Raw genomic sequence first — 288,358 nt, 5'->3', positions numbered from 1 at the left:
TAGAGTGAACACATACTTAGGTGAAATCCAACCCGGACAGTTCAGTTGGACTCTGAACATCTTTACTTTAGTCATCTCTTACAATAATTTCATCGAGTGTCAGAGGAACTCGTGGTTATCGCTGTTAGTGGTGGGCCAAACGTTTTGGGACCATGAACTGTTGCAGTTTAAGTAATATTTCTGTGTTACCGGATCTATTTAAAATTCATACTGAGTTTCTATCACCATGTAGGGGCTCGTGCTATTGTGGATGTGATTAGATATAGCGAGTAGAATTTTCACCATTCTGCCACTTAATATACGCATTCAAGGAATGAAGTATGTGTGAGATTGAACTCGGTACTCGTTGTTGGGGAACATTGTTTTCGTGTGACACCTATGAAGAAACCTAACAGTTTTATATTGTGATTTTTTGTATAAGGACAATTAATCAGAATACTACTAAGAATGGTATGAGCCGAAGCCAAAATTTTAATAAAGTCTTAGAATACAAAGAGATGAGGTGCGTATGGAAAATCAGCAGATCATGAGAAATTAATTTTCAGTACTTGTCAGTGCTTTTGATGAGAAAGTAGAGGAGTTTAAATCTAAAGCAGTTGAGAGTATGGATTCAAAATTTGAGCAAATGAAATCTGAATTAATTGGGAATGTGCATTCGAAACTTGTGGAGATAAAAAGTGAAACTGCGGAATTGAAATCTGTATCTGGGAGAAATTCTGAAGATTCAGACTCAAAGCTTCAGTATAAAATAAATATTGTAAATGGGAAATTTGACCATTTGGAAGGGGAAATCATAGAAATTGAAAGTAATTTTTAATGTAATTTAAAAATCGGCGTTAATAGTAGCGAGGATGATGTGGAGAAGGGTGAACAATCGAGCTGGAACTGTAGAGAGCGATCTTATGGGGCGAACTAAGGTGCAAGACACAAGTGTAACGTGTGATTTACAGATTAATAAGTAACTGAATTCTTTAGTAATAGTAATGTAAACTTAATAAAACAAGTAAATGTTACAGAAGTTAAAGTGCACACTTAATAATAATAAACATTAAAAGCAGCAGCAGTTGGGCAAAGAAGTTTAATGGCAGGGTATCCCAAGGTGCAAGTGCTATTCATGAAACCTTCCAGTGGAGAGAATAGATATAATACAGTGGATTTCCACGTTGCATATAAAGACAAGTTTGTAAAGACGCGATTAGAAGGGGAAACTCAGACATGGGCTAATATGCGTGCTCAACCGTTTGTTGATTTCAAGACATTTAAAATTATGTTCTTGAATAAATATTTGAGGAATGCTAAGCAATTAAGGCTACAGAATGATTTTATGAATGGCCCAAACTACAAAAGTAGGAAAGAGAGCAAGAAATAATCCTGTGTTAGGCGGTTAAATAAGTTTTTTCATTTGGATTGAGAACCTTTAGAATCGGAAATTATCCACAGTCCTACTGTTTCTGTGGAGGAATTTCCCAACTTAATTGAAAATACGGACAAGGCTAAAATTTCTTGGACATAGAGAGAGAAGTATAGAAATTAGGGCAGGGGAAACTACAGCAACAATAATTTTAATGTAAATCATGGTAACAGATGGAGAGAATACAGAGATGAGAGAATTGATACGATAATCAAGACAGAGACTGCAGAAACTATTACCAGACAGAAAACAGAAATTATGGGGGAAGACGAGATAATTCCGAGCAAAGAAGAGATTATTAACAGCAGGGGACAAGACTAGAGGGTCTGCCAGGTGCTAATTTTTAGTGGAGGCAGTCGAGAAACTAATTCATGCTTTACTTAAGCTCCACATAGGGGCTAATGAATATGCTATGGATATGGCCACACAGGGCTGTGATAGGATGAGTAATTATTATAAAAGGGAAAGGAGAGAAACAGATATATGTAACATGGATACTATTACAAACAATGAAAATTAGTGCAGACGGTGATTTTTAAATACAATAGATGGTACAGAAGACGGAATTGTAAGAAACATAGAAGAAATAACTTTACCAGTGATCCTTCTAATTATTATGCTCGGGTCCGCAACTCGTGGTCGTGTGGTAGCGTTCTCGCTTCCCGCGCCCGGATTCCCGGCGGGGTCAGGGATTTTCTCTGCCTCATGATGACGGGGTGTTCTGTGATGTCCTTAAGTTAGTTAGGTTTAAGTAGTTCTAAGATCTAGGGGACTGATGACCATAGATGTTAAGTCCCATAGTGCTCAGAGCCATTTCAACCATTTGAACTATTATGCTGGGGAATCATTCAGTAGTGTACTGTACCGACCATACATGGACATATTAGTGTGAGCATGAGCTGTGTACTGCAGCAGCACTGGCGGCAGGTGAGCGTGGAATGTTGTCAGTATAATAATTCAGCAAGGCCAATGCAGTGTTGTGAAGCAGGTTAGCTTGTTGAAACAGCGAACTCAGTGATACTACAAAGACTAATGCAGCCTGGAGCAAGTCAGATTTCCACTTTGGCACTGACAGCGCCAGTGGTGTTTTAGGACACATAACTGGTAAAGGCACATGTACACAACAAGTGCGCATTGCTGACTGTAAGTACTGGACATATTTGTAACTAAATTTTAGCCTCACACACCTACCAGGACGATGGGGCTGTGATGGACGAGGTCGCCACAGGGACCTGTCAGTAGGGGTCACTGTTTTGAGGCCACGGCAAGATAATAGCTCTGTGCACTAAACCCCTCCCTGGAATTGGTGCCACGGTGCAGCTGGCCATCCCACATCAGTCCCGGAAGCACAGCTGACCCTGTGAGGGAGCAGTGGGTCACTCCCTGTGAACACCAGCTGCCTGCCATCATTGGAGAACAGGCGTCTCGTCATGGCGGGTGTCAGCTACTGTCACGCAGCCTGGTGTCACTCAGGGCAACAGCAGATACAGCAGCATCGAGTGTGTGCCACTGGCAAAGAAACCGCATGGATGGCTGATGTAACAAGGCCGCTGGCGCTCGGTGAAGATTCCATGGATGTGGCATGCAATAAGCCAGCCAGCAGAATTCTACAGCCAGCTGGCCACTGACCAATTGGGTCAAAGCAGTGCAGATGCTTCAATAAAGATGTTATTACATTTATAGCTGCCGTCCTCTGGGGTCTGTGGGGCTCCCACTTCGCCTCCACCACGCACTCATTCCATCATAGATAATAGTTGCTCCTCCAAGCACTGGGAATGTTGTAGTTTGGTGTCAGAATTTGCGGCGTCATCTTTACGTAGCATGGCGTCTAGACCATGACCTACTTTGTCAAACAAGATGCCACGAGGGATGAACCATTCGGTTAGATTTCGGAGGATGTAATAGACATGGAAGTGAGGTGTCATCGTAATTTACAGGTTATATTGTTTAGGCTGGATGAGCCAATTGACTTACTTGAGTTTAAGGGTAATTGTAGAGAGCAGTATTTGGCGTCTGTATGATTTACACAGTGTAAATTACTTTGGCATACTGTGTCATGCATGAAGTCAATACCTCTAACTTCTTGTAAATGTTGTTGGTATGGCCATATCGCAACACGGTGGAGGTGGGTCATGATAAGAGATAAAGTTTTATTTTTTGTTGGTGTTTTGGAGTTATTATTTCTTGTTATATTACTATTGTATGTAATGGGAAGGAAGTGTCTTAATGGTTGAGTCAGAGACACAATGTTTGCCAAAGCTGGAAGCACTGTGGCTATTGGCAGAGGTAGTGCGCCGGCCGTTGTGACCGAGTGGTTCTAGGCGCTTCAGTCTGGAACCGCGCGACCGCTACGGTAGCAGGTTCGAATCCTGCCTCGGGCATGGATGTATGTGATGTCCTTAGGTTAGTTAGGTTTAAGTAGTTCTAGGTTCTAGGGGACTGATGACCTCAGATGTTAAGTCCCATAGTGCTCAGAGCCATTTGAACCATTTTTTAGAGGTAGTGCAGCTGACAGCAGCTATATGGGCAGCTGACATCTAGGGCTGTACAGATATATTTGCTTTAGGTACCAAAGCATGAGGTGGACCTAGATACCGCAAGATAAATCGTTTCCTTTTCTGAAAAATCATCAGAGGGTTTGCGTCAGCAGAAATGGGTGGTTGGACCGACAGTCAAGTCTTGCAGGAAGCAAAAGTGTGACAAGTGCAAGAAGTGAAAATGCACATGAGGTGTACAGAAGTACTAAAGAATCTAACAAGCCTTGAATGGTTGGAAAAGGAGTTTCTGCAAAGATACAAAAAACAGAATAGTATGAGGTATTTTCAGGAGCAGAAGAGCACTGTTGTGACGAGTCGTGGGAAGCTAAGTGAGATTTTGCGAGAGGAGAGGGAAATATAATGAATGCACATACGAGTTAGGACAAAGTGAAGCAGCAAAGGTGTTTTGTTGCTAGAAGGTAAGCAGAGGGCGTCCTATGCTTTTATGAGGGGGTTACTGTCAGACATATGAAGAAGAGTCTGTACGGGTGCACCAAATGATCTATATCCTGTTATTAGCTTAGTGATGGAATGCAAAGAAATTGACATACCAACAGTTATACATGAGGTATCATTTGCAAACATTAAGTGTTACAGGTGTGAACAGAAGGAGCATTTACAGAAGCAGTGTCGCCAGCCATGGGAGGAAATGGAAGATATTACCAGCAGAACTCTGATAATGGGCATAGAGGTAGACGAGGATGTGGTAAGTAGCTGTTCAACAGAAGGGGGAACCAGAAGTGCACCGAAAGGCGTTCCTGTTAAAATTAGATGCAACGAATACATATGAAGAAGTGCAGTGTGCAGTAACGGGTGCTGTAAGAGATGAATAGTACAATTTCTTGTTGCACACATGGTTGTATGTGTCAGTTGCCTGTAGAAACTTAGTGGGTGAAATGCAACGCTACACACAGGGTCAGGGATAATAACGAGAGACCGATGGTGCTGGTGGATGTAAGTTTTCATATAGGAGCTGTTCGATTTAAGCAGTGTGTAGAGGTAGTACCACAAGTAAGCGAGGACTACAGCATGATCCTGAATGCTAGACTTTGTATCAGCATTGAGATAATACTGATTGACATTCTGCAATGTACAGTAGACGTTAGTGGAATGAAATTCGAGCTAGAGGAAGTTGTTGCCAGTTTAGAAGTGTTGCAAGGGACATCCAGCTTACTGGACAAAACCATTGCACTGTGTACAAATGCACTAAGGCTCGATTCCCATAATTATGTGCCAAGTGACTCTGGGAAGCCGCTTTGGGTAAATGAGGATACAGATCTACCTGTGGGTATGTTATGTATAGTAGAGCCTCTGGAAATAAAATGATATATCGGATCCAGAAAAGGTCTTTTATTAAGAGAAGTGCTGTATGCACACAAGAGACATTTGGCAGGAGACTGGTACCCATAAATATAGATAATTTTGGTGCTGAAGAATTGAAGTTAAGGAAAGAGATGTTAATACCAAGTCTGGACATTCTTGATGAGGATGACTGTGCATGAGAAGTGTGAACCACAAACAGCCAGAAGCCACCGATAAGCTTACATAACATAAGAAAGTTTAGCATCTAAAGGGAGTAGAGAGAGTGCAGATGGAACAATTACTGCTGGAATTAAAGGATGAATGTTTTTCACGGAGTCTGTTGCCAGCAATGTATGTGAATCAGTACTGAATGCCAACAGGGAACGAAGCACCTGTATATCAGAAACAATTTTCCATCCCTAGGTATTTTCAGCTGATCATGGAATTTTTTTTTTTTTTTTTTTTTTTTTTTTTTTTTTTTTTTTTAATCAGCGGTTAGCTGATAATATAAGAGAGTATTAGGCCCTGCGGTGCAGGAAATGTGGTTGTATCAAAACGTCTACACATGATTTTAGACAATATAAGTTCTTTTTGTCACCTGAACAGAAAGACTTCAACAGCTGCATAACCTATTCTCAAAATTACAGAGACCACTGATAATTTGAAATAACGTTGGCACTTTTCGAGCATGGGTTTCAGGAATGGTTACCATTAACGGGGGGTTGCTTCTGAGACAAGCCAAAGACAACATTTTCGGTACCATGGTGGCGCTATCAGTTCAAGAGAACGCCATCTGGATTGAAAAATCCACCTGCACCGTTTCAAAGGTTGTTGGATGGTGTGTTGAGAAGTTTGGAGTTGTGTAAGGGTCTATCTTACATATCGTCATATTATCAAATGACATGGAGCAGCATAGACAACATTTGAAGGATGTATTTAAGAGATTGAAGGCTTCAAATGTGAGTTTTAGCACAAGAGATAGGGTATTCTGGCCATGTAATTAGTAAAGACGGAGTAATAACAGACCTGAGGCAAGTCAATCTCTACCAGAGTTCCCAGTGCATAAGCCCTTTAAGGAAGTACAATCTTATTTGCGGATCTCAAATTCCCACAGAAAATTCATGAAAGTATTTGGTAATATAGCATGGCCACTCACACAGTTGCTAAGGAAAGGTGCGAAATTCATGTGGGCAGAAATGTGTCAGATTTTGTTTGAAAAACTGAAGAGAGTTTTGATATCCAGCCTGGCTAAGGTATTTCCAGACTTTCAGAAGGGGTTATCCTTTCATGTGATGCATCCAGTCATACTGTGGGATGTGATTAAGCCAGGAGATAAGCCTACATTCGAGAGAGCTGAAGACAGCGGAAAATAACTATTCAGTGACAGAAAAAGAGATGCTGGGCCCTAATAATTGTCTCACATATTTTAGATGTTATCTCTATATGAAAAAATTTCGAGTGGTGACAAGTCACACGATTTGGAGGGTTATTGGGAGTGAAGCATTTGTGTACCAGACTGACTAAGTGGGGAACAGTACCTGTAACAACTGGGAAAATGTTAAGTTGCTATGTGAATGCACATGATAGTGACTGGAATACAAACCTAAGGTGTGTCATATCAAAATATAATTCAAAAGTATGCAGGAATACTGGGTTGTAGCCATTTAAGGTGGTGTATGGTTGGTCAAGATTTCATAAAGGCAAAGAAAGATAAAGATAAAGTGTGGCTACCTAAGTTTGTGAAAACATTATGGAAAGTATGGAAATTAATACAGAAGACTAATACAAGAGAGAAACAGGAGGAATCACTGAAACATATGGCAATTTTATCACAGTATAAAGTGGGACAATCAGTGATGTTATCCAGTACGTACATACTGAAGGGGATGATGAGGAGGTTCATGAGAAGGTTTCAAGGATCCTGTCAGGTTGTTGAAACTACTTTGCTGATCAAAGTGAAGTTTCAGCTGCCAAGAAGAACGGCAAAGTAACGTTAGAGGTCTACGAGCTTTTGAGGCAGTCCAGAGTCGATTCTAGAAATTTCATGGCTGGAGCTGGATAAGAATGTGAGGAGAAGGAATTAGAGGAAGAGACAAGATGTGGTTGATCCTGTGCATGAAGTAGCATATTCGTTGAAGTAAGGGACGTGAAAGGTGTTTTTCAAAGATTTCTTTTTTTTACATATATATTACATATGTGTAGGATTGTAGTGAATAAGTTGTATTAGTGTAACGATTTTTGCTGTTATTTTTTTGTTTGTGAATGGGTTTGCTAGTGGCAGAAGACTTCTAAGGGGGGTGGAAGGATGATATTTGTCCCTGTCCCCAGGTTGTGATATGTCATGGGCAAGGATGGAAGGAATACACGTCATAGCAGTATCGCATTTTGTCACCCGGATCAGGATAGAGGCAGTGCAGAATCAGGACCTGGAAGAAGGAGTGTTGTTCTTAAAGAAAAAGATGTGGAGGCTACCAGCCATCAGTGGATATTGAAAGTGGTTTTTAACCCACTGAAAATGCGGAAGAGAGGTTGGTTGGATGCTGGGAAGCAAAATTTTAAAAACAGCGTTTGGAAGTGAAAATAAAGGTGGTAATAAGAACGAAACTAAGGAAGCCGTAAAAAGGTTGGCACAGAAACTTACACAGCAGAATAGTGGAGCATTACACAAACAGCAATTTCTTACAGAAATATGCTTGATAACACATGCTTGTTGCAGAAATTAACAGGTGGGGTAATGGACATGCTATGGCATAACAGGACGCGATGAATCGGAATTTAGTGCTGCAAGGATGTGTATAAGTATTGGACAAGGGAACTGTAGTGACAGGGCTGTTGCAAGCATTATGGAAAGTGCATGGGATGGATGAGGAGCGATGGAAAACTTTCAAGAAACCATACAGCAGATGTTGCATCAGCAAGTAAGTGCTAATCTTTTGTTGCCTGAACAGCAACTGTAAGGGTCACAGACAACACAGAGCGAGCTACAATCTGCGTAAAGCTTAATCATGGAATCAAGTAGACAAAATACGTCCTTCTTCTACTACACAGCATTAGTAGAAGTGAAAACTTACTGAGCATTATTATATACTCTAATTCTTTCCCCGGTAACAGGAAGACATGTACAGTTTAAGTGTCTTGCCATTCACACATCCCGCTTACCTAGTGATGTGGGAAGTTCTTGGAGAATTCATGCAGGTCAGGATCTGTGGGTCATTACTAATTTCAGAAGATGGTGGGCATGCATTAGTGACAGAAGAGGTGCTGCAACATTGTTGAAGGGGAAAGGTCGTGGTGTGTCCAACCAGATTATTGTAAACCAACCTAGGCACATGTGCAGTGAATTGTTATTAGACAAACGGAAAGTACTCGACTGTGTGGTGTCACCGCCAGACACCACACTTACTAGGTGGTAGCCTTTAAATCGGCCGCGGTCCGTTAGTATACGTCGGACCCGCGTGTCGCCACTATCAGTGATTGCACACCGAGCGCCGCCACACTGAAGGTCTAGAGACACTTCCTAGCACTCGCCCCAGATGTACAGCCGACTTTGCTAGCGATGGTTCACTGACAAATTACGCTCTCATTTGCCGAGACGATAGTTAGCATAGCCTTCAGCTACGTCATTTGCTACGACCTAGCAAAGCGCCATTACCAGTTACTATTGATGCTGTAAAACATGTACCGTCAAGAGCGATGTTCACCAACTATGGATTAAAGTTAAGTATTCCAGCAGCTACGTACGTTTTTGGCTACTATAAATTCCTTGTCCTGTTCCAGACCTCACGCCAGCCTGCGTGAGCTCAAACGCGTGCCTTTCGGCTTCCTCATAGTGGCTTGGCTGTCTTGCCAAGCCACAACAGACTGTTCAAGGGATATCGTGGAATTCAAACTGCATTTTCAGTGAGCAGACTGTCATTGGATTTACTCCACATATCAGGATTTGGTAATAGTGGCGAGCTGTTACGAGCATGAGAAGCTTATGTGAGCCAGACACACCGAACTTCAGGGAAGTGGGCTATCAACCAGTTGGACCACATGCAACAAAACAGGGCCAATCATTTTTCTACCAGTCATTAATACGGCAATCACACATGTGAACATCACACAACTGCAGCTGTGTTGGCAGTAATTAGAGCAGTTCAGAGAAGAATAACGACATGTGATGGTGATTTTGAGTGCTACAGAACCATCTGTCACAGCTGCTCTAATTCTGCTATATGTATCTTTTATTTTATTTTCATTTGTTTATTTATCTACTTATTTATTTTGACGTGGTCAACCAAACGTCATCAGAAATCACCAATAGTCTAGAATCCGGCAGACTGAATCCGTGGCATAAGAGAGCGTGAGGATGTAACCTACTACTGTGAATGCAGAAAAGATGTAAATTTAAGGTTAAGAGAAAAGGAAGCAATGGGACAAGTCATGAAGCTTAAACTTTCTAAACACGCGAAACATATGTGAGAGATAGTCTCATACGTAAAATAGCACGTAAGTGAGATAGAATTCAGTATTGAACCCTGTTGGGCAAGCCACTAGTTGGTTCGCTTATGAATTTCTCTGTATTTTGCACGAACATGTGGTATAATATCAAAAAGGTTTCGAGACTGGCCTTGAGGGATCAGCACTTGTTCACAGAGGGACACGGCGTCACAGAATGTACTGATCATATATTGGGGTGTTAGTGAGAACGTGAGCGGTATATTGCAGTAGGACTGACGGAAAGTGAGTGCAAGATGATGTCATTAATAATTCAATCAGGTCAACACAATGTTGTGAGCTAGGTTATTTTGTTGAAGCAGCGAACTTAGAGGTACTGGTTCAGGTGGCTCTGAGCACTATGGAACTTAACTTCTGAGGTCATCAGCCCCCTAGAACTTAGAACTACTTAAACCTAACTAACCTAAGGACATCACACACAACCACGCCCGAGGCAGGATTCGAACCTGCGACCGTAGCGGTCTTGCGGTTCCAGACTGCAGCGCCTTTAATCGCACGGCCACTTCGGCCAGCTTTGGAGGTACTGCACAGACTAATGCAGCAAGGAACAAGACAGATTTCCACACTGACAGTGGCAGTAGCGTTTTAGAAAATGTGACTATTAGCGGCACATATGCACAGCGAATGTGCCACTGTCAGCTATAAGAACTGAACATTTTGGTAATGAAATTATTCTCAGTCCCACAGCCCTACCAGGAAGACAGGTGCCAAATGAGAAAGCCACACGGACCTGCCAGTAGATGTCACCAGTTCAAGACCATGGCAGGGCAACAGCTCTACACACTAAGTCCCTCCCCAGCCTTATTGCCACGGGATAGCTGGCCATCTTCGATCAACTCAAGTATCACCACCAATTGCTGCCCAGGGGACAATGGGTCACTCATCGTGCACACCAGCTGCCTACAGCCATCACAGTTTGGCCATCTCACTGTGGTTAGCATCCACGGCCATGATGCAGCTGTGAACCACCTCAGGACACATCAATATAGCAGCATTGAGTACATGACACTAGTATGGAAACCGTGTGGTCAGTGGTCATCTAACACAACCAGGCAACTGGGTCTCAATGCAGACTCCACATCAGCACCATGGGGTGTGCAAGCAGCCATCCCAGATGAAATCATCGGCCGGCCAGTCACTGATCCAATACATGAAGCAACAGAGATGCTTCAATAAAAACTTGTTACACTGGCACCTATATTTCTCTGTAGCCTCCTGATCTCCACCTCATCTCCACCATCTGCTGGCAACATCCTGACTCATAGTCGCTCCTCCTTGGACAGAGGTGCTATAATAGAAATGTAGCGGCTCAACCGGAAACTAATGAAAAGAATTTAGGTTTGACATTAATTAAAGTTAATGAAATATCTGAAACGTGATATTAGTTCTAACAAATGCAAAGTCAAGAAAATGAGGTGAAATCTAGTGAATAAAAGTGAAATCATTTATGAGGAAGTAATATGGAATGAATGAGGATGAGAATTCGTTGACTACTGAATATGAGCAACCTGAACATTGGGTATGTGTTATGATTGATAATCTTAATAGTAATGATGCAGTAGGTGGAGAAGGATATGTTAGTGGAAACCCTGCACCAATGAATGCGCACCAAGCTCTTAATTGTGGCCATCGATAAATGAAATAGTAAGTCCTAAGAATGGAATTATTATTCACAAGATTTCTTTTATGGAAGGTGAACATATGGTTCTCCTTATTACAATGTGCGAGATAAAGTTGGCCCCCAATGGGGCGACATGATCTACAGAATCATGAAGAGAAAATGGCAAGTGTATCATAATTGGATGAGCACGAAATTGGAAGAGGATCTTTGAACATATTGCAAAAAGAAGAATAACATGTGTCAAAATAAAGAACGGGCATTGGCAAAAGACCGTGGTCTGTAGAAAACTATAGAGGGAACTTAAAGACCAACAAGGCCCCCAAAATAGTTGAATGATGAGGACGCAGAATAGAGAGCAGGCTGGTATCCGCACTGTATGAATGGATTCTTAGGAGAAGACAGAGTTTAAGATGAAAGCTGAAGAGTACTGGGTCAGGAAGTGAGGGGTCTAACGCTGTGCCAGCAATAAGTCGTGATGAGGTATCATATGTGGTCAAACAAATGAAGACTGATAAGGCTCTGGGACCAAGCATGTAAGTATTGAGTTTATACAAGCTGCAACCAGTTATTTGTGAGATTTTGACAAGGGTTTTTGATACATGTTTAAAAGGGGATCAGATTGCTGAATGGAAGACACATATATTACTTACATAAATAAAAAATATGAATTGAGAGAATGCAAAAATTACAGATGGATTAGTGTGATGCCTTCAGCAGTCACATTGTATGACAGAGTGCTGAAGAAGCAGATAGTGGAACGAAAAGTAAATATAGAAGCGCAAACTGGGTTTCGACCTAGACTCTCCTGTATTGACAGAATATTTACTTCACGAAATTTAATAGGGAGTAAAATTACTAGAAATCAGAATATCCATTTCATATTCATAGATCTGCAAAGATTACAACATGAGCCCTGTAAGAAATTCGTGGGAGAACTCGTTGAAAAATGATGTCTGTAAGACTTACATATTACCTGTGAAGGACTTTCGTATGTGGTGCATCAGCTATATAAAGATGTGTAAAAAAGTATCTGCTGAAATTATAATTACAAAAGGACACGGACAAGAATGTCCTTTGGAACCTACTCTGTTCAAAATCCATTCTGAGGAAGATTTACTAGAATGGATATATGAATGACCGCCCTCTATAGCCGAGGTCGCTAACACATGCCTGTTGAGTGCCACTGGACTCAGAGGTATGTCATGTCAAATCCTGATGGTGGATGAAATTTTCACATCTGGTGCTCCCCTTGATGCTTTCTTCTATGAGTAGGCCTTGTGCTAGCACTGGGTTTCACCTTCTCCCTTCCTTTCATCCTCAATAACACAGACCCAACACTACATTATACAAGCACTTATTACAGTCATCCACAGAACACAGACACACTCTTAACACCTCACAGTAGATCAGAGAAAGACAACAGAAAACCACCTCCCATAGGACCATGCCACGTGCAGTGTTGCAAGGTTTGGCATCTGCTCCACCTACACTTATACTCTAAATGTGGGACTATATGTATAAATGTAAGTGCGTTAGAACCCCAGATGATACATTTTATGGAAACACTGAGAACGATAAGAACGATGGATTCTTTCATTAAATCGTGCCAAAAATCGTTATCTTTCAGTAGAATAAAATGTGCAATGTATTTAGAAAATGATGTTTGCAGTGTAAAAGGAAGTAAAGTTTTTAAATATCTTGAGGTAACATTTCCAATTAGTGGAAAGGGCATAGAAGAAGTAAATAAAAGTTAGATATGCGATTTGACAGTTTAATTTCGCCTCATGGCATAAAAACCGACAGTGGAGACAGCGACATTAAACTCGAATAAGGATACTGACAGCATATGGGTGATGAAAGGGAAAGCAGAATATAGTATTAATGACTGAATATCTTATGTAAAAACGCGTAAAATGCTGATTCCAAACAAATGAGACAATCTAAAGTTTAAAGTAGATAGCAATCCCACAAAACTAGGTGGTGATCAGGATACTGGGGGAATAGAGATTTATTTACTTAAGAAACATACAGAAATTGAATTTAGGAATGTGTATAAAAATGTATGTAAAATGAAAATTGAGAGCAAGGAAGAAACTGAAGCTGGTCTTTTGAAAAAAACTGAGTAATAGAGGGCAGTTACGGAGGACGTTCAACCGATTGTTAATGTAAAAGTGGGTAATATATAGAAGATTGGATTATTAGATTGTGGGTCTAGTGTGTCAGCTGTGGCTGAATCTTTCTGGTAGTAAGTAAGGTGTCAGGCGATGGTAGAGCTATTTGTCGTGGAATTAAAATGAAGACAGCTTAGCCAAGAAAGAGAGAAATTCCTTTAGATTTTAAGTCGGAGATGTAACAATATGAGTATGTAAGTGAGTCATATCTCCACCTAGTACTGATTCCGAGGACAGCTGAGCTTGCGAGTCGGCCAGACGAGGACTTCATGCGGGTGCCCTGGCATGTCCAGGTGCTGAGACGAGCTGCGTCATCGGAAATGGGCAAATCCCAACTCCTGGAATTAAGACAGTTGTCACTCGATTGCCTTTCTGTAGGGGACAATGCTCCAAGAAATAGTGGAGTGTCAGATAATGTTAAAGATGTCTAAGTTACAGTTCTTTGAGGTTTGGCCATAACTCACAATCAAATAGTAATGCAAATATGAATAATACTGGTGATCCCAGAAAAATGAGATACATCCAGTGACAAGAATATTTCAATTTCTTTAAAACTGTAGAGGTTAATATTTCACGCTTCTCAATTACTTTTTAATCGCATCATGCTATTTTAACAAACGATATTTCAGATGATAGCATTGCACTATACCTGTCATGCCTGGAAGCTATGTATCAGTATCTATTTCATCTATTGATTTCCGATGCCTTTTATACCTATTTCATTGTGAAAATGTTTGCCAGAAGATCGTATTCTCCACTTTTACACAACAAATGAACACAGCATCAGTACCTCATACGTTGGCTTGTAGTTATTTAGTGAAAAGTTCACTATTTGCCAGTAACTTTATTTAAATGTCGATTGCAAGTGCTATTAAAAAATTGTACTGATTTAAAAGTGGTCAATCGCATGTGTTAGCGGACACCACAATTGAAAAGAGAACTAAAAGACGTTTCTGTCAAGAAGGCGTAAATAATAGTTTAAGCAATATTTAAGGACAGTCTGTTGTCATTCATCGTGAGCACACGTGTGCAGGAATGCTGGCTTATTTATTTATGGACCAACTATCTCTGATATTTATTCTAAATGATCTGAGTGTAGCCAAATGCTTATGGCATTTCTTTATTTGAAATATTGTTGTAATATAATAATTTAGTCAGGGAAGTGGTCAACTTGAATCAGATCTTATCTGTAGAGCTTATGTAAGATGAACTTGTTGCAAATGACATTCGGCCAATGGAAAAGCAAACACCAGCAGAACACTATGACAGTCAAGAGCTTTTTGGAGTGAAGGGCGAACGTAGTCATGAGGGACACTTTGTGTTCAATGCTTGTAGAAGACGGCCTGAGGTAACATGTGTGATTCAGTCGCGTGTGTGTTTGATTCTGGGTGGTGAACAGCTGCTACCATACTTCAACTTCTGAAGGGACTTCACATTTCGAGAGGTCTGTATGTACTCCAGAGTAGGACTCTATTTCCACTTGATTGACATACCTGAGAAGAGACAGACTATAAGATACTATTCTTTGGATCGCGAGCATTAAATTATAAATCATCATTTTGAACTATAAACTATTTTGAGCTGGTGAATATTTCGTTTACTATGATAACGAAATGGGCCTAGTATTCGTGTATATTTGATGTCGGTTTTAATATAATGAGTATTCAAATGAAAGAGTGTGGCACACTGTAACAATCAAACCGGTTGAAATTTGCATATGCAGCTTTGGGATAATGTAATGAGACACCTAGGAATATGAATATATTGTCATCACCTTCCTCTAAAAAAAATTCGAAGTTTGCACCAGGCAAGGAGATCCTCGCTGTCGTTTTCGGCAGTTCAGTACTCTTCGAATTCCTCAAGAATGGGAAAACCATTAACAGTGACAAGTGTTGTGAGACACTCCATACCCTATTCAAGTCCATCAAGCTGTTGGAACGAGTGATTCTGCTCCACAACAAAATGTGTCCATATATCTCTGAGGCCACAAAAATTATAATGGCCAAGTTAAAGTGGGTTTGGTCAGCTAAGAAAACATCTCAAAGGTAAGCACTTCACCTCGGATGGTGAACTGAAGAGTACAGTGAAGGACTGGTCCCTCTCACAGCCACAAGAATTCTGGGCACAGGGAATCTTCTGGCTCATAAAACAGTGGGATACTTGTGTTAAGGCCTACGGTGATTACTTTTGAACAAGGACCCACTTATACCCACAGTGTTGTTTCCACTTTTTCTTTTGAACACACTTAATACAAGTTTTTGTCGTGTCTTGTTCGGCAATGAATATTATTTATTCATAAACATTATTACAATATTGTTGTGAGAGATAAGATTTTAGAATTTGGTGTTGGATGGTACAGAAAAGAACTAAATTTAAAAGTGAACTGACAGGGGAATGAAGAGATTGAGAAGATGTGCTCCACACAACATATATGCAGTAAAATAGAAGAAATGAAACATTTGTCAGAGGAAAAGAGATCAGAACTTATTGAACTATTAAGTCAATGTAAATAAGCATTTTGTGGTAAGCTTGGGGAATTACCTCATTCTCAATATTAATTACATGTAGTAGGCTACCCAGTGAAGTGATAAAAGTAAAGCAAATCTCTTTCCTATTGCTGTGGCAGACAAGGAAGCAGTAAGGACCAAAATAAAAATGACATGTTATAGAACTCAGTAGAATGTTATAGAACTCAGTAGGAGCTAATACTATAATCCAATTATTATTGTCAAAAATGACAGAAAGGGTCTTGAAAGGGAGAAGACACATGATTACCGATACAGGGCGACAACAATTAAATGAGAAGGTAAAGTATTGGTTAGCACTAAATAAAAATCAAGTGAAATTGATGGAGAGGTTAAGAAAGATTTTAATTACATCATAGAACGATTCAGATAGTTGAAGGCCCACACCACAATGCCTATAGACTACTTTACCCAGAATGTAGGAAACATTTTGGTGTACAAACCATTACTGATTTGAGATTGTATACTGAAAAATAAGACTCATGTGTACTCAAGTATACATGAAGTGTATATCTGTTTACTATGTTGCACATAGTTGTAAGTATTTTGGGGTGTTTTCATGATGTATAGTGTATGTTATGTGATATAATACGAGCAGCTGGAATGAAAGTGATATCAGAAGTTCTAATGTAATAAGTATGGACAGCAGAAAGTGAGCTCAATGCTTCAGTTTGCAACCAAAGATTTGCATGGGTGTCGGGTGTGGGTGCAACGGCAGTTTAAGGGCCAAGCGACAGATGTGGTCACTTCGCATGCCAAGCTGAGAGGGTCCAGAGGTGCCTCTAGTGCAAACACTGGCAAATTATGTATCACAATTAATACTATCGTCAATCCATTTCCATGCTCAATAGATTTTGATTTATTTTTAAAGGCAATAGGAAGTGCCCAAGGAATGGCAAATAACGTATACTGTCTGATGAAAAGTGTCTGGACACATGTATGTAATGTGGAGTGACCACTAAGTGCCATGAGATTCAGACACTCTAGTATAAAAAGCAAGCAGTGAGTATCGTTCTGACAGTAGAGAAGTTAGTAACAGCGGAGTGGATCAGTCAGGATATCTCAGTGATTTCGAATGGGAGCTAGTGATTGGACGTCACCGAAGTAACAGATCCGTCAGGGACATTTAAAATCTTCGAAAGCTGCCCTATTGTTCATGTTGTAATTGTGAAAAGGAAAAAAGAAGGAATAAACACAGCTAAACTAAGACCAGCAATCCCTCACGTAATGATGAACAGGGACCCTCTAGCACTGCAGAGGGTGGTTATAAACTATCACATGAAACCATCAGATGGACTCATGCACGAGTTCCAAAGTGCTAACAGCATTACAGCTGGCACAATGACTGTCCATAGGGAGGTAAAAAAGGAATGGGGACAATGGTAGAATAAGGTTCCATAAGGAATACATTTCTGTAGACAATGCTAAACGACGCTTCAGATGGTATACAGCAATGCAGCTGGGCTGTGCATGACTGAAACAAGTAATTTAGAATGACGAACCACGCTATACCCAATGGCCACTCTTGAGCAGGTGGAGAATTTTGGGGATCTTGTGTGTGTATGTAGGCATATGGGAGATGAGAATTTATTAATTATGCTAACGAACAAAGGTAAGGCAGAATAAATGGCACCTGTAGGTGGAATCTGCTGTGTGGAGACCAAATGAGCATCGAGATTTATTTGTGATTAGCTAAGGGGAAGTATATATTGATTTACTCTTCATTCGTGATGTAAAGTTTATAATCAGAATTTTTGGCAACAGTGGGTAACAGTAGGTCAGTCTGTTTCGTTGGGTATCAGTTCAGCTGTATAAGCAAGAATTAATTTTCCGATTTGATTATTATTAATTAATATCTTGGATAAATTGTGGGATACAAGTAAATTTTTAAACAGTGTTTATGGTAGCTTGTGTAACGTTATGAAAATGTTCAGGTGTTGGAAATTTTATGTATACATTTTGTGTTACTGCCTTTGTAAGTATCACTTTTACAGCGGACACATGGTGAACAAGAGTCAAAACAAATTTCGCAGACAGTATTCACATATGCTGCTGAATGTAATTTAAAAAATTTATCATTGTATGATACATAGTTCAGGAGATACGATGTTATAAACACTGCAGTGTGTGATATACTGCCACATCACACATGGCATTTTAAGTTATTGCTTGTTTACTACTAAATCTATTTACAACACACTTCGCAGACAATAGCCACATATACAACTGGATGTACCAGCAAAATTTTATCATTTTACAGCACATAGTTCAGGAGATACGACGGCTAAAGAGGGAGAAGAATGAACAGAGAACGAAAATAGTTGGAGAAGGACGGAGAAAGGGGAGAGAAGGAGATGGACAAAGAAAGGAAAGCGGTGGAGATGGACGGAGAGAGGGGGAGATGGAGCTGGGCAGGGAGAGGGGGAGGAGGAAATGGATAGAGAGAGGGGGCAGAATAGGTGGAATTAAATGGGGATGGGAGGAGATAGGCAAAGGGGAATGGGACGTGATGGATGGAGGGATAAGGAGCAGATAGGCAGAGGAGTAAGGAACAGACAGACAGAGACAGTGTGAGGAGGAGATGGACGCAGAGAGGAGAGGGCAGGAGGAGACTGACAGAGAGCAGAAGGGGAGGGGGTTGGAGGAGATGAACTGAGAGAGGGGCGGAAGAGATAGCCAGAGGGGTGAAGGAGGAAATGAACAGAGAGGGAGGAAAGAGGAGATAGAATAACAGAATTGGAACAAATGTCTACCCAGGCAGCGCCAGGTAATCAGGTAGTATATTAACAAAGACCGCACTGCTACATACACACACCTGTATTACGAGGAATTCGTTCCTGCATTGTTAATGTGACATGTGACTATAAAGTTGCCTTAATGGAAAATATGCCGCTATAGGATAATAATTGACTCGTAAAGTAATGACAGAAAAAAATCCCAAGTCTGTACACTCACTGCTAAATTTTCACTTACAGCAACTATCGCCCACATCACTGGCAAAATAAAAATAACGAAATCTGCGAGGGATCATCCCAGGACTGACGTGCCAACCCGCAGACAACCAGCGCCGCCAGATACAGCGCAATGAACGCTGCTGCTGCCAGTAAACGCGACGTATGGGGTGCCTGGGTGTTAGGCAACACCCAGTACAGGTGGAACCACTGTCCCCCGCAGCCGCCGCCGGGAGCGACAGATCTCATACCAGCCCCATATCCCGAGCAATGTTAGAGAAATACGCATTAATTAAACAAACAGGCTAGAAATGTGCGGGAATTCGTCGCCGTCCGACTTACCCGACATCTGGGTGGTGATATATGTCACAACCTGAAACACTCAGCTAGGTCCTTAATGCCCATGAGAACCCTCCCCTCCACCCTCACACATGCACTATTACCTAATTACCAGATAAAAAGGAGATTAATATTTATCTAACATTCCGTCGATTTTTGGAGAAAGATAGACATATTAATAACTTTAATACACAGTATCAATGTTTCAATGTTCCACAATAATATTTATTTAACAATTCGTTATGAACCGGCTTTCGGCCTCTTACGCCATCCTCAGATAACTAATACTAAGCGTTAATACTTAGTATTAGGTTGTCTAACGGTGGCCTAAGAAGCCGAAAGCCGGTGGACGACGAACTTTTTAATAAATGTTATGTGGGACATTAATACTGTGTGTTCAAGGTATTAATGAGAAAGGATATTAATGAAGATGGTTTGAGCCACACTATCTCTGTCGTAATCTTCTTCGTTTGAATAAAAAGTAATGAGCTGAGCAGCCTACAGAACGCTTCAGTTGGCGTCGGATGTGGTTTACATATCAAAAAAATGAAAAGTGTCAGACTGGGAATGGCCTAAGCTTTTTGTTATGTCACCCCTTGCTGAGAAACTCGCGACCAGTTTTGTGACAGTCTCTTCTTAACTGGCAATCTTTTAAACACATAAAAGATAACTGGAATAGATCCTTTTGTCATTCACTCCCATGTCACAGAGTCAGATAATGAATCTGTTAATGATAGAGAATTGCTTCAGGCTCTTGATTTATCCAGACCTAGATTCGATTCACAACCAGATGATCCTACATCTAAATATCACTCACTGTCTATCTACTCATTGTCTTCGACAGTATGTAGCAAGAAGGTTTTTTTCCTGTCACAGTGGTGAGTGAGCCATTAGCCTAATCCTTAAGCTAGGCAAACATCCAACGTCCATCCAAAGCTACCGAATGATTAGCTTTATCAATGTGCTCTACAAACTGCTTGAAGGGAAAGTAGCCTAATGATTATGCTGAATTACGCAGCTGGGGCTTTTCATACTCCCTACCTACTTCTGTTCGTCAGTTTCTATCACAACGCTATCTACAAAGGGCCTAAAGGTGTTCACAGGACAGATTAAATATAGTTGGAGGTGGAATGTTTGCTGGTGTCAGAAGTAGTTTATCGTGTAATGAAACTGAAGTTGATAGAGAGGGAGAGAAAACTACTCATGGGAGGGGAAAAAAAACTTTCTCCCTCCCTCTCTCTCGCTCCCACTCTGTCTCTCTCCCCCTCCCTCCCTGCCCCAGTCCTGAGGGGAAAAAAATAACACACACACACACACACACACACACACACACACACACACACGCGCACGCACAAACCAAACACCACAGACGCCAAACACACTTCAAACTCGCGCGCCTCACCCAGCCAAACACGCTACAAAACAAATGAATACCACACAGCCACGACAACACGTAATGGCAGCAAAAACTCTGCCTATGTTTTGAAAAAGCGTAGAAAGTGCAGTGTCAAGCGACCATAGGTTACAAAAGCAGGCTATTCACTTTGCTAGCAACATATGAGACAGCGCCACAATACCAAAACCGTAAATTACGAACAAAAAGCTTGATACATACTCACTGCCGTTTGTAAATGCATAATAAAGAGAAAAAAATAAAATAAGAAAAATACGTTTTGCTGTTTGCAGATGAGAAGTTGTAGACTATGTAGCAGAACAGCTATGAAAATAAATGTCCAATAGCATCATGTAGGGTATTTAACCTAATGCATACATCCACTCTTTTCGCCAATTGAGCTATAAATACAACTTTGAAATAATGTTTTAAACAACAAACAGTGAATCAGGTCAATAATACATATCTCAACGATGCATTACGAACGAATGATGTATAATATTTTACAACAATTATTCATCCACAATTGTAAATATTATGTACTGAAAGTTTCGCTAAATGTTAATTTGTAACAACAATTTTTCAGTTCGAAAATAGTAAATAAGCCACTGAAGATATCCCAAAAGTGGATGAAACATGTCTGTGTGAAACAAAACAGAAAAAAAATAAAGGTATCTTGCATAAGGCGGAATTTCTCGTTCCATATTTAGACAAGATACGTGTTTCGTGCGAAAAGTGACAACTGATTCTCAATAATGAAATGTGTGAAGGCATAATGAGCACTAAAAGCAGTCCGCTAAATTTCGGGTGCTCGATAAATCACACTAATCTAAAGACAGTGAATTCATCTCTGTACCTAGGAATTACAATTACAAATACAAGTTGTGAAAATAGCGAACCAGAGACTTCGACGTGTTGGCAGAAAGCTTACAAAATGCAAAAGGTCTACTAAAGAGATTGCCTATACCTGGTTTATCCGTCCGGAAATTTGCTGCTCAGTATGGGATTTTAATAAGATAGGAATGACGGAGGACACTGAAAAAGTTCAAAGAAGTGCACTTTGTTTTGTATTGTAATGATATAGATAGAGAGTGTCACGAATATGATATGCTAAGTGGGAAAGCAATCATTAAAGCAGAGGGGTTTTTCGTTGCGGCAGGATCTTTTTAACCAATTTCAATTACCTGCTTTCTGCACCGAACGCGAAAATATTTTTTTGGCGCTCAGCTATATAGGAGGAACTGATCCTCATAATAAAATAAGAGAAATCAGAACTTGCACGGAAATACTTAAGTGTTCATTATTCCTACGCACTGTTCGAGAATGGAACGGCAGGGTAGTAGCTTCAAGGTCGTTAGATGAACCCTCTGCCAAGCACTTAATTGTGAATTACTGAGTAATCATATAGTAGTAGATATAGAGCTCACGGATCCAAGAGAACGGCATTCCTGTCAGCTCAAGCTGTGTGTTACTCTCGTCCTCAATGCCATCAATGGCTGCATCGGACCAGCAGTTATCCTAGAACAGTGTGTTAATGATTTGTGCATTTGGTATGGTTACCAAGCTATACTCTTAGATAAACACCACTTACAAGTGGCTATCTAGAGGCTGTGCTTGGATTCTTGGGCATGGCTTCCAATTTTCTCGTGCTAAATCGCAAGTCAGGCATTTCTGTCACCGTATCTCGGTTCATCCCGACACACAGAAGCTGTTTTGGAGTCTTGAGGTTTGTGACTTTTATTTGATAAAAAGCTGACATGGGTACTCTGTATTTATCAGTTACAAACTAACTGCTTGCGAAAACTCAGCGCTCTCTGCTTCCTCGCCCACAGCTCTTGGCGTGTGGATTGAACTATTCTCACCCACATTTAGTGGGCACTGGTCTCGTCTAGCATGGACTATGATTGCCAGACGTATGGCCCAGAGGCACCTTAGCTCTGAAATTATGACTCAACGAGCAGTCTCCACACTACTGATAGACGTTTCTGTTGATATCTGCTATTAATGACCTCCTCTCTGACTTCAATTGTACTAGCTGTTCAGTTGTCTTTCTCTGGGTCTGAAGTCATATGGGTACCATGAGGAATGAGCTGGATAGAGAAGCAATTACCAGCCCAACATTCACGTTTACGATATTATGAGAGTGCGAATAAGATCCCTATTCACTTGGAACTAGAATAACATCTGGTGGGCTTCTGCCTGTCCTCTAACAAACTCCCCACTATCAACGAAACAATAACTGCGTGGTGTTCCTCCTTCTGTTTCTCCCAGAAGGAATCATTCGTCCTATATTGTCGACACACTGGCCATACCATATCAACCAATAGTTTTATCGTATGTAAAGAGCCACATAATCCCCTCCCTCCACCCTCCGCCACATTTTGTTGAGGACCCTTCCCGCTGGAATGCATTATCCTGGTGGAATGTCTCATGCTTCTGGCTCTCCATGCCAAGCAGGAGTTTCAGAATTCTTTGACGATAACGTCGACAAACGACTTATGGACAACTGAACCAGCTCTTCGTTTCCTCTAACAAAGTGATTTTTTTTCCAGATAAAATGTTTTAAACTACTATTGAAGCGCAGCTGAGTGGCTGATTTGATGTGTCTCCTATTGCATGCTGGACTGCTGGGCTCTGTGGATACTGCCGGCCGCAGTGGCGGGGCGGTTCTAGGCGCTACAGTCCTGAACCGCGGGAACCGCTGCGGTCGCAGGTTCGAATCCTGCTTCGGGCATGGATGTGTGTGATGTCCTTAGGTTGGTTAGGTTTCAGTAGTTTTATGTTCTAGGGGACTGTTGACCACAACAGTTAAGTCCCGTAGTGCTCAGAGCCAATCTGCGCATACTAGGCGCTAACTCCTTTCACAGCCACCTTGGTTTTCCCAATTTTAGTTTGTTCTAGTTTTTTAAATGTTGTTAGCCCTTTTTTGTGCCACATCCTACATGACCTTCTAGTTAACGGCTGTGCCGCAGAGGATACACTGACTCCTGTCAGTTCACCAACAAACGTTGTTTTTCAGTTGGATGGATGACCATCTGGGCCAACATGTACTGTTGGTCCACTGGAGAGCACTGAGCCTCGTGATGCCAGTTGAGGAGCTGCTTGACCGAGCAGTAACGGTTCCAGGTCCAAAAACGGCTGGGACAGTAGTGCGCTGAGCACACGCCCTTTCACATCTGCATCCGTTGACACCATACGGCTGAGTGTGACACAGTGTTCGTTTGCTACTGGTGGGAGGTCTGTTCAGATGAAATCTCACTTTTTAACGGTATCACTTCGATAAAGGTAATAGTCTTAAGGAATCCTTATCCTTGATGCTAGCTGATGATGAATGAACAGTTGATTAGGTTTTTATGATTCCTCTGGGAGAGTGAGTTCTATTCCCAACAATGACACTTTGACTACAGTGAATTTTGGGTGGGATGGTTGTGTGAGGGACGTACCCTGTCGCATACTGAACTCTGGGTGCGCTCAGCTGCAACCATTCATTTACTATCTTACATTATTTTACTATTGTCGATCCAGCCAATGTTCATTCCTTTTTTAACTTTCTCGCTTTTACCATTACGATTCTCCCTGCCAGAATGTATCATTCATTGTGTTACTTTCTCAGCCCTTTACGGATATGGCAGGGGAGGGGGGGGGGGAAGGGGGGGGTTAGAAGCGAATAAGGTGTGTCTCGCCGCCGGCCGCGGTAGCCGAGCGGTTCTAGGCGCTCCAGTCAGGAACCGCGCTGCTGGTACGGTCGCAGGTTCGAATCCTGCCTCAGGCATGGATGTGTGTGAGGTCCTTAGGTTTAAGTAGTTCTATGTCTAGGGGACTGATGACCTCAGATGTTGAGTCCCATAATGCTCAGAATCATTTGAACCATTTGTCTCTCGCCACAGGTGAAACCTTGGGCACCACTCGTTTGGTTTCTGGTATACTAGCTCAGGCACACACATTTACCTCTTTATAAGTTATACCTTCTATGGCATCAATATTACTTTCAATGCCTCGATTTTAGCAGTACTTCAGTCAATGTCGTTTCTGGATTATTTCTCTAGCGCCAGATGGCCTACATATTGGACAACGAGTGATGACTTTGCTGATGATTACCTTACTCCTCCTCCTCCCCCCTCCCCCCAAAAAAATGCCAACTAACCATACCCAAGAGCAATCAACATAAAGGAAACATAGTTGCCTGGAAACGGTAACTGAAATCGACAGAGTGATTGCTGAGCTACATCTCGACAGGTTCAACACTTCAGCACCATGACTGAGACAGTTACTATTGTGAGAAATCAACTTTTTTTCTGTACTGTGTAAGTCCGCTATTTGAGATTGAATCCAGACTGAGATTGACACCTACAGCTCTTCGTTACTGTGTAAATGTGCACCAAACAAAAATTTCCTCGGGTATGATAAATTGCAGATGTCAGTGACAGCAAGATCACCAGGTTAGGTTGGATAGCCAGGCAGTTACCAACGTTATATCTGCCGAAAATGCAGCGCATGCTGAGTTCTAGGTGGGTGCGAGTGGAGCTGACCAACACCAGCACTTAATATTACATGACTCGTTGGTCTGAATGGTCTGTCGTAGATGGTAAAATCTAATCTCTGTGGGTAAACGGAAATAATTTACTGTAAATGATGGATGACGTTTTAGTTACTTGTTCGTGCAATGTATGCTACAGAACAGACGCTACTATGTAACCTTACAATCTAAAAACAGGAGGACACAGAAAAATGGATTTGCACAGGGCAGTGTTTTGGCTCCAATATTATTTAACATCTATACCAATGATCTTCCCATCAGCCACCAGACACGAATGTTCATATATGCTGATGATGCAGCAGTGGCCATACAGGATAAAACCTTTGAACAAGTGGAGGAGAATCTCACAGGAGCCTTAACAGAACTTGCTACCTATTACGACGGCAATAATCTCAAACCAAACCCCAGTAAATCACAAGTATCCGCCTTCCATCTTAGGAGCAAACAAGCCAAACGGAAACTCCGAGTCATGTGGCAAGGGGAAGAGCTGAAACATACAAACAGCCCAAAATACCTGGGAGTAACATTGGACAGAGCACTTACTTTTAAGCAGCACTGTCACAACACTAAAAAAAGGTCTGTGCCAGGAACAACATACTGCGGAAGCTAACAGGTTCATCGTGGGGAGCTCAACCACATGTTTTGCGCACCACAGGTCTGGTGCTGAGTATCTCAGCTGCGGAACATGCAGCGCCAGCAAGTTGACGTCGCCGTAAACGAAACTGTGCGTATTGCCACAGGATGCCTCAAACCAACTCCCACAGACATCATTTACCCCATCATAGGCATAGCACCACCCATTATCCGCAGACAAGTAGCCGCCGAGATCGAAAGATCAAAACAAAAGAATGATCCTCGACACCCGATGTATATGCACCGAAAACAACGTGTCCGGCTGAAATCCCGCAGGAGTTTCATGGAAACTACTGAAGAGCTCGCCACCAAGCCCGTCGCAAGGCGACTATCTCTCTGGGAAGAAATGGTGCCACACTCCACAATGGAACTACTTGAGGAGGGATCTGCAGGATTTCAACTACCTTTTACAACTTGGAGGTCATTAAACCGGCTGCGCACTGGAGTAACTGGGTGCAAATCAAACCTATTTAAATGGGGTTACAGTGATAGCGATAGGTGTGAATGCGGAGCAATACAGGACTTGGACCACCTACTGATCTGCCCAGGTATGTCTATGACATGCACTAAAGATGATATTTTGAAAGTCAATGACAAAGCAATCTACGTTGCTAATTACTGGGAAGGGAAGATATAATTGGTGCATCCGGACACGGAAGAAGAAGAAGAAGTTACTTGTATTCTTTTGTGACCTTAACCTTTGTAGCTTCCTGGCTTGTTGCCTGTGTTATTTACAGTCGCCAGGAATCAGGATTTCTAAATGCAAAGCGAGGATAAACATCCACAGTGTTGTTGCAACAAATGACACTGGTGAGATGACGTTGTAATGCAACATGATCTGATGTAGCCATCTCTCCACTTTTGGATCTGTCTAGTAACTTCTAGCTATTTTGTGTGGACAGGGAGGGTATTGTCCGTGTCTCAATACGATCTGGACATCCTCTGCTTGGGTTCATACGCTGCAGTTTCCTTCTTGTGTGATGGCTGGGATCCATTCGCAAACACAGTGGCTAATGTCTTTAGTGTCCCACTAGCGAACCCAGCAATGCTTCGTAATTGCTATAAATGTGTTGGAATTGTTCATTTTAATCTCTGCCCTCTCTCTATACCTCTCCCCCTCTTTACGTCCACTTCCTTCCCCCCCCCTTCCACCCCCTCTTAACCCCCGTGTCTGAGCTTGAGCCTTGTTGATTGGCGCTGCAAACTAAATCTTCATTGGGATCTGAATTCGCTTAAAATCAGTGGGTAATTCACTTTTCCAGCTGCTGGATCAGAATACTAGCTTTCATGACAGTAGTTGACATATTTTTAGTATACATTTCCCAGCGGCCAGAGTGGCCGAGCGGTTCTAGGCACTTCAGTCTGGAATCGTGCGACCGCTACGGTCGCAGGTTCGAGTCCTGCCTCGGGCATGGATGTGTGTGATGTCCTTAGGTTAGTTAGGTTTAAGTAGTTCTAAGTTCTAGGGGACTGATGACCTCAGATGTTAAGTCTCTTAGTGCTCAGAGCCATTTGAACCATATAAGTATCCTTTGTCATGTACCAGTGCTCCAGAAATTTAACTGAACTTTATTTGCAACTTCACTTGCATTAATATGCCTCCCCTTCTGGAAAAAAGTTCTCCTCACCACCAGTATTCGGGCGGTAACCGTGAAAAATGGCTGTTCCGCAACTTCTGATCGTAAGAAAGGTATCAGACATTGACGTCTTCCGAGCTGTAAGAGATGAACGAAAAAAACATGGCAGGTATCCATGAATTTTGCTGAGCATTCTTCGCTTGTCTCCATCTCTTTCGGTTTCACTTCACCTCTTTCTCACGCTACTACAGTTGTTTGATCAAAGCAAATGTGGCTTTCTTGGAAGATTCAGCAGCTCCGACTTTCTCAAAGAAGTATGCAGCTTGAACAATTTTTGCGACTTATTTATATGGTGCTTACAACATGAAGATCCTGGTGATCCTCTCAGTGTGTTTCCTGGCAAAATATGTACCATGTCATTTTGTAATTAACGTTTAATGTCTCTTTAATTTGAGGTGCAAACGTGTGTGATCCTTCCACTCTAGGTATTATTCATGTGGCAATTAGCGCATAATTCTTTTCTGTGAACTATGTAAGTAGTATAGCAGGGTGGGTGCTACATTTAAAGGGACATGTGTTACTAGATAATGGGATTTAAAGGGAAGCGATTTATAGGGACATGATTTAAAGAGACACAAGGTTATCAGTGAGAGTACCAGGACAGATAACGATCAAGATCACGCCCAACTCACCTCTGCCAGAGAACCACTGGCAATTGGTCAAGGTCATCCAGAGTCAGTCCCACCTTTCCCCTCTCCCTCTCTCATTCCCTGTCTCCCATTTTTCCTCTCTCCTCCCGTTGTACTAATGAGAGTCAAGCACCCCTTTCCCAACTTCATCTTTTATAGTGGGGGCACTTGAGTGCGTGGCTTCACTCTGGAGAATATCGGGCTGTGTCTATTTGTTAATAAGAAATAATTGTAATTGTGTTAAGTCACCTCACTCAAGATCTATTTGCTAACAAAAAAAAATTAATATTAAATGAATTTTGTCATTCAAGGCACCAGCAAAGACCACACATGATATATATGTAAGTAATCTCAAGTTCCATCCCTCTTCTCTCAACATCGTGTCAACACTGTGTCACGACAATGCAGCAATATGTGTCCGAACCTCTCCGAGCTATTTATCATTGATAATTCAGCAATTTAATACTACAGTGTGTTTGATGTAATATTGAATGTGTTACAAATGAACATATTGCCCCTGTTTCTAGAAATAATGACATCACAACATATTAATGAGACTGCAAATTCTATAAACTCAGTGATTTTACCGATTTCCAACCAAAGATACTATATGTGTAAGAAATGCCACACTGTAGTAGATAAACACTTGCTAAGTCACCACTACCTTACAAGATTTTGTGACATCGTAGTTTATATGTTAAAACGGGTGTGGGTGTGGCCTGGGAAATAGTACCCACATAGCAAAATTCTGAGAATTAATGATTCCCAAGCAAAGGTACTCTGTGTATAAGAACTAGCACAGCGCTACAAAATACGCACGTAGAGAGAGTTGAATATTATCTGTAGCCACCAGAGCGAAAGTATGTCACCAGCAGGGTAGAGCACCCCTCTAAAGCTGGTGCGTGGAGTATAGGCATAATTGTAAAACACCATGATAGAAGTGGCTGAGAAATTTGCATTACATTAGATGTAATCACCTCCAATCTAGGGAGGGTCCTCCTGCCCATGGTAACGTTGGCAAACGGGTCTCAACATGTCGGTGGAAATATGTGACCTCCATTTCAGATAAGCACTAAAGCCTTCCCTCCCTCCTTTCTCTCTCTCTCTCTCTCAAACAGTCAGAACCCTGCTTTCAAAACTAGCAGTTATATGTGGATGGTGTCAGTCTCAGCTAGCCAGAGCTTCCAGGTGGAATGAAGACACATGGTTATCATTTTGTATCCAAACAAATAAACCCTGTAAAACAATGAATACAGGTGACATTAATAAAAATTCTATAGTAGCTGCAGAGAAACAGTCATCACTATTAATGTATTTTCGACTAATCCATGCAGTTCCAAATACTCATCAAGGACAGCTAGCACACTGCAGTTTTAAAAAAAAATATTGCTACAAAGCTTACATATGCATTAATGTGCATTAATGTCCTCACATACATGAAACGTAATTGCAGTTGTAAATATGAAATACCATCGGCGGTACAAGGGAATGATGACAATGAAAGATAGTGCCAGACTGGAACTCAAATCCAGATTTCCCATCAGTTTTCTTAACTAGTATGGCAATCTGTGCATGATTCATCGCCAGATGCAAACTTCCATATGTCATCGTTCCTGCCTCACAACCTGTACTCGTGCGCATATTATGGAATTCCCATACAGTGGTGGACATTTTAATAGAAAGTAACTGGCTGGCATCAGCGGATAAATACGACAGTGCAGTGCCTGTTTTCTTAATTCTTAAGAACACAGGTACTGCAATATCGTCGTCATATATATATATATATATATATATATATATATATATATATATATATATATATATATATATGTGTGTGTGTGTGTGTGTGTGTGTGTGTGTGTGTGTGTGTGTGTGTATGTGACGACGATATTGCAGTGGCTCAGTGCTATAACAAAATACGACGATCCTCTGCAATGGATTCATGAACACGACAATTGATTCCTTGTTGTAGCTGCTGTAAACACATTGACAAAGATGTCATCCCTGAATTACCAATAACAATTTAGATGATTCTCCAAAGAGGTACACCTTATTGCAATTATATATGAAGACAGTAACTGTTCTCGAAAGAATAGATACCATTGACGACCGTGCAGCTTCCCTTTTTATTTATTTATTTATTTATATATTTATTGTTCCGTGGGACCACATTTAGGAGAAGTCTCCATGGTCATGGAACGAGTCAATACATGAAATTATAACACGATTGTAGAAACAGATAAAATGAAATATAAGAAACATATTCAGGCGACAAGTCGTTAGTTTAAATAAAGAAAATCAAGAATGTAACACTGGAATTTGCTTAATTTTTTATCTCTTCCAGGAGCTCCACGACAGAATAGAAGGAGTGAGCCATGAGGAAACTCTTCAGTTTAGACTTAAAAGTGTTTGGGCTACTGCTAAGATTTTTGAGTTCTTGTGGTAGCTTATTGAAAATGGATGCAGCAGAATACTGCACTCCTTTCTGCACAAGAGTCAAGGAAGTGCATTCCACATGCAGATTTGATTTCTGCCTAATATTAACTGAGTGAAAGCTGCTAACTCTTGGGAATAAGCTAATATTGCTAACAACAAACGACATTAAAGAAAATACATACTGTGAGGGCAATGTCAAAATTCCCAGACTATTGAATAGGGGTCGACAAGAGGTTTTCGAACTTACACCGTACATAGCTCGAACAGCCCGTTTTTGAGCCAAAAATACCCTTTTTGAATCAGAAGAATTACCCCAAAAAATAATACCATATGACATAAGTGTATGAAAATATGCGAAGTATACTACTTTTCGTGTTGAAATGTCACTTATTTCAGATACTGTTCTAATGGTTAATAAAGTGGCATTTAGTTTCTGAACAAGATCCTGAACATGGGCTTTCCACAACAGCTTACCATCTATCCGTACGCCTAGGAACTTGAACTGTTCCGTCTCGCTTATAACATGCCCATTCTGTCTGATTAAAATGTCAGTTCTTGTTGAATTGTGGGTTATAAACTGTAAAAACTGAGTCTTACTGTGATTTAGCATCAGATTGTTTTCCACAAGCCACGAACTTATATCATGAACTACATTATTTGATAATGTTTCAATATTACACACAAGATCCTTCACTACCAAGGTGGTGTCATCAGCAAACAGAAATATTTTTGAATCACCTGTAATACTAGAAGGCCTATCATTTACATGAATAAGGAACAGCAGTGGCCCCAGCACCGACCCTTGGGGAACGCCCCATTTAACAGTGCCCCATTGGGACTGAACATCATTACCCCTCTCAATATTGCGGAGGATTACCTTCTGCTTTCTGTTCTTAAAGTAGGAAGCGAACCAATTGTAAGCTACTCCCCTTACTCCATAATGTTCCAACTTCTGCAGTAATATTTTGTGGTCAACACAGTCAAAAGCCTTCGTTAAATCAAAGAAAACACCTAACGTTCGCAACCTTTTATTTAATCCGTCCAAAACCTCACAGAGAAAAGAGACTATAGCATTTTCAGTTGTTAAGCCATTTCTAAAACCAAACTGTACATTTGACAGCAAATTATGTGAATTTAAATGCTGCAGTAACCTTGTATATACAACCCTCTCGATAACTTTAGCAAATACCGATGGTATAGAAATAGGTCTATAATTGTCAACATTATCCCTGTCTCCCTTTTTATAAAGTGGCTTCACTACCGAATACTTTAATCGGTCAGGAAACCGACCACTCCTAAAGGAAAAGTTACAGATATGGCTAAGTACTGAGCTAACATACGTGGAACAATACTTCAGTATTCTGCTAGATACCCCGTCATATCCATGAGAGTTCTTGGTCTTTAGTGATTTAATTATTAACTCAATCTCCCTCTTGTCAGTATCATGGAGGAGCATTTCAGGTAACAGTCTCGGAACACTTTTTTCTAAGAGCGCTATATGATTCCCTGTTGGGACTAGGTTTCTATTTAGTTCACCTGCTATATTCAGAAAGTGATTATTAAGTACTGTACATATATGCGACTTATCAGTAACACGGACATCCCCACTACGCACTGATTCTATATTCTCGACCTGTCTCTGCAGACCAGCCACTTCCTTTACGACTGACCATATGGTTTTAATTTTATCCTGAGACTTAGCTATTCTATCTGCATACCAGATACTTTTTGCCTTCCTAATAACTTTTTTAAGCACCTTACAATACTGTTTGTAATGGGCTGCTGCATTTAGATTTTGACTGTTTCTAACGTTTTGATATAATTGCCACTTTGTTCTACAAGATATTCTTATCCCTTTAGTCAGCCACCCAGGCTGCCTGTTTGGGCTAGTACCCTGTTTTGAACGTTCTAACGGAAAGCAACTTTCAAAGAGCACGAGAAAAGTCTTGAGGAAAACATTATATTTATCGTCTACTGTATCAGCACTATAAACATCTTGCCACTCTTGTTCCTTGATAAGGTTTACAAAAGTCTGTACAGCAACTGGATCAGCTTTCCTAAAAAGTTGGTAACTATATTTAACATGTGTTGCAGCACAAAAATCTTTTAGACTTAAAATTTGTGCATCATGATCTGAAAGGCCATTCACCTTTTTGCTAACAGAGTGCCCTTCTAATAATGACGAATGAACAAAAATATTGTCTATGGTTGTTCTACTGTTCCCTTGCACTCTCGTTGGAAAGAATACGGTTTGCATAAGATTATATGAATTAAGGAGGTCTACCAGCATCCTTTTCCTTGCACAATCACTTATACAATTAATATTGAAGTCACCACATATAACTAACTTTTTGTATTTCCTATAAAGTGAACCAAGAACCTCCTCTAGCTTTAGCAGAAATGTTGTGAAATCGGAGTCTGGGGATCTATAAATAACAACAGTAAGAAGTTTAGCTCCACTAAATTTAACCACACCTGCACAACATTCAAACACCTTTTCAGTGCAGTACTTTGAAACGTCAATTGACTCAAATGGGATACCGTTTTTCACATACATGGCTACTCCCCCACACCGCAAAGAGCTCCTAGAAAAGCTGCCAGCCAACCTGTATCCTGGTAAAGGAAGCCTCTGAATTATCTCCTTATTTAAGAAGTGTTCAGATATACCAATAATTTCAGAGTCAACGTCTATAAGCATTTCACTAACTTTATCTCTAATACCTTGTATATTTTGATGAAATATACTAATTCCCTCATTAATCGGATACCCAAGCTTTGTAGAAAATGGTTTCTTTGTTAGAGAGACTTCCCTCAAGCAGGAATACCTATCAGCTGACTTCAATCTAAAGCCGGCCGAAGTGGCCGTGCGGTTAAAGGCGCTGCAGTCTGGAACCGCAAGACCGCTACGGTCGCAGGTTCGAATCCTGCCTCGGGCATGGATGTTTGTGATGTCCTTAGGTTAGTTAGGTTTATCTAGTTCTAAGTTCTAGGGGACTAATGACCTCAGCAGTTGAGTCCCATAGTGCTCAGAGCCATTTGAACTTCAATCTAAAAAAGGTACAGCTCTAACACCCACAACTACCGGAATTTTCCCATGAGTGACCCCACCACCCCCACCTATGCTGTCACCTATAAGTTTTGCCAACCTCCCCTTCCCATACCTGTTGAGGTGCAGGCCATGTCTAGTGAAACCCGTCCTACTGATAGACTCCACCGACACCACTGAAATGTGACTCATGCCTTCTGTCATCAGCGCACCCCCAAGTCTCATGTTATTACGCCTGACGGCTGTATTAAGATGAGGCCGATCGTGACGCTGAAACAGTTCCACGAAATGCACATTCGTGTTGCCAGTCTGAGTGGCTATCTTTTCCAGGTCACCATCTATGTCATACTCCCCATCCCTATCAATACTATTACCAGCCCCACCCACAATCACTACCTGATCCTCTTTAGAAAAATCCCTACATAACCCCCCTATGTTAAAAGTCGCCTGAGCCAATCCTGCATTAGGCTTCACAATGCTGGTGACCTGGTACTCACTCCCCAAAACTTCCTGCAACTGCTGGCCTACACCTCTACCATGAGAACTACCTAACAGCAGAACCTTCTTCTTTCTCTTAGACTTTGCAACTGTCCTAGCCACCGTAACTGCTGAGGTCTGCTGCATACTTCCTACATCTACAGCTACTAGAGATTCCTCTCCACTAGACTCTGACAGTTGGTCATATCTATTACAAACACCAATAGTAAAACTATCTGAAAATCTCCTTCTCCTAGCAGATCTCTTGCCAACAGCCAGCTCCCATTCCCCAACCCCCTTCTCCCTCCTCATCCTATCAACACTCCTGGAAATGGAAAAAAGAACACATTGACACCGGTGTGTCAGACCCACCATACTTGCTCCGGACACTGCGAGAGGGCTGTACAAGCAATGATCACACGCACGGCACAGCGGACACACCAGGAACCGCGGTGTTGGCCGTCGAATGGCGCTAGCTGCGCAGCATTTGTGCACAGCCGCCGTCAGTGTCAGCCAGTTTGCCGTGGCATACGGAGCTCCATCGCAGTCTTTAACACTGGTAGCATGCCGCGACAGCGTGGACGTGAACCGTATGTGCAGTTGACGGACTTTGAGCGAGGGCGTATAGTGGGCATGCGGGAGGAGACGAGGTACCCGCAGAACTGAAGCTGTGAGGAGGGGTCGTGAGTCGTGCTTGGGTAGCTGTCAGTAGAGCACTTGCCCGCGAAAGGCAAAGGTCCCGAATTCGAGTCTCGGTCCGGCACACAGTTTTAATCCGCCAGTAATTTTCATAACAGCGCACACTCCGCTGCAGAGTGAAAATCTCATTTTGGAAAGATCCTTTCGTTTGCCTTAACGTAATGGGACTCCATCATTAAAGAAGCAGTCGAAATGAGTATAAATAACGATCTGATTAGGAGAGATATGGGCTTTCAACTTAGAAAGGTACAGGAACCAGCATTGGCGGTACTAAGTCATCGACAGTCGCAGACGAACGAATCCGAGTCAACACGGACGGTGAATCAGAGTTCCGACTCTTAAACTGGCCGCCAACATTCAGCCCGCGCGCGCACTGGGCCGTGATACGCTGCCGCGCTTTCCCCTCCTCGCGCATGCGAAGACAGTGGTCCGTTTCTCCGGCAGCGGCCTTTGAATGTCAAAGTACTCTATGATTCATCTACGATGATGTTATAGCCCCGCCCCTGGTCACCTGCGCTTTTCTAGCGAGCCAACGCATATACTGGTGAGCCACTACAGCAACACATCAGTAAGCACCTGAAGATGGTGAGCAGATGTCTCGTCGAAATATCGTGCAACTTTCACAACATTAGCCGACACGACACAAGTGAACCACTGAAGCAAATAAGCAATTAATGGCGTAATACTGACCACTGTGATGAGATCAATAAATATGAGTGTTGGTTATGTACGAAGTGGTACAGAACGATCATGTTTCACAAAACAGGCTCACACACTGCCTCCTATGAAGAAGAAGAAACGAAAAAAAACTTAAAGTCAACTTATGTTTTCAATAAGGTCACTGGCCGCATTTCATAGCAGTAAATCTTTTGTTGCCCGTGGATATGCTGAAACATGCTCCTTACTAACTTAATAGAAGACTTTTTCCCAAAGCTAATGACGTATTGCTGGACTTGTTAGCGTTACGGTCTGATCAACACAGTAGCGTTACGTGAAAAACTGGACAGCGCACTGTTTGCGAAAACGTTATTGAGAACTGACATCTACAACTGACTATGTACATTTCACCGAAGATAAGAGAAATTACGGCTCATACAGGCAGATATTTTCCTCACTTGGTCCGTTTTTGTGAGTGATACGAAATACCGTACTGAATATGTGTGTTCTAAAAAAATTTAGGAAGAGACGTCATGATCATCTGATCAAGTGACCTAGAGGCATATGTATGTAAGTGATAAATAACTGTAGATCGGGTTAATCATAATGGATAATCATGGGTATTTTATCACAGAATACTGATACTGACATGACGTTGTGGGATTGTGACACACTTCCAGTTACAATATTATCTGTTGTAGTACTAAAGAAGAACCGAACACACACACACACACACACACACACACACACACACACACACAAATCGAAAACAACAGGAACCAACCACATTACAAGACTTTTTTATCCATATTGTCAATACATATTCTAATTATGGAGCGAGGTGCCACAGTGGTTAGCACACTGGACTCGCATTCGAGATGACGACGGTCCAGACCCGCATCCGGCCATCCAGATTTAGGTTTTCCATGATCTCCCTAAATCGATCCAGACAAATGCCGGAATGGTTCCTTTGAAAGGGCACGGCCATTTCATTCCACATTCTTGAGACAATCTGAGCTTGTGCTCCGTCTTCAATGACCTCGATGCTGACGGAACGTTAAACACAATCTTCCTTCCATCCTTCACTCCATATTCTAATTTTTTAGGACTCACGTGTTTCAAGTGAAAATATTTCCGACGGGAATTGACAGACTTTGAACGCGGAATGATAGTTCGAGCCAGATGCATGGGACATTCCATTTCGGAAATCGTCAAGGAATTCATTATTCAGCGATCCACAGTGTCAAGAGCGTGCTGAGAATACCAGATTTCGGGCATTACCTCTAACCATGAACAACGCAGTGGCCGACGGCCTTCGCTTACTGACTGAGAGCAGTGGTGTTTGCGTACAGTTGTCAGTGCTAACAGACAAGTAACACTGCGTGTAGAGTTGTCAGCGAAAATAGACAAGCAACATTGCGTGAAATACCCTCTGATTACTTGCAATGTGTACACTTCCACAGAACTCAACAGTAATTACGTTAATTTTTCCAAAAGATATTTGTTTAGACCCCACGTCAATCTGTTTTAGTATTCACAAAATTTGTGTGAGAAACACTGAAACTCGTTTTTTGCACGGCAATATGAAGAGAATGACCACAAACATCAAATGATTTTTACTGATGATGATTATTCATACCTGTACCAAAAAGCTTCAGGTAAAAGTCATGATGACAACACTTCCTGTCACGTGATTTTGTCATGTCACCATCCAAATGTGAGTGGACTTCCAATAGAGTCACACCATTTTGTGCGTCGTGCGACTTGGATATCGTAGGGCCATGGGGTAGAGTGTGGGTCCAACAACGATGAGCAGCATGGATGTGTTTTGTATGCACACCAAAAAAAGGATACATACTGGGGTATATTTGTTATTAAAGTATGAGTCCCAATGCCTATAGAAAATATGAGAAGCCATTCCCAAGACTGAAAACTCCATGGAAGGTTGTGGAGGGTCGTCATAACGTAGGTACGACTTTGGTATCGTTTTGAATAGAACTAACATTTGTATTTTGATACAATAATATACGTCCTCAGCCCAGCGTTTATGTACCCTCTGTAGTAGTAGTAAAAATTTCAAAAAATATTGTCTTATGAGAACGTACCAACAGCAGGAGTCTGTGTTATCAATTTCCTCGTTACATAATTAAAATTATTGGCAGATAGGTAACATTTTTCAGTATACTCTCACATTTCACACACAATTTAGTCGTTGCTTTGTGTCGGTAGCAAAAAAAAAAAAAAAAAAAAAAAAAAAAAAGGCAGGATGGCAGTACTCTCGGTCATACCTTCTAAGTGTGGATGGAATTATACACTATTTGTGTGTGTGTGTGTGCACGTGTGTGTATATACTGCGACGTGGACAACGCAGGGCCAAGGATGAGGAGGGTGTGACTTTTTTCTGCGTACATGGAGCTACCCAAAAAGCATAATAATGGACGAAATTCACTTTAAGCTCACCCGGACCCACTTACAACAAGAGTCCAATTGATTATTAAAAAAAAAAAATGATAATCTGGCAGATGGAGCTATCGAAAAACCTTGACGCACCAACAGTACTGGACATAACCTTCTGCCTTACAGTTCGAAAGACATATGACCTGCATGTTCTGGGGCAGAATACCATAGCATTCAGAAAAAACAACATTATAGTTTCCTCACATCCACAGAACTAGCGTCAATATGGTTATTTCATCTTGTTACTATATCTATCTCCAGAATGTACTGTCTGTCCACTATTAAAGCATTTGAGGTGTCAATGCATCATTACATTACCGACTATTGCCCTTCTCTCTACCTATTACTCAATAAATATAATGCTCTTGTGTTTCTTAGTGCATGTATGAATCAAATCTCTACCTCCCTCCCTTTGTGCAAATAAAAAATTCCGTATAATTTTTTTCCGAAAGTGTCTGCAAGCTTTCTCAATCCGTCACTTTGGAAGCAGATGGTGCTGTGATTCTATACTTATCTTTCTTGGTGCAAACATGTAGCTGTCTACGAAAGTTCTACGATTTATAGCTTATTTTTGATATTCAGTTAAGGTGATGTTCACACTCTTTTTAAAAGATGTGTCGTACTTCATGTCTGTACACTGTATATTTATCAAACAGAAATGCTATGCGACTGATGGGGGGGGGGGGGGGGTCGAGAGGGGGGTGAGGGCAGAGAGAGAGAGTCGGACGTCGGTGACGCTGCTGAGTTGTCTGGGAATAACTAGCAGAACACGAAGATGCAAACGCAGAAGGTGTTGCTTTTGGAAACATAATTTTGTGGATATTGATTTGAGAAGTGTGTAGATATTCAGGTAATGTTGTCGCTGGATTGCTTACCCACGCGTAATTTATCAGGAATTTGAGAAAGTCAACTTTTACTAAAGGTGTCTGTAATCGTTAAGAAATAAATGTTTTACCATACAGTTTTTGAGTGCTAGCCTCCTATACATCCTTCAGAAAATTTATTTTCCACAACCGTCCCCTCATGGAAGTTTTATTTACTAATCATACGTTGCCACATTGCACTTAGTAGAGCGCTGTGGTTCAAACATACAGCATCATGTGCATAGTACAGCAGATTTTCCTTTCGTTGCACGAATGCAAGGCTTCTTTTAATTAGCTGGTTTGCTGCTGCACTGTACTTTAATAAACATCACTTCAGAGCAGTATCGAGCTCCTGCTGCTACAATGTGACTCATAAAAATTTGTTAGGGCCACTTTAACATCAGTGTTAGGACACAGTAACATCATTTATAGTGAAGCATTGCATTTCAAAGTCATTGTCAGGGTCATTTCAGTAAAGTGCAATTTAGATCTCATTTCTTTGTCAGATATTTTTATTCTTACAGTGCAGATGACATCCAGGACATGCTCCAAACATTCATCAAAATGCAGGAAATAAATAGTACAATTAACATCCTTGTAAACAGGATAGTAAAAACGTCTTCCAAATTTACAGGAAACCAGTCACTACAGACGTAAACATACGTGCTTCCTCCTACCATCCCAACATGTACAAACTAAAATCATGTCGCTCAATGAATCATAGAGCTCTAAAAAAACCACTAAGTGATCAGAACTCTAAGAATGAAACAAAGTTCATAAAAGAAATTTTTGCAGCTTATGGGTATAAACTCACATTAATAGACAATTCAGTTAAAAATAAAAAATAAAATGAACAAAATAACCATCAAGAACCAGGAAAATACGCTAACAATGTGCATTCCCTACCTCAGTAACATCTCTCAAAAAATTACCAGTGTCTTCAAGCAACACAGAATAAAAATTCTGTTCCAAAAAATCAATAAAATTCGCCAAAGACTTCCGCATAACCTAAAATATAGCAAACATAAACGTTTATCCTCTGACATATCTAAAATTATGTGTTATAAATGCCCAACTCAGTACATAAATCAAACAGGCCATAGCTTCCACACTAGATTCAAAGAAACATCAACACCTTCCATTACAACACACCATAAAAGTCTGTAATAGCCTTCTGTATAGAACATAAAGGACATTCATTTGACAATGTAGAAAGCAATCTTAAAATACTACATACACTGAACAAACGATACCTAATGTCTTTACACGAAGAAACAGTAGGTGGTATACATAGAAAGAAACCTGGGGAACATCTACTCAGCGATAATAGTGAAACACGTTCAACTAAGTTTTTCAAAATGTTTGATGAAGTACTTAAATCATTCTCATAATTTACAGTTTCAGTGCACAACAATTAATGTAACGACTCCCATTCATATTTCAATAAGTTCAACCCAAAATACATATGCATGATCTGTTGTAATCGTTTCATATATGAGAAATTAATATAATAACTGAAGTGTGCACATATCTATATCCAGGTGCAGCCAATTCACATTTATTAAAACGAAAGGAAAACATATTCTTGTTAATAACAATTTAATCATTATTTCTGCATATAATGCTGGAGCCCCTTCGTATTAAAAGAGGTATGTATATACCACCTAACATAATAACTGAATTGTGCTGATGATAATATTCTGGTGTAGCCCTTTGATACGTCTTTAAAAAAGAAAACCACATTTATGTTTATCTTTCATTATTCTTCGTATACAATGTAAATAAACATATCTGTAACATGTACAACATCTTTGATGTTACAGTGTGAATGTAAGGTACAGTGCAGAAGGCATACATTAGGTAGCAATATGCAGAATGTTTACAACTCTACTGTCCCTGTAATGTACATTGTCAGAAATTCACATTTTTAACTTCAAAAGTGCCTTTTTTAAATAAACAAACGCAAAGTAACTCACACTGCCCATGGTTTGCCACTATGAAAAGACGTCTGCTCTCTTCATCATCACCAGTCATGGAAATAAACAGTTCTCCCCCTGAAGATGATGGTGTGAACCATCGAATCGCATAGTGGCAAGATAAACAAGTGACTGTGCTCATTGGACTGTTCGTTTCATTCAGAAGGTCCTGTAAATCTTTTTCACTTTCATTACGTCTTTGTTCACACGCTTTTTAATCAGAGCACTTGGTTCTTGGTCTTCCGCTCTTATTGTTTCCTATTGATTCTTGTTCATATTGTATATTACCTGTGGTTCCTTATAGCTTGTCCCTATTTTTCTCAGAGTTTCGAACGTCTTGCACCATTTCACACTGTCGAACGCTTTTACCAGGTCGACAAATCCTGTGAACGTGTCTAGATTTTTCTTAAATCTTGCAGTCACTGTCAACCGCAATGCCAGAACTACCTCTCTAGTACATTTACCTTTCCTAAACCCAAACTGATCGACATCTAACACATAGTGTATTTTCTTTTCCAATCTTGGTGTGTATTATGCTTGTCAGCAACTTTGATACGTGAAATGTTAAGCTGATTGTGCGGTAATTAACGCATTTGTCAGCCTTTGAAATCTTCGGAATTTTGAATGGAATTTTTTTGCAGTTCATATTATCATCACACTCACAGATTCTACACAGAAACATGAATAGTCGTTTAATTGCCACTGTCCCTAATAATTTTAGAAACTCCCACCGAATCCCTTCTGCCTTATTTGATCTTAAGTATGGAGTGGAAAAACTTGCCTGATGGCACTACACAAGAAGTAAAAGGAGTCGGTATCGAAGAGATAGGTGGTCCAGTATTATAGTAATAATTTAAAGTGGTTTGGAAGACTTAATTCTTATTCTGTACTCATTAGACTTTGCCTGAGAGATGCTTGCACTACATACTTTCCTCTGGATGCTTGCAAGTCCTTGCGTCATACGTTGCGTCAGTAATTCAGTTTGCTCCCACGTCGGCTTCATTTTTAGGCCATATTTGTTTCAAGTCGAGCACTGTCAAACGGCAAGACGCACACTATGTGATCAAAAGTATCCCGACAACTGGCTGAAAATGATTTACAAGCGCGTGGCGCCCTGCATCGGTAATGCTGGAATGCAATATGCTGTTGGCCGACCCTTAGCCTCGATGACAGCTTCCACTCTCGCAGGCATACGTTCAATTAGGTGCTGGAAGTTTTCTTGGGAAATGGCAGCCCAGTACTCAGGAGAGGTATCGATGTCGGTCGGTGAGGCCTGGCACGATGTCGGCGTTCCAAAACATCCCAAAGATGTTCTGTATGGTTCAGGTCAGGATTCTGTGCAGGCCAGTCCATTACAGGGATGTTATTGTCGTGCAGTCACTCCGCCACAGGCCGTGCATTATGAATAGGTGCTCGATCGTGTTGGAAGATGCAATCTCCATTCCCGAATTGCTCTTCAACAGTGGGAAGCAACAAGGTGCTTAAAACATCAATGTAGGCTCTTGCTGCGATAGTGTCACGCAAAACAACAAGGGATTCAAGTCCCCCCAAGAAAAACACGACCACACCGTAACACCACCGCCTCCGAATTTTACTGTTTGCACTACACACGCTGGCAGATGACGTTCACCGGGAATTCGCCGTACCCACACCCTTCCATTTTGTCGCCACATTGTGTATCGTGATTTGTCACTCCGCACAACGTTTTTTCACTGTTCAATCGTCCAATATTTACGCTCCTTACACCAAGCGAGGCGTTGATTGGCATTTACCGGCGTGATGTGCGGCTCGACGATGAAATCCAAGTTTTCTCACCTCCCACCTAAGTATCATCGTACTTGCAGTGGATTCAGATGCAGATTGGAATTCCCTTGTGAAGGCCTGGATAGATGTCTGCCTACTACACATTACGACCCTCTTCATCTTTTGGCGGTGCCTGTCAGTCAACAGACGAGGTCGGCTTGTACGCTTTTGTGCTGTACGTGTCCCTTCACGTTTTCACTTCACTATCACATCGGAAACAGTGGACCTAAGGATGTTTAGGAGTGTGGAAATTTCTCGTAAACACGTGTGACACTAGTGATACCCAATGGCGTGACCACGTTCGAAGACCGTGAGTTTTTTGGAGCGTCCCATTCTGCTCTGTGTGAATTCCTATGGGACCAAACTGCTGAGGTCATCGGTCCCTGGACTCACACACTACTTAAACTAACTTACGCTAACAACAACACACACACACCCATTCCCGAGGGAGGACTCGAACCTCCGGCAGGAGGGGCCGCGCAATCCGTGACATGGCGCCTCCAACCGCGCGGCCTCTCCGCGTGGCATTGTGCTCTCTCACATGTCTAACGACTACTGAGGTCGCTGATACGGAGTACCTTGCAGTAGGTGGCAGCACAATGCACCTAATATGAAAAATGTATGTTTTTGGGGGTGTCCGGATACTTTTGATCACATAGTGTGTGTGGAAGCGCGCCTCAGGTGAAGAAGTGCAGGTGCGAAATGAGTGACTCTTCATGGAGATTAGTAATTACTGATCACTTGTTAGACTTACGTATCAGGCACCATACTACAAGGATTTTAATCACCTCTTTGACGTGGCACTACCAGCCAGAATTAATTACATCAGTAAAACTGGTGATATATTTGTTGGTTGTGGACGCTAAGCGCAGTGGTCTCTTAGTGATGTTCGAGAGGAGTGGGCTATGTGCCAGCACTGAATTTCACCATCTCCCGTCTGTCATACAAGACAAACATGGCACCATTCTATACAGAGTTCTTCGTAAGTACATTCAGGTGCTCAAATTGGGAACCGTTTGTGATGCAGGAAACGTCAATGGTTTCTTACAGTTCATTAAAGACTCTGTTGTGGGAATATTCAATGCAGCCCGCTTTGGAAATCTGTTCATTCTGGTGCCCATCTGCAGGAACCAACTAATGTCTAACTTCCTGGCTGATTAAAACTGTGTCCTGGACCAGGACACGAAGTTGGGACCTACGTCTTACATGGGCAAGTGCTGTGCCTCATCTCATGAGGTACTGGCGGAGGTAGAGCTGTGAGGGTGGGTCGTGAACCGTGCTTGGGTGGCTCGGAAGGTAGGGCGCTTGCTCACGAGAGGCAGAGGTAACCGGTTCTATTCCCGGTCTGGCAAGCACTTTTAATCAGCCTGGAAGTTTCATACCATCGCAAAGTGAAAAACTCATCCCATCCGAAGTAATTCGGTTTGACAATATAGAGTGCATGATTTTTGTCCATGTTCTGACATACCTGCATTTTAGTGTAGCTACTCCTTGGTGCTTGTTAGGAATGGAAACGAAGAAATGTTCTATCGGCTGATATATGTCATTTTTCTGTATGTCTCGTCGCTTTTGTGCAGTCTTCTGAAAAACGAAAGGTTCATATGAATAACCCTATACACTATTTAATCGAAAATATCCACAATTCACCAGTGGATGTCACGAGAGTCGATACCCGGCAGTCTAAAGAAAAGGCGGGTATTATTGTGTTGTCAGTAGAGAAGGAGTAATAGTAGAATGGGTCAGGAGGGCTCAGTGACTTCAAATGTGGGCTATTACCTGGACGTCGCCCGAGTAACAAAGCCATCAGGAACATTTACACCCTTGTAAAGCTGCGCAAGTTGGCGATACGATTGTGAGGTGGAAACGCGAAGGAATAACTACATCTAAACCAAGATTAAGCATGCCTCATGCAATGGGGAACCGTCGGGTAATGAGAAGGGTAGCTGTAAAAAAATCACATGAAGTCAGCGAAGGAGTCGCTCGTCACTTCCAAACACCTAGGGGCAGTCCATCTATCGCAGTGACTGTGCTTAGCGATTTAAAACGAATATTCGAGCAGCTCATCATATGTTACAAATTTCTGATGTCAGTATTATGTGACGCTGGATGAGCTGTAAAGTGCGACGCCACTGGACAGTGGATAAGTGAAAACGAGTAATTTTTGGTGACAAATCACGATATATATCTCTGGTGAACCGATGGAATGAGTTGGTTTTGACGAGTACCTGTAGAACGCTACCTGTCATGGTGTGCAGTAGCAGCAGTGAAATACGGATGAGCATTCCGTACTGCTTGCAGTATCGGAACAGTTCGGAGATGACGGCTGCCTGTATCAGCATAGCATTGCACACTGTCGTAAAGCGTCATATGTGAGACAATGTTTTGTGGCCAGTATCCTACCCGAAATGGACAGCCTGTCCATAGTCCACATCTGAAGCCAATTGAACCCCATCGCGACGAGTTGGAAAATCAACTTCGCTCCATTCAACAGTGTTCAACATCACCTTCTTCGCTGATTTCGGCTCCTGAGGAAGAATGGGCTGCCGTTGCTCTGCAGACTTTCAGACACTTCATCGAAAGCGTCCCCAGCAGAGTTAAAGCTGTTATACAGAGGGGCCCAAAAGAAATGTATCCATTGTTTAAAAGTCCATAACTGGCAAACTAATTCTCGGAGTTGTTTCATGTTTGGTGTGTAATAAATAGTTTGTAGTTCCGGCAATCGCCACACAAGCGTTGTATTCCGCTGTTTTGTTTTGTCAGATGACAGTCGCCAGATAGTGCTTTGTTCTTATTTGCACCTTGTTACTCGAGTAAACATGGCTGGCGCAAGGCTTACATTCGATGAAAGAAAGTCAGTTTTGAAGTGGTATTTTAAGTACGAAAACATTAATGAGGTTCAACGGCAATAGCGAAATGAGCATCAAACAGAATCACCGACACGTTTAACGATTCGTCACATTCGATACAAATTTGAAGCCGAAGGCTGTGTTAAAGATGTACACAAACAACGTTCTGGACGACCTGTAACAGTAACAAGTCCAGCTAACTCCCGTCGTGTGTACAACAATTCACTCGCTCTGTCTCACGACAGTGTGTCTGTGAAACTGGAGTGAGTCGCTCAAGTGTTCGGTGAATTCTGAAGACAGAAAAGTGGAAGCGCTACATCCCACGATTGTTACACGCATTGAACCAGGACGACCCAGATCGTAGACTGCAGTAATGCGAGTGGTTTACTAACATGGTGCGGAACGATGAAGAGTTTGCAGAGATGATTGTGTGGTCTGATGAGGCACAGTTCAAACTCAGTGGTACAGTAAATCGCCACAATTGCATCCACTGGGCCGCCGAAAATCCGAACGCCCATGTAGACAAAGCCGTGAACGTGCCAGGAGTAAATGTGTGGTGTGGGTTGTCTTACCAGGGCTTGATTGGACCATTCTTCTTTGACGGCACAGTTACCGGTGAGGTGTACCTTCAGAATCTTCAGACATCCATTTTATCTGACATCCGAGACTGCTATGGAGGCAGAAGAGTTTACTTTCAACAAGATGGTGCCCCAGCCCACTACCAAAATCGTGTTAGAGCGTATCTCGACGAAAATCTACCAGGAAGATGGATAGGCCGTAGAGGTGCTGTGGAGTATTCACCACGTTCCCAGACATAACTCCTCTGGACTTTTACCTGTGGGGAACACTAAAGGACGTCGTTTATCGACAAAAGCCACGCACATTGTATGAACTTCGAGAATCCATCGCATATTCATGTTAAAATGTCCAACTGAACACGTTACAGTCATTAGTTCGTGCTGCAGTTCGGCGGCATCGTTTGTGTGTGGATGTTAATGGTGACCATTTCGAATACTTTCACTGATATCTTTAAGTTGGACTTTAAGCTACACTTTCACCAAAAATGAAACAACTCCCTCAATTAGTTTGCAAGTTATGGGCTTTTAACCAGTGGATACATTTTTTTGGACCCCTCTGTATAGGCGAAGGCTGGTATACTAATAGGTGCCAGGACATCTTTGATAAGTTAGAGCACATATCAATTACAATCACCCACCCTGATCAGGTACACTTACGACACAGCTCCATATCCCGCGTGGGAGAGACCACTGAGCGCGGAGGAGCAAAATCCCTTCCGATTAGGCACCTGAAAGCGTTCCGCGGAGTCTCCCAACCAGCAATACCATGTGACTCTTTCTTTATTCATCTACATCGACATCCACACTCCGTAAGCCACCAAGAAGTGCACGGCAGAGGGTACGTCCTGTTGTACCAGTTATTAGGGTTTGTTCCCTATCCGGGAAGAATGACCGAATGCCTCTGTGAGTGCAGTAATTACCCTTATCTAGTTCTCACTTTCCCTGGGTGAGGGATGCGTAGGAGGTTGTAGTATATTCGGAGAGTAATTCTTTAAGGCTGGTTCTTGAAACTATGTTAGTAGACTTTATCGGGATAGTTTACGTCTTCTAGAATCTGCCAGTTCAAGTTTTCAGCATCACTGTAACACTCTCCCATGGGTCAAACAAATCTGTGATCGATAATGTTGGAGGCTCAATAAATGAATTAAAATCTGCGCCGCAGCCAGGACTTTTTTTTGGTATCGTTTTTTACAGCTTCATCTCATATACACATATATAATGCTCATGACAGCAATACATCTAAGCCACTCTCCACAATGTCAAACTCAGCCAAGCGATTTCATTGCTATAAACCACAGTTTAAAAAAATATTTTTTTTATTGAATGAAATTTTAAGTAAGTGTATTGTAACTTTTAGGATACAATAACGATTTATTAGGGCTTTTTTCTCATGATTGCACATTCTTGTAATACACTCCTGGAAATTGAAATAAGAACACCGTGAATGCATTGTCCCAGGAAGGGGAAACTTTATTGACACATTCCTGGGGTCAGATACATCACATGATCACACTGACAGAACCACAGGCACATAGACACAGGCAACAGAGCATGCACAATGTCGGCACTAGTACAGTGTATATCCACCTTTCGCAGCAATGCAGGCTGCTATTCTCCCATGGAGACGATCGTAGAGATGCTGGATGTAGTCCTGTGGAACGGCTTGCCATGCCATTTCCACCTGGCGCCTCAATTGGACCAGCGTTCGTGCTGGACGTGCAGACCGCGTGAGACGACGCTTCATCCAGTCCCAAACATGCTCAATGGGGGACAGATCCGGAGATCTTGCTGGCCAGGGTAGTTCACTTACACCTTCTAGAGCACGTTGGGTGGCACGGGATACATGCGGACGTGCATTGCCCTGTTGGAACAGCAAGTTCCCTTGCCGGTCTAGGAATGGTAGAACGATGGGTTCGATGACGGTTTGGATGTACCGTGCACTATTCAGTGTCCCCTCGACGATCACCAGTGGTGTACGGCCAGTGTAGGAGATCGCTCCCCACACCATGATGCCGGGTGTTGGCCCTGTGTGCCTCGGTCGTATGCAGTCCTGATTGTGGCGCTCACCTGCACGGCGCCAAACACGCATACGACCATCATTGGCACCAAGGCAGAAGCGACTCTCATCGCTGAAGACAACACGTCTCCATTCGTCCCTCCATTCACGCCTGTCGCGACACCACTGGAGGCGGGCTGCACAATGTTGGGGCGTGAGCGGAAGACGGCCTAACGGTGTGCGGGACCGTAGCCCAGCTTCATGGAGACGGTTGCGAATGGTCCTCGCCGATACCCCAGGAGCAACAGTGTCCCTAATTTGCTGGGAAGTGGCGGTGCGGTCCCCTACGGCACTGCGTAGGATCCTACGGTCTTGGCGTGCACCCGTGCGTCGCTGCGGTCCGGTCCCAGGTCGACGGGCACGTGCACCTTCCGCCGACCACTGGCGACAACATCGATGTACTGTGGAGACCTCACGCCCCACGTGTTGAGCAATTCGGCGGTACGTCCACCCGGCCTCCCGCATGCCCACTATACGGCCTCGCTCAAAGTCCGTCAACTGCACATACGGTTCACGTCCACGCTGTCGCGGCATGCTACCAGTGTTAAAGACTGCGATGGAGCTTTGTATGCCACGGCAAACTGGCTGACACTGACGGCGGCGGTGCACAAATGCTGCGCAGCTAGCGCCATTCGACGGCCAACACCGCGGTTCCTGGTGTGTCCTCTGTGCCGTGCGTGTGATCATTTGCTTGTACAGCCTTCTCGCAGTGTCCGGAGCAAGTATAATGGGTCTGACACACCGGTGTCAATGTGTTCTTTTTTCCATTTCCAGGAGTGTACACGTTCATTTTTCTTCCATCAATACCACCCACCAAACAGCATCATTTACCAAATAACTCTTTGTACACAGTTTTTTGTGATTTCAATTTTTTTATTTGTTTAATTACTTTTTGTGATTTTATTTAATTAATTTATATCTTAAGCAGTAAGTAACTGAAACTGATAAGGACACTCGTTGCGTCGAATTGGGGAGGCAAATGACTGTAAACAAATTTATAGTTGCAGTAAAGGGCAAAAATAAAGAGAGCAAAGTGTGAGGCTAAGGAAGCCATTAAATAAAACCTAGTGGTGGAATCCGTACCACCACTAAGCGGTACTGCATACTGCACCGAATGGGAAACAAAAACTGCGAAGGCCTTTTCGCACTGGGGACAGAAAGAGGAAAGGGGGCAAATACTGCTACACAGTACGAGGGGTCACGACGGAACTCTCCATCTGCTTTATCATCCAGGTATGACTTCTCGCAATGACCAAGGTAGATACCAAGTTGTACCGTGCAGTGTTCTATCATCGTCTTGGAATTTTAGCTTCTCTTACCCGTGATGATCCAGCTGCATGGAGGGGCGGGTGGAACGCACTCCATAAATATTTGGAAAAATACTGACGATACTTTGGGTAACGGAGGATCTTGCAGTGTCGTTCCTGCAAACAGTTCCAAAAGTCTAAAGTATCCTTAGGGCCGTCTTGAAACAAATAATGCAGTGCGCGTCCACCAAGCCACGTCACGGCATTAGTTTTCGTGCGCGGGTAATACGTCTCACCCGGGATTAAACATAGACTTGAGTAGGATATGATTCGGTGTCACTCGAAGGAAGTAAGCTGACATTTGTTTCACTAATTGCAACACTGCCATAGACTCGCCACACCTAAGACGGTGTTCATCGCTGTCTTGAACGCCACAGCTCGTGCACGTGGGTGAGTCTACCATATGGATCGCATGTAGCCTTGATCTGGTCACCTGATTACCTCTGACAGTGATGTACCACATCGCCGTGACGTCAGTGTCCAGTGTTACGTGGTGAACTGTCCTGCACGCTACTCGCCGGTTGACGTTCGGGTGCTTCCTCTCCACGGCGTTATCGTGTCGTCCACGTTGCAGGATCCGATAAACCGTCTTTGCCGTCGCCAGTTGAGTCGCTGGTGTGAAGAGGGGACGTGGTGTATCGGCACAGGTGGCAACAGGGAGGGAGGCCCTAGTTGTTGTAATAACAAACACGTCAGACGGTCCGGACGGCGGTGCCATAGTTTGACTAACGTGCTCACAAATAGGATGACCACTCTGTCATGGACGTGATAAAGGTCAAGCGCTCCTCGATCCGGGGCAAGGGTAAGAGTCTCATATGTGATCTTGAAAAGCATTCCTGAACTCACGAAGAACCCAAAGCCGCGAGTATACCGCGAGCTAACATCAGCTGTATAGGTAATATCTGGGCGATGTGCGGAATGCGTGACGCTAAATGTGTGTTGACATACTGGGTCTGTTGGCGGTTGTTGGCCCAGTCCGAACATTTCGTAAAAGTCGTCGAAAGTTGTGAGCAGCGGTTCGTCGTATATCGTCTGCGAAACCAATGCCGAGGCATTTCAAAGTATCTCTGAGCTGTAAGGGGGTGACGCTGTCCTCAGGCAGTCCGACACCTTTGTTCATCGCCACTGATTTTGCGGCGTTGATACGACTACCAGTGGCCATGCTATTTTTAGCTATGCAATTCAGTGCGCTGGCGGTGTCGTCGACGTTGCGGATGACAATCACCAGGCCGTCAGCGTACGCTTTACATCGGAAAGTGTGGCCTCGTGAGTTCATACCCGTTAGTCGTTCGCTCAGGCAAAAATCGAATGTATGTCTACGCCAAGCAGCGTGGTTGTGACCATAGATTACCAACCTTCGCCTCAGTTACTGTTTGGCGCAGTCCAACCACCGGTGGTTCGTTGTTGGATATGCACCGAGGCGAGTTTCACACGAGTGCCAGGTATCCTCAACGGCTTGAAACATCCCCTTAGAAAAGTCTATAAATGACTGTGCTCGTAAACCTCTTACTTTATTTGTTTTTCAAACAGCTAAGCAATACAGAACGTACTCAGACATTTATCTCTTTACTTATTCTGATCAACGCTAAACTGACACACAATAATATTTTAGCGCAAAGCATCTGACTTTCAATAATTCGTACAAAATAATGGCCCTGACTAACAATAATCTATACCTTTCATGAATCACTTACCTCACAAAAATCTTCGTTACTCGAACTACTGCAATACAGCGAGCGCCAATATTGCCAGATAAATAAAAGATTTTAACTACTGAAGGCACTACCTACTGATAGGCATAGTTAGCAAATGAAAGATTTTGATAGAGAATAAACAACGTATTTACCTTAATAGTGTTCAAAAGGCATAACATACAGGGTCTTTCAAAAATGACCGGTATATTTGAAACGGCAATACAAACTAAACGAGCAGTGATAGAAATACACCGTTTGTTGCAATATGCTTGGGACAACAGTACATTTTCAGGCAGACAAACTTTCGAAATTACAGTAGTTACAATTGTCAACAACAGACGGCGCTGCGGTCTGGGAAACTCTATAGTACGATATTTTCCACATATCCACCATGCGTAGCAATAATATGGCGTAGTCTCTGAATGAAATTACCCGAAACATTTGACAACGTGTCTGGCGGAATGGCTTCACATGCAGATGAGATGTACTGCTTCAGCTGTTCAATTGTTTCTGGATTCTGGCGGTACACCTGGTCTTTCAAGTGTCCCCACAGAAAGAAGTCACAGGGGTTCATGTCTGGCGAATAGGGAGGCCAATCCACGCCGCCTCCTGTATGTTTCGGATAGCCCAAAGCAATCACACGATCATCGAACTATTCATTCAGGAAATTAAAGACGTCGGCCGTGCGATGTGGCCGGGCACCATCTTGCATAAACCACAAGGTGTTCGCAGTGTCGTCTAAGGCAGTTTGTACCGCCACAAATTCACGAAGAATGTCCAGATAGCGTGATGCAGTAATCGTTTCGGATCTGAAAAATGGGCCAATGATTCCTTTGGAAGAAATGGCGGCACAGACCAGTACTTTTTGAGGATGCAGGGACGATGGGACTGCAACATGGGGCTTTTCGGTTCCCCATATGCGCCAGTTCTGTTTATTGACGAAGCCGTGCAGGTAAAAATAAGCTTCGTCAGTAAACCAAATGCTGCCCACATGCATATCGCCGTCATCAATCCTGTGCACTATATCGTTAGCGAATGTCTCTCGTGCAGCAATGGTAGCGGCGCTGAGGGGTTGCCGCGTTTGAATTTTGTATGGATAGAGGTGTAAACTCTGGCGCATGAGACGATACGTGGACGTTGGCGTCATTTGGACCGCAGCTGCAACACGGCGAACGGAAACCCAAGGCCGCTGTTGGATCACCTGCTGCACTAGCTGCGCGTTGCCCTCTGTGGTTGCCGTACGCGGTCGCCCTACCTTTCCAGCACGTTCATCCGTCACGTTCCCAGTCCGTTGAAATTTTTCAAACAGATCCTTTATTGTATCGCTTTTCGGTCCTTTGGTTACATTAAACCTCCGTTGAAAAATTCGTCTTGTTGCAACAACACTGTGTTCTAGGCGGTGGAATTCCAACACCAGAAAAATCCTCTGTTCTAAGGAATAACCCATGTTGTCCACAGCACACTTGCACGTTGTGAACAGCACACGCTTACAGCAGAAAGACGACGTACAGAATGGCGCACCCACAGACTGCATTGTCGTCTATATCTTTCACATCACTTGCAGCGCCATCTGTTGTTGAAAATTGTAACTACTGTAATTTCGAAAGTTTGTCCGCCTGAAAATGTACTGTTGTCCCAAGCATATTGCAACAAACGGTGTATTTCTATCGCTGCTCGTTTAGTTTTTATTGCCGTTTCAAATATACCGGTCATTTTTGAAACACCCTGTATATAGCAGTTCATGACATCCAGTCTTACAAATTTCCTTTTTCTGACGGACACACGTCCAGATTGTCAGCTCTCAAAATTCTGCCATCTCTCCCCCCACAATCATCACGGCTGGCGGCTCACTTCCAACTGCACTGTTCACATCCAACTGCCCAACACTACAATAGCAACTATTCCAACAATGCAAACCAGCCACAGACTTCAGACAGCAAAGTCAGTGATTTTCATATGGAGCGCTACGTGGCGTTAACAACTTAAAAATCTAAACAGCCTACTTACAGGCTTAGCTGCAATCCGAGTACGACAGGTCACCGACGTTTAATTTCCATGGACTGCGGCTTCTCCACTCTTGTTGTCGCCGTAGGGTGATGGAACAGATGTAAGCTGAGTGGTCTGAGAAAGGTGCAGGCCACAGTTCCGCATCCCGTGTCCCAGCTGCAAGAGAGCGTGAGACATAAATCCAGTCGATGCGAATGGAAGAGTGACTCGTGAAGTATGCGAATCTGTAGGTTGTACCCGTGGTGTAGGGTGATTCATAACCAAAACGTTTTCGGTCCCGGGTTCGATCCCCACCACTGCCTAAATTTTGATAAATAATCAGCATTGGCGGCCGACGACTTCCGGCATAAGAAGTCAGCCTCATTCTGCCAACGGCCTTGTCAAAGACGGCGGAGGAGCGGATAGAGGTTCAGGGCACTCTCTTGTCCTAGGGGTGGGAAATTGCCCCTAAAGGCGCAAGAATCAGCAATGATCAACGACATGAGGATGCAGAAGGCAATGGAAACCACTGCATTAAAGACAAGTAACGTGTATCAACATGACATGTGGCCTGTAATTGAAGAAGTGTCATGATGATCTCTCCATTGGCAAAAGATTCCGGAATAGTCCCCCATTCGGATCTCCGGGAGGGGACTGCCAAGGGGGAGGTTACCATGAGAAAAAGATTGAATAATTAACGAAAGGATAACGTTCTACGAGTCGGGGCGTAAAATGTCAGAAGCTTGAACGTGGTAGGGAAACTGGAAAATCTGAAAAGGGATATGCAAAGGCTCAATCTAGGTATAGTAGGGGTCAGTGAAGTGAAGTGGAAGGAAGACAAGGATTTCAGTCAGATGAGTATCGGGTAGTATCAAAAGCAGCAGAAAATTGTATAACAGGTGTAGGATTCGTTATGAACAGTTCAATGACCGGTTGTTCTGATCCGAATCGACAGCAGACCAACACCGACAATGATAGTTAAGGTATACATGCCGACGTCGCAAGCTGAAGATGAACAGATAGAGAAAGTGTATGAGGATATTGAAAGGGTAATGCAGTATGTAAAGGGGGACGAAAATCTAATAGTCATGGGCGACTGGAATGCAGTTGTAGGGGAAGGAGTAGAAGAAAAGGTTACAGGAGAATATGGGCTTGGGACAAGGAATGAAAGAGGAGAAAGACTAATTGAGTTCTGTAACAAGTTTCAGCTAGTAATAGCGAATACCCTGTTCAATAATCAAAAGAGGAGGAGGTATACTTGGAAACGGCCGGGAGATACGGGAAGATTTCAATTAGATTACATCATGGTCAGACAGAGATTCCGAAATCAGATACTGGATTGTAAGGCGTACCCGGGGGCAGATATAGACTTAGATCACAATATAGTAGTGATGAAGAGTAGGCTGAAGTTCAAGACATTAGTCAGGAAGAATCAATACGCAAAGAAGTGGGATACGGAAGTACTAAGGAATGACGAGATACGTTTGAAGTTCTCTAACGCTATAGATACAACAATAAGGAATAGCGCAGTAGACAGTACAGTTGAAGAGGAATGGACATCTCTGAAAAGGGCCATCACAGAAGTTGGGAAGGAAAACATAGGTACAAAGAAGGTAGCTGCGAAGAAACCATGGGTAACAGAAGAAATACTTCAGTTGATTAATGAAAGGAGGAAGTACAAACATGTTCCGTGAAAATCAGGAATACAGAAATACAAGTCGCTGAGGAATGAAATAAATAGGAAGTGCAGGGAAGCTAAGACAAAATGGCTGCAGGAAAAATGTGAAGACATCGAAAAAGATATGATTGTCGGAAGGACAGACTCAGCATACAGGAAAGTCAAAACAACCTTTGGTGACATTAAAAGCAACGATGGTAACATTAAGAGTGCACCGGGAATTCCACTGTTAAATGCAGAGGAGAGAGCAGATAGGTGGAAAGAATACATTGAAAGCTTCTATGAGGGTGAAGATTTGTCTGATGTGATAGAAGAAGAAACAGGAATCGATTTAGAAGAGATAGGGGATCCAGAATTAGAATCGGAATTTCAAAGAGCTTTGGTGGACTTACGGTCAAATAAGGCAGAAGGGATAGATAACATTCCATCAGAATTTCTAAAATCATTGGGGAAAGTGGCAACAAAACGACTATTCACGTTGGTGTGTAGAATATATGAGTCTGGCGATATACCATCTGACTTTCGGAAAAGCAACATCCACACAATTCCGAAGACGGCAAGAGCTGACAAGTTCGAGAATTATCGCACAATCAGCTTAACAGCTCATGCATCGAAGCTGCTTACAAGAATAATATACAGAAGAATGGAAAAGAAAATTGAGAATGCGCTAGGTGACGATCAGTTTGGCTTTAGGAAAAGGAAAGGGACGAGAGAGGCAATTCTGACGTTACGGCTAATAATGGAAGCAAGGCTAAAGAAAAATCAAGACCCTTTCACAGGGTTTGTCGACCCGGAAAATGCGTTCGACGATATAAAATGGTGCAAGCTGTTCGAGATTCTGAAAAAAGTAGGGGTAAGCTATAGGGAGAGACGGGTCATATACAATATGTACAACAACCAAGAGGGAATAATAAGAGTGGACGATCAAGAACGAAGTGCTCGTATTAAGAAGGGTGTAAGACAAGGCTGTAGCCTTTCGCCCCTACTCTTCAATCTGTACATCGAGGAAGCAATGATGGAAATAAAAGGAAGGTTCAGGAGTGGAATAAAAATACAAGGTGACAGGATATCAATGATACGATTCGCTGATGACATTGCTATCCTGAGTGAAAGTGAAGAAGAATTAAATGATCTGCTGAACGGAATGAACAGTCTAATGAGTACACAGTATGGTTTGAGAGTAAATCGAAGAAAGACGAAGCTAATGAGAAGTAGTAGAAATGAGAACAGTGAGAAACTTAACATCAGGATTGAAGGTCACGAGGTCAATGAAGTTAAGGAATTCTGCTACCTAGGCAGTAAAATAACCAATGACGGACGGAGCAAGGAGGACATCAAAAGCAGACTCGCTATGGCAAAAAAGGCATTTCTGACCAAGAGAAGTCTACTAATATCAAATACCGGCCTTAATTTAGGGAAGAAATTTCTGAGGATGTACGTCTGGAGTACTGCATTGTATGGCAGTGAAACATGGACTGTGGGAAAACCGGAACAGAAGAGAATCGAAGCATTTGAGATGTGGTGCTATAGACGAATGTTGAAAATTAGGTGGACTGATAAGGTAAGGAATGAGGAGGTTCTACGCAGAATCGGAGAGGAAAGGAATATGTGGAAAACACTGATAAGGAGAAGGCACAGGATGATAGGACATCTGCTAAGACATGAGGGAATGACTTCCATGGTACTAGAGGGCGCTGTAGAGGGCAAAAACTGTAGAGGAAGACAGAGATTGGAATACGTCAAGCAAATAATTGAGGACGTAGGTTGCAAGTGCTACTCTGAGGTGAAGAGGTTAGCACAGGAAAGGAATTCGTGGCGGGCCGCATCAAACCAGTCAGTAGACTGATGACCAAAAAAAAAAAAAAAAGGTCTAGGATTAGGGCCTCGAGTTCCGGGCACGGACTACGCCGTGGGAGTTGGTCTCTGGGCGCCAGTACGCAATTGTAGTCACCTCCAAACACCAGATGGACGCGGCGGCCTTGGAAGAACGGGGCGACTTTTTCCGCAAAGAATTGTGGACGTTCGCGATGTTTTTCCGTCACGGAAGGTGCGTAGTTATTGATAAGGCGGACATCCAGTACTGTGAATGCCGTTACTCATGCCCCAGGCAGAAAGAGGATATGGTCCACCACTTTCTTCTCCAAGAAGTACAGCGACGCCGCTGCCTGTGGGGGAAGCTGGAGAGACACATGCGTCATAATCGTACATGCCTGGGAAGTCGTCGACGCACACATCCTGGTTCAAATGGCTCTGGGCACTATGGGACTTAACTGCTAAGGTCATTAGTCCCCAAGAACTTAGACGTACTTAAACCTAACTACCCTAAGGACATCTCACACAGCCATGCTCGAGGCAGGATTCGAACCTGCGACCGTAGAGGTCGCGCGGTTCCAGACTTTAGCGCCTAGAACCGCTCGGCCACCACGGCCGGCCACACATCCTGGAAAAGTACTCTATCGATGGAAGCAGAATTGAACATATCCCGAAGGAAGGATAACTTAGCGCGCGACCGTATTGAGTTGATGTTGATAGTCGAGGTCTACCCATAGCACCCGTGTTGGCCATGAACATCCTTGTAAGGGGTGTGTGCACGTGACGTTACGCTGTCTCATCGCTGTCACTGGTGGTGGAAAAGGATCAACACTGGTGGGGTGAATTCACCCGCATGTCGTCCGACACGATGGGCAAGGAGTTTTCCTCACCATCGTCTGCCCAGTCACCATGAAATACCATCGGCTGTTGGTGGCTGCTGCGGCACCCGGCGCAGTCTCCTTCGGCGCTACTGGCTGGTAATCGGCAGCGGCTGTCTGCTTGTGATCCCGCTGTTGTGTACCGTCGGAGGCACTGAAGCCGTCACCATGACGATCTGTTGGGTGGGATGTTACTGCGGCCTCTGTACCGTCGGTACCATGGTCGGATTGTCCAAAGCCCAAGCCAGACGCTCGCTGTAAGCACTCGTCCGATGCAGCACGCCGTCCCTTGTGTTTCCGGGGAAACGCTGTTTACGGGCGAGTGTTTCAGTATCCGAATGTGGCTGGTTCTCTTCACCTGCTCCAGTGTCTGGAAGAAAAGCCGCTGTCGCCACAACCCGTGGGTCAAGTGGTTCAAATAGCTCTAAGCTCTGTGGGACTTAATATTTGGGATCATCAGACCCCTAGACTACTTAAACATAACTAACCGAAGGACATCACACACATCCATGCCCGAGGCAGGATTCGAACCTGCGACCGCAGCAGCAGCGCGCTTCCGGACTGAAGGGTCTCGAACCGCTCGGCCACCCGTGGGTCAATGTCCTTCCTGTCATCCATGGCTTCTTGCAAGATCGGTCGGTGATTGTTCTCAGTAGGTGGTGCCGTTGTAATGGCTGGATCCGGTACTGCAGAAACCATCGTGGCTTCGCTATGGGGGCGGCTATCGGACGAATGTCGTCGGCATCGGAAAGGGTGGCCGCCTGTGTATTCCCAGCAGAATTGAGAGGAAGGGTCGTCACTGTAGAAGGAGGCATAGAGGGGATTCACCTGTCGGGATTTGGGCCGTCGTCGGAGACAATCCGACCTGACGTGTCCTTCTTCGGCACAACTGGAGCAAGTGCGTGGCCGTCCGTCATACATAATGGTCACCCTACATCCGCCAAAGACAGGATAGGATGGTACAAGTTTTGTCAGTCCAATTTTGATCTGTCGTATCCCGTAAAGAACCGCGTACGACATAAAGGTGATCTATTTTTCGGCCATGTGGCTTACCACCGCGGTGGCTACGGCTGGTGGTACTTCGAACAGGAGTTCGAAGACTCGTACCGTACGGAGGCCAAGCCCCGCGTGATCGATAGAGACTGCCCCAATATGGCCGTAAGAATATTTGAATTTAAGATTGTTCGCATGTGCGTGCACGATTTTGTTGCACACCTCGTCACTTACTAACTTGACGTAGACAACACTGATCGTGACAGAGAGATGGATACCAATTATGTCCTGCGGATCAATTTTAACGTCGTCACGTAGAAACCGTTCCACTTCAAAAGCTCGCGGCCATGCATGACCGGTTTGAAAACTGTCTTGATGGTCCTTTGTATGGATGTGCCATGGTACGTCGGTAGTGATGGACTCTAAACTAGGGCCGACTAAGCAGTAAACGACTACGCACACTCGCGACCGCGCGGACGGAACGTAAATAAGACGTCCTCAAATGGCTCTCAGCACTATGGGACTTAACATCTGAGGTCATCAGTCCGCTAGAACTTAGAACTACTTAAACCTAACTAACCTAAGGACATCACACATATCCATGCCCGAGGCAGGATTCGAACCTGTGACCGTGGCGGTCGCACGTTTCCACACTGAAGCGCCTAGAACCGCTCGGCCACACCGGCCGGACAGGACGTCCTTGCCGCAGCGCTGTGGAAAGCAGACTGGCTTGAACCAGAGTCTCCTTGCTTACTAGGCAGGAATGCTAACCATTACACCACAACAGCACTATGGCTAACACTGCTGCACGGATTACCAAAATCCAATGTCCTCCCCAACACAAATTTCAGTTCATATCTTCAGCTTATTTCTCCCGTAAATCTTCACTATTGCCAGGGCTCTCCGGCATTGGAATAGCACCCCAGCATTAGTTGTAATGCGGAAATGCTGGTGATCTTAGAATTAAATTTCTTCGAGACATTTAAGTCTCATCTTTATCTACGACAATGTAATGGTTAGCATTCCTTCCTTAGTAAGCAAGGAGACCCAGGTTCAATTCCCAGCCATGGCACGAATTTTAATTCATTTATTCAGCTTCCAGCAGTATCGTAAAGATGATATTGTAATGTCTCTACTAAATTTAATTATAAGGTCTATATGAAACCTGTGACCACTTGTGCTGCCCTTCTCTGTATAAGTTCCATATCCCCTGCTAGTTCTATCTGGTACAAGCCATTTACACTTGAGCATTATTCTGTAATGATTTGTAAGCAATCTCCTTTGTAGACTGATAGTGCTTTTCCAGTATTCTATCAATAAACCGAAATCTACCACCTGTTTCATCCACAATAGAGCCTATGTGTCATTCCATTTTATGCCCTTACAAAGTGTTACGAAAAGGTATTTCTATGAATTGACCGATTCCAACTGTGACTCATTGATTTTATAGCCATAGGGTGCTATGTTTTCTCTTTTTGCGAAGTGTACAGCTTCACGTTTCTGAATATTTAAAGCAAATAGGCAATATTTGCACAACTTTGAAATTCTATGAAGGTCTGATTGAATATTTGTGCAGCTACCTCCAGACAGTACTTTTTTACAGATAGCTGCATTCACATGATCGATGTTTTCGGAACCCATAGTGGTAGGTCATTCCAGGATACCATGTTATGTTTGAGCTCAGAATGTGGTCTAAGATTCTACAACAAATCGATTTCAAAGATATTGGGCGGTAGTTGCGTGGATCTACTTCTTGTAGAAAGGTAGTATCTGTGCTTTCTTCCAGCTACTGGGCACCGTCTTTTGTTCAGGAGATCTACGACAGATTACAGTTAGAAGAGGGGCTAACACAGCAGCTAATCGAGTATGCACTACTGGCCATTAAAATTGCTGCACCAAGAAGAAATGCAGATGATAAACGGGTATTCATTGGACAAATATATTATACTAGAACTGAAATGTGATTACAGTTTTACGCAATTTGGATGCATAGATCCTGAGATATCAGTACCTAGAACAACCACCTCTGGCCGTAATAACGGCCTTGATACGCCTAGGCATTGAGTCAAACAGAGCTTGGATGGCGTGTACGGGTACAGCAGCTAGCTGCCCATGCAGCTTCAACACGATACCACAGTTCATCAAGAGTAGTGACTGGCGTATTGTGACGAGCTAGTTGCTCGGCCACCATTGACCAGACGTTTTCAGTTGGTGAGAGATCTGGAGAATGTGCTGGCCAGGGCAGCAGTCGAACATTTTCTGTATCCAGAAAGGCCCGTACAGGACCTGCAACATGCCGCCGTGCATTATCCTGCTGAAATGTAGGGTTTCGCAGGGATCGAATGAAGGGTAGAGCCACGGGTCGTAACACGTCTGAAATGTAACGTCCACTGTTCAAAGTGCCGTCAATGGGAACAAGAGGTGACCGAGACGTGTAACCAATAACACCCCATACCTTCACGCCGGGTGATACGCCAGTATGGCGATGACGAGTACACGCTTCCAAAGTGCGTTCACCGCGATGTCGCCAAACACGGATGCGACCATCATGATGCTGTAAACAGAACCTGGATTCATCCGAAAAAGTGACGTTTTGCCATTCGTGCACCCACGTTCGTCGTTGAGTACACCATCGCAGGCGCTCCTGTCTGTGAGGCAGCGTCAAGGGTAACCGCAGCCATGGTCTCCGAGCTGATAGTCCATGTTGCTGCAAACGTCGTCGATCTGTTCGTGCAGATGGTTCTTGTCTTATAAACGTCCCCATCTGTTGACTCAGGGATCGAGACGTGGTTGCACGATCCGTTACAGCCATGCGGATGCGTGTGATATGCTAGTGAGGCCGTTGGGATCCAACACGGCGTTCGGTATCACCCACCTGAACCCACAGATTCCATAGTCTGCGAACAGTCATTGGATCTCGAACAACACGAGCAGCAATGTCGCTATACGATAAACCGCAATCGCGATAGGCTACAATCCGACCTTTATCAAAGTCGTAAACGTGATGGTACGCATTTCTCCTCCTTACACGAGGCATCACAACAACGTTTCACCAGGCAACTGCTGTTTGTGTATGAAAAATCGGTAGGAAACTTTCCTCATGGCAGCACCTTGTAGGTGGCGTCACCGGCGCCAACCTTGTGTGAATGCTCTGAAAAGCTAATCATTTGCATATCGCAGCATCTTCTTCCTGTCGGTTAAATTTCGCGTCTGTAGCACGTCATCTTCGTGGTGAAGCAATTTTAATGGCCAGTAGTGTAGAATATGATAGGGATTCCCCGTTGCTTAGTGGACGAGCGTGTGTGGCTGGCGCACGACGGAGCCCCGAGGCGGGCCGTATCACCCACGCAGCCTCCGCCGCCGCCGCCGCCACCGCAGCAGTAGTGGGGTGTCGCGGCGTGGCGCGGAGCTGCCTCGCCGGCTGCCGGCCCTCGGCAGTTCTGCCATGGCGGCCGCCCGCGCGTGACGATGCCCGTTCCTCCGCCTCCAGGTAGGTCCCAGCCGCTGCCGCCGCCGACGCCGCCCCCGCTGAACCACGCGCACGGTAAGTCCTCGCTGCAGCCGGCAACACCTGTTGCCCGCCCCCTCGTGGCCGCCTCCGCGCCACGACCCGCTCTGACCGGAAATTTCGGCTGACCCAGACGCCGGGCTGCCGAAAACGGGCAACTCTGCCGATTTCAGCCGAACAGTCCCGAATGATGGCTGCGTGCCAATAAAAACGGTACTGCTCTGACATCGTGGTTCCGAGTTGCCGTCTGTATATAACTGTGTATATGCAGCTACCGCTTATGCAAGCTTTGAAACGTAAAATTCTCATGAGTACGGTAACAGTGTGGGGCAATCTATACAACTTATATCGATATCATGACACTCAGCGAAACTGTGATTTGAGGGCACTTATTTACTTTTTTATTTATTTAGCACCATATTGCTTTAGTTTTTCCCTGAAAATTTTCCCTCATTTTCCGAGAGGAGACTACAAAGCATTTTATCAGGATATAGGATATGCTACTTAATAAATAATATTTAATATATAGTTCAAGTGTGTACACTAGTCACGATACTGAACGTAAGTAGCTTTTCGTTTTATCAGATACCTCTTACTGAGACATATTCATCATTTTGGTTTGCTGATTTTGTATTTGTAGTGTTTCCAGTTAAAATTATCCGATATAAGGTTCGCTTGTTGTGCAAAACTCTTGTTTTTCATGTGACTCGAAAACGTTTCAGCACATCTGTGTCATCATCAGTGGATTTTATTTATCAAAATCTGTGAAATGTGAACATATGTTGAATGATAACGAATTTGCGAAAATTATGCCTAAAGAGTAGTTGTAGTTTGTTTTACCTTACATTAATGTTACACCATATACTCCTACAGGACGACTTGTGCGTTGTTTAGAGACGCTACCAGTGGATGACTGTGCACAAATGATTTTGCTGAAGCAAATATTGTGAAAGTAAGGTAATGACAAAACAACCAAAAACTGTTCTTTAGGCATTAATTTCGTACATGCGTTAACCCTCAAAATAAGTTCGCATTTCACAGATTTTCGTAAATAAAATCTGCACATGATAATAAGAAGTACTGGAACACGGTTGGGTCACATGAAAAAACAGCAGTGTTTTGTATAAGAGGAGGTCCATGTATCCCTTAATCTTATTGAGACAGTCTCTTACAGCAGCTCTGTCCAAGTACACTGCATCCTCTACACAGTAATGGCCGACACCAAGTCTTTTTCATCTAAAGGCAGACGAGAAATATGTTACATGTCTTTTTCCCTGTGAGCAACAAGCCAGCTGGTAGAGAATATGGACCAACGATGACTGTTTCGTAATATGAACTGTGGTCAGACTAAACGTTACATTTAATTGTAAGTGTTAATATTCAAACTGAAAGTGATTCAGAGGATATGCTATGGAATGGAACAATTGCCGCCTACGAAGGATGTGATTATAGTCATACCTCAGGGCCCCCAACAAAGGTATTAATTACCCGGCGGCAAATTAAATTTGTTTGCGTTCCCTAATTTCCGTAGTGTATGTTTCACAGTTTAGTAATTCCATGCTGAAAACTTGTGTGGACAGACTGAAATTAATTCTATCGAGGTAATATACTGATTGAGCATAATGTACCTCCATGGAAATCCTACCTGTGCAAAAACATCTACTTCGGCTTATGACCTCATGCCCCAAACACGTTTAGTCGCAATTTTAGCTTCAACAGCGACTATTCGACGTTTACTGTTGCGAAACTCAGAGATGTCTTTGCGTATGAAAAAAAAAAGACATAATTTGACTTTTCATATCTCATTGTTGGTTTCCGTGTCTATGACGGCACCATCTGTGAACTATTGTAGTACTTCATGCCACCGATAAGTACACTGAACTGTTTTCTCTATGGAATTATTTGAACAATAATTTTGCTACTGGTTTCCAATGTTATACTGGCAATGGAAATTTATAATAATAAATATTATACTTTCAATGACGATCTAAACCAACATCATAGTGTAATATTTTTACAGTAAGCCGACAGTAATCGAGTGTGTTTCGTTCGCTTAGTATGATACTGACCCATTAGTCCTTTTAGCTTGACGTCTTACCTTCAAGGGATATGAAACTTCTAGATAGCGCAAAGCGCTATGTATTTTCATATGAAGCACATTTCCTGACTTACCGCCAACCCCGAGAGTCAAATGCTATCGGGTTGCAACGGAGGAGCTTCAACGACCGATCTTATACAGGTGACTACGTACAATGATTTTATGATTTTAGTGGACGACTATTCTATGGTGCAAACGCTATGGAAAAAAATGGCGTATCGGCTCACACCACTGGAATGAGGTGTGGCTGATTTTCGTTAGTGTGTTCTCCCGTTTCTTACTATAGTGCTATCATCGCTGTGGTACCGTTGACACTTACACAGAAAAATAATGGATCGGTTGTCGTATTTTACTTGAAGCTGTTCAGTTTTTTGATACTTATCACTACGATTATTATGACATGTTCTCCTTGGATGTGTTTTTACGTCAACGATTTTCCATTATTTGTCACCTCTATGTTGAATTTTTAAGACTGTTAATATACGCCACGATAAAATGAAAAGAAAAAGCAACTCCTTATACAGTAATTTTTTCAATAACCCTTGCCATTTAAACTGCTCGTCCGCAAACGTTTATGCCTCTTGTTTACAGAAACTACACATTACGTTCCTTGAGGAATTACTGCAGTATTGAGATATTTAAAGACAGTAGTGTGTATGTGTGATTTTTTTCTATCCCGAAACGTTACTTTAACAGTAATAAGATTTTTATTTTAATGTGTAGTTTGTAATAACATATTTACGGAAAAATGTCGCTTCCTGTATCAGCCCAAAACCAACATCGATTCAGAGGCGCATTGTTGTGTTTTTTTAGTTTTTCCATGATTTAAAAAATACATTTTTGATAATTTTTTCTGCCTCTTGCTTTGTCACAAAATTTATTTTGGTTTTGCTTTTCGTATGGGTACTATCATGGCGGCTACATAAATGAAACTGTTTGTTGACGTGTCTGCAGCACAGATGTAAGAAACGATCGTCACACGAAGCTAATGAATATACTGCAGAATTGAAAGAACCGAAACGTGTGGGTGACAGAAACTTAGTAAGCCTTTTATTTAGTACCGTATCAAAAGAAAATCACAAAATTTTATCTTTATGGACGAGTCGGTCGTCAGTGTAGCTTACAGTGAAGGCTGCATACGCGGTAGGCGCTACTTACTGACCTCTACGCGGCAGCTTCCATTATCGAGCTGGATAGTGGACAAACATAAAATGAAATTTACTGTATATTGTGTAATAGCTCCCTCAGTTGATATGAAAGTATTTCAGGTCGATTCAGACTAGACGACATAGGAACGTAGCAGAATTAAACGAACGTTACTGTCAAATACAAGTAGATGTCAATATTTACATGTGTGGTGTCGGACTTGTCCGATAGAACTGACATCATTCGTATGATTCAGTAGTCGTAAGTATAGTATGAATGAGAAACTTTCAGATCACAGCTACACAGGGGCATTGCATTAAATGCAACGGCTACAGATGAAAATTCTTGCCTGACTGGAACTTCAACCCGGATGCTCCCCTGCTCTGGAATGCTTGCCTTAACCGCCTCAGCTATCCGAGGACGCCTCTCGTTCTGCCCAAATTCCCACATGGCGCTCAATACATGTATAGAGTCCTCCATCCATTTCCCCCCATTTCATCGCAACTTTGCTGTTGTCACACAAGGGAAAATATGTTCACAATATATGGGCCTCGGCGTCAAAATGATATCTTTTGTGCGGTTGCACCAGTTGTCCGAACCCTAGAGAGACTCAAAAGAATAACCGAGAGAAAATGGGGGATAATGGACGGAGGAAACTACATCTGAAGTGTGAGGCGTATGGGAATTTGGCAACCGTTCTAGAGAAGTCCTGGTCCGGCACAAATTTAATGCAATGTCGGTATGCAGCTGAGATCTGAAAATTTGTCTTTCAGCATGAGATGTGTTCACACTAGACGGGGTGTCAACACAGGGCCACTTCACTTTACCCACTAGGCCTACCGTCCATGGGGCGAGATTATAAAATGATTCGTACGTCAGAATTACAGCGACCAAAGCAAAACTGGTAATGGGTAGTCTTGCCAAAGGACATATGCTGCACTGCTGACAAGGGAACCTCCCCATCGCACCCCCCTCAGATTTAGTTATAAGTTGGCACAGTGGATAGGCCTTGAAGAACTGAGCACAGATCGATCGAGAAAACAGGAAGAAGTTGTGTGGAACTATGAAAAAAAATAAGCAAAATATACAAACTGAGTAGTCTATGTGCAACATATGCAACATCAAGCACAATGTAAGATCCGCAGCGCCGTGGTCCCGTGGTTAGCGTGAGCAGCAGTGGAACGAGAGATCCTTGGTTCAAGTCCTCCATCGAGTGAAAAATTTAATTTCTTTAATTTCGCAGCTATGATCTGTCCGTTCGTTCATTGACGTCTTTGTTCACTGTAATAAGTTTAGTGTCTGTGTTTTGCGACCGCACCGCAAAACCGTGCGATTAGTAGACGAAAGGACGTGCCTCTCCAATGGGAACCGAAAAAATTTGATCGCAAGGTCATAAGTCAACCGATTCCTCCACAGAAAAACACGTCTGATATATTCTATACGACACTGGTGACGGCATGTGCGTCACATGACAGGAATATGTTGTCGACCCACCTAACTTGTACACTTGGCGAATAGGTAAAAAGATTCTTCTTCCTTGCCCGATTTAGGTTTTCTTGTGGATGTGATAATCACTCCCAAAAAAGTGATGAAAACATAAGAGTTTGTCACATAAACTGCAACAAATGACTGCAACAGTCGCACAGTTTTCCCTGTGCTCTGTCAAAACATATGTTTTTAACTTTTCAAATTTTTCCTTGTGTAGACCGTCAAATCCTGCATATGTCCAAGCAAATATGAACATGTCCTGGAATTTTGCAGAACGAAGTTGATTGTGTATGTGTGTGTGTGTGTGTGCCTGAACTTTGATAATTGTCTGAAAATAAAAAATTAAAATTTTCACTTGGGGGAAGAATCGAACCAACGACCTTTAGTTTCATAGCTGTTCACGTTAACCACACGACCACAGCGCTACTGAGGTAGCACAATCCTTAATTTTACATATCTTAAGCATGGACTACTCAGTTTGTATATTTTGCTTATTTTTTTCATAGTTCCACACAACTTCTTCCTGTTTTCTCGATTTATCGGTGTTCAGTTTTTCAAGGCCTACCCACTGTGCCAACTTATAACTAAATCTGAGGGGGGTGCGATGGGGAGGTTCCCTTGTGAGAAGAAAAAGTGTCGTAAATATATATAGAAGGCTACAGATAGAACACTTTACTTTATCCCTTATCCACATCGTTTTGTTTTCCTACTAATGCTAGCAACAAATAACGTCAAAAACTAAAACGTTTTCGTTCTTCAGCATCGGTTACATTTGAACTGTTAAGTAAACATAATGAAAATTATTTCATTTATTTATGTTCTTATGGAAGCGTAGTTTTGGTTTATTCGTAGCCCAGTTATTGTAAAAGGTAAATCACTTCCCGCTTTCAGATGTTCAGATCTTTTCCTTAAGGACACTCATAGGAGAAAAATATCCTAGTCCTCATGCAGCGATTGTAATGTACCATGAGAAAAAGCAACCAACAAACTAGGAGTTAAGAACTCAGAAAAGTAAAAAATCCACCACTGTAACACGAGTGTGTTTTTCGATGATAGTTCGAATTTAGCAGACGACGCCACTGTCCCCTCATTAAAGTCACCGTCATACCTCTCTTCCAGAGAAGAATACGTTCATGACGCGATTCGTTCTGTTGACGGTCTGCGTAAATACTGCCTTTTGAAACGCGCTGCGGAATGTCTTGACGTCCCGTTTCGTGACCTCCGGTGTGAATCGACGTCCATTACTAGGCTGCGCAACAAACTCATAGGACCACTTCTGCGAAACCCCGTATTTCTCTGCCATTCCTTCGCATAAGTTTGAAATTTTCCTCAAAGGTGCCTACAACCTTCATCTGGAATGGTGCAAAAGCGTGGCGCCCAGCGACGTCACCGTCGCACTCGGTGACGTTTCAAATAGCAAGATGTCGACAAATGTGAAAAAAAAGCCACAGATCAGAATTTAATACGTGCTTTAAGGTGGATTAATTATGTCACAGTAGCACCAAATTTCACCACAATTCTGACGAACACCCCCGCGGACGTGTCACACGATTTGAAGGGCGTCACAGGCCCTATTACCGACGTTTCAGCCTGTCTTTTGACGCCTCTGCGGTGAATGTCAGAACGGCGACGCCCAGAGTTGAAAGGAAGCGCTTTTCTTGTGCGTGGCATAGGAAATAATTTTGGACACACCGCCGATCATAAGAGACACGAAAATGTAACTTAACACATCTTAGGCGCCAGCTGCCTGCCTTCAGACGCTAACGATTGCTTCTCAGGTTTTCGCTTTACTTGTGCATTTTTAAAATTATCAATAAATATGAGCGGGTGCTGCGAAGGATATTCAGTTGGGGGGGGGGGGGGGGGGGAGGGCTTAGAGCGACTCTTTGCCTTTTTCTCACGCATGTGTCAATGTCACATCCCTCCGTGATCATGCCACAGGTGGGCATGAACCAGAAGCGCTGATAAACCATGAAACCCCTTTGCTGCTTCGGATCACGTCCAGATTTCGTCGAATGGTTATGAACGCTCCCTAGTGCTCCCAAACTGTACACGAGAGCAGAAACTGCTGTCGTACTACACTGGAAAGAGGTCACATAACGTTGAGTGGGGCTGCAGCCCCACGTTGTCCTTAGAGTGGGTTGGAATGCCCAAGGGCGGCAGCAGTGTCGAACTTCGTCAAGAACGTCGTCCTGTTCTCATACCACTGCAAACTGTCGTTTTCAACAGCGAAATGTATGAGAATCAGCGTCCCAAGGAAAGGGATGGTTTCATTAAAGCCCTTTGCGCCACACCCTGAGGCATTTTCATATTGATTCTGAACGGTGAAATCTTTCTCTCGCCCATCCATAATAAAGCTCCTTGATTTGAACGCTGCGTGTCCTGGTTCTGATGTCCACCACAGAGGCGCTAAAAGAATGGGTGCAATGTCGGTAAGAGAGGCTGTGACGCGTGCAGCGTGATGTTGGACAGAACTGTGGGGAAATTTGGCGCCCGTGTGACATCATTAACCACCCTAAAGCTCATATGTGGCTGTGTGCTTTTTTCGAATTTGTCAGCACCTCGCTACTTGAAGCGTCACTGAGACCCAAGAGTGACGTAGCAGGGCGCCACGTTTTTTTATAATTTTGAAGGAGAGAGGACTCCCCCTTGGTTAGAACTCGCGTCTGCATCTACCCCCCCTCCCCTCCCCCACTTCCCATGATGTTATAACCGTAAGCACTGAGGAGTGGAATCAAACCCGGAATGTTAGCCGTCGTTTTGGATTGTGTGTAAGTCCAGGTGTGGCGATACAGGCCGAAAACGATTGTCCGAATTACAGATCACGATACTAAAAAATACCAACGTTGGACTGGAAGTCGGCTTCCTTTTATATTCGATATCTGAGGAACCACCTCCGCTCTCTCTCAAGTGGCTCTTTCCTTTGTAGCAACTGCGCCTCAATCCCGTACACCAAGCTGATGTGCTTACCTGCCTGAGGGACCTCCATTTGTTCTCGAGGCCCACAAATAAAGCGTCTGGTGCAGACATTCCTTTGATCAGGAAATTCCAGACCCGCTTCCTCTCTCTGTCTCTCTCAAGTGGTTTCTTCCTGTGTGAACACATGCATGAACCAACGTGTCTAAACATGCAGACATAGACAGAGGTTTTCATCCCTGCTCAGAATACTGTTTTCCTACCGGCTAATGCTGGAGAAAAACGGAAAGCTGATTGAACTGCAACATCAAAAATGCCAGGAAATAGTCCATTTGCACTATCCTATCAAATTATCTGGTTATCAATTTTCAGAACTCAAACAGACTGCTTAGAACTTTCACCATCATCATACGACGATACTCCATCATAATAAAACAGATTTTCAACATTTGAGACACACACAAAAATTTTGCAAATCAAGTAGTTACAGTTCTGCCACAAGTAGATCGTAGCGCTAAACATATACGTGGTCTTGTAAGCAACAACATTTGAGAACACAAGCAGCCTCTTTTGTATGTGTGTGAATGCATTAGTTCCACATGGGCCCGATTGCCACTTGTTAGGTTCGGATAGGACCAGGATAGAGCTCATAGGTGGATTCAGGATGCGGTACAACTGCGATAGGCTTCTAAGGTAGGTCCATCGTGAGTTACAGTCAGAACAAGGTTCAAAGGTGGATCCACCATGCATAATAGCCGTGCTATAGTTCAGAGGTGGAATCACCATGCGTTACACACAGCGTGGGGTTTGAAGGTGAATCCCACTGTAACATGTTTGGGGCGGTGGCTGAACATGGATTCACCAGTGGTAAGTCAGGAGTAGGGCCTGAGATCCCCACTTGAAACTGATATGCACACACACACACACACACACACACACACACACACACACACACACAGAAGAATAATGCAGTTACACCAGCTGTTGACAACTACACTATGCTTACAGTACAAGGAAATTTAAAGTACCTGGTCAAGATTGACTGACATCGCAATCATGTGAGCAGAAGTGAAATGAAATCGAAAAAATTGGAAAATACATGTAAATTGACAGAAAATACGACAAAATGCACGAAAACTGATGTAGAATGAGAGAGTACTTACACGTCTGCTTGGTGTAGGATAATTCTTGTACATTGGAATGAGTGTTTGACAGCAAGAAGAATACAACAAACAGTTGACATGAAAGCACTTGGAACTAACGAAACATTAATTGATCGTGAACAGGATAAGACAGCTGTAATAGACTGCTTAACGTAGATGACCAGCAAATATAAAGTAATAAATTTATGTATCTCGGGTCACAAGCCCAGGTGTGCCCTCTAAACTGTCGGCCATCACCTTGTGGATTTTTTGTAAAGTGTCCACACGTGTGATTACGAAGAAGTTAGTAAACTTAGTATAGAATATTGTATTACAAGCTTGGAGACTGGAATATACAACTACTGAATTGATCACTTATTTGACCCTATGCAACACTGTTTAACTATTATAGTATTTACAATGTCCTTCTCTGCACTCTCTACCAATCACAACCAGGTGGCGTCAGTTAACAAATACCTTACACAACAGTTGCTGCATGGTCTTTAGCAACATTCTGTAGTATTTCTACTGAGATAATGGGAATACATGCAAGTTGACTGCAGCCTTGCGTGCTTTCCTAGAAAAGAGAACTATCTGCTTCGAAGTTAATATGGATTTGCATTAAAAGATGATAGAAAGTAGGTGAAATAATCGGTTGAGAGGTGTTGTAACGAGATATGATTTAATAGTGATGATGAATTCTAGACAGAGGAAGATGCTGTGGTAGATCATTTTTCACACATTTAACTATTTTTCCCGTTGTTCCTTTGGATTCTATCAGTGATGTGATATAACTTTCATTCAATTCATATACAATTTCATGTTCTGGGTGTAACTTAAAACTATGTCTACCTGCAATCATTAACAACAAACCTCTCGTACCTCTGTTGGCAGAATACTACCAATGCATGTGTGTTCAATCATGTCCACCAAACCAATGGTAAACCTATTTTGGTACCCTCCTTCAGACAAACGAAGATGTATGCAAAGTACTCTATCTCCCTGACACATCTTGGATGTAAATCGAACCTTCAGTTTCATAATGGCAGTGATTCTAAGTACGTGGCAGAGGTTTATGAGGTACTGCAATTCCTGTGTATATTTGCTTGATAGTTGTTCTGTGTGGACGATACTACGTTCTGTTCGTGGAGTTAGTGCTGCATGGCATGCAATTTCACATGTCAAACGCCGCTGCTATGGATTTGTCTATTTCCTCATAAGATGTTGTCGTTTTGAGCATTTTAATTTGCTAACAGCTACTGTATACGACTGACACAAGCATAGCATAACTTCTGAACTGTAATGGGAAGTGAACAGTGGGCGAGGTACACTCCCAGAAAGCTAAATAATGCATGTATCACAAAGATCCTTTTCTTCCCTTTTGTGCAGAAGGTGCAGTTTCATTTTCTTAAGGTTTCTCATCATATTGGGCAAAAAAACTGACAGGGTGAAATTATGTCAGATACTGAAAGTATTCTTCCTGCATTGGAGTATTAACACAACTGCATTTCACGTGACTAATATACCGGAAACCAGACTGCTTCATCATTACAGCATGTTTAAGTGCAGGACTGTGTAGCCTTAGGAGTGTGTGGTTATGTTCTATAAATATTCTTCTGTTTCCAACACATTCTTTCCTGGAATCCAAACACTACAACAATACTACAGAATTCATAACACAAGTGATTTATGTAAAATGTTTCAAAGTCCTTCCATCTGGTGCTCCATCATCCATAAACCACATGTTTTTTTTGCTTCTTATTAACCATCTGCTATATCACCATAACACTCTCAAATGTATCGGGCTCATATCTCCCATACACCAGTAAGGAGCAATAACCTCCTCTGCATGCAAACATCTAGAGAGATAGTTGGTAATTGGATGGTTGATATGAGTAGGTTTGGTATGAAACAGCAGTTATGGTATTAGAATGAGAATACCTATTTGTTCCACTAGCATCAGTCGTGTGTGCGAGTTTGGAACACATGTTATGTTCTTTCCAAAAGCAAAATCTTGAAATGCACTGATTACATGGATTCTGTTCCCTCACTAGACATCTAATGTAGCAGGTATGGTTCCCTCCTACTTCTGGTCAGTTTCAAGTTAAATTGGAGACAATATTGCAGGGAGGGTTCGTTAAAGACAGAGAAACAGTTACAAAACGCATGGAGAGACCATCTACAGTTTTGCTCAGGATCCTTAGCTTTTAGGTTCAACAAAGCGGCAACTAATTTATAATAGAGGGCACAGTGTTGCAGTGGATATTATTCGTTTGGTGGGGTGGTAATCATCAGAGGTGTTGGTGAGATATTTCAATCTCTGACTTTTTCCAACGATTGCGAGAATACTTTGTGACTCCCATCCACATAGGGAGAGATGAATCGTAATAGAATCTTACCGAACTGATAAAGTGTTTTGGATAAGGAACATAATTTTTGCACCTTCTCTCTGCCAATGGCTATAACCTACGCCAAAAAAACAGTATTTGTTTCATGTGATGGAATCAGTGTAATAGGGCTCACAATTTATGTCCCTATGCATATAGATCTCGCAAAACAATGGAGAGGATGGTTTAGCAACGATACAGAAACTGAGAATAATGATGCAGTGTCATTGGCTGATAGCATCATGAGATCGACATGATGAGACGTTTTGTTGACGTGACAAGTAGTCAAGAGTGGTGTTTTGGAACTCGAGTAATTGAGTGAAATGCATCGCAATTATGGAAAACCTGTTAAAAATACGAAAATTGAGGGAAACTACGTAAAACTGATGAAAATGCAAAAAAAGTGTGAAGGAATAAAGATACTAACATTCTCGCCTAGGTGTATGAAAATCATTCCAATCCTCCGCCAGTGATAACTGATGGTGCATACTATCCATGCAGTATGGGTTTAAGTCCTGCAGAATACCCCTTGTCCCACATGTGGTTATGCATTGTACACCACAAAAATGAAAGACGAAACACCCAAACATTTGGAGGAGAGGATGACCGCTATCTAGGACACTAAAACAGTGACCATATGACTGGGTGGAATATGCACCACCAATACAGCGATCAATGCCCTTAGTCTCTTTGAAAATAGAACACTAAGACATCTGATTCCCTGTCACTGTGGGAGATGAGATTAAATGTAGAGGTCATCACCTCTAGACAACTGTTTGGAGGCACTCCATAATGTGGCAATCTTTAAATTTCCATATGTTCTTACGTCTTCCACATTTTTGTCAATAAGAAATACCGCTTCTGTTTTTTATTTCAACCATCCTGCGTGTTATGGGAGCAGCTTACTTTACACACTGACATGTTCAGGTTTCTGTGAAGGGCAGTGGATCGAAATGTGTTAATGTTGGTTTAGTACCTCAAAGTCATAGTAGAAGAACAGAATGTATGGCAGTGTATAAAGCTGTAGCCATACACTACTTCAATGTGTTACAGCTAGAAATAAGAAAACGAAAAAACTGTGTGACACTGCAAATGAAACAACAACATTAGAACCCCATGTTGTGATTGATACTCTGTGGGATATGGTTTTCTTCCAGTACAGGAGACAAAACTACATATCACTGGCTACTGCTCCAGTGGATTAATAAGTGTATATTCAATTGGATCACCACATTTGGTCGGTATCAACACGCAAATCGTACTTTTTTCGATATATTAGAAGAAAATCTTATAGAGATCGCTACCAGGCGATGTTAGCGAAGTTTCTATAGTTTGTAGTTTTGCTCCATTGGTTGTTAAAAAAATAATAAGGAGCGAGAGGCATCATGCTGTCAATGAGTACTCTAACACAATTACACTGTCGTATTTCTAGCATTGTAATCATAGGTATGCGACAAAGGACATGAGGACATGTGTAGGGGTATGTTTATAGACAGTCGTTTAATATCAGTGAATTTTTGGTGTTATGCTTCTGAATGTCTTTGTGCAATCCCCATTTACTCCGCATGGTTGCGAATTTCCTCCTGTATGTTAGTGTGCTATTTTTATCATTGTGATATGTCCCTACCCAGTCAGTGATTGGTGGAGGACTAGACAGTCTTGTGACTAATGGAACAGTGCTGTCGAAATGTGATCGGATTTCGAGATAATTAGCAGGAGTCTGTACCTTGGCATGGGGCATCTCATACTCGTCGAAATCAGGTGGATTCAAATGTTATATACATCAAAGACAGGAGGATTTGTGAGAAAACAGCAGGTAAGTGATACTCTGACGGAAGGGGAGTTTAGATGTGAGCTATAGACCATTTTTTTAAGTATAATGGACAAACATATTACAACCTCGCACATTCATCTCGTGATGTCACTGCATGGATAAATTAGGGGCTAATACGGTGGTTTTTACTGAGAGAGAATCAGTGACACAAGTTCCATCTTTTGTTTTCTCGATAAATAAGAGGCAACACTGTTTTGTGAGCCTATAAATGGATGGATTGATGTCTACATCTATGTGCTTACCTTGCAAGCCATTAGATGGTGTGTGGTCGAGTGTAGCCTGTATCACTACTAGTGAGTTCCTTTCCTGTTCCAGTTGCAAATATAGCAAGGGAAAAGAACTGGTTATGTGCCTCCATATGAGCGTTAATGTCTTGTATCTTACCTTTGTAGTCCTTACGTGAAATGTATGTTGATGGCTGTAGGATCCTTCTGCTGTCAGCTTCAAATGTTGGGTCTCAATAGTGTCCTCGAAACAAACATCGCCTTGCCTTCAGGGATTTCCATTTGAGTTACCTGGTGAGTGTAATCCAACTGTGCGAAAAACATAACTTTGATCGATTTAATTAATTGGTCAATCCATTTGATATCAATGATGTACCACCAGATGGGTGGCAGCGATTGGGGTGGGGGGAGGGGGAGTGTCAGCGATATGATTCGTGAGCTGGAGCAGTAATTAGGCATTTTTCGTTGCAATGAGGTGTTATAAATAAATTTAAATCTCCCACCTACACAAGGAGAGACGATCATCATAATCAGATATATTACCGAATTTATAAGGTGACGCGTAATACTAACCTGATAGTAGAGCATGCCCTTAGCACTCCATCAAGAGCCAAAAATGAGTTTAATATTCCAGTCCTGTGGTGCAGGACATAACCGATATTAAGCTGATAAGAACAATTTTTTCTACCAGATGAGAAACACTCAGACGAAATGCAGCCTATGTTTTACTGGTGTACAAGATTTTCACAACAAGTAACAATCCTTTAGTGATGTGAAAACACGTATATGGTCCGATTCCTTCTGTCTTCAAAAATAATTCTCATAAAATGACAGAATATACATTTAGCATGAAAAATTCGAATTGCATTGACAACGAGATTCCCATTTTGAACTGAGTACAGTCGATTTTTTAAACTGGGGAGTCTATGTTGAGGTGAAATTGCAGTTAGAACTATACATCGAAAGCATGCCCGGTTGTCTCACAGCGTCTGCAGCCAGCGGCTGACCAGAACTGGCAGCTTTGCCTTGACCAATTATGGGGTACAAACAACGATTTTGGCTACTGGCTAGTCAGCTTGTGCCCACAACTACAAGGGAAATTCCTGGCGGCGATCTTTGTTGTACCTTTTGTAAGCTGAACAGTGAACTAGCCAGTATGCTGGTAGAGCAGCCACAGAAGTGTATGTGTGTGTTGTGTGTATTTGACTAGATTCAAATGGCGAGTGTGTGCGTGGGACAAATTGTCCCCAGTGGCTCATAAATCAATCCTCAGCAGTCATAATTCAATCAGCATAACACTAGGTTAAGACCATAAACTGGACAGCCGAACAAATGGTTAAGGGGAGGGAGAGGAGTGGTTTAATTGAACAATTTCATTAATTTGCAGACCAATTTGATATCAAAATTGTTCCAGTTACCACTTTACTCCACTACTCAAGTGGATATTAAATGATACTCTTCTTCCTACCAGGTACTTACCATTAGAGAACTTGCTTTGCCATTTGAGTAGCTTTCTGAATGGTGACTGTGTGGATATTAAGATTAAATTGGACGATGTATGCTCCATGATGGATGAATGCATTAGTGACTTAAAAAGTGGTAGTGTTCAGTTAAGTTTTATTAGCAAGCTACAGGCCTCAGAGATCCATAGCAAGAACCAGTACGCAGTACTTGAAAAATTTTGACAAGTTCCTAATGCACTGGAAAAACTTACAGCACCTGCACCTTCTTCTAAGGATACTGGAGACTTGACCCCTGATACGTTTCCTTCAATGCTACATACACCAACAACAATCATTTATTTAACTGAAGACGTTTTCAGCGCTGTAGTGGGATGCAAATATTTGTTAATATGTTTCTGACGGATTCTCTAAGGGAGATTCAGTCGAAGACTGAGTTTTGTAGAAACACTTGGTGAACAAGTGTGTATTAGGAATTTAGAGCATCCACAAGAAAACGCAAATAAAATAGAAATCTCTGAAAATGTTTTAAGTTCGCTGTTCTATATTGGAGATTACGTATCTCATTGCTTGTTAAAATTCGTAAGTGGGTGTGTTAAATGTAAAGTACTTATTGTTAGTGCTGATGTGTTCACCGTAACCGGAATTAACAGTGAGATTAACTCATACTTTATCTGTGCAGAGGTGGATCAAAGCAAGAATTTGATTTCATATCTCAGATGTCGTTGAAGCATGCACATTGTTTCAGACACTCATATCTGATAACTCTGAATGTCTGTTTCTAACGTAAGCAGCCTAAACCATAGGGAAGCGTTCAAACAGCATCTGGATATGTCAGTTGATTGTCATCGCTTATCAGAGACAAGCACTTGTGGTAAAATTGTGAAGGAAATAATTTCAAAAACATGTCACGTTTTGGGAAATATTTTCACAAATAGTTGTTCTAAAATAAAGCATAACCGCCCCTGCTACCAACAGTAGATGCTAGTTACTTAACGTTTCTGAATAAATGTATATTCATCATTTCTTTTCAATTTTTTTTTCGTTTTGAATGTTTGTTTTTCTTTGTCACATGGTATAAGATATTATTTGTGACACTAGATAAAGTTGCAAGACTGCATGTTACATGAAAGATCGAAATTGAAGCAAACTATCACGTAAAACCCAAAACTTTGAGCTAACACCCAAACCAGCAGATTTAGTTCGTACTATATGTTGTCGTCCAGCAGGACGGGCGTAAACGTTAATCAAAAGTAACGCCAGAACTACAGAATACAGGAAAAGCACAGCCGTGAGAAGGTAATATGTATAACTACCGAGGGGAAGTTGGTAGAGCGTTAGATGGTCTTACCAAGGGTCCTGGGTTCATATCTCAATAACGAAATTTTTTTTACTATATTATGCGTGAAGGTGTTTTATGGGACTGATAATACTTCCGCAAGTGTGATGCAATTGTTTCTTTACTCTACTGTTTCGACTGTTTATGATTAATTTGCGAAACTAAAAATGCACTAGCTGCTTCATCACGAGCTGTGTCTGTTCTGTCGCAGATGTCTGACGGAATACCAAACCTGTCTATAAAGATGTACTCTATCGGTTTGCTACTTTCAGTTAACAAAGCGAAAGCAGAATGGCAAAAGAACATTGCTATAAAGTCCGAGAAGTCCTTTTATACGCCAGAAAAATCGTCTCCAGTGTAACAGTTTCACGCGTAAACAGTTAAAACCAGTTGTCAGTAGCGGGATTTGAACATGGGACCTCTAGTACAACGACGTCATGCTCTACCAACTCACCCACGTGAGACCTACAGAACTATCGCTCACACATATGTCTTTCCTGTGCTCCGTAACTCTGACGTTACTTTTAATTAGCTTTCAAGTATTTTCTACTGTCGATCTTTCATTGTACGAACTGAATAGGTGTTTTGGTTGATCTTCTATCGACGTACAACACTTGGTACCGATCTGAGTGCCTAACATCAGGAGGTTTGGGTGTAAGTCACATTGATACTGCTAAAAGTGCTTATAATTACAGTTTACTTCTCTCACTTCCTTACAATTGTTACGCAATCTGCGTGAAATGTACATTGTATGACGGTCTATACGTTTGCACTGAAGTTTCCAACTGGAAATGACTCTGTGAATTGCTACAGCCGTCGAGCCTGCGGCTGTGTGTAGCACCCAGTCCGTGACGTCACTAGAGACAGTCCGGGGCCCACCAGAAATACGGGCCTCGCAACGAACTTCGGACGTCACACTAGTCTGCTTATCTGCCACACTTCGCGTAATTGAAGTAAAGGTCTTAGCTCTGTCGTGGGCTATCGAGAGCTTGCGTGCAGTCCAGAATTATTAAACTCGTATAAATAGTTACTCGCTCCCCATCGGAGACGGCGTACTCGTAAGACGTGCAGTGTCACGTGCTGTGAAAAATGAGCCACGCCTGTCTTTCTCGTGGTCCTCCCTTCACGTATGCCGCGGTCTGTGATTCAAATCCATTCGCCCATCACCATATTCCGTTATATGAGAGACGTCAATAAATGAATTTAACATGCCTGAAAGAAACATCAGAAGAGGAACAACGTCTTGTAAGTTAACGCAGAAAATTATAATAGCAATGCTTTCTGAACACGCACCGGGCGATCTTTCCAATTGAAGCACCATGTGGCTCCGCCTAGATCTGCGTCCATCGAGTTCAGAAGTTCGACCACACGTCCGCAAAACGAAAGTGCACTTTCAAACTTCCGCCTGCAAAGCTGTGATTGGCTGCCGCTGCTAAGAGCTCAGCGAAACGTTACTGTCACCCTGCCACCTGTCAGCCCAAGGACAGTCGCACAGGGTGCACCATAGACTGACTCATGCATGTACCTTCAGAAATTTTGTCGCTTTGACAACTTTGGCTAAGTAATCAAACGTGACAAAATGGCAGCCTCGTTTCGTTACTGACACATTCAGTCGTCTTAACAATGCTTAAATTTTATGCATTGAGTTCTACTGCCCTGGTCGTGTTTTTGATATTATGTGGAGTGGAATAAAGTGTTAGGTCCGCATTCGTATAGATAATGTAATCGAAAACTGCATGTGTCTGCCAATGATTACTTATAATCTAAGTCTGTAGCAACAATAAAGAATTTCATAACAGCTGAGTACGCCGATGCAGTAGCTCTATACTTAACAGTCATACACAACCGCTCCCTCAACGAAAGATCCTTACCCAAAGACTGGTAAGTTGCACGGGTCACACCAGTATTCAAGAAAGGTAGTAGGAGTAATCTACTAAATGACAGGCCCATATCATTAACGTCGATACGCAGCAGGATTTGTAACATATATTGTGTTCGAACATTATGAATTAAGCCGGCCGCTGTGGCTGAGCGGTTCTAGGTGCTTCGACTGAAACCGCGCGACCGCTACGGTCGCAGGTTCGAATCCTGCCCCGAGCGTGGATATGTGTGATGTCCTTAGGCTAGTTAGGTTTAAGTAGTTCTATGTTCTAGGGGACTGATGACCTCAGATGTTAAGTCCCATAGTGCTCAGAGCCATTTGAAACATATGAACCATTATGAATTACCTCGAAGGGAATGGTCTATTAACACACAGTCACCACGGATTTAGGAAACATCGATCTTGTGAGACACAACTAGCTCTTTACACACACGAAATGTTGAGTGCTATTGACAAGGTTCAAAATGGCTCTGAGCACTATGGGACTTAACACCTGAGGTCATCAGTCCCCTAGAACGTAGGACTACTTAAACCTAACTAACCTAAGGACAGCACACACATCCATGGCCGACGCACGATTCGAACCTGCGACCGCAGTGACCGCGCGGTTCCAGACTGAAGAGCCTAGAACCGCTCGGACACACCGGCCGGCTATTGACAAAGGGTTTTAAATTGATTCCGTATTCCTAGATATCCAGAAAGTCTTTGACACTGCACCACAGAAGCGGCTTGTAGTGAATCTGCGTGCTTATGGAACATCGTCTTAGTTGTGTGACTGGGTTCCTGATTTCCTGTCAGAGAGGTCACAATTCGCGGTAACTGACGGAAACTCATCGAGTAACACGTAAGTAATTTGTCGCGTTTCCCAAGGTAGTGTTATGGGCGCTCTGCCGTTCATTATCTATATATGCGATTTGGGAGACAACCTGAGCAGCCGACCTAGGTGGTTTGCAGAGGATGCTATTTTTATCGTCTAGTAAAGTATCAGAACATCAAAAGAAATTTCAAAACGATTTACAAAAGATATAAATATGGTGCGAAAATTGGCAATTGACGCGAAATAATGAAAAGTGTGAGATCATCAACATGAGTGCTAAAAAAAATCCGTCAAAGTTCGGTTCCACGAAAAATCAGTCAAATCTATAGGCCGTAAATTCAACAAAATACCCAGGAATTACAATTAGGAACAAACTGAATTAGAAAGAACACATAGAAAATGTTGTGGGAAAGGCAAACCAAAGACTGTTCTTTTGGCAGAATACTTACAAAATGTAACACATCTGCTAGAGAACTGCCTACACGACGCTTGTCCGTCCTGTTTTGGAGTACTGCTGCGAGGTCTGGGATCGTTATCAGAGAGGATTAACTGAGTACATCGAGAAAGTGCAAAGAAGAGAAGCACGTTTATATTATGGCGAAATAAGGGAGACAGTGTCACTGACATGATACAGGATTTCGGGCGCACATAATTAAAACAAAGGCATATTTCGTTGCGGCGGAATCTTCTCACGAAACTTCAATCACTAACTTTCCCCTCCGAATACGAAAATATTTTGTTTTGTCGCTGACCTACATACGGCGAAACGATCATCGTAATAAAGTAATGGAAGTCAAAGATCTTTTTTTTTCTTTATTGTTATTTTAAAACCTGTACAACAGGCAGGCTGTCAGCAGCACTCTACGCTGCTCTTCAGCCATAGAATACACAATGAGAAAAAACAGTGAGAAGACACATAAGTTACAGAACGGTGGGCAATAAAACAGTAGACACATAAAGACAAACACGGAGTTGTTCACACTCGACGATAATCCACACGGCAAACTGTTCATGCGACGCACAAACACTGAAGATGACTATGGCACTGGTGAACGATGGAGTGTGACGGTGAACACTGAACACTAAACACGACGGCACACACAAGGCACTGATGGCGGTGACCTCCGGCGCGCGAATGTCCACTTAGCGTGTGCGAGTCTGGGGACCTGCCAAGAGGGGAACAAGGGTGAGGTGGGGGAGAGGGGAGAACAAGGATGCCAATGGCTGAGGATATGGGGGCAGGAGGAGAGGGACAGGGGAGGGTAAGCCTGGGGGAGGAGTGGGGAGAAATGGAGGAGGGAGGGAAGAGGGAGAGAAGGGAGGGAGGGTGCCCAGAGGAGCAAACACAGGAGGAGGGTGGGAGGAGCAAACACAGGAGGAGGGTGGGAGGATCAAAGTTGGTAGGAGGGGTAGATGGAGGGGAGGAGGGCATCATCAGGGAGATGGAGCTGGCAGAAGCCACCTTGGGAGAGGGTAAGAAGGGTGGAGAGATGGAGACCGGGTGGGACGTGGGAATACAGGCGCGGCAGCGGGTGGGGATGGGAGAGGATCAGGGAGACTAGCGGGTGAGGAGGATCGAGTTTACGGGAGGTGTACAGGATCCGTATCCTTTCAAGGAAAAGGAGGAGGTGGGGGAAGGGGATGAGATTGTACAGGATCCGCGTGGGGGAGGGGAGACGGATGCGATAGGCGAGGCGGAGAGCATGGTGTTCAAGGATTTGGAGGGATTTATAAAATGTAGGGGGGGTGGAGATCCAAGCTGGATGGGCGTAACAAAGAATAGGGCGGATGAGGGATTTATAGGTGTGGAGGATGGCGGAGGGGTCCAGACCCCACGTATGGCTGGAGAGGAGCTTGAGGAGACTGAGTCGGGAGTGTGCCTTGGCTTGGATTGTCTGGAGGTGGGGAGTCCAGGAGAGGCGACGGTCGAGGGTGACGCCAAGGTACTTAAGGGTGGGAGTGAGGGCGATAGGACGGCCATAGATGGTGAGATAGAAATCAAGGAGGCGGAAGGAAGGGGTGGTTTTGCCTACAATGATCGCCTGGGTTTTGGAGGGATTGACCTTGAGCAACCACTGGTTGCACCAAGTGGTGAACCGGTCAAGATGGGATTGGAGAAGGTGTTGGGAGCGTTGCAGGGTGGGGGAAAGGGCAAGGAAGGCGGTGTCATCGGCAAACTGGAGAAGGTGGACGGGGGGTGACGGCGGCGGCATGTCCACCGTGTACAAAAGGTACAGAAGGGGGGAGAGGATGGAGCCTTGGGGCACACCGGCGGAGGGGAAAAAGATGTAGGAATCTGTGTTATGGATGGTGACATAGGAAGGACGGCGGGAGAGAAAGGAGCCGATCAGACGGACATAGTTAATGGGAAGGGCGAAGGGTTGGAGCTTGAAGAGGAGACCGGAATGCCATACGCGGTCATAAGCACGTTCGAGGTCCAGGGAGAGGAAGATGGCGGAGCGACGGGAATTAAGCTGTTCGGAAAGGAGATGAGGGAGGTGAAGGAGAAGGTCGTCGGAAGAGTAGGACGGCCGAAAGCCACACTGGGTAACGGGAAGGAGGCGGTGCTGGCGGAGATGCTGGTGGATGCGGCGGGTGAGGATAGATTCCAGGACCTTGCTGAAGACCGAGGTAAGGCTGATGGGACGGTAGGAGGAGACGGCGGACGGCGGTTCGCCAGGTTTAAGGAACAAATCAAAGGTCACACGGAAAGATATAGGTGTTCGTTTTTCCCGCGCGATGTTCGAGAGTGGAATAATAAAGAATTTTTGTGAAGGCGGTTCCGTGAAGCCTATGTCAGACAAGTAAGTGTGGTTTGCAGTCAAGTAACTCTACATACCTTGTATATGCAGAAGACTCTCCGTTCACACGTGGGGAGGAACGCGCAAGACACCTTCAAAGAACGACATATGTAACGGCTTTCCTGTTGTGCAAGTGCGGCTGAAATGCCACCATCTTATTATGCTGCGATTACTGTTGGTTGACAGCTTGTCCGTAGGGGTTCGCTGCCAACCACTGTCGGTGATTCATCTTTCACAATCCTCGTGAACAGAGGTTCTGTAACAGTGGCCGTCAAAATGCGGCCCGCGCTCAGCATACGGCTCGAATCAAGTGTTCGTGCAACCCGTGGTTCTTAGCTGTATATTATGGCAATACGCTTGTAGCAACCAATAGCAGAACTCAAAAACGTTAACTAACGTTGGGAGCTTCTTAATGGTGTATTTTTCTTTCTCTGTGTCACACAAAAATACTCACACGAAGAGTAATGTTTTAAGATGTGCTTAATTTTATTTCACGTTGGTGAATTCGGCATTGAGCATTACCGGAGTGGGCCGGGTGTTTGGTAGCGGGGCCACTGCGGGGTTAGTAGGAGTGAAAAGGGGAATACAGTATATCATTGTTTGTCTTCCAGTGCTGACAACTCACCAGCGTGCGTAACTCACGCCGATCGGTTCCCATTACATAAAGTTCAAACGGAAGTAAAGCCGGGTTCACACACGCAACGAAAGTATCGCCACAAGTCAAGTCATTCTGGAGTGGCGCTGTGAGCTACCGTTCACACAGGACGCCACAAATTCTTCGTAATTGCGCACTTTGCAAAATGGCGTCACCTGTCTCAGCTGATTAAACGGATGTACATATTACTAAATAAGATGTTTTGGAAACATAATAAATGTAAAATATTACTTACCAAAGTGTTTCTCGTCTCTCTTGTTTCGACTACATGTTTTAAGAACCGGCCTGCAGCTTCAAACCAAGCAAGGCTGAGTTTATAAATACCGTCTGTAGACGCACCACTCTTAAGTGATTTCAGTACTTTTTTATGTTCATTCATGTAAGCATTTCGAATGCTTCGAATCTTTAATTTTGTCGTAGCTACATCAATTGCAGGTACATATTCACGCATACTGTTTACTATTTCAATTAACGCAGCATCTCTCAAATTTTTGTCTTTGAATGATTCGCTTTTGTGGTTCCAAAGGCATTCTCGTTCTTGATACACATCCAAGAACCTCACAATTGTCGCTGTTGACCACTTTTTCGACATATTAATAGCAAACGCACAAACAAAAGCACTAACTGCGAACGAATACGTACTAGAAAGGTTTGAATCCAGCCGCAAGGTAGCAATCGAATGACGTTATTCGATTGTGGAGAAGGCCAAATGGCGCAACAAAGTAGAAGCAAGTTCAACTTTTTGTGGCGTGACAAAAGTTGCGCTTCTTAAATAGCGCCACCGAAAACTAGGAGTTCACACATCCAACTACAAAGCAACTGCAGTTCGCCATTAGCAGTGGTGATACTTTTGTTGCCTGTGTGAACCCGGCTTAACATGGATTAGTGAAGGTGCATCTTCAAATGTGGTATTTGTTTGTAAAAAATAATATGAAATCAATGAAAAGCACCAGTTTGCTTTTGTTCTACAATTCATTTATTATTATAATGTTGTTCTACCAAGAACCGACGGAAGATTCTGTTAATATAATATGAAATCAAATTAAGGCTGTAACGCAATGAGTATAAAAAAGACATTAAAAAATTGAGTATACGTTTGTGATCACGACTAGTGTCTCGTACTACAAATACTGTTAGTAATTAATATGACATACTAATTTATGCAGGTGCCACTTTACAACAAGGTAAGTAGGAGAAGGTGTGATAAAGTAACCAGGACGGAAAAAAGTGGCCGCTGCATAGTTTTTTGCCCGAACAGTGCTGCTGCCTGCCTAGAAGTGGTCACACTACTTCTAATACACGCCACCATTTTCGCCGATGAGATTGATAGAGGAAGCCTGTTCCCTTATTTTTTAGTAAAAGCTTTCTTGATTTTGAGGTGTATCATTCTTGTTACGTTACTGGTATGGAAGGAAATAATTTTTTAGTGTCCGAGTTTGAACAACATATTTCGGCCTACAATTGCAGTTATTTCTTTCTTTCAGTTTGATAGTTTCTTTTGTGGATGATTAATACCGACATGACGTCCGGTCGGGAAAAGTGACCACCCTACTCGTCAGAAATAGTGGCCAAGGCCTTTACCCCGATAACATTAGTAAAACCACACATGTAACAGATAAAACTGAGTTCTAAATACTTTTACAAACAAACCTGTCATCTGCCACTATATCTCTTAGTGACCATTTTGAACAAATTAGGTTGCGTCATTTAAAATCGTCATGTTATCTCATAATTGGCCTACTATAAAAACTCGTTAAAAATGGGCTGTTGCTGCCGGTTGTTATTGTTTCAGATACTAGGGCATCAAAGTGCCCAGAAAATGTGACCGGAAATCAGAAAAAGATACAGGGTCCTGTTCCGATGGCACTGGGCCACTGTTACCCGCTTAGCCACTGAAAAGTAAGACTTCAGAAAGATTCATGTAGTTCCTATGTATTATATTCTTTTTTGTGAAACTTGAATGTGTCTTTTAGTGGTCACTTTAGGTCCCTCCCAGAACTATGCGGCCCTATGTATCTCCCGACAATGCCAATATTGGCTTCTAAGAAAATAACATTTGACGACCAGTCTTCTATAGGAACACGTACAGGCCTCCTTTGATTTCACGCCATGACATATAGATGGTCTGATTTACACTGGCGGAAGCTTCATTTAATAGATTTTCAGAGGAGTCATCTACACTTCTACAACCCTATTGATATGTGTAATGTAATATTATTTCATTTTCGGTATAAAATGCATGTCAGTCATACTTATCCCTTCCTGGTGTTGCAATTTCCACGAACGTAAGTGTGAATAACCGAAACAGTCTGATACCTCACACTGAAGTGCATTGGTGCCAAACAGGTGTTATCGCAGAACGATTGCAGAAATAGCGCTGACTAAGTTGTTTATATTTAGCGTTCTTGCTGGAAGAGATGATGTCACAAGCGAAAGCAGCAAATAAATATGACGACTAATGGTTACCTGCTATCGGAGATGTCATCTGCGGTTCTGATTCTCTCTTTGCAACCGAGGCGTCTAACAACCGAACTGCCCGCAAGCATTGAGTCACACGATTCGCCATCGCACGTTTGCTTTCTGTGCCTAGCAGACCGCATATGACTTTGCTGATGCGGGAGGCGTGCTTCGCCTGAAGACACACCGACGGCAACCCGTCATACGCCACCGCACTATTGCACTACTGGCTATTAAAACTGCTACACCGAGAAGAAATGCAGATGATAAACGGGTATTCATTGGACTAATATATTATACTACAACTGACAAGTGATTATATTTTCGCGCAATTTGGGTGCATAGATCCTAAGAAATGAGTACCCAGAACAACCACCTCTGGCCGTAGTAAGGGCCATGACACGCCTGGACATTGAGTCAAACAGAGCTTGGATGGAGTGTACAGGTACAGCTGCCTTTGCAGCTTCAACGCGATACCGCAGTTCATCAAGAGTAGTGACTGGCGAATTGTGACGAGCCAGTTGCTCGACCACCATTGACCAGACGTTTTCAGTTGGTGAGAGTTCTGAAGAAAGTGCTGGCCAAGGTAGCAGTCGAACATTTTATGTATCCAGAAAGGCCCGTACAGGACCTGCAACATGCGGACGTGCATTATCCTGCAGAAATGTAGGGTTTCGCAGGGATCGAATGAAGGTTAGAGCCACGGGTCGTAACACATCTGAAATGTAACCAATGGCACTCCATACCATCGCGCCTGTTGATACGCCAGTATGGCGATGACGAATACACGCTTCCAATTTGCGTTCATCGCGATGTCGCCAAACACGGATGCGACCATCATGATGCTGTAAATAGAACCTGGATTCAGCCGAAAAAAAAATGACTTTTGCCATTCGAGGACCCAGGTTCGTCGTTGTGTACACCATGGCAGACGCTCCTGTCTGTGATGCAGCGTCAAAGGTAACTGCAGCCATGGTCTCCGAGCTGATAGTCCATGTTGCTGCAAACGACGTCGAACTGTTCGTGCAGATGGTTGTTGTCTTGCAAACGTCCCCATCTATTGACTCAGGGATCGAGACGTGGCTGCACGATCCGTTACAGCCATGCGGATAAGATGCCTGTCATCTCGACTGCTAGTGATACGAGGCCGTTGGGATCCAGCATGGCGTTCTGTTTTACCCTCGTGAACTTACCGATTTCATATTCTGCTAACAGTCATTGGATCTCGACCAACGCGAGCAGCAATGTCGCGATACGATAAACCGCAATCGCGATAGGCTACAATCCGACCTTTATCAAAGTCGGAAACGTGATGGTACGCATTTCTCCTCCTTATACGAGGCATCACAACAACGTTTCACCAGGTAACGCCGGTCAACTGCTGTTTGTGTATGAGAAATCGGTTGGAAACTTTCCTCATGTCAGCACGTTGTAGGTGTCGCCACCGGCGCCAACCTTGTGTGAATGCTCTGAGAAGCTAATCATTTGCATATCACAGCATCTTCTTCCTGTTAGTTAAATTTCGCGTCTGTAGCACATCATCTTCGTGGTGTAGAAATTTTAATGACCAGTAGTGTATTATGATACGTCTGCTGCTCACACATCCACAGTTCTAACGCAAACTGTGACTATAATGTTATTGGTGCTATAGCTGATTAAGATAAAAGGAGCCCATGAGGTCTCTCTAACATTTAAAAATCATAATTTGGGAACTGTTGAGATTGAGAATCGTTGTAAAACGTTTACAAACTCTCAGAATTTTTTATATTTTGTCAGAGTTTCAATGTGAACTCCGCCCGTCACTAGTAGACATTGCTGTTCTGCCCTTGTAAGGGCACTGCAGTATCGACAATTCTAATTGATTCATTGGTTCGTGCACGAAGTGTAGCACTGTCATTGGTATTGTGTACATGCGGTCTTTGACGTCTAATGGCGTGACGCCGGTGCTCTGCGATGAGATCATCACGACCAATCCTCCTCGGAGGGAAAATGTCATTCGTCCCATCTCGCGCTCTCAGACTCCAATGTGAGGCTGCACAGTCAAGGTGGCAGATGACAGACGGCTGTAGCTCCCCGATCTGTCGCAGCAGGAACTATTCGACCACGTCTAGAGAAACATTTTCCCTTATGATTTTCTCCTGCAAAGCAAAACGGAACGGTCACCCAATAACTCAGATTCGGGCTATCACGAATGTGTTGACATGTGTGCTGTGAGTTTTCGGAATCTTAAATTCCTATGTTTCGGCGGTTCACATGTCCATTAAAGTGAAACCTTGCTTCTTCTGAAAAAAAAGGGACTTTTCCAAGTTGTCACTGTATCAGCACGAATTGCAACCAGAATGTAATGCGAGATTGCATTCTGCTGAGGACGCCTTCCTCTCTATACACTTTTCAAGGTAAGGAAAAAAATCGAATAATATTCTTATGGAACTACATTGTTGCAACAAGGCGGAAAGAAAGTATTTAGAGACCTAGTCTGAGTACATACGCCTGTGTATTCCCAGGTAAGGTGGGATACTCTTGTTGTTAGTTTCAAAAGCCCTGCTGCTAGCAGCAAGCATGTTGGTGACTTAGAATGATGTTCTGTAAAGTGAATGAATGTAAGAAAGTAAGGTAGCCATTCAGGTACAGCTACAATAAGAACATGATAAACTTTAACAACAATGAAGAATTTTCGTTTAACAGCCGTTTAAAGATTTATTATTTGACCATAACATTTAAATACGAAACTATATTCCAGCACTAACAGTACAACACAACAACATTCGTTAAACTATGTGTTACTATGTGTGTTATATTATCAGAGCAAGATTATAATTTAATCGACAAAATTAAAAATTAGTGTATTCGAACCTCCCCCTCTGGGGGAGAGCAACCAAGTTTCACAGCCCACAAGTTCAGAAGTCGTTGCTTCTGGAACGCAAGAAGACTGTTAATTATCCAATCAGAGGGCAGCGAGAAACTTAACATCAGGATTGATGGTGACGAAGTCAATGAAGGAATTCTGTTACCTAGGCAGTAAAATAACCAATGACGGACGGAGCAAGGAGGACATCAAAAGCAGACTCGCTATGGAAAAAAAAGGCATTTCTGGCCAAGAGAAGTCTATTAATATCAAATACCGGCCTTAATTTAGGGAAGAAATTTCTGAGGATGTACGTCTGGAGTACAGCATTGTATGGTAGTGAAACATGGACTGTGGGAAAACAGGAACAGAAGAGAATCCAAGCATTTGAGCTGTGGTGCTATAGACGAATGTTGAAAATTAGGTGGACTGATAAGGTAAGGAATGAGGAGGTTCTACGCAGAATCGGAGAGGAAAGGAATATGTGGAAAACACTGATAAGGAGAAGGGACAGGATGATAGGACATCTGCTAAGACATGAGGGTTGGTTCAAATGGCTCTGAGCACTATGGGACTCAACTGCTGTGGTCATAAGTCCCCTAGAACTTAGAACTACTTAAACCTAACTAACCTAAGGACAGCACACAACACCCAGCCATCACGAGGCAGAGAAAATCCCTGACCCCGCCGGGAATCGAACCCGGGAACCCGGGCGTGGGAAGCGAGAACGCTACCGCACGACCACGAGATGCGGGCTAAGACATGAGGGAATGACTTCCATGGTACTAGAGGGAGCTGTAGAGGGCAGAAACTGTAGAGGAAGACAGAGATTGGAATACGTCAAGCAAATAATTGAGGACGTAGGTTGCAAGTGCTACTCTGAGATGAAGAGGTTAGCACAGGAAAGGAATTCGTGGCGAGCCGCATCAAACCAGTCAGTAGACCGATGACCAAAAAAAAAAAAAAAAAAGGGCACTACTGCGACTCCCCACCACCATCCATACCTCTCTCCCCCTCTATCCTTAAATTTGAAATGGTTTTTATTCATCATGACCTAATTTGACACACATACGATTAACATTGTTGTACTGGTTGCAGTCCCGTAAGCTGAGACAGATTATGCGCGGCGTTGTATTTGAAGAAGGCCTCTGTGAAAGGCAGCGCCTCCTTCACTTCACAGGCACAGAAAATCTGACGATTTCTACATGGATTGACCTCTGCCAGACCGCACTGAGGGTTCTAGAAAGAATTGACTTTTGGTTATATGTGTATGTACAACACATGTCTGATACTTTGTACATAGATGTCCTCCCAGTAGCTATACTCACAGTTAGGGCCCGGGGCAGACGATCCCGGAAACTCACATGATGAAACACCACTTAGATATGATCACCGAGCGAGGTGGCACAGTGGGTAGCACACTGGACTCGCATTCGGGAGGACGATGGTTAAATCCCGCGTTCGGCCATCCTGATTTAGGTTTTCCGTGATTTCCCTAAATCGGTCCAGGCAAATACCGGGATGGTTCCTTTGAAAGGGCACTTCCTCCTTCCTTCCCCGTCCTTCTCTAATCCGATGAGACCGATTCCATCGCCGTCTGGTCTCCTCCCTCAGAACAACTGCCCAACCCCCCAACATGTGATCCAACGCAACTGATTACATACAAAAATTGTACTGAGTTTCTTGACATCATTTTACTGATCACACATGAAAATTCTGCGGAGTTTCTTGACATCGCGTGTACAGAAAAACACTGGTGGTTTTGAATGATTAGAGGAGAAAAACAAACGCCATTTGCTCAACAACAAAACACACAGTAAATTTGAATAACACAAAGTTATTTTTAAACAACGTACACTAAGTACTTAATCAGTTTTACTGTAATCGAAAGAAAAATTAAACCACTTAATCTGGAAAACCAGTATGTAATGCTTATAATGAAATCAATTCCTCTGAAGTTTACTCAGTCTCGTGAGCCCCGAGTTCTATGGCCGGGGCAGTAAACTGATAAAAGTCCCTATGCAAATAAACAATGAAATTAATTTGCCTCAGTTCTGTTCTCTCCACATTAGGCATACAAAGTATTCAGTCTTCGCTCAGCGAAGTGCAGTGCCGGCCGTAAAATAGCTTCATACAAATAATGTCCGTAGATTAGTTGATAAATGGATAACCTTGCAAATGTTTAGTGATAATTTTGGATATTGTCTCAGCGCCGTGCACGCATTAAAGCTGTTACAAACATTAATTCTTTTCTGATTTTGGCACATTAATATTTTTATGACTCTGATTGCAAAATCATTTCTTTTTAAAAAATACTCACTGGATTTAAAGGAACACGACATAGAAGAGGATGAGGTACTGATAACGGAATACGCTAAGACCGAATACTTCAGTTCGAAAATTGTATTCAAAATAAAGTTTCTCCTGTTGTAGGTTGGCAGGAGAGCCAACACCGGTATGAGAGGAAGCCGAAAGGTACGCGTTTTAGCTCACGCAGGCTGGCGTGAGGTCTGGAACAGGACAAGGAAATTAGACTTTAGCAAAAAACGTACGTAGCTCTGGAATACTTATCTTTAATCCATAAATGGTGAACTTCGCTCTTGACGGTACATTATTCGTAATCTCAATAGTAACTGGTCATGGCGCCTTGCTAGGTCGGAGCAAATGACGTAGCTTAAGGCTATGCTAACTATCGTCTCGGCAAATGAGAGCGTATTTTGTCAGTGAACCATCGCTAGCAAAGTCGGTTGTACAACTGGGGCGAGTGCTAGGAAGTCTCTCTAGACCTGCCGTGTGGCGGCGCTCGCTCTGCAATCACTGATAGTGGCGACACGCGGGTCCGACGTATACTAACGGACCGCGGCCGATTTAAAGGCTACCACCTAGCAAGTGTAGTGTCTGGCGGTGACACCACATCTCCTTCACAAAATCTAATACGAAACATGTTATATTAACTTCAAACTTCTCAATTGTTCTACAATTCTCACTTACTGTCGCAATTAAAGACACTTGGATTGTTACACTACAAAAGTCTAACTCCGTTTAACAAAATAGATTCCAAAATTTAACTTGTCTGTATCAGGATTACGAAACACACAAAATATTACAAATCGGGCATGCCTGATCAACCTATACGTTAAATCTGATGTCAAATACTTGGTTCCTACGTTCAAGGGTCAGGACCGTAAAACTAGCAAAAATCACATTGCGTTGCTGCATACTTATAACTAAATATGCAAAATTTCATTGCCTTACAAAACTGTATTACTCTACGTCCATAGGCCAACATCTAAATTCTCACAGCTAGCCACTAGCTTTGAGTCTTCCGTCTTATCTACAACAGAGTGCAACGCCAATGACTGCTGCGCTCCGCGCGCCCATACTTACAATCGATTCTGCGTCTCAGGCAACATCTTTGGTTCAGTGGCGTCAAAGATACAATCTCTTCTACATGTGAAGACCATTACATGTCATTTATCGTGAAATATATTACCAAATCGGGCTCCACGTACAAGTGGACCCCTCACAATCGTGAGAGATAGGCTGTAGTTTTCGCATTGCGCGTAATACTGCTGAATATTTTATTTGCCGACTCCAATGCATACGACGCAGTCTGTGACACCTAGCCCTCATACTATTCAAGCAGACCCCCGTCCTCCAGACGCTATCGTGTGTCTTAATTCACAAAGCGTTTACCTGAGAGTATATGTACGTATCTGTTGCCAATATCCTGTTCGATTATAAATCTTAAATGGATGAAAGTTTATTATTGTACATACAGCTAGATTCCATACACACAATCTGTTTCGTCGTACACTAAATGTGGATCCAAATAACTTCATCTGTTGATAGCTTATAGACTCATAACTGAAACACAAATCTCAATAGCCGTGATCTTAAACACACACCTAATTACATTCCTTCCGACTTTTTTTCACTATTGCATCCATTACTGGATGTTTCAAAAGGTAAATAAATAGTGATCTGAAGCAAATAATTACACTGGTCAACAACGTTTTTGTCACATTGCTGTAAGCAATAGTTCTTAGCTAGTCGAAGGGTACTGATTTTATATCTGAGGACGGTTTTGCTCTGAAAGCTCCGGGTTTTTTAAATTGAAAACTGTCCATTTTCATGTTCTTATCATTAAATCATTTGGTAGCTGAATAAATACAGGGCTATTACAAATGATTGAAGCGATTTCATAAATTCACTGTAGCTCCATTCATTGACATATGGTCACGACACACTACAGATACGTAGAAAAACTAATAAAGTTTTGTTCGGCTGAAGCCGCACTTCAGGTTTCTGCCGCCAGAGCGCTCGAGAGCGCAGTGAGACAAAATGGCGACAGGAGCCGAGAAAGCGTATGTCGTGCTTGAAATGCACTCACATCAGTCAGTCATAACAGTGCAACGACACTTCAGGACGAAGTTCAACAAAGATCCACCAACTGTTAACTCCATTCGGCGATGGTATGCGCAGTTTAAAGCTTCTGGACGCCTCTGTAAGGGGAAATCAACGGGTCGGCCTGCAGTGAGCGAAGAAACGGTTGAACGCGTGCGGGCAAGTTTCACGCGTAGCCCGCGGAAGTCGACGAATAAAGCAAGCAGGGAGCTAAACGTACCACAGCCGACGGTTTGGAAAATCTTACGGAAAAGGCTAAAGCAGAAGCCTTACCGTTTCGAACTCATTGATGGGGACATGCTGCGCCGAGTGTGGGAGGAACTTGATTATCGGCTTGATGTCTGCCGAATCACTAAAGGGGCACATATCGAACATTTGTGAATGCCTAAAAAAACTTTTTGAGTTTTTGTATGTGTGTGCAAAGCATTGTGAAAATATCTCAAATAATAAAGTTATTGTAGAGCTGTGAAATCGCTTCAGTCATTTGTAATAACCCTGTATTTGATTTAAATCTCTTGAACTTAGCTGGGTAATACAAATAAAATTAAGTACAGGTTAAACAGAAACACAGTCTAACTCCATTCAGTGGTATAAACTGAGACACATAGCATCATGAAGCAGATGACTGTCAAATTAAAGGGACTTATAACTAACTACTGTACTGAGGCAGGTACTTGCGTTTCAAGCACTTCCGTTCGTGGACTACCGCTGGGGGATCTCGTTTAATACTCCAGCAATAGTCTGCCGTCATATGTTTGTCCCATCTCCCTTGACAGCGTTCCCCCATAGTCTTACGGTCCTGGTGGAACTGTTCATCTTGTCCATCAATGACGTATCTTGAGTTGTTAGGGAATTTATAAAGATGACTGTAAAACAAATGGAGTTTAGCACTAATATTACACCCCAGGACATGAAATAGTGACAACATATCAGCTGTGAGACTTTCATAGTCAGCAGCTGTTTTACTACCAAGAAAGATTTACATTAATGCCACGACTACCATGCAATATTTACATTACCGCCACCAATGACATCCATGCAACCCCCTCCTTGATGTTCATCTTTGTGATAAATTCTTTTTGATGTGCAAGCACCCAAATCTGGGTTCCGTTAAACCTTCTTTCCTTGTTGTCCTCAAGGAACATAGGAGCAAGGGCACTGACTATATACTAGAGGCATTCACCCTCTCAGTTTAATGCTTTAACAAACAGTTTAATCAAACCTAGTTTCATGTGAAATGAAGGGAAAATTATTTTTTGTGGACTGACAATTGGACCATTGGTAACAGAGCATCACGTACGGGCCACTCCTTCTGGTTACATGCGTATCGCGAGCACGTCTGTTCCACATACAAAGAAACCAGGGGTACTTAGTAAATCCTCTCTGTTGGGATAGCAGCTGATTAACCATTTTGATGAATACCCACATTGTCCAGTTGTGTTGCTGCTATTTTAGTGGGTCAATCAGTTTATTCATGTCATTACACTGCTATCGTAAATACGCAGATTGAGAAAATGGAACAGGTCCATAGACATTTGCATCATATAGTAGAACACAATTCAGACTGCGTTTTGAACTATCTACAAATAAACGGCGGTAACTAAACTCTACAATGTAATCCGTAATTCCTGGAAAAGATCTGAGACATTATGGCAGTAACCTTATTTTCGTCTGTAAACTATGAAAGACAGACCTCTTCCAGCTTTCGGCAATATGACACTTTTACAGTAACACTCACTACACAGTTCAGCTGCAAGTTTGGAGAGATCGAACTCTCTTCATCTTGTGTGACTGGTTAAATTGATGAGTAGTTGAGGACTGTGAGGGTTTAAAGGAATGTAAGTCGGAGACGCTTTCTTTAACTGTCTCCGGATTTTGGTCGCTATCTGCATCTGCAGATGGAATACATTCTATAAAAACTGAATGTGGTAGCTCATTAGAGTATGTCTGATTGTTGAGGGGATAATAGAATATATATTTTATGTCTGTCTTTCGTAACATTTCCCTTTGTCTGAACAATACAAAAATAGCAGTCACTTGTGTGACACTGGTTATCCTCGGAGATAGGGATTCTGAAAGACGAACACTTATGCTTTCCTTTCGTCCAGTAAGGCAGCATTACCTCCCAGTTGCGTCATAAAGTATGTGGGGCCAATCTTTTCCCTTGGTCGCAAAGGGCAAGTCCAAAGTATATAAGCTTACCTCGCAAAGGATATTGTATTGTGTCTTTGCTGAAGAAGGGTCTAGTATCCATAAGTGTACCAGAAGCTGTCTGGATAACTGTTACACTGATGCCTCTTCATAGCCATTATGAAATGACATCAGATCGGAAAGGAAAAAATATTGCAATACTGTCGTTAGTATAAACATGTAAGAATTTAATCTTATAGCAGATGGCTGGAAAGGAAAAGTTCGAAAGGCATGAAACGAGAGCATAAAGAAAAAAAAACCAATTTCAGATTTGAAATAAACAGATGAAAGACATTAAGAATCAGTAAAATAATCTCAAGCAATAACTGAGAATTCCAAAATATTTGATGTTGTTATAGCTAGGCTCTCTGTTGCGAAAAGTATCCAAGATAAGCTCATGATTCCCTGGCACAAACAAAGCGGAGACCACAAAGGAAAAACCATCGCGATCCCTCCATTTCCTCCAGAATCCATGTTCACTGACTTCCGTAATGCTTTCGTTGACTTACGTCATCTAGTAAAATAAATACTGGCTTTCCTAAAACTGGAGCAGGTATGCGACTGTTGCGAAGATTTTCTGGGCAAAAGAACTGAATACACGATTCTTAACAGGCTGAGTAGCGACTTCTGCTTTGTGTCGAGTCATAGGCGCCTGATACCGGTGCCAATTGGATCGACGTCGCCAAAATTAAGTTTCATCCTGACGTATTGGAAATGATCAAAAAAACATTTGGTTGTTCGTAGCTGAATAGTATGGCAATACCTTTTCGGGAACACAACAGCAAATAAAACTCTGAATTCTCAATAGAGAGAGAGAGAGAGAGAGAGGGAGAGAGAGAGAGAGAGAGAGAGAGAGAGAGAGAGAGAGAGAAAGAGAGAGACAGATGTTGAATGAAATGCATTATGCTGTCGAAATGGTGATGCGTGAACTCTTCAACGACTACCATAACAGAATATCTCATAAAATCCAATGAAATTCTGGTAATTAAAGCTGTCAGTGGCAGTTAGTGTCCAGACATTCATGTTTGACACAGGAACCGTAATGGAATGTAGGAAATCAAAAGGAGAAATGCTGAAGTCCACGTTCAAATGTTTCTTCACGAAGGAGGATACAGGGGTAACACACCACTTTAATTCCCGCACCAATGCAAATATACGAATATCATATCAGCAATGATAAGATACAGCTAAAATCTTAGAAACTGAATAAGGCACATGGCTTGTTGGAATAATTCTCAGATGCTTTACAGAAATTGCGGTTGAGTTACACCTTTGTGTCCATGTCATACCGTGTATACTTCGTACAAAATACTTTTCCTAGTACCGGGAAGAAAACACAAGTCATACCTATCAATAAGTAGCTTAGCAGATGTGATTCCCAACTACCGCCCAATATCATCGATTTGCGTCTATCGTAGAAATACCTCCAACGGAATGATCGTCTCCGTGTCAGTGAGCATAGTCAAAGAAAGCATCGTCGGTCATTTCCTAGGAGAAGCTACAAACGTATTCAGCATGATATTGATAAGATTTGAAAGCAGGACAAAAGATTGGCAATTTAATTTATGTGTCCAAACCTATGACATCGTGCACTTCACAAAATATAGAAACGTAGTATCCTCTGACTACAATATCAATAACTCGCAACTGGAGTCAATCAAACTGATACAAATAAATGTCTGCAGCATTTTGTGGCGATATGGAGTGGAATGACCATACAGACACAGTCGTCGATATAGCAGATGCAAAACTTTGGTTCTTTTGTAGGATACCGTGGATACCCCACCAGTCTACAAAAGAAGTCGTTTACGAAATATTCGTGCTGCACATCTTGGTATATAGCTCATGTATGTGGAACCCGTAAGCAAATAGGACTATCAGGAGACACTGAAGGTATAGAAAGAAGGGCAGCACAATGGTGGCGGGTTTGTCTGATCCGCGGAGAGCATCACGGGAGTTCTGATAAACCTGAACTGCCAGGTGCTTGAAGATAGAGGCACTAAATCCCGTGAAAGTGTACTCAAAAAATTCCAAGAACCACTGTCAGTTGAGATATCTAGGAATATACTACAGCCCCTTACGTATCGACCGCAAAGACAAGATTAGGTTAATGACTGCGCACACAGAGGCATTTAACCAACAATTCTTCCAGCGCTCTATATGCGAACGGAATTGGAAAACACCGAAATACCGGTTAATTTGGGATGTACCCTTTGCCATTCATTTCAAAGTGATTTGTAGAGTTTGTCTATAGATTTATATGTAGAAAATTCGACGCTGTATCTTCTTCCGAGTCTGGACTTCAACAATCGTCTGTGGAGTCAGAACAATCAGTGCTGCAGTCATTGTTTCCCAAGTACTTCATTTCTTCTACCTTAAACAATGCCCTGTTACATCTAACATACATTTCGTCTTCATTAGTAGTGTAAACTTTACTTACACTTGAAGGTCCCGGTATTCTGTCACTCAGAATTAGAAATTATCCATAACTAAATGCAGTAGGTTCTCGGCGCTCAGTCCGGAACCGCGCGACCACAACGGTCGCAGGTTCGAATCCTGCCTCGGGCATGGATGTGTGTGATGTCCTTAGGTTAGTTAGGTTTAAGTAGTTCTAAGTTCTGGGGGACTGACGACCGCAGATGTTAAGTCCCATAGTGCTCAGAGCCATTTGAACCATTTAAATGCAGTACATTTGCAAGTAAATAGCTGCGAACAGTGCCGGACGAACCGCAACAGTGTTTCTGGAACGCTGAATTGATGAAGGCACATATGGGGGTTGGAAAAAAAAATGGAAACAACAGGAGAAATATATGCTTGAAGATAAATGCGGACGCTAGCCAAGCCCGCAGTATATGCTGTTACATTCGACCACGAACGCCACCTGTACAATGTCAGTCGTGGACGGAACTGTGTTCTGTGTAGCTGTGAGTGCGTTATACGGTAGCTAAAGGAACTGCAAAGTGGGCAAGTTTTGGTGCTTGCATGATGAGTGCTTCCGTAACCGAGGTAGCCGAAGTGTTTGGTGTTTCAAGAGGCATCGTACCGAAGATCTCTATCGCATTCAGCGGAAGTGTAAAAATATTATCCGCTAAGTCACAACGCAAACGAAACTGAGTGTTGAGTCATAGTGACAGACGGTCACTGGAGACGACTGTGACGGTGACGACATCTGCAGGAGTCACTCTAGAACTGAATGTTGCACTTACGAATGTGGCCAGCACAAAAACAACTCGAAGGGAGCTCCATAAGCTGTGCACAGCATGCTGAGCTGGAATTCTAAAACAGCTCATCAGTGATGCTGTTGCCCGTAACAGGACAACGTGGTGCCGAAACCATGAATCGTGATTTTTGGAGAAATGGAAGAGTCATTTGCTCGGATGAGTTTTGTTTCACACTCTTTCCAACTTCAGGCCGAGATCACGTACCACGAGTGAAACATGGTGATGACATGCGCAGCCGTATAGCGGAGTTCCATTGGCCCCATGGTTAATCTGCAAGTGCGCATTACTGCCAAGGATTATGCGTTCATTTTGGCTGATCAGAGCCATCATATGCGACAATGTTGGCCCGGCCGGTCTAACGGACGGCTTTCCGCGCGGGAAGGAGCGCCGGTCCCAGGCAAGAATCCGCCCGGCGGATTTGTGTCGAAGTGCGATGAACCGGCCAGTCTGTGGATGGTTTTTAGGCGGTTTTCCATCTGCCTCGGCGAATGCGGGCTGGTTCCCCTTATTCCGCCTCAGTTGCACTATGTCGGCGATTGCTGCGCAAACAAGTTCTCCACGTACGCGTACACCACCATTACTCTACCACGCAAACATAGGGGTTACACTCGTCTGGTGTGAGACGTTCCCTGGGGGGTCCACCGGGGGCCGAATCGCACAATAACCCTGGGTTCGGTGTGGGGCGGAGGAGGAGTGAAATGGACTGCGGTAGTCGTCGTGGGGTTGTGGACCACTACGACAGCGGCGGGGACGGAGCCTCTCCGTCGTTTCTAGGTCCCCGGTCAACATACAATACAATACAATACAATACAATGGGACAATGTTTGTTCCCCAATGGTCATGCTGTGTTCAAAGTTGACAGACCCCCTGTTCACACAGGCCTCAGCGTCTACGACTGGTTTTGAGAGCACGAGGAAGAACTGTCGCATCTGACCTAGTCACCACAGTCAGCGAATCTCAAAATTATTGAGCTTCTATGGTCCACTTCACAAAGAAGGGTGCGTCATCCCTATCCACCTCCGTCATCGTTACCTGAACCTGCAACTATTTTTCAGGAAGACTGGTATAAGATTCCGTTTCAAACCCCACAGGACTTGTATTTATCCATTCCAAGATGTCTCGTAACTGTTTTAGATGCCAACGGGTTTTCTCCATCGTATTAGTCATGTTAAAGTGTAGTGTTTTAGGTGTCTCCATGTTTTGTACACTTCCTGTAGTACTCTGATTGGAAAGCGCCGCACTGGCGTACCGCGTCGATGCAGCCCGACCGAATTGAACGGCAGCCTGCGTGTTAACAGCGAGTGATATTGAAAAGCGACTGTAGTTTCAGGTACATTTGAAAGAAATTTGAGAGCACCGTCTGTTCACGATTTATAAACGGCGATCCATTAAGAGCCGGCCGGTGTGGCTGAGAGGTTCTAGGCGCTTCAGTCTGGAACCGCGCGACCGCTACGGTCGCAGGTTCGAATCCTGCCTCGGGCATGGATGTGTGTGATGTCCTTAGGTTTGTTAGGTTTAAGTAATTCTAAGTTCTAGGGGACTGATGACCTCAGATGTTATGTCCCATAGTGCTCAGAGCCATTTGAACCATTTTTCAAGGCTTATCTCACTAGGGGTAAGATAGATACTGCCTACAGGAAAATTAAAGAGACCTTTGGAGATAAGAGAACCACTTGTATTAACATCAAGAGCTCAGATGGAAACCCAGTTCTAAGCAAAGAAGGGAAAGCAGAAAGGTGGAAGGAGTATATAGAGGGTCTATACAAGGGCGATGTACTTGAGGACAATATTATGGAAATGGAAGAGGATGTAGATGAAGATGAAATGGGCGATACGATACTGCGTGAAGAGTTTGACAGAGCACTGAAAGACGAGCCGAAACAAGGCCCCCGGAGTAGACAACATTCCATTGGAACTACTGACGGCCTTGGGAGAGCCAGTCCTGACAAAACTCTACCATCTGGTGAGCATAATGTATGAAACAGGCGAAATACCCTCAGACTACAAGAAGAATATAATAATTCCAATCCCAAAGAAAGCAGGTGTTGACAGATGTGAAAATTACAGAACAATCAGTTTAATAAGCCACAGCTGCAAAATACTAACACGTATTCTTTACAGACGAATGGAAAAACTAGTAGAAGCCGACCTCGGGGAAGATCAGTTTGGATTCCGTAGAAATACTGGAACACGTGAGGCAACACTGGCCTTACGACTTATCTTAGAAGAAAGATTAAGGAAAGGCAAACCTACGTTTCTAGCATTTGTAGACTTAGAGAAAGCTTTTGACAATGTTGATTGGAATACTCTCTTTCAAATTCTAACTGTGGCAGGGGTAAAATACAGGGAGCGAAAGGCTATTTACAAGAGGCTAGTTACAAGAGTCGAGGGACATGAAAGGGAAGCAGTGGTTGGGAAGGGAGTAACACAGGGTTGTAGCCTCTCCCCGATGTTATTCAATCTGTATATTGAGCAAGCAGTAAAGGAAACAAAAGAAAAATTCGGAGTAGGTATTAAAATCCATGGAGAAGAAATAAAAACTTTGAGGTTCGCCGATGACATTGTAATTCTGTCAGAGACAGTAAAGGACTTGGAAGAGCAGTTGAACGGAATGGATAGTGTCTTGAAGGGAGGATATAAGATGAACATCAAAAAAAGCAAAACGAGGATAATGGAATGTAGTCGAATTAAGTCGGGTGATGTTGAGGGTATTAGATTAGGAAATGAGACACTTAAAGTAGTAAAGGAGTTTTGCTATTTGTGGAGCAAAATAACTGATGATGGTCGAAGTAGAGAGGATATAAAATGTAGACTATCAATGGCAAAGAAATCGTTTCTGAAGAAGAGAAATTTATTAACATCGAGTATAGATTTAAGTGTCAGGAAGTCATTTCTGAAAGTATTTGTATGGAGTGTAGCCATGTATGGAAGTGACACATGGACGGTGAATAGTTTGGACAAGAAGAGAATAGAAGCTTTCGAAGTGTGGTGCTACAGAAGAATGCTGAAGATTAGATGGGTAGATCACATAACTAATGAGGAAGTATTGAATAGGATTGGGGAGAAGAGAAGTTTGTGGCACAACTTGACCAGAATAAGGGATCGGTTGGTAGGACATGTTCTGAGGCATCAAGGGATCACCAGTTTAGTATTGGAGGGCAGCGTGGAGGGTAAAAATCGTACGGGGAGACCAAGAGATGAATACACTAAGCAGATTCAGAAGGATGTAGGTTGCAGTAGGTACTGGGAGATGAAGAGTCTCGCACAGGATAGAGTAGCATGGAGAGCTGCATCAAACCAGTCTCAGGACTGAAGACCACAACAACAACAACAACAACATGAGTCTAAAATCTAATTATTGAGGAAACATTACTTAAAGTGTTGAATCACATTACAATTTCGGGTGGAAAACAATATCGGAAAAATACGAGTCAATACTTTGTTGATTACCTTTTAATCTTTTCATAAAATTTTGTTATGAAGTTTTAGTACATGTCTTTATAGACCTGCGCAGTGCCACGCCCAGTTTGGTCCTCTAACTGATGAATCGTCTTCGTTTTATTAGCGTTTAGACGTGATTGCATGAAACGCCACTAGATGTAATTACACGGCGTCATGGCGCCAGATCTCACTGGTCAGGTCTGGCCTTCCTAGCGCCAAATGACACGACCAGGAAATCTCTCTTGCAGCAACTGGCTTGATTTGCGCCCAGTTAGGCACGTGGAGTCATCTGACTAGAACCACTTGTTTTCGACGTCCATCCCCTCGAATTGTGGCGAAAAAAACTCATTTGTCTAGTTACGATACCGTGCGTCATTCACCATCACTGCAATATCCGCTGCGTCTTAGGAGTCCCAATCATTCGGCTCGCCCTAAATCAGCATTAAACAGTGGCTCGTATTGCATACGTCGGCAGTTGGAATTTTATGTGAACTTTTCCGTCACTTGAATTGCGACAGTTATTCTCGTAGACGTAGCCGTCCAGCTGGAAATGCGCCTGTTCGGTAAACCCCCTCGCGAAAATGTCATACACATCTTGATTTTTCAACAGTCTTAATTCTCGATATCGTGCCGGTCTGCTGAAATATTCAGCAGACCGGCCTGTGCCACTACACTTCGGTGTCGTTACATCAGTAATTAAACCACTTACGTCAAATTTTTCAAATACTCAATGGAGTGTCGATGAGTTGGGCACGTTTCACATATCGAAATTTGCACGCAATTTGCGATGTGTTTCTGAAGGACTTTTCCCGCAATTGAAATAAGTTATGACGATGAGGATCCATTGTTCGAGGATTAAGCGATTCATTGTTGCTGACCGCAATCACAACTAAGCTATTGCTAGCGTTGCAACGGAGTGAAACGAAAATCGCGTGCCGTTTACTTTACCTGGGGGAAATAAAATAAAATAATATAAAAACACACCATGAAGCATTCAGAAGGCACGGTCGAATGTCAAGATAACATACACGTACACATGATTGGCACATTTGTAAATAATTAAATTTACAATTCTCTGTGACATGTAGAGAACGCACCGGAGCGTGTGGTGTTCGTGTTTAGTATTGTTACCATGCCTGGTAGGGTAGAAAAGGATCGTGAACAGCTTAAGGGGCTCCGGAAAGGGTCAAAATCATGAAAAGTTCAATTTTTACTTTTTTGCGTTTTCTGAATCTGCAGACTATTACCTTTTAATAGATATATAATTTATTCAATTCCGAAGACTACAACTATTTTTAAATTTTTTTTGAAATGTGTTCTACATGGGCGTGACCCACTGTGGCGCTGTTAAACTGCTGTCAAATGGTGTTATTATTAACGTCCGTGTTCATCAGGTACATTTTAGTGATGTGAGATAAAGTATGTGTTGTGGCCAACCTGTGATGGTTCAGTATATATCGCTGGTGTGATTGTCGATTGTTTCATGTTTATTTACTCTGTCGTTATCTCGAAAATATTCGTAATTAATTCTGTTTCTTGAGTCTCTGTTTTGTTGAAGTATAATAATGAGTAAAAGTAAAGTTATTAGAAATCCTCTGAAGGCTTTTAAGAAAAGGAGAAATGTTGGAAAGCCAAAGGTATGTGTTATTACTGTAAACAATAAAGACGATAACCAAGTGAGTGAACCTAACCTCTCAAGTACACCTGCCCATAGCAGTCAAACTGGGAAAGAAAATACGTCACAGAAGAAGCTTGGTTCAATGAGTGAAAACTATGAATGTTTTATGGGCGAATCGGATGTGAATGAAATATTTGATATGTCGGTTCTCAAAGGAATTTTTTCAAACTGTGTAAGATGTATTCATTGTAGTGAAGTTGGTCTGGAACTCTCCATAATAAAGCACGTAGGACTTGCTAGTGAAATACAACTGAAATGTGATAAGTGTTCATACATGACCACCTTTTGGAACAGTGTTGCAGTAACTGCAACTGAAGAAAATGGTAGCAAAATCTACGAACACAACAACGAGCGATGCTTGCTTTAGACAAGGAACGCCTTCGGGCTGCAGACAGGGCTGTAAAGAGTCTAGAAATACAAGCAAGAGTAAACAGGAGGAGGAACAAGAGGAAGCTGGAGGAGTAGTTTGCAGAGGATGAAGATAATCCATCCTATGGACCTGGAATGCACTAAAAAGTTAATCCAGTCTTTGTCGCTCGATTCCCAAAACTTTTATTTTCTCATACTAATTACATGTTTTCTAATGATCTTCCAAACATATTTGTTTCAAACTTTCAGTAAATGTTACACAGTACCTTCTGCATAATTTGACACAGCCTTTTTCCAAAAAACTGTATATTTTTGAATATATAAATAAAAAATTGCAAAAAAAAAATGTTGTGAATTTTCATTACAATTGAAAAAAAATCATCTTTAATAACTGAACTAAAATTTTGTAAAATTCCTGTGTTAAGTTGTAGCCCATATTCCAATAAATAATCTGTAAAAAGTTCAACTTCCTACCTCAAATACTTTGCGAGGAAAGATATAATTTATAAGCGTTATTTTAACATTGCAAGTATAGGGCGTTCCGGAGCCCCTTGAGGGGAGGTTTACTATCTTTGGTCCGAAAAAAAGCATGTTCTTTGAGACTTCTCGGGATGTGTTATAAATATCAATGTCAAATTTGATAAATATGTTTCTTAATATTTCCTCTACAAACTGGAATTTTTTGGACCGAAAATGTCGAAGAGCAAAGGCGGAAGTGCCATCGGAACGAAACAAAATTTCGATGTAGACCTCCACGCGCGGTATGTCACACGTCAGCCGGCTCGTCTGAAATCAAAACTGATTTGACGTTGGCGAAGTATGTAAGATTCTTTAGGAGTTGTACTTCGCTTAAGTTATTTGGATCATAGGAAACAAAATGGCGGGCATTTGAAGAAAAAGGATTTTTTCGTCGATTTTGCGACTTCGTCGGCCAAGTAAAAATATTTATGGATGGGAATAAAAGTGGTACAACTCCTATACAATTTAGTTATCTTCGTCGGAAACAAAGAATCATGCCAATCAGTTTAGTAGATCTGAAGTTACCATACCGCGCGATAAAAAAAAGTCATTTCGAGAAAAACGCGTTTGAACTTTTGACTACATATAAATGCAATATTATGCAACTTACGTTCAATCTACTATTCCGGGTCCATAAATCAGTCCTTCCTCTCCCTCATAGAGGGCGTTCTGCTCGATATGCGCCATCCTGCGCTGCTCCAGAGACGCTCGTACGGCCGGTGAAAAGCGGTTTTCGGCCGCTTGAATACGGTGGTCGTCCCAATGCTTGGCGAACTGCGTCGAATAGAGTCCCAGGGTGACGTCCATCGTTGTCATGGTCTTCAGAATTGCTGAATACCCTTCATTGAAGTCGCTCACTGCCCGGAAAGACGCCATCTCCACGGTCTTCGCACCAGAACTCAAGTGCCTGGGGGCTAACTTCCAAACACACGCGTTCAAATTTTGATTTGAATTTTGTGTGTTTCCTCCCAAGCACCGGTACAATCACTCGTCCTCAGAAAGAAAAAAAACTGGTGCGTGAAAAAGGCCGATTTCAGGCAGGTGGAATTTTTTGTTCAACCTCGAATAACAAACATTTTCGTTCCGTATTCGGGAAAGCGGTTTCAGGGGTGGATTCTAAACACTTTTATGGGTCCAAAAATGCAATTTTTAAAAAAATCGATTTTTGGAACCAAGAGATAGTAAACCTCCCCTTAAGATGTTGAGTGATCGCTGTGGACACACAGGTACCACGTAGTCACCTGAGACAGCATTATTAGCGTGTGTTTGAAAGGGCTCTGTTTATAAGTCTGCATTGGCTGGCTACTCGAATCGTCCAATGTCCAGATTTGTGGAACATTTGGATGTGGCACTGGCCCGATATTGGAGTGCATGGGAACGAGTAGACTGGCATATTCGTCGTCAAGGTTTCTGTCGACCATGTCCGACCACCACAAGACAAGACTGCTGTATTCTACATCAAGCACATTCTAAACACTTAAAGTCTACGCCTGCCATCTGAGAATAAGCAATAGGACTGCTAGCAACATTCTGTGTCCCCCTGCACCGGTGGTCGGCGACTAGCAGCAGCCGAACTAGGGAATTACGTCCCATGCACAGGCTACCGTTAAAACCATATACAGACAGCTGTGATTGGAGTAGTGCGGTGACCAGGAAGCGTGCACTGCAGATGACTGGCGCCCCACTGTATTCAGAGACCAATCGCGTTTCTACATTACCCAGGATTACCTGCGTCGGCGAGTACGGCGGCGACATGAGGAGGAGTCCCATTCTTCAGAAATGTTGGACACAGAGGTGTTACTCCTAGCGTTGTGGTGCAGGGAGCCACAGGTACGACTTGAGGTCACGGCTGGAAGAGATTGAGGAAACACTGACGGCACAACGGTACATTACACTGAGGTGACAAAAGTCGTGTGATGGCGATATGTACACATGCAGATGGCGGTAATATCGCGTTCGTAAGAAATAAAACGATAATGCATTGGCGGAGCCGTTATTTGTACTCAGGTGATTGATGTGAAAAGATTACCGACGGGATTAAGGTCCCACGACGGGAATTACCAGAATTTGACCGTGGAATGGTAGTTAGAGCTAGACGGAGGGGACATTCCATTTCGAAAATCGTTGAGTTATTCAATATCCGGTGATCCACACTGTCGATAGTGTGATGAGAATACCACATTTCAGGCTTACCCCTCACCACAGAAAGCACAGTGACTTTGGGCCTTTACTTAACGACCGAGAGCAGCGGCGTTTACATAAAGCTGTCAGTGCTAACAGACAAGCAACGCTGCTTTAAAATGATCGCAGAAATCAGTGTGGAATGGACAACGAATGTATCCGTGAGCGGTGTGTCTCGATCAGCGATATTGCCGCCGCCGGTATGGGTCACGTTTCCGGTGGAAAGCGCAGAGCACGCGGTGGTGCCACCTGGTGGACCGATCGGGGAGCGAGGGGTAAGCTCTAGCAAGTAGCGAGGGTTTAGCATTGCGACGCCTAGCAGGAACGTCGTTTGGGTAGTCTGGCGAACAGTACAGGCGCCGTGCGTGGCAGCAGGAAGAGCACATCTAAAAGGGGCTGTTTACCCGGGTGACGGCGCCGTAGCAAATATCGCCGGCGTGGAAGCAGTCACGTTACTGGGAAGCCGTTGGTGTATTTCGCTTCCTGCATGTCTCCTGGCACAGCGATCTGCGGCGGCTGGTGTGGTGTCACTGCCAGACACCACACTTGCTAGGTGGTAGCCTTTGAATTGGCCGCGGTCCGCTCGTATACGTCGGACCCGCGTGTCGCCACTGTCAATGATTGCAGACCGAGCGCCACCACACGGCAGGTCTAGAGAGACTTCAGAGCACTCGCCCCAGTTGTACAGCCGACGTTCATAGCAATGGTTCACTGACAAATACGCTCTCATTTGTCGAGACGATAGTTAGCATAGCCTTCAGCTACGTCATTTGCTACGACCTAGCAAGGCGCCATTACCAGTGTATATTGAAATGGAAATTATGTACAGTCAAGAGAGATGTACACCGATTGTGGATTAAAGTTAAGTATTCCAATAACTACGTTCTTTTCTTTATAGGATAGTTAATTTACCTTGTTCCAGACCTCACGCCAATCTGCGTGAGCTTAACGCGTGCCTTTCGGCTACCTCCGAGTGGCGTGGCTGTCTTGCCACGCCACTACAGCTGGCTTCGTCAAACAAGCAAGAGGGTAACGGACTTGAGTGTGCCGTAAATTGTGGCCGGAATCGACTACTGCGTTCAGTGTTGTTAACTTCATCTTCTTGCCGTCCGTTGCTACTCCTACTGAGTCTGTCCTCAAATGTGTTAATTCCAACCTGCTTAGTACGCAAGGTTCTAGTGAGAGCTTTATGTGAGGTGATGATTAATGTTTACTAGGGCCTGGAGTGCTGATACATTCTGTTTGTACATTGCTAATGTCAGTGTTAAGCCGCTCGGGACTAGCCGAGCGATCTAAGGCGCTGCAGTCACGGACTGTGTGGCTGGTCCCGGCGGAGGTTCGAGTCCTCCCTCAGGCACGGATGTGTGTGTTTGTCCTTAGGGTAATTTAGGTTAAGTAGTGTGTAAGCTTAGGGACTGATGACCTTAGCAGTTAAGTCCCATAGGATTTCACACACATTTGAACATTTTTATCAGTGTTAACCGCCATTGAAAACAGTTTGGCTCGTCCTTGTCTCAGTGCCGCCTGGTTATTGTATTTATATCACACGACGGAGTTAAGTTGGCCATGTATCTAGTTCGCTGTCCGCCCCTGGAAGCTGAGTGGTCAGCGCGACCGAATGTCAGTCCTAAGGGCCCGGGTTCGATTCCCGGCTGGATCGGAGATATCCTCCGCTCAGGGACTGGGTGTTGCGTTGTCCTAATCATCATCATTTCATTCCCAGAGACGCGCAAGTCGCCGAAGTGGCGTCAAATCGAAAGACTTGCAACCGGCGAACGATCTACCCGACGGGTCACACGACATTTATTTATCTAGTTCGCTCGCGGCTTAATGTACAATCGGCCTCATGCACATAAGATAATAGATTTGTACTGCTTAGCTGATGCTCATTAACAAGTTGATTAATGCTGTAATGAATTACTGTGTTTCTAGTTACTTACGGCAGATTGTGGTGCTATAGAAGAATGCTGAAGATTAGATGGGTAGATCACATAACTAATGAGGAGGTATTGAATAGAATTGGAGAGAAGAGAAATTTGTGGTGACACTTGACTAGAAGAAGGGATCGGTTGGTAGGGCATATTCTGAGGCAGCAAAGAATCACCACTTTGGTATTGGAGGGCAACGTGGAGGGTAAAAATCGTAGAGGGAGACCAAGACATGAATACACTAAACAGTTTCATAAGGATGTAGGTTGCAGCAGGTACTGGGAGATGAAGAAACTTGCAAAGGATAGAGTAGGATGGAGACCTGCATCAAACCAGTCTATGTACTGAAGACCACAACAATAACAAGGCACATGTTAGTCTGTTGTAGATACCCACTACTTCTGGGATTTTTCGTGCCTAATCGTGACCGTTGCTGTTCCCGTTTGGGGGTCCATGCCGATCCTGTATTGAAAACAGCTGAGTGGGCGGGTCTCCGCTTCTGGGCTTTTTTTGTTGAATCTCACGAGGTTGCTTGGTCATAAGAAATTTTATATTTAATATCCGACATTGTAGGGTGTCTGCCATGTAAGTAACGTGGTTGTGTGCCATGGTATCTGATTTGTTGTTGCCTGTACTCTGAATTACTTTGGTAATACCAATCACTGCAGTAACGAAAGACTACATTACCTCGTTAAATTTTAGTAAACTTTTCTTCAGGTTGATCATAGTTTTGGAGCAAATAATTTTTAACACATTTCACTAAATGTGTAATAGGCCGTGGTTCATGAATGTTTAGATTTTGAAGTAATTTGCTCTCACTTAAATGGTAATTTTAAAAATGTGTTGATGGTTTCATTTACTATTTGTCTTGTTTAAACGTGCCAAATAAATGTCAGTGCAACTGCCGATGGTGATGGCCTGATGCGTCACTTGGTCCTGTCCTGCCACCCCACAACTTATTGTGCTGAACTCGTGCCGTTGTCTGAAAGTTGAATTCCATGCTGTGCTGACACGTCAATCCTTTAGGAAAATAGCTCAAAATTTTATGTTAATTGGCGATAGCAACAGGCGACCGACTCGAAAGCCTTTGCTAACACCATGTCATCTGCAGCGCCCCCCTGTTCCGTAACCATATCAGTTGGGCCCTAGACGATTGGAAAACCGGGGCCTGGTAAGATGAGTCCCGCTATCAAGTGGTAAAAACTGATGGCAGGGTTCGAGTGTGGCGCAGATCCCACAAAGCCATGGACCGAGGTTGTCAACAAGGGACTGTGTAAGCTGGTGATGGCTCCATAACAGGTGGGCTGTGTTTATATGGAAAGGACTAGCTCCTCGGTTATATTAGGCTAATTGGGCAGTTGCCAAACAACGGTGGAAATTTTACGGGTGACAATGAGTTACGTCAACGGGACCCAACTGTTCGCCTCTGTTGATCCATTGTGGACAAGGGACAGCTGATGGTTAAATGTTTAGCAAAGAAATTCGCCAAATTGTAATGCAATTGAAAGTTATTTTATTTTATTTTATTTTCGCTACCAGTTTTGGCAATTGATTATACCTCTAAGAAATAATCGCTATTGTCATACTAGGGCCTTACGTTTCTGGACGTCGTGAATTCTCAGTTGATTCCTTCGAAGACTTAACTGCAAGTCTTTGAAGTCTCAAAGGAGGTCCGACGCGATATTAAGAGGCATCCCATGACTTGTCACCCCACTGTACAGCGCCCTCGTGTCTTACCGTGGAGCCATTTTTCAACAGGGAGATGGTCGTTCACACATAGCTTATGTCTGTATGAACTGACTGCATCGAATCAGAGCATGCATCTAGGCCAGAACTGGTGGAACGCGATACTGTTAAATGGACTCATACTGCCAAGTGCTTTGTGAAATTGACTAGATTCTGTAATCACCGAAATAACTTCAAATAGCCTGTCAACCCAAGAAATTTCATTGATTTCTTTTCTCCCTTTCTGCGTATTTCGCTTTTTTTGTCAGGCAGCGTAAATTGTGCATTCATTCATGTTGAGAAACCCTACTTAAATGATCCAGTAAGCATTTAGCCTTATAAGATGCTTCGCAGTCTTAGTGGAATTCTTAGTGAAGTCTCGACGTTAGAGGAGTGCTACAAAATGGTGAATTGAAGATGGTCAGAGTATGTTTCAAAGATTAGCACCTGACCGTAAATACAGATATGTGCAATAAATAGTCTTTTTAGGTCCGTTGGTCCGGAATGGTGCATTTCTAACCAGTGTTTTTACCATGCTTGATTCGACGAATTGTACCTCTCTCTGGCTTTCATATCAAGTTTTTCTCTGCAAAACGTGCAACAGACTTATGGCCATTAGAATTTTCTTCAGTCATCCATCTTCCGACTTGTCTCATGCGGCCCGTCACGAATTCCTCTTATGTGCCAACCTTTGCATATCAGAATAGCACTTGCAATATATGTCTAAAATTATTTTCTGAATTTATCCCAATCTCTGTCTTCCTCTATAGTTTTTACCCTCCACATCTCCCTCTAGTACCGTGGAAGTCATTCCCTCATGACTTAATTGGCGTCTTATTATTCTACCCCTTTTTCTTGTCAGTGTTTTCCATATATTCCTCCCCTCGACGGTTCTGAGGTCAACCTCTCCATTCCTTTCCTTACCAGTCAACCTAATTTTCAATATTCTTCTACAGCATGATATCTCAAATGCTTCTACTCCCTTCTGTTCCGGTTTTCCAACACACCATGTCTCACTGCCATACAGTGCTATGTTCCAAACGTACAAGCCGGCCATTGTGACCGAGAGGTTCTAGGCGCTTCAGTCTGGAACCGCGAGACCGCTACGGTCGCAGGTTCGAATCCTGCCTCGGGCATGGGTGTGTGTGATGTCCTTAGGTTGGTTAGGTTTAAGTAGTTCTAAGTTCTAGGGGACTGATGACCTTAGATTTTAAGTCCCATAGTGCTCAGAGCCAGAGCCAAACGTACATTCTCGATAACTTGTTCCTCAAATTAAGGTCTAGACTTCTCTTGACCATTAATGTCCTTTTTTCTAGTGCTAGTCTGCTTTTTCTGTCCTCCTTATACGCCCGTATGGTTTACTTTGCTGCCTAGGTAGCAGAATTTCTTAACTTCATTCACTCCGAGATCCCGAACCTGGCGCTACGTTTCTCGCTGTTGTCTTTTCCGGTACTTCTCATTACTTTCGTCTTTCTTCGATTTACTCTTAATCCATATCCTGTAATTATTAGACTCTTCATTCCATTCAACAGGTCCTGTAAATCTTCTTCACAATTGTAAAGTAGTATCAGGTGTTCGATATACATGTGTCGCAGTTTGTGTTTTGTTAAAGCTGAACTAAACGTAAACATATTCGTGGCCATCTACTCTGACCACATTTCAGCTCAGCGCAGCATTTGAGAATAGTGATGCAGATGAAGTATCTTTCGCCAACAATGCCAAATGGTATCAGCTCCTAAGGTTGAGGACCGACAGCAGTGCTCACGGCCAGGGTCTGCAAACTGCTGCCACGACGCCCTAGAAGCCGCAGATGCTATCCGACAAACCCGCTCCGCTCGGAGCAATCAGCGAACTTAAGAGCTGTTCTAGCTTCCGGAAGGCTAATGCGGCTTGTCAGCGCACGAACTGAGACGTTGCCGGGACGTAACTACTAAAACCGCGTAATGGGTGTCCGGTCGTGCCACGGTGCTTTCCGCCACCGCAGAAAGCCAAGTGCCATCCGTTTTTGTCCCGGTTAGAAGTCCTAGTCATTACAAATGCATTGCCCTTCCGTTAGGCTATGGAGAGGATGGCGGCTGATGCCTAACGTCTGGAGAATGAGCGAAGCCTCTGCAAAAATGACCTCCGTATTACTGGAGGTGAGGATGGCGAACAGCACGGTGCCCCTGAAAGTTGTAATGATAACAGCCTCTTGAACAGTAATTAAATACACACTAAAGCGCCAGAAAAGCTGGTATAGGCACGCGTATTCAAATACATAGACATGGAAACAGGCAGAATGCGGCGCTGCAACAGGCAGAATGTGGCGCTGCGGTCGGCAATTCTTATATAACAAGTGTTTGGCGCGGCTGTTAGATCGGTTACTGCTGCTACAATGGTTGGTTATCAAGATTTAAATGGGTTAAAACGTGGTGTTATTGTCGACGCACGGGCGATGGGACACAACATCTCCGAGGTAGCGATGAAGTGGGAATTTTCCCTTACGACCATTTCACGGGTGTACCATGAATATCAGGAATCCGGGAAACATCAAATCTCCGACACGGTTGTGGCCGAAAAAGATCCTGCAAGAACGGGACCAATGACGAAGGGAATCGTTCAAAGTGACAGAAGTAAAACCCTCCCGCAAATTGCAGCCCATTTTAATGCTGGGATATAAACAAGTGTCAACGTACGAACCATTCAACGAAACTCATCGATACAGGCTTTCGGAGCTGGAGGCTCAGTAATGTACCCTTGATGATGGGGTGACACAAAGCCTTACGCCTCGCCTGGGCCAATCAACACCGACATTGAAGTGTTCATGACTGGAAACATATTGACAAGTCGGAAGAGTCTCGTTTCGAGTTTTATCGAGCAGATGGACGTGTACAGGCAAGGAGACCTCATGAATCCATGGACTCTGTATGTCACCAGGGAACTGTTCAGGCTGGTGGATGATCTTTAGTGATGTGTAGGGTGTGCAGTTGGAGTGATATGGAACCCCTGATACGTCTAGATACGACCCTGACAGGTGACACCTATGTAAGCGTCCTGTCTGATCACCTGTATCCGTTCATGTCCACTGTGCGTTCCGACGAAATTGGCAATTCCAGCAGGACAATGCGACACCCCACACGTCCAGAATTGATACATAGTGGCTCCAGGAACACTCTTCTGAGTTTAAACTCTTCCGCTGGCCACCAAACTCCCCAAACATGAACATTTTGAGCATATTTGGGACGCCTTGCAGCGTGCTGTTCAGAAGAGATCTCCATCCCCTCGTACTCTTACGGATTTATGGACAGCCCTGCAGGATTCGTGGCGTCAGTTCCTTGCAGCACTGTTTCAGACGTTAGTCGAGTCCATGTCACGCCGAGTTGTGGCACATCTGTGTGCCCGCTGGGAGCCGTATATCATATTAGATAGGTCTATCAGTTTCTTTGGCTCTTCAGTGTATGTAAGTCAAGGAGTAACATCACTGTAATAGCCTAAAAAGCGGTCTCTTGACAGTTTTTTTGAGAGGAAGGGAAAGTAATGGAGAAATAATACTTGTGGTAGTTATTGAACATATCTTTAAGGATATCAGAAAAAAATTTTGACTGGAAATATCACAAAATGGCGACACTGCAGTATTCTCCCTAGGCATGTTCAATTTGAGGCGATATGCTGCATGCACTTTAACTGGTGTCAATTTGAATCTTGGAAAAAGAAAAAACGCCAATGCAATCTACATGAGTGTAACTAGTGAACGACTAAGACGATTTTAGAAATATTGATTTTTGTTTAGTTGCCGAGTGTTTCAGTAAAGTTATTCAATTTTAACCAAAGAAAAGGAACGTCATATGTTAACAGATATTGTTTAAATTGACTGCTTGAAAATTCTCAGCCGGCCAGTGTGGCCGAGCGGTTCTAGGCGCTACAGTCTGGAACCGCGAGACCGCTACGGTCGCAGGTTCGAATCCTGCCTCGGGCATGGATGTGTGCGATGTCCTTAGGTTAGTTAGGTTTAATTAGTTCTAAGTTCTAGGTGACTGATGACCTCAGAAGTTAAGTCGCATAGTGCTCAGAGCCATTTGAACCATTTTTTGAAAATTCCCTGTGTAGTTCACTTGGGAAAGCTATTTCAGAATTTTGCTGACGTCTTCAAATAAAAAGATCGAAAATTGTTGAAGTTCTGTTGCGTGACGTTTTGAAACATCATATTCCGAGAAAGACTCGTTTGAGATTTTGAAATGTTACACACATGAACAAACGAAAAAATTCTACTTTTAGAAAATTCTTACCATTAATCTGCTATTCCAGTACTGGCTACCGTTGCGATCAATATCATATCCACTATCAGAGAACGGTCGAAATGTCGATCGTGGTAATTCCATGAACGCACAAAACCGTGAATTCCGTTGAACCCTACTCCAAGACGGCGCATTACTTGGTCGATTCAACGGCTGATTTCGTATGCATTCCGTGTTAATTTACCATTTGGTATAACAACTTCAGTTTGGAGAAGCAATAATTATTGTGAACTCTTACCTCGGTTACGTCGTTCTTGCAACGTTTCACAAAATGGTTCAAATGGCTCTGAGCACTATGGGACTTAACATCTGAGGTCATCAGTCCCCTAGAGCGTAGAACTACTTAAACCTAACTAGCCTAAGGACATCACACACATCCATGCCGAGGCAGGATTCGATCTTGCGACCGTAGCGGTCGCGCGGTTCCAGAGTGAAGCGCCTAGAACCGCTCGGCCATTCACCCGGCATCGTTTCACATGTTGAAAAATAACAGAGTGAACGGGAAGAAAATAATCCTATAGCTCAATATGTAATCCACTACAAAATAATGGCCGGCCGGAGTGGCCGAGCGGTTCTAGGCGCTACAGTCTGGAACCGCGCGACCGCTGCGGCCGCCTCGGGCATGGATGTGTGTGATGTCCTTAGGTTAGTTAGGTTTAAGTAGTTCTAAGTTCTAGGGGACTGATGACCTCAGCAGTTAAGTCCCATAGCGCTCAGAGCCATTTGAACCATTTTGAACAAAATAATGGCCGCTACCTTTCAGTTTCTTAGCAGAGGCAATAACTCCTTCCGAATTACTCTCAACCTCATATCTACTCATTGGAGCTGTGATGTCAAACTGCTTCGACGCCGAATTGAATACTATGTCTTCATACCTTTTCTCTCAACTACACTTTCGTACCACTCATTCTCACTCGAAAGACAAAACTGTGCAATATAAGATTACAAATAAACTATCAAACGTCAATACTGCACACAATAACCAATATTTGGAGTTCAAGAATTGTCTTTTTCGTACATGTAATGATGCTTGCTGAGGCCAGGCTAACGTACTATTGTTCTAAAATGCTTGTAACTATACCCACAGATTACCAGGGAATCGAGTTGGTGCAGGTATGCCATTTCGGGTCATAAGACGCGCTGGAGGAGGCCTCGGAATTCCATAGAACAAAGTTTTCTGAGGGGTTAGACTTTTTGCCTTCATATATTAGAAGGCTCAAAGCATCTCTTAAGCCAATAAAAAAGTTTTTTTTTAATTCTGCAGTGGTGTTACCATTTAAAAATGCTAGCGATTTGAATATTGGGCGTTGGCTTGCAGCTGTCTTGTTAACTCTGATGATTCCCTTACAGTTTTAGCCTCCATCCTTATTTCATTTCCAAATAAAAGATGTCTCTGCATAGAAATCTTGAGGTGCTTACGTGTTGCTACCAGCAACGTAGTGAACCTGTTCGAGCTCGTACTACTGCGATACTGATGCGAAAAACAATAGCAGTGACTGATAAAAATAAACTAAAATCGTTTTTTTTTCATTGGAGTGTTTAAGCTCCTCACGACCCACTCATAATACACACACTGAAGAGCCAAAGTAACTGGTACACCTGCCTAATATCGTGTACGGCCCCCGTGAACACGCGGAAGTGCCGCAACACGGCGTGCCATGGACTCGAGTAATGTCTGCAGGGCTGTCCATAAATCCGAAAGAGCACGATGGGATGGAGATCTCTTCTGTACAGCACGTTGCAAGGCATCCCAGATATTTTCAATAATGGAGAGTTTAGCAGCTATCGGATGTGTTAAAACTCAGAAGAGTGTTCCTGGAGTTTCTGTAGCAATTCAGGACATGTGGGACGTTGCAATGTCCTGTTGGAATTGCCCATGTCCGTCGAGATGCACAATGGACATCAGTGGATGCAGGTGATTAAACAGGATGCTTACGTACATGCCACGTATCAGAGTCGTATCTAGACATTTTAGAGGTCCCTTATCACTCCAACTGCACACGCCCCACACCATTACAGAGTCTCCACCAGCTTGAATAGTCCCCTGCTGACATGCAGGGTCCATGGATTAATGAGGTTGTCTCCATACCCGCACACGTCCATCAACTCCATACAATTTGAAACGAGACTCGTCCGACCATGCAACATGTCTAGTCATCAACAGTCCAACGCTGGTGTTGACGGGCCCAGACGATGCCTAAAGCTTTGTGTCGTGCAGTCATCAAGCGGACACGAGTGGGACTTCGGTTCCGAAGGCCCATTTCGTTGATGCTTCGCACACTGACGCTTGTTGATGGCCCAACATTAAAATCTGCAGCATTTTGCGGAAGGGGTGCACTTCTGTCACGTCGAACGATTGTCTGCAGTCGTCGTTGGTCCCGTTCTTGCAGGATTTTTTCCAGCCGCAGCGATGTTGGCGATTTGATGTTTTACAGAATTCTTAATATTCACTGTACACTCGTGAAATGGTCTTACGGGAAAATCCTCACTTCATCGCTACCTTGTTGATGCTGTGTGCCATCGGTCGCGCACCTGTTATAACACTACGTTCAAACTCACATAAATCTTGATAATCTGCCATTGTAGCAGCAGTAACCAATCTAACAACTGCGCTAGACACTTGTCTTTTATACGTGTTGCCGACCGCAGCGCCGTATTGTGTCTGTTTACGTATCTCTGTATTTGAATACGCATGCTTATACCAGTTTATTTGGGGCTTCAGTGTATATGAATAGTTACATACACGTATTTTCAGCCAGCTCCCTCTTGTTGCGTACAGAGGCAATCTATATACACGCAAATATACTTCGGCTGTACAGTTTCCCCGGGTTCGATTCCCGGCGGGGTCAGGGATTTCCTCTGCCTCGTGATGACTGGGTGTTGTGTGATGTCCTTAGGTTAGTTAGGTTTAAGTAGTTCTAAGTTCTAGGGGACTGATGACCATAGATGTTAAGTCCCATAGTGCTCAGAGCCATTTGAACCATTTTTTGTACAGTTTTCCGTCAGAGTGCTGATACTTTATGAGTTTACGCCTTAATTCTAGAAATGATTTGTGCTTTGAGTATTCCAGAAGAGCTATGTTTACTTACTAATATGGTTTTTTTGTTCTACTCGTATCAGAAGCATCGACAGAAAGGATTCTACGAAAAACTGAAATATAGATTGTATACAGAGTGTTTGTTTTGGAACAATTAAGTATCTCAAAATTATGCATCGTACGAAAAAAAGGCTCCGGATGAAAAGTTAATATTTTCAAAGGGGATATCTGTCTGAGTTAAAACTGGCCATCTCTATCCCTATGGGAAAGAGAACCCCCATTTTATTGCATATTCGGATCCAGTAGGAAAGAAGCACCTAGGGGTTACCCAAAACAATTTTTTGTTCGTTCGTGGTAGATGGCACTGAAATAGACAATTTTTTTTTATTTAAGTTAAGAACCGACTCATTTGATTCTATGTTTCACTGTAAACTATTTGTTCCTAGCATTTCATATTTTTGTTAAAAATTTAACTGAGTTTTGCAAATTTGTTGTACAGGAATTTCGTTGTTGCTGTTCCACGTAACAGTTACTCTGCAGGTTCCTTTTCTACTCGTCACGCTTGCTTCGGTAGTAAATAATTGTGTTACAACACCATAAACACAGTTGCGATATCGTGGTCTAAAAAAGCAACATCAGCATCCAAATTTCTTGCACGACCGCCATAAATTAAAATTCATGAGTGATGATTACAATGTCTACGTTTATACAGTATCTGCATCTCAGCAATACAATGCATGGATGCATGTCTGAAGGACATTGTATTGTGAAGATGCAGACGCTGTATGAATGTAGACAGTATAACCACCAATGTTTTATTCACGCCTCGAGGAGCTAAAATGGCGGACTGGGACTGGAAGCCGTATTTCCCGCTGGCCGCGAGTGGTCGCCTTAACCACATTTTTTTTCTTTTTTTACTCATTTTGTTCGATATAGTTCGTTGCGTTTGGTCGGGGCGGACGTCACAAGACATCCGTTGAAATTGATCGTTGGTTCCTTGACTCCGTTTTTTTTTATTAGAGAGAGCCCGCAGCTCTCTGACCGAACACGCTGAGCTACCGTGCCGGCAACCGCTTCAGCTATGCGTGACGCCTCCAGAATTGTTCCAAACATCCGTATGCCACGAAGTCACAGTCCTTATGCTCGCACAATTCGTCACTGTATCGCAGCGATACAAATCTTATAAGCGGGAAATCCGACTTGGAGTCCCTGTGCGTCGCAAATTTTCATGTCTCACAAACCGCTGACTCAGTGCATAGACGTAGAAAGCGAATCTGTTTCGTAATAAATTAAACTTATTTCGAATTTCTCTGTTACAGAAAAACATCCATTACATCATATGTACCAGAAACAACTCTGGAGAGGATTCGTTTGGTGTTCGAAGTTATAAAAGCTCCGGAGCTAAGGTGAGGCGTACCTCGCCATGGACCGCTGAGAGGTGGGGTTTGTGTGGAGATGTGTGTGGAGATTTAATTCGGCATGTGTCAGGTGCTCCTGTCAGTATTATTATGAACATTTTCCCATACTTTGGCTGCGGACTGCATTCCGCCAGTAGCCGCGTAGCGGCCAGAGGGAGAGTTAACGGCAGTTGAACGGAAGAACACATCGAAACCATTCATCCAGTTGGTGAAATTCGGGGAAACTCATCGAAATCAAGCATCCCGAAGGTGCGGTCATTCACTGAAAGGACACAGAAAGCCATGTTACGTTAAAACTAGATAAAAGAACGCAGCATGTATTTCTCAATGGAGAGAAGTCTTCCGAAGTAAGAGCGATTTCAGGTGTGCCGCAGGGGTGTGTCGTAGGACCGTTGCTATTCACAATATACATAAATGACCGTGTGGATAATATCGGAAGTGAACTGAGGCTTTTTGCGGATGATGCTGTGGTATATCGAGAGGTTGTAACAATGGAAAATTGTACTGAAATGCAGGAGGATCTGCAACGAATTGACTCATGGTGCAGGGAATGGCAATTGAATCTCAATGTAGACAAGTCTAATGTGCTGCGAATACATAGAACGAAAGATCCTTTATCATTTAGCTACAATATAGCAGGTCAGCAACTGGAAGCAGTTAATTCCATAAATTATCTGGGAGTAGGCATTAGGAGTGATTTAAAGTGGAATGATCATATAAAGTTGATCGTCAGTAAAGCAAATGCCAGACTGAGATTCATTGGAAGAATCCTAAGGAAATGCAATCCGAAAACAAAGGAAGTATGTTACAGTACACTTGTTCGCCCACTGCTTCAATTCTGCGGAAGACTCTGCAGGAGAGACGCTAAGTAGCTCGGTACGGGCTTTTGTTCAAGTTTCGAGAACATACCTTCACCGAGGAGTCAAGCAGTATATTACTCCCTCCTACGTATATCTCGGGAAGAAACCATGAGGATAAAATCAGAGAGATTAGAGCGCACACAGAGGTATACCGACAATCTTTCTTTCCACGAACAATAGGAGACTGTAATAGAAGGGAGAACCGATAGAGGTACTCAAAGTACACTGCGCCATACACCGTCAGGTGGCTTCCGCAGTATGGATGTAGATGTAGATGTAAATATCTGACAGACTTTTACATGTCTAACCATAAAAGTTTTACCATACAATCAAATTTGAAAAACTAAATTAAATATTTAACAAACACATCAACTGTTTAGAACAAAAGAATATTTTTATCGCAAATTTAATGTAGAAGCAAATGAGTCGGTTCTTAATCGCAAAAGCTGGAAAAACTGAATTTTGTCAATAATTATGCCAGCTAGCACAAATAGAAAAAAATATTTCCGGTAAATTCTAATCATTTATTTGGCGTAGAAACCGAATCTGCAATAAAAATAGGGGGTTCTCTCTCTTATTGAACAAAAAAGTTGAACTGTTAGTCATGGTGGCGGGGGAGGGGGGGAGGATGGGTTACGTTGCTAGCGGGTGGCCGATTTCGGCACTGGTAGGTGTCCTCTTTGAAAATATTAACTGGTCCTCTGGATATTTTTTTCTTTTCCATACGATGTATATTTCTCGAGATACTTATTTGTTTAGAGTTACAGCAAACGCTGTTTATAAAACAACTAATTTAAAGGTAGAAAGTGTGGGTACAAGTGCATGCAAGACTAAATCATGCTCGACAAAAAGAGCGCAACCCCAAGAACACCTGGCATGGCCTGAAGTACGTCTTGTATGGTGCAGAGGACGGGAAAGAACGGGCAGAAGAGCAAGTGGTTCATGCATTGAGCTTCTCTCCAGCCCCAACCGGGACAAACGACCGGAAATCGACACCCTTCTGATTACATCTCGACCTCCCGATCCAGAACGTGGTCGAATGAAATGACGTGACATAGTCCACATCTCTTGGCGGCCAGAAGGAAGAGTTCCAGAAGGTTGAGAGCGAACGAGACGTGTTTACAGCTTGTACGTTTCAAGCTTCCATTTTCCTTTGGATGGATTTGTTTCAGGGGATTGCTCGTTTTCTTTATGCTTCCTCTGGTACGTAATCATGTAACTGATAATTACTTCTGGTGATCAGGTTTGCTCTTTCCACACTGGCAGAAACATCGCGAAAGATGTTTGGGGAAGCAATGACTGACAGCTGATATACCTTGACAAATGGTGTAGGCTTCAGACTACCAGTAATCAGCCTGCTCGTTCCCTGTATGGTGTAAAATGATATGAACAGTTGAATTACTGTGCCGTACTTTTGCCTCCTCTGTCTTACGACAGATTACGTGTTAATAATGCCATTCTTTCTCGGAATCCATTACACGTGACGTGTCTAGTTGCTTTCACCGCCGTGAGTCAAATGCATAGAGTTCTCTTAATTTTGACGAATTTGCAGTCCCCTGCGCAGACAGTATGGCGTAGGTTGTACATCCGTTGTCTTGAGGCTGTAATGAATTATTAGCATGGAAATGACGTTTCGTAAATAACTAGTTGGTTTACTACCCGGGGATGTCACTCGTATTCAAGTGGAGCACAAGAAACTGAAAGTTACAAACTTCATCCACTGTCTTTGGAACAAGTCACACGTTCTTAATATACAGGGTGTTACAAAAAGGTGCGGCCAAACTTTCAGGAAACATTCCTCACACACAAAGAAAGAAAATATGTTCTGTGGACATGTGTCCGGAAACGCTTACTTTCCATGTTAGAGCTCATTTTATTACTTCTCTTCAAATCACATTAATCGTGGAATGGAAACACACAGCAACAGAACGTACCAGCGTGACTTCAAACACTTCGTTACAGGAAATGTTCAAAATGTCCTCCGTTAGCGAGGATACATGCATCCACCCTCCGTCGCATGGAATCCCTGATGCGCTGATGCAGCCCTGGAGAATGGCGTATTGTATCACAGCCGTTCACAATACGAGCACGAGGTGTCTCCACATTTGGTACCAGGGTTGCGTAGACAAGAGCTTTCAAATGCCCCCATAAATGAAAGTCAAGAGGGTTGAGGTTAGGAGACCGTGGAGGCCATGGAATTGGTCCGCCTCTACCAATCCATCGGTCACCGAATCTGTTGTTGAGAAGCGTACGAACACTTCAACTGAAATGTGCAGGAGCTTCATCGTGCATGAACCACATGTTGTGTCGTACTTGTAAAGGCACATGTTCTAGCCGCACAGGTAGAGTATCCCGTATGAAATCATAACGTGCTCCATTGAGCGTAGGTGGAAGAACATGGGGCCCAATCAAGATATCACCAACAATGCCTGCCCAAACGCTCACAGAAAATCTGTGTTGATGACGTGATTGCACAATTGCGTGCGGATTCTCGTCAGCCTACACATGTTGATTGTGAAAATTTACAATCTGATCACGTTGGAATGAAGCCTCATCTTTAAAGAGAATATTTACACTGAAATGAGGATTGACACATTGTTGGATGAACCATTCGCAGAAGTGTACCCGTGGAGGCCAATCAGCTGCTGATCGTGCCTACACACGCTGTGCATGGTACGGAAACAACTGGTTCTCCCGTAGCACTCTCTATACAGTGACGTGGTCAACGTTACCTTGTACAGCAGCAACTTCTCTGACGCTGACATTAGGGTTATCGTCAACTGCACGAAGAATTGCCTCGTCCATTGCAGGTGTCCTCGTCGTTCTAGGTCTTCCCCAGTCGCGAGTCATAGACTGGAATGTTCCGTGCTCCCTAAGAAGCCGACCAATTGCTTCGAACGTCTTCCTGTCGGGACACCTTCGTTCTGGAAATCTGTCTCGATACAAACGTACCGCCCCACGGCTATTGCCCCGTGCTAATCCATACATCAAATGGGTATCTGCCAACTCCGCATTTGTAAACATTGCACTGACTGCAAAACCACGTTCGTGATGAACACTAACCTGTTGATGCTACGTACTGATGTGCTTGATGCTAGTATTGTAGAGCAATGAGTCGCATGTCAACACAAGCACCGAAGTCAACATTACCTTCCTTCAATTGGGCCAACTGGCGGTGAATCGAGGAAGTACAGTACATACTGACGAAACTAAAATGAGCTCTAACATGGAAATTAAGCGTTTCCGGACACAAGTCCACATAACATCTTTTCTTTATTTGTGTATGAGGAATGTTTCCTGAAAGGTTGGCCGTACCTTTTTGTAACACCCTGTATACTGGAGAGCCAAAGAATCTGTTACACCTGTCTAATATCGTATATGGCCACCAGCGAGCACGCAGAAGTGGCGCAAAACGACTTCGCATGGACTCGACTAATGTCTGAAGTAGTGCTGGATGAAATTGACACCATGAATCCTGCAGGGCTGCCCATAAGAGTTAGAGTACGAGTGGGTGGAGCTCTCTTCTGACCAGCACGTTGCAAGGCATCCCAGATATACTCAGTAACGTTCATGTCTGAGGAGTTTGGTGGCCAGCGGAAGTGTTTAAACTCAGTGTTCCTGGACCCACTCCGTAGCAATTCTGGACGTGTTGGGTGTTCGCATTGTCCTGCTGGAATTGCCCAAGTCCGTCGCAATGGACATGAATGGATGCAGGTGATCAGACAGGATGCTTACTTACGTGTCACCTATCAGAGTCGTACCTAGACGAATCAGGGGTAATCTCTAACTGCACGCGCCCCACACCATTACAGAGCCCAGCTTGTACAGTCCCCTGGTGGCTTGCAAGCTCAATGGATTCATGAGTTAGTCTTCATACCCGTACACCTCCATCCGCTCTATACAATTTGAAACAAGACTCGCCCAACCAGGCAACATGTTTCCAGACATCAACAGTCCAATATATCCGTGTTGACAGGCCCAGGTACACGAGTGGGCCCTCCGCTCCGAAAGCCCATATTGATGATATTTCGTGGAGTGGTTCGCACGCTGACACTTGTTGATGGCCCAGCACTGAAATCTGCAGCAATTTGCTAAAGGGTTGTACTTATGTCACGTTGAATGATTCTCTTCAGTCGTCGTTGGTTCCGTTCTTGCAGGATCTTTTTCAGGCCGCAGCGTTGTCGGAGATCTGATGTTTTACCGGATTGCTGATATTCACGGTACACTCGTGAAGTGCTCTTACGGGAAAATCCCCACTTCATCGCTACCTCGAAGATGCTGTGTCCCATCGCTCGTGCGCCGACTATAGCACAACGTTCAAACTCACTCAAATCTTCATAATCTGTAGTAGCGGTAACCGATCTAACTACTGCGACAGCCACTTGTTGTTTTATGTAGGCGTTGCAGATTGCAGCGCCGTATTCTTCTTGTTTACACATCTGTGTCTTTGATTTATCATGTCTATACCAGTTTCTTCTGCGCTTCAGCGAATTTACAATTTTTTCTTGCGACATTACTAAACTATTACAATTTACTATTTGTTACACTGATCTGATCAACTTTACACTACTAGCCATTAAAATTGCTACACCACGAAGATGACGTGCTACAGACGCGAAATTTTACCGACAGGAAGAAGATGCTGCGATATGCAAATGATTAGCTTTTCAGAGCATTCACACAAGGTTGGCGCCAGTGGTGACACCTACAACGTGCTAACATGAGGAAAGTTTCCAGTCGATTTCTCATACACAAACAGCAGTCACCCGGCGTTGCCTGGTGAAACGTTGTTGTGATGCCTCGTGTAAGCAGGAGAAATGCGTACCATCACGTTTCCGACTTTGATAAAGGTCGGATCGTAGCCTATTGCGATTGCGGTTAATCGTATCGCGACATTGCTGCTCCCGTTGGTCGAGATCCAATGACTGTAAGCAGAATATGGAATCGATGGGTTCAGGAGGGTAATACGGAACGCCGTGCTGGATCCAACGGCCTCGTATCACTAGCAGTCGAGATGTCAGACATCTTATCCACATGGCTGTAGCGGATCGTGCAGCCACGTCTCGATCCCTGAGTCAACAGATGGGGACGTTTGCAAGACAACAACCATCTGCACGAACAGTTCGACGACATCTGCAGCAGCATGGACTATCAGCTCGGAGACCATGGCTGCGGTTTCCCCGTGACGCTGCATCATAGACAGGAGCGCCTGCGATGGTGTACTCAACGACGAGCCTGGGTGCACGAATGGCAAAACGTCATTTTTTCGGATGAATCCAGGTTCTGTTTACAGCATCATGGTGGTCGCATCCGTGTGTGGCTTCATCGCGGTTAACGCCCATTGGAAGCGTGTATTCGTCATCGCCATAATGGCGTATCACCCGGTGTGATGGTATGGGGTGCCATTGGTTACACGGCTCGGTCACCTCTTGTTCGCATTGACGGCACTTTGAACTGTGGACGTTACATTTCAGATGTGTTACGACCTGTGGCTCTACTCTTCATTCGAGCCCTGCGAAACCTTACATTTCAGCAGGATAATGCACGACCGCATGTTGCAGGTCCTGCACGGGCCTTTTTGGATACAGAAAATGTTCGACTACTGCCATGGCCGGCACATTCTCCAGATCTCTCACCAACTGAAAACGTCTGGTCAATGGTGGCCGAGCAACTGGCTCGTCACAATGCGCTAGTCACTACTCTTGATGAAGTGTAGTATCGTGTTGAAGCTGCATGGGCAGCTGTTCCTGTCACGCCATCCAAGCTCTGACTCAATGTCCAGGCGTATCACGGCCGTTATTACGGCCAGAGGTGGTTGTTCTGAGTACTGATTTCTCAGGATCTATGCACCCAAACTGCGTGAAAATGTAATCACATGTCAGTTCTAGTATAATATATTTGTCCAATGAATACCCGTTTATCATCTGCATTTCTTCTTGGTGTAGCAATTTTAATGGCCAGTAGTGTACTTGTCTGTGCATGAGATGAAAGTCGCACTGTTTGAATTAACCTTCGTGATGTTGCTCCCAATGTCGAAAGAGCAAAACTGATCATCGGACGTAGGTGTAAGTTACATCTCAATCGATCTACTTTTTGTAGGATATTTAATGTAGTCAATGCTAATCTTCTTCAAAGCATCTTTCAGGTAAACTTCCCTTTCTTCAAAAGATTAAGCCTTAGTTGACAAAGCCAAATCATCTACACAAAAAAGTTTAAACGTATTCTCTACATAAATTTTTCTTTTATGAAATTGTAGTGTTTGGTAAGCCACCAGACGTCTTTATTAGTATGCAACGACTGATAATATCATAAACCGCTGCCAATTCAGTGTAAGCCACAACCTTAATGCTGTGTGTTTCGAGCCTGCCCTGTACATAGAATGATTCAGCTGCCCTACCTATAGGTTTTATGCAACCTGCAATGCCTTCGAACAACACATGTAAGATTGTCATACTCTCTCGTTCATTATGCGCAAATTATGAGTTCTACAGAAAAAAAATTTAATGTAGTTAAGTTTTATACGTTTTCGCTAGAGGTCGTAGCTTTCGAATTATTTAAGAAATACGTACGAACGAGTTTTCTTCAATAACTCGGAAACTGTGACCTCGATCGAAAACGTATGCCAGCACAAAATTTAACTATATTGCATTTCCTACAAAAGGCTCCGTTAATTTCTTCTGTAGGATAAATAGTTTGCGCGTAGACAGAGAGAGAGTAGGGAACTCTCGCGCATGGTTTTCGAAGGCGCAGTGAGGTGGCATAAAACGGATCCGCTGAATCACCTTGTGCAACGGATCTGATTAAGGATCTGTCTACGTACAATTGTCTGTAACTTACTTGTTGATGGAGTTCAGCAACATTCTTTCCAAAAATTTATGCAAAAGACACATCAGTTATATTCACATGGTTTTTTAAGACCTGTTAGTAGTTATACATCCCAGCCGATTTCTTCCTGGCTTTTGGAATGTGACATATTTTGACGTAAAGGTAGAGTTCAAGAAACGAGTCAATAATTTTCCGTACAAAATGCTTTACAGTTTCGTTTCACATACTTTAAGTCCAGAGGCATCAACAGTTATTTCATTTGTTCTTTTGCTGTATTTTTTTAGTCATAAATCCTCTGAATAATTTGATATGACATTCCACAAATTCCTTCCTTGTGCCAGCCAGCTTCATCTTAGAGAAGAATTTCCCACGTACGTCTTTCTTCATTTGTTGGACATATTCAAATCTCGGTCTTTCTCCACTGTTTTTACCCTCTACAATTGCTTCTAAAACATGGAAATTTTTCCACGATCTCTTAGCACATCTCCTGCCATCCTTTTCTTCTTGTCATTCCCTATCAGTCCACCCAAGTTTCAACATCCTGCTATAGCATCAGGTCTCAAACGATCCGATTCTCTTTTTGTTTGGTTTTCCCACAGCCCGTGAGTCACCTCCATACAATGTGCTTTCAACGTACATTTTCATAAATTTCTTCCCTAAATTAAGGCATAGATTTCCCTTGGTCAGGAACGCCCTCTTTGCCTGTAGTAGTCTAATTTTTATGCCTCCTTCCTTCACTCATCGTGATTTTGCTCCGATGGTAGCAGAATTCCTTCGCATCGTCTTCCTTGTGGTCCCCAACTCTGATGTAAAAATTATCATTTATGTCATTTATTACTTCAATCATTCTTCGGTTTCTCTCATCCCACAGATTAATAGATTGTTCATTCTATTCAGCAGGTCCTAAAACGTCCTCAGCGAATCTTGTCATTGATATCCTTTCACTCTGAATTGTTACTCATGCCCGTCATATTTTCTCGTTTCCGTTATTGCTTCTTCGATGCGTAGACTGAACAGCAGGGACGAAAGACTGCTTCCCTGCCTTACGCCGGCCGAAGTGGCCGTGCGGTTAAAGGCGCTGCAGTCTGGAACCGCAAGACCGCTACGGTCGCAGGTTCGAATCCTGCCTCGGGCATGGATGTTTGTGATGTCCTTAGGTTAGTTAGGTTTAACTAGTTATAAGTTCTAGGGGACTAATGACCTCAGCAGTTGAGTCCCATAGTGCTCAGAGCCTGCCTTACGCACTTGTTTATCAGAGCACTTCGTTCTTCTGTGTCTACATCTAAATGACTACACTCCAATTCATATGTAAGTGCTACGCAGAGGGTTCATCGAAGCTGTTTACTTCTCTACTAGAAAACGGGCTGTTCTCCTTTGAATTTTTTTTATGTCCTCTGCCAAACCTACCAGGTTCAAATGGTTCAAATGGCTCTGAGCACTATGCGACTTAACTTCTGAGGTCATCAGTCGCCTAGAACTTAGAAATAATTAAACCTAACTAACCTATGGACATTACACACATCCATGCCCGAGGCAGGATTCGAACCTGCGACCATAGCGGTCGCTCGGTTTCAGAATATAGCGCCTAGAACCGCACGGTCACTCCGGCTGGCACCTATCATGTAAGGATCCCCTAACCGCGCTGCAGTACTCCTGAAGAAGAAGGACAGGCGTCATGTAGTCAATCTGTTTAGTGCATTCCTCTAAGTATTGTGCCAATAAAACGCTGTCTTTGGTTCGTCGGACCCACAACGCATTCTATTTGATCGCTCCAATTTAAGCTCTTCGTAACTATACTCCGTAGGTGAACAGCTGAACTGACAACCTTTAAATTTATGTGATTTATCGAGTAACCGAAATTTAAAGGATTCCTTCAGTAGTCATACAGATGACCTCACACTACATGTGGACGACCTCAGGCATCCCACACCTCATCAACTGAACTGCTTGCTGTGGTATTCATTATCACAGTATTTAGAGCCTTGGAGAACTTCAGAAGCAACTGATCATTCCTGAATACTTAAGTATCCATAGGCGCCCGCTATGGCCGCAATGGAGAGGGGGGGGGGGGGGGGGGGGGAGCACGAGGTGGTTCTTATCGACTCCCTCCTCTCTCCTCTTCCCCCTGGAATGTGGAGTACAGATGCCCTTCCCATACATTTAAATTCTCTGGAATATAATTAGTATTTTCTGCCACTTGTAAAATGCAGTTCTTGTAACTTGTCACGTCTCAAAACACCAATACATTTATATAAAAAATGTAATTTTAGAGTCTTGTTCCCCCTACCCCACAAGTCCATTATTTTATATTTTTTAAGATTTAAAGCAAGCTGGAAATCATTGCACCTCTTTGAAATCTTAAGGTCTGAATGAATATATGTACAACTTCGACGAGACTGTATTTTGTTGTAGATAACTGCATCATGTGCGAGAAGTCTGACTTTACAATTAATTTTATCCTCAAGATCATCAATATACAACATGAACAGCAAGGAATCCTACACGCTTTTCTGGGGCACATCCAAACTTAGTTCTACATCTGTCGATGATTCTCTATCCAAGATAACATTCTATATCCTGCTACCAAGAACTCCTTAATCCACTCACATATAACGTCTGACAGCCCGCATGATCGTACTGTTGATAACAATTGTAGGTGTGGTACTGAGTCAAATGACTTCGGAAATTAAGAAATGCTGCATCTACCTTACTGCCTCTATTCATGGTATTCAGGATGTCATGTGAGAAAAGTGCGGGTTGGGTTTCACATGATCTGTATTTTCAAAATTCATACTGGTTGGCATGAAGGAGGTCGTTCTGTTCGAGATACTTCATTATGTTTGATCTCAGAATATGTTCTAAGATTCCACAAGAAATGAATGTGAAGGACATAGGACGGTAGTTTTGAAGGTTACTTCTGCACCCTTCTTGTAGATAGGTGTGACCTGTGCTTTCTTCCAGTTACTGGGAACATTTTTTTTCCGAGGGATCTGCGACAGATTATAGTTAACAGAGCGGCTAACTCAACTGCGAATTGGATATGCAGTCTGATAGAGATTCCATCAGATGTACGGGCTCTGCTCAGTTTTAACGATTTCAGCTGTTACTCAAAGCCACTGCACCAATATCTACTTCACTTATCTTTTCAGTCGTACGAGAATTAAATTGGGCAATACCCCTGACCTTACCTTCGTAAAGGAACGCTTGAAAGCAGAGTTAAGCATTTCTGCTTTTGCTTTACTGCTCTAAACTTCAATTCCAGTCTCTTTCATGAGAAATGGCCTCCAGCATGATACCATTAACAGTTTTTACATATGACCAGAATTTAGACGTTGAACCATGATACCTGTCGACGTGACAGGAGAGAGGGGAGCGTATTACGAATAAGTAACTAACAGAGGGGATAAATACGGCTTCACGAACAAACTAAAAGTGGAACAAATATAATTAGGAGAAGGTTTGGGCATTTGTTTCACTGTTTGAGTGAGAGAAATGGTTACATTTAGCAATTTTATTTAAGAATCAGTTTAAGAAAACGGATGTCCTTCACTTCATTTTTAAATGTAACAGCATTATACTCTGTGAGTAGTGTCTAGGGTAAGTTTCTCCAGAGACGGAAAGCAGCAATAAGGAAGGAGTTCGGCATTATTGTTGTTTTAAGAAAGGTTACAATGAAACTGTGTGCCGCGATTATTATGGGATGACAGATGCTTCGTCTGTGATGCCAAGTATTGAGCAGCGATAAACTACACATAGCGTGGATATCAATAAGGAAAACTAATTTTCTAAATGAATCTACGATTATTTTGGACGCTGACTATATTATCTGAATTAGTGTATCACAGCTACGTAACTTTCTGGCCGCATCCTTCCTAACTGGACTGTTCCAAGTATAATGCACACAAGTATTCATAGTTCTCACTATATAGACTTTTGACTACGCGAGCCGAGCTGGATTACATCGCAAAATAGAAGGTTTAGGAAAACGGAAGGCTGTCCAAATTAATGTTTTACATTTCGCGGAAATAGGTTCCGAAACTTCTGAAGGGCGTAGGGGGTGACGGAATTCTTTGCGTTTTCTGTTCAGTTGAGATGCTAATACAGTCTCATTTTCTGACGTCACTGGGACGTCAATATGGACGACATACGCCATTTCCAGGAGTGTGTTCACGGTTGTTTTTCTTCATCTTTGTTAATAGTGAAACAGGAAGAGCAATTTATTGTAGTCTGATTCAAGTAAATTGTATGAATGCATGGTTTCGCGGTGATATGAATTAATTTCTTGGGCTTCCAGCCTCATAAGGTGGTTAAAATTCGACCGAGCTCTCCTCAGCCATTGTCAAGTGGTAAGACTGACTGCTGTGTCACCGTGGCCGCTTCGTCACCTAGAAACATCAGCCGTGGCACATCACGCCTTAGAAAGACACCGAATTCTATTCGACGAAACATCAGTCGTTATGAGGACGAAGGGATTTTGGGATAGCGTCATTAAAGCAGCTATTGAAATAATAACCTCTGAAAACACTATCAACAAGGACGGCTGTTTGCAGCTCAGCACAGCCTGGGACCCGGCCATCGCGAGGTTAAAACGGGCGCGACGGACGCTGGATGAAAACATTACCATATATGGCGAGGAAGAGAGCACCAGTGACGTCACAGCCAGCGCAGAGGCCACAGCGACACAGCAGTCAGTCTTGTCACTTGACAGTGACTAAGGAGAGCTCGGTCGAAAGCTCGTGGGATTTTCAACCACCTGACGCCGCTGGAAGCCCGAGATAATTTTATTAAGTAAATTGTAGTAAATTTTTTCGGACTAGCTTCCTTTTACTCCTTGTAAGGCAAAAATTTATGACTGCTGTATGTTGTTAACTCTGTGGTTGTTGCAGTATGTAACTTCCATTTTTGTTCTTTTACCCTATCAATTATTGTAGCTCAAAGCAACTAACTTGAAATTCATTGACGTTACTTTTATCTGGAGTAAATTATGAGTGAGAAAATATGGATTGTGTCACTCCAATATTGGTTGCTTTTAATTGTGTAATCTACCTGTATTAAAAATCGTTTTTGACAATGTATCGTAGCATATTTTAAGGGTAAAACTGAATGATTATCAAAGTACAGCAGTTTTCTATTAACCAATGGCAATTTTCAACACTTGCGGTAAGAACTTTTTTTTTTACGTACGACAATGAACAAATATTTGCATTAACATTGATAGCGACTTACAATAAATGTATAAGTATACGAAATGTCCACCGTAACAATCGTAGCCGAGTTAAAATAGCTCGAAATTTATGGTACTTAAAAGTAGTCTGCCCGTGACGTACCGTTTATTTTATTATTGTTTTGTTATTTTGGGTAATCAGTCTTTTGATGCGGCTCGCCACGAATTTCCCCTCCTGTTCCAACCTCTTTATCTGGAGACAGCGCTTGCAACCTAGGTCCTCAATTATTTCATACGTCTGTCTTCGTCTACTGTTGTTACCCTCTACAGATATCCCTCTAATACCACAGAACTTATTTCCTGATGTCTTCACACACGTCCTATCACCCTGTTCCTTCTTCGTTCAATGTTTCCCTTATGTTCCTTTCGTCACCGATTCTGTGGAGAATCTCCTCATTCCTCCTCTCCTTACTAGCCCACCTAATTTTCAACATTCTTCTGTAGCGCCACATCTCAAACGCTCCGATTCTCTTCTGTTCCGGTTTTCCCGCTGTCCTTTATTCACCACTGTGCTGTACTCCTATTGTACATTCTCAGAAATTTCTTCCTCAAATAAAGACCTATGTGTGATCTCTTGGCCAGGATTGCTATTCTGCTTTTATGTCCTTGCTTCGTCCATCATGGGTTATTCTGCCTCGAAGGTAGCACAATTCCTTAGCTTCATCTACTTCGTGATCACCAATGTTGTTGTAAAGTTTCTTGCTATTCTAATTTTTACTACTCCTCATTACGTTTTTCTCTTTCCGGTTTACTCTCAATCCACGTTCTATACTCATTAAACCATTCCGTTCAACATATCCTGTAAGTCTTCATCTCTTTCACCGAGAATTGCAACATCATCAGTGAATCTTATCATTGATATCCCCTCACCCTGAATTTTAATCTTATACTTGAACGTTTCTTTGATTTCCGTCATTGCTTCTTCGATGTATAGACTGAACAGGTGGGGTGAAAGACGGCATGCACATCAAAATAGCCGCCGGAGTGGCCTTGCGTTTCTAGGCGCTACAGTCTGGAACTGAGCGACCGCTGCGGTCGTAGGCTCGAATCCTGTCTCGGGCATGGATGTTTGTGACGTTCTTAGGTTAGTTAGGTTTAATTAGTTCTAAGTTCTAGGCGACTGATGACCTCAGAAGTTAAGTCGCATAGTGCTCAGAGCCATTTGAACCATTTGAACCACATCAAAATATACTCGGCCTCTGTTTGATGAAAAGGCATGGCGCTGATGTAAAAATTCTGAAACTAACCTAACGGAACAGTACAGATGGTGACTACCTAATCTAGTTGAAATTTAGTGTAGACTGCTGAGTTTAAATTCAGCCTCGCAGTAGGTAAACACATTGACAGTCACTTCGACTGAACTTCCACAGTCGGTGTTAACTGTTCGACGAGTGGAAATGGACAGAAACCAATGACTGCAGATGAGAACTATCCGACCAATGTCTGAGAACTGTAAGCAACTCGTGGCAAATGGTGGCAGCTGTTTGAGAGTGATGCCTCCTAAATCCTAAGGGCGGCATTTTAATATGCAACTCCCAAGTATTTATTGGAAGCAGAAACTTAGTTCAGCACTTCAACAGACTCTATGGTGGCAGATGTAACTGTTGGTTCAAATGGGTCCAAGCACTATGGGATTTAACATCTGAGGTCATCAGTCACCTAGACTTAGAACTACTTAAACCCAACTAACCTAAGGACATCACACACATCCACGTCCGAGACAGGATTCGAACCTGCGACCGTAGCAGCAACGCTGTTCCGGACTGAAGCGCCTAGAACCGCTCGGCCACAACGGCCTGCTAACTGTTGGTAGATAAATGGAGTATCGCCATCTAGAAGGCGATTGGCCGTACCATATGCGGCACCACGCTGACACCGTTTTTGTCCAATCTGTTTTACTTGTATGTATTGGTCAGAAATGAAAGTAACAGGAGTGGAAGCTGCCAAGAGTTTAGAAAAATAGCAATTTTGGTGCGGATATTGCGAGCCATGAGCCATTTATGCTGGAGAAGTTTCCAGGTAGCGGTTGGTGCAGTGGAAGAAGTACAGAACGGTAATCTGAGGCTCAGGTTGACGAGTCCCCGAGGGGAACCCTTTGCTTTTTCGTTCTTTTATTTTCAATTTTTACATCAATTACGTTGAAAATTAACCGAAATAGTGCTCAGAATATTGTATTACTGGCTTAGAGCCCGCTGCTTCGCTCACAAAGATGGTTTTGTTTTGTTTTTATTTAATCAAATTTTTATGTCGTTCACAAACTGCAACACCTAACCTTTCACGCTACTTAAGGCCATATAAAGCATGGTCTTTTCCAAACGTAGTTCTGACCAAAAAGCAATTCTGGGAGCTGGAGTCCAAAGTTTTCATTAATCATGCCTTACGCGTTCTCGCGGAGATATTTCCATAGCGTTCTTTATCCCCTGGCAAATATGTCTATATCCAAGCGAGAAGTGAAATACCGATTTTCTTAAAATTAGCTTTAAATGTTTTTAATGTAACGAAATATTTTCTAAACTTTCCTTGTCATAGTTGTAGTCTTGAAAAACCTTTAGTAGTTCTTTAGTAATTATTTATTTTCAAAAAATCTCCCACTCGCTATTTTACCCCCTTAGTGATCGAACTTCCGAAAAGCATGACTTTTTATTTTCTGACTGAGAAACCAAACACAAGTTTTCGTAGTTGTAGCTCCAGAAATTCCTTTAATAGCGGCATACTTTCAAAAAGCCTTTCATCACCTGTTTCACCTCCTTAGGAGCGGAATTTCGGACAATCCCTGCTTAAACGATGGCTACAGCATAAGATCCACACCTTCTCGAAACTTCAAGTTTCTATCCTTAGCCGCTTGGGCTGATAACGCACCTGCCTAGTAAGCAGGAGACCCGGCTTTGATTCCCAGCCTAGGAACAAACCTTCACTCGGCGCTTCAGTCTACACACACAAAATTAAATCTGTATGGGGCCAATAAAGTCTCTCAAATTGTGTTATTTCATTTGTATAAGTTTCTGCACCTGGTTTTCAGACTGGGTCCCCAATTTACGTTCGATGCTTACGTGCTATTCCAGAACATGCATGGGAGCCTGGGCAGTTCTGTTCGTGTGTAATGGGGAATTTAAGGCAGATTGGCGCGGCAGTAAGAATCTGGATCGAGGAGGGAGGCGTGCAAGGTTAATCTGTGCAATTGGGTGAACCTCTCTGCAAAGTGGGGTTAGTTGCTAACTCACCTGCCTAGTAAGCAGGAGAGCCGAGTTCGATTCCCAGCCTTCGTACAAATTTTCACTCACCATTTCAGTCTATATACATAAAATATGAGCAGTTGTTCATCTCAGATACTGTGAAACACATCTCCTCTATTAAACAAGTGCTCATAGCTCTTAGAAATTTTGGAAATTTGTGGTAAGTTTCCATGGGAGCAACCAGCTGAGGTCATCAGTCCCTAGGCTTACACACTACTTAATCGAACTTTAACTTACGCTAAGAACAACAAACATACCCATGTGCCCGAGGGAGGACTCAAATCTTCGACGGGAGGAGGCGGCCGGGGGGTGGGGGGTGGGGGGGTGGTAGCCACGCGAACCGAGGCAAGGCACCTGAGACCGCGCGGCTGCGTCGCGCGCGGCTCATAGCTCTTAGGGTATGGATTTTAGAGCCGATGTTTACTGGACATTTTTTCCCTTGTTTTGATCCATACTACCAGCACTGAAAGTAGCCTGCTCGACAGTCTTAGCAATGACAGTACCAGTACATGTTTCCCTAGTCAGCGGTATCACAACAGTTTTCGCTTATAACTTTCGACTCGTTCGTTTTCGCTACAGGGAGGGACCCTAGCCTCAAACTGATACATTTATCCTTCTCCACATCCTAGAAAGTTTGTAACATCGTCATGGAATCACCCTATATACAGTATGCATACATTTACAGACGGCGGCACCTGTAGGTTCGACGCTTTGTAGCGTTACATGGGTTCCTATGTAAAACGTAATCTACTAATTATATGTTTCAGGTTTCTGCTATCAGTCACGTTTTATTTTATGCTTAATCAAACATAATGCAACGCGTTTCGAACAAGTTCTGTTCGTCTTCAGGCGTTTATACATACATACAAACATACATACATATAGAGAAGTGTTACTTAAAAATAAACAGTCTTACACTAGATTAGTCTAACCCTTTGTCCGTTTTTTTTTACTGTAGCTGCTGGTGTGGCATTTGGGGGGAAGAAGGGGGGCAGTGTATGGCTAGAAATCGAAATCAGTGATGTCTTCTGCTGGTTTTCTTCCTTGTGGTTGACTATGTATATCACAGCATGTATAGGATGCAGATAAATTTAAATCAGTTACGTGTTACGAAAATAGTATGAAAGGCTTTTATATGACAGATGATGAAATTGTAAGTGATCAACTGTGATATAAAAGCCTTTCACACTATTTTCGTAACACATAACTGTTGCAAATCTATCTGCATCCTGTACAGGCTGTGATATACATAGTCAACCAAAAGGAAGAAAACCAGCAGTAGACATCACTGATTTCGGTTTCTAGCCATACACTGCCCCCTCCTTCCCCCCAAATGCCACACCAGCATCTACAGTAAAAAACAATGGACAAAGAGTTCTAGATTAATCTGTTTATTTTTAAGTAACATTTCTGTATATGTATGTATGTATGGATGTATGCATAAACGCCTGAAGATGAAAAGAACATGTTCGAAACACGTTGCATTATGTTAGATTAAGTATAAAATAAAAAGTGATTGGCAGCAGAAACTTGAAATAAATAATTATCCCAGACAGTCACGGTGCACAAAAATAGCCATTATGGCTGAAAATAAGTAATCCCTTCTACAACCTCTAGAAGTGTGTAATTTGAATTGTGAAACACCCTGTATATTAAAAGAGCAGTGTCATCTGTGGAGTATGTGATGATTGTACAGCATTCAACTTAACTTTTATTTAATTCTAAGATGCATGTTGAATTCATTCTGCTGATAGTTAGCGGGGAGTGAAAGCAGGGGAGTGAAAGTACGGCCCTCTGCGAACGAGTCGGGTGACCGGATGCGCGCGCTTGGGGGTAAACAACGCCGGCCGCTCGAGCCCTTGTGAGCTGCCGACAGCCGTCGCATTTACAGCCGCAGAGGTCGGTGTCAGTCTTTGACCGGATTAGCAGCGCTCAGGGAAGAAAGCGGTCGAGTTCAGTGAACTCACCTGGCCCTCACAAGCGGCGAATATGAATACGGACTTTTCACCGAAGGAACAGACCACCCGTGCAAACGGCGTGTCCTGTGCAATAAAATTGCATTGTTATGAAGTTGCCATGGGGCACCTGCAAGGCGAGTTTTTTTGTTTCTCATGTCGATGGGCCGCTGACGCCGCGAGCATAAACACTGAGAAGGCAAAGTTACAGAAAGTTCTGGCGGGACACGTTTCGATAGGTCGGATCCCGCAATCTTCGAAATTGGCGATTTGCCATAGGGCGGCAGTCGCAAGTTTTTTGAACAAGGAGTTTTGATAGGTCGGCGATAGCAATCTTCCGAAAAGTGATACCATACCTCACAGTACAAAACTGTTAGACGTTTCCGAATTGGAGAAATAAAGTGCATGATGCGGTATTTGCCTAAATGGCAGTTTGGCGGGCTCACACAGCAAAGGAACTCGAGAGCAAAGTATCAGACACAATTTTTCGCGATGTGGCGCTGATAGAGCGCGCTTCTTCACCGGGAGTTGTAGAAAGAACACTTACGCGCGGCGAGGAGTTGAGGATCGATGTCTGGACTTGAGCAACGGACTCACGAGCAGACGGACAGCGCCATGCAGCGTCCGTCTCTACCTGCGACCTCGACACGTCTCGTCCCCTGCAACTGATGGAAGTTCCGCAGCGAACGAAATTCGTATAAGATGACAGGTACGTTGTTTCAGATTAATTAGTCAGTCACTGTATGGTAACTTTTCGACCACGATTTTACTCTTTGGGGTTGTGTTTCTCTTTACTCACTAATCTTCCAGTGCAGTCATCAACATCGTTCAAATTTCTCGATCAGTAGTCTGTTAATATGAGTACTTTTTAATATGAAGTTTTCCGGCCATTTCCTTCCGAAGATTCGTAACTATCAAACGTTCGCATTTGTACATGCACTCATTCTCCTGTGGTGAGCATTTGATCACTGTTTGTTCTGAATAATCATTGAATTTACAACAAATAAATTTACGTCATTTGTGACCTTAGGTTCGTTTAAGCAGTTGCCAGCTGGCTCGTGCGCATGCGCAGAGCTGAATTCGTGTATGAGCAGTGCCTTCTCCCGCTTCTGGGTACTTGAAGCGTGACTGTTTGCCGTATGAGCAGTAGCAGCAAGTAGCCAGAAGCTACACGGAAAAATTTTTCTGGCGCACCTAAGCTGCCAGATTAGCGCATGCGCAGAGCAAGCTGAGTTATAGTGGGGGCATCATTCTCCACGTGACCTGTGTATACGTTTCGGGAAATTGCTGGTGTCTCTTCGTTTACAGCTCCCACGTCAAATGAAAACAAAACAGATTTCTGTGGCCGGGAGCCATCAAGTGAATTAATATACATTCTCATAATCATGAAAGACTAAAATAAGTTAGTAGTTTCAATTTTCTGATTTCAGATTATTTCCACGTTACAACAATCAACTATTAATGTCTTAATGAAGCTATTTCTGTCAGTTTTGTAGAGAAATTTACTTCTATTAATTTTTTCGGCTGAGGCAGTTAGTTTATTTGAAACGAAGAGTTTCATATCGCACTACTGGCGACTTTCAACTTCGTTCAATTTCAAGTGCAAATTTTTATTTTCTGGGACGAATAAAACCATACCATTATAAAGAACCAAACATGAGAATACGGTACTGGACCTCCAACAAAATTGGTATCCCAAAAACCACATAAAAAAACTGAATATCAGGTACTTCAGAGTGCATCTGGACATAGAAATGTGCAGTTAGAGCGGAATGAAGCATTTTAGTATGGTTTATGAAATTCCGATAGTGCTGAAGTAGTCTCTGGTGTCCTGTTTCTCTTATGACACTGTAAGATCTGTTAATGCTATATACGTAAACATTGACTTGAAGTTGACTAAACAGGCAAATTTGGTCAGTAGTTTTGAACTAAATATTTTGTTTCAAATATATTGACAGCTGTAGCACAATTTTTCAAATCTGTTTTCCGTGAAACACAGTGTTTATCGATCACAAGACTCCAGACCTGAAGCTATTTCTCAATTTGTGTTTACATGTTAAATTTATAGAATGCCATTCTTATCTAAATTGTTGACTGGCAGGATACCGTGTTTCATCGTTTTAACTGACCACATGGCCTTATATTTATTCCTAGAGTAAAATATAAACTGTCAGTTGTACAATTTCTTTGGCTCGAAGACAACCTTGTTAATTTTTAACACATTTTGAAATAGTCATGAAATTTGTCACTTATTCTGGTGTAAGCTACACAAGGAACTTTTTTTAAAAATTTGTATTTCTTCTTACTATCTTTTTTCAGTGCTGTGTAGATGTAAACGTGACTGCAAATGCTACATAACAATATTGCAGAGTACCAATTAAAAATGAAATCTGTCAAAGTCACCACATAGCAAAATGTTATGGTACTTTGAGCTGTAGAGTCTAGTTTTGAAATGATATTATGCCAAGAACTGCTTCCTTATTTGCATCCTTAATCTGGGTGTGATATGATAAAACAATTGCTCTAAGTACAACTGTGTATGTCCTCTCAACAACATGCTGCAGGGCTGCACATGGTCACATGATTCCCCACCACGCATGAAATTCCACACAGAAAAGCGACGAAAAGCGTATGAGCAGAGCAAGCACCAAGCACGGGCTCAAACGAACTTCTTGTTTTCATTACAGTAGCTGATAGTTCGCGTCACCACTTACAAGGGAACCTCCCCATCTTATCCCCTTCAGATTTAGAGGCAAGATGGCCTGCTGGATAGCCCTTCAAAAACTGAACACAGATCAAGCATGGAAACAGGAAGAAGGTGCACTGAACTGTGGAAATAAGAAGCAAAATAGAAACAGTGAACGATTAACATGAACATCGAGCGACTTCGAACGATCGTGGCGTTCTGGTCATGTGGTTACCATGCTCGACTGCGAAGTGGGAGATCTAAGTTCAAATCCCCTCGTGTTTCATTGTTTTCTCCACAAAATTATAAACTGTCCGTCCGGCCATTGACCAGCCTGCTCGCTGTATTCTGAAGTGTGTCTGCATCGTGTTCTAACGTCCTTTCTCAACAGCGACGTGTACCAAAGGGACCACCAGACCTACGTATCTCCTGTTTGTTATACTTAAGTACCACATGTTATGCCTCTTGCGTTCCGTTTTGGAAGCTTTGACTTATTAATTCCTTCGTTGTAACCAAATTCACATCCGTTTAGTTGTTATTATCGTTTTTTTTTTTGAGAGACCTACGAGGCGTCTCTCCTGCTCTCATTATTCATCACATGTACTTGAAACGGCAGTATGTTCTTACCAGTCCGGCCGGTATGGCCGAGCGGTTCTAAGCGCTTCAGTCTGCAACCGCGCGACCTCTACGGTCGCAGTTTAGAATCCTGCCTCGGGCATGGATGTGTGTGATGTCCTTAGGTTAGTTAGCTCTTACTAGTTCTAAGAACTAGGGGATTGATGACCTAAGATGTTAAGTCCCATAGTGCTCAGAGCCATTTCAACCATTTTTTTTTTGTTCTTACCACATGACTCATATTCTATAACCAATGTGTAGTACGACAATTGCCAAGGCTACATCAGTGACTCGACGGATAGTTCAAAAATTTGTGAAAGAAATGGGCAGGAGGGAGGTTTGAAAACGCATATCTCGTAATCCAGTCCAAAAGCATTACCACACAAGCACACTGCTTTTTTGCAAGTCGTTCGATGTTGCACATACTGAGCTCGGGACGTTCACTGTTTCTATTTTGATTCTTTTCTCACAATTCAGCACACTTTCTCCTTGTTTTCATGCTTGATCTGTGTCCAGTTTTCGAGGGGCTATGCACTGGGCAGTTTTACCACTAAATCTGCTGGGGTTGCGATGGTGAGTTTCTATTCTTAGTAATTACTAATGTTTAATCAGGTCTCTCAACCATGGTCCACGTGTTGGGGCCAACTCTTTCCTTCGATTTCCTTACACGCGTTTCCTTTATATACACCTAGACCGTAGTGGAAGACTTGCAGCGTGGTTGTGGGTACTCAGAGCATGTCAGCGGCAAATCAGATTTACTAGAACGTTAACCCTAGTAACGTCTTGCACCATCTGGAACTCACAGTTACGTTACTTTCATTTGTGGTCGAGCCTTGCACATAAAATAAATTCGGTCGAAATCGCTGATGACAAGTAGGCGCGGTCCCATAGTGAGACAGCCTGTTGTCTGCCGGCCTCTGAAATCCACCGCTATGTACGCGTGCGGTGGAGGCATGGCAGTAGCCTTCCGAGGCTTCAGCACTGTGAAGCAGTGCTGTGACAAGGCGCCCACATTGTAGGTCCGTGTCGTCCAGAGGCCAGTCAGCCTGTGAAGTGTGTGATCAGTCTCAGGCGCAGGCCAAAAATTGAGCGCCTCTACTCGCCTTTCGGGCTGCCTGAAACTCACCTCCAAAAGAAAACAGTCGACAGATCAGACTGGCAGTAATTATTACAACAAATCTCACTGTGCCTTCCGCAGCAGTTCTGAGACAACCACTCTGGAATGCTAAGTTGCTTTGCTCTGGCATCTTCTAACGACCAACTTCCGCCTGCAGGTTTATCGCTGTGTGCAAAAGCATTCAAGTTCAATCAGGGACTTAGTTTCAATGGAAACAGCCATCTTAGCCATAATGAGTAACTTTTTAATGCAACTAGGTATCGACTCACAAAAATATGAGAAAAATACTTATTTATGTATGGGTCATCATTAAGTATTTGGCATCTGTCGGCCTCTCATCGCATATACCGTGTGATCAAAAAGTCAGTATAAATTTGAAAACTTAATAAACCACGGAATAATGTAGACAGAGAGGTAAAAATTGACGCACATGCTTGGAATGACATGGGGTTTTATTAGAACCAAAAAAAAGTATCGCTAGACGCGTGAAAGATCTCTTGCGCGCGTCGTTTGGTGATGATCGTTTGCTCAGCTGCCACTTTCGTCATGCTTGGCCTCCCAGGTCCCCAGACCTCAGTCCGAGCGAATATTGGCTTTGGGATTACCTGAAGTCGCAAGTGTATCGTGATCGACCGACATCTCTAGGGATGCTGAAAGACAACATTCGACGCCACTGCCTCACCATAACTCCGGACATGCTTTACAGGGCTGTTCACAATATTATTCCTCGACTACAGCTATTGTTGAGGAATGTATTGCTATTCTGATCAGATGAAGCGCGATCTGTCGGACATTTTTTGAACGTTTGTATTTTTTTGGTTCTAATAAAATCCCATCTAATTCTAAGCATGTGTGTCAATTTGTACCTCTCTATCTACATTATTCTGTGATTTATTCAGTTTTCAAATTTATACTGACTTTTTGATCACCCAGTAAAACTGGTAGGGTAATTTGCTCACTAGTTACTAAACATCTTTAATTACTTTCTAAAATCAAGTACTTCATTTTCTTGAGTCTAACATTAAGTAATTTTTAATTTATGTCGTTTTATCGCCGTCTCTTGAGGGTCCACCATCACCGTACCCTCCCCCCACTGAAATGTACAAGGAAGAAAAAAAAGTACGCTCACCCTAAATTCAGACTTCAGTTTCTAGCAAACTAGCAATACAATCATGTCTGTAGAAAGTCGTCTTTTGCACACTTTCGATACAATATGAACGTCAGGGATGGCAATTTGCTAACACTGTATTTACAAGTAAGATAAGTATCTTCGTTCGAGACGGTATAATGTCGGTTCCCATGTGGCACCTGATGTGTTGCAAAACAGAATACTTAAGTGAAGTGGCTACATGATGCTTATGAACATAAAGTAACTACTTAGGAGAAGCATGATTTATCAATAGAGCATAACGGAATAAGGAGTAGACCGAAAAGTGGAGGGAGAGGGGGGTTGGGTGGGTGGGACCTTTTCTACTTGGCGAGAAGTGGTAATTAACGGAACTTTAAGCACGAAGGAGTGTAGTTAGTGGTAAGAGAACAGAGTCAACGCTTAAAGATGTGGAACAGTACAAAGACTGTACACTCATTCCTGTTTAAGTAATGGCAGGTACACTGCACAATACATGCCTTATTCTGAATTGACAATAGTCATAGGATACCTCCCAATATCATGTCGCACCTGCTTTTGTCCGGCGTAGTGCAGCAACACGTCTTCTCAGGGACTCAAAAAGTCGTTGGAAGTCCCCTGCAGAAATACTGAGCCGCGCTGGCCCTATAGTCGTCCATATTTGCGAAAGTGTTGCTGGTGCAGAATTTTTCGTCACGTACTGACCTCTAGATTATGTACCATAAATGTTCAATTGGATTCATATCGTGCGGTCTGGGTGGACAAACCATTCGCTCGAATTATCCAGAATGTTCTTCAAACCAGTCGCGAACAATTGTGGCCCGGTGACTATTCCATTGGTGTTTGGTAACGTGAAGTCCATTAATGTCTACGAATGGTCACCAGGTAGCCGAACATAACAATTTCCAGTTAATGATCGGTTCAGTTGGGCCACAGGACCCAGTCGATTTCATGTAAACACGGCCACGCCATAATGGAGCGACCAACAACTTGCACAGTGCCTCGTTGATTACTTGGGTCGCGCGAGATTAGCCGAACGGTCTGGGGCGCTGCAGTCATGGACTATGCGCTGATCCCGGCGGAGGTTCGTGTCCTACCTTGGACATGGGTGTGTGTGTTTGTCCTTAGGATACTTTAGGTTAAGTAGTGTGTAAGCTTAGGGACTCATGACCTTAGCAGTTAAGTCACATAAGATTTCACACACATTTGAACATTTTTTTATTATTTTTTTTTTTAACTTTGGCCCTTGGCTTCGTGGGGTCTGCGCCACACTTGAACCCTAATATCTGCACTTACCAACTGAAACTGGGATCGATACGACCAGGCTACAGTTTTCCAGTCGTCTAGGGTCCGGCCGATACGGTCACGAACCCAGGAGAGGAGCTACGTCGTGCGGTTAGCAAAATCACCCGCTTCGGTCGTCTGCTGCCACAGCCCATTAACGCCAAATTTCGCCGCAACGGATACGTTTGTCGTACGTCTCGCATTCATTTCTGCGGTTATTTCATGCAGTGTTGCTCCTCTGTTAGCAATGGCAATTATACGCAAACGCCGCTGCTCTCGGACGGTCGTTAAGTGAAGGCCATCGGTGAGCACGTTGTCCATGGGGAGAGGTAATTCCTTAAATTCGCTGTTCACGGCACACTCTTGACAGTGTGGGTCTCGGAATATAGAACCCCCTAACGATTTCTGAATTTCCTAACGATTTCCGAAAGCGAACATCACAAGCGTCTAGCTCCAACCTACATCCCGCTTTCGTAATCTGTTAAATCCTGGCCGGCCGGGGTGGCCGGGTGGTTCTAGGCGTTACACTTTGGAACTGCGCGACCGCTACGGTCGCAGGTTCGACTCCTGCCTCGGGCATGGACTGATGACCTCAGCATTTAAGTCCCATAGTGCTCAGAGCCATTTTTTTTGTTAAATCCTGACGTGCAGCGATAAACACGTCTCAAACAGTTTCACGTGAGTACAAATGACTGCTCTGTCAATGCACTGTCCGTTTATACCATGTGAACGCAGTACTGCCGTCATCTGTGTATGTGCATATCGATATTCCATGACTTTTGTCACTTCAGCGTAATTGTTGTGCAACGATAATGAAACCATAAACCATACTGTACAGCCTAACACGAGCTAATAATAACAAATATGACTACTTCCTGAATCGAAACCTCCACTATATCACTCCAACCTCACGCTCCATCTCTTGCTCTAACAAGAGGACATATTTAAGCGGTAATGAACGAAGGTATACGACTTTACTCGTATCTGTTTTCTTCTCAGCAACTGTGGTATGCAGCCGTCAGTTACGCAGTTACGAAATTTAGTTCGCCTTACCGGCTTCAGCTGATTAATCTGTCATGTTTCTTGTTGCTAGCACGACAACTTGACTATATACGAGGGTTGGAACTTTAACAGTGGCAACTATTTATTTACAGCTGGTAAACAATAGGATCTCAGACAACAAACATCAAAGAACCACGGCTACCAAATGGAAGAGTTCCAAGATAAAGTTATTGAACTTTGTAGTTGTTAACAGCTAACGAGTAACAGCTGTCAAAGACAACAAAAACATACGAGAATCTACTGCCAAAGAATACAGGATCTAAGCGCTAATCAAGATTGCCAATAGACGTCGTTGTGTCCATAAAATTCAATCATTATAGAAGTCTGTACTGACATTTCGTCTAAGCATAGTAAAGCATTTAAGAGAATTATGATTATCCAAATGTGGTCAAACGAATATTCTGTGAATCAAATGGAAGGTTTAACGGATGTTAAAACATAAATCTACAATGCAGCAGTGAAAGTTAATAACAATCTTGAAATGATGAAGACCAATATGAATCCTGTTTTTTCGTTTGACAGTTCTAAAACAGTAACAAAAATGAAACATCACTAGCATTGCTGCTTTTATCGGAATAATAATAATGTTATAAGCCAGTGTGTATGAATCGCAAATATAGTGCGGTGCGAAATTAGACTTACGTTATTAATAACAGATTACAGTGACGTAAATAATGTACCACTTAGGGTCATTATTCCTGGATATGCATTCTAATCTTCAAAATCAAACGCAATAACTATTTTATGTACACACTAAACGTAGACCTCAGGCAAATTAGGACTTCCACCGCAGTTAGCATCTATGTAATCCATAAATGGAATATTATTATATAAGTATAAAGCAAAGTAATCAAGTTTTAGTGCGCCAATGTAACTGCGATTGCTTTTGGCGATTAGATCTCGTATCCAGGTGTAATGAACCTAAGTGGTTCACTGTTTTGATTACTGTAATCTGTTACTAACAAGGTAATTCAAATTTCGCACTACACCATGCTTACGATTTATACAAGTTGGTTTTTAATGTTATTATTCCCAGAAAAGAAAGAACAGTGATGATGTTTGAAAAGTGTGTAACAAAAAAACAAGATCCATATAGTTCATCATCACTTCAAGAAGTAGCTATCAGTCGTCCTTTTGAAATATTACTGGCAGATCTAGATTTCTGCTAGAAACTAGCCATTCTCAATGCGCTATCATTTTTGATCAATGCATGTAATGCCTGTTGGTCGGGCTTCATTCAATGAACTGTGGATGAAGCCCGACCAATAGGCATTACATGCATTGATCAAAAATGATAGTGCATTGAGAATGGCTAGTTTCTAGCAGAAATCTAGATCTGCCAATAAAATTTCAGAAGGTCGACTGATAGCCGAAATCTATTGTTTACAAGTCAATATAACAGTCGCTGCGTGCAACAACCTTCTGAATGGAGGGTAACCTGACTTCAAGAAGTGTATTATGTTTCCATGCTATGTTGTGGTTTTATGATTAAACAGCAGTTAAACTTACCATTCGATTCACGTAACATTCTTTTAACCACATTTGAATAATTATAACACTGTTAAATGTTTTACTATGATTAGGTGAAATGTCAGTATAGACTCGTATATTACACCGATGTTATGGATATTATTTGTTGACAATGTTGACGTCTATTGGCAACCTTGATTAGCCCGTAGGTCCTATATTCTATGGCCGTAGATCTTCGTATGTTTTTATAATCTTTGACAGTACTACCGTTGATGGTCTGTTTGTAACATACACCTCTGTAAACATGAATTTACCAGTTGTTAATAGCGAAGAGTCATCTAGTATACAGTACTTACTTTTATGATTCAAAAAATGGTTGAAATGCCTCTGAGCACTATGGGAGTTAACATCTGAGGTCATCAGACCCCTAGAACTTAGAACTACTTAAACCTAAAGAACCTAAGGGCATCACACACATACATGCCCGAGGCAGGATTCGAACCTGCGAACGTAGCCGTCGCGCGGTTCCAGACTGAAGCACCAAGAACCGCTCGGCCACACCGGCCGGCTTTTTATAGTGCTATGATGGTTATTATGTAAGAAGTTTGCACTGAACATACAGCTGTATCATGTTAGAATGTAATGCATTTTGGTCCATCGATGTACAGCTTTTTCAGTACCTTCCAGACGACCGTTCTATATACGTGTGTTTGATCATTCTGAATAGCTTGTCTATGTATACTACAGGCTTTTTTCTGTTTCTTTATTTTATAGTCCTCCATGATGATGGTTGTCAAAATTGAAAGCGGCTGAGGAGGTGTCGCCGGCCGCGGTGGCCGAGCGGTTCTAGGCGCGTCAGTCCGGAGCCACGCGACCGCCACGGTCGCAGGTTCGAATCCTGTCTCGGGCATGGATGTGTGTAATGTCCTTAGGTTAGTTAGGTTTAAGTAGATCTAAGTTTATGGGACTGATGACATCACAAGTTAAGTCCCATAGTGCTCAGAGCCATTTGAACCATTTTTTGATAATGTGTGTACGTACAGCTGGTGACCGAAAATGCATTTCTTCACCTACTCCAGAGCAGTAAATAGTTACCTACGTTAAGTTCTAAGAGGTAGTGAAAATATGTACCATTTGTGAAATATCTGTCAGGTGGACACTTGTTTGAGGGTCACGCCACAGGCGGGGGGAGCATACGACAGGAGTCTGTTTGCGGAGGTCCGGGCTGCGACCCAGATGCGGGGCGTTATCACAGCCTGGTGTATCTAGCGGGCAATAAGGGCCCTGCCGGCCGCTTTGTCTCCGCCGAGAGAAAGGAATAAAAGGCTTGCTGCTGCTGCTTGCTGTTGCTGCTGCTGCCGCTTTGATCCGCTGCGCGCCGAGCGGCACAGTCGCCCCGCTTCCGCGTGCGGCTGGCGTCGCTTCGTTAGCGGCCGGCACGGCCTCTGTCCTTTCAGCTCCTTAGACCGGGGAAGCCACTGAAGCAGTCACGGACGCAATTAGTGAGCGCCAGTCGCTACTGGTGCTTTTGTTTTCGTAATTGGATCTCTTATTGCTAAACGGGGATAATCATAAAAATACGAAAACTGAAGAAAACTTCACAAGCCAAGATCTCTGAGAAAGAATTTTGTTTGATGATCGGTTTCGACAGATCTATGTTATGACATCGGGTCTTACGCTTCAAATTTCTTTGTAAAACAAACACTACTGGCCATTAAAATTGCTACACCACGAAGATGACGTGCTACAGACGCGAATTTTAACCGACAGGAAGAAGATGCTGTGATATGGAAATGATTAGCTTTTCAGAGCATTCGCACAAGGTCGGCGCCGGTGGCGACACCTACAACGTGCTGACATGAGGTGAGTTTCCAACCGATTTCTCAGACACAAACGGCAGTTGACCGACGTTGCCTGGTGAAACGTTCTTGTGATGCCCCGTGTGAGGAGGAGAAATGCGTACCATCACGTTTCCGACTTTGATAAAAGTCGGATTGTAGCCTACCGCGATTGCGGTTTATCGTATCGCGACATTGCTGCTCACGTTGGTCGAGATCCAATGACTGTTAGCAGAATATGAAATAGGTAGGTTCAGGAGTAATACGGAACGCCGTGTTGGATCCCAACGGCCTCGTATCACTAGCAGTCGAGATGACAGGCATCTTATCCGCATGGCTGTAACGGATCGTGCAGCCACGTCTCGATCCCTGAGTCAAGAGTTGGGGACGTTTGCAAGACAACAACCATCTGCACGAACAGTTCGACGACGTTTGGAGCAGCATGGACTACAGTTCGGAGACCACGGCTGCAGTTACCTTTGACGCTGCATCACAGACAGGAGCGCCTGCGATGGTGTACTCAACGACGAACCTGGGTGCACGAATGGCAAAACGTCATTTTTTCGGATGAATCCAGTTCTCTATACAGCATCATGATGGTCGCATCCGTGTTTGGCGACATCGCGATGAACGCACATTAGAAGCGTGTATTCGTCATCGCCATACTGGCGTATCATCCGGTGTGATGGTATGGGGTGCCATTGGTTACACGTCTCATGTACCTGCTGTTCGCACTGACGCCACTTTGAACAGTGGACGTTACATTTCAGATGTGTTACGACCCGTGGCTCTACCCTTCATTCGATCCCTGCGAAACCCTACATTTCAGCAGCATAATGCACGGCCGCATGTTGCAGGTCCTGTACGGGCCTTTCTGGATACAGAAAATGTCCGACTGTTGCCCTGGCCAGCACGTTCTCCAGATCTCTCACCAATGGAAAACGTCTGGTCAATGGTGGCCGACCAACTGGCTCGTCACAATACGCCAGTCACTACTCTTGATGAACTGTGGTGTCGTGTTGAAGCTGCATGGACAGCTGTACCTTTACACGCCATCCAAACTATGTTTGACTCAATACCCAAGCTATCAAGGATGTTATTACGGCCAGAGGTGGTTGTTCTGGGTACTGATTTCTCAGGATCTGTGCACCCAAATTGCATGAAAATGTAATCACATCTCAGTTCTAGTATAATATATTTGTCCAATGAATACCCGTTTATCATCTGCATTTCTTCTTGGTGTAGCAATTTTAATGGCCAGTAGTGTACATTTGCCACTACCATCAAGAGCACGATACATGAACATGCCAAATATAACATTATTATACACAAACATAATCATAATTATATTTAACGGAGTACAGGTGTTTATATTCACCACCAGCTGGCAACAGCAGGGAGGAACAGGAGTTGAACAGAAGAGGAGAGGGCTGGGAGAAGGAAGTGGACACAGAGAGGGGAGAGGAGGAAATGGACACAGAGAGGGGGAAGAGGAGATGCATAGAGAGAGCAGGAGCAGATGATGGGCAGAGAGAGAGGCGGAGGTTGTTATGGACAGAGAGAAGGGAAGGATGGGGAGAGAGGAAACGAAACATTGCCGGATTCAAATGGTTCAAATGGCTCTAAAATCTATAGGACTTACCATCTCAGGTCACCAGTCCCCTAGACTTAGAACTACTTAAACCTAACTAACACATCCATGCCCGAGGCAGGATTCGAACCTACGACCGTAGCAGCCGCTTGGTTCCAGACTGAAGCGCCTAGAACCACTCGACCGCAACGGCTGACTTGCCGGATTCGCTAGTCTTTTATGTACAGAGGTTCTTTTAGAGGAACATGCGTTGTACTAAATGAAACAGCAGACGATCAATACTTACAATCACAAGCGCAAGCTGTAAAAACAATCGATATTCCTAACTTGAAGCGAGGTAACATGGCAAATAGATATACATAAAACCAAGCTGAAACTACAACGTATTTTTAATCGAAACTTTTCTAACGTCCTTATTGACAGTTTTGGTACTTCAAAGGGCATTGCCTCACACTTCGGCATCGTAAATCAGAAACGGTCGGAACAACCGCTAGTACAGGATGGATCGCGGTTTTCTAGTAATGCCTCTGCAGTTAGCAACTGGTGTAGGCGACTGGGGAAACCAGTCCCTCCCAAAAAGTTAGCACCTCATGAATTCCATACTTCAGTTCGGAGAGGGAGATTACGTATTTCCACATTAATATCCATGGTCCTAATCTAGGATCTAGGGCGCCTCAACGATATCGGTAGCCTGGTGCAGTCACACGAAGGAGTATGTATGGAGCGGCGTGAATAGCCTGTAGTTTGTGAAGACGGGCAGCAATATTTTCAGTAGCTACAGCGGCAACAGTCTGGGTTATTACCTTACCTAGCTTTGTAGAATTAGCCATTGGCTTTACTATGTTGGTACTGCGAGAGGCTGAAAGCGACGGGAAACTGCTCTCTTTATTTTCCCAAGGGGATGGAGCTCTACTGTATGGCTTGATGATGGTGGAGATGTAAAATAGTCCCCATTCGGATTCGAACGCGGGAAGTACTCAGAGGGGTTGTTGTCATAACGATCAACAAAACTGTCATGCTTTGGGGTTGGAGCGTTGAATATCAGAGCCCTTAATCGGATAGGTACGTTTCTGAATTTAAAAAGAAAAATGGGTAGGTTGAAGTTAAATACAGTGGGTATTAGCGAAGTGCGATGGCAGGAAGAATAGGACTTCTGGTCAGGTCATTACAGGCTTATATATACAAAATGTAGTAAGGGTAAATCGCTTCTATATATTCTACACAGCTTTCCGATTTCTTTTTATTTATTAATTAATTAATTTTATTATTTATTATTACAAGCTAATGTTACACATCTTGAGGTTAAATAATTTAGACCAAAAATTATAACACATTTCCATCTTCTCTAGCATACAAGCAAGTTTTTCAGAGTTTATATGCAGCTGCAGGTAACACCAAATTATTATTCTACGATTGAGAATATTATCGAATTAGTAAAGTTGTATAAACCTGTTGTCAGTTTACGTACTAAGGCCGGCCCGAGTGGCCGAGCGGTTCTAGGCGCTACAGTCTGGAACCGCGCGACCGCTACGGTCGCAGGTTCGAATCCTGCCTCGGGCATGGATGTGTGTGATGTCCTTAGGTTAGTTAGGTTTAAGTAGTTCTAAGTACTAGGGGACTGTTGACCTCAGAAGTTAAGTCCCATAGTGCTCAGAGCCATTTGAACCATTTTTTTTACGAACTATGTCACATTTATTTATGGGCCATCGACCTCCTTTTTCCATTATTTGTTCCCTGAGGTGTCCCTCTCTGCTGTCGTTTGACTACCGCGTCTAAAAGTTGATGGCCAGTAGCTTAATCTTCTCCAACACATGAAAGGAGAGCTTCTGTAAGGTTTGGAAAGTTGGAGACGAGATACCGGCAGAAGCTGCGCGGACGGGGTGTGAGTCGTGCTTAGGTAGCTCAGTTGGCAGAGCACTTGCCCGCGTAAGGCAAAGGTCCCGAGTTTGACTCTCGGTCCGGCACACAGTTGTAATCTGCCAGGAAGTTTCATATCAGCGCACACTCCGCTGCAGAGTGAAAATCTCATTCTGGCGCCTTCAATACATGTTTACAGTGCGTCTTCACTTATTTTCAACCGTTTATAATAGGCTTTCAGTTTTCCATGGGCTGTCAACATGACTGCAAAATACGGTGATAACGGTAGCTTGGTAGTTAAACGTTAGCGGATCTCAGAAAACCACAATTCTGTGTTTCCCCCGTAGTTCGCTGCCACTCAATCTGTATTTTGTTTCTAAACTCCTCTATTAGTTTCTTTTGTTGCACGTGTAGGTGCAGTATTCTGCTGTAGCTTACTGTTTTCCACGACTGGACTGCTGCTCTGTTAGCTAGGTTACCAAATGTATGTTGATACCGAGGCCACGCGGCAACCAGCAATGCGTTCATCGAAGTTCTCGACGATGCGTTCACAAACATAGGTGCGATGCCCATTAATAACCCTTTTAATTTCGTCCTTCAGTTGGTATGTTGTTTGTGGTTTGTTCACGTACACTGTTGATTTCACAAACGCCCACGAAAGAATGTCACGGGGCACTATCTGGCAGTCCATCCCTATTTCCCACGCAAAGAGATAATTTTTTGAGAAAACTTTTCATTCAGCGAAGCAATAGTTTCAAGGGATGTGCGACATGTCACACCATCTTTTTGAAACCAAAAATCGTCATTTTCATCAATAAGAGAGAAAAATCAATCAGAAAGCATGTTTCGGTAACGGTCGCCGCGGCAGCTCCCTCATAATTTTCTAAAAAGCACAGACCGATCACTCCTGCCCAGAACCCACCTCATCTTCCACAGTCACTCGCGGATTTTCGTTACCCCACGTTCTGCAGTTCTGTTTATTGACGTACCAACTGAGGTGGAAGTGCGCCTCATCTGAGAAAATTACTCTTTTTGTGAACTTCTCATTCTCCGCTTGTCGATCCCAGACCCATTGAGCAAATCGATGTCTCTTTCCATGATCTGCAGGCTTCAACTCTTGTGTAAGTTGAATCTTGTACGTGTGCATTTTCACATCTTTTCATAGGATTTCAAGCAGTGAACTTGGTATAAATTCAGTTGCTGAGCTCGTCGGCGAACCGATTTTCTGGGACTTACGGTCACATTGTCACGCACGACAAGAAGTTTTCTTGTGTTCGAACATAGCGCGGTCGTCCTGTTTTCTCAACGTTTGAAACTGAACTTGTGGTCTCAAACTTTCGGATCAATTTCCGAACTGGTGATTGGGTTGGAGTGTCACACGCAACTCACGGACGGTTTCCATCGGAGTTTCACTGTTTTTGAAATAACTTTTTATCACTTGGATACGTTGCTCAGTTGTCATCTGCTCCATGAAGGAAATAAACATTAAACAATAGTGCTCACAACACAACAGCTATTAACCTAAGGATCTCAGATAACAAACATCAAAGAACCACGGCTGCCAACCGTCGCATGACAGCGCAAAACTCAAATTCGTCCTTACTTCCCGGGCACGCGTTACACGCGGTGTCCCTTACAGATGAACCACACTTTTCTAAAACTCTCACAATAAGTCGAAGTCGACCATTCGCCTTCTCCACTGCAATCCTCACATTTCACATTGTTTTGCAACGTTACGCCTAAATATGTAATCGACCCGACTCTGTCGACGCCGGAGTGTTTTTCCTACTCATCTACATTAACTTCAGTTTTTCAACATTTACACCTAGCTGCCATATGTCGCGCCAGCTAGAAATTTTGCCTGAGACGTCTTGAATCCTCTTACGGTCACTCGACTACGAGACCTCCCCTTACACCACAGCATCATCGGCAAACAGCCTCAGATTGCCGCTCATCCCCTCCTTCAGATCAGTTATGTATACAGAAAATAACAGCGGTGCTATCATACTTTCCTGGGGTTAAGAAGTCTTCGTGCCATCTACATATCTGGGAACCTTATCCATATGGATGTACATTCTTTAATAGCCCGCTTTTCGGAAAACGATAAATATGGAATCTGCCTGTTTGCCCTTCATCCATAGTTCGGATGACATCATGTGGGAAAAGGGCAAGCTGAGTTTCGCACGAGCGACGCTCTTTAAAAGGGTGCTGATCTGTGAACACACGTTTTTCGGTCTCAAGAAAATTTCTTATATTGGAACTGTGAATATGTTCAAGATTGACCATGTGATCAGTAACGCTAACAGAAAGTGCCATATATGCTTTCACCAGTCAAATTTTGAATGATCTGAATAACCGAACACCACCCATTGAGATGTTTTTTGGTCTCTCAAAGGCTTTTGATTGTGTAAATCATGAAATTCTGCTAGACAAGCTCAAGTATTGTGGCATGAGTGGGACAGTGCACAAATGGTTTAATTCGTACCTAACTGGAAGAGTGCAGAAAGTTGAAATAAGTAGTTCTCGTAACATGCAAAGATCAGCACATTCCTCAAACTGGGGAACTATCAAGAATGGGGTTCCACAAGGGTCAGTCTTGGGTCCTTTGTTGTTCTTATTATATATTAATGACTTGCCATTCTATATTCATGAAGAGGCAAAGTTAGTTCTCTTCGCTGATTATACAAGTATAGTAATCACACCTGAGAAACAAGAATTAACTGATGAAATTGTCAATACTGTCTTTCAGAAAATTACCAAGTGGTTCCTTGTAAACGGACTCTCACTGAATTTTGATAAGACACAGTACATACAGTTCCGTACAGTGAATGGTATGACGCCATTAATAAATATAGACCTTAATCAGAAGCATATAGCTAAGGTAGAATATTCAAAATTTTTAGGTATGTCCATTGATGAGAGATTAAATTGGAAGAAACACACTGATGATCTGCTGAAACGTTTGAGTTCAGCTACTTATGCAATAAGGGTCATTGCAAATTTTGGTGATAAACATCTTAGTAAATTAGCTTACTACGCCTATTTTCACTCATTGCTTTCATATGGCATCATATTTTGGGGTAATTCATCACTGAGGAATAAAGTATTTATTGCACAAAAGCGTGTAATCAGAATAATAGCTGGAGTCCACCCAAGATCATCCTGCAGACATTTATTTAAGGATCTAGGGATATTCACAGTAGCTTCTCAGTATATATACTCTCTTATGAAATTTGTTATTAACAACCAAACCCAATTCAAAAGTAATAGCAGTGTGCATAACTACAATACTAGGAGAAAGGACGATCTTCACTATTCAAGATTAAATCTAACTTTGGCACAGAAAGGGGTGAATTATACTGGCACTAAAGTCTTTGGTCACTTACCAAATAGTATCAAAAGTCTGACAGATAACCAACAAGTATTTAAGAAGAAATTAAAAGAATTTCTGAATGACAACTCCTTCTACTCCATAGAGGAATTTTTAGATATAAATTAAAAAAAAAAGAAAAAAGAACAAAAATAAAAAAAATAAAAAATAAAGAAAAACAAAAAAAAAACACAAAAAAATAAAGTTGTTATATTAACTTAAGTATTAACCTAATTATGTCATGTATTGGAAAATTCGACTCGTTCCACATCATTACGAAATATCGTATTCATGATCCATGGAACTAGTATTAATCTAATCTAATCTAATCTAATCAAATGACTTAAATTGTTCGTTCACTTACTAGTGCATTCTGGATGCTGCCAATTCCCAGATTTCTATGTAGAAAGGTAACGAGGGACGGGGGGAGGGGGGTGGTGGAGGGCTCTGTGACATTGACTTACCTCTTCCCTTAAAGGGACGCATGAAGTTTACTCATCCTAAAATTGGACTTCCATGTAACGATCGTTTATAACATCCACAGGGGGAATCGCGCGTATGTAGGAGGAGTAGTTGAGGGACTGTAGCTGGGTAATTAAAAGCCATCCCCTATGGGGGACATGGTATTCCCTGCGAGATGTCCCGTCACTGCAGTGCACTGTGCAGCCTCTCGCCAGCGTTACCGGTTACCTGAGCTGCGCGGCGCAGTCAGTCGATATCAGCGACGTTCATGCTGAGGAAGCCAAGATAAGGACGCGCCATCTAAGCCGGCAACGAACCCACTCGCCGCAGCAGTCTTGATTCTCGAATGCATCAGCCGTACTTCTGAGTATATGCAGCCTGTCTAGGAAACACTAAATGAACAGAGGAAGAAGGAACGTTCAGTAGGCTGTAAATCGAGTTGTGCAATATCGTGTGTGCAAACCGCTACATTTAGGAAATAACCAGACAAAACAGCACGAGATATAGGCGTTTCTGCGTTCTTCACGGCCAAATAAGCGCCATGGGACCCTTTATTATACAAGAGTCAACTTAAAAATTGTGATACTGACATTGGCACTTTTTACACAAATATTAACGGCAATATTGCTAAATGTGGTCGTGAAAAGGGCTCGGATGGGGATATTTCTAGTGTGAATGGATTAGCCTCGTACTCTAGAGTTTCCCAGGGTATTCTCGATTGCTTTTACCACATCGATCATAAGTCATCGGAATCTTCGGCGAGGATCTTTTTGTGTAACGTGGAAACAAGCTCGAAAAACTAGGTTGCAACTATGGAGGGCTACGACCCACCTTCGCCCTAGTTGGAAAACAATTTCAGAAACTCTGCCTTCTGGCTATGATGAGAAATGGGCAGCTTGGAAGTCACTGAGCAGACTTATACCTGGAGCTTCCAGATCAAAGGTTCGTTTGGCAACATGGGGCAACACTGATCAATGATGTTCAGTGAGACTGTGACCTTGAACGATTTGAGTCACTGCTTACATTTCAAATTGTTACTATGTAAGCTTAAGCAGTAGTGTGTTTCCCATTAAGACAGAACTCAAAAACAGTCAATCATTATACGCTATATACACTCACAAAAAACTATTTCACCATTTTCAATATGTAAGGACCTACGTGTGATTTAATTTCTTGTTAGTGCAGGAAAAGTCTGTGTCATATTGCAGGTGACATAAATCGTCTGAATAAATCGTTGAGTACTTTGAAAATATCAGTTCCCTGTAGATCATAAATGAAAGAAGTAATATCACCAATCTGCAGCACCGCCTGTGGAAAGAACGGGATAATAATTACGATGATTTGAAATTGCCGAGTAATGGCGGCCAATTGTCGCCATCCAGCGATGCTCAGTATGCTGCTGACGCGGCGTCTGAAATGCTTTTAAAAATGATGGGATGAGCAAACGGGATATGTGGTGCAGGTTACAGTTAAAATTAACAGCAGCAATTCTTTAGATATGTATTGGAGCTCACTGCTCAAATAATAAAACATGTAAACACCTTCTTATATAGATTGCGCACAATGGCGTCCAATCAGAACAAGACAAAGCAAGAGAGAGTCTGACGCTTTTTGTTTCACGCCAGTACCAAAAAGAACAAAGGTAATAATAATACCGGGTGATGAAAAAGTCAGTATAAATTTGAAAACTGAATAAATCACAGAATAATGTAGATAGAGAGGTACAAATTGACACACATGCTTGGAATGACATGGGGTTTTATTAGAACCAAAAAAATACAAATGTTCAAAAATGTCCGACAGATGGCGCGTCATCTGATCAGAATAGCAATAATTAGCATAACAAAATAAGACAAAGCAAAGATGATGTTATTTACAGGAAATGCTCAATATGTCCTCCATCATTCCGCAACAATAGTTTTAGTCGAGGAATAATGTTGTGAACAGCACTGTAAAGCATATCCGGAGTTATGGTGAGGCATTGGCGTCGGATGTTGTCTTTCAGCATCCCTAGAGATGTCGGTCGATCACGATACACTTGCGACTTCAGGTAACCCCAAAGCCAATACTCGCTCGGACTGAGGTCTGGGGACCTGGGAGGCCAAGCATGACGAAAGTGGCGGCTGATCATACGATCACCAGCAAACGACGCATGCAAGAGATCTTTCACGTGTCTAGCAATACTTTTTTTTTGTTGTTGTTCTAATAAAACCCCATGTCATTCCAAGCATGTGTGTCAATTTTTACCTCTGTATCTACATTATTTCGTGGTTTATTAAGTTTTCAAATTTATACTAACTTTTTGATCGCCCGGTACTTATGTTAGGTATAATAGTTTTTCTTTATAATCGCATTATTCCTTGACTTTCAGTAGAGCTTCTTTTACATATGACAAATCTAATTACTTAATATCTTGGAAAAATGTTTAATAATTTATAGTCTCATAATCCGGGCCATGGGGCGTCATAAGGCCCCCTGGAATGCCATGGTCGTACCCTCTAATGTCCGAGCATGGCATTCCACATTACGTCACATGAAACACTTTCACTAAAGTTTTCTCTTCGCACCACAATATTTAACATAATTTCAGTACTAGCTTTCTGTGACTCTCTGATACTTTGAGTTCACATCAGTACACTTTAAATCGTCAACAAGGTTACAAAATTTCAACATCATTGGTACATATATTTAAACAATATATTTTATTTTACCAAGGATAGTCTGTTATGAACTGAAGCTGCGGACATTTAGTTTTTATCGCTCTCCATTCGGACGAGGGCCCTAAGGGAAACCGCAGAAAACCTGGGCGGAGCGAAACAGACTGTCCTTCATCATCTATATGTTATTAACGTTTCAAATTTTATCGGGTATTGTATTCTTGATTTGCAAAGTTTGCATCTGATCGATTAGATACGTAATTTGACAGTTATACGACGATGCCATTGGTCGATGGTGTCGCAAGCTGGAAGGCGTAGCAGGCACGTCGTCGCGTAATCGATGCTGCGTCATCATGGATACGCCAGGCGGCAACGTACGTAACGTCGGCGTGGAGGCAGGCACCGCCCCCGGGTTGATACTTCTGTCAGCTAAGACTGCATCGGCGTCGCCTCCTGCGTTATCGTGTCCCCAAACCGATCGCAACGTCAAGGAGTGACCATGAAACAAGTTCGATTACGCAGTATTATTTATTTGACACACAGATAGGAATTAACTATGAGAAAAAATGCACAGATTATTAGTCACTGCTGCTGTATACTTCAGAGCCAGCTCTGTAACTGTGAATTGCACCCCACGTGCGTAATTGCAGTCTCAACAAGAGCGCAGCGTTCCAAAAGATTGGAAAAGGGCACAGGTCATCCCCGTTTTCAAGAAGGGACATCGAACAGATCTGCAGAACTATAGAACTATATCTCTAACGTCAGTCAGTTGTAGAATTTTGGGACACGTATTATGTTCGGGTATAATGACTTTTCTGGAGACTAGAAATCTACTCTGTAGGAATCAGCAAGGGTTTCGAAAAAGACGGTCGTGTGAAACCCAGCTCGCGCCATTCGTCCAAGAGACTCAGATGGCCATAGACACGGGTTCCAGGTAGATGCCGTGTTTCTTGACTTCCGCAAGGCGTTTGATACTGTTGTGGGTTGGCAGGAGAGCCAACACCGGGTACTAGACGAAGCCGAAAGGCACGCGTTTTAGCTCACGCAGGCTGGCGTGAGGTCTGGAATAGGGCAAGGAATTTAGACTTTAGAAAAACGGACGTAGCTGGTGGAATAATTAACTTTAATCCATTAATGATGAGCGTCGCTCTTGACTGTACATGACTCAGTATCAATAGTAACTGGTAATGGCGCCTTGCTAGGTCGTAGCAAATGACGTAGCTGAAGGCTATGCTAACTATCGTCTCGGCAAATGAGAGCGTATTTTGTCAGTGAACAATCGCTAGCAAAGTCGGTTGTACAACTGGGGCGAGTGCTAGGAAGTCTCTCTAGACCTGCCGTGTGGCGGCGCTCCGTCTGGAATCACTGATAGTGGCGACACGCGGGTCTGACGTATACTAAAGGACCGCGGCCGATTTAAAGGCTGCCACCTAGCAAGTGTGGTGTCTGGCGGTGACACCACAGATACAGTTCCCCACAGTCGTTTAATGAACAAAGTAAGAGCATATGGACTATCAGACCAATTGTGTGATTGGATCGAAGAGTTCCTAGATAACAGAACGCAGCATGTCTTCCGAAGTAAGAGTGATTCAGGTGTGCCGCAGGGGAGTGTCGTAGGACCGTTGCTATTCACAATGTATATAAATGACCTTGCGGATAACATCCGAAGTTCATTGAGGCTGAAATTATGGAAAATTGTACTGAAATGCAGGAGGATTTGCAACGAATTGACGCATGGTTCAGGGAATGACAATTGAATCTCATTGTAGACAGTTGTAATGTGCTGTGAACACATAGGAAGAAAGACCCATCATTTAGCTACAATATAGCAGGTCAGCAACTGGAAGCAGTTAATTCCATAAATTATCTGGGAGTAGGCATTAGGAGTGATTTAAAGTGGAATGACGATATACGAGTAAAATTAATCGTCGGTAGAGCAGATGCCAGACTGAGATTCATAGGAAGAATCCTAAGGAAATGCAGTGCGAAAACAAAGGACGTAGGTTACAGTACACTTGTTCACCCACTGCCTGAATAATGCTCGCCGGTGTGGGATCCGTACCAGATAGGGTTGATGGAAGAGATAGGGAAGATCCAACTGAGAGCAGCGCGCTTCGTTACAGGATCATTTAGTAATCGCGAAAATGTTACGGAGATGATAGATAAACTCGAGTGGAAGACTCTGCAAGAGAGACGCTCAGTAGCTCAGTACGGGCTTTTGTTGAAGTTTCGAGAACATACCTTCACCGAGGAGTCAAGCAGTATATTGCTCCCTCCTACGTATATGTCGCGAAGAGACCGTGAGGATAAAATCAGAGAGATTAGAGCCCACACAGAGGCATACCAACAATCCTTTTTTCCACGAACAATACGAGACTGGAATAGAAGGGAGAGCCGATAAAGGTACTCAAAGTACCCTCCGCCACACACCGTCAGATGGCTTGCGGAGTATGGATGTAGATGTAGATGTAGAATCATATAGTCCTCAAACATGTTTCCTTTCTCGCTTTTTATGATATTCTTAATGTTTCGCGTGGTACAAGCGTCCGATAGTCGTCACACGCTCTACACTTCGCCGTGTCTTAGAACGATGACTGTTCTAAAAACATCACTCCGAGCGCGGCTCGTCCCTCGCTGACCAAGTGTCCGCTTCGCGTTGGAATATTAATTGCTGTCGCGCGTGAAACGCTGTCTATTCCAAACACATCGTTCGCACAGTTTACACGAGACGAAATTATACAGGGTGTTACAAAAAGGTACGGCCAAACTTTCAGGAAACACTCCTCACACACAAAGAAAGAAAATGTGTTATGTGGACATATGTCCGGAAACGCTTACTTTCCATGTTAGAGCTCATTTTATTACGTCTCTTCAAATCACATTAATCATGGAATGGAAACACACAGCAACAGAACGTACCAGCGTGACTTCACTTTGTTACAGGTAATGTTCAAAATGTCCTCCGTTAGCGAGGATACATGCATCCACCCTCCGTCGCATGGAATCCCTGATGCGTTGATGCAGTCCTGGAGAATGGCGTATTGTGTCACAGCCGTCCACAATACGAGCACGAAGAGTCTCTACATTTGGTACCGGAGTTGCGTAGACAATAGCTTTCAAATGCCCCCAAAAATGAAAGTCAAGAGGGTTGAGGTCAGGAGAGCGTGGACGCCATGGAATTGGTCCGCCTCTACCAACCAATCGGTCACCGAATCTGTTGTTGAGAAGCGTACGAACACTTCGATTGAAATGTGCAGGAGCTCCATCGTGCATGAACCACATGTCGAGTCGTACTTGTGAAGGCACATATTCTAGCAGCACAGGTAGAGTATCCCGTATGAAATCATGACAACGTGCTCCATTGAGCGTAGGTGGAAGAACATGGGGCCCAATCAAGACATCGCCAACAACGCCTGCCAAAACGTTCACAGAAAATGTGTGTTGATGACGTGATTGCACAATTGCGTGCGGATTCTCGTCAGCCCACACATGTTGATTGTGAAAATTTACTATTTTATCACGTTGGAATGACGAAACTAAAATGAGCTCTAACATGGAAATTAAGCGTTTCCGGACACATGTCCACATAACATCATTTCTTTATTTGTGTGTGAGGAATGTTTCCTGAAAGTTTGGCCATACCTTTTTGTAACACCCTGTATAGTTTTTCCATACTCGTCTCTCTGTGTGCACTTAACAACATATGTTCATTAAGGATGTCAGCCAAAGTTTGTACAAAGTACGGCTATCGCACACTTAACACTTTCTTACACTACAGATTGCGAATTACACAGTTCCATATAGTTCACGTCACGGTTTTTATTGACTCTGTGACTACACAAATTTTCTCCACAGAACAAGTTAATCACAGACTCTGTCACTTACATAATCTGTCTTCTCGTTTGTAGGCAGGTGTTGCAGTTTGTGAATTACACAATTCATTGCTTACGTTCCTGCACCCCACGTCACGTTTGTCTGACCAATAGAGGAACAGGACTTGTGCTCAGACTCACGGCTGACTTTACAGTAATAATGGCTTTACCACATTATGTTTAACAAATTGCCTATATTTTGATATTTTCTCAGGACTCCCGTGCATGTTCCTATGTTACACAGTGTCTAATACGCGTTTCTTAAGCCGAATCTAAATTTAGCAATGGATCTAAAATTCTAGCAAACACATGCAGTAAAATGGCATGACATATCCCTGCTCGATTGACTGTAACATTGCTTCATTGAACTCTTCTTTGCTGATGACCCATGGTGTTCCCCTTTAACAGTTGGTTTTACTCACGGTCATCTTTCTTTTCACTGTAGTAGCTGAAATATTACCAAATAAAGAGTATTACATATATCTGAGAAAATTAAGCTTATATCTCTACTAAAGCTTTCACAAGCTCAACATTCCAATGAAATAATAGTCTTAACTTTACATTACAGTATGGAATTAAATCAAATGTTCTCATTAAAAATAGATATCATTTTATATTCACTATTCTACTTCAGTTGCACGAACTTAGGTTCCTTCGTTACAATGTTCAGTAACTAATGTCTTTCCCGCGCATCTTTGAAAAGCAAGTAATATTGTTCTTTTGTCAAGTTCACTCACATGGATGACACTTTCTATGTACTAAATACAGGAAAATATACAATGGAAAACACTTCTATACTACTATATACACGAAAAATACATCAAAAACTGAAAGAAAATGTTATATCTACATTGTCATTATGAACCATTCCATATACAATTTGATGTCTTTATGAGGGTATAGTCCTTTAATCTTGTCTCTGTCTATGTTAGACAAGAGAAAGCTACAATTGTGTGATAAGTCAATAATTTTGTATGGCCCAACGTATAACATCTGTCATTTCCTGTTTGTCTTTCTCAATAGCCAACACTTGGGGTGATTTTTCACTAAAATCAAGTATCCACTTTTATATTATACTATCTTTTTTATACTTTGGTCATATTTTTTCCTTCTTCCTTCTGCATATTTTGTAAGGTGTTTTGCCACCTCAACAATTATTACCGCCAAGGTTTATTTGCCCCTGGCAACCTGGGTAAAGGATTTATCCGTTCATTCTTTTCTATTTTATCAGCCATTGTTTCATTTGGTGAATAATCAGTAGCCGAATGTCACAGGTTATTATGAATATTTTCGAATAGAGGTACCAATTCCATCCACTTGGTGTGTTGTTTTGATGCATATCTATTGATTTCACGAAAATTCCATACTACACGACTTGCTTCCGGATGGTATACGGCTATCATAATCTGCTTTATCCCATTTCAGCTAAAAAGCTTTCCATGGATTCCCTGTGAAGTATTTAGCATTATCAGATATAATTGCTCGGGGCTTTCCTGCATTGGGAATGTAATTATTCAAGATTTTCTGGGTCATGGGTTTCGCAGTGGATGTCTTTAATGCATATAAAATGGCTCTGAGCACTATGGGACTTCTAAGGTCATCAGTCCCCTAGAACGTAGAACTACTTAAACCTAACTAACCTAAGGACAGCACACACATCCATGCCCGAGGCAGGATTCGAACCTGCGACGTAGCGGTCGCGCGGTTCCAGACAGTAGCGCCTAGAACCGCTCGGCCACACTGGCCGGCCTTTAATGCATATAATTTCATATATTTGGAGAATGTATCATAAACTGCAAATAGACATTTGACCCCCTCCCAAGTGTTGTCGGATAGGGCCGTGCTACGTCCACAGATACCAGATGATGTGATCCCATGGATAAAAGTGGGTGAAGCACATTTTTAATGGATCTGTTGGCATGTTTTGCCTTTTGACAAATAGTACAAGTTCTTAAGATTTTATGTACTGTACGTTTTATGCCTGGGAAATAACAGCATTTATCAATAACATCATTACATTTCTCTACATTTTTCTCTTGATTCTATGTAATGGCCCCATAAAAAATGAGTGTGTCACACAAGGCTTTCTACACGTTGTTCAGGTATACAAACACACCAACTGTCGGAATTAGTAGCGTTCTTATGAATGGAATGTCATTTTCTATCTTATATTTATGAATTAGCTCACAGTCTGAATTCTAATGCAAGGTTTGTTTGATTCTTTCCAACAACAAGTCTGACTCTTGGATCTGTGCCATGTTTTTATACATCCTTGGGAATTGATTTGTATGTACTGTATCTTTGACCAGTAATACCTTAAACTCGGATGCATGCTCTATCAGCTCGGTAAATTCAGGCAAACCCTGAGCTAGCCTGGATAATGTATTGCCACGACATTGTTTTTTCCATTAATATACATTATTTGAAATGTGTACTCTTGTAATGCAGGTGACCACCTCGCTAATCAGGCATGTAGTAACTTACACGTCAACAGGAAACTTAAAGGTTGGTGATCACAAAATACCTTCACTTGTTTCCCGTAAATGTAGTAGTGGAATTTCTGCATAGCCCACACTACCGCTAATGCTTCCTGTTCCTTGACTGAATAAGAGCATTCGCAGCTAGGTAAAACTCTACTTGCAAAGCCTATGGCTCTTATTTCTTTCCTTCCCTGTATTTCCTCCACTTGGAACAAACATGTGCTCACCCCACATGCAGAAGCATCTGTCACAAGACAGAAGTCATTATTCATGTTGGGATGGTACAATACGTTTGAATTCAGCACAGCGTTTCTGATGCTCTCAAATGCTTGTTGGCACTCGTCTGATCAGATCCATGGTCTGCTTTTGAGCAATAAGCTTAACAATGCGTCATTGTTAAACAACTGGTCTGGCACAAAACGACGAAAGAAAGATGCAAGGCCAAGAAACGCTTTAAGTTGCTTCTTAATGTGTGGAGGAGGATATTCCTCCATATTCTGCATCATTTTTGGGTTGGGAACAATTCCCAGGGAAGATATAATATGCTCTAAGAATTTAATTCTTTCCCTTCCAAACTTGGATTTTCCAAGAGTGGCTGTTACTCCAGCAACTGAAAATTTCTGCAAAACCATCTCAAGTAACTCTATGTGCTCTTCCCATGTTATTCTGTCTCAAACCTCAGGTCCTTGGATTGTGTCTATGGCCGTAATGAATACACCTGCCCTCACATTCAAACCAAATGGTAGAACCTTAAACTGATTAACTTCTATCGCCGAAAATAAATGCAGTGTATTTCCGAGATTCCACCGTTAACGGTGTCTGCTAATAAGACGATTTCAAAATTCAAATCTATGGATGTAAGGTACTTCACACCATAGAACTTTTGAATTTGCTCCTCTACGTTTTCTGGTCTAGTATGCACTGGCACAATGATGTTCTTTATGTCTCTTGCTTCTAGTACTAGATGCACTTTTCCACCAGATTTCGCAACAGCAATGAGTGGGCTGCTGTATGGTGTTATCAATGGCTCTATATTTCCCCAGTGCAACATTTTCCTTATTTATTTTGTAAACGCCTCTTTTTTTGACCATAGTAAAGAATATGTGGCATGACAGGTTTCAGCGGGTAACACCTCCATGTTGTATTCATAACCCTTTATTTTACTCCAGGTTTCTCTGAGAAAACATTTAAATGAATTGACAGCAATTGAGTAAGCTCATGTTGCTGGCTATTGTTCAGATAATCCGACTGCTTAACCTAGTTGTAAACCATTTCCTGTATTTCCGTCGTGTTCTCTATTCCCTTTTCAGGATAATAGTATTCCGTCCCTTTTAAATCACAGTTAATTTGTAAACTCTTTAATCTGCGGCATTTGATTTGAATACTCTGGCAATACTTGCCTTGTATTTCTTTCGTTCTGACCATACCCAATGCAGTTCTCCTTCCACCATGCATTAAACTAATTTCCGCGGTGTAAAGGTCAATATTTTCTTTTCTGCACCTCAGGAAATCACAACTGAAGATACAAGCTACTGATAAATCTTTTACTACTAGGGAAGTGCATTTGATCGCTCCTTCCCTAAATTTCAGGTCAACGTGTTCCTGGAATTTAACTGTTTGTGCCTGTGGCCCAATAGCTCCAAAAACCCGACAGTTTTGCACTGGATAAGTCGTTATTTTATTTGTCTTACATAATGCCTTATATAGTTCCAAACTCAGAACACTACTAGTCGCGCCAGTATCAATGTACACATCGACTGGAATATCTTTTATATGCGTTTTAATCACAGCCTGTATCTGTTTTAGATTGCTGCATTTGCGGTTACTAGGTTCATTTAATAATTCATCCCGCATTGCGATATTATCATTATACCGCAGCAGGTCAATGGTTTCTTGAGTCTGTTTTGGTGTGCCCACTTCACTCGCTGACCAACAATAGGAAGCAGCTTATTGCTGTTGGAACTAATTTGTTGTCTTTGAGGGGCCTGGAGGGTTGTCGTCTGACACTTCCACTATCCTAACATTGGATTGATGTACTGGCCAATGTTGCTGATATACGTTTCATCCACGATTTTCATTTTTTTGTTCATTGTTCGGTCCCGGTTGGGGACGTGTGATTTGATTCCACTGTGGTGAGAAATTACTCTGCCACCAGTTTCGGTTGTTACTGTTGTTATTTCGCCACTTTGACTTCCTTTGGTATCCGGTGTTGGGTCTGTCACCCCACTTTCTTTTTCTATTCGGTTGCGGATCGCCATTCGCTTGTCTTCCATTACTGGCTGGCTGATCATAACATTTAAACTAGAAACTCCGTCCCAACAGGCCTTGGAGGGGTACCGACTGTATGCGGATATGGAAGGGGGAGGGGAGGGTGCATGTGGTTAGCACACTTCTCTCCCGGCCATATGTCAGTTTACGAGACCAGAGCCCCTACTTCTCAATCAAGTAGCTCGTCTGTTTGCCTCCAAAGGGTTGAGTGCACCCCGCTTGCCAACAGCGCTTGGCACCCATCCAAGTGCTAGCCGAGCCCAAATGCGCTTAGCTTCGGTGATCTGACGGGAACGGGCGTTACCACTGCGGCAAGGCCTCTGGCCTGATCGTAAACTTTACCGTTGTTATCATCGTGGCCTTGTTTGTTGTTTCTATTCAGATTTTTCTGAGGAGGAGACGAACGACTTGTATCACTTTTTTCTGCCTTCGTCTCCTCTAGTGCCAACTCAATCTTGTCTAATACTGATAGGTATTTGTATAAATCTTCCTCATCAACATTCATTAACTTATCTTTGATATGTCTGGGAAGCCGCAACTTTAGCAGTCAGATCACATCTTTACTAGCCACTTGCTCATCCTAGTACCTGGTCTTACTAATGTATTTGCTTAGATTACCATGTCTGGGATTATACATTTTTGGACAGTAGACTTCATTTCTTAATCTCTCCTAAATATTCGGTGACCGTGCCTAAGAAAGCCTTTTCAAATTGGTTGGTGTTCTAACACCTATCTACTGCCTCACTTGTCCAAAGTCCAGCATCTCCCTGTATATGAGATACAATAAACTGAGCTTCTTGTTTTTCTGTCCACAAACTGGGTGAGACGCACTACTAAATCAGCAGGACAGGGCAGGTAGTTTAAATTGTGGAAAGGGGCCAGAATAAGTGGCTGTCAGTTACACTCGAACATACAACTTTATTTATTTTACCAAACATTACAAGAGCCAAGAAAATTTCCAAAAAACACAGCATTAGTTTTCGGAACTTAATTACCGGCTGAAAGCGCCATACAATCTCATGCCTAAAGGGAAAGACCACTTTATTTTAAAAGACTCAAACCAAAATCAGAAATTCAATACGCAGAAGGCCTTATCTTAAATCAGTTCTTTCAATGAGGCCAATTAGGCTGAAGGCCCAAACAATCTCATACCTTAAGAGCAAAACAACTTTAATTACAAAAAATCTGCTGAAGACCCATCTCTTAAATCTCAAACCCAAATTTTTTTTAAAGGCAAAAGGACTTACATTAAATCAGTTCTTTCAGTTAGGCTAAAAGCCCAAACAATCTTACGCTTTAAGGGCCAAACAACCTTAATTTAAAAATCGGCTAGAAGCCATACAAATAGAAACAACAAGAACAAATAAGAAAAGACAGTACACCCAACGGCGCTCAGAAGTTTCCGAGGCTCGGCCTGGAATTCAAACACTAACGCTCACTTAGGTGAGACAGGCAGTCGGCCCAACCATTCTCGATCCGACGACAACCCAACCGACGGACCGTTAACGGACCCACCGACAAGATAACTTCCACTCTACCCGACCAGCACACAACAGGGAGTTCAATGGAACAACGTACAAGGTATTGGCGCCCTCAACCAATTATACATTGAGCTGTCAAACTACTCACCATGCTGGACGGCGACAACACGATGAGGAAAATACACTGCCTGAATTTACGTCAACGGCCAGGGCAGATAACCGAAACGTTAACGGCCACAAGGCACAAGGTTCCGCTGGTGCACTTCAATTCAAAATAACCAAGCACAGTTAAAATCCACCGGAGGGTAGCTAAAATTTGCCAACTTGAAAACACATGTTGTTGTCCCAGCAGCCGACAACGAAATCCAAACGACACAATGTGAACAGTCGTGACCTGCTGGTAGATTAAGTCAAAACTCAACTTTCGGGTCCAGAATCGGTGAGCCACGGACCTCGTAGCAAGGGGAACAACACCACACACTCCGACCACGCGTGGACGCCGCCAGTGGCCTCGTCCAAACCACGCGCTGCGGAAATTTCCTCGCAGCTCCACGCCACAACCGACCAACTGCCCAGGCCCGGAAAGGACCAAATATACCTCGGGCGATGAGACGTCCGACCGAACGACCAACCAACGGTCGTCCCACTCCAATATCAATCCGTCGGACAATTCATGTGTGTCGCCAGCGGTCGTCGAGCACTGGCTGTCGACGCCTCACCGGCGCTCCATTCCCGATTTCACTGCTGCTGCTTCCCAACTGCACTCCCGGCGCGTCTCCAACTGACTGCCAGACACACGACGACCCGGAAATACTGTGGGTCGCTCCAGAGATGGTACGACAGTGCACTTATCGATACGCGCTACAGCTGCCGCTCACGGACAAGTAACGCAAGAAGTTAGTGACGCCAGTAAACGGAATAAGAGAACGAGGCGGCAGTACCGTGATAGAAGATGACAAACAATAAATGGCTTGAACACGAGCCGTGCACGGCTCACTGGGAAAGATATTCCCACAACTTTTAATTATAATTACTGGCTGAACCGATTTTTTTTCGTTATTAAAATTTAGGAATTGCCTATGTTTAAGTAGGCTTTCCTCTACCTTCAGGATCGGTGCCAGTACCGCCGCCCCCGGAAAGCTGGGTAGCAATGTCGGTATACTATTAGGACTGTGACTGTTCCGGCCTCTGTCATGTGGTTGATCACAATTAGTAGCTATACTCGGTGCGTTACCATACACTTTACGTGTAGGCGTGATACTTTCTCTAATGCTTTGACAGCCGAGCGCCTCGCGCTCTACGTAGGCAATATGCTCTGTCACTTCGCGTTGCCAGTGTGGCAGCTCTGAGCGTATCGTATCGCTCAGCTGTGCGACTTCTGTTTGCAGTGCTTCTGTTACTCGATTGTTAGTAAGATCAACGCAGTTTTCGTTTACCTGTTGTACTATTGTTTTGTTCTTTCGATTCCAGTCATTCCTGGAATTATTTCTCCATTTTGTCAGCCTGATCGGCTAAATTATTTTCAGTACACTCTCGCTGTGAAATTTCTAGTTGCTCCATGCGAGTCGTGATTGAATCTACCTCATCTTTCAGAGTCGTTTGTGCTGTCTGTACAGTCTTCACCTCCAAAGCTAAGTTGCTGACTAGTTCAGGCAGCCCCTGATAGGAATTCTTTAATTCAGTTACCTCTGACGAAATTTTCTCGAGGTAATCTGATAGCATTTTTTCATTAGATTGTTGTCGCTCAACTAACAGTGATAACAATTGCCTATCCTTCTCAGCTTGTAATCGATCACTTTCTTCTAATTCTCGTTCTAACTTTTTCGTCTCATTCCAACAATTGTCTGTCCCTCTCCGCTTGTAATCTGTCATGTTCTTCGAGTTCCCGTTTCAGCCTTTCATCTCTTTCAGCCTGTAACAGATCGCCTTCCTTAACAAGTTCTTCTAATTTGCGTAGTAAAGCTGCAAATGGATCGGACAGTGGAGAGCACACAGGTGACATAGAAATTCTCTCCACTGGCCTATTCGGTGTCGAAACATTTTCTGTTAACGGTCTGACATCCTCTACACCCAACATATTTGTTGGTGTCAGATGTTCCACCTGAGACCTACTGCCAGTTGCCCCCAGTATCTCACCTGCTGAGGCAATGGCCGTACTATGTTAAAAAAATCTACCCATGTCCTCCACGTTATCACACTGAACAAAATCTGCGTTTGCTTTCGCATGCATAATTCTGCCACTTTGCCCATAGCTTGATTTTGCTATTGATCAAGTCTGCACACGCTTAGACACAGTACATAAAATATGTACTTATAATCAGACACTTTAAAAGCACAATGCTAGCCTTCGTTGTTGCGGCAAAGTGAAAGTTAAACTCAATAGGATTACACTGTCTTTATATCAGTAGTTGTTCTAAAATTGTAACTTGAAATGAATTTCTGCCTTACAAAGAGTCATCATCAGTCCAGCAGTGCATGCCAAACCTTAGTGCAGCAACAGGACAGTATGCATGGTAGTCCTTACCTTTATTACTGTATTCTGTATTGGTTTATTTGTCGTTATTTACAGCGTGACAGCTCTCTCTTTCATATATCTCAGGGTTGGTTTTCTTCAAATTCATGTAACATTCCTTAGATGCTCGTAATTTTCATGTAAAAGAAGTGTGGGTACTGGCTAGTATACAAATTGTACATATAAATATACATACATAAAATGACAAAAATACAAATATTACTGAGAAACTATATTTGAAATCGTGTAAGAGAGTGAGTGAGAGTGAGAGAGAGAGAGAGAGAGAGAGAGAGAGAGAGAGAGATCCTATTAATGTGTGTGTTGTTGAATGGAATGTGAATGTGGGGTTTTATTATTTTATTTCATTTGATTTTGTTTTCACTGCAAAGATATACCAAGGCACGGGTCGTTCTTAGATTTTACCGACACAACAATGTAGCGTCGGATACTGTACAATTATTGAAGTTACTTCAAGTCAGAAAAACTTACTCATTATAGGCTATATACACATACACATACAAAAAACTATTTCACCATTTACAGTAAGTAAGGACCTACGTGTGATTTAATTTCGTCTTAGTGCAGGCCAAGTCTGTGTCCTATTGCACGTAACATAAATCGTCTGAATAAATCGTCAAGTAATTTGAAAATATCTGTTTCCTATAGATCATAAATGAAGGACATAATGTCGCCGATCTCTAGCGTCGCCTGTGGAAAGAACGGGATAATAATTACGATAATTTGAAATTGCCGCTTAATGTCTGCCAGTTATCGCCGTCCACCGATGTTCAGCTTGCTGCCGGCGTGGCATTCACTTTTACCGACGGTCAACGTAGGTAAGTCACGTGGAGCGTTGGACTGTGCGTATTCATCACGGACTAGATATAAGTGCAGGTTGTTTACGAATAGTGTACACTTCGTACTTGCATTCAAATGCGGAGGTCGACGTGCAATGAAAGATCTAACAGAGTCCCAAAGACGGCAGATTGTGGGGGCTCGATTAGTTGAAGCATCGGTAACGAAGACGGTCAACTTATTCAATATTTCAAGAGCAACTGTTTCAACAGTCATGACAGCCTACACACAACATGGAAAGTCATCATCGTGTACACGAAATAGTGGGCGCAAATCAGAACTAAATGACAGAGATCGTCGTACGCTTACACGAATTGTTGTTGTTGGGTTGTTTTTTCGGAAGGAGACCAGACAGCGAGGTCATCGGTCTCATCTGATTAGGGAAGGATGGGGAAGGAAGTCGGCCGTGCCCTTTCAAAGGAACCATCCCGGCATTTGCCTGGAGCGATTTAGGGAAATCACGGAAAACCTAAATCAGGATGGCCGGACGCGGGATTGAACCGTCGTCCTCCCGAATACGAGTCCAGTGTCTAACCACTGCGCCACCTCGCTCGGTCACGAATTGTGTCAAAGGATAAAATGACAGCAGAGCTCAATACCCATCATCGAGACCCCGTATATATCGACACTGTCCACCGAGAACTCCATAAACCGATTATTCATGGACGAGCTGCTATACCGAAACCATTAGTGACGATAACCTACGCAAAGAAGGGTAGAACATGGTGTCAGGAACACAAATCCTGGACGGCTGATCAGAAGGAACACGTCATATGGTCCGAAGAGTCAACGTCGTCGTTATTTCCAACATCGGGCCGGGATCACGTCTGGGGAATGCCAAAAGAAAAATACCATCCTGATTGCTTGATTTCAACGCTTAAATATGGAGGTGGAAGTGTGATGGTGTGGGAAGCCATATCATGGTATTCTGCTGGTTCCATCATTACTCTCAAAGGCAGAGTTACAGCCAACGATTATGTGAACATTTTAGGTGATTCAACATTGGCGCCATATTTCAGAACGATAACGCTCCCATTCACACAGCCAACACAGTACAATCGTGGCCGGTATTGGAGTGCAGACTCCGGGGCATATATCCGCCTCTCCCGTCACTACAGGAGTCAGAAGAGGTTCCGATCGAAGAGTGGCATAACATCCCGCTGTAGCCCATAAAATCATTATATGCCAATATTCCAAGAAGAATCGCAGCTGTATTACGGGTTAATGGCGGTCCAGCCCCTTATCAATAACCCATTCCCAAGTAAGTACAAGTATTCACATTATTTTTGCCTATCCCCTGTACATGTAACACTCAAAATGTCACCGTCCCCCGCAGGCCACACAACACCCACTGATGGCTGCAAGCGACCCTTTGACCGTCAGAGCTCCTCGCAGCCCCACGGAACTATTTTACGTTCAGGCTTTGCTGGCAACCATGCTCAGGAGCAGAATGCAGTTTGATTCGCCATTCACCATTCACACTCTTCAAAGTTTTATTTCCGATGTGGATTTTCAAAAGTTTATTTCGAACAGGTCCTAGAAAAACGTTTGACTTTGTGAGAAACTGGAGAGTCCTTAAGGGGAGATTTTGGTCGAGACAGATGAAAAAACACGAGATGTTTCTACATAATTAGCAATCCTGAAATATATAGATTACGCCTGCAAATGGGTTTTGTGGTTGTGAAAATATTTTAGAGGCTACAGCTTGTTGAGTAGAACCGTGCGCCGACCGAAATATAAGCAGCTGTAGGCGCTCGATGAATTAGTTCGAGAAAAGAATCTACTGCTATACGAATTTCTGTCTAATGAAGATTTACTTAGAAGGTGCACTCCTGTCAATACGCAAAATGACAATGACCGCTTCATTGCATGCATTTAGATACTGGTGCCGAAACATTTTCAGTGTGTAGCAAAAACTGTTAAAGCAGCAGCATGTATAGCTACAGGTATATTCAGTGAAGGTTATTAATCTAAAGGCCTTGAACATCTTAAGAATTGGCGTAGGTACGAACAGAAAAAAACTTCACAGTTATCAGACAGGAAACACGTGGTCGCCGCGGAATGTCTCAGCTTGTTGAAAGAGCCAGGACTGAGAAAAGGAAGAGCACCAAATTCAGAACCAGAGCATGTTTGAAGAATATGGTGGCAATAACTTTAGAAACAACGGTTTTTTGTTACTCGAAACTTTAAATACCGTTTTCACGAAACAGCGTTTTTCAGCGTGCGAAGCTCCCTAGGGCCTTGACAGATAAACCATTTCATTTGATTTTTTTAAAATGAAAGATAATTTAGAGAAATTTAGCAAGAGCATTTTTTATTCGAATTTTTAATATTTTTTAACATTTCAACTTAGAAATTGAAATGTTTTCTAATAGCTGCCTTTTTCCGAGTTATTTTTCAAAGTCCCATCGTGATGGCTCCCAATATTAATTACAATTAAAGAATTTTCTTTTTTTATGGATTTCAGAAGCAGCCACGAGTCTGTACAAAGCTTTACAGAAACTAGGACGTGCCGCGGGGTGCATACTTAGACAAGTTTGCAGCCGCCATCTTGAATTACTCATGAGATTTTTTTTCATTCACGAATGTATGTATAATAAAGTTTTGAAACCATCAATTCTAATACAAACACTCCTTCTATAAAAAAAAATTATGAACTTGATCCACATTTAGTACCTCTCGACTAGAACCTCTGCTAATGCCAGCATAACAATGCCCGACTACCACCCATTTACAAGGGTTATAGAAACAATGGCCCATCATGTCAAGACTGGACGATGCTCCCTTCCCCTGGGTACTGGAACCTAGCACTGGCATTCACAACTGGCGTGTTGATGGGCCATTTGCCATCACTACCGCCACCCCCAGACGCGACGAGGTACAATTATACTATGTGACCAGAAGTATCCGGACACCTGACTGGAACTGACTTACAAGTTCGTGGCGCCCTCCATCGGTAATGCTGAAATTCAGTATGGTGTTGTCACATCCTTAGCCTTGATGACATGTTCCACTCTCGCAGGCATACGTTTAATCAGGTGCTGGAAGGTTTCTCGGGGAATGGCAGCCCATTCTTCACGGAGTGCTGCGCTGATCAGGGGTATCGAAGTCAGACGGTGAGGTCTGGCACGAAGTCGGTATTCCAAAACATCCCAAAGATGTTCTATAGGATCCAGGTAAGGGCTCTGTGCAGGCCAGTCCATTGCAGGAATTTTACTGTCGTGATTGACTCCGGCACAGGCAGTGCATTATGATCAGGTGCTCGATCGTGTTGAAAGATGTATTCGCCATCCCCGAATTGCTCTTCAACTGATGATGCTTAAAACATCAATGTAGGCCTGTGTTGTGATAGTGCCACCCAAAACAACAAGGGGTGCAAGCCCCCTCCATGAAAAACACGACCACACTGTAACACCACCGCCTCCGAACTTTACTGTTGGAACTACATGACGTTCAAGGGGCATTTGCCATATCCACGACCTGCCATTAGATCGCCACATTGTGTACTGTGTTTCGTCACTGCACACAACGTTTTTGCACTGTTCAATCGTTCAATGTCTACGCTCCTTACACCAAGCATTTGCATTTATTGGCGTGATGTATGCTTTATGAGCAGCCGCTCGAGCATGAAATCCAAGTTTTCTCACCTCCCACCTAACTGTGTTATAGTACTTGCAGTGTATCATGATGCAGTTTCGAATTCCTGTGTGATAGTCTGGATAGATGTCTGCCTATTACACATTACGACCCTCTTCACCTGTCGGCGGACTCTGTCAATCAACAGATGAGGTTGGCCTGTACGCTTTTGTGCTGTACTTGTCCCTTCACGTTTCCACTTTACTATCATATCGGAAACAGTGGACCTAGGGATGTTTAGGAGTGTGGAAATCGCGCCTACAGACATATGGCACAAGTGACACCCAATCACGTGAACACGTTCAAAATCTGTGAGTTCCGCGGTGCGCTCCACTCTGCACTTTCACAATATCTAATTACTACTGAGGTCGCTGATATTGAGTAGCTGACAGTAGGTGGCAGCACAATGCAACTAATATAAAAAACGTATGTTTTTGCGGGTGTCCGAATACTTTTGATCACATAGTGTACAAATTACGAGCCATATTTCACGGACTATAAGACGTTATGGTCTGTAAGAATCACTTTAATTTTTAAGCAATTTTTAAATCACATTTTTTACCATTGTTATTAGAGTCTAAAGCCACACTAATACTTGTTAGTTTATAGAACCGAAGTGACCTTCAAAATCCCTGGATATCGTCATCTGAACTTTCTTCAACATCATCATCATCTTCTTCTTCTTCTTCTTCTTCCTTTTCGTCGACATCGTTCTCCTCCTCATATGTAAGATGATCGTCACTGCCATCGAGAGCGTTACTTATGCCGCACTTCTTGAAAGCTATAATAATAGCGTGTTCTCTCACTCTTAGACCACGACTGTTTTATCCCCTGATACACTTGTCTGATAGTAGCTCGTTTTAAAGCTCCCTTCGGCCTAAATTCACTTGTGATTCCCCGCAACGACGCATTGGTGCACTGCTGCCGTCAGTTACATCCCATTTTGCCAGATAGAGATAGGCTTCCCGCGGCATCGAGTATATGGCCATTTCTAAGATTGGAGAGAATTTTAAACCAATCACTGGACATTTTTATATTAGTTTCGAGAATAGCATGCACCTGAATTGTGAACCCAGTTTCTCAGAGAAAAAGTGCGTTTTATATAGTCCGTAATATACGGTATTATTGAATTCCTAGGCTTTTAATCCAAAGCGACTGCCGAAGTATTTCTTACAGTGTAGAAAACTGGTCGCTTTCCGCAGACGGCCATGGGGTGCTCAGCAGTTATCCGATGTTTGTTGGCAAATGTGTAGTCTAGAGTACGCGCACTTGATTGACCGGAAGGGGCTGCAGTCATTAGCTGCAGATGAGATTTTACAGCAGAGACGGACAGGATCGGCGAGATATAGGCCTAATTGACCAACACACGTTTTGTCGCAGAAAAATGAAGTGAGTGATGTGTGACTTTTTACCTCGTAACTTCGAAATGTCATCCTGTTTTCCTTCTTGTGGAGATTATTGGTGACGTTGCTAGGAGCTAGTTGGAGGCAGTTTATCATCTGCTAGCAACGTAAATTTTCCAGTCTAGTCAATGCCTTTATTACACTATGTAACAGTGGTTTAGTCCTTGGGCTGTTTCCTAGCTCCTTATTTCTCAAAATTGTGAAAAATACCAGTTACTTAACTCAAACGTATGTTTTATGAGCATGCCAGCAATATTTTGGAAGTTACCTATCTCGGATCAGGAAAGAGGGGAAGTTACATTTTCTTTTGCGCACTGTGAGTTAAATACCAGCATACATATTTATATTTCGTCTATACAAACAAAAAACGTGGAAACATTTAAATTAGACGTGAGTCACTTCCATAGATTTACAGCTGTAATGTAAATCACATTCGCGAATCACACTCGCAAATTTAGTCACATTTTCATTATACTGTTCTCGATAGCGATGTTAAAAATCCAGTTTATATTTGTGGAAGCGTTGCCCTTGCTCTTCCGAGTGTGCCCCATGTTCTCTTTGAACTTGAGCATAAGAGCATCTAGTATATGAAATCCGGAGGACATTGCGCATTTCATCACGCCGAAGTTCTTCAATATAACCTCAACCAATTGCACATAGTTTTTATCCTTATGATTACCCAGAAATTCCTGAGCAACTGCTATAAATCAATTCAAAGTAACATTCTCCTACTCAGTGAGCATCCTTAGAAATTACTTGCAGTGCATGACCTTCCATGAACTTCCTTATCTGTGTCCCACGGAATTACTAGCTTCGATCTCTGCCTAGAGAGTTTGGGAAATAAGCCTACCAAGTATCTGAAAGGTGCCGAATCTTTAATCTAATAAGATACTTCATTAAGCTAAACTTTAAGTATAAGGTAGGCATCAGCACCTTTGAATGGTCGAGCATCGGTACCTACAAGACACTGTTTTCCCCACACAAAAATCGTTTCTCTTTGGTCAGTGCTGCCTCTTATAGTGAGAGTGTTTCTACTGTCGGGAAGACAAAGAAAGCAAAAAAACAGGTAAAACCGCTTTGGGGACCCATCAGTGGTGTAGCCATTCTAAAGTCTCCTATTACATTCAATCAGTAGTCATCATACTTGAAGAATTCTAGAAAGAACTTAGAGCTTGGGTAAATATCTTTGAGTTGAAGTGAATTAACCAGGGGAAACGCTTTTTAATAGTTTGAAGAAAGCATACATATACAATCACCTGTACAACTGTATTTTTTATCTTTAATTGTTTTAATGGGTAGTCTGAATATACACTCCTGGAAATTGAAATAAGAACACCGTGAATACATTGTCCCAGGAAGGGGAAACTTTATTGACACATTCCTGGGGTCAGATACATCACATGATCACACTGATAGAACCACAGGCACATAGACACAGGCAACAGACCATGCACAATTTCGGCACTAGTACAGTGTATATCCACCTTTCGCAGCAATGCAGGCTGCTATTCTCCCATGGAGACGATCGTAGAGATGCTGGATGTAGTCCTGTGGAACGGCTTGCCATGCCATTTCCACCTGGCGCCTCAGTTGGACCAGCGTTCGTGCTGGACGTGCAGACCGCGTGAGACGACGCTTCATCCAGTCCCAAACATGCTCAATGGGGGACAGATCCGGAGATCTTGCTGGCCAGGGTAGTTGACTTACACCTTCTAGAGCACGTTGGGTGGCACGGGATACATGCGGACGTGCATTGTCCTGTTGGAACAGCAAGTTCCCTTGCCGGTCTAGGAATGGTAGAACGATGGGTTCGATGACGGTTTGGATGTACCGTGCACTATTCAGTGTCCCCTCGACGATCACCAGTGGTGTACGGCCAGTGTAGGAGATCGCTCCCCACACCATGATGCCGGGTGTTGGCCCTGTGTGCCTCGGTCGTATGCAGTCCTGATTGTGGCGCTCACCTGCACGGCGCCAAACACGCATACGACCATCATTGGCACCAAGGCAGAAGCGACTCTCATCGCTGAAGACGACACGTCTCCATTCGTCCCTCCATTCACGCCTGTCGCGACACCACTGGAGGCGGGCTGCACGATGTTGGGGCGTGAGCGGAAGACGGCCTAACGGTGTGCGGGACCGTAGCCCAGCTTCATGGAGACGGTTGCGAATGGTCCTCGCCGATACCCCAGGAGCAACAGTGTCCCTAATTTGCTGGGAAGTGGCGGTGCGGTCCCCTACGGCACTGCGTAGGATCCTACGGTCTTGGCGTGCATCCGTGCGTCGCTGCGGTCCGGTCCCAGGTCGACGGGCACGTGCACCTTCCGCCGACCACTGGCGACAACATCGATGTACTGTGGAGACCTCACGCCCCACGTGTTGAGCAATTCGGCGGTACGTCCACCCGGCCTCCCGCACGCCCACTATACGCCCCCGCTCAAAGTCCGTCAACTGCACATACGGTTCACGTCCACGCTGTCGCGGCATGCTACCAGTGTTAAAGACTGCGATGGAGCTCCGTATGCCACGGCAAACTGGCTGACACTGACGGCGGCGGTGCACAAATGCTGCGCAGCTAGCGCCATTCGACGGCCAACACCGCGGTTCCTGGTGTGTCCGCTGTGCCGTGCGTGTGATCATTGCTTGTACAGCCCTCTCGCAGTGTCCGGAGCAAGTATGGTGGGTCTGACACACCGGTGTCAATGTGTTCTTTTTCCATTTCCAGCAGTGTATTTCATTTCATAAGTTATCAGCTTTATTGTTGTTTTATTGTTGTTTCTTTTCCTTTTGCTTTAGCTTCTTTGCTTCATTTTGGCCCATTATTAAGTAAAACAGTTTTGACGGTTTTTTGTAGTTTGAAGAAAGCATGCTTGTGCCATCATCTGTACAACTGTTTATTTATTCTCTACCGGTTTCGATTATTACAGTCATCTTCACAGGAGAAAAGCAGTGTACAACAGTGGATCAATATTATATTTTTGTCAAATATGACCCAACCAAAAGTAGAACATATATAATTGTCATATCAATCTGTCGTAACACAGTCCATATAAACGCGCTGTGCATTTTCAAAATTACAATAGTGCACGCTTGCTATGGAGTTATCAGCATGTGTGCACTACTACAACTGCGACATGGCACAGCCCATTTATATGGACCGTTTAAGAGAGATTATTATGACAGTCATGTATACTCTGCATTTGCTTGGCTTACATTTGACGAAAATTTATTTTGAATCCACTGGTGTACACTGTTTTTCTCCAGTGAAGTTGACTGTAGTAATCGAATCAATTAGAAAATAAACATATAATTGTAGAGCTGATTGCACAAATACGCACTTTTCAAATTATGTAATAGCCGTAGACAGTCATATACGAAAAGCTTTCTAATGAGCTGTCTACAAATATCCGCCACTCATATGGGTTGAAATCTATTCCGCCAGCCTTAAACAGACCAGTCACACTGTAGTGAAAGAATGAAGGTGAAAGAATGAAGTATTCTGATAAGGGGAAAAATGTGGTTTCTCTATTGGGACATATACACGCTTTAATCTGAGAGTTTCCACTGCTTAATGTCAGAAGGTCACCATTTGATTTGTCGAGGCCAAGGTCTTCGATTGAGTCATTATGAACTTCCTGTTCGGTATAATATGATTTGTTCTGCTCAGCTGAGAAATCTCTTCTGGATATAAATATTCCGCTACACTCTACAGGTGTGCAAAGTATGCTTTCCAGGCGTCACACATCTTACGAGTTGCTCGAATGGAGTACTTTTTTGCTCTTGTCTTGATAAAATTACATAATTTTCCGCCCACCATCTAAAATTTTAAACCTTATAGGGTCAGTGAAGGACCATTTGTTATTACAGAAAGGTGGAATCTACAAGATACGTTGCCAGTGCGGTATGACTTACGTAGGGTAGACCGCACGCTGGACCTACGAGGTGCATTCAAGTTTTAAGGCCTCCGATTTTTTTTCTCCGGACTGGAAAGAGATAGAAACATGCGCATTGTTTTAAATGAGGCCGCGTTCATTGTCAATACGTCCCAGAGATGGCAGCACCATACGGCAGATGGAATTTTACCGCCAGCGGCGAGAATGAGAACTGTTTTAAATACTTAAGATGTCGACGTTTTCCTTACTTGAATAGCGTGCAATCATTCGTTTTCTGAATTTGCGTGGTGTGAAACCAATTGAAATTCATCGACAGTTGAAGGAGACATGTGGTGATGGAGTTATGGATGTGTCGAAAGTGCGTTCGTGGGTGCGACAGTTTGATGAAGGCAGAACATCGTGTGACAACAAACCGAAACAACCTCGGGCTCGCACAAGCCGGTCTGACGACATGATCGAGAAAGTGGAGAGAATTGTTTTGGGGGATCGCCGAATGACTGTTGAACAGATCACCTCCAGAGTTGGCATTTCTGTGGGTTCTGTGCACACAATCCTGCATGACGACCTGAAAATGCAAAAATGTCATCCAGGTGGGTGCCACGAATGCTGACGGACGACCACACGGCTGCCCGTGTGGCATGTTGCCAAGCAATGTTGGCGCGCAACGACAGCATGAATCGGACTTTCTTTTCCTCGGTTGTGACAATGGATGAGATGTGGATGCCATTTTTCAATCCAGAAACAAAGCGCCAGTCAGCTCAATGGAAGCACACAGATTCACCGCCACCAAAAAAATTTCGGGTAACCGCCAGTGCTGAAAAAATGATGGTGTCCATATTCTGGGAGAGCGAGGGCGTAATCCTTACCCATTGCGTTCCAAAGGGCACTACGGTAACAGGTGCATCCTACGAAAATGTTTTGAAGGACAAATTCCTTCGTGCACTGCAACAAAAACGTCCGGGAAGGGCTGCGCGTGTGCTGTTTCACCAAGACAACGCACACGCACATCGAGCTAACGTTACGCAACAGTTTCTTCGTGAAAACAACTTTGAAGTGATTCCTCATGCTCCCTACTCACCTGACCTGGCTCCTAGTGACTTTTGGCTTTTTCTAACAATGAAAGACACTCTCCGTGGCCGCACATTCACCAGCCGTGCTGCTATTGCCTCAGCGATTTTCCAGTGGTCAAAACAGACTCCTAAAGAAGCATTCGCCGCTGCCATGGAATCATGGCGTCAGCGTTGTGAAAAATGTGTACGTCTGCAGGGCGATTACGTCGAGAAGTAACGCCAGTTTTATCGATTTCGGGTGAGTAGTTAATTAGAAAAAAAAATCGGAGGCCTTAGAACTTGAATGCACCTCGTAACATCAACGCTGCACTCGCCTTATGCAACCAACCAAGTCCGCTATTGCTGAACGTTTTCCACCATCGGACGGTCAACAGAGTACGATAAAACAATTTTGCCTACAGTAACATCATGTTGGGACTCCATTTTTAAAGAATCCATTGAAATACTTATTGCGGAAAATCTGATGAACCGTGATAACGACTACCAGTTGGATAATGCATGGAACCCCTATGATCTGCACAGTTTGCTCAAGCCGACGAAGAGAGAGTTCGCCGATAGTCACAACCAGCGACAACCACGAGGACAATTGAGTTCCACAATTCCACCACCGTGGGCACCACCCTCAGTATTCGATGATTCACCCTAAGATGACTGTCAGGTGAACAGAGGGAATATCGTGGAGTGTAGCTAACGACGGCCCGCAGCAAGCTCGAAATTTCTATGAATATTCAGTTCACCCGAAAAATTTTAAAATTCATGGTATGGTGTTGTAATTCTTGAGAATTAGCTGCAGTAAGTTTTAACTAGTCGAGTATATGCCTGCATTAGATTCTCATTCAACGCTATGACATCTTCCTGCTGTAACAGAAATTTTTCTTGGAGTAAACTGCACCAAAAATTTTTATATGATGGTCAGAGACATCACTACTTAGAAAACACAGTCATGGCCACACAAATAAAGATTTTGTGGACATATCGTTTATTCTTTACATGTGAGCGACAGATCGCTTTAATTGCTTCACATGTGAGGAGCTACGAACACAGCTCTGTCTTGTAATAGAATAATTTTAAAGAGGTGGGCAAAAAAGAGAATTTCAATTGATCGATAACTCTGTTCTCGAGTGCAACAGGTATGAAAGAAATCAACAACTTAATTAAATACATCAGATCGCCTGTTTTCCAGTAATCACCTTGCCTGTAGTTCTATACACAAGGACGAATTCCTAATACGTTAGAACGCGTGTTCATTGAAAGACAGAGCACAATTTGTCAGTGTCAGTGCTGCTGTAATCGACCACCATTGTTTTCAGTATGATTTAAAATTACAAGTGTCAACAGCAATGCGTCTTTCACATTCCACATTATGTGTGTTTCCACTGCAATTGCGCTACCTCCTGAATCAAAGTTGTGACGAGCAGTGTCAGCAAATTGGAGCTAATTTTCTTTAAGCACTCGCATTCAATACCTAAACAAGTTGAAGATAATATCTGAAGAATTTGTTTGGGACTTGGTTCTAGTTAATAACGATTATATTCACTTGTGTTTGTATGTGTGAAGAAAGAGGAATAATTTCTCTGAACCTAATAGGGAAAAAATGTCTTACATACCTTACAGAAAATTTTAAAGTGTTTTGTTATTTTCTAAATATTTGCGTAATATTATAGTCAACCAAGCTTTCAGATAAATGTCAGCAGGCATATTTTCACTCGGCCTAGCAATTCCTAAGTTAGAGTGACTGACGTGAACATCAACAGTTTTCGATTCTGCCTAATTCCAGAGGCGTCTACAAGGGGAAGCGAGAGGGGCACTTGCCCACATCTGGACACTAGGTTACAGACTTTTAGTTTACTACAGAATCCTCGCGCATTTCGAGAAGTTCTTTCTCGAAGTGGAATTCCACTATTAAATGCCTTGGAGAGAGCGGATAAGTGGAAAGAGTGCATTGAAAGCTTCTGCGAGGGGGTAGACTTGTCTGATGACCTGATAGAAGAAGAATCCGGAGTCTACATGAAAGAGATAGGGCATCCAGTATTAGAATCAGCATTTAAAAGGGCTTTGGAAGACAAGATCAAATAAGGCAGAAGGGATGTATACAACCCATAAGAATTTCTGATATCATTGTGGGAAGTGGCAAGAAAAAGATTATTCACGTTGGGGCGTAGAATGAATGAGACTGCCGATATACCATCAGACTTTCGGAGAAACATCATCCACACAATTCCGAAGATTGCGAGGGCCGACAAGTGCGAGAGTCGTCACATAATCAGCTTATCAGCCCATCTATCCAAGAATACTATGCACAAGAATGTAAAATAAAATTGAGAGTGTGTTAGATGGCCGTCAGTTTTGCATTAGGGAAGGTAAAGACTGCAAAGTAGCAGTTCTTTACGATGTGGACGATAAAGAAGCAAAATAAAAATCAAGACATCTTCATAGGGTTTGTCAACCTAGAAAAAGCATTCGACAGTGTCAAGTGATACAAAATGTTCGATATTATGAGAATAAAAGGAGTAAGCTGTATGGCACGACGGGTATATTACAATATGTACGAGAGCCAAGAGGGAACAAAAAGAGTGGAAGACAAAGAATGAAATGCTCGGACTGAAAAGTGTGTAAGGCAAGCGTGAAGTTTCTGTCCCTACTCTTCAGTCTATACATCGAAGAAGCCATGACATAAATAAAAGAATGGTTCAAGAGTGGAATTAAAATGTAAGGTGAAAGGACATCAATGATACGATTCGTTGATGACGTTGCTATCCTCGGTGAAAGTAAAGAAGACCTACAGAACCTGTTGAAAGGAATGACCAGTCTGATAAGTACAGAATATGGATTGAGAGTAAATCGAAGAACGACGAGACAAATGAGAAGTAGCAGAAATGAAAACATCGAGAAACTTAACATCAGCATCGGTAATCACAAAGTGGTTGAACTCAAGGAATTCTGCTGCCTTGGCAGCAAAATTACACGCGATATATAGAGTAAGGATGACATAAGAAATGGACTAAAACTGGCCAAAAGGCCATTCCTGGCCAAGAGAAGTCTACTGGTATCAAACACAGACCTTAATTTGAGGAAGAAATTTCCGAGAATGCACGTTTGGAGCACATAATTTGTTGGTAGTGAAACATCGACTGTGGGAAAACCGGAAAAGACGAGTATCGAAAGATTTCAGACGTTGTGCTATAGAATAATATTGAAAATTAGGTGGACTGATAAGGTAAGGAATGAGCATGTTCTCCGCAGAATCGGCGAGGAAACAAATATGTGGAAAATGCTGACAAGAAGTAGAAACAGAATGATAGGACATCTGTTAAGATATTACGGAATAGCTTCCATGATACTAGAGGAAGCTGTAGAGGGTAAAAACTGTAAAAGAAGTCAGAGATAACACAGGACGTATGTTGCAAGTGTTACTCTGAGATGAAGAGCTTGGAACAGGAAACGATTTCGTGGCTGGCTGCATCAGACCAGTGAGAAGACTAAGTCTCAGATTCAGTATTACCTGGTGGGGTGTGAGGTACTGAGGCTTTATCAATCGCTATATGTGTTTGTTAGGCTGTGACTCTATATGCGGGAATTTACGCCGATACCTGGCGAACCGTCTGTTTCTGCGCTGTCCTCCACTGAAGATGGATCTGAACGTTTACGGGTGTAGGGGAGAATGTATCCATTCTTTTCTATGACATTTCCACGTCCCCGCGCTTGTCGAGGTTCATGACTGGACCGGGCTAACTCTCAGCCGCTTTGATACTGTCATTCTATACCTGTTTTGCAGCACCAAAGAATATTTCTGGCTGTTTGCTGAGGCTATATTCAGTTTCACACATCAGAGTGGATTTTCAATCCTACAGATGTTTTGTACTGTAGGTGTGTTCAAAAAATGGTTCAAATGGCTCTGAGCACTATGTGACTTAACTTCTGAGGTTATCAGTCGCCTAGAACTAATTTCACCTAACCTAAGGACATCACACACATCCATGCCCGCGGCAGGACTCGAACCTGCGATGTAGCAGTCTCTCGGTTCCAGACTGTAGCGCCTAGAACCGCACGTCCACTCCGGCCGGCTGTAGGTGTGTTCACATATGATTAATCTATGGACCTAACGGTATCAGCTGGATAGAGAAAATACGATATTCTGCTGTCTCCTTCTTCTATTGCTATTGCCTTTATCCCACATAGTGCGCAGGGTCGGCAGGGTTAAGTACGGATTTGGCATGGTGAATGTTAAGGATGCCCTTCCTTCCGCCACCCCATACCTTCCGGGACGGAATAAGTGTACCCCAGCTGTCTGCGTCTAGTGTAAATCGTGAAATAGCGTGAATGTGTGCGAGTCGTGTAACTGAGGCGGGACGTGAGGACCAGCCCGGTATTCACCGAGTAGGATATGGAAAGCCGCCTAAAAACCACGTCCATGCTGACCGGCACACCGGACGTCGTCGTTAATCCTCCGGGCGGGTTCGATCTGGGGCTGGCGCTCCTACCCGAGTCCAGGAAGCAGCGCGTTAGCGCACTCGGCTATCCTAGCGTGTCAAAATACTATATTCTACACTACCAGAGTGAAATAAATATTGTGAAATATCAAGGTCCAAAATCGGTGGCGTGTTACCGATTCCTACGGCGTGCAATACGTGACACCCAGTTAACACGGTTGCACAATTGTGGATATGAGGGCCAGCATTCTCTCGGTTTTTTTTTTGGTCTTATTACCTCAAAATACCAAAGACAAACACTCGTTTTTGACTGCATGTTAAACCAAGCGGGATCTTGTAGAACATAAACATAATGAACTTAGGATAAACAAGTTACAGCGGGGCTATACTGTTATCGCTGAGTGCATTCGGTCGGGACATATGTAGGTAACCACGAAATTAGTCGTTTGGTCGGTCGATCGACCGATAAATTGGTGCAGGAGGCGGAAGGAGTGCAGTGACTGAAGACTTGTAGGTAACGCGTTTCATCTCATACGGAGTCATATATTTGGAGGAATACGTTAGGATTTGGATTTCACTTTGGTAAAACCGAGAATTAGTGAGACAGATTACAGGCTTAAGACGTCTCTTGGTCTTACCTCTGACAATGTAACGGGATTTCTTGCAGAATTCAATATTTGCGAAGCTTAATTCGGAAATAACATATCAAGGAATCATGGACAATACAACATAGAGGTAGATTTTAATAATCTGTTGGGACGAGTGATTAAAGTGACTGTTTCAAGTGGGTGGCAGGTGGGGAAGTGTTTCCCTTCGCCAGAGGCATTGAACAAGGAACACTAACTTTAATGTTCCTAACGGGTTTAGATCTGTATGATCTATTTTTACGAAGCATGTCTCGCCATGTATATGCTATAACAGGGGTAAGTGCAGATACTCGTACTTTTATGTGCGTTGGTTCTTTCTTCCGTCCGTCGAACAGTATTCCCACAAACAGGTCACAAACTTTACGACCTGATTTTTTTCTGTGTGGCTGTACTGCACTAAAGTGGTTTACGCCTGTCGCTATAAACTAATCGTTTTGTGCCAACCTAAAAATATACTACTCCTAATAACTACAATTATTATTCCGCAAATGACTAAAACACTGATGTAATGTTGTTCAATACGCCTTCCTCATTTACCAACAGGAATATCTGCACTTACATTCGTTACACCGTGTATATATGTTACTGGATACAGTACTCTCGCCACATACGACGAAACTGCGCGTCATGCGGTCAGACGGGTCAACTGCGGGCACAATGTGATTAACTACGTGCAACTAGTCTGTTAACAGCTAACGCACATTTGAGGTGCTCAGCGGAACATTGCTACACATCTTATCAAACAGCTGTGTCAAACGGGAACACCCAGGCAATGGACCCACTGTTGTAGTTCTGACAAGTTTTAACATTTTTTTAAATGTTCGGATAATAAGTTGCCGTCTCTTTATCTAAGAATAGATGATGAATGCAGCTAGCCGCTATCTCTGTGTAATGTCTTGTCTGTATAGACGTGTATCTGTTGCCTTTAAGATCCCTTCACCTTCACACATAAATCTATATAGTAAAGTAAGGCCTCTTGGCTGATCCGTGATAAGACAGGCGAAAAATTAGACTAATGGAGGATTATTAGTATTATCTCTATTTTCATTCGCTCTCTCTCTCTTTCTCTCCTTTATCTATGTACAGTTTTTAATATAATATTTCATTACGTGAAATCAGCCAAATAGGATCTTTGGTGGAGTCCTTCGTCTTGGTAATCAGCGGCTGGCTTGCTGTAAGAGATCTTTACATTTATTATTACTGTTAAACGCTGCAGTCAGTCGGGAGAATCAATCGTTTGGACAATTTGTTCCTTTTACGAAAGTTTGCGAATTCCAAATGTGCACGAAGCCTTTTTGGACTATTTAACACAGATTCAGTGATTGCAGGCTCTCTTCGACACAGCTGAAACTTCCCCACTAATTAAAGGGCCAACGTGATCATCAAATGATTCAGAAAAAACTCATTCGTTCATTCACTCCAGAACAAAAAAGTCACAAACCTTATTTGTGGAGGAAATTGCGTATTAAATCCATCTCCATTACATATCCAGATCTCCGGTGATTCCACGCCTTATTTATTTTCCTTTTACAGTCTGTCTCTTTCTCCTCAAACAAACCGCTAGCGGCACAAATGTTAATTAGCTCGCTTTAGCGAGAAGGAAAGCAGAATATGTATCTCTCAGAAACACGTCAATCCCTCAACAGATACTCCAGAAGCTGTCCTCGTTACCACTCCAACAAACATGGAGAATGCATATATGCATCTCTGTTATTTCAAAGAATAAACGCACTAGAAAATACTTTGGCGTCGTGAGCTGTCGCCGCATACATTACGAGAAAATCAGATCAGATAACTTTTCCAAACTGAATGAATGTGGATGGTTTGATTGAAAATGATTAAATGGTGCGTGGTAGAGGGTATTTTCTGTGGGGACATTACAAAGTCCGAATAAACGTACTCCTCATATGCAAGAGCAAATCGAATTAGAGATCCCAGAACCCAGTAATATCGGAAAAACAGACGCGACGCCCGAGCTAGCAGAAAGATTGTGTTTGCAATCTGTATTGCAGTACAATCTTTCCTCATCACCATCAAACAATACATACTGTAACTAAACCCATCGGGATTGGCCTAGGCATGACCCTCAGCGAAAAATTAGAGTCTACAATAACGACGAAGAGTATGTACGTAATTTTGACATATACCACATACAAAAAGAGCATATAGAGATGTCTGTGATGCTACAAGGCACACACCCGACCAGAAACCCACACACACCGCCTGAGCAAAAAGAACATAGCCACTCAACACGACAATGTAACTCAACAAAAAGGTAGCGCTATGACAGTCAGAAACGCACCCGTAAGATAGGGCTATCTCTTCACTCAGATATGAGTTGCAAAAGGTAAATACTCGAAAGTAGGCTGTTTAGGTTTCTATGTTGGTAACGCCACGTAGTGGTCTGTATGACAATCGCTGACTGCGCTGTGTGCAGTCTGTGGCTGCTTGGACTCATTGTTTGAATATTCGCTTGTGTAGTGTTGGGTTTTAAGAGCGGACAATCTGGACGTGTGTCCGTCAGAAAAAGGAAATTTGTAAGACTAGATGTGATGAACTGACATATATATTATATAATGACTTTTGAACGATATTAAAGTAAACGCATTGTTTGTTCTCTATCAAACTCAGGCGGTCAGGGTGGCCGTGCGGTTCTAGGCGCTACAGTCTGGAACCGCGTGACCGCTACGTTCGCAGGTTCGAATCCTGTCTCGGGCATGGATGTGTGTGATGTCCTTAGGTTAGTTAGGTTTAAGTAGTTCTAAGTTATAGGGGACTGATGATCTCAGAAGTTAAGTCCCATAGTGCTCAGAGCCATTTGAACCAACTATCAAACTCTTTCATTTGCTAACTATGCCTGTCAGTAGTTAGTGACTTCAGTAGTTAGAATCTTTTATTTAGCTGATAGTATTGGCGCTCGCTATATTGCAGTAGTTCGAGTAACGAAGATTTTTGTGAGATAATCGATTCATGAGAGGTATAGGTTATTGTTAGTCAGGGCCATTCTTTTGTAGGGATTATTGAAAGTCAGGTTGCGTTGCGCTAAAAATATAGTGTCAGTTCAGTGATGATCAGAATAAGTAAAGAGAAAACTGTTTGAGTACGTTGAGTTTTGCTCAGGTGTTTGAAAATCAAACAACGTAGAACTTTACCAGCACAGTCATTTATAATTTTTCAAAGGGGACGTTTCATGCTCAAGAAGCAATGAGCAAGTATCGATATTTAGATTATGGCCCTTGCATGCAAGGGCCATAATTAATCAGCGTGTTACAAACGTACCGTATAGGAACCGCAAATGTTAACAGAATTACATCTGTAATAAAGATAACCGTATTGAAAAATCGTTTACACGATCAGAGGTGCACATATCTATGATTTAAGAGGTGACTTCTCCTTCAGTTGCAAATAATATTGTTTACGACCAAATTATTGGTATAGGCGACAACGCGTGGGCACTCCCATTTTGTACAGGCAAGGTATATCGTATACTTTGCCTCTCTACTTGCACTGGGAAGAGGGATGTAATGCAAAATATACAACAAACAATCAACATCTACGCTCCATCCGGCAATGGCGCGAAATTAGAACGAAGCGATTTTTTCCCCAATTGGCATTCACCTACGCTGCAAACAAAACGACAAGCAGACTCTACCGTATATACTCGCAGACTGAACTGCTTACTAACTCACATCTCGAGTAGTCAAATTCTGTCTCGTAGTTTGGCTGGTCACTCCATCTGTCGTATTTTATGGAAGCATACGAAACAAAAAGTGTTTAGAGCAAGCGGCCTTTGGCACTTGAATGTCAACCATTTACTAAAGACAGAAATCGAAAAACATGGGGAATTTTGTGTCACTTCTTCCTCCAAGTTATAGGAAAGACATTGCTTGGTGGTTATTCAAAGCGAAACCCAAACTTATACGACTGTTACAACAGTTGTCAAGAGAAGCTGCACAATGGAGACTCCACTCCCAGAATTATAATTTCTTAGCGTTCAGATAGCTTTATGAAGATACCGAAAATATGCATCAAAATATATCGCAAGTTAAACGGTAGAAAGCCAAAATTGTGCAGCTGGCACGTATTGTTGCAGAGGGATAAGTTATCAGGTCTTAGAAGTCCGCGACTTTCAGAAGAAATCTACAATAAATCGGATTATGGAACACCGAAACGCGCGAAACAACTTATCACAAAATTGCTCATCAACTCTCAGGACCATACATGTTGCGCTAACGGGAGATTAAAAAAAGTCTAAAATGCAACAGTCAGCAAACCGGTTGCACACAACTTTTTTAAAAACATATTAACCAGGTTTCGATAACTCCAAGACAATCTTTATCAGAATGGTAAAAGTTACACAAAGTCACATGACAACTTTTAAATTTTCAGCAACAGTGTTATTATCAAATGATATGGTTTCGGTCCATGAGTCAACCGTGACAAACCATGTCATTTGACGATAACACTGTTGCTAAAAATTTAAAATTTGTCACGTGACTTCATGCAACTTTTGCCATTCTGATAGTCTTAGGGCTATCGAAACCCGGCTAATGTGTATTTAAAAAAGTTTTGTGCAACCGGTTCGCTGACCGCTACATTTTATATATTTGCTTACACGGTTGCTGAGCACACAGCCAAAAAATATTTAAAATAAAAAAAACACGTTCTACATTTTGAAAGTCTGTATTCTCATACCGAAGCGTCATGGCCTTGTTTCTCGACTTTGCTATCTAGGCCTTCGCACCAAGTTGTCGCTATAAACTTCGACAATCAGCCAATCAATCAAGATGAAAGAGCTGTCGTAATGAAACAAATTTTTTCTAATAAGACCGCGGGCACTGATGGAATTCGTGCAGAACCCATCAATCAAGATAAAATAGCCTTCATAATGAAACTAATTTCTTCTAATAAGTCTGCGGGTATTGATGGAATACCTGCAGAACGTTATAAACGCTTTTGGTATTCGATAGGACCGAAACTGACTAAAATTTGTAACGATCTACTACGAGGAGGTACGTTGCCATCTAATTTCACAGAAGGTGTCAGAAGGTGTCACCATCTTAATTGAAAAACAATATTCTCCGAAAAAAACAGCACCTTTTCCCGATAGTGTGGCTCAATATTGGCTTTAAACTTTACGCACATGTACTCAATTGCCGGTTGAAACAAATTACGTATCTTGTCTTGGATATATAATCGACGTAGTGTATGTAATCCCTAGACGAATTATGACCAATATAACGGCAACATATCGGAATATGACACCGATGGCCTGACATATTAATTTCCTTGTACTTTTTGCGTTCTTAGATTTTAGTTTAAAAGTGAATGCGTCGAAGTGGTACCTCCGACCGACTGTTGAAGCTATTATGCGGTGTGTTGCCAACTCTGCCACCAAAATTAAGATCAATGAATTTCTCACAATCAGTACTATTACGACGAAGATCCGCCAAGGATGCCCATTCTCGGCTACTCTATCAGCTTTCGCGTTAGAGTTGTTGCTGTAACAGTTACATAGATCTCCCAAGGGCGTAGCAGATTGTAACTGCAAAATATCAGTACAGGCATACGCCGACGATGTCAGTGCAGTCCTGGTCGACGCCAACAGTCTGTTAATGGCGAGACACGTTGCAGGAGATTATGAACAAGACAATGGAGATGCTCCTTATAAGAACAAATCCGCGATCTTAGAAGCCACGCGGAACGCCACCACCTGATATGAAGTTGCTTCTGAGGGTAGACAACTATGGATGTACATTCTGGCAGAACCTCAGGTTGTACACTCCTGGAAATGGAAAAAAGAACACATTGACACCGGTGTGTCAGACCCACCATACTTGCTCCGGACACTGCGAGAGGGCTGTACAAGCAATGATCACACGCACGGCACAGCGGACACACCAGGAACCGCGGTGTTGGCCGTCGAATGGCGCTAGCTGCGCAGCATTTGTGCACCGCCGCCGTCAGTGTCAGCCAGTTTGCCGTGGCACACGAAGCTCCATCGCAGTCTTTAACACTGGTAGCATGACGCGACAGCGTGGACGTGAACCGTATGTGCAGTTGACGGACTTTGAGCGAGGGCGTATAGTGGGCATGCGGGAGGCCGGGTGGACGTACCGCCGAATTGCTCAACACGTGGGGCGTGAAGTCTCCACAGTACATCGATGTTGTCGCCAGTGGTCGGCGGAAGGTGCACGTGCCCGTCGACCTGGGACCGGACCGCAGCGACGCACGGATGCACGCCAAGACCTTAGGATCCTACGCATTGCCGTAGGGGACCGCACCGCCACTTCCCAGCAAATTAGGGACACTGTTGCTCCTGGGGTATCGGCGAGGACCATTCGCAACCGTCTCCATGAAGCTGGGCTACGGTCCCGCACACCGTTAGGCCGTCTTCCGCTCACGCCCCAACATCGTGCAGCCCGCCTCCAGTGGTGTCGCGACAGGCGTGAATGGAGGGACGAATGGAGACGTGTCGTCTTCAGCGATGAGAGTCGCTTCTGCCTTGGTGCCAATGATGGTCGTATACGTGTTTGGCGCCGTGCAGGTGAGCGCCACAATCAGGACTGCATACGACCGAGGCACACAGGGCCAACACCCGGCATCATGGTGTGGGGAGCGATCTCCTACACTGGCTGTACACCACTGGTGATCGTCGAGGGGACACTGAATAGTGCACGGTACATCCAAACCGTCATCGAACCCATCGTTCTACCATTCCTAGACCGGCAAGGGAACTTGCTGTTCCAACAGGACAATGCACGTCCGCATGTATCCCGTGCCACCCAACGTGCTCTAGAAGGTGTAAGTCAACTACCCTGGCCAGCAAGATCTCGGGATCTGTCCCCCATTGAGCATGTTTGGGACTGGATGAAGCGTCGTCTCACGCGGTCTGCACGTCCAGCACGAACGCTGGTCCAACTGAGTGGCCAGGTGGAAATGGCATGGCAAGCCGTTCCACAGGACTACATCCAGCATCTCTACGATCGTCTCCATGGGAGAATAGCAGCCTGCATTGCTGCGAAAGGTGGATATACACTGTACTAGTGCCGACATTGTGCATGCTCTGTTGCCTGTGTCTATGTGCCTGTGGTTCTGTCAGTGTGATCATGTGATGTATCTGACCCCAGGAATGTGTCAATAAAGTTTCCCCTTCCTGGGACAATGAATTCACGGTGTTCTTATTTCAATTTCCAGGAGTGTATATCAAACCAACTGGCAAATCAGAAAGCGCTTAATGCGGTGTGCAATACGGGAACGACTACAACGGTGCATGGACCGCTTATAAATATGTACATACTACCCAAGTTACAACAGATATCGTCCGTCTATATTACAGAACTTAAAACAGTAAAGTAGATCTTATCTGGCGGCACGTGGACTATACATCAGCAAATATCCTTAAGGTATTCTTCCAGAATACGGCAATGCCAGTCGGAGTCGGAGTAACTGGACTACGGAATCCGTGGATACATTTTCACATCATGTTCGTAAAGGACACGTACTACAACCTTAAAGAGAGAAAAATTCTGTCACCTAAGCTTTGGTGGTCCATTACATACTCGCAGACATTTCGCCCACAATACATATGTCTAGCTCAGAATCCCCATTTCCATGTGTCAGGCAATATTACAGTGATGCCAGTTAAATTGTCCAGGTCAACTTCAAATCGTTCAAGTGGCTCTGAGCACTGTGGGACTTAATATCTGAGGTCATCAGTTCCCTAGAACTTAGAACTACTTAAACCTAACTAACCTAAAGACAGCATACACATCCATGCCCGAGGCAGGATTCGAACCTGCGAGCGTAACGGTCACGCGGTTGCGGAGTGAAGCACACATCAAAAAGAGTTTTGCATCATCTCTGTTCAGAGAGTACCCGAACTGTACAGAAAACTGGAATAGAGATCAACATAAACGTCATTTCCGCCCTTTTTATTGCCCATGAAAACCACACATCGCATGTTGAATCACCATACAGCAAGAGCTTCAGAGATGGTGGTCCGGACTGCTGTGCCCACCGGTACCACTAACACCTAGTAACACGTCTTCTTGCATTGATGCATGCCTGTATTCGTCGTGGCATACTATCCACAAGTTCATCAAGTTACTGTTGATCCAGTTTGTCCCATTCCTCGACAGAGATTCGGCGTAGATACCTCAGAGTGGTTGGTGGTCCACGTCGTCCATAAACAGCCCTTTTGAATCTATTCCAGGCATGTTCGATAGGGTTCATGTCTGGAGAATATGCTGGCCACTCTAGTCGAGCGATGTCGTCATTCCGAAGGAAGTCATTCACAAGATTTGCACGACGAGGGCGCGAATTTTCATCCAAGAAGTATGCTTCGCCAGTATGCTGCCGATATAGTTACACCATCGGGAGGAGGACGGCATTCAAGTATCGTACAGCCGTTACGGCGCCTATCATGACCACCAGCGGTGTACGTCGGCCCCACATAATACCACCCCAAAACAGCAGGGAAGGTACACCTTGCTGCACTCGCTGGACAGTGTGTCTAAGGCGTTCAGCCTGACCAGGTTGCCTCCACAAACGTCTCCGACGATTGTCTTGCTGAAGATATACGCGACACTCATCGGTGAAGGGAACGTGATGCCAATCCTGAGTGGTCCATTCGGCATGTTGCTGGGCTGCATAGTGGCGTGGTTGCAAAGATGGACCTCGCCATGGATTTCAGGAGTGAAGTTGCGCATCATGCAGCCTACTGCGCACAGTTTGAGTCGTCACGAGGTCCCGTGGCTCCACGAAACGCATTTTTCAACATGGTGGCGTGGCTATCGGGGTTCCTCGGAACCATAATCAGTAGGTAGTGGTCATCCACTGCAGTAGTAGCCCTTGGGCGGCCTGAGCGAGGCATGTCATCGACAGTTCCTGTCTCTCTGTATGTCCCAAAAATATCGCTTTGGTTCACTGCGAGACGCCTGGACGCTTCCCTTGTTGAGAGCCCTTCCTGGCACGAAGTAACTATGCGAACGCGATCGAACCGCGATATTAACCATTTAGGCATGGTTGAACTACAGACAACACGAGCCGTATACCTCCTTCCTGGTGGAATGACTGGAACTGATCAGCTGTCGGACCATCTACGTCTAATAGGCGCTGCTCACGCATGGTTGTTTACATTGTTGGGCGGGTTTAGTGACATCTTTGAACAGCAAAAGAGACTGTGTCTGTGATAAAATATCCACAGTCAACATCTATCTTCAGGAGTTCTGGGAACCGGGGTGATGGAAAAATTTTTTTTGATGTGTGTACATCAGTCCTTTCCGTCCACAAACGGCAGCTCTCGTGGTAAGACGATGTCGATAACGAAGTGATGGCGTGAGAGAAACTATTTCAAATAGGAATGGCTCTAGATCCTGTTGCATTAAGTGTGCTCCACAAGATACCCTAGCACACCGTTTTGCCGGCACCGATCAAAACAAAACGTGGACATGTGTTCGGAAAAGATTGCCCCAAGTTATCGCACAGCATCTTCATCAATACTCATAGAAAAAGGATTGGGTCCAGGTTAATACTCATGTCCGGCTGTAAAGTAGAACTGTTATTCATATTACGTGGCTCACTTTCTCTGTTACGTATAGTCGGCTTTAACGCAAAAACAACGGAAATTAGGTACTGTTTAATTCTGCCACAATGGCCATTAAATACAAATTACAACAGAAATATAAAAGAAATTATGCCTTAAAAATGCTGTCAAGCAGACTGAAGCTTCTAGAATGAAGTTTTTATGCATGGTTATTTTCTTACTCTTCATGGAGAGTTATTGTTTTCTCTCAAGAAAAATTTCCACAATTTCTCATCTAGAGTCTGTGTGCCGTGTTGTTTTACAAGAATTTTTACGAGTACTTATTTCTTCAAGAGGAGTGACTATTTGGTTTCCTTTAGAAGCCTTTTCGTTCCTGTTGCCTTCCAGAGTAATTTATCGTAACGTATTTGCTTTCCATGCTGACGTTTCTTAGTTTTCCAAGAGGAGATTTATTTATTTTCCTTCCCATGAAGTGGTTATTTTATACAGTTACATGAAGAAGATCTGATTTTTCATCAATAAGCTGGTCTCCCACTAGGATGGGCTAATTAAGGATTCTGGAAGACACCTTAGGACTATTTCCGTGTGGAAAATATAACCACGAGCTACAAGCCTAAGCCAATTGACATATTTTTAATTAAAAAAAAGAAGCGTTGTAAGGAGAAAGACGTCTGGCTAGTACTATCAATGAGTAGTTTATGGTGGTTATAGTCTCCCTGTGAAGTAAATTCTCATATTTTATTTCCTATTATCCACAATGATTCCTTCACTGTGTTTGGAAATTACTTTCATGAGCCCTCATTGCAGGACAAGTATTAACCATTGCGAATTCCTAAAGGAATGTAGGAATTACGGTACCCGTTACATCTGCAGTTTGCTTCCATTCAGTTTCGTGTCGTTTTCTCTTTATCTACGGCATTAGGAAGTCCTTTTTTTTTCTTTATTGAGTTTCGGTTCCCCCCCGAAGAGGGTGGACTGGTAGCAGCTTAGTATGCCGCTCTTCAGCCTACAGACTTTGTTTTAAAAAGATGAAGATAATAAAGAATAGAAACAGGCGATAAAATCGGAGAAAATGGTAACATGGTGAAAAACCGTGGAACTTAAAACATAGAACAAAGGGATGATGATTCTAATAAAATACATATGAAGCAGACAGGTAAAATAACAGACAGACATTTAAAAAACATGGTGATAGTCTGGGTTCTGTTCGCAAAAGACATAAAATTCACACCCAGCGACAGCATGGTTTCTGTTCCCAACACTTTGGAAAGACGAACAACACTCAACATTCACTTGAACACTGCACTAAAAAGTTGGAAAATATGACATACCACAGCCGAGAGCAGGTGGGGGAAATTGGACCGATGATGGGAAAATAAAAAGGGGAGAAGGAGAGGAGAAACGAAAGGGGGGAGGGGGAAAGGAACTGATAGAGGATGATGACGCATAAGAGGGGTGGGGGGTGTTGGGAGGATGCAACAGGGAGTGGGGAAGGCAGGGTAATAAAAAGGACTCGAGGGGGAGGGGAGAGAAGGGAGGTAGGGAGAGGTTAGGTGAGGAGAAAACAGGATGGAAGGGGGTGAAGAGGGAGCCAAGGGAAATGACGGAGGAAAGGTGGGGGGGGGGGTGAGGATCAGAGTTGATAGGAGGGATAAATGGAGGGAGAAAGAGCATCATCCGGAAGGGGAGTTGATGGAAGCCACCTTGGGAAAGGAGATGAACGGTGTAGAGATGGAGGGTAGGGGGGACACAACAGTGAAGGCATGGCAGGGGGCAGGGATGGGAGAGGACAGGAGCAACCAGGGGGTGAGGGGGATCAAGGTGGCAGGAGGTGTAGAGTATGCAGATATGTTTGAGGAATAGGAGCAGATGGGGGAAAGGAATGAGGTCATAGAGGATACGCATGGGGGACAGGAGGCGTATACGGAAGGTGAGGCGGAGTGCATGACGCTCAAGGATCCGGAGGGACTTATAGAATTTGGAGGGAGGGGGGCAGATATCCAGGTGGGGCTGGAATAACAGAGGATTGGGACGGATTAAGGATTTGTAGGTGTGGAGGATAGTAGAGGGGTGCTTACAAAGTCCTGTGTGGTATTTTTTTAAGATGCATCCCAAGGAAGTTATGTGTAATTTCTGCAGAGATGTTCGGCTTCTTGCTCAAATGGACATCAGCAGCATAAGCATTCCACTGTTTAATATATAGTTCTATACGACCACAAAACACAAACTCTTTTATTTGTTTCGAAACAGTCGGATGTTTGTTTATCCATCTATAGTGCACAGTCGTATCGTTAGTACAGCGAGTTCAAATGATCTCCGCTTGGAAGCGCTGCACTCGTCGAACGGTTGTGGTGTTGCGAAACAACCTGCCTCATTTTCAATGAATGCCTTTATGGTCGTAGTTTTTCGATCTTCTAACATTGAATATTATTAAAGTATGCGTAAGGCCCTACCCTGCTGTCATCTTAGACGACGATGCGTAGCAGCATCAGTTCCAAATTAACCCGTATGATTGCAGCACCAATAAAATTACTTTTCAATTCAGAATTTGTAGCTCCCATGAGAAACAGGTGAAATAACCATGGTGTTCAGTTTCACTTTTATTACAAACATTAATTTATTTCATAAAATGCTTCAAGAAAATGTATGTGATGTTGATTTTGTAGTAGGAAGATTTTCATAACCAAACGCATTATTGACTTATTATGGTACATAAAGGAAATGCAAAAGTTATATCCTCTCATGGAAATCGAAGTCGAATTTGGGATATGTAATTCGTGCACGTAACATGAACAAGTAAAATGAGTGATATCGTCTCGAAATCTAAGACGATGATAGCTTTTCATGCCTGGATACGCCGTGACGCGTTCGGCATTACATTCCGACGCGCCATTTACCCACGTTATGCCCCCAGAGATAGATGCCGACTCGTATATCAATCGTGCTTACAAAAATCGATTATTTTCATCAGATATTATTTAGAAAGTAGTTTCGCTTCTTGTACTTCCATAAAAATTTTTGAAAATTAATATTTAGTGGCGTAATTCTATGTATTTGTGGTACACTTGCATTTTAATTTTAAAATTTTAACATAATATGTTTTCATACATTATTCAATACAATGCTCTAATCTAATCTGTTTAACAAGTGAACAAATCAATGATGCCCAAATTTCTTTAGGAAAATTTTCGTCTCGTATTGATCAATGGTAACGACGTGAGATCCGTTCTCGAGAACACGATAATTTCACAGTTCTCGGACTGCCCATCGCTTAAGAATTTTATAGTCATATCGTTTATCTTCTACATGTGAGCAGAAGATGGCTCTAATTTCTTTATATGTGACAAGCTACAAACACTGCTCTGTCTTACGATAAAGTAATTTAATGTGTGCTCATAATGGTGGGATTGTATAGTGCTCTATTTGCAGTTTCATTAAGCTCCCGAACTCATGTTAATAATGATAGATTATCATTATTAATTTGAGTGCGCAACAAGCAGGGCTTTCGAACACTTACTAAATTATTTTAGAGTATAGTTGATACGGATAAAATCGTAAAATTCAATAATAATGATGTAGTGGACTGGCCAGGCCGCCAATCCACTATGACCGGTAGCCGAAAGGCACGCGTTTAAGCTCACGCAGGCTGGCGTGAGGTCTGGAACAGGTCAGAGAAATAAGACTAGCAAAACAGGAGGTAACTGGTAGAATACTTAACTTTAATCCACAATTGGTGTACATCGCTCTTGATGGTACATGTTATAACCTCAATTTAAACTGGTAATGGCGCCTTGCTAGGTCGTAGAAAATGACGTAGCTGAAGGCTATGCTAACTATCGTCTCGGCAAATGAGAACGTATTTGTCAGTGTAACATCGCTAGCAAAGTCTGCTGTACAACGGGAGCGAGTGCTAGAAAGTTTCTCTAGACCTGCCGTGTGGCGACGCTCGGTCTGCAATCACTGACAGTGGCGACACGCGGGTCCGACGTATACTACCGGACCGCGGCCGATTTAAAGGCTACCACCTAGCAAGTGTGGTGTCTGGCGGTGACACCACATTCCTCCCCCGCAAATCGGCGTACGGTTGTGTTATAAGGCTTCCACCCGCCGTGGGGAGGACCCCATGTTGACGTATGCGACGAGGTGGGGAGCCTAACAACAGGCGAGGCTGTGCCACCCGCACCCTGCTATTCAGTCCGAGGGTAGCTAGGAAACGCCTGAAAACCTAGTCCACGGTGCACGCCAACATGCGGTGTATGCGCCCTTAAAGAGACAGGAGGGGCCAAAGATTCAACATCCATCAGGGCGGGGCCGCCGACGGGCGAAGACGACATATGGTCCGGAGTGGGCAAGAGTTCCATGTCGGAGGACAGCTGGTCACGGGAAGCGATCGGCGGCGCGTGACCCAGGGAGGCGCCCGGCGGTTGCAGCGACGCGTCCACTGCGGGCGGCGCCGGCGGGAGAACAGGCGGCGGCGGCGCGTCGCCAAGGGGGAAAATGGAAGGCAGCGTCGGTAACACCTGGGGATGAGGCGAGCCAGTAGATGGGTCCCCAGGGCGCTGACCGGACGGCACCGTCGCTGAAAGTAGACGGGGAGCGGCAGAACCCGTGCGACGACAGAGGCGCAGCTGATTGAGATGCCGACGCAGCTCACCAGAGGCCCCCAAAACCAGATACAAAGCGCGGCCGAGGCAGCGAAGAATGCGCCCTGCGAGCCAACGCCGTGAACCTCGATAGTTGCGATAGTATACAACGTCGCCTGGAGCAAAAGCAGGCGTCTGCCGCTGCACAGGAATCTGATGCGGCGGATGCAGCAAAGACATCAAGGTTCGATGAGGACGACCGTGGAGAAACTCAACCGGCGAGCGACCATCTCGGGGCTGAGAGCGATACGAGAACAAGAAGAGCAATAACGCGTCCTCCCGAGAATGCAACTCTTTCAACTTCAACATCTGTGACTTGAAAGTCCGGACCATTCGTTCAGCGGCACCGTTTGACTGAGGCGAAAACGGCGCGGATGTCAGATGTTGAATACCATTGGCCTTGCAGAATGAATGAAATTCTGCAGACATGAATTGTGGGCCATTGTCGGAAACAATAGTCTGTGGAAGACCTTCAATACAAAAGATAGCGGATAACGCTTGGATGGTGGCAGATGACGTCGTGGAAGACATCCGGACAACAAAAGGAAAATTACTGAATGAATCTACCACAACCAACCATCGAGCATTCCAGAATGGACCAGCAAAACCGATGTGTAAGCGTTGCCAAGGGGAAGTGGCTTTTGGCCATGCAAAGAATTTCCACGGTGGGGCGGATTGTTGTTCGGCACACGCCATGCAAGAAGAGCACATTTTCGTAATCGCTGCATCGATTCCGAACCAAGTACAGTGCTGACGAGCAAGTTGTTTCGTGCGCACTATACCCCAATGTCCGTGGTGGAGAAGCCGTAAGACAGAGGACTGTAACGAACGTGGGACCACGACCCTGGACTGATCATTATCAGAACGCAACAGCAAAACACCACGTTGTACAAAAAGTCTCTCCTTGTGAGCAAAAAATCGGCGAACCAACGGATCCTCGATCCGTGACTTTGACAAGGGCCATTGCGTAGCAACAAAACGCAAAACGGTAGCAAGGACAGGGTCGGCAGCTGTGGCTGTAGCTACACGACGAAAATCAATCGGAAACGATTCGACCACGTCATCGGTTTCCGCATCAATGAACATGCAAGCAAGTTCGGAGGAATCGAATGCTCTATCCTCAGCAACAGGCAAACGGGACAACGCATCGGCGTTTCCGTGCTTAGCAGTGGACCGATACAAGATATCGTAGCGGTACTGCGAGAGGAAAATAGACCAGCGAATGAATTTCTACGCTGTACGTGGAGGTACAGTCTTTTTCGGATGAAAAAGTGATGTCAAATGTTTGTGGTCTGTGATGATGGTAAAGTGACGACCATACAAGAAATCATGAAACTTAGTGACACCAAATACGAGAGCCAAAGCTTCTTTCTCTATCTGTGAATAATTTCTTTGCGCAGACGAGAGCAATTTGCTCGCAAAGGCAATAGGGCGATCATGCGATCCATCTTTGTGCGCAAGCACAGCACCGATCCCGAAATCCGATGCATCTACCATCAACAAAAGGGGTTTCTGGGGATCGAATGGCGTAGGGCAAGTATTGGAAAGCATCGCCGATTTCAACTGGCAAAAGGCGCGTTCGCATTCCGTCGTCCAGACGAACGGAACACCTTTACGGCGTAAGCGATGAAGCGGAGCTGAAATGGAAGAGGCGTGGCGCACATAATTATGATAATAATTGATTTTTCCCAGCACACTCTGTAGCTGCTTCAAATTCTGCGGCGAAGGCAAGTCTTGTATGGCACAGAGGTGCTCCGGACTGGGATGTATGCCTTGTGCATTGATTACATGTCCCAAATAGGGTAAGTCACGAGCAAAAAACACACATTTGTCCTTCCGCAAGCGAAGACCATTTCGTCGCAAGACCTGAAATAATGTTCGGAGATTGGCTAAGTGTTCTTCCGTCTTTCCGGAGATCACAATATCGTCCAGATAGTTTGCTGCAGTAGGGACCGACGCACAAACAGTTTGCAGATATTGCTGAAAGAATGCAGGGGCAGATGCACACCCGAATGGCAGTCTTTTGAATCGGTACAAACCAAGATGCGTGTTAACCACCAAAACTCGCTGGGATTCTTCGTCCACCGATATTTGCAATTACGCATCTGCTAGGTCCAACTTCGAAAAATATTTACCCGGGCACAGTTTGTCAAAAAGATCTTCTGGGTGGGGTAAAGGAAAAGATGCAATCACTAGTTGTGGATTCACTGTTGCCTTGAAGTCCACACAAAGTCTCAATTTTCCGGAAGGTTTTGGCAAAATTACTAAGGCTGATGCCCAGAGAGGAGCCTGCACACATTCAATTACACCTTGTGATTCCAAATTGTGTAAAGTTTTTGCGACCTCATCACGCAATGCGTGGGGAACAATGCGCGCTCTGAAAAATTTTGGTTGCGTGTTTACTCTCAGTTCCAAATGTGCTTTATAGTTCTTAGCACAACCAAGGCCCGGTGCAAAAATGTCTGCAAATTCTGCACATAGACAAGAAACATTGGCTGAAGGCAAAGTCTGGTTCACTGATAGGACCTGATTGACTATAGACAAGTTAAACAATTGAAATAAATCTAAACCAAACAAGTTCACTGCAGAAGAAGAACAAAGAACGTAAAATGACACAAGTTTTGTTTGTCCCTTGTATGTTGCAAGAAGGCTGCACTGTCCTAACACAGGGATATTCTGACCGGAATAGGTAGTTAACATTTGCGGCATGCAACGGAGGTGTGCCAGTTGTTTGTACGTGTCTTTATTGATCAATGAAACTGCAGCTCCGGTATCGAGCTGGAATGGTATCACGTTGCCATGAATGTCCAAATCTACGAGAAGTTTATTGTCCTGCTGACGACAAGAGCGACTGTCTCGTGCAACATCAACTGACACTGGTACAGAATCACTTGCGACTTGATGGGATTTCCTGCGATGTCGATGCACACTATTTGTGGGACGAACACAGTCACTGTTAGAGAGTGGCACTGGGGGGAGTGGAATTAACTACATGAATGTCCATGGGCGAATGTTCACGAGCCTGAGTATCCTTGGTTCGATTCCGATTCCGGCGCGAAGCAAAGGGCCTGGAATGGTTGTGAGTGTCTGATCTAAGCTTTTTCTGGCAAACACTCTGAACATGCCCTTTTTTATTACAGAAAAAGCAATTAGCCTGTCGTGATGGGCAATTCTCACGCAAATGTCTAGTAGCACACCGCGGGCATGATTTTAGCACTGCATTTGCTTGCTTGCGCGGCATACGTAGTGGAGACCTTGGCGGCAGCTGCGCGGACGGGCGCGAGGGCTGTTTACTGTTCCATGCAGCTCGCCCGGTGGGCCAGTTAACGTGACACACAGCTGGGGAAGGTTCAAATGATTCCTGAGCAAAGTCAAGTGTGTCCTGCGATCCAATATGTCTATCACTAGTTGAAGGGAGGGATTGACTAGTTTCAAAATCTGTTCCCTTATACGAACATCAGAAACGTTCTGTGCAATTGCATCACGCACCATAGTATCTAAATAAGGGAGTCCACATTCACACTCAAAAGCACAATCCCTAGTAAGGCCTTGCAAGGTTGCAACCCACTCCCGATTAGTTTGACTGGCCATACATTTCATATGAAAGAACGTATACCGTTTGGCAACTACATTGACTGGTTCTTTGAAATATGCATCTAATGCAGACAAAATTTCTTCGTAGGACAGAGTTGCTACGTCGCGGCGGGGAAACAATTTCACTATCACTTGGTACGTCTGGACGCCCACACACGAAAGCAAAAAAGGCTGCTGCTCAATACCTTGAATTCTGTAGGCGGCGAGATGGAATCCAAATTGGCGTGACCACTCCGTCCAGCTTTCCAGGGCCGCATCAAAAGGACGAAAAGGTGGTGCAACTGCGTGTTGTGGCTGCGGTAGCTGTGGAGCGGCGGCTGCCGCATCGTTTTGCATTGCACGTTGACCTTGGACGAGCTGTCCAAGGGCATCCAATAAGGCCTGCGTCTGCTGATTCTGCAAGCGATAAAATTCGGGCAGTACATCTGGAGATTGTGGCGAAGCCATGACACAACTAAATTAGTGCAATATAAAGAAGGCCGTTTTTATATTCGTCGCCAACTGTAGTGGACTGGCCAGACAGCCAATCCACTATGACCGGTAGCCGAAAGGCACGCGTTTAAGCTCATGCAGGCTGGCGTGAGGTATGGAACAGGTCAGAGAAATAAGACTAGCAAAACAGGAGGTAACTGGTGGAATACTTAACTTTAATCCACAATTGGTGTACATCGCTCTTGACGGTACATGTTATAACCTCAATTTAAACTGGTAATGGCGCCTTGCTAGGTCGTAGCAAATGACGTAGCTGAAGGCTATGCTAACTATCGTCTCGGCAAATGAGAGCGTATTTGTCAGTGTAGCATCGCTAGCAAAGTCTGCTGTACAACTGGGGCGAGTGCTAGGAAGTCTCTCTAGACCTGCCGTGTGGCGGTGCTCGGTCTGCAATCACTGACAGTGGCGACACGCGGGTCCGACGTATACTACCGGACTGCGGCCGATTTAAAGGCTACCACCTAGCAAGTGTGGTGTCTGGCGGTGACACCACAAATGACATTATGATGACACGCTAAAAACCATAATCATAAGCTCACATGCTCTCTCTTTCTCTCTCTCTCTCTCTCTCTCTCACACACACACACACGCACACACACACATATACAAAGTACTCATCATTATCAGTCATTTGTCATCCCACGCTGGGTACTGGGTGCAGGCACCTTCCTGACATTTCCATACATTATAGTTGTTAGTTTTTCGCATGCAGATTTGTCCTGCTTCGGTTTTCGTGTCATCAAGTAATGTTTCATTTGCTGTTTGCCTATGTATACAATACACTATCTTCTTCGTCCATCTCCCATCCTTTTGTGTCGTTATACTCCCAGCTCAACTTCATTTCAGTTTCGTAACAAGTAGTATCACATTCTCGACTCCTCTCTTTTCTCTTATTCTTTTTTCTGTTTCTTTTTATTGTGCCCAACACGCTTCTTTCGAATGGGAATTGAGAAACACCGAATTTTTTAGCTCTTTCGACGTTTATTGCCCATGTTTCACACCCTTAAGTTAATAGCAGCAGCGTACACTGCTTGTGGACCTAATGTTTAAGATGCATTGAGAACTTACATCTGAATATAGCATTCAGTTTCTCAAATGAGATCGAAATCATTGTTATCTTTCTGTTTACTCCTTTAGATGTCTATCCAAACATTGTTTCAAGTTCTCATAAGTACACAAATTCGTTAAATATTTCTATAAATTAGTTATTGACATTTCCTGTTTTCGTATCAGCATAATGTTTGGACGTTACATAGGTGTTCCCTTACGTAATCTTCATACGTGTTCTGTTCAGTTGTTCCATCCTACTGCTGAAGATGTGGCTCGGAATCAACCAAAATATGTCGTCTGCAAATCGAAGGTGGTTCAAATAAGATATGTTCATGCATATTATTTCTTCATCTTAGTTTAATGATCAGGAAACCTTTATGAAGACTGCGCAGAATAATTTTGATGACCTTAGATTACCATACATAATTCCTTGCTCAGTTCTGAATTTAGCTCTCTCTCTTTAAGGAAGTAATACAGTCATGTTTATGTCCAAAACTTACGACAGAAAACGGAAATCAGTAAAATGACATAAATATAATGCAACAGAAGAAATGCCATAATGATCACTGCACTAAAAAGAGATGGATCATATTCTCTCTAAAATACTAAAACCTACAGCTTAATACTTCAGGGCGGATTCCATTTAAACATAAAATGCATTCATCTAAAATGTGATGTACGCTAATCTGAATGCCTTAGGCCCATGAGATATACCATGGTCGGATAGTTGGCTTAACTGCAGTTTATTGCTCCACTGCTACACATTCCTCCTCCCTAACAAAAAGCATCTACAAAGTCTGTATCGTTATTACATCTAGTAAAGTTAGCGATACGTCTGACATTTCATAATGAAGAATAGAAAGCGGGGAGTCAGGCAGGTCTCCTCCCCCCCCCCTCCCCTCCCCCCCCCCAAAGAACATTTAAATGAAAACGTTTTATTTTAACATACATCAATTTCGAAATTCTCAGTTCGATTTCATGGAATAAAGTAACAAGGCAACTAACAGTGTAAGTAGGCTGTTTATGTTTTCTCTATGTAAGTAGGCTGTTTATGTTTTCTCTATGTAAGTAGGCTGTTTATGTTTTCTCTATGTAAGTAGGCTGTTTATGTTTTCTCTATGTAAGTAGGCTGTTTATGTTTTCTTATTGGCAACGTTACGTAGCGCTCAATATGAAAATCACTGGCTGTGCTGTGTGCAGTCTGTGGCTAGTTTGCATTGTTGTCTGCCATTGTAGTGTTAGGCAGCGGCAGCTGGCTGTGAACAGCGCGTAGCGTTGCGCAGTTGGAGGTGAGCCGCCAGCAGTGGTGGATGTGGGGAGAGAGATGGCGGAGTTTTGTAATTTTTCATGAACTGATATATTTATATATGATGATATTAAGGTAAATACATTGTTTGCTCTCTATTAATATCTTTCATTTGCTAACTATCCCTATCAGTAGTTATTGCCTTCAGTAGTTTGAATCTTCTATTTAGCTGGCAGTAGTGGCGCTCGCTGTATTGCAGTAGCTTGAGCAGCGAAGATTTTTGTGAGGTAAGTGATTTGTGAAAGGTATAGTTTAATGTTAGTCAGGGCCATTCTTTTGTAGGGAATTTTGAAAGTCAGATTGCGTTGCGCTAAAAACATTGTGTGTCAGGTTAAGCACAGTCATGTAAAATTGTTCAAAGGGGAAGTTTCATATGTCGACCCTTAGCCTAGGATACCTCACTGGAATCTTCTGATTTTTTCTTGTAGTTTGTGTAATTAGTGTAGATTTTGTTTATTGCTAGCGCGTAATTGTAGAGAGAATCTCCTTTGTAGTTGTAGCCTTTCATTGTTGTACAGTAAAACAGTTGTGGCATGCATGTAGATTTGCACCAAGTATTTCGCAGCTGTAATTAACTAGATATTATTTTCAGTGTTATGTTAATGTGTTCTCTTATTTTTGCTCTTCAAATTGTGTTTTTCTGTGTTATCGTGTGAAATATTGTGACAATTATGGCGTGTGAAAAACGTAACACTAGGCTCCAAAGTAAACTGAGAAATGACAGTGAAGACGAAGGCAGTGTGTTAGCGCCGCAGAGTAATGAATTAACAGACATTCAAAGTAGTAATTTGGTAACTGTTCATAGGGAAAAGGAGCAGGCGGCAAACAATGGCACGGACAGTGAAACAATTAGTGAAGAGGGAAGCATTATCGATCGATCGGTCGGCAACAGCTCGCCTCAGGAATCCGAAATGACAGGACACAATTTCGCAAATACTGTAGATTCAGGTTTTGGGTTATCACCGTTTTCTCAAATAAGTCAAGACGCATTTTCTGCTTGTCAAAATGTGAATGTTGCCGGTGCAAATGCACTGCCGAAAAGCGTAGAGAAACAGATTCCAGACACTAATACATTATTATTGCAATTAATGCAACAAATGGAACAAAATCAGAGACAAATGGGACAAAATCTTAAAAAGTTAGACACAGTGGAACAAAATCTCAAAAAGTTAGACACAATGGAACAAAATCAGAGACAAACACAGCAAAAGCTTCAAAAGTTAGACACAATGGAACAAAATCTTCAAAAGTTAGACACTACACTTGAACAAACACGTGAAGATTTAACCACTGAGTTACATAACATTGAATCGAAATGTCAAAAAGTCTGTAATGACGTAAAAACACAAATTTGTGAGCATTTTCAACCTATTTTTTCGCGGCATGAAAATGCATTACAGAATCACGAAGCAGCCATAAAAGAACTGCAAGCCATTGTTCATGAAAATCATGAGACCTTGTGGGCTAAAATTGACTCAGTTGCATCTACCGATTCGGTTACGCAACTTGCAAAAACTCAGGAAAACTTAAAGGACACAGTAGATACTCTGAAACTTGGTTCAGAAAAACACACTGAGGAAATGTGTTCACTATCGGAGAAAGTAGCCGAACTTTCGGATCAGGTCACTAACTTATCTACAAAGGTAGATGATGATCTGAATGACACAAGACCTGTAGCCTTCACTGACACTGAAGAGTGCGAACAAATTAGGAAATTCAAACAAAATCAGAATCAGATTAATACGCAACACCAAAGAGAAATCCGGGAAGTACAAGATCAGCTGACACAGTTAATACAAGAATTACGTATTTCAGAGGATACTCGTGCCCCAACTTGGGAAGAGGGACTTAGAAACACGGAAAAGCCGCAAAATAATAACACAGGGCATTTCGGAAGTTATGAAAGAAATGGGCAATGTGCACCGAATTTTGAGATGGAACGGCCGACACGACCTAACAATGACCGATATGCGACTCGCCGACATGATGATTTTGACTATAAGCTGTTCATTACTACACGTAAATTCAAAACGTTTAAGAATTCTGCCAACGACATTCATCCACAAGCGTGGCTCCATCAATTCTCTCATTGTTTTCCTCCCAACTGGTCATTGGAGCACAGGTTAGAATTTATGTGTGGCTACTTAGAGAATGAACCAGGTGTAAGAATGCGATCGGTCATTCACGATTGCCACAGTGAAGGAGATTTTTATCATGCCTTCCTCTCAGCATATTGGTCTCAAGCCACACAAGACCGTGTAAAACATAGCATCATAATGATGAAACATTTCGAACAATCTGAATTTTCCAGTCTTGTGAAATATTTTGAAGACATGTTGCACAAGAATCAATACCTGTCAAACCCATACAGCCCCTCAGAACTCATCCGCATTTGCTTAATCAAACTGCCTGAACATTTACGACATATTATTTTGGCAGGACGTTGCAAAGACGACATTGAAGCATTTCAGGGACTGTTACAAGAATTAGAAATTGACACTGACAATCGCGGAACGCGAAACCAGGAACACAACAATTACAGGTCACATCCGTCGCAATTCCGCGATGAAAGAAATAATAACTGGACGCGACAAGGCTATTCTCACAACACAAATCGTGACCGAAACAGACACCACCCGTATGACAACCGCTGGCAGAAAAATAGTTACAGAGAAAGATCGCATTTCTGTAGAAATGAATATGACAGAGATAACCGCAGAAACAGACAATATGGGAACCAAAACAATTATTACCAGGGGAGACAGAATAACTTCAGACGCAACAGTTCAGCGCGCAGTTACGACTCAGGGAGAAATTCTCCACCACTTAACCGACAAGAAAGGAACTACAGAAACTACCGACAAAACGACAGACGTGAATTTCATCAGAACTGGCGGGATTCTAACAGAGCTGGGCCCTCTCGGCAAGGCGAATTCGTAGAAGTTAGGTCTCCTAATCCCAATAACGACGCGCGCCAACAAAGAAACAGACAATGACTCACACCGCAGGCAGCCGCGTGCGCCGGCTGGCTCAGAGAAAAATAACAAAGACGCGAACCTTGAGAAAAGATTTAGCATTCCTTACCGACGTATACCGCATGACAATTGCATTCAAGTTCCAACTCTGCGTACTAGGAAGAGTAAAGGTTTACACCACATTTCACATGTAAAACCGTTTATTGAAAGACTTAGTCTTTGACATAAAATTTTTCGCTTCACATTACTAATATGCTTTGTCAGATTTAGAATCTGTTAACATGTAACAATGTTTGAAGTGAAATATCCAGTCAAGAACCAAGAGAACTTATTTAAACAGAAATGACGAATGCATTGTTATAGTGAACAGACGTCACAGTGTTATTGTGTGTGTACATTCTTGCTTGTTTGTTGCACGATTACGTAACGACTATAAGGCTCACATACTTAGAACATTTACCAGTACTGCTAATGAGATTTTAATGCAACATTTTGGTTTATTTGAAAATACATTCTGAATTTAAAGTGCTTTCTGAGAGATACCAGATGACACAGAGGTTAGTTTATGTGACAGCTACACGATTTTATCACGACGCTACTAATGAGTGACAATTTACAATGTTGCTTTTGCGGTGTATCTGTTTTATATCTGCACAGTTTTCTGAATTCTTCTGGAAATCAAAACATGTTTTATTAGTAACTTTTGTGGTATAGCTACAAGGAGACAGCCTTTTCCATAGCACAACAATACGGTACAGCACAGTACTTTCATCATCACAACAATAAGCGTAATAACTAAGATATCTCTACGCAAAGCATTTCACTTTTGTTTATCATGAGGTAAGTACATTGGCTTCTGCAGAACTTAGCTTTTGGAGGAAAATAACGACACTTTCACAGAGATTATCTTACAACAATATGCACATTTAGCGCTACAGGACACGCATTTCAGTGATTAATTTTGTACTTAAAACATTTATTTTTAAAGGTTTTTGAATTACAAAGAAAGTTTTCAGTGATACATTTCGTTTCATTGCTGTAATCTGTAACACCTGAGGGTATAATTACATTAATCCTCAGGGGGGTACACGTCTACTTTGTGTACCATGTGTGTGGCAACCACAAGGAACCCTAGCTAATATGGTATTTTGCTTATACAACTTTACACATCGGTACCATATTTCTCTAAAACACAGAATTACACAGCTATCTGATCATTTAACTGAGAGAGACAAACATTTATTTTTACTACATCAGTGACAGATGTTTACGCAATTACACCGTTGGATAACTTCAAACTTATGAAACTGTATTTTGTCTGTACTTTGTAAACTGTTCATATTTTTTCGGAATCATTGTGATACTATGAGAGCTTTGAATGATGTATTTTGTATGAGATCATGATTTTTAAAGTACGTTTGAGGCAGCTGACACTTTTGACATGAGCAGAGAATTATTTTAGGCTTAGAAATTATTGGAGGAAGTTACGACGATTTTGAGATTTGACTGAAGTGTTATGATGTTATTATTACGACGACGATGTGTATTATGTTGTTGAGGAATGTTTATTATGCTACGTATTTCTCACGATGAAATATTGAAGAAGTGTCGACGAATATGTATATGTATAATGAGGTAAGGAATAATGAGTAGTGTTTAGGGACTCTGATTTATGAAAAGGATGTTGGAAACCAAGAAACGTACTTTAAGAGTTATGAAATGTGTGACTGTATCACAATGCTGACGAATATTCTTTTTTTGGACACTTATATTTATAGGATTTTGTTTCTACAGATTTGCAACGCTAATTCTTGACCTGTGAAATATTGTTAAATAGACTGCCACGGTAGCAGAAACTGCTGTCGTAAATATTTCCGTACGACAGTTAAGTGACCACCTGCACGTAATGCGTCGCGGGCACCCAGCTGTGTCAGACGCCTGGAGAAAAAGCCATTATTGCGAGCCCTTTTCAGCGGCACAGGTAGAAAAAAAAGGGGACGTGGGACGTGTCAAACACCTGGAGAACAAGCCATTAGGGTGTGCCTTTCATCGCTAATGCGACACCCTCGTTACTTGAAAACATATGATTACTCGCACTTTGTGCTAATTACTGAAATGCTTATGAATTGATGGGAAATATTCGTACATCTGCACACCTGATTACGACAAGCGTCTTTCTACGAGAGTTGAGAGAATTTCTACTAACTTATGAAATGTCACATGACTATTGAATGATATTTTTATGCTTTGGTTTGCGTAACTGCTTATTTCATTTGATACCTGTTTTTCAGCTGTGTTGCAGCATTGCTTTTATAAAATGAAATGCATTTGCTAATGTGAACACTTTCTGTCAACAGATCTATTAAATAATTATTTTATGATCCACATTCTTTAAAAAAAAAGGAGCACTTGGAAAGGAAAGAACAATAAGAAGGAACTAATAACAGTAACACATAATTTTCTTTTCAAGTACTTGGTAATTTCTTTTGTAGAATAAATTGTGATGCATCACTCTAATGTTAAGATGTGACATAGGTATTAGACATGGCCATTTTAGTGTAATATTTTTTCTGCTTGCGCTATGTCATGTTTAGGTATAAGTTGCTGCTGTTTGCCAGGCATAGTGCTACTGAAATTTAATTTGTGTTACTCTGCTAAGCCAGATTTTTTTTTTTTTGCTGCACAGTGCCCTATATGAGTTGTAATATTGCAATTGCTTTGGCATTTGTATTTTTGTCATTGATGTTTGTGTTAATTGTTTTGTGCTGCTGCATTGCCTCGTCCCTTAGTTTAGCATCTGAGCTCAGTAGATTTAAGTTAGCTTAAGAGGGGGTAGACTATATGAGAAACTGACTATGGAGAATAGGTAAAGAATGCATTGCGAAGTTATATAAAAAGGATTTGGGCCCAAATGAGTATTGTACAATCAGAAATAATTATTTTGAAAGAAATATGAACAGAATACAGAAAGCATGCTTGGATAAGATTTTTTTGGTGGAAGCAAAGGTTGAAATAAGACGAAAGATCTATAGAATGAAGTTTTGGGATGGACTGCAGTACCAAATGTTACACTGAAAACGAACCCTGTCCTTTCCTTTTGTGTTATCCCACTATGTGTTTGTGTACCCTTGAGTATTTGTTTTCTTCCTGTCTCTGTGTAGTTTCATAGAATTTTTTCTTCTTTTAATATTAAGCTACATTCACTATGATGAGGAATACTGTTATCCTCGAATATAATTGGCATTAATAATATGTTATTTACTTTGTAAAGATGTTTAGACATTATTTACTCTGTTTTGTGTTAATGCTAATGTGTGAAGTTGATGTTTCAAAAGTTATTGTGATCTTTTATGTATGTATTCATGTCATAATTCCTGTAACACTGACGTATATGTCTATTTCTATTCTTTTGTAACGCCTGTTTTACTACAAATGTTATCTGTATTGTTATGTTCTTTAACGATGTATTTTGTACCTTTGTTATTGTATTCTTCTGTTATAAAATTGTAATTGTCACCAGTTCATGATATTATTAACTTGTAAGTTCCATTTCACTGCACACGTTTCTGTTGGTCATAGTATATGGACAATATGTGAGAAGTAGGGACTGATAGTGTTTGCACGTGTGTTGGTAATTCAGCAAGGGACTGGATAACAGCATTGCTGGTTCTAAGGACAATTAAAAGAAAAACTTTCTGAGTGCACAAGTGGTGGTTTATGGACTTGCTATATTCTCTGCAAGAATCTTCGATGGTGATTGTGCACCTGCACAGTCGCAACGGATGGCTGCTGGCCGTCTCTACCAGGACTACAGTGGGTCTGCACCTCTGGTGGCCCACCAATACCATTATCTCTACAAGGACTACAGTGGGTCTGCATCTTTGATGACCCACCAATACCATTATCTCTGCAAGGACTACAGTGGGTCTGCATCTATGATGACCCACCAACGCCATTATTTCTACAAGGACTGCAGTGGGTCTACACCTCTGGTGGCCCACCAATACCGTAATCTCTACCAGGACTACAGTGGGTCTGCTCTGTGATGACCTACCTACCAATATTCATCAAAACTTCGACTGACTCTGCTGTGGGTTTGCTCTGTTGTGGACCAATACTTGTCTGCATGTCGAGAGTCAGCACTGTCTTTCCGTTGGAAGGACAACACTACTTCTTCAAGACTGCATGGAAATCCACTACTTCTATGTGCATTTTCTTTTACTGCTTGGACTTTGAGAAAAACTCTGCATTTTTACTGTGATGCACAATGTGGACTGTCTTTATGGACTGTGAGAAATTTTGATCTTTTGACCAACATAATATTAATAAGTGTGCGCATTTTATATCTTTGTTACGGTAATTATGAAAAATTTTATCAAATCATTATTGGGCACTGCCCAACAAAATTTGTAAAATTTTTTTGTGGGGAGCATGGGGGCTATGTAAGTAGGCTGTTTATGTTTTCTCTATGTAAGTAGGCTGTTTATGTTTTCTCTATGTAAGTAGGCTGTTTATGTTTTCTCTATGTAAGTAGGCTGTTTATGTTTTCTCTATGTAAGTAGGCTGTTTATGTTTTCTTATTGGCAACGTTACGTAGCGCTCAATATGAAAATCACTGGCTGTGCTGTGTGCAGTCTGTGGCTAGTTTGCATTGTTGTCTGCCATTGTAGTGTTAGGCAGCGGCAGCTGGCTGTGAACAGCGCGTAGCGTTGCGCAGTTGGAGGTGAGCCGCCAGCAGTGGTGGATGTGGGGAGAGAGATGGCGGAGTTTTGTAATTTTTCATGAACTGATATATTTATATATGATGATATTAAGGTAAATACATTGTTTGCTCTCTATTAATATCTTTCATTTGCTAACTATCCCTATCAGTAGTTATTGCCTTCAGTAGTTTGAATCTTCTATTTAGCTGGCAGTAGTGGCGCTCGCTGTATTGCAGTAGCTTGAGCAGCGAAGATTTTTGTGAGGTAAGTGATTTGTGAAAGGTATAGTTTAATGTTAGTCAGGGCCATTCTTTTGTAGGGAATTTTGAAAGTCAGATTGCGTTGCGCTAAAAACATTGTGTGTCAGGTTAAGCACAGTCATGTAAAATTGTTCAAAGGGGAAGTTTCAACAGTTCCCAAAACGACAAGGAATTTTAGACATCATAAGCTATATTTAACACAGGATATTTATTAGTTTTTTGCTTGAGGGATATCCCGCGTGGATGGATTTGCGGCCTGAGAAGATGCAGGGAATATTCCAGGCAGTAAAAGGCGTTTATTCTGAAAACCATCAAACGTTAGGTTCGTCTTTTTTTCGTTTGCATTCGACTAGCTTGGAGTGCGCTGCTTTGCTCTCGTAGACCGTATGGTTTGTACAGGTAGTTTTTGTTATTTAAGCGAAATTTCATGTTCTTCACAAATTGCAACATTATCTACTCTTTTCACTCCAATTAAGGCCGTAGAAGAATCGCCTTTTCCGAATGTACCGTAATTCTGACCAAAAAGCGATTCCTGAAGTTGGAGTCCAGAGGTCTTTGTAAAGTCTACCTTTGAATTGTTTTAGTGATATTTCCACAGAAATTTTCGTTCCTTACCGGTTTTTATAGGTTCAGCTTTAAGATTGTTTTAATACAACAGAATAATTTAATACGAAATTATATCTCCTATTTCATCCCCCTAGGCGTTGAATTTCCAAAACAAAACAAAAAAACCTAAAAGACGTGGTTTTTTGTTTCTAACTGGGAAGATAAATAAAACTTTTGAGAGATTGATTTTCAAGAATGCTTTCGTACCGAAACATTTCTATAAAAATTTTGATCTCCTACTTTACCCCGTTAGTTACTGAAATTCCAAAAACACTGAAACTTATATTTTTTATTTCTAGCCGAGAAGTCAAATACCAATTTTCATAGACGGAGCTTTATTAGTACTTTAATGATGACTTATTTTGAAGAAATTTTCAACCACTATTTCACTCCCTTAGAGGTTGAATTTCCAAAAACACTGAAACACTATTTCAGAGCGAGAAGTCAAATACCAGTTTTTATAGATGTAGCTTTAAAAAGGCTTCAGTAGTTCATTAATAATCATTTATTTATTAAAATAATCTTTATACACTATTCCATCCCCATAGAGTTCAAGTTTCCGAAAATGCTGATACACATATTTCCTTTCCTTTCTTCCCATATCCACCTTTCATTTACATGAAACATGTTTTCTTATCTCTGACCGAGAAACAAAATACTAATTTTCTTAGTTCTAGCTTCAAAATTGCCATAAGAGCGAAATATTTTCATAAATTCTTTGATCCCTTATTTCGAAAAAAATCCCTTCTTAAACGTTGTCTACAGTATAGGACAAACACTCTCTCCAAATTACAAGCAGTCAGGACATTTCCATTTATGTACAGAGACAAATAATTCGACTGGCTGCGTATTGAGTTCAGACAGACTATGACAATATAGAAGTTCAGGTAGATTAGTGAGATAATGCACTGATTTCATTTCTTCGTTTCAACTTTCTGTAATTTAATTTAGTGCTGGATATTTCAATTGCATTCCTGTGCAAGCTTTAAAATTGAGAAGTGCAGATGGCACGGGGCAGGAGAGCCTTTGTCTGCTAGCAGTGGGAGAAGAGGGGGGGGGGGGGGAGACAGGTAGAAGCAGTCCTCGTATTGTCTTGAAGAAAGTCGCATCGGCTAGTGTCTTATTGACAGCCAGAGTATTGTGCCGTTTATTGCACGTACCCACTTTGGGCGGATGAAAGCATTCGTTTCGGACGATGGATCTCTGCCGGCAGGGAGTAGGCGACCGGGCTGTGCTAAGGAAAATACATTCAGCTGATTAACTCATCCAGGCTGTCCTAAAAACACGGCAAAACGGCTCTGTCATGTTACAGGTTAAGAAGACAGCGCAGAGTTGACGGAAAGCCTCGAGCACAGATCTTTAGCTTTTACCACGGCCTATGATGCAAGGCTGGCTGGCACCGATTGCTGAAACTGACGTGACGTCAGGAGGACGTAACACGTAGTGCAAAGTTTCTTAGCGAAATAGGGAGAAAAACGAGATTATTGTTCTTTTAACGTTTCGCTTCTTCTGGCGGGAGATTTCGTTAAAAAAAATTACGTCATTCCCGAACTAATTTTAATTAACTTTGAGGATTGGTTGCCGAGATTCTCGGTGGAAATAAGGGTGCAGTCAGTTCTTCACTGACTAGAAAGCAGATCTTCGTCTCGGGACTTTGCACTAAACTCATTACCACTCCACATGCTTCACTCTCAACTGGAACAGCAGACTTCATTTTCAGAGTGCGGTTCAATGTTCGAGTCCTCGACAGAACTGCCCTAACGACGTACTTGATGGCAGCCAGTTATGGCGTCACCAAACTGCTCAGCCGGCCCGAGTGGCCGTGCGATTCTAGGCGCTGCAGTCTGGAGCCGAGCGACCGCTCCGTTCGCAGGCTCGTATCCTGCCTCGGGCATGGATGTGTGTGATGCCCTTAGGTTAGTTAGGTTTAGTTAGTTCTAAGTCCTAAGCGACTGATGACCTCAGAAGTTAAGTCGTATAGCGCTCAGAACCATTTGAACCATTTGAACCGAACTGCTCACATCGCACCACCGATAATGGCGAGGATAACTTGCAGCTTTGATATGTTGGGACCATTGCGAACTAGAAGTTCAGATTCACGTTCGAATTCAGTTTCCCACGTTTGCCACCGCATTCTCAGCTGACTGGGCGTCCTCACTTATCCTGGCAGACAATCAATTACGAGAATTAATAGCGAGTCGAGATAAATTTCGTGAAGTAATGTATATTACTCTGAAATAATTCGGACGATCACCGAACGACTTTGCCAACCACTCGTTCACTTATCTGTTTCTGATAGTTATATGTTTGCAGTTCTCTTCATTTCATGACTGAATAAGATGTTTGTTCATTCTCATGACTTTTTGTAATAAACTAAAGAGTTCACATAAACGATGTCTAGACAGGCCTCCCTGATCATGTTTCACACTTTTTAATGATAAAATACACATTCCCCAACATAAGATTCATTGCGAGGATCACGATCTTTCATATCGTTAATAATTCCGTTGCATAAACTATTACAGCATTGGATCTTAAGATAGTGTCTACATAACTATTAGTTCTGATGCAGTTAACTTCACTCACACTTGCCGTTCGTAGACAGTTATCCCCTACTGTCAACGACAAATCCGAAACACACCGAAGAATCTTAAGTACGAGAAGACAGAAAAGGAAAGTCACTTCATTTAAGCAGAAACAGTGGAAAAACTATCACAAAAGTGTGCAGAAACGATTGAAAGAAACGACATTCACCTCATTTAAACGTCCATAGGGATGGCCTGCGGGTCTCTGCTCGTAATAGTAGTGCTAAGTGAAGTAGTGATAATGGCGAGTTGCACACTACGGTGTTATATGTTGTAAATTATGAAGCTGTCGAAAATGTGACAGTTTGCAGATATTCTAGTACTTACATGAATTACATGACATGTACTTCAAAATCTTTTGGGAATACTTCTGAGATGACAGGTTGCTCTGAATCGCAGTCCCACTGCAGTTGCGCTAAATCGATGATTTAAGCACCATTGTAAGCAAATAAGTGTTATTATATTAAAATGTTTGCTACATTTCATTCTAATTAAACTGCGTTGTTGTTGTAGTCTTCAGTCCGCAGACTGGTTTGACGCAGCTGTCCAAACTACTGTATACTGTGCAAGTCTCTTCATCTCCGAATAACTGCAGCCCTCATTCTTCCGAATCTGCTTACTGTATACATCTCTTGGTCTCACTCTGTTCCTTTTATCCCCCAAACTCCCTTCCAGTATTAAACTGTTGATCCCTTGATGTCTTAGAACGTATCCTATCAACCGATCGCTTCTTTTTGTCAGGTTGTGCCACAAATTTCTTTCTTGCACAGTTGTGTTCAAAATCTCTTAATTAGTTACGTGATGTATCTATCTAAACTTCAGTAATTTTCTGTAGCACAACATTTCAGAAGCTTATATTCTCTCCTTGTCAAAACCGTTTATCGCCCATGTTTCACTTCCGTACATGGCCACACTCCAGACAAATACCTTCAGAGAAGACTTCCTAACACTTGAACCTATATTCGGTGTTAAAAAATTTGTCTTCCTTAGATGCTTTTTTCTTTCCATTGCCCGTCTACATTTTATATCCCCATCTACCTCCACCACCATCGGCTATTTTGCTGCCCAGGTAACACAACGCATCTACTACTTTTAAATGTCTCATTTCCTAATCTAATACTCTCAGAATCACCTAACTTAATTCGACAACATTCCATTATTTCTTGTTGATGTTCATCTTGTAATCTCCTTTCAAGACACTGTCCATTCCGTTCAGCTGCTGTGTCTGATAGAATGACAGTGTAATCGGCAAACCTTGAAGTATTCATTTCTTCTCCTTGAACTTTAACTCCTACTCCATATTTTCCTGTGGTTCCCTTTACTGCTTCCTCAATGTACTGATTGAATAACGTGGGGGATAGGTTACAACCAACCCTGTCTCACTTCCTTCTCAACCTGTGCTTCCTCTTCATGTCCCTCGACTCTTATAACTGCCGTCTGGTTTCTGTACAGTTGTAAAGAGTCTTTCGCCCGCTGTAATTTATCATTGAAACGTTCAAAGAGAGTAATCCAGCCAATATTGTCAAAAGCTACCTCTTGGTCTACAAATTCTATAAACGTAGATGTTCCTTTCCTTAACTTATCTTCTAACAAGGAAACCTCCCCATCGCACCCCTCTCAGATTTAGTTATTAATTGGCACAGTGGATAGGCCTTGAAAAACTGAACACAGATCAATTTAGAAAACAGGAAGAAGTTGTGTGGAACTATGAAAAAAATAAGCAAAATATACAAATTGAGTAGTCCATGCGCAAGATAGGCAGCATCAAGGAGACTGTGAGCTCAGGAGCGCCGTGGTCCCGTGGTTAGCGTGAGCAGCTACGGAACGAGAGGTCGTTGGTTCAAGTCTTCCCTCGAGTGAAAAGTTTAATTTTTTATTTTCAGACAATTATTATCTGTCCTTCCGTCCGATGCGAGGTAACTGTGCCGGAGTATGTATCCACAAGAAAACCTAAATCGGGCAAGGTAAAAGAATCTTTTTACCCATTCGCCAAGTGTACAAGTTAGGTGGATCGACAACATATTACTGTGATGTGACGCACATGCCGTCACCAGTGTCGTATAGAATATATGAGACTTGTTTTCCTGTGGAGGTATCGGTTGACCTATGACCTTGCGATCAAATGTTTTCGATTCCCATCGGAGAGGCACGTCCTTTCGTCGACTAATCGCACGGTTTTGCGGTGCGGTCGCAAAACACAGGCACTAAACTTATTACGGTGACAGAGACGTCAATGAACGAACGGACAGATCATAACTTTGCGAAAATAAAGAAAGTAAACTTTTCACTCGAGGGAAGACTTGAACCAAGGACCTCTCATTCCGCAGCTGTTCACGCTAACCACGGGACCATGGCGCTCCTGAGCTCATACTGTCCTTGATGTTGCCTACCTTGCCCATGGACTACTCAATTTGTATATTTTGCATTTTTTTTTCATAGTACCACACAACTTCTTCCTGTTTTCTCGATTGATCTGTGTTCAATTTTTGAAGGCCTATCCACTGTGCCAACTTATAACTAAATCTGAGGGGGGTGCGATGGGGAGGTTCCCTCGTAAGAGAAGTCGTAGGATCGGTATTTCTTCGTGTGTGGCTGTAGTCCTCTGGAACCCGAACTGATCTTCCCCGATATCGGCTTCTACCAGTTTTTCCATTATTCTGTAAAGAATTCGTGTAGTATTTTGCAATCATGACTTATTAAACTGATAGTTCGATGATATTGACGCCTGTCAGTACCAGATTTCTTTGGTGGTGGATTATTACATTCTTCTTTATTTGTTTTGGCTTTTGGTTCAAAAAATGGCTCTGAGCACTATGGGACTTCTGAGGTCATCAGTTCCCTAGAACTTAGAACTACTTAAAACTAACTAACCTTAGGACATCACACACATCCATGCCCGAGGCAGGATCCGAACCTGCGACCGTTGCGGTCGCGCGGTTCCAGACTGAAGCGCCTAGAACCGCTCGGCCACCACTGCCGGCTTGCCTTTTGGTTTCAGGACCATAAAAGCAATCGTCACTTGAAGTCATAGTGTGTTTCACCTGACCCGTACGTCGCAATTAAACATCATTATTAAATCATAATTAAGCTGTATTATTGTATTAAAAGATGTATTGCTATTATTATTGAAACAGTAGTGATAGGTGTGATATTAAAAATGGAGGTTGTGCAAGTTATTGGGAAGCTTGAGGAGGGGAAGGAAGTGAACTGTAACCTGCGAACCACTGACTCTTTAATAGAGCTGGGATCCTGTATCTCCAAATAAGGCGAAGTGAAACATGGGTGTAAGTATGAAACTTTGAGGAGCATCAGGTTTTAGATTCAGATGTGAGTTACACTACATATAATGGAACTACATGATAGAAATTACGGAGGATGAATGAAGGAATGCGCGGCGAACCCACTTACAGCTAGTGTAGTGGCCCCGCCCACGTATGCTGCCCGCGGCACAGCTGACGTCAGCGGCGGCGGCGTGGTTGGCGGTAGGCGGCGGTCACCGCCACTCTGTCTGCTGCCACTGCTGCGTCTGCGGGTGGCCTCGCCGGAAGGCGGAGGCGGTGGTGCGGAGGTGGAGGCGGCGGGGGCGGCGCGAGGCATTCTGCCTTTCGGCTCTCGCGGATAGCGTGGCCGTATTTGCAGGTGCAGATACGGGTCCCGTCACGCTCCAGCAAGTAGAACAACAGAGGCTTCTGAGTCAGCTTGCCAGACCGACCTTGGACACAGACAACGTGCTTCCGTTGCGCCGTCTGACACGGTGTAGAACTGCTGCAGTAGGTCGAGGCAGGATCTACAGTGTTAAAGCGCAGAGCACGTATTCTGGAGTACTAGGATCAAAATATTCGTTCAGCCGTTACTGCTTACCTTTTCGACGATTTCCCTGAACTACTTCAGACGAATGGTGGGCTGAATCTTGCACCTAAACATTAATGTCACGAACATTGTAATTTTGACTTCTGCTGCTGTCGTGTCATTTGACCAGGTGGCCCACATGGTTGGTGAAGTATATGAAATAGGTCTATGGGTCACCGAGGGTTACCAAGGGTGGTGGTAAGTTCCTACTGCTGAGGTCATCGGCCCCTAGGCTTACACACCACGTCATCTAACTTAAACTAGGTTACGCTAAGGACAGCACACACACCCATGCCCGAGGGATGACTCGAACTTGCGACAGGGGGAGACGTGCGAACCGTGGCAACACGTCCTATACCTCACGGCTCCGGTTGTTGCCCTTGCCTGTTCTACGTGAAGAAAGTAAGCACTTGGAGTAAATTTTAACTGATGCATAGCACTACAAAGTTTTTATTTTCCAAAGAACTATTCAGTTTTGCACCGGTATTTCTTTTACGTGGCTCGACATACAATCTTGAGGTATTTTTAAAATTACTTTTAGAGGGATCAGCGTTTTCATTTACTTTTCACAAATGTCCTCTCCACCAGACATTAAGGAATGATCTTTTATGAAGATACTCCGTTTATATATATATATATGCGTTCTCAGAAATGATAAGCTCACAAAGGTACATGTATGACATTGGAACAACCGAAATAAAATTTTCAAACGTACCAGGGTTCTGTATTTAATTTCACAAACCTACCTGTTACCAACTGTTCGTCTAAAATTGTGACCCGTATATATATATATATATATATATATATATATATATATATATATATATATATATATATATATAGTGGTCCTCTGATCGTGACCCGACCAAATATTTCACGAAATAAGCGTCAAACTAAAAATCTACAACGAACGAAACTTGTCTAGCTTGAAGGGCGAAACCAGATGGCGCTATGGTTGGCCCAGTAGATGGCGCTTCCATAGGTCAAAGGGATAAGAACTGCGTTTTTTTAAATAGGAACCCCATTTTTTATTACGTATTCGTGTAGTACGTAAAGAAATATGAATGTTTTAGTTGGACCACTTTTTCGCTTTGTGATAGATGGCTCCGTAATAGTCACTAACATACGGGTCACAATTTTAGACGAACAGTTGGTAACAGGTAGGTTTGTGAAATTAAATACAGAACCCTGGTACGTTTGAAAATTTTATTTCGGTTGTTCCAATGTCATACATGTACCTTTGTGAGCTTATCATTTCTGAGAACGCATACTGTTACAGTGTGAATACCTGTTAATACCACATTAATGCAATACATGCTCAAAATGATGTCCGTCAACCTCAATGCATTTAGCAATACGTGTAACGGCATTCCTCTCAACAGCGAGTAGTTCGCCTTCTGTAATGTTCGCACATGCATTGACAATGCGCTGACGTATATTGTCAGGCGTTGTCGGTGGATCACGATAGCAAATATCCTTCAACTTTCCCCACAGAAAGAAATCCGGGGACGTCAGATCCGGTGAACATGCGGGCCATGATATGGTGCTTCGACGACCAATCCACCCGTCATGAAATATGCTATTCAATACGGCTTCAACCACGCGAGCTATGTGCCGGAATCCATCATGTTGGAAGTACATCGGCATTCTGTAATGCAGTGAAACATCTTTTAGTAACATCGGTAGAACATTACGTAGGAAATCAGCATACATTGCATCATTTAAATTGCCATCGATAAAATGGGGGCCAATTATCCTTCCTCCCATCATTCCGCACCATACATTAACCCGCCAAGATCGCTGATGTTCCGCTTGTCTCAGCTATCTTGGATTTTCCGTTGCCCAATAGTGCATATTATGCCAGTTTACGTTACCGCTGTTGGTGAATGATGCTGTACACGACGTTCAAAGTCGTCGCCATGCAATTCCTGTTGCATGGAAATACGGTTCGGGTGCCCCAATCGATGTCGATGTTGGATTCTCAACACCGACGTTTTTGAGATTCCCCATTCTCGCGCAGTTTGTCTGCTACTGATGTGAGGATTAGCCGCGACAGCAGCTAAAACAGCTACTTGGGCATCATCATTTGTTGCAGGTCGTGGTTGACGTTTCGCATGTGGTTGAACACTTCCTGTTTCCTTAAATAACGTATCACGAAGCAAATATCGTCCGCACTGGCGTAATGTTACGTGATACCACGTACTTGTACGTTTGTGGCTATTACAGCGCCATCTATCACAAAGCGAAGAAAGTGGTCCAACTAAAACATTCATATTTTTTATGACTACACGAATATGTAATAAAAATGGGGGTTCCTATTTTAAAAAAACGCAGTTGATATCCGTCTGACCTATGGCGGCGCCATCTAGCGGGCCAACAATAGCGCCATCTGGTTTCTCCTTGAAGCCAGACGAGTTTCGTTCTTTGTAGTTTTTTCGTTTGATGCTTATTTCGTGAGATATTTGGCCCGATCACTATCAATAGACCACCCTGTATATATATATATTAATCACAAGGTGAGGAGTAAACCTACAGAACAACACTCACTCAGTTAGTTCAACATAATCACTTAAGGCAACGGAGAAGCGTGGGAGGCAGTATATCTCGTATTAAAACATAAGTGAAACAACACAAGAGTTAAAATAATGGCACAGAGAAATGCAACTGGCAGACCACTTACAAAAAACATAGATGAGCCAGTCACCCCTAATTTTTTTAAACTGGTTGGACATATTACAATGCCGTAAAACCCTCACCATATTCGCTTGAACGTCACTCTAAATAGAGGGCAGACCTGTCGGCAAATCTGCCACTGCCCCCTGGACTGAAAATAAAATGCAGTCAAATAAAATAGGCGCACAGTGATCTGAACGCCACAAATACCACACACTGGAGGGTCCTCTCGCCGGACAATGTACGTCATTGGGCTGTGGCCTATGCGAAAACGAGTAAGGAAGAGCTCATACCGTCTGCGTGTCTGGAAGGAGGTGCACCACGGCCGCCTTGTGGACGTTACTAGACACAGCTTACTGTCTGTCACTTCCAGCCTTTCTTCCTCCCGCCGATGCATGACTCCATACCTCAAGAGCGAAGTGGTATCATGCAGGGGGATGGCGTACTGAACTGACAGAGGTTCTCGACACGCCTCTTTCGCTGCTATATCCGCCATTTCGTTCCCGTTAATACCTATGTTCTCTGGTACCCAACAGAAAGCCTCCTTCTTCCCCAGCCTTCGTAGTCGTAGGAGGGCATCCTGGATATTATCAGTATGTTTATCTGCTGGCTACAAGTGTTGTATAGAATGAAGGGCACTCAGTGAGTCGGAACCCGTAACTCATCTCATCTGCTCCAGTGCCCACAAGATAGTGTGTAATTAAGAGGCGAATACAGTAACTCGTGAGGCAGTCGGAACTTGAGGACACTATCAGGGAAAATAACCATCAGGATCCACCTGTTTAGATCAATCAAAATGGTTCAAATGTCCCTAAGCACTATGGGACTTAACATCTGAGGTCATCAGTCCCCTAGAACTTAGAACTACTTAAACCTAACCAACCTAAGGACATCACACGCATCCATGTCCGAGGCAGGATTCGAACCTGCGACCGTAACATTCGTGCAGTTCCGGACTGAAGCGCCTAGAACCGCTCGGCCACACTGGGCGGCTTAGATCAATCAGTAAATTCAAATACAGTTATACGTCATAAAAGATTTTTAATACAAATAGTTGCAAGAGTGCGTCCTCACCTGTACTTTACTGAATCTAAAATCACTCTGGGCTTCTGTAGTAATCAGAGTAGCAGGCGGTTAAATCCCTGGAATTCGGGATGAAGTTGTCCCATACCAAGTAACTAATTGGCACTTCACTCGTATCCCAAATGGTCCGTTGCTCGAGGACGGTGGGTAAACAGACGTTCTATAGCAGGTGGCTGGACGGGCAAAGGTACGGTATGCTGATAAAATGAGAGTAGCGAGAAACTTCCACCCATTACTTACCATGGAGAGATACCCGCCAGATGATAAATGGCGATTCCCTAGCCTCAGTATAGTGACAGGGCTTGAGGCTGGTTCCGCAAGCAAGCGTGGCCAACCTAACACCCTCAAAGTGGATAGCATCAAGGACCTTCAAATAAGGTCTCGCTGACCGTGCACCCATAGTCTACAGGCGAGCCCTCGAAAGCCCTATAATAAAATGGGAGCAGACGCACGCTGTCCATTCCCCAGGACCTGTGGCCTTCAAGTCCTTGAGGTGTGCTAACCACGACAGTTGTCGGCCCCCGGTAGCTGAGTGGTCAGCGCGACAGAATGTCATTCGTAAGGGCCCGGGTTCGAGTCCCGTCTGTTTCGGGGATATTCTTCGCTCAGGGACTGGGTATTGTGTTGTCCTAATCATCATCATTTCACTCCCATCGAGGTGCAAGACGCCGAAGTGCCGTCAAATCGAAAGACTTGCACCCGACGAACGGTCTACCCGACGGGAGGCCCTAGTCACACGACATTTATGTACCAAGACAGTTTGGAAAAAAAATGAGAAGCAATAACCTCACTGAGTCATTACAAGGGTGAGTGATTTCCCTCAGGCGGAAATGAGATAAACTAAAAATATGACACAGATCTAACATCTTCAGACATGTGATCCGAGTAACTGAGCGAACGAACGAGCTAACTACAGCGAGGAAGCCACAACTGGCAACCTCGTGAATCGGAAATTTCAACTAGGGCTAAGGCAAGCTTCAGTTTTAATGCATAACCTACCATCCACTCCAAGTTCCTAATTTCATTCATGTATAACATATAGTCTTCACAAACTGCATGAATCTTTTTCCTTTTTTTTTTTTTACCACAATGTTAAAATTAGGCTATTTGTGCGGTGCCGTTAATCAAACGATTTTGACGCATCTTGTGCGAAGATGATACAAATAAAAACCTGAATTACTTATTATGTCATACAGATATATTATAGATACATCATTTTTCACCAAGAAAGCTTTTGAAGGAACTCTCCAGACAACAAGACCATTGGGCCGACCTCGTACAAGGTGGAAAGATGACATAGAGAAGGACATCGCAGCTTTAGGAATGTCCTCAGAGTGGAGAGAGGCTGCGAGAGATAGAAGGCGGTGGAAGCAGATCGTTCATGCAGCGCGTGGTCTACAGGACTTGTGATCTCTGAGAAGACGAAGATCATTTTTCGACCTAGTATTAACGTGTATTCCGCTGTGAAATTGACTTTGTTAATCTCTGTAAAATGCATCAGATTTTTATGAGCTTCAAGTAAGAACTCATCTCTTTCATTAGTAAGTGAATCGACATTCACCTTTTGGTGCAGAGAAGTAACTGTGACTCATTTAATTGTGACATAAACCTGAGGAAATAAACTAATACCTTAAAGCCCATCATTATATTCTTTTTCTCCTACAGTAGTCCAGGTGAGGGGATCCTAACCCGCGGAAATTATAAATATGAATGTATGTATACATATGTATATATGTATGTATATACATGAATGTATGTATCTTTGTATGTACGTTCCACATTTCCTCCTAAACCAATGGACCAAACTTGGTACACATGTCACTTACTGCCTGGAAAGAGTCACTGTGGGGATAAGAACCAGCCACCTATCAAAGGTGTGGGAGTGAAAAAGCATTGTGGCCCACGACGTGCAAATACCCATATTTTAGTCATCCAGTATTTGAAAACTATAGCCCTTACAGATTTGTAACAAGAAAACGTTACACATAATTTCAAACCTTTACAAAATTTTCTCTCTGACGACCCCCAACAAATGATGATAGAAATAAAGTCATGGCTTACTACATTTTCGGTATTCGTGCAATAAACTGTCACAGGAAGCATTACATGTTAACGTATTAGTTCTTTACTGCTAATTGTATTTACAAAACATTTAGCAGATAGTAACCTCACATAACAGTGGATGTATCTGCAAAATTATATCATTATACAGCACATAGGAGATATGACGTCGAAACATTGAGCTGCATGAAAATGAAAGTGCAAGGTAAAATTAGGTAGAAATATGTGTACAAATACGTGTGCAATATATCAAATATATGTGAAATACATTTGACATGATCATATGCGGGCAAAGCCATGGGTATACAGTTCATTTCAACCCCTTGTGACAAGTTTCAACCAAACTTGTTATACATATCACTTCTGCCTGGAAAGAATCGCTGTGGGATAAGAACCATCCACCTGCCAAAGATTTGGGGGGTGAAAAAGCAGTGTACCCGTAGCTTAGTCATCCAGCATTTGAGAACGATAGCCCTTAGAGAATAAAATTTGATACACCTATCAGTTACAATCTGGAAATGAATTCTGTAGGGGTAAGATGCATCAATTGGGGTGAGCGTGATAACGTGGAGAGAGAAGGGGGGCGGAAGAGAGACAGCGAGGGGAAAGGAGGAGATAGACACAAATGGGAAGAGGAAGAGATGGACAGTGATAGTGGAGATGCAAATGGGCGGAGAGAGATGAGAGGAGCAGATGGACAGAGAAAGGAAAGGGGAGAAGATGAACAGAGAGATAGGGGAGGAGGAAATGGACAGAGAATGGAAAGAGGAGCTGGGCAGTGACAGGGGAAAGGAGGAAATGGATAGAGACTGGGGAGTGGAGGAGATGAACAGACGGGAAGTCATGTAGGAGATGAACAAAGAGAAGGGGAAGATGGTGATGGACTAATAGAAGGCTGGAATAAATACATACCCGGAAAACGCTCCTACTCAGTTATTTAAAATATAAATAAACCGGCTTTTTTCGCTAAACGAAATTGTGCTCAGCTGTGGGGGCGTTCCATTGTAAAACAGGTGTCCCTACATGGAACATCAAATGTGTGCTGCATGAAATTTACTTCATCTGCATCACTAATAATTAATGAGATCTGGCTCAAATGCCTCTGAGCGCTATAGGACTCAGCTTCTGAGGTCATGAGTCCCCTAGAACGTAGAACTACTTAAACCTAACTAACCTAAGGACATCCATACTATTACAAATAAATTCATAAAACTTTGTCGGAATCAGCAGGATGGATTCAGGATTCACACTCATTGCAGTGGAAATTCGAAAACATAAAAAAAATTTTACCTGCGAAATTTCATCATTTATTCACTTACTAATGGCTCGATTTATTGCTATAGGTACACTTTTCATCATAAGTTAGAGAGATTCTTCGATGAATTTTGCACAGCATACATACCATATTCACAGGTGTATGCAACTCTAGAATTTATTTAGTTTATGAAAAAACGAATGAACTGCTATATTTTAAACTTCATGTTTAGAAAAAACACAAATTTCATAGTTAATTGCCAAAATTTTTACCACAGTTTTAACAGATATGGAAAATTCTGGACTCACATACACCTTTAAGTATGGTTTGTATACTTTGCAAAATTCATCGAAGAATCTGTCTTACTTATGAAGAAAAGTGTACCTATAGCAACAAATACTGCCATTAGTAAGTGAAAAATATGATGAAATTTCACATGTAAAAAAAATGATTTCGTTACGTTTTAGAACTTCCACTGCTATCAGTGTGAATTCTGAATCCTTCCTGGTCATGCTGACAAAGTTTTATGAATTTATATGTAGAAGTACAGACAGTGAAAATTAAAATGTCCTGTGGTGCCTCTCAATCTCCAAGTCGGTCCGTTTGACGTCCTACCCCCCTTAAGGTTTTCATTTGAATCACCATCGTACTTCCACCGGTACCTACATTCGCAGCAAATTTCTGGCAAAAGTTGACAGCTATTCTTCAGGAAATTTTCGCCACCTGTGCGTAAACGTGCTTAAACGACTACGCCAGCCTGGCAGGATACCACACTCCACGGCCGCCACTGCACGTGGGTTTCGGTCGCTTGTTGTCAACAGCGAGGAGGATTTATGTGCGAGGCGCCAACGCGTGTTGCGTGCACCACTTCTAGTGGCCCGCGGCGCTGCGTTTCGGAGCTGTGAGTTACGGCCGGAGCGCGCGGTCTGGCGTCGTTTGCATACCCGCATTACCGATTGGCCGAGATGCGTATCGCCGCAGCGAGCCGAGATCGCCGCCCACGCGGGGCCGTCAGGGCCACCGCGCTGCTGCGGCACAAACGGAATCTCGCCGAGGTGCAACAGCTCGCCGAAAGTAGCGCGAGTGTGGGGGCGGGCCGCTTCCTGTCGCACCGCCAGAACAGAACTACTGAGCGCAGTGTTACAGGGGAGAGGGTTCCGTATCTAATTGGTAAAAACGGAACCCTCATAGTTTCATGAAATGTATTCGCAGCCGCGAATACGAACAACCATTAGCTGTATGTGGGATTGACGACGCAATTGGTGTCGGATCGAGACTTCAATCCGGATATCCTGCTTCAAGCGAGCGTTCCCTTTAACCACTTTGGCTATCCGTGCACGCCCCACTGCCAGACCCAGAACGTCCGTACGTCGTCGTTTCCGCGTCAAAACTTGTACACACATTGGGTAATTCCTGTACAGGGCAGGACATTTTAACTGTATGTGCTGCCTAGTAACGGCGAATAAACACGATACTGCAGGGCCTGTGTTGTTAAGAAGAATGGTTTGAAGTCCCTTCGGACATGCTTGCTTTTCAGTCCGAAACCGCGCATGCTGCTAGGGTCGTGGGTTCGAATCCTGCCTCGGGCATGGATGTGTGTGATGTCCTTAGGTTAGTTAGGTTAAAGTACATTACTGGTCATTAAAATTGCTGCACCACGAAGATGACATGCTACAGACGCGAAATTTAACCGACAGGAAGAAGATGCTGTGATATGCAAATGATTAGCTTTTCAGAGCATTCACACAAGGTTGGCACCGGTGGCGACACCTACAACATGCTGACATGAGGAAAGTTTCCAACCGATTTCTCATACGTAAACAGCAGTTGACCGGCGTTGCCTGGTGAAACGTCGTTCTGATGTGTAAGGAGGAGAAATGAGTACCGTCACGTTTCCGACATTGATAAAGGTCGGATGGTAGCCTATCGTGATTGCGATTTATCGTATCGCGACATTGCTGCTCGAGTTGGTCGAGATCCAATGACTGTTAGCAGAATATGGAATCGGTGGGTTGAGGAGGGTAATACGGAACGCCGTGCTGGATCCCAACGGCCTCGTATCACTAGAAGTCGAGATGACAGGCACCTTATCCGCATGGCTGTAACGGATCGTGCAGCCCCGTCTCGATCCCTGAGTCAACAGATGGGGACGTTTGCAAGACAACAACCATCCGCACGAACAGTTCGACGACGTTTGCAGCAGTATGGACTATCAGCTCGGAGACCATGGCTGCGGTTACCCTTGAAGCTGCATCACAGACAGGAGCGCCTGCGATGGTGTCCTCAACGACGAACCTGGATGCACGAATGGAAAAACATCATTTTTTTCGGATGAATCCAGGTTCTGTTTACAGCATCATGATGGTCGCGTCCGTGATTGGCGACATCGCGATGAACAAACATTGAAAGCGTGTATTCGTCATCGCCATACTGGCGTATCACCCGACGTGATGCTATGGGGTGTCATTGGTTACACGTCTCGCTCACCCCATGTTCGCTTTGACGGCACTTTGAAGATTGGACGTCACGTGTTACGACATGTTATGACCCGTGGCTCTACCCGTTATTCGATCCCTGCGAAACCCTACATTTCAGCAGGATAATGCACGACCGCATGTTGCAGGTCCTGTACGGGCCTTTCTGGATACAGAAAATGTTCGATTGCTGCCTTGACCAGCACATTCTCCAGATCTGTCACCAATTGAAAACGTCTGGTTAATGGTGGCCGAGCAACTGGCTCGTCACAATACGCCAGTCACTACTCTTGATGAACTGTGGTATCGTGTTGAAGCTGCATGGGCAGCTGTACCTGTACACGCCATCCAAGCTCTGTTTGACTCAATGGCCAGGCGTATCAAGGCCGTTATTATGGCCAGAGGTGGTTGTTCTTGGTGCTGATGTCTAAGGATCGATGCACCCAAATTGCGTGAAAATGTAATCACCTGTCAATTCTAGTATGATATATATTTGTCCAATGAATACCCGTTTATCATCTGCATTTCTTCTTGGTGTAGCAATTTTAATGGTCAGTAGTGTATTTCTAAGTCTAGGGGACTGATGACCTCAGATGTTAAGTCTCATAGCGCTCAGAGCCATTTTTGACATGCATGCATCCTTACGGATGTTACGAGAATGTGAAGAGGAATTTCATAACTGTACAACATCCAATATAGGGAATTGTCGTATGAGCAGTGCGAGAGAGCGTGTGGAATAGACCAATTTTGAGGTAAGAACTTCGTTCATTTGTGCATTGCGTTGTGTCTTAGTGGCGACGGCCTTGCCCTACTATGTTGGAATAGCAGTAAAATGTAAATGTCGTGTGACCAGGGCCTGCCGTCGTGTAGACCGTTCACCGGGTGCAAGTCTTTCGATTTGACACCACTTCGGCGACTTGCACGTCGATGGGGATGAAATGATGATGTTGAGGACAACACAATACCCATTCCCTGAGCGGAGGAAATCTCCGACCAGCCGGAAATCGAACCCGGACGCTTAGGATTGACATTCTGTCGTGCTGAGCACTCACCTACCGGGGGCGGACTGAATAGTAGTAAGGAGACGGTTTTGAGGCAGTTCTCCAGGCTACTCTATCCTACTCAAGCCCCTTTATCTCCTACTGCAACCTAAGGCCACTTGAACTTGCTTATTCTGTTCATAGCTTCCTTTCCCTCTATAATTTTTACCTCGCCTCCCTCTCATGCCCACCTCCATTATCAAATTAACCCTTTTTTTGATGCCTCGAGGTTTGTCCCGTCGTTCATTTCCTCTAGACTGTTACCATAAAGTTCTGTTCATCAGATACCCTATCAGCCCATCTAATTTTCAGCATTCTTACATAGTACCACATTTCAAAACCTTTTATCCTCAGTTTGGCAGGACTATTAATCATTTACATTTCACTTTCATACAACGCTACATTCAAGACAAATTCTCTGAGAAGGGACTCATTTTGGATATTAACAATTTATTGATTTTCAGAAAACGTTTTTCTCCTATTGCCAGTTTGCAGTTCATACTCTGTCTTCTTCTACCTTAATCATTTACTCTTCTGCCCAGATAGTAAAAGTCGTGTACTTCTTTTAATGCCTCATTTCCTAATCTTACTTCCCTCAGCTTTGCCTGACTTAATTCTGGCAGACTCCATTACACATTTACGTATATTGATTCTCATTTCAGAATGTCTGTTCGAGATATTGACAATTCTATTCAATTCATTAAAGACTTTTGCCATCTCTGATGGAATTAATATGTAATTACGAAATCTTAAAGTTTTTTATTTATTCTCTCTGAATTCATGTATCAGGAGTTACATGTTCGTACATACCGCAATAAGATGAGAGTTCTGCTTCCGGAAGCTTGTCAATGTTCACTGAATACTTTCGCCACAATTTTGGGCGGTTATATCAGAAAGTTACCGTTCTTGGCATTGAACAGTTACGTGCCAAAAAAAAAAAGAAAAAAAAATGTGGTTCAAATGGCTCTAAGCACTATGGGACTTAACATCTGAGGTCATCAGTCCCCTAGACTTAGAACTACTTATACCTAACTAACCTAAGGACATCACACACATCCATGCCCGAGGCCGGATTCGAACCTGCGACCGTAGCAGCAGCGTGGTTCCAGACTGAAGCGCCAACAACCTCTCGGTCACATCGGCCGGCAGTTATGTGACAACATGACACAAATGAACCGAAATGTCCTACTAGGATGGAGTTCCCTAATATAAATCTGCAACTGGTGGAAGAGACAGCAGAAACAAGTCCCGCCAGGGTAGCCGAGAACGCTCTGCTTCCTGGACTCGGGTAGGCGCGCCACCCGGGTCGAATTCGCCTTGCGGATTAACGACGAAGCGCCAGTGTGCCGGCCAGCCTGGATGTGGTTTTTAGGCGGTTTTCCACATCCCCCTAGGTGAATACCGGGCTGGTCCCCATGTTACGCCTCAGACACACAACTCGCAGACATTTGTAACACATTCGCACTATTCCATGGCTTATATTAGACATAGACAGCTGGGGTACACTAATTCCTTCCCAGGGGGTATGGGGTGGCGGGGGGAAGGGCATCCAGCCACCCCTTCAACTTACCATGCCACATCCGATTAACCATGGCCGACCCTGAGTAACTGCAGGTCAAGGTTCAGTTAAAGAAAGAAACAAAGTAAGAAAGAGCAGAAACAAAATGAATTCCAACCACTGAGGATAAAGCCTATCAGCTCTAACCACAGCAGTGGACAGTTGAAAGGTTTATTGTCTAACAATTTTTTGGATTATTTGAGACTCAAAAATCCCCACATTCGATGGTGGTCTCTTGTAAATGCTAGAAGGTAGCTTTTGACGTCCTTGACGTGCAGCACAGCACTGGTTTGATCTTTTCCACAGAATTTCGTTGCCTGGAAACAAAAATTTTGGTGCACAGAGATCTGACAGTTGGCAAATCTCATTTCATCCGTGGCTGTTACGGGAGGGACCATGTCAAGAGTTTCTGATGCGTACTACTTGGAACAGGACAAACTGAAAGTTCTCGACCGATACTGTCAACTCTCCCTCGCTAGCAATCGTCAGATGACAACTCTGAGTTTAGTATGTCGTCTGATTTGATATGCGGAAGCAAACGTGACATTTGAAACAAATGTACCGTGTCTCCAGACACGCACTCGGCCTGAAACATTATTGAGTGGAGTAGAAATGTCTTCAGCAGTGATAAGTCTCGCTTCGAACTGAGATCCGATGACAAGCAGAGGCGTCGCTGGAGACGCCCCAGACAGCCGTGGGATCCAAACCTTTCTGGCGCCCGCCATATGACTCTGGTCTGACCTGGTCTGGGACGTCATTTCATTTCATAGCAGGACCCCTTTGTCATCGGCGACATCCTTACAGCACATTGGTACGTCTACGATATTCTACACCCAGTTTTGTTTCCCTTCATGGAATTGCATTTCAGCAATATAACGCCCGACCGCACTCTTACTGAGTTTCTACTGTTTGCCTTCGTTGTTGTCAAGCCCTACCTCGGCCAGCATCACCGCCAGATCTCTCCCCAGTTGAGAACGTTTGGAGTATTAAAGGGCAGGTCATTCCAACCAGATCGGGATTTTCACGATTTAACCAGAAAATTGAACAGAATTTGGCACGATATCCCTCATGTACTCATCCAGCAGCTCTGTCTGTCAATGACAAGCCTACTAACTGCTTGCGTAAGGGCACAGGTGGATGACTGCGTTATTGACTCGCTCAATTTGCGAATCTTTATCTCTGACATTGTAATTATTCGTTTGGCTTTACATGTACATCACATATAACGATTACCATTCTGTTTGGCTCAAATGGCTCTGAGTACTATGGGACTTAACTTCTAAGGTCATCAGTCCCCTAGAACTTAGAACTACTTAAACCTAACTAACCTAAGGACATCACACACATCCATGCCCCAGGCACGATTCGAACCTGCGCCCGTAGCGGTCGCGCGGGTCCAGACTGTAGCGCCTAGAACCGCTCGGCCACCCCCGCCGGCCCATTCTGTTTGGGTAGTTCCTTCGTGGTGCGTCGGTTTTTTGTCTTAGAGTATATAATATGTTGCAGATCTAGGTGGGACACTGTATAACAGTATAGAAATTTCTGTCAGAGTTGTCTTCTGTGCATATTTTTTGTTGAATACCAACATCGAGCAAAGGCAACTTGGCGAACTGTAATCACACTTACAAGTATCATCATTCAATCCATTGTACATTGTAACAGCGCTGACCAAGCTAGTTCAGTGTTGAGGGTTCTGCGTTAGTGTACTAGAGTTCGACTTCGAGTCTACATTAAATTTTCTATTCTGATCTGCCCAGGAATGCTGTTTGTGAAACGACACATGTCTTAGCAGTGTACGCGGCAAGATTTTGCCAGAATACATTTAATATTCTGGTGGATTTATATTTATACTAGATCACTGCTTCTGATTCACAATCGGACTATTAATCACTTCTTTGGCTGATAATGGGTAGCACCACCCGCTAACGTTTTATGTAGTACTCCGTGTCTCAGAATTCATAACGGCTGAGCACTGATAGAAAAGACGAAGTGGGACACACGTTCCTCAAAAAGCCACTATAAGCTAAAGAGGGTTTGGGAAGAGACTTGTCGTGTTCTGATGGGGTGGACATTTTCGCCATGAAAGAGAGTAGTGTGTGGCAGCGGCAAAATCTGCAGAAACACCAAAATCTGTGCAACGCTCACTTGTTCATCGTCTCCTCAGTAGTAGGAAACGGCGTGCACGTCGACATCGCTTCGGTGATGCAGGTTCATCGGACTCGACGTTATCGGTTATCTGTGAGTGTATTTTCCGTGCTGGATACCATGCGCAAACTTGGAGTTGCTGAGGGCTATATGCCATTAATAATTGTGGTTAGGACATTACAACCACGACTCATCACCAAGGCAGAAACTGCGGCCCTGTTGCCATCCTTCAAAGTCCGATATTTCGGAATGTATGAAGCTTAGAGCAGTGAAACCAAGTCTATCATCATTAATTGTGCCTCTAGTTTCCGTTTCAGTAGAAAAAACATTCATGTAAAGAAAACGTAATTCATTCCTGCATATGGTTAGAGTCCCTGACATAGGTGCATCCCTGGCCAACTGCAATTTTCACATTTTGTTTCCTTTCGGGAATATATGACGTGGCAGAGTTAGTTGGGACACCTGTATACTTTACTTGTTGCAAGAGCGTGGAGGACTGGCTCAGATGGTCCCACGATACCAGAGAAAACAAAGGAAGCCACATTTGCACCTAAATGTCAAAGAAACTCAGGTAGAATCAGCACTCTTTCTGAATGTCCTAGAAACTGTTGAAGGACACGCATGCTTGATCCAGCGTCTGAGTTAGACAGGGAAGTGATGATCTGTTTGGCGTCGCTGTGTTTGCGCTACTTTTGGTTCAGCCATATATTAACGTGTCGGAAACTGGAAGTCGCAATTACAGAACGTTTAACCTGCCGGATAGCCATCACTCCGTTCTGAATAGCGACCATTAACTGCGAAACGCAACTCGGGCTGACAGTTAAAATGCACCTGTCAGAGCAGGAGAGAAACCATGCATCCTCTCTGCGTGGCAGCTGATTACATCGTGCAACGGCTGACATAATTCTTAGCGAACTCTCAGCTGCCGACTTTATCTATCGGCGTAACTACAGTGGATAGAGTATTTCCGCCTCTCATTCACCGATAGACGCTGCTCACGCAAGAGTAACTACAAGGCTGGAAACTTTCGCAGCAAATAATTGGAATTCCACTATCTGCGTATTAGTTATGTTTTGCGTAAAACTTGAGCAATCGAGAACGAAGTTGTGTTGTCTGCTTCCACAGTGATGCAACACTGACTGTACCATTTGTGAAGGAATTCGTGCAGTCTCAAGGCTAGTAGCTATTATTTAACTACACTACTGACCATTAAAATTGCTACACCAAGAAGAAATGCAGATGATAAAAGGGTATTCATTGGACAAATATATTACACTAGAACTGACATGTGATTACATTTTCACGCAATTTGGGTGCACAGAACCTGAGAAATCAGTACCCAGAACAACCACCTCTGGCCTTGATACGCCTGGGCATTGAGTCAAACAGAGCTTGGATGGCGTGTACAGGTACAGCACAGCTGCCCACGCAGCTTCAACACAATACCACAGTTCATCAAGAGTAGTAACTGGCGTATTGTGACGAGCCAGTTGATCGGCCGCCATTGACCAGACGTTTTCAATTGGTGAGAGATGTGGAGAATGTACTGGCCAGGGCAGCAGTCGAACATTTTCTGTATCCAGAAAGGCCCGTACAGGACCTGCAACATGCGGTCGTGCATTATCCTGCTGAAATGTAGGGTTTCGCAGGGATCGAATAACGGGTAGAGCCACGGGTCGTAACACATCTGAAATGTAACGTACACTGTTCAGAGTGCCGTCAGTGCGAACAAGAGGTGACCGAGACGTGTAACCAATGGTACCCCATACCACCACGCCGGGTGATACGCCAGTATAGCGAAGACGAATACACGCTTCCAATGTGCGTTCACCGCGATGTCGCCAATCACGGATGCGACCATCATGATGGTGTAAACAGATTCTGGATTCATCCTGAAAAATGACGTTTTGGCATTCGTGCACCCAGGTTCGTCGTTGAGTACACCATCGCAGGCGCTCCTGTATGTGATGCAGCGTCAAGGGTAACCGCAGCCATGGTCTCCGAGCTGATAGTCCATGCTGCTTCAAACGTCGTCTAACTGTTCGTGCAGATAGTTGTTGTCTTGCAGACGTCCCCATCTGTTGACTCAGGGATCGAGACGTGGTTGCACGATCCGTTACAGCCATGCGGATAAGATGCCTGTCATCTCGACTGCTAGTGATACGAGGCCGTTGGGATCCAGCACGGCGTTCCGTATTACCCTCCAGAACCAACCGATTCCATATTCTGCTAACAGCCATTGGATCGCGACCAACGCGAGCAGCAATGTCGCGATACGATAAACCGCAATCGCGGTAGGCTACAATCCGACCTTTATCAAAGTCTGAAACGTGATGGTACGCATTTCTCCTCCTTACACGAGGCTTCACAACATATCACCAGGCAACGCCGGTCAATTGCTGTTTGTGTATGAGAAATCGGTTGGAAACTTTCCTCATGTCAGCACGTTGTAGGTGTCGCCACCGGCGCCAACCTTGTGTGAATGCTCTGAAAAGCTAATTATTTGCATATCACAGCATCTTCTTCCTGTCCCTTAAATTTCGCTTTTGTAGCACGTCAACTTCGTGGTGTAGCAGTTTTAATGGCCAGTAGTGTATTATACTCGTTGCCATCGCAAGTCCGTTTTATTTATGGACAGAGCACATGGAAGATTCAGTCGGTAGAACACGTGAGCGTAGGTAATTGTCGTCTAGCGCTGTCAACAAAAATTATCCCTTACGGAGTATCCACCCTTCATATACACTGTCCATCACATCAGTGTGTCCAACTGTCAAAAAGCCTGAATAACCACCTATTGCAGCGCAAGGCGCTGCAGGAGGTGCAGGAAGTCAGTGAGGTGCTGGAAGGTACCGACAGCGGTGTGGACCCATGCTGACCCCAGTCCGTGGCTAGCTGCGCTGTGTTTCTCTGTTGGGAATCCATGCCGCTAAGCATCCAAGTGGTCCTCGACTGGGTACAAATCCAAGGAAACTGGTGGGCAGTGGCGTACGGTAAACTCATTCTGGTGATCTTCATCAACGCACGTACACTGAGAGCCGTGTGAAGTATTACATTGCCCTGCTGGTATATGACATCGCCGAGGTAAAAGAAACTATACTTGGGGTGGATATGCTCCACAGGGATGAGTATATACGTCATACGTATATTATTCCATTGCGCCCTCCAGAATAACGATATGTTCCAGCGATCCAGCGAATGGCTGTGAAACATTCTTCACACCAAAACTCATGCAGATTCTTTGCTATTAGACATTTCACGCCGCTCATGACAACGGCCATCTGTTGAAGTACAAAACGTGCTTTATCGCCACACAGTGGTCGTCCGGTTGCGGTTATGGCGTGCACATTCTAGCCTTCTTCCCCAATGAAGACCAGTCAGCATGGGCAGCCACCTGTCGCGGAGTCCCAAACGCAGCAACGTTCACAGAACAGTCGCTGAGGAGACTCCGTGCCTAGCCCCTTGATTCATGTGGGCGTTCAGTCTCTCAACAGTTGCACGCCTATTCTCTCGTGCATGTCTTCGCAACTATAGTTCATCCTGTCATCTATCGCCCGTGGTGCACCACTGTTGCCTCGGTGCCGGTTTTGGAGAGCGCCATTTTGCTATGCACCGTATACTTTAAACATGGCGGCACGCGAACTGTTCACAGACATAGTCGTTGAGTAAATGTTTCCACGCTTGGCCCGGAAGCCAATGGACATGACCTTTTGGAAGTCAGATAAATCGCTCCGTTCCCGCATTACGACAACTACTGCATTGTTTTCTGTCTCCTTTCCCCCCCTCCCCCCCCCCCCCACCAAACACACTGACACGCGTAATATACCATCCACTGCCAGTTCTGCACCAGTCGTCTGTGAGTGAGTATGGCACTTTGACGTCGAACACAGGTGGTCACACATTAATGTGACTGGATAATGTAGATGAGATGTGAGGCAACTATCCTTCGAGAGTCTTCAAAATCTGGCACTGGGCAGTTCTAATGAACTTTCAAATTAATTGCCCGCAGCTCGTGGTCGTGCGGTAGCGTTCTCGCTTCCCACGCCCGGGTTCCCGGGTTCGATTCCCGGCGGGGTCAGGGATTTTCTCTGCCTCGTGATGGCTGGGTGTTGTGTGATGTCCTTAGGTTAGTTAGGTTTAAGTAGTTCTAAGTTCTAGGGGACTGATGACCATAGATGTTAAGTCCCATAGTGCTCAGAGCCATTTTTTCAAATTAGTGGTTTTTTTTTTTTTTTTAAGTTGTCAGTCCTTCGGCTAGTACAGTATGTTCTGCATGTTTATCTGTCTTGTGCTAACATACTCAACTCTACGTCACTGCAACAGCCAATATCGAGCATAATCTGTTTTGCCTATTTTAGGATTTGTCTATCCCACTAACTTCCTATGTACAGCTCCTTCAAAAATGGTTCAAATGGCTCTGAGCACTATGGGACTCAACTGCTGTGGTCATAAGTCCCCTAGAACTTAGAACTACTTAAACCTAACTAACCTAAGGACATCACACACATCCATGCCCGAGGCAGGATTCGAACCTGTGACCGTAGCGGTCGTGCGGTTCCAGACTGTAGCGCCTTTAACCGCTCGGCCGCTCCGGCCGGCACAGCTCCTTCCTCGGCATCTCTGTTCCTAAACGATTAAAAGGATTATCCCGTTCCAGGTGCAGGTTCAAATGGTTCAAATGGCTCTGAGCACTATGGGACTCAACTGCTGAGGTCATTAGTCCCCTAGAACTTAGAACTAGTTAAACCTAACTAACCTAAGGACATCACAAACATCCATGCCCGAGGCAGGATTCGAACCTGCGACCGTAGCGGTCTTGCGGTTCCAGACTGCAGCGCCTTTAACCGCACGGCCACTTCGGCCGGCTCCAGGTGCAGGTCATTAAGAGGTGCGATCATCAGTTAAAGGTTTAACACAGTAAGGCAAGCATTACAATTATAAACTGTCTATACGGGAAGATTCCGTGATGATGTTACAAACTTTCAGGGATGGTGGAGAAAGGTACATATATCAATTTGAGGTAAGTGATCCTGAACCGGAAACGAGTGAGTCAAAAGTTATAAGAGAAAATCGTTCTGCTACCTCTGGCAGTGGAACACAAATACCGCTACTTTCCTATGAAAAAATTATGGTCCAGATTGTTGTTATTCTGATTGACTTATCATTATTTTCTTGGGTCTTTGTCCCACTTCAACGAGGGGTTGGCCCTGTTACTATGGATATGGCGATGTTAGTGTCAGAGGGTGGCCGGATGCCCTTCTTGTTGCCACCCCACATCCCCTGGGACAGAATCAGTGTACCCAAGCTGTCTGCGTCAGGTGTAAGCTAAGAAACAGTGCGAACGTTTTTTCAATTGTCTGCGAGTTGTGTAACTGAGGAGGGACATGAGGAAGGCCCGATATTCACCTAGTGGGATGTGGAAAACCGCCTAAAATCTACATCCAGATCGGCCAGCACATCGGCCCTCGTTGTTAATTCGCAGGGCGAATTCGGTCCGGGGCTGACGCGCCTAACCGAGTCCAGGAAGCAACGGGTTAGCGCCCTCGGCTAACCTGGCGAGTAGTTATTCTAATTGATTATAATATTTAAACCGATGTACAGTCAATATACTTACAAAATATGGCCTCATGTCGTCTTCAACCAACGGTTCTTGTAGCGCCTTACAATAGATTCTCACTTACTTGCTTAAGTACTTTTCACGAATAAAGCCTGTTTCACCAGAGACCGAATGCTAAATAGTCACAATATTCGTATTTGGGCCGATGGGAATCCCGACACTACAGCTGTGAAGAGCCGTCAACACAGGTTATCAGCCAATATCCTACAGGGATAGTCAATGACTACGTATCAGGCCCGTTTCTTCTTCCTCCTTAGTGTTGCACATCGGTCAGGGTGGGTGCAGACCAACATCTTCTGTACATCGTTCAACCATTTGGTAGAAAAGGGAAGCCCTCAAAAGAGCCTCCAGTTTCCTAAACCTGTGATTAATGTCGACCTCATTGATAGAGTAAGACGTACTCAAGTGATTATTGTGTCACTTCCCCCATATTGCACACACAAACTGCATCCCACTAGACGAAATTTTCGCGGGACCATTAAAAGCTTACTACAGTTAAGACATAAGGCAATGGCTTCGCCATTCAAATTGACCGCCAACCATTTATGAAATGACGGAATTGTTTGGAAAAGTTTATCTGAAAGTACAGACAGGAGAAATTGCACAGAGTGGTTTCAGAATCACAGTCCTCGTAACAAAAATGTTTTTACTGAAGCCGACTACTTGAAGACCGTGAATGGAGCAGCGATAAGCTGTAGCTCGTTGTTAGTACGACCAGGAACGTCCTTCCCAAGACTTGGCATCGATTTCTGTCAGTCCTACGCCGGGAACAGCAAATGTATCAGCCCCTGTAATCCAGGGGTCCTAGACAAACAGGTCTAAGTTATCAGGTATTAGCCTTTACGAAATTGCTCCTTTTCCTACGGCAAACAAAGTGAAAAGCAACAAACGGCGTAAAGCTGTAATATCTGCCCTAGTAATTGACACTCCTCACAAAACAATATTACAAAAATGTGCTAGACCTACTGAACAAAAATTTTCTACCAATCCTTCGAAATCCTGCGAAAAAGATGCTGCAGTCTGAAAAAGAGGGTGAAATATCATCCAAAAAGGTGAAGGCTGAGAAAAACGTAAGAAAGGGAAAAAATGGAAACGAAAATGAGCAGAAAAAAGCAAAAATGTTTAGATGACATGGCCACGCCGTTCACTGATGACGAGGGGCTTAGGCTTACTTGCTGAAAAAAAAAAAAAAAGGAAAATTCCCAATGCAGACGCTGAAGATGCTAAATGCATCTTTTGGGAAGAAAAAATTTATAATGACGTACAAGAAGAGATCTGCGTCATGAGCATCACGTTTTATGTGTGGGCACACAGCGAACGTGCAGCAGTTATATTTGTCTCTTCTGTTGATAAATTAGAATGTCATACATTATGTTACCACGTTTTTAGATGAATCACTGTGATTTCAAAATAGAAATATGGTAGATTATTTTTAATCTGCCTTATGAAATGTTTTTAATATTATATTCATTAAATAAATTGTTTCTCCTTCGTTTTACTGACTTTCTCGCAATGATATCTCAATATTTTTTTGGGGATGGCCAAAATTTAGATGACACCTCAAAGTTGGATCAACTTGCCAGTATTTCTTTAAATGCAAAATAAGGGTAGTGGAAGTGTGTCACATTTCATCACAACGAGTTAAAGAGAATACTTAAGTTTTATTTTCTTCAACATCTTTTTAAAATTTATTTGCAAGTTTTATCATAAAAAGTAAATGACAGCCCAACCTTAGATCACTTCCTCTAATAATTTCCATTCCAAAGAAAGCAGATGATGACAGATGCGAATATTACTAATCTCTCAGTTTAGTAAGTCGTGATTCGGAAATACGAATAAGAAATATGGAATGAAGAATGCAATATCTGATGTAGGCTGCCCTCAGTGGAGGTCAATCTTATGCCTCAGGGTTATTTAGAAAGATGCCAGGCTAAAACTTATCGTAGAAAGTAGGATTTTAAAAAAGGCTAAGAATGTTTATGGTATTTGTAGAATTAGACGAAGTTTGTAACACTGTTTCACAGACTAAACTCTTTCATATTCTGAAGGCAGCAGGAATAAAATACAGGGAACATAAGGTTATCGACAATTTGTTCAGCAAGGAGACTGCAATTATAAGAGTCGAAAGATATCAAAAGGTAGCATAAGATGAGAACGGTGTGAGATAGGATTGTAGCCTATGGTCAATGTTATTCAATCTGAACACTTTGGAAGTTGTGGAGGAGCCAAGGACAAATTTCGATAGGTAATTAAAGTTCACAGAGAAGAAATAAAAGCTTTGAGGCTTGCTGACGACATTTCAATTCGGCCAGACACTGCATAGGACTCGAAATAGCAACTGAGCGGGATGGACAGTGTCTTCGTATGAGATTAGAAGATGAACATCAACTGACCTAAAAAAAAGGGTAATGGAATACAGTCTAATTAAATCAGTCGGCGCTGAGGAACCGGATTAGGAAATGAGCCTCTGAAGCTATTAGATGAATTTTGCCATTTCGGCACCAAAATAACAGACGAAAAAAAGCACACTGGTGACAGCAAGAAAAGAATTTCTGAAATTTAGAAAATTTCTAGCATCTAATATAAACTTAAATCGTTGCGAAGGTATTGGTACGGAATGTAGCCTTGAACGTGGGTAAAACGTGGACGATAAGCAGTTTGGAGACGAAGAGAATAGGAACGTTTGAAGTGATTTACCATAGAAGATTAGACGCGAAAAAAAAAAAAAACACTGTGGCACAACTTGAGTAAAAGAAATGTTCAGTTGATATGACACATCGTGAGACATCAAGGAATTGACAGTTTGGTAGTGCAAGGAAGTGAGCGGGATGAAAATTGTAGAGGGACATCGAGGCTAGAATCAAATCGATGTACGGTGCAATAGTTATTCAGAGGCGAAGACGGTTACACTGGCTAAACTAGACGGAGAGCTGCATCAATTTAGTCATCGGACTGAACACAACAGCTGTAGCGACAGCAACATTCTGGGTGGTGTGGTGTCACCGCCAGACACCACACTTGCTAGGTGGTAGCTTAAATCGGCCGCGGTCCATTTAGTACATGTCGGACCCGCGTGTCGCCACTGTGTGATCGCAGACCGAGCGCCACCACAAGGCAGGTCTCGAGATACGATATAGCACTCGACCCCAGTTGTACGACGACTTTGCTAGCGACTACACTGACGAAGCCTTTCTCTCATTTGCCGAGAGACTGTTAGAATAGCCTTCAGCTAAGTCCATGGCTACGACCTAGCAAGGCGCCATTAGTCTTACATAGTTTGATAGTTATCGTATGAAATGTCTCATCAATAACATTGTAAACAACAAGGAGATTAAAAGATAAGTATTCGAGGAGCTGCATACTTTTCTTATGAGAATTCACTACTTATCCTGTTCCAGAATTCACGCCCGTCTGCGTTAGATAGCGTGCATTTCGGCCTCCTATATCTACAAGGTGTTGGCACATTTGCCAACACATCAGGTGGTAGTTTCGTTACGTGACGTTGTGCGACCTAGAGAGGAAAGCATTTCAGCCCCAGCGTTTGGTGTTACCAACCTCCCCTAAAACGGTGCCATGAGCCTTGCAAAGATATTTATACACACCCACAGAAATGAACATTATTACATCAAAAATAACTTGCCTCAAAGCCACTTTGTGATGCTCCAGTATTTCCGTGCCTGTGGGATATCTTGATTAAATTTAATTATTATGTGAACTTATTTTTAGTTTTTTTTTGCTATAGAGGGAAGTTATTGCTATAGCAGTTGAGTGCCCGACGTTGCACGGGTATGTATTTATTTCAGTTCTAGTGGTCCATCTTCTCCCCCCCCCCCATCTCTCTATCTATCTGCTCTGCCTCCCTATCTATCCATCTCCTTCTCCTCCTCCTCCTCTCTGTCTCCCTCCTCCACTTCTCAGTCCCTGTCCATCTCCTCCTGCCCCTCTCTCAGTCCATCTGCTACTTCCTCCTCCCCTTGTTTATTCCTCCTCCCCTTGTTTATTCCTCCTCCCCTCTCCCGACCACCTCCTCTTTCCTTTCTACGTCCATCTCTTCTTCTTCCATCTCCCCATCCATCTCCTACCCCTCTTAGCTTTCTCTTCCCAGCTCCTCCTTCCTCTTTCTCTGTGTTGTGCAATAATTTAATTTTTGTAGGTATATGCAGAGGCATTTGTGGATGCTGTCAGCTAAATGTGTCGCAAATAGAGTGAGTAGCACGAAGTAATAAATTTAAACGTTATGAAATCATGTCTGATGCAAAATTTTTACTGCAAGAATAGCGGAAATGTAGTGAAAAACTTTTTTTTTCCTTTCATTTTTTTTGTGAGGGTGTAAACGAGAAAATGCCTCTTACAGGTTTGAAATTATGTGTAAGGCTTCTTGCAAATCACTAAGTGCTCACGTTCTAAAATACTGGGTTAATAAAATCTGGGTATTCGCGCGCAATGGCTTGAACTTCTTTTTCACTCCCCACTCCTTTGACGGGTAGGTGGTTAGTACCCACACAGCGATTCTTTGCGGACAGTAGGTGATATGTGTATCAAGTTTGGTTGATATTTGTCTAATGGTTTGTGAAGAGATGTGGAACATACATGCATAAATACATAGTTATAATGTCATATATGAATATCTCTTTTTCGTGATCTGATTTTGATGAATTAAAGCCTACACGTTGCCTCAGGTTACGCTGAACCTGTAAAAAACCCTTAGAAATCCGTTTAGTAATTTTGGAGGTTAACGTGTTCAAAAACAGACACATGACTATTTTACACTTTTATTGTTACTAAAAAAAATGGTGTGAGTACATGCTGGCTAATGGGTGTAACTAACATTATGAGAAAATTTCAGATGGGGTTGCAACTCAGCATGCCCAGAGATCGTGGAAGTTCAACTTATCGATACCTTTCGGATTTTGAGAAGGATGGAATCAGTGGTATCGGGGATGCATCATATCATTAGATCGCACTGGCATTGCAATGTCTGCGGAAACAAGTGTGAGAAATGGACAGGGCAGCAGTGTGGCCAGGAGAGTAGCACACGAGTTCATCTATAAGGACGTTTGACTGGCCGTGACGAATAGGCGAACGACAACAGCAGGCGATATACGTGAAGCGTCAGCGCGAACTGTCGGAAACAGATTACTGGAAACTGAGCTGAGATCTCGAGTTGCCACGCTTCATTTGCCAGTGACACCATACCAGAGACAGTAAAGACATATAACGCGGCGTGGAGTCTACTGCGAAAATAAGTGTAGTGTTCAGAGATCAGTTTTGCTTCCATTCGTGCAGATAAGATCGACGTCAATAGACGACCTGGTGAAAGATCACAGGAAGCAGAGAACCTCGAGACGTATACCACATCAGCTTCTGTAATCGTGGTGTGGGGAGCTATTGGATGTGACTACAGGACTGATATAGCCCTTAACTCAAGAGGTGTGGTCTCTCAGACCGCGAGAAAATTTTCTACCTCGTTCTGTAACGTCATTTCTGGCAGAATATTCCTGCATCCTCTCTACCTTCCACAAATCACAAACCCTACAATGTTTTGCTGTTAGCTTCACTATCGCCTTCTTTTTTTATTGTTGACACGTATTACTGAGAAGTGTTGGGGTCTCCCAGACCGCGCATCGTGAACTACGTATCTGTTTTGTTCAGCATGATGCACAATGTTTTCGCAGGAATGCGTCAGTTTAAGTATCCTACGTGTAATCAAATTGTTTGTCGGTGGATGGAGGATGATGTCAGTGGTATAGCTCGACAAACACACGAAAAATACAGCGTTTTTTTCAAACGCCAGCCATCATAGTTCTACTAGCAGAGGACCATCCAAAGGAAGAACTTCAGGACAATTGTGATGGTGACCGCTCCGTTTCTCCAACAAAATACATAGCATGTTACTTAAAATAAAATGTTTTCTGAGTGGTGACAAAGAGAAATGTAGATCTCAGCACCGAAATTCAGTTTTGCAGACTTTCTTCGTGTATCTATGGACAGAAATTTTGAAGCGTAACTTTAATCTTTGGAATTTAATGTTATATGACAATGTACTTGAAGCAGAGACAATATAATTTTTCAGAGTGTAAAATTCAGCAGGATTTATTTACTGCAATTAAGTCAACAAGGAGTATGTAAGCAACACTTAAATAATTGTAAAAATAAATTTTGTGAAACTTAAATTAACAGTTTCAAACGATTTGTATCTTAAATCTCAATTGAAATATAGGGCTCCCAGAAACACCGTCTCGTGGTATACATCACCACGTGAGTTAAAGTTTCGTAATCGTTGAAGGGAGATGAATGCTCGCCAGTATGTGGCATTAATGGTAAACGCTGTTGTCATACACTTCACGTCTAGAGTACCTGAATGAATATTCCGCTGGGAAAACGCAAGACCCAACACCGCAGTTCTTACCACAACCACTTTAAAGACAGACCGCCTCCTTGACTACCGTGTACGTTCCCTTGTTTTCTCTCCAGTAAAACTCATTTGGGAAGCGGTGGGAAAAGATATGCGTTTATATTAGTCTAAGGCCAGCAATGCTTTGTTTCAGGTATGGCAAGAACTTCCTGATGATCACATACATAACCTCTTTGCGCCCATGCCAAACGAATCAAGAGTGTAGTCGTTACTGTGGAGATCACGCGTCATAACGATGTTGCTCGGTATCAGTTTCGGGGGCAACGGCCTTGCTGCAGTGGATATACCGGTTCCCGTGAGATCACCGAAGTTAAGCGCTGTTGGGTGTGGCCGGCACTTGGATGGATGACCATCCAGCCGACATGCGATGTTGCCATTTCTCGGGGTGCACTAAGCCTCGTGATGCCAATTGAGGAGCTACTCGACCGAATAGTAACGGCTTCGGTCAAGAATACCATCATAACGACCGGGAGAGCAGTGTGCTGACCCCACGCCCCTCCTATCCGCACCTCCTCTGAGGATGACACGGCGGTCGGATGGTCCCAGTAGGCCACTCGTGGTCTGAAGACGGAGTGAGTGCAATATCAGTTTCGACTTTAATAACCCTTTTCTGATGAACATGTCGAAAATGTTTGCTTCCTAAAATAACACTTTTTACTTCTTTTTCAATCAGTGTACTCTATCTGTTCAAAAGTATCCGCGGAACTGACCACCAAAGTTCACGGGATATGGGGCCGCAAGTATAAAAGCAGGTGGGTAGTATTGCGTTGTGAGTAGAGAACAACAGACTGAGTTGGTCAGGAGAACTTAGTTACGCGAAGGGACAACCAGAGCTAAACCTAGACCAGGTAGACCTCGTATACCCACGGACAGAAAAGCTCGAGCATTGTGGAGGACGGTTGTAAAAAGCGCATGAAATTAGCGGAAGGAATCACTCATGTGGTCCTCAGTGTTACCAGCAGTCCAGCTAGCACCACGACTGTGCGCAGGGAGTTAAAAGGAATGGGGAACAATGGTCGAGTAGATCTCATAAGCCACACTTTTCTTTAGTCAATACTAAGCGACGCTTGAGGTGGTGTAAAGTGCGAGGTCACTGGACAGTGGACGACTGGAAGCGAATGATTTGGACTAATGAATGACGTTACACCCTGCGACAATCTTTAGCTTTAGCGATTGCGGGTGGAATGTATCTGCCGTCATGGGTACTGCCAACAGTGAAGTATTGAGATGGTGGGGTTACGGGGTTGGGCTGTTCTTCGCGGTTAGGATGTGGTTCACGCATCGCACTTAACAAACCACTAAATGAGGAACGCTATGAGCAAATTTTACGGCATTGTGTCCTGCGTACAGCAGAGGAACAGTTCAGGGACGATGACTGCTTGTATCAGCTAGATACAAGCAACATCATGAAGCAGCATCTGTGGGACAATAGTTTGTGGACACTACCATTCCTGAAACGGACTGCCCTGCCAGAGTGCCGACCGGAAACCAATGGAAGCATTTTTCGCTGCGAATCTCAGGCTGCAACATGACTGCCTTGTCTGATTTCGGCTGTTGAGGAAAAATTGCCTTCCATCGCACCACAGACATCTTTTGGAACGCTACGCTCTTCTAGAGACCTACGGTACACCACTGCAAGAAGGGGAGCAAGTTCTTTCGGTTACTCTGTGTAAAATCGAATTGGGATACCAGTTCTTGCAGTGGTGTACCGTAGGTCTCTAGAAGAGCATAGCGTTCTAAAAGATTGGAAAAAGGCACACGTCATCCCCGTTTTCACGAAGGGACGTCGAACAGATGTGCAGAACTATAGACCTATATCTCTAAAGTCGATCAGTTGTAGAATTTTGGAACACGTATTATATTCGAATACAATGACTCTTCTGGAGACTAGAAATCTACTCTGTAGGAATCAGCATGGGCATCGGAAAAGACAATCGTGTGAAACCCAGCTCGCGCTATTCGTCCACGAGACTCAGAGCGCCATAGACACGGGTTCCCAGGTGGATACCGTGTTTCTTGACTTTCGCAAGGCGTTCGATACAGTTCGCCACAGTCGTTTCATAAACAAAGTAAGAGCATATGGATTATCAGACTATCAGACCAATTGTGTGATTAATTGAATAGTTCCTAGATAACAGAACGCAGCATGTCATTCTCAATGGAGAGAAGTCTTCCGAAGTAAAAGAGATTTCAGGTGTGCCGCAGGGGAGTGTCGTAGCACCGTTGCTATTCACAATATATATGAATGACCTTGTGGATAACATCGGAAGTTCACTGAGGCTTTTTGCGGATTATGATGTAGTATATCGAGAAGTTGTAACAATGGATAATTGTACTGAAATGCAGGAGGATCTGCAACGAATTGACGCATGGTGCAGGGAATGGCAATTGAATCTCAATGTAGATAAGTGTATGTGCTGCGAATATAGAGAAAGAAAGATCCTTTATGATTTAGCTACAACATAGCAGGTCAGCAGCTGGAAGCAGTTAAATGCATAAATTACGTGGGAGTAGGCATTAGGAGTGATCTAAAATGGAATGACCATATATAATTAATCGTCGGTAAAGCAGATGCCAGACTGAGATTCATTGGAAGAATCCTAAGGAAATGCAGTCCAAAAAAAATAGGAAGTAGGTTGCAGTACACTTGCTCGCCCACTGCTTGGATACTGCTCATCGGTGTGGGATCTGTACCAGAGAGGGTTGATAGAAGAGATAGAGAAGATCCAACGGAGAGCAGCGCGCTTCGTTACAGGATCATTTAGTAATCGTGAAAGCGTTATGGAGATGATAAACTCCAGTGGAAGACTCTGGAAGAGAGACGCTCAGTAGCTCTGTATGGGTTTTTGTTGAAGTTTCGAGAACATACCTTCACCGAAGAGTCAAGCAGTATATTGCTCCCTCCTACTTATATCTCGCGAAGAGACCATGAGGATAAAATCAGAGAGATTAGTGCCCACACAGAGACATACTGACAATCTTTCTTTCCAAAAACAATACGAGACTGGAACAGAAGGGAGAACCGATAGAGGTACTCAAGGTAACCTCCGCCACACACCATCAGGTAGCTTCCGGAGTATGGATGTAGATGTAGACATTCAGGAGCCTCACTGAAAGTGTTACTAGCAGAGTTCCAGCCGTCATAGACGCGAGGAGTAGACGCATCCCATATTGATGACCACTGTTAGGAATATTTATAACTTTCATCAGACACTGTATATATACACCACGACACTAGATTTAAGTATGCCAGCGAGACAAAGATGTACACTGTCAATACATAATTGTGATGATCCATTGTTCCTTGCAGGATTACAAGCTGAACGAAGGAATGCCACGAAAACATTCCCCAGACCATAACTCCTCCAGCCTAGATCCTTCCGACGATAGTTCGGGGCGTTTACTTTCAGACATTTCACGCCGTACACGCCAACTGCCAGCTGCCCGACGGAGCATAAAAGGTGATTCATCTGTCGCCAGTTGCGGTATTGGCGCGCCAGTTCCAGCCTTTGTCACCGACGAACAGATGTCGGCGTGGGTGCTTTAACACACACCTGCTACTGAGGCCCTAACGCAGCGACGATCGTTGAAAAGTCGTTGTTGGTAGCCTCTTGATTCATGTGGACGGTCTGCTGCTTAACAGTTGCACGTCTGTACGCCCCTTCACACCTCTGCAGTCGTCTTTCACCCCTGCTGCATCACAGCTGCCTCGACGCCTGTCTTGGACAGCACCATTTTGCCATGCACGCCATACTTCAACCACGGCGGCACGCGAACTGTTTACAAACATAGCCATTTCGGAAATCTTTTCATCCCTGACCCGAAGGCAATGATCATGCCCTTTTGTATGTCAGATAAATGACTCTAATTCTATATTATTTTCCGCGGCCGTTCTACGTATTTTATATACCCACCACAGCTTGTGGTACCACCTGCCGTCTGCGGTTGGCTATTGCACGATGAAATGTTCAAACGTGTGTGAAATCTTATGGGACTTAGCTGCTAAGGTCATCAGTCCCTAAGCTTACACACTATTTAACCTAAATTATCCTAAGGAGAAACACACACACAGATCCATGCCCGAGGGAGGACTCGAACCTCCACCGGGACCAGCCACAAAGTCCATGACTGCAGCGCCTTAAGCCGTCGGCACACGGACCGTGCATCTGAACGTTGAGCGATGAGCGTGCCGAGTTTCTGACGTCATAGCGTGGAATAGCAAATTCGGGAGTCTTTCCGAACGTGCAGAGCAATATGTGGCATGTCAGATACTCTGAGCGTGCGTCTGAGCGCTGACCAATGAGATGGAACAACGCCACCTACGTCACACGCACGCCGTCTCCCTTCAGTTCAGAGTTGTGAGGCGCCATATTGGCATTCATTTCTGAGCACCAGTAAATTTGGAATCACTGGAAAACCCGTTGTCAGTTGTGTGATTCGATCCAATAAAATAATGAGAAACATCATATTCGTGGCAAATGAATTATTGTAACTTGCATATTATGAGAGGCAGGCTATTTGAAGGCAGCGACACACTGAAGATCCACCCAAAACGCATTGTCCTTGGTACAATTTGTTATAATTAAATATCAATTAGTAACATAATTATCTACGACTAACGTTTTTAGCAAGGGTAAGATAAAATTATTAAATACAGGGTGCGTGTTGTTGGTTTAGCGTTGCCGGCACGGTAGCTCAGCGTGTTAATCGATCAATAACGAACGTAAACGGATGCCTTACGACGTCCACCCCGAGCAGATGAAACGAACAAAAGCGAACAAAATGATATTTAAAAAAAGCGTAGTGAGTAGCGTCTCTGTTCAATATTAAGTTTTTGTTGGGGCGGTGGTTCGCGTCGTAACACTTCAAAATTTTTTCTTAACAATAGCGTTTTTATTAGGCTCTGATAGTTTATTATTAGTTTAATATAAGCATATACTATAATATTTGATGTTATGTAAATATAAGTTCACTTTTTTTGAGGGGATGACTTTGTTCGATTGGCTTAATCTACAGGACAGCTTGCGCTACTTGTATAAATATATTTTGCTCCTTTTTCTTTTACGCTTCGTAATTCATATGTTGCAAAGATTCTGCCACTGGGTAGGAACAGTGATCAAGTAAGACTGACCGTGGAGTTTTACTAAAATGTGGGAATGATGAAATAATGTTTATCTTATGTGGAGAAGTATTCCAAATTTGTACCGCACTGTTTGTAATGGAACTTTTATAAGCCCGTCTCCTTACTAAATGGACATGGTACTTTTCTTTTCGTGGACGGTGGAGGAAACGTGCGTTTTAACGGAGCTAACGTGGGAATTTTACGCGCGCCTATTGAGTAAACAGTGTGATTGCGGACTAGAAACATCCCTCAACTGCCGCTGGATTGCGTTGCGATCGCTTATACCACGTTGGGGCCCACGTACCGTATGCACAAGTCGCATCGTTCCTGAGCGTTCAGCAGCACGTTGAACTTGGCACGCTCACCGTTAACGTTAGACAGCACGGTCCGTGTGCCGACGGCTTTAGACCGCTCTGTATTGCACGGTGACGTCAACCGTACGTGCAGCGAATCATTGATGCTGCACGGTAGTTGTGCGTAAATATTGCACATATTCTGATAGTGGATGGGTGTGAAAAATTTGCGAGGTGTCTTCCATAAGTAAGGTGACTTTATATTTTTATGAAAAAATATTTATTTATTCATCAATATTCATGTTGCCCCCATCAAAGTAATCTCCCTCAGTTACAATACACTTGTGCCAAAGCTTCTTCCAATCCTCGAAGCACTTCTCATAAGCATATTTGGTACAGCCTTGACTACTTCCAGCGATGCAGCTTTTATTTCCTTAGTCGCTGAAAATCTTCGTCCTTTCATAGGTCTCTTCAGTTTTGAGAACAGGATAAAGTGGCAGGTGAATATGGTGGCTGCGACATGATTCTCGTGATATTTTTGGCCAAAAAATCTCTTACAAGGAACGATGAATGAGGAGGTGCATTGTCGTGATGCAAAAGCCATTGTTTTTCCACAATTCTGGACGTTTTCAGCGTATTGCTTGTCGCAAACGGCGCGTAACGTCAAGGTAACGATCCTTAATGACACTACGACCTTGAGGCAAAAGTTCATGACGCCTACGGCACGGTAATTGAAAAATAAGTGAGAAAAAACTTTGACGTTTGATCGAACTTAGCATGTTTTTTTACGTCTTGGCACTGTCGGATGCTTCCATTGGGACGATTGGGGTTTGGCTTCGATGTCATAACCGTAAACCCGCGTTTCGTCGCCACTTTTGAGCAAATCAGGATCATCACTGACGTCATTCAAGAGCTCCTGAGCGATGCTAGTGCGACGGTTCTTCTATCAAAATTCGGAAGTTGTGGAACAAACATCTCTGACGCCCGTCTCATGCCCAAAACTTCCGAAAAATTTGCATGACATAAGCCTATCGATATGTGCACATCCTCAGCAACTTTTCTTTGCCGGCCGCTGTGGCCGAGCGGTTCTAGGCGCTTCAGTCTGGAACCGCGCGACCGCTACGGCGCAGGTTGGACTCCTGCCTATGTGATGTCCTTAGGTTAATTAGGTTTAAGTAGTTCTAAGTTCTAGGGGACTGATGACCTCAGATGTTAAGTCCCATAGTGCTCAGAGCCATTTGAACTATTTGAACTTCTCGTACCTAATTCGACGATTTTCTAACACAGTCTTCTTCACTGCTTCGACGTTGTCACCTGTTGTTGATGTGCTAGGACGTTCAGAGCAAGATTCGTCATTGGCATTTTCTCGGCCATCTTGCAACAGCTTGTACCACTTGCAAACGTTTTTTTCACATATAGCAGCCTCGCCGTGTGCCACTGTCAACATTTCAAGTGTTTTAGAGTACTCGATTCCATTTTTCACTCAAAATTTGATGCAAATTCTTTGCTCCACTTTTTTAATAATCAAAAATCGCCGAGCACACTAAAACACGTCTAACCTTTCTATCTGTAAAGAACAAACGAAGTTGGTTGTTCATTTGACACCGTGAACATATGTTCGAGACATGTGTGCCAAGAAAACAAAACAATGATTGACAAGCGAAAGTACATTGCCCGCTCAATTTGAAAAGTCAATTTACTTTCTGAACAGCCCTCGTAGTCGCCCATCTGCTGTCTTGAGTTTCAACACGGACTGATTCACGAGAGACTGAGTGGAAGATTTGTGATCCCGGCGGGGGTTCGAGTCCTCCCTCGGGCATGGGTGTGTCTGTTTGTCCTTAGGATAATTTAGATTAAGTAGTGTATAAGCTTAGGGACTGCTGACCTTAGCAGTTAAGTCCCATAAGATTTCACACACATTTGCATTTTTTTGAGTGGAAGATTTGGACTTGTTCATTGACTTTAGAACTCGGAACGACGGTCATGTAAAAGGAAAAGTAGTGATTCCAGTGAAGGAAGAATTGTGTAATAATTAAAGAGGAATGCCCTTGGGGGTGTTTCCCCAGCAACCTGTGGTGAACAGGGGGAGAGTCGCGACGCGACGTGTGACGCGAGCGGCAGACAGCGCAGAGGAGAAGAGACGAAAGCAGAGGAGCGGAGAGATAAACGGCATTTACGGCTGTCGGTCGTTCTGGTGACTGACTGCTGGAATTACGATAAAAGAGCGCCGTGTAAACACGCGGGGTCACGACCGCTAGGCTGTGCTGCGCGGCCGCACAGTCGGCAGCCGGCGGCAGCACTAAAATGCCGACTGCGGCATTTCAATTTAGATAACCGAGATGCGACTGCCGCAAACGTAACGCACGCCACTGTGTCGCGGTCGCAATCAACCCGAGACACCGATTTCTCCGGCCGTGGTGTGCCATCCGCCAACGTCGCCACTGGGCGTCTCAGGGTTCCGCTCTGGTAGACGGCGAGCAAGAAACCAAATGCTCCCCGAACTGTCCGGATGCACCTGCGGACGGGCAGAAAGCGAAACACTAGGATCAGAGAACATTTTTTTCTTATTGTGTTACGCATAAGTAAAAAAAAAATATAGTTCTGAAGAGAATTGAAGAGAAGGTGGAGGAATGTAGTCGAACTAAGTCGGGTGATGCTGAGGGAATTAGATTGGGAAATGAGACACTTAGAGTAGTAAAGGAGTTTTGCTATTTAGGGAGCAAAATAACTGATGATGGTCGAAGTAGAGAGGATGTAAAATGTAGACTGGCAATGGCAAGGAAAGTGTTTTTGAATAAGAGGAATTTGTTAACATAAAGTATAGATTTAAGTGTCAGGAAGTAGTTTCTGAAAGTATTTGTATGGAGTGTAGCCATGTATGGAAGTGAAACATGGACGATAAACAGTTTGGACAAGAAGAGAATAGAAGCTTTCGAAATGTGGTGCTACAGAAGAATGATGAAGATTAGATGGGTAGATCACATAACTAATGAGGAAGTATTGAATAGGATTGGGGAGAAGAGGAGTTTGTGGCACAACTTGACGAAGAAGGGATCGGTTGGTAGGACATGTTCTGAGGCATCAAGGGATCACCAATTTAGCATTGGAGGGCAGCGTGGAGGGTAAAAATCGTAGAGGCAGACCAAGGGATGAATAGACTAAGCAGATTCAGAAGGATGTAGGATGCAGTACGTACTGGGAAATGAAGAAGCTTTCACAGGATAGAGCAGCATGGAGAGCTGCATCAAACCAGTCGCAGGACTGAAGACCACAACAACAACGTGGGGGATATGCTGAGTGAAGATCAGTTTGGTTCTGAAAGGGATTGGGAACAAGATTTGCGATTCTGGCACTGAAACTCGTTATCGAAAAGCAATTACAGACACATAACCCAACTTATATTACCTTTGTAGACATGGAAAAGGCATTTGATAACGTTATCTGGGAAGAGATGTTCAGAGTGCTTAGGAGAAGTGGAATAAAATACAAAGACATCCGTGTGATAATCAGTTTCTATAAGAATGAGGTGGCAGCGATTAGCAACTGTCACCAGGAACAAGAAGGAATATTAGAAAAGGGGTAAGGCAAGGATGTGCTCTCTCTCCTCTTATATTCAATGTTTACATCCAGGAAGCTATAGACCAAGTTTGAGGAACTACTGAGGTGGGGATCAAAATTAATGGGCAGAAGATACACATTCTACGTTATGCAGATGATATTGCTACAGTCACGGAGACAAAAGAAGATCTAGAGGAAGTCTTCAGAACAATAGAAAAAAATTCTATGCAATCAGTATGGAATGAGAATAAACAAGACAAAGACTAAAGTGATGGTATGCAGTACAAGAGCAGAATATGAACCTCTGAGAATGAGAATTGGAAGAGAGCAGCTGGAAGTGATAGAGGAATTTACTTACCTGGGAAGGAAAATCACAAGAGATGGTTGAAGCCGGAAAGAAATTGCGACCAGAATACAAAAGGTCAAAATTCAATTTAATCGGAGAAGGAACTTACCAGTAATAACATGTCTGAAAATAAGGAAACGTATCATGAAAGGTTTTGTTTGGAGTGTGGCCCTATACGGATCTGAAACTTTGACAATTGGAAGAGAAAAGAGAAGACGGCTAGAGGCCCTGGAGATGTGGCGATATAGAAGGATGATGATCAGCTGGAGAGACAAAGTAACAAATGAAGAGGTGTTTAGAAGAGTACAGGAAACCAGATCTCTGTGGAGGCACATCCAAACAAGAAGAGACAAACTTTTAGGGCACATTCTACGATACAACATCATCATTGGAACAATTGCAGAATGAGCTATTGAGGGAAGGAATCGGCGGGGACGACCAAGGATATCATACATGCAACAGATCATGAATCACGTTGGATGTAACACAGACGTGGAAATGAAGAGGAAGGCAGACAGAAGAGAGGAATGGTGCTCTGCTGCGAACCAACTTCAGGGTTGAACATTGAAAGTAGAAGTAACATTAATTTTACACTGAATTTTTCAAAGAAGTTACGAACATACGCCGTAATATAATATACACTGAAGCGCTAAAGAAACTGGTATAGGCATGCGTATTCATACACAGAGATATGTAAACTGGCAGAATACGGCCTATATAAGACAAGAGTCTGGCGCAGTTGTTATATCGGTTACTGCTGCTATAGTGATAGGTTAACAAGATTTAAGTGAGTTTGAACGTGGTGCACGAGCGATGGGACTCAGCATTTCCGATGTAGCGATGACGTGGGGATTTTCCAGTACGAGCATTGCACTAGTGTACCGCTAATATCAGGAATCCGGTAAAACATCAAAACTCCGATGTCGCCGCAGCCGGAAAAAGATCCTGCAAGAAAGGTTCAAAGTGGTTCAAATGGCTCTGAGCACTATGGGACTCAACTCCTGTGGTCATCAGTCCCCTAGAACTTAGAACTACTTAAACCTAACTAACCTAAGGACATCACACACACCCAAGCCCGAGGCAGGATGCGAACCTGCGACCGTAGCAGCAGCGCGGCTCCGGACTGGAGCGCCTAGAACCGCACGGCCACCGCGGCCGGCTCCTGCAAGAAAGGGACCAATGACAACTAAACAGAATCGTTCAACGTGACAGAAGTGCAACCCTTTCGCAAATTGCTGCAGATTTCAATGCTGGGCCGACAGAAAGTGTCACTGTGCGAGCCATTCAACGAAACATCATCGATATGGGCTTTCGGAGTTGAAGGCCCACTCGTGTATCCTTGCTTACTGCACAACACAAAGCTTTACGCCTTGTCTGGGCCCATATACATCGACATTGGACTGTTGACAACTGGGAACATGTTGCCTGGTCGTACGAGTCTCGTTTAAAATTGTATCAAGCGGATGGACGTGAACGGGTATGGAGACATCCTCATGAATCCATCGACCTTTCGCGGATGATGCTGTAGTATACAGAGAAGTTGCTGCATTAGAAAATTGTAGCGAAATACAGGAAGATCTGCAGCGGATAGGCACTTGGTGCAGGGAGTGGCAACTGACCCTTAACATAGACAAATGTAATGTATTGCGAATACATAGAAAGAAGGATCCTTTATTGTATGATTATATGATAGCGGAACAAACACTGGTAGCAGTTACTTCTGTAAAATATCTGGGAGTATGCGTACGGAACGATTTGAAGTGGAATGATCATATAAAATTAATTGTTGGTAAGGCGGGTACCAGGTTGAGATTCATTGGGAGAGTGCTTAGAAAATGTAGTCCATCAACAAAGGAGGCGGCTTACAAAACACTCGTTCGACCTATACTTGAGTATTGCTCATCAGTGTGGGATCCGTACCAGGTCGGGTTGACGGAGGAGATAGAGAAGATCCAAAGAAGAGCGGCGCGTTTCGTCACTGGGTTATTTGGTAACCGTGATAGCGTTACGGAGATGTTTAATAAACTCAAGTGGCAGACTCTGCAAGAGAGGCGCTCTGCATCGCGGTGTAGCTTGCTCGCCAGGTTTCGAAAAGGTGCGTTTCTGGATGAGGTATCGAATATATTGCTTCCCCCTACTTATACTTCCCGAGGAGATCACGAATGTAAAATTAGAGAGATTAGAGCGCGCACGGAGGCTTTCAGACAGTCGTTCTTCCCGCGAACCATACGCGACTGGAACAGGAAAGGGAGGTAATGACAGTGGCACGTAAAGTGCCCTCCGCCACACACCGTTGGGTGGCTTGCGGAGTATCAATGTAGATGTAGATGTAGACCTTGCATGTCAGCAGGGGTCTGTTCAAGCTGGTGGAGACTTTGTAATGATCGGGGCGTGTGCAGTTGGAGTGATACGGGACCCCTGATACGTTTAGATACGTACGTAAGCATCCTGTCTGATCGCCTGAATCCATTCATGTCCATTGTGTATTCCGACGGGCTTGGGCAATTCCAGCAGAACAATGCGACACCCCATACGTCCAAAATTGCTGCATAGTTGCTCCAGGAACGCTCTTATGAGTTTAAACATTTCCGCTGGGCACCAAACTCCCCAGACATGGACATCATTGAGGATATCTGGGAGGCCTTGCAAAGTGCTGTTCAGAAGAGATCTCCACCCCCTCGTACTCTTACGGAATCCTGCAGGATTCATGGTGTGAATTCCCTCCAACACTACTTCAGACATTAGTAGAGTCCATGCCACGTCGTGTTGCGTCACTTTTGCGCGCTCGCGGGGGCCCTACATGATGTCAGGCAGGTGTACTAGTTTCTTCAGCTCTTCACTGTAAATAAAATAGGTAACAAATCCAAAAAATTCAAGTAATAGCTTGGAAATGGCAGCCTCTATCTAATAGCTAGCTGGAGCTAACAACTGAATATTTTCTTGCAAAAAGTATCAAATCTCTTATGCAGAGTTAATCAAATCAAACATTTTACACCAAAACGAGTGCGCTGGTCTGTGTGAGCGCTGTGACGTCACGAATACAGTCAGGCAACTTCAGCCTGTTAGTGCGTCATTTCATTCAAAATACTTCTGCTGTCTGTTGTGTTTGTTTATGGTGAACTTTAAAATTAACATTGATACGTCGGATGAATATGCCGATGTGTCTGATATTACAGAAATGACAAGGAAATGTAAAGATCTGTAAATACGTGGAAGCGGAGGGTTCTGAAACGCGAAAAACGTAATGCTCCTGCAATTTCAACACCTCAGAGACGTGTAAACATAATGATCAAATTTCCAAACCATTATCCAAATCAGAAGCTGACACGATACGTGAAAATAACAGATATAGGAACAATACAGATGCTGTGTGTCATATAAAAATTTTAATGGTGTGTATTGATGTTAACTATCCTAAAAAAAGGAGGCCTGATCAAGTTGAGAAAGAATCTTCAAGTAAAAGAAAATTATAGGCTACAGGATAGAAACTACGTTTCAGGGGAAGGTCCCTGGTTGTATGTCTGTTGGCAGAAGGAAGTCTGAGCATGCAGCTGAAGACAAAGTGAATAGTGGGGCAGCAATTCCTGAAACAAGAGCTGTTGCAAGACTTGATGATGATATGAAAAAACTACAGCCTAAAATTATAGCTGCCATAACAAGTTTTAAGTGCAGAAAACAGCACTGGGGGAGGAGAAAAGGCACCTTTAAGAAAATACACTACTGGCCATTAAAATTGCTCTACACCACGAAGATGACGTGCTACAGATGCGAAATTCAAATGTTTAGCTTTTCAGAGCAATCACACAAGGTTGGCGCTGGTGGCGACACCTACAACCTACTGACATGAGGAAAGTTTCCAACCGGTTTCTCAGCAGTTGACCAGCGTTGCCTGGTGAAACGTTGTTGTGATGCCTCGTGTAAGGAGGAGTAATGCGTACCATCACGTTTCCGACTTTGATAAAGGTCGGATTGTAGACTATCGCGATTGCGGTTTATCGTATCGCGACATTGCTGCTCGCGCTGGTCGAGATCCAATGACTGTTAGTAGAATATGGAATCCGTGGGTTCAGGAGGGTAATACGGAAAGCCGTGCTGGATCCCAACGGCCTCATATCACTAGCAATCCAGGTGACAGGCATCTTATCCGCATGGCTGTATCGGATCGTGCAGCCACGTCTCGATCCCTGAATCAACAGATGAAGACGTTTGCAAGACAACAACCATCTGCACGAACAGTTCGACGACGTTTGCAACAGCATGGACTATCAGCTCGGAGACCATGGCTGCGGTTACCCTTGACGCTGCATCACAGACAGGAGCGCCTGCGATGGTGTACTCAACGACGATCCTGGATGCACGAATGGCAAAACATCATTTTTTCGGATGAATCCAGGTTCTGTTTACAGCATCATGATGGTCGCGTGCGTGTTTGACGACATCGCGGTGGACGAACATTGGAAGCGTGTATTCGTCATCGCCATACTGGCGTATCACTAGGCTCACGGTATGGGGTGCCATTGGTTACACGTCTCGGTTACCTCTTGTTCGCATTGACGGGACTTTGAACAGTGGACGTTACATTTCAGATGTGTTACGACCCGTGACTCTACCCTTCATTCGATCCCTGCGAAACCCTACATTTCAGCAGGATAATGCACGACCGCATGTTGCAGGTCCTGTACGGGCCTTTCTGGATACAGAAAATGTTCGACTGCTGCCCTGGCCAGCACATTCTCCAGATCTTTCACCAATTGGAAACATGGTCGAGCAACTGGCTCGTTACAATACGCTAGTCACTACTCTTGATGAACTGTAGTATCGTGTTGAAGCTGCATAGGCAGCTGTACCTGTACACGCCATCCAAGCTCTGTTTGACTCATTGCCCAGGCGTACAAATTGCATGAAAATGTAATCACATGTCATTTCTAGTATAATATATTTGTCCAATGAATACCCTATCATCTGCATTTCTTCTTGGTGGAGCAATTTTAATGGCCAGTGGTGTACTTGCCTCCACAATTAACTATATTTAAGATGTGGAATTTATTTTGTGAAGAGAGTGTTATTTGTTCATGAAGTATAATTGGTACACTTTTAAAATAATTTTGTGACAAAAAGGACCAAATCGAAAACTAAATTCGTTTTAACTGTACAATGATAGTAAGGAAAACTTTAAAATTTTCTAAGAAGTTTATCAGTGGGTCCCAGACAAACTGTGTATCAACGATGGTTTGCTTATGAGAACTATTATGATGACGAGCACAAGACGGGTAACATCAAGCTCATAAATGAGCTCTTACTGCCAAGATTACACACACATCAAAAAAAGTTTTGCATCACTTCGGTTCTGAGAGTTCCGTAACCTGTACAGAAAACTGGAATAGAGATCTACATAAACATGATTTCCCCCCTTTTTATTACTCATGAAAACCGCACATTGCATGTTATACCGTCATATCGCGAGACCTTCAGAGGTGGTGGTCCAGATTTCTGTACAAACCGGTACCACTAACACCCAGTAACACATCCTCTTGCACTGATGCATGCCTGTATTCGTCCTGACATACTATCCACAAGTTCATCAAGGCACGTTGGTCCAGATTATCCCATTCCTCAATGGCGATTCGGTGTAGATCCCTCAGAGAAGTTGGTGGGTCACGTCGTCCATAAACAGCCCTTCTCAATCTATCCCAGACATGTTGGATAGGGTTCATGTCTGGAAAACATGCTGGCCACTCTAGTCGAGCGATGTCGTTATCCTGAAGGAAATCATTCACAAGATATGCACGATGGGGGCGCGAATTGTTGTCCATGAAGACGAATGTCTCGCCAATATGCTGCCGATATGGTTACACTATCGGTCTGAGGATAACATTCACGTGTCATACAGCCATTACGGGGCCTTCCATGACCACCAGCGGCTTACGTCGGCCCTACATAATGCCACCCCAAAACACCAGGGGACCTCCACCTTGCTGCACTCTCTGGACAGTGTGCCTAATGTGTTCAGCCTGAGCGGGTTGCCTCCAAACACGTACCCGACGATTGCCTGGTTGAAGGCATATGCGACACTTACCGGTGAAGACTACGTGATATCAATCCTGAGCGGTCTATTCGGCACGTTGTTGGGCCCATCTGTACCGCGCCGCATGGTGTCGTGGTTACAAAGATGGACCTCGCCGTGGACGTCGGGAGTGAAGTTGCGCATCATGTAGCCCAATGCGCACAGTTTGAGTCGTGTGGCTGCACGAAAAGCGTTATTCAACATGGTGACGTTGCTGTCAGGGTTCCTACGAGCCATAATTCTTTGGTAGCTGTCATCCGCTGCAGTAGTAGCCCTTGGGCGGGCTGAGCGAGGCATGTCATTGACAGTTCCTGTCTCTCTCTGTATCTCCTCAATGTCCTTATAACATCACTTTGGTTCACTCTGAGACGCCTGGACACTTCCCTTGTTAAGAGCCCTTCCTGCCACAAAGTAACAATGCGGACATGATCAAACAGCGGTATTGACCATCTAGGCATGGCTGAGCTACAGACAATTTGTGTCGCGTACCTTCCTGATGGAATGTCTGGAACTGATCGTCTGTCGGACCCCCTCCGTCTAATAGGCGCTGCTCATGCATGGTTATTTACATCGTTGGGCGGGTTTAGTGACATCTCTGCACAGTCAAAGGCACTGTTTCTGTGACACAATATCGACAGTCAACGTCTATTTTCAGGAGCTCTGGGAACCGGGGTTATGCAAAGTGTGTGTATATATTCACTTGATAGTAAGAGCCCATTTATAAAAATCTGACTTTATTTTCGTTTCATTTCGTTTTCTTTTTCTGGCTGCTACATTTTTTTGTCTGGCATTATATTATTATATTTTGTTCGTGGTTTTGGGACTCACTTGCACTGTCTACGATCACTTCCAGTGCTTCTTGCGATCCTACCAAAGTCGTCCGTGTGTTGGTCAAATTACTTAATTTTCCAATTTGCTTACTTTACTGCTCAGTATTCGCATAGTATTATTTGCTTCTGTCCGACGAAATAATTGTCTTCAATATTTAATATTATAAGCTAGCCGGCCGCTGTGGACGAGGGGTTCTAGACGCTTCAGTCCGGAACAGCGCTGCTGCTACGGTCGCAGGTTCGAATCCTGCCTCGGACATGGATGTGTGTGATGTCCTTAGGTTAGTTAGGTTTAAGTAGTTCTAAGTCTAGGGGACTGATGACATCAGATGTTAAGTCTCATACTGCTTAGAGCCATTTGAACCATTTTATTATAAGCTAATCGAACAAATTCCTTTTTTTCACTAAACTGAAAATTTAAATCACGCACTGCATAATTTAAAATTAACCGTAAGGCGTGGATTCGGGGTTGGGTTCTATGGGGGGTTCCAATTTCTAACTTAATCATCTTTGCTCCTCACCCCCTCATCCAAAGTAATTTGCTATCGCCATTACATTTACCGTATTACAAATGCTTAGAATTTTATAATGATAAGATATGCAAAATATTTATCTCGAGTTGATTGTGGTATGGTTCACTTAAATAACTCCTTCTCAAAAATAGTTCAATGGCTCTAAGCACTATGAGACTTAACATCTGAGGTCATCAGTCCCCTAGGATTAGAAATACTTAAACATGACTAACCTAAGGACATCACACACATCCATGCCCGAGGCAGGAGTCGAACCTGGGACCGTAGCAGCAGTGCCATTCCGGACTGAAGCGCATAGAACCGCTCGACCACAGTGGCCGGCAACTCCTTCACATTTAACTTCTGATTTTGACAATACTTTTTCATTCGAACTTCTGACCACTTTGCTCCAGTTTTCTTTTTCGGTTTTCTCTAAATATGGTAATCTAAAACTTACTTTCGAAATGACTCTCTGTTCAGTATTTCATATTCTTCAGTCTTCATATCTATCATATGACGTCTAATTGCTTAGATCCACTTGCTACAGGGAGATTTTTGCAGTTGATATTTTCAAGTAATCTCTTGCATGTCCTTTTTCATTCATCCGAACGAGATGGTCGTAAAACATCTTTGCATTTAGCTGTTCAGTTTTCTTGTACAGATCTTCGTTACTCCTGTTGCAATTATCTTATATCATTTTTAATGATGATCAGTATTCTATTACTATTTTCCTCTCCTCGTTTTCCCATTTTTCCATGTTTTAAGGTTCTCCGATCTTAACCAGGTCCATTCATTCAGGCTTGTGTCTAAACATTCTGGTTTTCTTACTGTAACTTAGTGCCGTAAATTCGCTTATCGTACACACCTTTAATCAACTGCAAAGTCATTTCCACCTCCCTTTCCCTGAGTTTATTAATTTCTGCGTCACGATCGTCCTTCTGTATTACCTTACCAAGATAACTGCCATAAAATTAATATTATTATTGACTCTTTTAATTTCTCCATTAACTGTGTTCATGAAATTTATCACGTCTTTTATATATGTTATGTATTCTTGTTTTGCGTCGGGAATTTGAAGACATGTTTTTTCTGAATTTCTTTTCAAAATGTTGATTTTTCTTGTTGCCTTTGTTACGTGTCCATACAGTATTTCAAGATCGTTCTCGAAAGCTAAACCCTGAATTCTAAGCTTCTTGTTCGTAAAGCCCAATTGCATTTGGTTATTTGCTCCATTCTTTGAGTTATTCTGCTCGCTCTCAGATTACTTTTCGAAGAACACAACAAAACAGGGGATAAACCATCTCCTTTCTAACACTCGTTCGCACAACGAAAGTTTCAGATACCTCCCCAAAGAAATTAAAATTTATATTTCATCTTTAATACTGTTACCGAATTATGTTTCTTGTTTTATCACATCAACCAAACCTCTTCCAATATTTCGAATACATATCGTCTGGCAACGAAATCGTATGCCTTAAAGTCTACAAAAACAGCAACACAGGACGTGCATCTGGGATTATGACTCAGGATCTGCTCCACACATGAAGAAATGTTCGTGTGACAATGCTGACCGGGAGGCCCCCATCCGGGAAGTTCGGCAGCCAAGTGCGAGTCTCATTGCAGTCGACGCCACATTGGGCCACTCGCATGCCGGTGATGAGGATGAAAAGATGATGAGGACAACTCAACACTCAGTCCACGATCGGAGAAAATCTCTCCCGACCGAGAAACGAACCCGGGCCCGCTGCATGGGCGGCAAGCATTTTTTTAAGGGTCTGAGAAAGGGGTTGGAGGCAAAGAGGGCAGGCGTCGTCTTCCGAGGCCTGGCCTCCATGTCCCACTCCCGCCCTCCCAGAGCCAAGGAAGGAAAGGGTTTCAACAGTTCAACAGGCTCGAGAGAACGTTATTGGATCAGATTCATTTATTTATGAGTATATATATTTATGATTACACACACACATATACAGGATGTCCCAGCTATCTTGTCCACCCAAAATATCTCTGGAACAATAATAGCTATTGGAAAACGACTTTCACCGGTATCAATGTAGGGCTGGGGCCCATGAATGTACATATTTGGAAACATTCTAAAACGAAAGCATATGTGTTTTTTAACACAAACTTATGTTTTTTTTAAATGGACCTCCTATATTTTTTCTTCAGCAATCCATAGCATGACAAAGCACATACACAATGGCGTTGATTGCATCGCAATATTCCCATTACATCCCGAGATATTGAGACGCGAAGTTGACGCTTGAAACACCCGACATGCGCTGCTAGCGCACGTCCTGAGGCTCAGGCGTGAACCCCATGCTGCCCGTAATCGCGATGTGATTGACATGTGTAATCACACTTCCATACTTATCAAGAGGCCCGAAACGAGTAATACGGTCTGCTGCCATCCTGCATTAATGTCGTACATTCCAGCAGGTATTTATCCCATAGGCTAGGGGTGATGCGGTTCTGTAACATATCTATGTACCGCAACGTTAGTCACAAAGTTAACTTCGCTTATCGTTAATCCGTTACTAAAAAGGTAATGCCGTTCAACGTTAAAACTTTACTTTCCTGTAGATTTAGCGCAAGTGACAGTTAATCATTCACTCGTAATAGTAAAATTCATGTTGATGGTTTTAGCGAATCGAGCAAGTGGACTAAAAGTTTTACCGTTTTTAGGTAAAAATGTTTTGATTTGGGAAGTTCAGATAGGACATGGAAGATGAATGTAAACATGTTTAACCAATTAGTTTTATTATCACATAATTATCAATGTTATGTTTATCTAATGCGTTAAATGACAAATTGTTGCAAACAAATGTTTCTTAACATTTTTTCTTAAGGATAAAATGGCCCTTTGTAGAAACTTCCACTGTGATACCAGCACTACATACTAAACATAGCATTCACATCTCATGCTCAAAGTGATGCCCATTGGCTTGCATACATAGGGTCACTCTGCGGATGAAGGATGCCCTACTTCGTGCTACTGTTTCCTCTTTGATGGCTGTACAAGCATCAATAATGCGTTGCTTCATGTCCTCTGGAGTTGTTGGTTCATGTTGGTAAACAGCGTCCTTCACTGCTCCCCAAAGAAAATAATCCAGCGGTGTAAGGTCCGGAGATCGGGCAGGCCACCTAATTGGGCCACCTCGTCCAATCCACCTACCAGGGAACTTACGGTTCAGAAGTCGTCGTGCTCGTAAGGCGTTGTGTGCAGGGCATCCGTCATGCTGATACCACATGACCATTCTCCGATTCAGAGGTACGGTGTCCAAGAGAACAGGAAGATTGTGTGGTATAAATCTGGAGTATTGTCTGCCATTTTGGATGCCATTTATAAAGAAAGGTCCGATAATGGTATCTCCAATAATCCCACACCAAACATTAACTTTCCACGGACGTTGATGCTCTACCTGACGGAGCCATTTTGGATTGTCTGCCGACCAATAATGCATATTCCTCATATTGACAATTCCTTTGTTGGAGAATGATGCCTCGTCGGTAAAGAGCACAACTGCAAAAAAATTTGGATTGGTCAGAAGTTTTTGCTGAGCCCACCGACAAAATGTTACCCTATTGCGGAAGTCATTTCCATGAAGATCCTGGTGTAAATGAACATGGTAAGGATGAAATTTATGATGTTTAAGAATACGCTGTGCACTTGATTTCGACCCACCAACTTCACGTTCATTTTGACGTGTGCTGATTTGAGGATTCACAGCTATGGTAGCGAGCACAGCAACTTCAGCACGTTCATCTGTGCGTGTTCTAGGACGACGTCGAGGTCTTGGATTTAAGCTTCCCGTTTCACGTAGACGAGATGTGAGACGACCAAACATCCGGCGCGAAGGCGATGGCTTGTCAGGGAATCGTCTTCTGTACAGTCGTTCTGCCTGAACGGCATTTCGTCCACCTACAACAGGGTACTGTACAGGTATGTAGAGTAGGGTAGAAAACAGACATATTAACTTAATAATCATAATGTTCGCTAACAGTACTATCAACAAACAAGCAATCTCATAAAGTATTTCCCGTCAACGTACATTCTCCGTAGATCAGCAGCATTTCTACCGTATCTTCATGTGTGTAAATTATACTGTACAGTATAAGTTCCACAACGCAACGTTTATTCACAATGTGTACTACCTCCGTGCCGTCACTAGATTACTCTGATGCACGACTACACTGGCAAGCGGTGTACTGCACGCCAAAGCAACAACAAATGGGATGCTCCCAGGGTGGTGGAGTACAGGAGTTTGCATGGGTCGCAAATCATAAACAAGGCGAAGTGGTAACTGTGGCAGTAGCGGGAACTACGTTGGACACTTGACTAGGTAGAGCCAGGCCCTGCGCGACAGGCACAATGGGTCATATAACGCATTAGATAAACCTTATTTTGAGTGTGCAGGATAAATAAGACAACCTGACGGGCGTACACTGATCGGTACTGGTTCATATTGTGTACGCAGATACATAAAACGTGGAAGGGAAAAAACATTATGTACTTATGAGAGTTCATGGCAGCAGACCGTATTATTCGTTTCGGACCTCTTGATAAGTATGGAGGTGTGATTACACATGTCAATCACATCGCGATTACGGGCAGCATGGGGTTCACGCCTGAGCCTCAGGACGTGCGCTAGCAGTGCATGTCGGGTGTTTCAAGCGTCAACTTCGCGTCTCAATATCTCGGGATGTAATGGGAATATTGCAATGCAATTAACGCCATTGTGTATGTGCTTTGTTATGCTATGGATTGCTGAAGAAAAAATATAGGAGGTCCTTTTAAAAAAAACATAAGTTTGTGTTAAAAAACACATATGATTTCGTTTTAGAATGTTTCCAAGTATGTACATTCATGGGCCCCAGCCCTACATTGATACCGGTGAAAGTCGTTTTCCAATAGCTGTTATTGTTCCAGAGATATTTTGGGTGGACAAGATAGCTGGGACACCCTGTATATCGCTAGAGCCTTGTTCAGCAGTTACGCAGGGGCAGCCATCGTTAATCAGATTTGGCACGTTAATGTTAAGGGATGGCCGGATGCCCTTCCTGCCGCCACCCTGTACACCCCAGGACGGAATGAATGTACCGCAACTGTCTGTGTCGAGTGTAATCTATGGAATAGTGCGAATGTGTTCAGATGTCTGCGAGCAGTGTAACTGAGGCGGAACATGGGGACCAGCCCGGTATTCACCTAGTGGTATGTGGAAAACCGCCTAAAAAACACATCCAGGCTGGCCGGCACATCGGTCCGCGTCGTTAATCCCCCGAGGGAATTCGATCCGGGGCCGGCGCGCCTACCCGAGTCCAGGAAGCAGCGCGTTAGCGCTCTCGGCTACCCTTACTGGTCATATATATATATTGTCTTTTTATTCTTGTTTTTGTTATTTTTAACTGTATCCTACAACCGCCACCAGAAGCTTCCGAGTCGTCTTCGCGTAATGAATGTAAGGGGGCTCCCTGTAAACCGTCTTCTCTGAGGATCAATCGTGTGCTGTGAATCATTTTCAAGTGTGTCTTCTAGTACTCGGAACGCCCCAATGGGCAGGAGGATCCTCTAATAATGCGCCTAAATAATTCGGTAGTCGTGTGCGGTACATTGCATGGTCGTCCTCAGGTGGACCCACAAAGCCAGAGTGTTTTCAGGCGCGGCTTGCAAAACATAATGCAGCACCATGCCCTTCAGCCAGTTGACGGCGTTCGTTCAGGTAGTGGGAAAGTAAGCGGTATCTGCGTGTAGGAGTTCGACCGGCGTGATAGACTCCGGCCGTCGTCGCAACAGGAGTGCCAGCTTACGTTGTAAAGATCCCAGCAGCTGCCTGTCAACAGTACATGTCAGGCGGTGTGCGTCACCATTGAGCTTAGCATGCGGACTTGTTCCACACATGACCTTCCCTTTCGAAATTCACCTTGGTACGCCCCGATCTTGTCGCCCAGCTGGTTTATCTAGCCTATTATGCAGCGCTTTAGAAAGGATGTTGTACATGACTGCTAACAGTGATATTCCTCTGGAGTTGTTGGCCTTACTTTTATCTCCTTTCTTATGTAAAGGATGATTTAACGCGTACCTTGTATACCCTGGCATTTCTTCTGTCAGCTATATCTACATCTACATCCATACTCTGCAAGCCACCTGACGGTGTGTGGCGGAGGGGACTTTGAGTACATCTATCGGTTCTCCCTTCTATTCTAGTCTCGTATTGTTCGTGGAAAGAAAAATTGTCGGTATGCCTCTGTGTGGGCTCTAATCTCTTTGACTTTATCCCCATGGTCTCTTCGCGAGATGTACGTAGGAGGGTGCAATATACTGCTTGACTCCTCGGTGAAGGTATGTTCTCGAAACTTCAACAAAAGCCCCTATCGAGCTACTGAGCGTCTCTCCTGCAGAGTCTTTCTAATAACACGATTCAGGTTTCCGTCGCACTTCACGTAGTGTAGACCGGGAACTGTCTGCTAGACCTGCCCGATGTGAACTGACTGGGCCCGGCCCGTGCTGCCGGAGTTGTTGTTGTTGTTGTTGTTGTTGTTGTTATGCCGGCAGAGGTCGCGTCCGAATTCTCGCGTGCCCTCTGGTGGACGGGACTCTACTTGCAGCAACTACTGTCCGTGACGCGCCGTTCCAATGTGCGCCTCCCGCTATCTTTCTGGTGGCTACAGCACTCCTCCTCCTTCGGGGGGTGCAGCCACTGAGATCCACTGCGTCGGAAGGTGGAGCGTCGGGCCGGAGCGATGACCTCCACATCCATTGGATGGCCGGAGTCGAGGGGATCTGCCAACCCTCGAGCCGGAACCTTCGATTACGGCTGGAAGTGACCCCCACGAAGAGGCCCCCGTCGTCCCACAACTGGAGCCCGACAAACTGTCAAACGCCGGATCCTGTTCCACCTCGGGAGGGTCAAGATCCAGTGGCGGGGACGAAGGGGAAGGGACGACCCCAGGTGAACCAGCCTCCTGACAAACCGGGCCTGCTAGGGGGGCCGGCTCTCGCTGTGGCATCTCGAACGATGGTGATGCCGGTGCTGGAGCTACTGGAGGCCGCCAAGGCTGAGAACTATCGCAGTGCGGCAGAGTCACAGCGGGGAGAGGAGGTAACGTCCCCTGTGAAACCAACACAGGTGCCGGCAATGGGGAAGCCGTTGTCTGAGAGGTCGGAGGGTGGGTGCCCGAACGTGGACGTAGCTGATTTTGGTGACGACATACCACCCGGTCCCCCGCCTGCAAGGTATAGAGCCGGCGGCCATGTCTGCGCAGGACCACCGCCGGTATTAAACGTGGATTGCGACCAAACCCACGGGCCCAGACTGACGTACCCAGTGGAAAACCAGGCACTCCGTTTTGTGAAGACTGGCGAGGACCAGGCAGGAGGAGGTGCAGCAGAGTCCGAGGTTGACGCCCATGGAGGAGCTCTGCGGGGCTGCGTTCTCCCATGGGCGTGGTCCGGTATGCCGTCAAGAAAAACGTCAATGCTTCCTCCGCAGGAAATTCGTGCACATACTTTTTCATCTGCGTCTTAAATGTGCGCACCATGCGCTCGGCTTCCCCATTCGATTGTGGATGGAAGGGGGGAGAGCAAACGTGCCAAATACCGAAGCGCCTTCAAAAATCCTGGAAGGTCTGTGAAATAAACTGCGGTCCATTGTCCGAGACCAGGGTGATTGGCAGACCCTCCACAGAAAAGATTTTTGCTAGTGCCTGGATTGCAACTTCTGAAGTGGTTGAGGAGCAGCGAACCACATATGGGAATCGGGAATAACCATCAATGACAATGAGCCAAAAGCCATTGAGAAACGGGCCCGCAAAATCGATGTAAACCCATTCCCATGCTTGGGTTGCCGGTGGCCATGAAGAGAACGCTGCCCTGGGAGATGCTTGTTGGCTCGCACACTGGGAACAGGCGGCCACCAAGTGCTCAGTTTCTCTGTCAATACCGGGCCAGTACACATGTCTGCGAGCCAAGGTTTTAGTACGGGAAACACCCCAGTGCCCCGCATGTAATAACGTGAGGACCTCCCTTCCTAAACCTGCAGGAACAACCACGCGAGGAGCGGTATCATCGGTAGCCAGAAGGAGAACTCCCTCCAAGACCGAGAGGCGGTCTCGTAGAAGAAAATAATTACGAAGAGGGTCCGAGGCCCGGCCCAGAGGGCGGGAAGACCACCCCTGCTGAATGAGGCGAACTACTTGTCGGAGAACCGGGTCAGCCGCCGTTTCCCTGGCGACTCGAGAACTAGTGATCGGGAAGCCATCAACCGCTTGGCAGGACGCCACATCCAAATGAAAACCCATAATCTCCTCTCGATCGAACGTAGGATCCGGGCCCACCGGAAGACGGGAAAGAGCGTCGGCGTTGGCATGCTGTCCTGTAGGGCGAAAATGAATCTCATAATGGTACTTAGAGAGGAACAAGGCCCAGCGCTGTAGTCTGTGGGCCACCCTATCCGGATTCTGAGAGGCGGGGCCAAATAACGATATTAACGGCTTATGGTCAGTGATTAACTGAAACTTCGTGCCATACAAGAAAGGGTGAAACTTGGTAACAGCGTAAACAATGGCCAAAGCCTCCTTTTCCACCTGGGAGTAATGGGCCTGCGCGGGACTAAGCGTTTTAGACGCAAACGCCATTGGTTGCTCGGAACCATCTGCGTTGCGATGGGCCAGGACCGCCCCCACCCCATACTGCGAAGCGTCTGTAGCCAGGACCAACGGCTTATGGGGATCAAAAGTAGCCAAACAAGGGGCTGACGTGAGGGGGCCCTTCAACGAGGTGAACGCTTGCTCGCATGCAGGCGACCAATCAAAAGGAACACCCTTGTGCAGAAGGCAGTACAGGGGGTGGGCTATAGTGGAAGCCCTGGGAATGAACCGGTGGTAATAGCAAGCCCACAGACCTGAATTTGAGAAAGTGGGTGCGAAGGTTGTGCAAGTGTTCCTTCGTGGTGCGGCTTGTGACAATTATGTCATCCAGGTAATTAATACAATGAGGGATTGTCGACGTGACATGCTCAAGATAACGCTGGAATATCGCCGGGGCACTGGATATTCCAAAGGCCAACCGCTCGTATTGGTAAAGGTCAAACGGAGTGTTGACGACCGCCAGCCGTTTGGAGTCCTCATCAAGTGGTATCTGATGATAAGCCTCCGACAGATCGATTTTCGAAAAATATTGGCCTCCCGCCACAGCGGAGAACAATTCATCAGCACGAGGCAAAGGATAGGTGTCCACCACCAATTGTGAATTAATGGTGGCCTTGAAATCGCCACAAAGACGTAATTTTCCCGAGGACTTCCTTACAATAACGAGGGGCGAAGCCCACTCACTGGAAGAAATGGGAAGAACGACCCCTAGGGCTGTCAGCCGGTCTAGCTCTTCCTTTACTTGAGGGCGGAGAGCCAAGGGGATCTGCCTCGCGCGTAAAAAACGCGGGCGAGCCGACGGCTTCAAGGTTAAGTGAGCTTCAAAATCTGAAACACACCCCAGGCCCTCCTCAAAAATATCTGGAAAGTCTGAGATCAAAGATTCCAATGATTGATAGGGAACGTCTTTGGAGACCAACTGTATGGTGTCAGCGATAGAAAAACCGAAAGCTTGAAAGGCATCCATGCCAAAAAGGTTAGCGGAGCTCGCATCACTGACAACAATAAAAGTAATAGGCCGAGTGACTGATTTGTAAGTCACGTCGGTAGTGAATTGACCCAACAGGGGAATGAACTGTTTACTATAACCGCGTAGACGCCGGTAAACTTGCGCCAACGGGGGCGATCCAAGGTCGGAATAAGTTTGTGCATTCAACAACGAAACTGCCGCGCCCGTATCTACTTGCAGTTGTAACCAGCGCGACCGAACCGACACCTCGATAAAGAGTTTGTGTGCCGATGCGTCGGAAGCCTGGCCCGATGAAACTTCCTGAATGTCAATGTCCATGTCCTCTGTACCCGCTTCCTTCGATTCTTTTGAGGCTGAGCGGCAAACTTTAGCAATGTGACATTTTTTATTACATTTGCGACAAACGGCCCAACGCTGGGGGCACTCTGACCGATCATGATGTATATAGCACGACGCACAGGACGGCAACAGGGGCCGGCGGCCGGATGTTGTTTACGCGCCGTGCGGGAGCGGTCGTAACGGCCGGATTGTACCGCTCGCACGTCGTCTACCCCGGACACAGTGGACGCGGCCGCGCCGCCCAGAACCTCCGCGACGTCGCACCACGCTTCCAGCTGTTGACCTGCTGCGTGAGAGACTTCATACGATTGAGCAATGGACAGGACTTCCTCGAGGGAAGGGTCTTCTAATTGCAAGGCCCGTTGCCGGACCTCCCTATCAGGGGCCGAACGAACAATGACGTCGCGTACCACAACGTGGGCATACGACTCTCGCGACTGCTCCGTGACAAAATGACACTTGCGACTAAGACCGTGCAGGGTAGCTGCCCACGCCCGGTAAGACTGATGGGGCTGTTTCTTGCATTGATAGAACTCGACCCTAGCCGCCAAAACATGCGTGCGGCGGCGATAATATGAAGACAGCAAGGAACACAATGCGTCAAAAAAACAAGGACGAGGGTTCCTGCAACGGCGCTAGCTGCCGCAAAACGTGATACAGCGAGGGAGATATCCAAGACAAGAAGAGAGCACGACATATCTCCTCATCGGCAACATGAAACGCCTGGAAATGCTGCCGTAGGCGATGTTCATATGCGTCCCAATCCTCCGCCGTCTCGTCATACGGGGGAAAGGGAGGAGGGAACTGCGCCGGAGCCGACGGCGTGGAGAGCAACGCCGGAAACACTTGTTTCATGGTGGCCATGAGCTCCGTCTGCTGCGCAACCAAAACCCGCACGAAATCCTCCATGCCGTGGAGAATCTGCGAAACCGGAACAACGACGCAACACGCGAAAGAACGACCCTACTCGTCGCCAATTGTGTAATAACACGATTCAGGTTTCCGTCGCACTTCACGTAATGTGGACCGGGAACTGTCTGCTAGACCTGCCCGATGTGAACTGACTGGGCCCGGCCCGTGCTGCCGGAGTTGTTGTTGTTGTTGTTGTTATGCCGGCAGAGGTCGCGTCCGAATTCTCGCGTGCCCTCTGGTGGACGGGACTCTACTTGCAGCAACTACCGTCCGTGACGCGCCGTGCCAATGTGCGCCTCCCACGATCTTTCTGGTGGCTATAGCAGTCTTCCACTGGAGTTTATCTATCATCTCCGTAACGCTTTCGCGATTACTAAATGATCCTGTAACGAAGCGCGCTGCTGTCCGTTGGATCTTCTCTGTCTTTGCTATCAACCCTAACTGGTACGGATCTCACACTGCTGAGCAATATTCAAGCAGTGGGCGAACAAGTGTACTATAAGGTACTTCCTTTCGGATTGCATTTCCTTAGGATTCTTCCAATGAAACTCAGTCTGGCATCTGCTTTACCGACGATCAACTTTATATGATCATTCCATTTTATATCACTCCTAATGCATACTCCTAGATAATTTATGGAATTAACTGCTTCCAGTTCCTGACCTGCTATATTGTAGCTAAATGATAAATGATCTTTCTTTCTATGTATTCGCAGCACATTACACTTGTCTACATTGAGATTCAGTTGCCATTCCCTGCACCGTACGTCAATTCGCTGCAGATCCTCCTGCATTTCAGTACAATTTTCCATTGTTACAACCTCTCGATATACTACAGCATTATCCGCAAAAAACCTCACTGAACTTCCTTATCCATAAGGTCATTTGTGTATATTGTGGATAGCAACGGTCCTACGACATTCCCCTGCGGCACACCTGAAATCACTCTTACTTCGGAAGACTCCTCTCCTTTGAGAATGACATGCTGGCTTCTGTTATCTAGGAACTCCTCAATCCAATCACACAATTGGTCTGATAGTCCGCATGCTCTTACTTTGTTTATTAAACGACTGTGGGGTTCTGTATCGAACGCCTTGCGGAAGTCGAGAAACACGGCATCTACCTGGGAACCCGTCTATGGCCCTCTTGAGTATAGTGGACGAACAGCGCGAGCTGAGTTTCACACGATCGTCTTTTTCGAAACCCATGCTGATTCCTACAGAGTAGATTTCTAGTCTCCAGAAAAGTCATTATACTCGAACATATTACGTGTTCCAAAATTCTTCAACTGATCGACGTTAGATTCTGCACATCTGTTCGGCGCCCCTTCTTGATAACGGGGATGACCTGTGCCCTTTTCCAATCCTTTGGAACGCTACGCTCTTCTAGAGACCTACGGAACACCACTGCAAGAAGGGGGGCAAGTTCCTTCGCTTACTCTGTGTAAAATCGAACTGGTATCGCATCGGGACCAGTGGCTTTTCCTCTTTTGAGCGATTTTAATTGTTTTTCTACCCCTCTTCCATCTATTTCAAGATCTACCACCGAGCGAGGTGGCGCAGTGGTTAGCACACTGGACTCGCATTCGGGAGGACGACGGTTCAATCCCGCGTCCGGCCATCCTGATTTAGGTTTTCCGTGATTTCCCTAAATCGCTCCAGGCAAATGCCGGGATGGTTCCTCTGAAAGGGCACGGCCGACTTCCTTCCCTCTCCTTCCCTAATCCGATGAGACCGATGACCTCGCTGTTTCGTCTCTTTCCCCAAAACCAACCAACCAACCAAGATCTACCATTTTGAGATCTCTGCGACAATCTAAAGAAGGAACTACAGTGCAGTCTTCCTCTGTGAAACAGCTTTGGAAAAAGACATTTAGTATTTCGGCCTTTAGTCTGTAATCCTCTGTTACAGTACCATTTTAGTTACAGAGTGTCTGGACTTTTTGTTTTGATACACCTACCGCTTTGACATAAGACCAAAATTTCTTAGGATTTTCTGCCAATTCAGTACATATAACTTTACTTTCGAATTCATTGAACGCCTCTCGCATAGCCCTCCTCACACTACCTTTCGCTTCGCGTAATTTTTGTTTGTCTGCGAGGTTTTGGCCATGTTTATGTTTCCTGTGAAGTTCCCTTTGCTTCCGCAGCAGTTTTCTAACTCGGTTGTTGTACCACGGTGACTCTTTTCCATCTCTTACCATCTTGCTTGGCACATACTCATATAATCTGCATTATTCGTATTAACGCCTGCAACAGATTTCCATCAGCCAGTTTCCTCATTTCTGAGACGATTATTTCATCTTCACCAGCTGCTTTGCTGTTTTTTATATCTCGAATGATAGTTACTTCTTGTATGATAGCTTCGATTCTGGAAAATTCTCTTCAGGAGTTGAGGTGATAAAAATTCTCATTTAGTTCGTGCATTTTAACATTTCCTCGAAATATTTACCTAATGATTCTCCGTATTCTTTATTGGATAACGACAGCATCCCATTTTCTTTTCGGAAACAAAAGTGTAGGGCAATTGTTTGAAATTTTGTACTTAAGCACATTGTAGAAGTCCAGGGTATTGTTTTTCTTCAAACCATTTTCATTTTAGCGAAGTTGCTCTTTACTTATATGAGACGGTTAGTTCCAAAACACAACACGGCCAAAAAAATTGCAAGTCTAGATATTACACGTTCCATATTCTTTTCTAAGGAGAAAAAAGTGTTTTGTCCGTAACTCCTCACATCCGGTAAACTCTGCATTCCGTTGCAAAAGTCTTCTGCCGATTGCACATTATGTTCTCAAACAATGTCTGCGCAATGTGAATTTTAATTCCAAAGTTTCTGAAAGAAATGATGTCGTTTTATCTTTGTCATAGGTTGGTTGGTTGATTTGTGGGAGGGGACCAATGTTTGTCAGAATGTACCAAAACAAAATGCTCACAAGTAGTCACATTACACATTGTCGAGTAATTCACGATTTCCTTTTAATTCGGAGAAGACTGAAAAGAAACTGTGTTCATTTAAGTGTGTGCTGCAGTATGAAACAGAGTTTTATTGGTGATGTTCATCATGTTTCAAATGTTATCGAGAAATAATCAGCATAAGCAATTTAAACTCTTGTACAGTACTGTGCTTCTGCACTGAGTTTCGTCCAGTGGATAACATTCAGCATCACTTAGCTCAGTAAGGCTACGGCCACAGCGGACGCGCCTCGATTGTCACCTAGGTACATCACGAATCGCCTACTGCCAAGCGCTTGGATGCTTGGTGTCCACACCAGAGCACTATTGCCTCGTGTTGCTCACTCGAACTGTGTAAATGCCTCTTCCAGTGCTGAGTCACAAAATGGTTTTGGCAGAACTTTTTTTAAAGTATGAACTATTGCGGAAACTGCCATTATTCTGGTTATATACACTGAAGTGCCAAAGAAACTATTACAGAGATATGCAAACAGGATGAATACGGCGCTGCGGTCGGCAACGCCCATATAAGACAACAAGTATCTGGTGCGGTTGATAGGTCGGTTACTGCTGCTACAGTGGCACGGTATCAAGATTTAAGTGCGTTTGAACGTGGTGTGATAGCCGGCGCACGAGCGATGAAATACAGCATCCCAGAGCTAGCGATGAAGTGGGGATTTTCCCGTACGACCATTTCACGAGTGTACTGTGAATATCAGAAATCCAGTAAAACATCAAAACATCAAATCTCCGACATCGCTGCGGCCGGAAAGAGATCCTGCAAGTACGGGACTAACGACGATTGAGGAGAATCGTTCAACGTGACAGAAGTGCAACCCTTCCGCAAATTGCTGACGATTTCAGTGCTGGGCCATCAACAAGTGTCGACGAGCGAACCATTCCGCGAAACATCATCGAGTAGAAGGGCCACTCGTGTACCCTTGATGACTATACGACACAAAGCCTTCAGCGATGCCTGGGCCCATCAACACCGACATTGGACTGTTGATGACAGGAAACCTGTTGCCTTGTCGGACGAGTCTCGTTTCAAGTTGTATCGAGCGGCTGGACGTGTATGGGAATGGAGGCAACCTCCTGAACCCATGGACCCTGCATCTCAACAAGAGACTGTTCAAGCTGGTGGAAGCCTTGTACTGGTGTGGGGCATGCGCAGTTGGAGTGATATGGGTCCCCTGACACGTCTACACACGAATCTGATAGGTGACACGTACGTAAGCATTCTGTCTGATCACCTGCATCCATTCATGTGCATCGTGCAATCCGATGCACTGGGACAATTCCAGCAGAACAATGCGACACCCGACACGCCAAAATGGCTACAGAGAGCCTACAGGAACACTCTTCTCAATTTAAACACTTCCACTTGCCACAGAATTGAACATTATTCAGCATATCTGGGATGTCTTGCAACGAGCTGTTCAGAAGAGATCTCCATTCCCTCGTACTCTTACGGATTTATGGACAGGCCTGCAGGATTACTGGTGTCAGTTCCCTGCACCACAACTTCAGACATTAGTCGAGTCCATGCCACGTCGTGTTGCGCCACTTCTGCGTGCTGACAGCGGACCTTCACGAAATTAGGCTGGTGTACCAGTTTCTTTGGTTCTTCAGTGTGAAATTGATCCTGAGAGAAGTTAGCGTGGTGAATTCAACATATTGTTCAAACAACTTCGGGAGCTTCAAGACAGATATTTTGGTTATTAATGAATGATTGTAAACTCATTCGACGTCCTTCTCACGGCTGTTAGAGAAAAACTAGAAAAAGCAATATACTTATGACAGAGGTAGTATATCTCCTGAGAGAAGTCTAGTGGTAATATTAAGTTGAGTAAATATAAAGTCAATACATTCATTTTGTTTTTTTTTAATCCAGTTCAAGAGGATGAATGCAAATGGGAAAATAAGTTAGTAAGAAGAAACTTAAATTAAATTTCCAAGAAATCTATGACTGCATATGGAATCTGACACGACGGTGCACTTGTTTGGGGAATAGTATAAGACACCGGAACAACACAACTTCATTTGAAGTAGCGTTGTCGGAAGTGGTTAAATTAAGTAGTTGTTCTCCGTCCTGTGACTGCTAAAATGGCGCATTGTTCTTCGATACATGAGTGTCAGAAGGCGGCTGGTAAACACCATCTTGAACTGATAAAGTTCTACAACAATTAATTTTGAATTGTGTTTCGCAATTTAAGTTTTTGCAGAGGTGGAAGTTCTGTTGTTGTCTTCCTCCACTTACGGTTTTTAAAACGAAGCTGGTTTTCAACACGTGCACATTGCAGAGACTGTTGGCATGCAGACATACAGAGACATCTTTTTAACCAGTAAAGAATTAAAGCAATTCACCATTTCACAAGATTCACCATACCACCCTCACTTACCCTACGTAGTCTCCAAAATTCTGTGATGAATCGTCCACCACTCATGAAGACACCGATGAAAATTTTTTGACATTATTCAGTTCACAAGGATCAGAGCACAGATATACGACCAGCGCAATAAATTAGAGGCATATCTTGGTTGATTACTTCAACGACAATGGTTCGTGCCCTGGAAGATGAACTGTGTGTCTCGAAACCTTACTGAACGTGATGGTATTAGATGGAATTTATTGAGCTCTGAATTTATTACAAAATTAAAAATACCGTAAACCAGCGCAATTATTATTATTTAATTACAATTATTACTTAATCTGCAGTCACTTTTATGACTAAAAATAAAGCTAAACATACCGGAGCTGATAGTTTGCATTCCAACATCTTCCCAGATCATCTTTAGAGTCATTACTTTTCTGTGAAGATAATGCGCTGGATTCCGCAAACATTCCCTTCCGAAAACTGCTGACATTAATGCTTCGACATCCATGATAGAGAAGTAACAAATCAAATTACGTAATCAGTAGCGTTTGTCAGGTAGCATAATCTTTGAAGCTATTAGGTGACACGCCAGGAAGCAACGACAACGGCTGTTCGTCTAGCGACACGCTAAACGGCTAGCTTAGTCAGCAAGTGCTCAGTCTGGCCGGTCTCACAACTTCACAGTGACTTGGTTATCAACTTATGTCGCTCGAGGTACCTCGGTCCCAAGCCAGGCGCATCTGATACGGCTGAGATCTTACTGTAAGTATTGTAATGACGCAGAACGAAATTAATGGAGAAGAAACTAATCTTAGACCTACTACCACTATCTGTTTGAAACATTTTTCCGCATTTAATTTATTTTTAGAGATTTTTTTCCTTTTTTTTCTTCGTTTCCCGTAACAAGCACATTTTCAGCTTTGTGACTAACCGCCTCATACATAAATAACGTTTCTTACCACTTTTGCTGCTTGTCTCAAACTAGAAGTGCCGCAGCACGACGTGGCATGGACTCGACTAATGTCTGAAGTAGTGCTGGAGGGAATTGACACCAGGTATCCTGCATGGCTGTCCATAAATCCGTAAGAGTACGAGCACGTGAATATCTCTTCTGAACAGCAAGTTGCAAGGCAGCCCAGATATGCTCAATAATGTTCATGGCCGGGGGGGGGGGGGGGGGGGGGGTTGGTGGCCAGAGGAAGTGTTTTAAATAATAAGAGTGTTCCTGGAGCCACTCTGTAGCAATTCTGGACTTGTGAATTCCCAACCGTCGGAATACACAATGGACATGAATGGGTGCAGTCGATCAGACAGGATGCTTACGTACGTGCCACCCATCAGAGCCGTATGTAGACGTATCAGGGGTCCCACATCACTCCAGCTGCACACGACCCACACCATTACAGAGCCTACACCAGCTTGAACAGTCCCCTGCTGACATGCAGGGTCCATGGATTCACTGAGGTTGCTCCAGACTCGTACACGTCAATCCGCTCGATACAATTTGAAACTCATCCAACCAGGCAACATCTTTCCAGTCAACAACAGTCCAATGTCAGTATTGACGGGTCCAGGCGAGGTGTAAGGCGTTGTGTGGTACAGTCATCAAGGGTACAAGAGTGGGACTTGGACTCCCAAAGCCCATATCGATGATTTTTCGTTGAATGGCTCGCACCGTGACACTTGTTGATGGCCTAGTATTGAATCTGCAGCAATTTGCGGATGGGTTGCACTTCTGTCGCGTTGAACGAATGTCTTCAGTCGTCGTTGGTCCCGTTCTTGCAGGATCTTTTTGCGGCCGCAGCCTTGTCGGAGATTCGATGTTTTACCGGATTCCTGATATTGGCGGTACGTTCGTGAAATGGTCGTACAGGAAAATTCCCACTTCATCGCTACCTCGGAAACGCTGAGTCCCATTGCTCGTGCACCGACTGCAACACCACGTTCAAACTCACGTAACTCTTGATAACGTGTCATTGTAGCAGCAGTAACCGATTAAAACTTGCGCCAGATACTTGTCTTATGTTGGCGTTACCGACCGCAGCGCACTATTGTGCCTGTTTACTTACCTCTGTATTTGAATACGCATGTCAATACCAGTTTCTTTGGCGATTCAGTGTATGTTAAACACAAGCTTTCTTTCTTTTACGAATATAATTCTTGGTACGCCCCCTTGCATTCCGTCATGTCTTCTCCACGCTCTTGTTTCCATCGCGTATGCCTCTCAGTTTTCCTCGTCGAAGCTGTTTCTTCCGCAGTCTTTATCATCCTGTCCTTCAGCTCTTCGCACATTTGCATATACATGTCTCGGCGATCTAAACGGAATTCTTTACTTATTACTGTGGCTTCTAAACCCAGATCAACTTCTTCTCTTAACATTTAACCGATTTTGAGGGATGAAATTCATTTTGATAAATGTTAGATAGTACTGATTTCGATATTTATCCCCTTCTGAATGATCAAATTCGTTATTTTCCTTTAAGTTAAATTGATGCATGACCTATTTGCAGTTCTCAAAGTTATTTATTTGTAGATTTAAGGTTTTCTGTTTGTGAAGTATTTTAATATAATAATAACAATAATTTGTTGACGTTAGTGTTCAGTACTTGGAGTTGCAAAAATTGAAGACCACAAAAGTATATCATTTTATGAGGATTTCTCCAAAAATTTGTAAAAATCATGTGTCACACAGTTGCTTGTACAACTACATTCGTGTCCAAAATTAAAGAAAAACGGAATTTTTTCAAGGTTACGTTTATTTTGGCACAGAAGAGGACAAAAAGGTGATAGTAAAGTAGAAACAATCTAAAGAATACAGAACGCAAATAAGTGGAACATGCATAGCGGAAGACAAATATGTTCTCCAGTTTTTCCAAGCTAACGAATTTACTCACACATTCCGATAACTGGTTAATGTTCTCAGTATGGGGTGTGACCGCCTCTGGCAGCAGTACAGGCCTGACAACAAGGGGACACACGGTGAATGATGCCATCAGTCTCATTTTGAGGCAATAACGCTCACTCTTCCTGCAGAGCTGCTCGCAAGTCTTGGAGAGTGGTTGGCGGATGCTGACGTGATGCAACCCATCCCCTTAGTGCATTCCAGACATGATCTATGGGATTCAAATCGGGACAGCGAGCAGGCCACGCCATGCATGCAGTATCTTCCATTTCCAAGAAAACATCAACCACCGTGCTCTATGAGGTCGCGCATTATCGTCCATCTGGGCAAGCAGCTCTTAGAAACAGCTGTACATAAGGTCCCAAGATCTCGTCACGGTATCTGACAGCAAATAAGAATTGCGATTCACCTGTAAAATTTCGTGAAGAGGTGTATGAATAGTCAGTTTAATCCTCGCTCACATCATTAGGGACCCTACTCGATATCGGTCTGTTTCCACAACGTTTGGGTCCCGAAATCGTGTTCCATGTTCCCTCCAAATAGGAATCGGTCGAGAACCACCCTCCAGATGAAATCGGGACAACTCTGTGGAAACACCATTGGCCCACTGTTCGACCGTCCGGGTGACACGTTGACAACTCCTCTCTAGACGTTCGCTTCTGTGAAGACGAGTCAGAAGTACACATACAGCACGTCTGCGACAATAAAGGCCACTCTGCCGAAGACTTCTGTACACAGTTTGTCTCGATACTACACGTCCAGTGGATGGTGCGAGGTCCGATAGCACCAGCACTGCAGTACTGAGGCGGCACCATCGTGCTCTTAGCCAAATGGTGTTCCTCTCTTTCGAGATATCACACGTGGTCGGCCCTCCCATGGTCTTTGGGATACAGTTTCGATCGCCTCATCCGAGAAACAACAGTTCACATTAAGCCGTCGGGTCACATGAGTTTGCCACTGTCCTGATTCCACTCTTCCTATGGCACTCCACCACAAAGAGACTGGTAGGCGTCTTCTCTGCACCATACTGCACCAACTCTCGGTATACAGCCATTGTGGGACTACCCGGCAAACACTACCCCGTTTGGTAGATACCCTGATGTCATCGCTGGCGTGATTATCCGTTGATTAAGGCCACCTTCCGTGAAGAACACAATAGTACAGACATCTGTTGACAGTTTGTATGATTATATCCCGAATTAGACACAGGACGAGGAAATAACACTTTGTTGTTTCAATTTTGGGCACCAATGTATGACGATCACAAAGACTCGCAACTTGCGAAACATCTAAATTCACACTGTATGTTCACTCACCATTATATTTCACACAGTATTTCAGTAGTCTCCAGATTACGGTTACACGATTGTCTGAATGGAAGGAACTGTCTTTATTTCGCTTGTTTCCACTTCTGTTACGTAAAGTCAGCCGTACAGGGCTTTTTCCCTCCTTTCCCTATTGGAAGGTCTTTGTTTCTCTATTTTCCTTTACTCAGTTTCCTGTGTTTTGCCGGTCCCAGCTGTGGCCACACGAAGCGTGACAGCTTTGTTGTCGGCTGCTAGTATGGTCAGCTTCTGAATGCGCCCCTTATACAGGCTTTCAGGTCAGAAGCCCACGCACATAGCTCGTCCTTACGCAAGCAGCTGAAATGTGCCCTGTGTTAAACACAGATGGTAACTTCTCAATTTCCTTCGCATTTTCGAGATCTTAGTTTTCGCACTGCTTTATTTTCCAGCTGTTCTCTGATAAATTTCGAAATTGATCTACGTATACCGATCGCAAAATAAATCCAAACGCCAAAAATAGTTAATGCAGCTTAATGAAATTAGGGGATAAGCCTACATTTGTATAGGTAACATGTTTAGTGATTAACCTTGCAAGATAACAGGTTAATGTAAGTGCGAGAAAAACTGGCAGGAGATGAGACACACTGGCACGTTGATAAGCGGTGTACCTGCCAAAATGTTGAATGCTAGCATGCAAATGTGCATCCATTGTATCGTACAGGTGCCAGATGTTAGTCTGTGGTATCGAGTCCCATGCCTCTTGCACTTAATCTGTCGATATAGAGGCGGTTAATGATGTTTGTGGATGATGCTGGAATTGTCGTTCGATGATGTCGTATACGTGCTCGATTAGGGCCAGAGCTGGTGATCCAACATCACAAGTCAACATGCCGACATCTGTAGAGCATGTTGGGTTACAATAGCGGTATGTGGCCGACCGTTATCCTGTGAAAAACAACCCCTGGAGTGCTGTGTACGAATGGCGGAAAAAGTGGGCGATTCGCCTGACCGACTTACAAATTTGCAGTCAGGTTGCGTGGGATAAGAACGAGAGTGCTCTTGCTGTCATGTGAAATCGAACCCCAGACGATAACTGCAGTTGTAGGCCCAGTGGTTGGTTGCAGGTCCTCACCTGCCCCAATTACCACAGAGTTAGCACTGGCGCCGAAGCGGAACAGGTCTCCACGTCACCCTCCTGTGAGCTCTCAATTGAAACCACTGAAGTCGGAAATGGCAGTGGTTGGGGGTCAGTGGAATGAACGCAATAGCGCGTCCGGCTGTAACGGTTCGTTGTGTCACTACGGTGCCAACTGCTGCTGAAACTGCTGCTACTGCTGCTGATGCAATACGGTGTTGGTTTGAGTCAGAAGAATGCACGCTAAAGGGCGCCTGACTTGGAGCTGTCCTTGAAGTGACCCATCTGTAACAGTTCATTGTCACCGTGGTGCCAACTGCTGTTCGAGTACCTGCTGTAGATGCAGTACGATGCGCCGGAGCCATACGCCGTAAAACAACGGACTTCTCTCTCAGTAGTACCACAAGGCCGACCGTAGTCTGATCTTCTTGCGACCGTATCTTCCCGTAACCATCGCTGTCATCAACCATCTACAGACACTCCTGCCTAGTCTTTCTGCAGTTTCGTGGAAGGAACATTGAACTTTTTGTAGCCATGTTATACGACCTCTTTCAAACTCAGTGAGCTGTGTCGTGTTAAAGGCATTCTCGACTAACATC

This window comes from Schistocerca serialis, chromosome 5 (assembly GCF_023864345.2).
Source record: "Schistocerca serialis cubense isolate TAMUIC-IGC-003099 chromosome 5, iqSchSeri2.2, whole genome shotgun sequence".
Lineage (NCBI taxonomy): Eukaryota > Metazoa > Arthropoda > Insecta > Orthoptera > Acrididae > Schistocerca > Schistocerca serialis.
This window is presented reverse-complemented; position numbering follows the sequence as displayed.